This window comes from Pristis pectinata, chromosome 1, assembly GCF_009764475.1.
Source record: "Pristis pectinata isolate sPriPec2 chromosome 1, sPriPec2.1.pri, whole genome shotgun sequence".
Lineage (NCBI taxonomy): Eukaryota > Metazoa > Chordata > Chondrichthyes > Rhinopristiformes > Pristidae > Pristis > Pristis pectinata.
In genome coordinates this window covers 118,586,187-118,874,544 of record NC_067405.1, presented here as the reverse complement: position 1 = coordinate 118,874,544, position 288,358 = coordinate 118,586,187, and the positions used below count along the sequence as shown (strand labels likewise).

The window sequence follows — 288,358 nt, the reverse complement described above, 5'->3', positions numbered from 1 at the left end:
AAAATGGGAAACAAAGAATCAGCAAACCAATTGAACAAACACTTTGGTTCTGTTTTCATAAAGGGGAGGGGGGCACAGGTGGCCCAACTAGTAAAGTCATTGACTCCAGCACCCATAGACTTGGGTGCCATCTGCATGGAATTTGCACTCTCCCCCTTTGACTGCATGGGTTTCCTCTGGGTGCCTTGGTTTTGTCCCTCATCTAAAGACATACCAGTTAGTAGCCACTGAAAATTGTGTCGGTGAGTTGTAGAATCTTGGGGGAGTTGATGAAAATGTGGAGTGAAGGAAAAATGAGATTCCTGTAAGATCAGTGTAATTTGGCACGGACTCAGTGGGCCTAAGGGCCTGTTTTCATGCTGCACCTCTCTCTGACTCCATGAGTGCAGAGGCTGGCGTGGTGGAAATTGAGGACTGGAGAATTCTATCGTAACTCTGGCTGAAGGAGAGGGAAGAAGTTGTTCATATGAACCTTCTTAAAGGGGAGGATGAGTAACCAGAGATTGTGGTCCATAATGACATGGACAGGAAGAGAGATGAGATCCTGCAAAGAGAATTCAGGGAGTTGAGTCAAAAGTTTAAAAAAACACAGGAACTCTAGGGTTATAATCTCAGGATTACTTCAGTGCCATGTGCCAGCAAGGCCAGAAATAAGAGGATAGTAGAGTTGAATGTGTGATTAAGGGGCTGATGCAGGACGGAGGACTTCAGGTACATGGATCATTGGGCTCTCTACCAGGGCTGGTGGGACATGGACAAGAAGGACCTGACTTGATGGGCACCAATATCCTTGCAGGGAGGTTTGCTAGTGCTGTTTGGGAAGAGTTTAAACCAGTGTGGCGGGGGTGGTGTGGGTGGGTGGTGGTGGTGGTGGTGGTGGAAACCAGAAGTGTAGGTCAGCAAGTGCAGGGATTGAGGGAAAGGTACAGGATCGGTCAAGTAAATCTGAAAGGAAGGACAGGTAGGGCCAGGTTAATGAACAGGGTGGGACTGATGGGCTGGTCTATTTATTTCATTGCAAGGAGAATTTTATACATATATTAAAAACAAGAGGGTAGCTGGAGATAGTGTAGTACCACTCAAGGACAAAGGAGGTAATTTATGCCTGGAGCTAGGGGAGTAGCTGTAGTACTAAATGAATACTTTGCATCTGTATTCACCAAGAAGGACTTGGAGGATAGTGAGATCAGAGCTTTGTCATGGGAAGAGATTAGAAGGTGGATGAGGAAAAGCTTCATGGATGCGCTCAAAGTCTCCTTGAAGAAAAGTCTTCAGTACAGAATCTTAATAAAATCATGAATAACACTTGGAATTGTTCAGTTGAACCCCATACTGTTCAGGAATTAAATTGTAATATGGTATCATTGTCCTGTAGAATACTTTCATGTTAATCTGTCTGAAGTTTAAGAAGTTCAACAGTTAATCAGGAGCAGAAAGATATTTATGGCTTAAAGTAGTATAGGGTTTGTATTTAACCAAAGCTATAGGATCCATAAAGTGAAAGAGAAAATAATTTAAATCATATTTTCTTTTTAGTAAAAGTGTTCATTTGATAATAAAAAAAAATCTGATGCTGGAAATCTGAAATAAAAAAGTTTTGAACACACTGCATCTGTATAGAGAGAAACAAAGTTAACATTTTGGATTGATGATCTTTCAGAACTCAAGAGTTAGGAAACAACAATGGTTTGTATTGCAGAGAAGTGGAGAGAACAACGTAAATGCTGGCAATAGGGTGGGAACTAAGAAAGACTTGACAGTGCAGATGGTGTTGACAGGGTGTTGAAGGCTGGTTAATTGCAAATGATCTGTCTGGAGGAGAATGAGAACAGAGGCAAGAGAAGAGCAAAATAATGTTGCAACTGTGAAATATAGAACACAGCAGTTGCTGGAAATCTAAAATAAGAGAATTCTGGAAATGCCAAGCAGTTCAACCACCATCTGTGGAGAGAGGAGAGAACTGAGTTAACCTTATGGGTGAAAGACTCTCCATCATAATTGGAAAGGCTGGTTATGTGAATTTGTTGGCTTTAATATTATGTGTTGAGATGGAAGATGTTAATCATCAAGTACCCATCTATACAGAACTACCAACTCTTGTTTGCTGCATACTCACTAAAAAAAAATTCTCCTGATTCATTTGAGGAATTCCGCACACGCTTTCCACATCGAACATTGATTCTTCCCTAGGCAAACTCAGATTTGTTGAAATCAACTTCTCTTGCTCAAGCTTACTTTGGGCTTTGTTAGAACAGTAGAAGAGGCTAAAGACAGTTTAGTATGGAAGATGCTGTGAGAAGAGGGTTAGGTGTTGGTGAGATGGAAACAAGAACCAGTCTCTGGAATGCCAAATGGTGAATGGAAGGGAACATATACACTATCTCACTTAAAATTATGTAGGATGATCTATTGAATGTGGAGGTTGGTTAAGTGGAAGGGGAACTCTATCTTTGCTGTGGGTGGGAGGAGAGGCGAAGAGTGCATAAGTGTGAGGAACAGAACACATGCTTGTGCGACCTGCTGGGTTTTTCCAGAATTCTTTATTCAGCTATTGTCAGAGTCAAACAGCACAGAAATAGCCCTTCAGCCCACCATGACCATGCCAATCATCAAGTACATATTTGTCCAAAAATTGCCCCCCCCTAGTGTTTGCTGCATGCTGACTTAAAAAAAATTCTCCTGACTATGCTTTAAGAATTCTGCCCCCCTCTCCACATCTAACATGAATTCTTTCAAACTCGAGTTAGTTGAAATTCACTTCAACCAACTTGCTTTCTTCTCACCTCAAATTTGCCTACATATTTGCTCTTTTCATTCCTTTTAGCATTTTGGGTGTCCATAAATACAGTACAACAGCCCCTTCACCGTTCCTTGCAGTATTTTCTGCTTTCACTCAATGATGTTGATTAATTGAAGGTTCTCCGCCATACAAAAACCACTTAAAATGATCATAGTAAAAAATCTTTTATTATGAAGTCACAATTTATAATGTAGAAATCAGTTTTCTAAGTGAACCAGAGGCTTGTAAATTGCAAAACTGTTACATTTTTAATAATTAGGAACACTTGTCAATTTGAACTTATTTCATGCAAACCATCAATCTTCTTGCTATCCAGCAGCCACAGAAGAATGATAATTAGAACAGTCGGCAATTAACAGGCTGTGATTCATAGCCACAGTTGAACTACAGGAATTGTTTGTCATTAGTCTTAAAAAAAAGGATTCTTGATTTAAGCTCTCAATCATGAAATTTTGTTGAAGACATTTCAGTTGAATATCTTGTGTTTTTACACTAGTATCCAACAGTATAGTATTAATAAAAATTCTGAATACTATAAACTACAGATCGTTGATGTACACAACCTTAATGAAGTCAGCAAAAATTTGACAAATATTCAAAAGATCTTTGATAAAATCTGCTCACTACTTTACTCCAGGTAAAAGTTTAAATTGCAGAATGATAAAACAAAATGTACTGAAGTTGCAAGTTGTGACTGCCTCAGGCTGCCAAATTAAATTGATTAAAGCTGTGAGTTATTTTGAAAACAGTCAATCAAATAAGCCAAATGAATTGAGGATGGCTGGACCAGCCAGCTTTCTGAAAAGTGATTTTTGAAGAAGAAAGGCAAGGACCACAAATACAACTGCTGTGGATAATGAAAGCATTAATAATTGTGTTAATAAAGTCACTTCAAATGATTAAAAATTATGTTGAAATATTAAACCATCCTGATATGGATGGAAGTTGGTGATGGAGTTAACTCTATTGGAAACCTAGTTAGAGAAAAATATTGCAGGGGAAGGAAAAAGGTAGATTAAACCTTGGTTATACTTCTGTTCCTTTCATTCCCCTTACACCTTCTTTGCTGATTATGTAGTTGCAGAATGATTGGGGAAGATGAGGGGCAAAAATAATTTCCATTCTTCGTAGAACTGTCCCAGTATTTGATGAACAAACTTTGCCATCAGGAAGCTTGCTTTCTATGCAGATATGTGTTCGACTAACCATTAGCCTCATCAAGAGTTGATTTGACCAGGTCAGACCTAGAGCTGGCAATACTCTTCTCTCTGACATGCTGGAAAACAATAGGATACCACAAATTTGAAATACAATACCACCACGCTTGTAAAATCATAGTTCTTTCAAAGAATTCTATGCAACAATCTGCATAAGCTGTTCATATAAGCATTATGGTAATATACTTGCCAAAAACTCTGCTCCTCCAGTTCTGTCCTCTAATGCACTTCTCATTTTAATCATTGCACCCCTGGCAATTATGCTTTCAGCCCTGAAATTCCTCCCAAGCCTCCATATATCTGTTCTTCTTTAAGATGTTGCATACATCCTAGCTGAGCAAGAGTTTGGTCACTATCCCAGTATCTTGGGGATTGTTAATTTGCTTTCATTGCAGTGTGCTTCATGAAAATGCTATGTTTTAGTAAAGGTGCAATATAAATACAAGTTTTTGTCCTTTGTTAATTAGCTGTTGTCTCATTCCATAGCACAGTTTGCAGCTAACGCTATTTCAATTAAATACAACTGTTCCAAATTACAAAAAAAAATATAGGGTACACAAGTAATTGCAATTTAGAGAGCCATTTTTTGGTAGAATTTAAAGAAATACCAACTATTAATTACCGCAATTGGCCAACTTTAATAATGAGATCTAGCATTAGACATTTAAGAATTTTATTTTCACAGAAATAAGCTCCTTGCTCCAACAGGTAAATGGTGATTATCTTTGTGCTCCAAACATCCTACTCTCATCATCTTTCTTCTTCTTGCACTTAAATTTGCCCCTAAATGCATTTGTGTCGACAGTCCATGTGGTAACAAGTTCCTCATTCTTATTACTGAAATACAGTTTGTAATTTTGCATGTTGGATTTATTAGCAACTCATACTTATGACGACTGGTTTTTGGTTCCCTCTGTTATAGAATTACTTTTTCCATTCTATTGAATCCCTTCAAATTTCTAAAACTGTTGGATCACCATTAGGGCTTTTCTTTCAAAGAGACCCAACTGTTTGACCTACCTAACGGTTCTTTTCTACTCCTTTTGATATCATTGTAAATTTTTCTTGCAGTTTGTCCAATACTTACCATTTTGTAAAAGAACTCATCAAAATCTATGGTCTAACCAAGGCTTTACAGAAATTTAACACATCCTCTATTTTGAATTCTATTCCTTCAGAAATGGAACTGCAATATTTTGTTCTGATGAAGGCTCTCAACCGGAAATGTTTAACTGTTTCTCTTTCCACAGATGCTACCTGACCTACTGAGGATTTCCAGCATTTTGTTTTTATTCCATTATTTGGTAATTTGTATCACTACCTTTAAATGATTTGCAAATCTGTAAACCTACTTGCGTTATCATCTCTATTCCATTTGGACCCTTATGGTTAATTTTCGTGGCACAACATAATTAATTTAACATGCAAATGAGTAGGCAAAGTAAATTATACTTGCCCTAATTGATTCTGAGCCCAATGCGAATCACTTACTGCATCTGCTACCTGCAAAAGAAGAGCAGGAAAACACTTTAGTTTCTGTTAAATCACTTGTCTCTGGTTTATATATACATGTTCTGTATATTAGGATTATGAACGCACAAACTAGGAGCAGTAGGAGACCACTTAGCCCTTCAAGCCTGCTCCACTATTTAACAGTGGATCTAATTGTAACCTCCACATTCCTGTCCACCCATGGGAACATTTCACCACCTAGTTCATCACGCATCTATCTACCTCTGCTTCCTCACTCAGGAAAAAATTCCACTTCTTCCGACACCTTATTTTCAAACAGTGACCTCAGTTGTTACCTCGCATCCTTCTAAACTACAGTAAATCCTAGTTTAGCCTATCCAACTTTTCCTCATAGACACATAATGACACTGGAGGCCATTATTTAGCACATCAGGTCCATGCTGCTCCCAGAGGAACATTTCCCTTCTCCTTATTTCTCTGTATTCCTATAAATTATTCTCTCTCACACGTGCAGCGATTCCTTTTGATTCTTTTTGCCATTAGCTCACACCAAGGTGTAATTTACAGGATCCAATTAGGGTACATGCACATCTTTGGGATGTGGGAAGAAATCCACGTGGTCATGGAGAGAACGTGCAAACTCTGCCCAGATACCACCCGAGGTCAGGATCAAATCCAGGTCCCTGGAGCTGTGAGGCAGCAGTACTTACTACCGTGCCACTAATACCACTCGTTAGTCTAACAAACCTTCTTTGAACTGCTTATAATGCATTAATATCCTACCTTAATAGGGAAAGAGCAATATAGTCCTCCAGAATTGGGCTCACCAATGCACTATATAAGTGAAGCAAAACCTCCCCACTTTTGTAATCAATTCCCATAACAATAAACAATAAAATTCAGTTACATAATATGAATAGCAGAGAAGCAGGCCATTTGATGCTGATATTTATACTCTACTGGGCCCCCCTCCAATCTTTCCTCACTGAAATCCATCAGCTTTACTCTGTATTCCCCCCTCCCTTTTATGCCTGTCCAGCCTTCTCTCAAATGCATATCTCTTCCACCTCACCTGCACCCTCCCTGCTTCGCATGGAACAAATCTGGTATCAAAATTATAGTTCTCGACATACTATCCTGTGGCTCTTTTTGCGATATGGCAAGCAGAACTGTACATAGTACTCAAAGTGTGATCTTACAAAAGTTTCATATGTAACTTTCCAATTCTATCCCCTTAGTAATGTTTTCTTTTCCTGAAAGAAAAATCGCTTTGGTGATCTGTAGTGCAACTTTTAGCGATTGATGTGTTTGTACTCCAAGATCCCTTTATTCCTCTATCCCACTTAGATCCACACTTTGAAGTAATAAAGTGACCTCCCTGTTCTTCCCAGCAATCTGTATTGAACTTTATTTGTTAGTCATTTACCCATTCTCCAAGTTTACTAATGGCCTTCTATAATTTGTTGCAGTCCTTATTATAATTTGGTATCATCTGCAAATTTAAAAGATACATTTTTATATACGATATACCGTTTACAGGATAATGACTGATAGCAACAGAACTGTCAGAAACAACCTGTAAAATGAGAAAGCAACACCCCTACTCTTTTAGAGGAAACATGAACCGTGCTCAGCAATTCCACTGGATAAGGTGAAGAATGGACTTTTTATTCTTTCATGCTTCATTTTCTTGACCCAAAATTACTGGCTTCAAAATATCATGGCATCAAATGATAAACATTAAGTTAATCTTTTGTGATGGATTTATGGTACACAATAACTTCATAGCCATTCGAAATCTTTTAATTATTGGAAATACACTTAGTTTCAACACTGGCTATAGACTAATAATAGTAATTTAATGTATGTTTTATTACAACCATTTTGTCTGAAAATGATAAATTTCAGAATACTAGAACATATTCTTCATAAAATATCTGCTGTGCATCAACAAATAATTTATTGCTTTGTGCATTTGGGTTTTCGCTTTTTAAATGTGAAACATGGGAAGTACTGGCAAGACGGGCATTGATTGTTCCAGGACTGTTTGTGAACTGCTGCAGTCTGTCCAAGGAAGGTGCTTCTACAATGATGTGAGTGAGGGAGTTCCAAATCAAGCAGCAGTAAGTAAATGAGTCAGAGTAATACACAATTAGGAGAACTTGGAGGTGGTGGTAAACCTATGTATCCATTGCTTTTGTCATTCTAGGCAATGTAGACTAAATCTTTACAGTGGGTAAAAATTCCAAAATATGTAGCTAAGTGTTCAAAGAACAACACATTGTGTTAATTTGGAAAGCCATACCTGGTTGACACAGATGATGGGGCTACTAAATCTGTGGCTGAGATGGTGGAGCATGGCACCAAACTTCTGAAGACATTTGGCTTTTGCAATGGAATCAGTGGCTCCAAATTCACATCTGAATAAAGCTGCAATCGAATCGACTACCACCAGACGTATCAAGCCACGTGACAGCAATATTGGTAATCTTTTACTAAGACAATGATTGAATGATTCCTATCAAGCCAAAAAAAAAGATGCAGACATTTAATTATCTCTAAATCAATGATGCTTGAATAAGTGTTAGTACTTAGTGTACATGAAAAATTAATCATTCATAATTACACTTTTAACATGAGATTTCCTACAAGGTGCCAAATCTTTACACACTTCACTATCACCACCTTTGACCACTCCAATACAAACTAATGAACATTTTGACAAATAAAAATGTTATTCAGTGATGACAAAACATTGAGACTTCAATTATATTCCAGGGGCCAATTGTTCTGGTCAGCAGTGAACTCCCTGCGCTCATCTGGCTTAACTTGACTGCATATTAGTTAATACATATTTTCCAGTGGGAACTTCCTGATTGAATCCAATATCCTCATTTTTGAGGCCATTTATAAAGATAGGACCTCTTGCAAACTATAGGCACTCAATGTAATAAACATGAGAACAAGCCCAGCCATAAGTAATGGGGGAGAAAGGCAATGGACAGCTGATCCTGGCTCAGCCACCTATCAAAGTTGTCAAATCTCCAATGGAAGTGCCAGAAAGTGGCTGCCAAGAGGTTCAGGACTATGCATGTATAGAAATCCCAAATGTCCAGGTATTAACACAAAAGTACCAGCACTTCTCCATTAAGTCCAGATTTATGGAAGTTGCAAATTATAGTAAATCCAGGCAACGTGGGGACCTTGGCAAGTAATATAATAATATTGATCTTAATATACACACACTAAAAAGATTATAATGGAATTAAATAAAATTCAAATAACTGCAAATTCTACTAGGTAAATCCAGAATCTCACTGGTTAAAATATCTATACTTTTCTCAGTAAACAGGGATAGTTCTTGATGAGGGAAAACCCAAGACTGTTGCAGGAGCTGGATTATTCACTTCAAGGCAGATATGTTTAAGCGAGATTGAATCACAAGCCTCTCGAGAAGAATTAGCAAAGGAGCAGCTCAAATATTTCAGTTGAGTCAACTTGAAGATTAATATAGGCTTGGTTTAAGTTAATTGACATTCTAAATGTTTACAGAGTAAACAAACTTGTGAATTTGTTTTGTATTCCCCCCCCACACAAAAAAATCAACTTTAAGAGCCAAACTATTTATTTCTAATGAACTACTCCTTTATTATGTAATTTTTCAATTCATGAACTCAGTACAGAATTTTAACTAAAAACCTATTTTTTTAAGCACTAACAACTAGCATATCATATATGTCCAAATATTGTTTGTCATATGCATGGAAGGTATAACAGAAATCACTTGTTCACATTGGACTTACCACATCTGCAACATGTTCAATAAAGATGTTGTTAGCAAACTTAATATTGTTGACAATGTCAGCAGGTACATCAGCTCTTAACATGGGCTGAAAGGCAATCAATTGCTGCAAACGTTTATTTGGAAAAGTATCCTCTGTACAAATATACACAGCTCCTAGAAGGATAAGAGGTTCAAAAGAGTTGAGGTTAAAGATTCCCCAATAACACGAAAAAGCAAAAACTGGAGAAAACAAACAAAAATTGAAAATTTTAACTTTATATTCAGATATAGAAATGCAGAATTTACAATGTTTGATCAAATCAATTGAATTAAAAAATGTAAAGTAGCACAATCATTTTCTATTCCTGTGCTTTATAGTGCTCGAGCTTTGCACTGATAATAATTGTTTAAATGCATTCTGCACTCTGATGCCAAACTTGTCAAGAGTTCAGGACAAGAGCAGATTCTTTGACTAAATGCCCTATACTTTACTTACAGTGCATTCACTGGAAAATTCTGCACTATGTTCAATGAGCCACAAGAATAATTTCCTCCTCAAACTGAATGGAAGGTAAGAACTGTATAAGCCTTGGGCAAGAATTGGGTTACTTTAAAAGATTTGTTATTAATTGGCTTGTTAATTTAATTTTTTTTTAAAGTGTCTGGAAACATTTTAGTTATTTAGGTATGCTGCTTGTCTTGTAAGCGTAGTCTTTAAAAAGATTAATCAACCTGATTGTTCTGGCTAAGTTTAGGGGCCTGACTTAGCTAACGTTCTTTTTCACATGTGTTACTTCTAACGATGCGAAGACAACACTGCAGATCACAAAATCTTCCTTCTTATTATTAATCATGTATTTTCTTTACAAATGAATGCCTTTGAACTCAGTCTACAAAAGGGTATTTTAGATCAAGATCCTATCTTTTAGAGCAAGATAAATTTACACCACATGAGAGTTATACCACAATCACTCCATTATAAATGAGATAGAGATTAGACAATGACTAGATAACTCTAGGAACAACTTCATAAACAATTCGTTGTACATTGTGAAGATCTAATAAAGCAATTATAACAGATCTATAAAGTAACAAAAATAAATGCTGGAAACACTCAGCAAAATAAGGAAGCATCTGTGGAAGTTACATTTCAGCTCAAAATCCTTTTGTAACAATTGTATAAAGTAAAATTCTTTTACCCTGAACCAAGAGTTTTCCCCTTGTATCTTTCACATTCCCAGCGAGAATAGATATACCTTATTTTGCCTTGCTTAACACATTTAACCAACTTGTACTAGAATAAATCACATTCTAAAACAATGTTTACCTGATTCTTGTCCACCATAATTGCATGGGAACTGGACAGACAGACAGAGCTGCATGCAGATCTGAGTCTTCCCTGCTGAACTCTCTCCAACAATTTCTGTAATTCCCATTAATGGAATTCCACCTCCTAGTAGCAAGTCCAGTACTGGGCAACCCATGCTAAGTCTTTGATTCTGAGTTGGAAAAGGACATTGTCCATTGTATATCTGAAGGGCTGGAGAATAAACAATGCATAACAGTTGTTACATTTCCTTGTTACTTGTATTTCCCTACATCATATTTATTTCCTGGCCAAGATAACAGGCAGAAAACCAAATACCCAGTGTATTGGCTAGGTGTGAAAGACTGAGAATCAACTCTCGAGGCAATATTTCTTCCTTTGTGCCTCCCAATTCCTCCATTGAAGAAAAAATTAATTAACTCGGGGAAATAATTTGCTTGGAGAAGATCAGAAAGCCACAACATCTAAGTTGCATGCATCTGATATGCAATGGGCTCTGGATTGCCTGGTTAATGATATTTTATCCTACCTCACATCTCCATCAGTTTGCTGCTTCCAACTTCCAGGTCAATTTCTTCCCCCAATTCCAGAATCGCAGGGACCAATGTCTCCTGTGGAGTATTTAATTATTCCAGTCCACACCTGTTGGTATTTTGCTAATCCTCAATTCTAAAGAAGTTAATGGATACAATTTTCCAGGGAGTCTGTTCCACAAATTCACTAGTAACAAAACAAATTCTAATGTTTTATCCCTCATTTCTTTTCATTTTCCCATCTCATGTTTGACCATTACAGAGTACAATTTCACATACACTGGCTGTGTCCAAACAGGACAGCATGGTGGCACAGCACATAGTGTTGTTGCCTCACAGTTCCAATGACCTGGGTTTGATCCTGACTTCTGATGTATTGCGGAGCTTGCATGTTCTCCTCGCAAAAGCCTGAGTTTCTAAATGTCTGATCTCCTCCTACATTTCAAAGACACACTGGTTGGTAGATTAATTAGCTACTGTAAATTACCTCTAATTTAGTTTCAGTATAACAATCTATTTCTATTTACAAATACTATCCAACTGTTTTAGCACCATTAAAGTCTTAAATCTCCTTCCATTGTTTATCTCCAATAAGATAAACAATACCTCCCAGCCAAGCTTAGTTCTTGCCACTGGCTGTACGAGGGTAAATTTATAAAGTGATAGCCAGACTTTAAAACAGATTGTTACTTAGCAGTTTTAAATGAATTATGTGGTTCAAGATAAAAATAAATCACTAAAAATTGTGACATTTCAAATAAGTATTATGTTCATCTATTAAAGTGTCTTATTAGTATTTCATTTAATACTTCAAAGATTTTGAGGCATACTTTTTACTTACCTGTTACCACTGAATCACTCTTTATAGCCACAGCAACAGTTTTATGCAAATACTGTACATCACGATTGGACAGTTTAGTGAGTCGCTGCAGATCTGGTCCTGACAAGCTCAAGATCTCTTTCATAGAATGGATGTTTGCTGCATTGCAAATCACATGATGATAAGTTAGACAAAACTATCACTGTTTAAAAATCAAAATTAAATCTACAGTAGAACCCATTAGAGGGGTTGCTTTCCTAGAAAACTGTCCATATCATGATTTCCCATAATGTGAACCCTTGACAACTTTTTTTTTACTAATTGTTGTTTCTTTTGCATTTTGTGTTTAGTTATTTTTTTCCTCTCAAATTCTGTAAGAGTGAATTTTTATTCTGTATCTCAGATTTTTTGTAACAATCTGCAAATTCCCCAAGGATGAATTTCCATTACCCGAGCTGCCTTAACACAGGGGTGCACTGTAGTGTTTTTATTCAGTTGAAGTAAAATACTTCAAAACATTTATTTCATAGCACACCATCAACATGTCCAGAGGTCATATACAGAATTCTGAACTGGAGGTGCAAAATAATTACGCTAAATATAAGAAAAACTATGCATATAAATGCAGCATTTGTCCCACAGTCCTTCAAACCTAACATTTTCCTTGGGGAGCATTCTGGAGGTAACAGCAACATTGGGAGCGAGGCCCTGTTAAGTAAAATAAAAATGCATCTATTTAAACTAATGCGTGATATGAATGTCTGCCTACATGCCTGCAGTTTATGCCAGCACCTTGTAGTAACATGAATAGTCCTCAAGATTATGAGTAAATTTGGCACATTAATTTTTCAACCTTTCACTTTTTGTGAGCTAAGTATTCACAGGGTGTAATGGTTTTCATATCAACATCATTAATCTGAAATCGGCTACATTGGAAATATACTTATATTAAAAAATGCATACATTCTGTTGAAAACACATTCTGAGATGGTGTGCTTTTTATAAAAAAGTTTTAGAGGCAAGCACAATTTTTGAATGAATTCCTATCCATGAATCAGGCACATAATCTGTTCTTTTAAAGTATATTATTCAGCACTCTCTAAAAGATTATTTTGCCACATAATTAGAAATTTACAGAGTGAATTTTCCATGCCAGTTTAAAAAAAGCTATTTAGACTAATCCTATTCCCCAGCTCCTGGTCTGCAGCCTATAAGCTTCAGCACATCAAGTGCATATTCAAGTCAAGAATGAGAGCGCTGGGGCCCTGACAGAGACTTTTGTATCTTCGTTAGCTACAGGCGAGGCGCCAGAAGACTGGAGGATAGCTAAAATTGTTCCTTTATTTAAGAAGGGCAGCAAGGATAAACCAGGTACGGCCAGTGAGCCTTACATCAGGAAATTATTGGAGAAAATCCTGAGGGACAGGATTTATGTACATTTGGAAAGGCAAGGGCTAATCAGGATAGTCAGCGTGGCTTTGTGCAGGGGAAATCTCTTATCATGTTGGTGGAGTTTTTTTGTGGAGATAACTAAAAAGACTGATAAAGGCAGGGCAGAAGATGTTATCTATATGGACTCAAGTAAGGCATTTGACAGAGTCCTGCATGGTCAGCTGGTCCAGAAGATCAAGACACATGGGATCCAAAGAGAGTTAGCTAATTGGGTTCAATATTGGCTTGGTGACAGGAAGCAGAGGGTAGTCATGGAAGAGTGTTTTCTGAGTGTATGTCTGTGACCAGAGGTTTATTGCAGGAATTGGTGCTGGGACACTTGTTTGTGATGTACATTAACGACTTGGAATGATAGAGGTTTGATTGGCAAGTTTGCAGATGACACAGAAGTTCATAGCATTATGAGGAAGGTTGTCCAAGGCTGCAACAGGATATAGATCAGATGGAAAGCTGGGCAGAACATTGGCAGACGGAATTTAATCCTAAATGTGAGGAGATGTATTTTGGGAAGTCAAAGGGGGTAGCCCGTATACAGTAAATGGTCGGGTGTTAAAGAATGTTCATGAAGAGTGGGACCTTGGGTTCAATCCATAGTTCCCCAAAACTGGCAACGCATGCAGATAGGCCAGTGAAGGCATATGGCATGCTTGTCTTCATAAGTCAGGGCAAAGAATAAGAGAGTTGGGAGGTCATGTTGCTACTTTACAAAACACTGGTTGGACAGCACTTGGAATATTGTGCGTAATTCTGGTCACCAAATTAGTAAAGGTGTGGTTGTGCTGCAGAGAGTGCAGATGAGATTAATCGGGTTATTGCTGGGAACGGAGGGATTTAGTTATGCGGAGAGATTGGAGAGGCTGTGTTTGTTTTGCCTGGAGAAAAGGTGGGGGAAAGAGACCTGATAGAGATGTACAAAATTATAAGGAGGCATAGACAGGATAGAAGGAATTTTTCATGGTAAGAATATCCAAAACAGGAAGGCATAAATTTAGGGCAACAGAATTTTAAAAAAACAATCACATCACTGAAAAAAGCCCTTCAGCCCATATGTCTGTGCAGACCACGATGTCAATCTAAACTGCACATGATCTACATCCCTCCATTCTCTGCCTGTTCATGTGACTATCTGAATGCCTCTTAAACATTGTTATCATCTGTTTCCACCACTTCCCCTGGCAACATGTTCCAGACACCTACCATTCCATGTAAAAAAAATCTTCCCTCAAACCTTCTTTAAATTTACCCCCTCTCTCCTTAAAGCTGTGCCCTCTGGTATTTGGCATTTTCACCCTGGGGAAAAAGACTACCTACCGCGCTATGCCTCTTATCATTTTATAAACCTCTACTAGCACCCGCAGTCTTTTGATTATCAATTTTATTTTTAAAAATGTGTGCATCCTTATTGTATCACGTTAATGTCACTTAAAAACTTTACAGATTAAAATATCGTGGTGCAGTACTACAGTCCCCATCGACTGCTGGTCGAGCGTTTGTAATTGTAATTTCACTTATTGCAATCTCCCCGCTGGTACCGATCCTTTCCCATTCATACTCCCCTCCTCTCCATTACTTAACCTGCTTTTCCCCTCAGATTTGCAGCATCATTTTTTTTAAAGAACAAAACTCACCCTTTCTAACAGCGGCCACGACTTTGGGATTGAGATCCAGCTGCCCCCAGTCCATTGCTGGGTCGGTCCGGTCCGGTCCGGTCCCGGCGCCCGGCCGCAGACCGCGCACCCCGCCTGCCGCCTGACTCCGCCCATTAACGGCGAGAGCGCGCGCCCGGGTCATGGGTCACCGGGCAACTCTGCGCCCTGCCTCTGGGTGGCAGCCGACCCAACCGAAAGCCGTCAAGTTCACGACACTCACAACAGAGCCACACACTCCGATCGATCTTTATATAGTTACAATAAAACGGAACTTCAGCATTATAGTTATGGCAAATAATATATATTTTTTGTTAACGCTTTCTTTTTCCACCTTACAAACGGGTGGTGGCAGGAGCGGTTCTATAACACACAGGGTTTAGTGAATCAGGATTTGTCCGAGTTTCGACCCTCCCCGCCCATCATTGGCTAAGAGAGGCACAGGACGATTGGCTGAGCAGCAAGGGTTCCGTCGGTGATTGGGTGATACGGTGATACGTGATTGGTGAATTGCGATTACTCTCAGATAATTGGTTAACATAGAGACGTTCTGTGAGAAAGACCTTTATCTGATAGGCTAATATTGTTTTTCGTCGTTTGATTAGCTGAGGCGAGGCCAGTATGAATCCTGAGAGTCGATTGGCTGTAGTTAACTAATCATGACAATTGATTGGCCACGGTGATGGGCAGCGTGTGTGGCTCATCCAGACATCATGGCGGCTACAAACGAAGGGAAGAAATTGGTGCGCAGTGCCAGTGGGCTCCGCATGATACCGGAAAACGGTGCTTTCTGCAGCCCCTTCTCACTTGATGAGCCCCAGTGGGTTCCCGATAAAGAGGTAAACTCTGCTTCTGAGTATTTTAGCTGGAGACTGACCGGATGTTTTAATTAGTGGTTATTGTTGCTGGGGTAGGGCAGTAGCTGAGTATTCGGAGTGCCTTGGAGTCTCGTATCACGCCGTAGTTGTGTTGATGTGAGGAAAACTGAGGTGGAATGTCAGGAAAGGCGAAGTATCACGGAGCATAGTTTGTCATAGGGTTCTCATTAAAGGTCATCGACCTGAAATGTCAACGTTGCTGCTCTCGCAGGGTTGACGTGGCGTGAGTACTTTCGGAGCAATTTCAGTCTGTATTTGGAGTATTGTATTTTTGCACGGAATCTGTCATGTTGATACAGCTGTAAATATCAGGGGTCTAGTTAGCCGAAATGAAATCGAAGTAGATGCAGTGTCGATCATATGGGATGACAAGTAAACGGTGGTCCCGGATTTAAAACAAAAGGTGTAATGAAATCTGTTGAAGTTTGCTGTGATGTTGTGGTAGATGAAGTTTTTTTGAAACCGAAGTTCTATGGATCCAGTTAGTTTAAAATGATTCCTGCTTACACTCGAATGAGCCATGACGAAATTTGTCCTGTATGCCCAGATTGGTTTTTTATCGTTCACAATTTACCTTTTTCCCCACCCTACAGAGAGCGATCATTTTATGCATCTTTCTGTGTGAGTCGTGCCAATTTAGTGTCAATATGTAATCAATTTACAGTTTAATTCATTTTTTAAAGAAAACTAATTTGATTATATAAACTCAAACAGAACCTTTTTATAACTTCAAAAGAGAAGTTTCATTCCATCTGCTCACTGTGAATTTGTTGAAATACGAGCGATAAAAGCACACTCCCTCATGTGTATATAATCCTTCCTGCTGCACTTGCTGATGGAAGGATGTTCAGTATTCTGCTGTAAACATATACTGATAGCATTTAAAAATCCATGTAGGGTATTTAAATACCATTGATGCTGAATTGTGGGGAATCTGGTACTTCCCCCCCCCCCCCCCAAAGTAATTTGTCAGAGTTTTATTTAAAAAAATGGAAACAGGAAGAGGCCATTCAGCTCTTCATGCTACTCAGCTATTCATTGGTATGCTTTCTCATACTAACCGTTTGTCCCTTAGTTTTCTCAATACCCCAAAAATCTATTGATATCTGTCTTGTGCTTACTCACTGACCGAGCCCTTGGGCAGAAAATCACAAAGGTTCACATCCCTGTGGGGGTGGGGGGGGGGGGGGGAAGCCTTCTCAATCTTGAATAGTAGAACCCTAATTTTGAGGCGCTGATCCTATTTCTAGATAGAAATTCTAGGTGAGAGAATCAACATTCCTACATTAAGCCACGTAAGAGTTTGGTGTTTTTGTTTCTTTTAAACTGTGGTGAGTGTAACTTATGAGCATCTTTTCCCGAATATATATGATATCTTTATTAGTCACATGTACATCAAAACACACAGTGAAATGATCTTTTGCGTAGAGTGTTCTAGGGGCAGCCCACAAGTGTTGCCACACTTCAGGCGCCAACGTAGCATGCCCACAACTTCCTAACCCGTACATCTTTGGAATGTGGGAGGAAACCGGAGGAAACCCACGCAGGCACTGGGAGAACGTACAAACTCCTTGCAGACAGCGGCAGGAATTGAACCCAGGTCGCTGATGCTGTAATAGCATTATGCTAACCACTACACTACTGTGCCTGCTTCTGTATCAGTAATTGGAGCACTAATGAAAAGATCAGATTAGTTTATTGTCATATATACTAGAGTGTAATGAAATTCCTTGCTCGCATGAAGCTCACAGAGCAGACGGTATACATGGTAATAATAAACACAATGACGAGCGCAAAACAGCAGAATGGTGCAAAGATTGTAGTGCAAAAAGGAATGCTAAATTGAAAATAATGGAATAACTGTGGTATAGAGGTAGAACTAAGAGTATGGGAATGAGGCAGCACCACTGCGAAGAGGATGTGAAAAACCTAAATGTTACTAATGTGATAACATAATACAAGAAATTATGCCCTTAATGTGCTTGACAGTAGGCACAAACTGAGTTTACTACAGTTTTTGTTTTGCAGGAAAGTTGTTCCTCTCCACCCTACCCCATTCCCCGAACCAAATAAACTGGTTATTTTGGTTTTCTGTTAAATAAAAACAGTTTGTTACTTGATATGATTGTTTTGATTTTTATTTTATTTTTATAAATTTCATTTCGGTTCTGGGTTGCAGTGCTGTACCTCATTGTTTTCAATTTTGACTGGCAAATTGGCTATGGGATGTAAGAAACAGAAGCAGCAGTAGGCCACTCAGCCCCTCGTGTCTGTTCTGCTGTTCAATAAGGTCATGGTTAACCTATTGCCTCCAACCTTGTATTAAATCATATCCCTTGGTTCACTTAATATCAAAAACCTGCTAATTGTCATTGGCATCTCTGTCAGTGACCTATTCCTACTATTTCCTGTCTGTCAACCAATTTTCAATCCATGCTGGTATGTTACCTTCAATCCCCCATTGCCCTGTTTTAATTTTGCGTACTAATCTCTTCTCTGGGACTTTACCTTATGCCTTTTGAAAATCCAAATGCACAACATCCTCTGGTTCTCCCTCGTATATTCTGACAGTTACATACTCAAAAAAAAAAATTCGAGTGGGTTTGTATGTGGGGATAGTGCAGGAAATTGCTGTAGTAGATGATCGGCCATGACCTTCATGTATATTGGAGCAAGATGACCTGCTCCTGCTTGTTTTAAAATTTGCTTGCTGGTGTCAAGTCAAATATGTCGTCAATTATATGGCTATGATTAAAATTCCAGACCCATTTGACTGGAGCCAGAATTTGTTGTACTTCCCAGCTGTTGATTTGTTGCTATGCTCTTGATGGCTGGACAACATCCACACCAGGTTTGGAAAAGAGGCAACTTGCAGGCGAAGTATGATCAGTGGGAAGGGTGTAGGGAAAGCTAACTCCAGTGGGGGTTCTCCATTCCGACAAAGTGCTTGGAGCACTATCGTGTCATAATCAATGTCATTTTACCAGAGGCAAGCACAACATTATGACGATGTCCCCAATTCAAGCACCAGCACCAGACAGATTATATTATCACAGCAATATACTGCAAGAATATCTGCATCACCCATGTTGTGACGGGCACCAATGACTGTGGAACTGACCATTGCTTTGTAATGCCATCAAACTGGCCCCAGAACAACAGTGATGACAGAAATAATTCCACAAGAACTTCCACAAGAAGTTCTCAAGGGCTTAGTTAGCATGGCATCTGTGGAAAAGCCAAGAGTCTCTTCACCAGAAAGAACCAGGACTAGTTTGAGAACAACCAAGAAATCTCTGAGCTAAATAACTTCAACCTTGGTGCCTTCCTGGATTGGAAACTCCACTGTGCCTCTCGGGAAAGGAAAGCTCTCTTATAGCTATCTGAAGGGCAAGGTTCAACAGAAATCCTGTGATGTAAAGAACCAGTAACAGAAGGAGTGCAGGAAGTCCAGCAACTCTCTGATAACTATGACATAGACTCATTAATGCTGAGAAGGCCATCTGTGCCTCAAACACCTCAGACCCCACCCCCATCTAGAGCCAAGAACAGAGGTGAATCTACCAGGAACAAAGAGGCAATCCAGAATCCACCTGAGGAAACACTTCAAAGATTTCCTCAACTGGACTTTTGTAAATGCACATGATCCCATCGCACAGCATATGATCTGCTTCAGTCTTGCTGCTGCCCCTAATTGACAGTTGAAACAGCTGTCACCAACTGAAAACAAAGCTTGCAGGAATTGACATTATTAAAATTGGCTGTAGAGATTTTGGTCAAATTTGTAGCTTTTGTTTTAATGCCCCATTCTGGTCTGGGCAAAGGAGTTTCTGGAAAACTCTACCTGACACCACCTGACTGTGCTGACTACTTGGAGAGTTCTCTGCTGTCTACCACAAGAAAAGTCATCACCGGAGTTCTCCTAGACTGCCTCCTCCCAGTGACTGAAGTGTTGCTTGCTGAATTGCAGTGTGAATTCCATCCACCTAGAGGCATAGTGGATGTGATCCTCACCATTCTGAAAAATTGGTACCAACCACAGTACGTGGCTTTTTTTCCAGCCCAACTAAAGCCTATGACTCAGTCCTCCTCCTGATTTGGCTGCCTGCACAAACTTGTATTTGTTTCATGGTGGCTTGCAAGCCGTGATTCTACAAATGCGTCCACAGCAGAATCAATTTCAGTATGGTCAAGGCTGCAACATTACTTTCTTTAATCTTTTTGTTGCCACAATGTTGTATCTCTCCTCCTCCAACAAGCTTCCTGCTACAGTGGAACTAGTCTACAGGGCTCATGAGAGAATGTTCAATCTCCACTACTGAATCTATCACCCTCCCAACTTCAGTAGTAGTACATAGATGACTCTTGCATTTACACATATTCAAAGACAGAGCTCCAAGTTGCATGAGAAGATGGGGTTTGCACTGAATAGCCACAAAACAACTTGCCTCCAGTGAGCTTTGCACTTCCACAAATCAAAGCTCCTCTACCGTTCTGCCCTCTGCTACGCAACGCTGCCCTTTAACGTTAAAGGACCGCACCAAGGCTCTCAAATATGTATTGCTTCCAACTTCTTGGGAGCAAAGTAGACATTAGTGAAATTCATTATTGTCTTCAGTGTGCCAGCACAGTCTTTGGTCATGTGAAATCTGTTTGAAAGTTGGGATGTCAAATCCAGCACAAGGTCATTGTCTCCTGAACAGTAAGGATCCCAATGCTTCTGAAACATGGGCCACCTGAATCAGGCATCTCAAGGTAATGGACAGATGTCACCAGAGCTGCGCATAAAATCATCAAACCACTGGCAGGATAAGCAAACTGTCAGTGTCCTCTCCCAGGCGATCACCCACAGCATTGGAGCTGACGTAGTGTAATAGAGGGATTCAGTCTGCACATGATGTTTATGTTATTTCTAGGCAATACCAACTGAAGCAGACTCTCTCCTAAGCTCCTGTCATGGCAAGATTCAAGAAGTTACTACACTTAGCCATTAATCTGGGAGCAAAATTACACCTTGTAATAGTGCAAGTATCCTTTTTGTAACTTATTGTTAGTGACAGCCAGTGTAAATTTGAACAAGTAGTGTGTAAAAGTTTAATTCCTTGCCCACTGAGTTCCTCCAGCATTTTGTGTGTTGCTCCTTAATTCTTAGGTTTTATTTTCCTCCTATGGAGGGCGAAAAGTACAGGCAGCCAGTCCAAGGAACCTTGGATGTCAAAGGATAGAGAGGGCTGGATAGAAGTGGAAAAACTTATGACGGGTAGAGAGAACTGAAAATGAGAAGACCCTTCAAGAGTATAGAAAGTGCAGCGGAGGGGGTACGAGGCAAATAGGGGCCATAAAATAACACTGATCTGACAAGATGCATTAACACTGTATATGAACGTAGGAGGTATTAGTTAAGTTTGCAGATGACATGAGGATTGATGGTGTTGATAGGATAGCCATTGGTACAGGATAGTACTGATCAGATGAGCAGGGCAATGGCAGATGGAAATTAATCCTGATGTGTATGAGTGATGCACTTTTGGAGGACTAATAAGGGTAGGACATGCACAATGAAAGGTGGAGCTTTCAAGTATTGAGGAACAGTCCAAGAATTCCTGAAGATGGCAGCACAGGTAGATGAGGTGATGAAGGCTTGTAGGTTTCATGCCTTCATTAGCCTGGGCATAAAATATAAGGGCAGGGAAGTTATGGTACAATTTTGAAACATTGGTTAGGTCACATTTGGAGTATTGTGTACAGTTCTGGTTGTCACAATATAGGAAGAATGTGGTTTCAATGGAGGGGGTGCAGAGGAAATTCACCAGAATGCTGCCTGGGATAGAGTGTGTCACTTATGAAGAGATACTGGATAGGCTAGGTTTGTTACCCAGGAGGTTGAGGCCCCTCCGTGCCCAAGGTACACAAAATTTGAGGGATGTAGATGGTAGGAAACCTTTTCCTGTAGCAGAGGTTTATAAACCAAGAGGGCATAGATTTGGGATTAGAGGTTTAGAAGGGTGCTTAGATTCTGGAATGCACTACCAGAGTAGTTTGCGGAGGCAGATAATCTCTCAACATTTGAAAAATATCTAGATGAACGCTGGAATTGCCAAGGCTACTTCCCAAGTACTAGTAAATGGGATAAGTCTAGATGTGGACTTGATGGTGGGTTGAAGGGTATGATCCTATGATTCAAAAATTGTTTTTTAATTTTGCTCTTGTTCTCTCATTCTATCTTTCACAATCCTGTCCTTTTCAATCATTTTTAATTCAGTTGACCAACTTTATTGATCATTGCGTTTTGTTTCTGGTAAACATTTTGGAAATTAAGTTTGGCAAGTATAGAGAACTGAAAATAGGGGAAGGCCCTTCAAAAGTATTGGAAGTATGGTGGGGGGAATGGTTAGGAGGGTAAAGGGGCAGCACAAAAATATCACCAACAGGGAAAGACACATTAACATTGTATGTGAATATAGGAAGTATGATTAATAAATTTGCAGGTGACATGAAGATTGGTAGTGTAATTGATTGGAAGATGGTTGTGGTTACAGGATTATATTGATCAGTTGGTAAAATGAGCAGAGCAATAGCAGATTAATGGGGTGTGCTATTTGATGCCCTATTCTGGATCTGCATATTCTGTAGGGCAAATTGTTCCCATTCTTGTATGCTCTTTGCTTTACTGTGCGCACAGCAACAAGATTTGCTGGTGTTTCAATTAAGGTTACTGCCTGTAGAAGACAGTTGCTTATATGCTAATCAAATGCTGTATAATATAAAATAATTTCCAGAAGCTCCAGTCAGAAATAAAACTACATTGATAGTCAACTTTTGACATAAAACTTGTTTCTGATGTCATCTGTATTTCTATTCCCAGTGCCCCAGATGTATGCAGTGCGATGCAAAATTTGACTTTCTTACCAGGAAAGTAAGAGATTTTGTATTTCTTCCCAGTTTGTTTTTTTTTGTCTTTATTTGCTGGCTTCCACTGGCAAAACAAAAGGAAAATGCTCTACCCAAGAAAACAGTAAATTTAAATTGCTGCAGTGGGATTAGATGTTGCATTGTTCAGTTGGTATATCTTTTATGTGCTTCTAACACTCACTGTAATATTTGTACACTTTCTGCATGTTAGTATCATGTTAGCATTCTGGTATGTAACTTGATATGTAAGATCAAGAGTTATAACAGTTTGTTTGAGGTTATGTAAATGATTACTAGTGTATTTAATTGTACCTGGCTTCATTAATATCAGAATTGATGCATGTTATCTGCCCATCTAGTCCTCTCAACCAGACCTGGTGTTATGAAACCGGCTAATGGGGACAGATGAAAAGGAGGAATATAATATGTGGGTTGCAGTCAGCATATCCACATTCCAAATTCTCTCTCACTGGAAGAATTCCAAAATGAATCTCACATTTCTGTCTTAATTTTCTGTGCATTGCCAGGTCCCATGTTTGTAAATACAATAAATGAGTTTAAATGTTTTGTGCAGCACATATAACATGCTGGAGGAACTCAGAGGGTCAAGCAGTATCTATGGAGAGAAATGAAGAGTCATTGTTTAGGACTGAGACCCTTCTGTGGCTCAGTCCTGATGAAGTGTCTCGGCCTGAAACATCAACCGTTCATTTCCCTCCATAGATGCTGCCTGACCTGCTGTGTTTCTCCAGATTTCCAGTGTTTGTAGTCTCTCTTGTGTCTTAAATATTTTGTATATTTGCTTGAAACTTGGCATTGCCTAACAGATAACATTTAAGAATTGAATTAGGCACATAAAGTGGCACTTCTAAAGATTTGATGTAAATCAGTTTCCATAATCCAGTCACACCTGTACTTTAAATGGTGCTCTATCCCATGGAATTCTGACTGAAGATCATCTCCTTAATGCTACTTTCTTTTTTAGAGTTCGGTGTTTCTTTTTTAAATCAGGTACAGTAATAGTCAGCTGCCCCCTTTTATATGCTGTGAATGAAAGCAGCTACAATTCCTATTGTATGTTGGGTGATTGGACAAATTAGTATAGCTTTTTCCTACTGCTGGTTTCACAGTGAATGCAATCTTCCCATCCCCTGAAATGGAGCAAATAGATACTTGAAGTTTATAAAGTGTTGTTTGAAACTGGTGTATTCTGTTCAATCAAGAATCTATTTCCATTTTAAAATTCTCAATATCTGTGAATGTCAAATGAAGTTTGAGTTCTAACACCATTTTGATTTTTTTTTGATATTTTAAACTATTTTGAAATTGGCAGCATCACTGCAGGAGATGTGGCAAATGCTTTTGTGACAAATGTTGCAGTAAAAAGGTACCTCTTCCACGGATGTACTTCATAGACCCAGTGCGGCAATGTGCTGAGTGTGCTTTGATCTCCCAGAAGGAATCGGAGTTCTTTGACAAACAGATTAAGGTGCTCATAAATGGTAAGAATTGTATTACTTCGAATATATTTAGAAGAATTTTTGGTGAAGTTAATCGTGATTTTAAATGTACTATGAAATTTATGTATGGAGTTGATATGACTTCATTGGCTGTTAACCTCTGGGAATGAGTGTTGAAATACAGGAATGAATGAGCCAGTAAGGCTGAAATTTTTAACAATGTATTTCAAATAATTTGACTGAAGCATAATAGCTCTATCTTAAGTTTCATGTGGTTATGTTTTAGGCTCATACTAATCAATGCCTGTGTGAACCATCTAGATATTATTTGTATTACTGTGAACATTGGGATACCACACAGCCAATGTTCTGGCCTGATGTCAGCACGTGCACAAATAGAGTAAAAATCACTGCATAGATGTCAGAAGTAAAGGGACAGTTTCACTTGCTACATTTTAATCCAGGATCTAAGAACACTTTTACCTTGGCTTACTCAGCATGAATACAATGAATGATGCAGCTATTTCCTGAATGAAGTTATTGTATACGTGGGGATGCTGCTATTATTTTTGTATAATGTAATTATGGTGCATTAGATATTTATCAACAATTAGCAGCTTAAATGCATTTTTAACTTCAACAATTGGAGATATTGCAAGAACATTGGCCTATATTTAGTGTTTAATGGTGAATGAATGACATCAGTCAATCATTGTATATACATAGACTTCATATAGTTTTTGCAGTGAAACTTGATTAGAAATCCAAAACCGTGTGAATCCCTCATCTGGGGATCTGGAGTCCCTGAGAACAGGCCATGCAAAATTTAATCATAACCTATCAGGGAGGAAGAAAAGTCATTAGTGAGACTGAACCAGGAATGTACAAGTTAATTTGTCATTGAATTAACCCTCATATGGGCAGAAGAAGACTTTTGAAGAAAAATCTCCCAAAGGAATAAAAATAAAATTGGAATGGGACCTCAGGCTTGAATTTTTCAATTTTCAGAGAAGTTGTTTTGGTAGTAATTAAGACTTGTTCTCGTAAAAAAATTACTTGCATTTGTCTAGATAAGCTACAACTTTTTAAGGACTATTTATTAGGTACCACAATTCTATGTACCACAATTCAATGTACCACAATTCACACACTTTACTGTTTGTTTCCAAGGGGCTACCTTCCTCATAACTTCAAGTTTCTCAGAAAAAAGTGAGACGATGAGTTGTCGGCTGTCAAACAACCACAGGTAAGTTTAATTTATTTTGAATGCTGTAAAAAAAAAAGTCCTGTGTTAAAGTGATTTATCCAGTGCATGTAATTCTCTACATCCAAAACACTATGCATTCTCAAGCCCTTCAAGAAGCCTGTAAAACTCCCTTATGGAGGATAGTGAGGCAGTGAAGTTGTTTACTTTGAGAAGACTGATACCTAGAATGGGTGGGTTGTATTGTGAGGAAAGGTTGGACAGACTGCTTGTATTTGCTGGAGTTTAGAAGAGGTGAGGAAACTTGATTGAAAGTTATAAGATTGTGTTGGGTCTTGAGAACATGGATATAGAGAGGATATTTCTCCTTGTGGGAGAATCTAATTCTGGGGAGGGGGTCAGGGGGTGGTAACAGTTTACAAATATGATGCGGTGAAACCTTTTCCTGAGAGTCACCAGTCTTTGAAATTCTCTTCCTCATAACGTTGTGGACACTGAATGTTTTTAATGACCGAAGTAGAAAGATTCTTGATGTTCAGGTGAGGGTTGATGGGAATGTGAAGTTGAAGCCATGATAGTGAATGGTGGAGAAGTCTTGAGAAGGCGAATGGTTTGCTCCTGCTCCTAATTTGTGCTTTCGTGTAGAAATTTAACATCATTCCATCAAAGCTGAATGTATGGATGCTAAATGTAGCTGTTGGTTATGGAATGAAGTATATTTGAAATAAAATAGGCTGAATTGCTAAGATTCTGAATTAGCCTGAGGTGGAGCAGGTCTTACTTTCCTTACCTATATAACTATCGGATAGCCCAAATCCATAAAACTGTAATATTGCTGACTTCATAACATTGCCTGGAAAGGCACTGGAGAGCTCTTGAAACTTCTGTTAGCCAGCCACAATGTCAGTACTTCCAACATGTTCCATACCTTCCTAGCCTGTTCAACCATTTTGTAGATGCATTGACATATGAAACAATGCCTCAGCCTTGGGCTGTTCATTTTAGTTTGTGTGGAGCAATTGTGGTATAGGATCAGGATGCAATGAGGAAATTAGTCATATTTTGGGAAGTTAGCGAGGTTCTTGCAACTCCACAATTGTTTCTTCGAGCTTTCAGAAGTGAATACTGGCTTAGCTAGGGTGAATTCTGACAACTCCATATCAATTGAAATAGAACTAAGAATAGATGGTGCATTTTCTTTAAATGAAATATGCACATCACCAGCAAGGTCAGCATTTTATTTCCTGCTTTCAATTGATTTGGAGAAGGGGAGCTGCCACCTTGATGCAGTACTTCTGGTGAAAATGCACCCACTCTCTGAATAGGCTTGGAATTCCAGATGGTAGTCCCAGTGATGATGGAGGGATGGCAATGCATTTCCAGGTCAGAATTATGTGTAACTTGGAAGGGAATATGCAGGTAGTGTTCCAGTGCACTTGCTGCCCACCGGAATAGAGGTCATGTGTTTGAGAAGTGCTTTTGGAATAATCCAATCAAGTAATTGCAAATGTATTTTGTGGATTGTACACATTCTCAAATAATGTATTATTCGCACACCACCACTCTCCTCTTCATCCATTTGTTCTCCTGGGAGAAGCTGACATTTAGGGTAAATTAAGAAAATATTTCTTGAGAAATTTCTTTTGGATTATTGAAAGTGACCAAACAGATTTGAGTCACAGCCAACAGCTGACCCACCACTTCAGTATACAGATTTGTTGGTCGCTCTCTGGAATTGGAACACCCTTTAAATATTTATATTGAATTTGAACTTGCTGCATCTGCTCCTACTTATTTCAGAGGTTAACAGATCTATGAAGTACCTCATGGAATGAAACCTAGTTGCAAGCTTGTGTAACTTGGTTGTCTCGCTTTCCTGAACATATCTAGCTGAAATAGTTTATTTGGGCTGACTTTGTTTATTCCAATCTCTTGAAGCTCTCGTTTGTTCTGAGTATACTTCCCTATTGTTTGGAGTTTTAAACCTTTTTTAAGCATGGTAACTGATGGTCCCTTAACGCACTTTTTGGCCTTTTTCTTTAGGGATTTTATATCATCCAATATGACGGGATGAAATGGGATACAGCATTTTAGATTTTAAAAACTAAAAATGTTGGGAATACTGTGCAGGTCAGGCAGTATATACAAGCTGAAAGGAAAGATAGATTTGATCTTTTGGATTCGGAGCCTTTGTCAAACTCTAGTTTTTCAAGATTTTACCTGGTCCCCTCTTGTATAGGTCCAAAGAGTTTTTCTTTGGTTTACGTTTAATTATCCTTGTGATGCATCCAAACACCTTGTTCACTTTCACAATAGAATTGTGGCTTTGGTTAAGGAAATTGAGTAACTCTCACACAATAACACTTGGCCTTTCCATCTTCTGGTTCCTTGAGCTCGCAGGTCTGCCTGACATACAGAAATTGTAGAAATGTCTTCGCTCTAGTGCAGTTATATTCATTTATAGTTTTGCCTGATTATTGGCACTTCCCTGTCTGTATATACTGTTTCAATAAGACGAGTAATTCTTAACCCTTCTAATTGTAACCCTTCTAATTGTGTCTAATTGTAAATCCTAACCTTGTGTAAGCTATCTTCTTAGACTGCACAGCTCTCTCTAGGCTAGAGGTGCTTGTATAGAGAAATCTCCAGTTTGGGAGAGATGCACAATTACACAAAGACAGGGAGACAGTGGCTTCCATCACATTTCGGTGCTCAGTGGCTCTGCTGCCCATCCCAGGCCTCACTGGCAGTACTCCCCACACCAAGCCTTAGGGCAGTTTGCTTTTTGAATTGTCTCTTATTAACAGAACAACTGTGTTCGGCAACAGAGGGTGGGGATTTCACACCAGGCTCCAGGCACAGCAATGCTATGCTATAATGATGACCCTGTTTTTTTTTCTCTGTTTCAGTACTGAATGCATCCTAAGTGCTAAGTGAAATTACTGATTAGGCCTAACTTGCTCATGAGACAGACACCTTCATTTTGGGAATTAACCTAATGAACCACCTTTTGAACTACCTGTAATGCAGTATATTCAGTCTTTAAACAAAGAGACCAAAACTTATTTGCTATATGGCAATGTCCTGTAGAGTTGTAATAAGACTTTCATCCCCCTTGCATTGAGGGGCAATTTTCCATTTGCCTTGCTAATTAGTGGCTGGAACTCCCCTAATGTGATTTACAAGGATGAGTCATATGTAGCAGGATTTTGAATCCCTCTTCATTATCTGTTGTCAGCCTCCAGGCAACAGGGCAGCAATTGCAGGTCTTTCAATGACATCACTGCCAAACTATGTTTTGAACCATGATGTTGTGCCTGGATCCCATTATAGGGTTGTGTTGTACTGACCACCTCTGCCAGTTGGAGCAAAATCCTGGCTCATGGCTTGAGTAGGCTGTGTTGTGAGCAATACTGAGGTCACATCGATAATTTAATGCATTTTACTTGCTCCATAGTCGAAAGCCTGCAATTGTTCTGGATCATCTTCTATCAATGGTGAATATAGAAGGGTTCTAATACTTATTTAATTGATTGCCTGCTAGAGTCAAGTGGTCCACTGCAATTTGAGGCCAGACTCTCAGCATAGGTGGCGTAGTGAGGGTCCATTCACAGCATAAATAAGCTTTACCTTCGTATGACAGTCATGATCAAAGTCCTGGATTTGTTCAGAAGCCTGGACTATGGGTAGTCACTGCATGATTGGATTGACGGTATGGCATAAAGCTTTCTGAAGGGTATCTTTTAAGTTATTTTATGAATGGCTCTGCAACCAGCTGATCATCTCTGGTCTACTTCTGGTGATGATAGAAGTTGTATAACCAATCCCCAAAATCATCTGGATGTTTTCATTGACCCTTGTTTACACTGAACAATGATTGCAAGACTTTCATGTACTCCATTTCTGGAGTTGATTGGATTCAAAGTTCAAAGTTGAGTTTATCGTCACATGCACAAGTATATGTATGCACAGGTGCAATGAAGAACTTACTTGCAGCAGCATCACAAGAAAAAACAAACATAAATTATACACAATCTTTACAAGAAAGAACACAATTAGAACAAAAAGAACAAAGTCCATTTTAGTACACAGTGATCAAAGTGGTCATAGTGTTACCTAACTGTAGTGATTAGTGTCTTGCAGGTTAGTTCAAGAACTGAATGGTTGAAGGGAAGTAGCTGTTCTTGAATCTGGTGGTGTGAGACTTGAGGCTTCTGTTGGGCCAGTGTGTTCGTGGGTGCAAATGCAGCCAAGGGTACACGGAGGATGGTTGAAAAATGAAGAGGATCTCATGCACTGACCAGATTGGTTTAGACGAGGTGAAGCCCCTCTTGTTAACAAAAGCCAAAATCCTTTGTTTTGAAAGTGCGAAGGCTTCCCAAGCTAATGCATGGGGGAGGTGAACAAGATTGGGAAAACGTGCCTCCAATTTATACCTTTTTATGCAATATTGCATTAGTAATTGCTTTAGAAACAACAACTTTGTTTCTAGTGAGGAAAGTGAATACTCCAGCCATGTTGAATGGAGTTTAACCTAAGTATTGATGAATGATTAACTTTGCAGATGTAGGAAGATGACTGATGCAAAAATCATTATAGTACATCACTGCATTATGGAGGGATGGCATTCCTAGAAAACTGTCCGTATCTCAATTTTCCATAACATGAATCCTTGACAAAAATGGACATCCTCACCAATATATGACTTTGGCACAGTGGAAGCTGTCAGTATATGCACTGATAGTCAGAATTGGCAATTATCAACAAGGAATACAAGTGACCCCCTCTCTCCCCCCCCCCCCCCATGTTCCAGCCATTCAAGTTACCGAAATTTGCCCTTGCAGAATTCACAAATCACTACCCAAAAATTTGATATGAAATAAAATTCACTCTCATGGAATTTGTGAGAGGCAAATAAATAAATCAACTTAAATATTGTGTTTTGAACCTGCACTTCTTGATACCTGTGCAGATAACACGGCTTCGCATAGTGGAAAATTGTGATACAGTTTTTCTACTAACTGTGGGGTTTACCTGTAACCAGATCAAGAACATTTTTTTGCATTTAAAATCAAAACAGAAAAACACATGAAAACTTATTGGTTCAAATGTAGATGCAAATGTTATCCCTTTTCTGATGGTGTATAACCAGCTGAAATATATTTGTGTGGTTTGAAATTCAGCAGGAATATTAAAACTTAATATAGAACTAAATACTTAAAGTAAATTAAATTATAAAGTAGCAGTGTTTGCTTTGAACTATTAAGGAATTAGTAAAGATGACCAGTATTTTTCTGGAATATTTTAAGTTTTCCCTTTGTTACTGTGAGGGGAAAAATCTGATTTAACAAGTACAGTGGGCATAAGCTAGCTGTAGTTTTTCTAAGTGTCTCTTTCTTGGTTTGAAGTATAAAATAATTTTCTCTATTTCAAGTTCTGACTTCTTGAGCCCTAATTACCAACGGGCACATTGACTTACTGATGCAGTTAGACTACTAAAGTTGGCATCAATCAATACTTTTTAGATCTGAAGACACAATTGGCTTCGATCCAGGCTCAATTTAAGATCATATATTGGGCAGGATCTACATTTTGATCGTCTGAGATGCTTCATACAGAATAATTTATAATAATTTCATACTGCAGCCATTTGAGTAAAAGTGTTAGTAGACTAGAGATACCAGAAGTCTGAGTTTTGGGAACTGGCGAGGGCAAGTAGGTGAAAACTATACGAAAACCAAAAAGTGAAATGTTTGAATAGTTTGTTTGATCATTGATTTTATAATGGCAGCTTTCAGAAATCTTTCACTCAATGTTTTTCTTTAAAATTATTAATTTCAAATTTTTGCTAGGTATCTATACCTGGATGGAGAAAATCACTTTGAAATTGAAGTTGCTCGAATTATAAATGTTCAGGTGCTGACTGAGGGCTTTACTCCTGGAGGTAATTTTAAATATATGCTAATTATCAAGTAACTGATTTCAGCATTAACCACTTTGATAACTAATTTCAGAAAAATTACTGCTTTAAAATTACTGATGCACTGAGTTTAATATAGATTTCTCTGCTGGAACAGAATGGAATTTGTCTAGAACAAAGACGAGGAAACTTAAGTGTCAGGTTGTCCTTGGATAGAAATGGCAGAGTATTGTCCTTCATAGGAATTGCCATTGGTTCAAGTTAAGCTGTGTAGGTCAGTGTTTTTGTTTGGACTAGTTGAAATGTCAAAAAGAATAGCTGATATGCTGCCTATAACTCAACTGTGGACTATATTGACAGTTTTGGAAATTAGCAAAACATGGATTGGCTTTTCTAAAACATGCAAGTGAAATGGGATTTTTAAAAAAAAAAATGAAATTTGGTTTGCTGCCTTAAAATTATGATGATGTAGTTAGTGGTGTTTGTGTTGAATTTGATGGAGGACATATTTTCCTGATTAGAATGGCCTGAAACTAATCCTTCTTTTCAATGCCTGCTGCTGCTGCCTATCGTCTTGAAACAGAGAAAGATATTCACACTTACACCAGCCTCCTGGAGAACCCGTACATTACTGAAGGTTAGAAGTATGATTGTCAAATTAACCAACAACAGAGTGTGCTAATCTTCCTAATTGTGTCTCGGAGCTTGGCTTCTAATGTACCTTCTGCTAGTTGCTTTGTGAATGATGCTTTTCCTGTGAGGAATAACCTATGTAGTTTCAGTTGAGCTGAAATCAGTTGTTGGTGCTGAGTTTGTGGTGCATTGTAAATTACAAGGCAAACTCCTCCAAAACCAAGCATTTTGCCTTTTCCCCCCTTTGCTTGCTTTTAGATTGCATGAGTTCTATGCGGCAGTCAGAAAAAGCAGCATTATACTTCCAAGAATATTCATCATATGCATTCCCATCTTAGCCATCATCTCTTAGTATCTCCAGCAAGACCAACTGTAGACTAGACAACCACTTTGCAGAACGCCTGTGCTCTGGCTGTAATAGCCATCCTGACTTTCCAGCTGCATGCCATTTCAACTTCCCGTTCCCACGTCAACCCGCCTGTCCTCGGCCTTCTCCACTGCCAGGGTGAGGCCATATGCAAACTAGAAGAACAGCATCTCGTATTTCATCTGGGTAGTCTACAAACCAATGGTATGAATATTTGAATTTTTCAGTCTCAGGTAATCCACACTTCCTGTGCTCCTTTCTCTATCCTTCTGCACACACTCTTCCTGCCTGCCACCCCCCTTCCCACATGGTTCCACCTGCCTATTGCCCACAGACTACACCTCCTGTACCCTCCCCAATGTGCTCCATCTGCCCTTCATCCTTCCCTCATCTGGTTCCACATCACCTTCCATATCAGATTCCAGCATCTACAGCCTCTTGTGTTTCCATTTATTACCTTCCAGCCTCTGTCTTTACCACCAGCCTCCCCTCCCTCCATCTGACCCCATTTTTTCTCTCTCTCTCCTTGTCACTACCTATTGCCCACCAACCACCGTCTCCCAATTCCACTCCTCTGTCTTCCCCACCCAGCTCCATCTGCCCATCGTGTCCCTTCTCACCTGGTTCCACCTATTGCCTGCCAGTCCTTGCCTCGCCATTTCCTCTCACCTCTTTATACTGGCATCTCCCCTCTACATTCGCAGTCCTGATGCAGGGTCTTGACCTGAGACGTGGACTATCCCTTTGCCTCCTCAGACGCTGATCGACTCGCTGAGTTCCTCCAGCAGTTTGTTTTATGCTCCACATTCCAACATCTGCAGTCTCTCTTGTCTCCCAGTGATGCTAATAACTGAATATTTTGCAGTTATTTTAGGCTATTTGAAATTTCACTATTAATGGAAAGAGACAAGATCTGCTTAAATGGAAAACTGCCTGAAATGATTTTGGAATAATACCTCTTTTGTTAGTTTAAATACTCTAGTGTTGTGCTGAATTGTATAGTCTTAAATGTCTGGATTTTTTTTTTGCCTTGCTCAGCGATGCCCAAATTTTCAGGCAAGCTCCCAAAGATATTTGACCTTGTTTGGTGGGGATGGGGTGTGGGAAAGACAGAGTTCCTACAGCTGGTGATTTGCTTTCTAACTCTTGCTGTACAGACTGGGTGCTAGGTGAGAGAAGGAAGCAAATGTGATGATCTTCAGGGAAAAAGACAGTGAACTTATTTTCCACTAATTACACACCTATTCAGAGAATAAAAAGTGGCCATTTATGTTTATTTGGGAAAATTCATAATGGAAATAGTTTACAACATACTTTTATAATGTTATCATTTTCCACCCTTTACATTCTTGTTATTGGGTACCCAATCCTGTAAACTCATACACTTACTAATTTGAATACAGGTAGTTTTGATTAACCTGAACAAATTATTTGTATCTATTTACTAGTTGAATCACATTTTATACTATGTTGGGTTAATTTTAAATCCTGATTTCTTGGTTCTAAAACTGTAGGTCTAAGTACCCATGACTTGCAGAGGCGTATAAAACGGATACGAATTGTATCACAGGAAGCATTAGCCACAATGTGGAGGAAATGGTTGTGCTGGGTTTCCGATTTGGGATTGTTATTTTCCCCCTTTTGTTTCGTCTTTGTATCGTTGTGTTCTGGAGAATGGTGTGGGAGGATGGTTAATGCAACAAGCAAAGCAAGTATTCATGCAAGCTTTAAAATAAAAAATTACCCAAAAAGGAAGTTTTAGTGACGTTTTATTCTTGAAAAATACTGAGAAGTTACTATGTTGCATAACATGATCATGCAAGCTTCATTAGCAGTTCACCTTTCAACAGAATTTATTTTAATCTGTAAATTTCAGGTGGCAATACACGTGCCACAGGGATGCTGGTCCAATACAAAACTTTGGGGTCCCAAGAACCAAAACAGCTAAAGTTAAGTGCATCTGATGATTTCAATAGCAACAAGAAGATGTCTGTCGGTTGGCTGGCTGCTATGCATAAGGTGAAGTTTAATAATATCTGCTTTGCATCTTTATTACTTTTGAAAGACTATTTCCATTAATTTGGAGCATATGATCTATTTTGCTGGAAGTGATAATGTTACAAGTGAAATGACTAATGCAAAATTCAGTTTAAGAATTGGAGAATATTAAGAATAAAGGCAAGAGGACATTGGGGGAATGTCAATGTCAAATGGTTATCATGTACATTCTTGGATAACAAAACGGAATAGGCAATCTGAAATGACCGATTCATAATTGATTTCACTTTTGAAAGTATGCTTATTAGACAACTTTAGAAAGGTAGTGGGTGAAAATGGCCAACCGTAGCAATAACATTTATAATTTTAACTGGTTAATTGCCAAGGTTTCTGGAAGCTCTTTAGGACAAAGCAAGCACTGACAGGCAGGAGATGGCTTGCCTCTTAAAGGTGACATGTCCTTTTGGAGGGGCAATTGAGAAGAGGAACATTGTTACCAAGAATGAGGTTGGCACTGCAAATGCCACAGCCCTGGATGCTGCTGAGGACTTCTACTCTGACCTGGGGAGGAAAGGGGGGGGGGGGGGGTGAAGAAAGAATATCTTCCTCTGGTGTGCTGGACAAACTGATCCTCTTGGGTGACTTGAATGCCAAGTTTGGAAAAGATGCAAGATATAAAATTCCACGTGAATCTGAAAAACATGGATCACTTCCCTTGCGTGAAGACATTCAACATCACCTTCTGTGCACCATCATGACTTTTTGGTCATTGAGGAAAACAGTTTGAAGATAAAGACCATAAATTCAGCACCAAATGTACAATCTACCAGGCAGTATTGATCCCTGCCCTCCAGTATGCTTCCCCAAATCAACTGGCTGGATAAGCAGACCAATATCTGTCTCTCCCAGACTGAAATTCCCAGCATTTAGGCTGTAACACTCAATTGGACAAGCCCTGCCATTGATACTGTACTCCCAAAAGACTTATTCTATTTTGTTATCGTGACCAGAGATTGGGGTGGGCCGAGGAAAAGATTCAACTCTATTCTCAAAGCCTCCTTGGGGAAAAAGTGCAATATCTTCACTGACTCCTGGGAATGACTGGTGTGTGACCACTCAGTGGGAAAAGATCATTGGCTTGGCACTGAGAACCTTGGTCTACATGTTGAGAGAACTCAAAGCCCAACAGCAACACCAGAAGGAGCATGTCACTTTCAAACCAACAGCCTAACTTGTGGCAGAGTCTGTGGGTCCTGCATTAGCCTCAGAACCCACAAAATTGAAGTTGGGGGTGGAAAAAGTCATTCTTGCTCCTGAAGGACCATCTATGAAGATTATTCAGGCTTTCAGAGCCAGTGGGCTTGTAGTGAAGAATGAGAACAGGCTACCAGTAAATTGTCAAGATAAAAATATTAATGCTGTTCTAAAAAGAAAGTCAACAGTTTAGTTGGAAGATTGGGAGAGCCTCTAAATGAATGGAATGTCAAGTATCAAAATTCTTTTGGGAAAAGGCCAGAAAAATAGTTATAGGTAACCAAATATTAATTCTCCAAAATAGAAAATACTGGAAACACTTTGTTTTACTTTCCACAAATACTGCCTGATTTCAGGGTTTTTTTTATATTTCAATGATTTTGTTTTCTAAGTCTGGCTAGAATAGATGCTCTGTAGGTTGTGGCTGATTGATGTGGAGCAAGGTTTTTTGGGATTAAGTAATATGCAAAGTTCAAAGTGGAATTTGGATGTTAGTCACTAGTTGATTTCCTCCATTCGGATGTCACCCTCTGCGCAATGGTAGTACTGTCACCTAAGTTAGAAGGCATTACTTCAAGATCCAGTAGTTTGCATATCTAATCCAGGATGATACTTGAGTGCAGTAGTGTCAGAATGTTTATCCTGATGTCTTGGGTAGATGTCAAGAATCCAATGGCATGAATTGGAGAGCAGGGGAGTTGCTTTGATGTCCTGGGCCAATATTTGGCCATCAACTTTTACCACTGAAACAGATTATCTGGTTACCTTTTTAAAAGATCAATACAGATTGAAGGTCCTATTTCCTCCAATATTGCACAACTGACTTTTTTGGCATACTCTTTGAGCTGAGATATTGTAACAGTCAATATTACCACTATAATCTTATTAAAGTTGCGCACTGTATGTATGGAATTCTTAATACTTCTGTTGACAGCCTCCTGCCTATTATGAGAATTGCCTAGTTTTATTTTCACAGGATTTTTTATGTGGTATACTGGAGTTATTCATTTCACCAGCCTTGATTTTATTTAAATATTAGTACCAAAAGGAAGGAACAACTGTTTATTTCAAGCAATTATCAGCATTGCTTAATCATAAGATTATACATTATGACATAGTGCTGAGTTTTATTGCATCAGCTTTTTGAGTGAGAATTGAAATGTACTAATTGTCATTCCTCAGTTTCCATTTTCACCCATCCCACCAATCATGGCTATCTCTCTCAATCCACAGGCAGCCAAGCTTCTATATGAATCAAGAGACCAATAACCAATTTGAGTTCCTGAAAAACAAAGATGCAGCTGTCAGCCTGAAGAGGAATGGAAAGAAGTAATTTCTTTTTCCTGCTCTGATGTAGTCAGTTTTTTAGTACTTTTGTATTAGTGATTTTTCTGAAAACACTTATTAAATGCAGCAAATTTCAGGACTATTTTTGATGCATTTAAATATTCAGTATAGTGCAATAAAATTTACAATGTTTTAAATGTAACCTTTCACATTTAAATTAAACTTTTGCTAAATATTAATCTATTTTTTAATCACTAACTGAAAACTGCACTGCAGTATTTTATTTTAATGTTGAAGTATAAAAGTTCTAATTGCAAAAGTGGAGAATTGTTTGTGTAGACTTCAGTTCTGTATTCAGCAGGTGGTTTTGACCTCAGTGCTTGAAGGATGAAAATGTTTACATTTATTTTTTTTTAAATAGCAGGAAATGCTAAAGCCCACAAAGTGCCATCAGTTTGCTTGGATTTTATATTGTTGCTCTTCTCTTCCCATTAGAAATTCCATTCTGACATACCAAAGGAAATTCCCCCATAGTGGATGCTTTGCATAACCCTGCCTGTTCCTACAATTATGTACTGATAGTCTAAGAAAGCTAGATGTGTTAAGTCTGTAACAACTGTGCATGAAACCAAAACTGGATGGATTAGTTACCTTCAGTGAATCACAAAGATACAGATGGACTATTACTATACTAGCTAGTTGAGAAGTGTTCTGAAAGCTGACCCTGGTGTACAAATCTAATTTTTATTTCTTTGGCTACTTGGAAATATTTTGTGTAGAGTCTAAATTTGAAATTTGTATTTGATGCAACCTGGGGTGGTGGGGTAGGAAGAGGGGAATGCACACCAGCTGTTCAGTTTTCTGGACCAAATGAGTATCACAATTAGTTTAAATTCTGGTTATACAGAGAACTCATCTTGATTGAAAGTGCATTTTCAGTTTGTATTCATGCTAGCTATATACATTACCCTGTATAAATTGCAAGTACCTTCTGTATAATAATAAAAAATAAATGCAACTTTCTATGTTTAGGGTGATTTTGTTGAACTTATTTCTCACTTCTTCTGGTCAAACAACTAGGAATCCTAAAGCAACTAGGCCAAATTCCTATTCACCAGTGATGATATCAAAGGCCCTGGTCATTTTTCCCCAGTGTGCAACATAAAGGGAAAGCAGTTCCATCTGAGTATGTGAATGACAGGTATTCATGCATATTTCCCATGGGCACTATCTGGCTTTGGTATGAAATGCTTTTCTGATGCATAGTTGAATTAGAGCTGTAATTAATTTACTGGTAGATTTAAAACATTCCAGGAGATTGTCCTTTCCCCCAAGGGAAAGGAAAGAACAACTCCAAACACTTGAGCTGTCATTTAAGTCTTGGTTTTCAGCCAATCAATAATGAATCTTACCTTAAAGCACTATTCATGCCATTGTATTTTATTGTGTATGTTTACATAACATTTGTTAAGCAGTGCATTACTATCAACTATGAAAAAATTAGTTGTCACATACATAATAGCCCACTGTTAAAATCTTGTACATCACAATATTTACATTCAATACTACAGTGCTCAGTTAACAGAACTTAAATGATGAAATCTGAAACATGGTATTCAGGCCAAAGATTGTTAAGCTCATTGCTGCTAAAATTTCAAAGAAATTATTATTGGAAAAAATAAGGCTCTTTAATATAGAAATATTTGAATACTTATTACAAGTGCTGTAGTGTTCTGCAACAAAACGTGGGGAAAGTTATTGCATCATTTCCATTGACAACACAGGTTAATGGATTTCAACATTCTCGTGCTTTTCTCACATCCACCTTTCCATTAATCACATACACTTCATTTATCTCAACAATTCTGGCAGTACACATCTTGCAAAAACCACTATTCATCTCAATTGTAGCATTAAATTTTCCTTCATGTTTAAGCATACATTCCAAAATCCTTGCACAGTTGTATCATCACAAAACCAAATTAAATCTGAGTCCACACACACACACACAGCCATTCTATAAATTAAATTCCTCTCTGAAACCAAACTTGTACAAAACATTTCTCTTTCTTGCCAACTATGAGGTCACCTCATTACTGTGTGCCCATGGGTGTCAGCACATGGGCTGTGTGCATGCACATGCCAGCTTTGGCATCTGGTGCAAATATGCACACACTGGCATGTATATGTAGGTGTTCTTCAGAAGTAGCAATGTGACTTTGTTCAAAGAAAAAGCACCATAAAGGAAACTACTGCATATCCAAATCACAGCACATAAATATCTACTTTCTCCTCTGGTTGGAGGACACCTCCAATATGAAGAGTGTTGTGTCTGCTCCAGATTCTGATCAGAAGAGCTAAGAATAATCTTAAGCCAGAGATCGTTGTCGAGGCTTTATTCTTGGATATAACTGTAAAACAAACAGTTAAAAATTACTTTTATTGCCTATATTACATTTTATTTACCACTTCAAGCTGATTTGTGTTCTAGATGAGATAGAAACTTGGCTTTTTTTATTGCACCTTTAACATCCCATGGTAAAAAGATTAGGGAGGGAATTTTATAACTTACAGACGGCTGAAGAAAGAGCAATCGAGAAATAAGAGACAAAACGGATTGAAAACAAGGATGAGAATTTTAAAATAGTAGTGTAGATCACCACTATAGATCAACTAATAGAGTATGATGTACAAGCAGGACATGATTTGGTTTAGAATATGGGCACCAAAATTTTTGATGAGCTCAAGTTGTGAAGTACAGAATATACAAAGTTAACAGTAAAGCAATGCAATTGTGCAAATAATTTCCTGCCCCCTCAGACAAAAAAATCACTGCATCAAATTAGACCTATTGCACAGTGTTTAAGATGACCACTACGAAGTTTGATGTAAGATTTTCTGAAGTTAGTGCTTAAACTTTAGTGACAATCTGTCATCTTTTCTGGCTCCATTTTGTTATAATTAGTAATAAAATAATCCCAAGAATGATTTGAGTCACAAGTCAAAAAGAAATTCACTGAAGCATGTCAAGGAACCCTATTATCATAATCAAAATGGTCAAAACAAATTAGTTAAAATCCTTATTTTAAAGCCCGTAGAAAGTTACAAAATGGCAATTATTTTCTTTTAATCAGATTTGGATCACCAAGAAACTTTGATTCATCACTATTAAAGTTAAATCATCCAAATTTTATCAATTGATTACATTGACTAGCCATTCAATTTTCTTGTAATGTCAGATTTTTGTTCTCAATACTAAGCTTTTTCTACTTAATGTAAATCTGTATTTGTCCAAAAGCAGTATTACTGATTGTGTTGTTTTGACCTCTTATGAAACTCAAAGCTCTATTTAGGTAGTTAAAGAATTTAATTGGTACATTGGCCTTTAGTTCCGTGTACAAGAGCAAATATCTCTTCTTGCAATATGTAGGGCTCTAGTGAGACCACTCCTGGAGTTCTGTGCAACTTTTTCTTTTAAGAAAAGCAAGACCAAAGTAGTACTTGTTATAGAGGGGGTTCAACAAAGATTCACTGTACTGGTTTCTGGGATGGTAGGTCTGTCATATTGAGCAGCCTAGGCCTCTTCTCTGTAGTTTAGAGAAGTGAGAGCTGACCTCAGTGAAACACTGAATTTTTAGGGGGCTGAATAATCCCATGGCTAAGGAGTCTAGAACTATGGGGCACAGTCCCCTAATTAAAAGGCCATTTAGGACTGAAATGAGGAAACATTTCTACAATCAAAGATGATGAATCTTTGGAATTCTCTACCCTTAGAGGGTCAGTCATTGATCTCTTTCAAAACAGAGATTGATAGATTTTTGGATGCAAGAGGAACTTAGAAATTTGGGAGGAATAAGGTTTATAGGTAGAAGACGAACCATGACCTTGTTGAATGGCAGAGCAGGCTTGAAGAGCAGAATGGCCTACTCCTGTTCCTATTTTTGATGTTTTTATGTTACGATGGGAGGCAAAAGAATATAATCACAAGGTCTCTTAATTCTTACTTCATTCTCTGGTGATTAGAAGTAGAACATAAGCTACAGCAAATACTTGCGATGCTGCATCGTTGAATGCATCGTTGAAGTTGTCAAAATGTGAGCCTGTGTAGGCAAGCTTCATTCTATTTTAAATTTTGCACTTAATCTGTTTCTATAGTGCCTTTAATTGTTTTTTTGAAAGCAAACAGATGAGCATCACTGCATTTTAGAGATGATAGTATCCTAAATTGTTCTACTAATGCAAGATAAAAACAAGAGATCCACAAGAAACAGCTGTATATTTAAAGCAGGAACTGATCTCTAAAATTTAATAGTGCAGTTGTTAATAGTGAGACAAAGATAGGTCTCTAGTTACTGATCTAACAGAACTGGGCTCAAGAACATTGGAGCCCACCCTTCAGTATCACCCATTTATGGTCCAATAAAGCTCAAGAGTATGGTTAAAATGTATGAACATCAAAGCCTCCACAACATCTCCTCGATAAAGAAATCTTATCAGCACACACCACGCTTAAATAAAGTGTGTGTGCACTGGGCCCATAGGAGGATTTCTCGTATATGGATGGGGCACCTGTCTTAAACTGCTTTATGAATCAGTATTATTCTTGTTTCACTGGTAGTATATTTTATTGAAAAAGTCTAAAAATTATAAAGTCACAAAATATTTAGGTCATATTTACCCCAAGCAGATTGCGAGGAACATAGCCTTCTTTATCATTCAAACGAGCCCACCACCAGTCTGTTTCAACATCATCTTTGTGTCTCACAACTGTCAGAGGATCTCCTTCGTGGAATGACAATTCATCACTGTTCTTGGCTTCATAATCCCACAAAGCATAAACCACGCCTTTGTTCATGACACCTATTTTTTCTTGCACTCCTATTGTGGGTGGAAAGTAATTCTCAATGATTTCAGATGTGGGTAAACATGCACAGGCCATTGTACAGAATATATGATATATAGTCCTGCCTGCAACACACACAAAATGCTGGAAGAACTCAGCAGGTCAGGCAGCATCTAAGGAGGGAAATAAACAGTCGATGTTTCGGCCTGAGACCCCTCATCAGGACTGGAAAGGAAGAAGGCAGAAGCCAGACTAAAAGGGTAGGGGGAAGGGAGAAACACACGCTGGCAGGTGATAGGGCGAGTCCAGGTGAAAGCAGGAAGGTGGTGAGGGTAAAAGGGAATGATGTGAGAAGTTGGGAGGTGATAGGTGGAAGAGGCAAAGGGCTGAAGGAATCTGATAGGAAAGCACAGTAGACCATGGAATAAAGGGGAGGTGGGCAGGTCATGAGGGTGGTGGAGGAGAAAGAAGGGGTGAAGGGGCCACAGGATGAAGGAAAACGGGAATGGTAACTGGAAGTTAGAGAAATCAACATTGATGCTGTCAGGTTGGAGACTACCAAGGCAGAAAATGAGGTGTTGCTCCTCCAGCCTGTGTCTGGTCTCAACGTAGCAGTAGAGAAGGCCGTGGACAGACAAGTCAGTGAATGGGAAGTAGAATTAAAATGGCTGGCCACCAGGAAATCCTGGCTGTTGCGGCAGACGGAGTGAAGGTGCTCGACGAAACAGTCCCCAATCTGTGTCGGGTCTCACCGATGTAATAGATGACACTGATAGATTCACAGGGGAAGCGCTGCCTCACCTGGAAGGACTGTTCAGGGCCCTGAATAGTGGTGAGGGAAGAGGTGTAGGGGCAGGTGTAATACTTTGCATGGTTACAGGGGTAAGTGCCGGGAGGGTCATCGGTGGGGAGGGACGAGTGGACAAGGGAGTCGTGGAGACAGCAATCCCTGCAGAAAGCGGAGAGGGGAAGATGTGCCTGGTGGTGGGATCCTGTTGGAGATGGTGGAAGTTGTGGTGAATGATGTGTTGGATGGTAGGCGAGGACAAGGGGAATCCTGTCCCACCTATGGGGGGGGGGGGATGGGGTGAGGGCAGAGGTGCAGGAAATGGAGGAGATGCGGATGAGGGTTGCATTGATAGTGGTGGAGGGAAAACTTCGTTTTCTGGAAAAAAAAGGACATCTTGGATGTCCCAGAATGAAAGCCTCATCATGAGAACAGATACAGCAGAGGTGGAGGCACTGAGAGAAGGGAATAACATCCTTGCAAATGACAGGGTGGGAAGAGGTGTATTCAAGGTAACTGTGGGAGTCAGTGGGTTTGTAAATGATATCAGTAGATAATCTGTCTCAAGAGATGGAGACAGAGAGATCCAGAAAGGGGAGAGAGGTGTCGGAGATGGACCAAGTGAATTTGAGGGGAGGGTAGAAGTTGGAGGCGAAGTTGATGAAATTGAAGAGCTCCACATGGGTGCAGGAAGCAGCACCAATGCGGTCGTCAGTGTAGCGGAGAAAGAGTTGGGGAGCGTTACCGGTGTAGGCTTGGAACATGGACTGTTCCACATAGCCGACAAGAAGGCAGGCATAGCTGGGACCCATGCTAGTGCCCATGGCTACAGCTTTGGTCTGGAGAAAGTGGGAGGAGTCGAAAGAGAAGTTGTTGAGGGTGAGTACCAGTTCTGCCAGATGGAGGAGGGTGGTGATGGAAGGGAACTGGTTGGGTCTGTTGTCAAGGAAGTGGAGAGCCTTAAGGTATTCCTGATGGGGGATGGAAGTGTACAGGGACTGGACATCCATGGTGAAAATAAGGCAGTCAGGGCCGGGGAACTGAAAGTTGTTGAAGTGGTGGAGAGCATGTGAAGTGTCACAGATGTAGGTGGGAAGGGACTGAACCAAGGGGGACAAATGGAGTCAAGATACAAGGAGACAAGTTCAGTGGGGCAGGAGCAGGCAGAAACAATGGGCTACTGGGGCAGTTAGGTTTGTGGATCTTGGGTGGGAGGTAGAAACAGGAGGTAGGTAATGTCCTGCTTACAAGGTCAAGCACCTTTCTTTGCCTCTTTCCAAAACATACATAGCTTAAACTCTGGGCTTATACTGTTCCAGAATAAGAAATGAATAGAAACAATTCTCTTGCTTCCCTCTAAATAGTAGCTTGTCATCAACTGGCAATCCATTGCATAGCCTAAGAAAAAGGAACTGCTCATTGCTCAAACAGCAAGTAGTCATCTACTCAAAACTGACCTTCACATTTGAGGAATCAAACTCTGTAGAATATAGTTCTAATGACACCGATTTACATTAATAACTCATTTACATCTGCTAGCATAAGCCAAACATATGCAAAATGATAAATGGTAGATATATCTTGTGTGTGCGAGTTTCCTGAGCATAACATCTGACACTAATGTGACTAAATGATAAATTCTGAACACATCAAGTTTGAGAGAATCATCAAAGCAGAGACTGGACAGGACGTAGGAGGGGGCAAGCATCACTGCATCTATCAAGATATAGTAGTCATCAAAAAATAAAAAATTGCAGACACTCAAATACCGAAAATATTCTGCATGTCAATCAGCATCTGTGGAGAGAGAAACAGTAAACATTTTATGTCAGTGACCTCTCATCACAACTAACTAGCTCTGTTTCTGACCTGCTGAGTATTTCCAGCATTTTGTGTCTATGATATTACCTTGGCTCAGTGCACAGTTAGTGGAGAAAGAGGACTGGAGATGTGGAGGAGAAATCTTTAATAAATACAACTTGGGTTATTTAGTCAGAGTTTAAAAAGAGGTTGACTGTTCACCCAAAAATGTGATACATTTTTGTAAGAGATACACCACCAAATTTACAGATACTTACCATAAAGGAACTGCGAGCACTGTACAAAACCTTCTTCCATTTCCTCACATTTATCTGCTGCTGTTTCAACATCACTGATTGTAGTGGCAAAAATAGCAGCACCAGATTCCACAAGCAGCTTGCAGAGTTGGACACTGTTGCATGAAGCAGCACAGTGCAATGGTGTCCTGGAAGAAAAGCAGTCCATTTTGAGACAACCTTCAAAATAAAAGTCACTCATATGCCAAGTTAGTTAAACATACATCTTGGAATTACATAAATCATGCTTTCACATGTAGAAGACTATAACTGCTTAATCACAGGAACAGCTTTCCCAATTGTTAAAACAAAGATTGCCCAACATGCTCTATATTTATGATGTGTGGTATCAGTTCAGTTCTTATCATTCTTTAGCAGCAAATAGATATAGGTCATTAGATTTAGAGGAAAATATCACTTTGGGGGAGAAAGAAAAACAAATAACACTAACTTCCCTTCCAGAAAAACAATTTTGTAAATTTTACTCAACACTTATTACATTATGTACTCCATTTATTCAGAGACTTGATGCTGATCATTTTCAAATCCCAGCATACTCCTTTTAATTCAATGTGAGCACATGAAGAGCAAAAATCAGAAATCCCTCACCCGAAGACCAACTTATCAGGCAAAATAAAAGATACATTTTAACAGATGACAAAATCTGTAGGCAGAAATGCCAGTTTTTCCCCTCTCCACCAATATAGCAGAAGATAACTGTTTAGAAAAGTTGGCACTATAGAATTATACTTTTGTCACTTTCGATATAGCCATGCATTTCTTCTTTGACTTTGGCAATTGAATCTCTGATGCTTCTGCCCAGAACTAAATGAAAGTAGAATGTGACCATACCTCTGTCTAATTTCACTATTAAATTATAATTCCTCAATTGCATTCTTCAGTTTGGTTGATTTCATTGGTTCGATATTGAATCTAACATTTCCAAGTCACATTCAGCTATCTCAGAGCAAATGTGATTTGCTTTGCCATGTGCAGTAATTTGCAGCTGCATGTATAGTTTCACCAGCCATTATTCTGCTCGTGTGTACCAAGTAAATCTGTATATTAAAAAAAACCTACTCCAACTTTTGTTTGCTTACAAAGAGTTCAGCAGCAACTCAGCTATAATTTCATAACAGCTTGCTTCCAAAATACAGAGCATCACTGACAGTTATTTTTTTTAAACTTCTATTTCCTAGCAATTTTGCATTTAACTTAGAGGATTAAATAGACAGAGGCATCACTGTAATTTGTTGCAATCAATTCCAATTTTTTCTTTAAAAATGGTCAAGATGTATCCCACAACTATCTTCTAAGTACTGAAACAGAGTGTACATGAAGTTGACACCTTGCCCCATTCGTAAATAATTTGTTTCATCATAATTCTGCTACAGTATTCAAGGGCAGAGCTGATTACAAAATAAAACTGAAGCTTTCAATGATGCATAGCAACATGCATCAAGAAAAGTCTTTACATGAGGAAAATATCTCGAAATAGTTTATGTAGAGGATAAAAACAAATGGATGAGATGGCAGTTACCCAAAAGTTTGGCTGAGAAGATTTTAATGTTTTTAATGTGTGTGAGAGAGACAGACAGAGAGAGAAGAGTGAGGGGCAGATAGAAAGGCAATGATAGAGAAAGAAAGAGTTTTCCTGTCCAGATAGTCCAAGGCCAAGATACCATCAATCAGGAAACAAGGAAAGTGAGGCTGGCAAAAGTATGAGCAGAGATGGAGACAGTTAGAAAGAAGGAAAGAAAATTCACCGAAAGACAGAGCTTATAATATTATGTCTAATTTAGACCACTTCATGAATTTTTTTTTAATATAGGTCTGCATTACATGAAATTATAATAGCTTTAAAATTGAATTGTGGTTAATGAAACACAAAATTACAGAAAATATTTTCAACCAATATTCATGTTAACACAGGAAATGAACAGTAAACTTTAATTTGCATGCATCTTACCATCCATCACTATCTGCTGCATTTGTATTTACACCAAAATCAACAAGGAATTTCACAATGTGATGATGACCAGCACAAACTGCATTATGCAATGGTGTAATCCCTTCATCATTAGGTCTGCTGGGATCATTAACCTGGCCAAAACAAATTTTGAATGCTGAACATATCAAGTGACAGTCAAAACGTTACATTCTAATGAAGAAAATCCAAATACCAAATGTAACAAGTAACAATGCAATAAATGGAGAAAAGCTACCTCATAAATGATGCGTTGCACAAGATCAAATTCTCCTTCTAAAGAAGCATCTAGCAGTAAAGCAAGAGGATCAAATTTTACCCTCATTCCACATCCTGTTCTCTCTGAATCAGGCTTTTTTAAGTTTGTGCGTTTAGTCTGAGGAAAGAAGAAAATTCAACAATTCAGGCAACAGATATTGGCAACTTGGTTTCTAACAGCCATCTACTCGCAGCTCTGACAGGAAACACCAAAAGAGATTTCCAATTACAAAATGGGAGAAAAAAGTGATTTTATCTTTGAAGTTCAAAAGTGTAGAATTGATTAATGTCACATGGTTTAGGTGTGCGCATCTCCACACTTGATACTTAGAAAGACCCAAGTCTAGGTTGTTGCTCTGCAGCAATGTTTTATAGATTAACACCACTTAGAAAGAAAATTCCCTTCATTTCAAGGAACTGTTCAATAAACTTTCACCCACTTTTAACCTTATATCAAGGTTTAAAACACAAACAGTACTTGATAACAAATTGCTGTGCCTTCATTGTAACCATCTGCAAATTACTATAAATGAGCTGCTCAAGTTTAACATTACATTACCATAATTACTTCCTGTTAGTGATATATCCAAGTCAAAAGAAAATATTACAAAAAAATCCATTTCATTGGTTTGTCTACTTTGTTCTCCTTTATCCTAATTGATAGGTACTGTATTTACAATGATCTCTTCACTAACGCGGCAGTGCCAAGACCAACTGAAGTCAGTACAGGTCAAGATTTTCTGCACACAAGCCGATATCTACTTGCTTCAAATTCAATATACTCTTCCCTTCAAGTGTAAAACAGTCATTTCCTCTATTAGAACATGCCCAAAAAAAAAGTGCCTCAATTATAGTTGAGGAAAGTAGAGTAAAACAAAAGAACATTTATGATGATATTCATATCCCAGGGACAAATCATAGCCAACAAAATAACTGAAATATCATGGTCTTAAATGTCTTTTATTTATAAAGCCCAATTCCTTTGGCTTTTTGAATGGCTTAATTCACTGCACTTTCAAGAAAATGTACATGCAGCTGTTTCTTCATTCAAGGTTTATCTCATGGATATAGGGATTCCTTTACTTCTTCCTTCCCCTTCCCAAATACATTACCTCAATTCTCTCCTATAAATACATTCAGGGTGCAGGGATAAGCTACCAATGAGTTATATTGATAATTGCTATAGGGAACATTGATAACAGGGAGTATACAAATTATGCAACCTGAAAAATAAGGGGCCTACAACATATGTAATGGTGTACTTCAATCTCACAATTTGGGAGTCTTCAATGAAAATCTCCAGTCAGTCAGTCTCTTCTATCTGAGATCAATCGGGATAACAAAATTTTAAATCATTCACTCTTTGATTAGCACAGAGAAGTAAATGAAGTAAAGGGAATAGAATTCCTGTATCAGGATGCTATCCTCAATAAGTTACTAAGCATAGAGGGACAGAACAGTGCTAAATCTGCTAATAAATAATGATATAAATCTGGTTATGGAATTAGAAATGGGAGTGCAATGCAAGAATTAAGATACCATTAGAAGGAAGCAAAAGGTACAAAAATTAGATCAGACTGGGTCTTGGCAGATTTTAGAAAAACAAGGAGCAAATTAGAGTGCCAAGTAGAAGAACAAATTGACAAAGAGCAAGATTCAGCGTAAAAGTTTTTTTTAAAATGAGACTGCATAGGTACAGGATAAGTATATCCTATGAAGCAAACTAATGCCAGTTTCAAGGATCCATGGATTACTTTCTAGATTTCAGTTTTTTTTTTAAAAGATTATGATAAAAGGAGCACATTTTATTAAGCAGATAAGTTATTTTAATTTATCACCTTCACTCCTGTTCATTTCTCCAGCTTTTTTTAAAACTAATGCTGTTCTTTGCTAAACCTGTTGTTCTCCACTACTTGCAGCTAGCTTTGTGTATTTTTCCAAGAAGGTAGATACAATATGTTAGTTTAATTTCACTGCCATTTACTTATTCCCCAATTTAATTTCTCCAGCCTCAGTTTGTAAAGGACCCACATTAACTTTGCCTAATCTTTTCCTGAATACATATCTATAGGTTAGTATAGTCTGTTTTTGTTTCCCACTAGCCTACTCTTGTACTATATGTATTATTATTTCCCTTTCCTTATCACTGCCTCGATCTTCTGTTGAATTCTGAATTTCTTCCCCAATCTGCAGGAATACTGTCTTTTTTTTATTGACAATATTAAACCTTTTCCTTTGATTTAATGCTATCTTTAATTTCCTATGATAACTATGGCTGGATCATTTTTCCTGCAGGACTTTTTTTGCCTTGCATTAAGATATTACTAGTAGACGAATTCTTTAAGTGCTAGCTATTATTCATTTACTGTCATCTCTTTTAATGTAGTTTTCTTATCTACCTTAGTCAACTTGCACCTCATACCTTCATAGTTTGCTTTATTCAGATTTAAGATCCTGATTTCAGATTGAATGAAATCACTTCAAACTTTTTATAAAATTTTACCATATTATGATCCCTGTTCCCTAAAGGCCCCTTAACTACCATTTATAATCCTTTTTCTTTGGACAATACTAGATCTAAAACAGCTTGTTCCCTCATTAGGTTCATAAACCAATATGTTGAGAAATCTACTTTTACTGCTAATTTGGTTTGCCCAGATTTAAAATCCCCATGATTATCATATTACCCTTCTTACATGCCCCTCTAATTTCACTATTTATGCCTTACATTAACAATAATATTTAGGGGCCTATTTACAACTCCCACCCATGTTTGCTGGCACTTGCTGTTTCATAGTTCCCTCCAAAACTGATTCTACTCCTTGATGTTTCAACCTAGATTCCTTCATCAGATATCCTTTTCCATATTGCCTATAAGTTAAGTTTAGAATATTTCACAACTATCATTCAGTCCCTATGTTTCTTTAAGGTTAACAGATCATACTCGTTATGAATCCACAGATCTTGTTATGAATATTGCTTGTCTTCAGATAAAGCCGTTAATTTTGCTTTAATAACAATTTTTCCCCCTGCTCTGACTCTAATCGGATATATACGTTTGTGTTTGTCTTTACTTCCCTTCCCGACAGACTCTGGTTATCATTATCCATTTTGCTACCCTGCCCAAGCTCTAACTTTTTACTTTCTAAATTTCCCCTCACTAAAACCACCTTCTCACTGGTTTAAAGCCTTACCTACAGCCCTAGTTATTCAATTCACTGCGACTTTTGTCCCAGCTTGATTCTAGTGAAGCCTATTCCAACAGAATAGTTCCTTCCTTCCAAGGCCACGTGCACTGAAACCTAGTTCGCCCACATCAATGTTTGAAACAGGCTTTCAATTCGCTGAACTTATTTCTTCTATGCCATATGAAAATTTTTTAGGTAGTGATCCAGAAATTATTAAATTGGTGGTTCTGCTTTTTTTTTAAAAATTGGACCTGAACTGTTCATATTCCTTCAGCAGAACCTTCTCATTTGCCCTACACTGGTTCGGGCATCAATAATTAGATTTTTCCTTTCCCATTCCAAGTTTTTTCCCAGGTGAATGGACAATTAGAAATCATTCAGTGCCAGGGAATGCAGCCTTAAAAATATTACCCATAAGGTCCACTTGTTTACAGTTATAATATTATAGTAAAACTTACAGGTGGTGGTGGTGGGACAGCAGGTGGTGGAGGAACATCTTCCCCTGGTGATACGGCCTCTACTATAGGGCTTGGTAGTTGCTCTGTTTGAACAACAGCGGGATTATTATTATTGTCCTCCACTGTAGCAGGGATGTCATTGTCATCTGTCTGAATTAATTCAGAATGTGGTGGAGAAGGCAACTGATTATCATTGGCATCTGATGATGGTTGATTTTCAAGTTGAGTTATTGGTTCAGGCTGGACTGAACCAGACTCCACTAGGCTGGTGTTACCATTATCAACATCTGCTAAAGCACCTACAAAGTCTTGAGAGTTACTGGGGAGGTAAAATGGCGTGTTATCCATACCCCCCGCTAGCGTGTTAAAACGTTGATACAACAATTTCTGAATATTTGGTCCACTAGGGCCTTCTGGCTCAGTTATTGAACTGCGTTTCTTTAGCGGTCTTGGTGCATGAGCCAGTTTTTTCCTTAGAACTTCCAGGTCAGCGTCACTCTGATAACGCAATGGTGAGTGCACAATAGGCAATAGCTTTGTAGGACTGAGAGGACGTGGGATGTTTTCAACATTTGAGTTGGTGCTTGGCAAGTTCTCAGGTTCTGGGTCTTTTCCATTCGTTTGGATTTCATCAGTTGCTGGAAGATGGGAACTGTGGATAGGCTGGGGATGAGCAAAAGGCAATGGAGATGGTGAAGCAGAACCAGATCCAGATCCAGATCCAGATGGCAATACTGGTTTCCCATACACTAGAGAGAAGAGAACTTTAGTTAACCAAATATAGTTCTAATTCACTATATGCACAACTCCATACATTTGTTAATAGTTTTAATCACACAATTAATAAACCACTTACTTGCTTTAACAGTATGCGTTTTGTTTAAGGTATTATATGCAGCCTGCTGATAGTTCTTTGGCGGTGTAGCTTGTTGAAGGTACATTGAATAAATTGAACTGGAATTCACAGTTTGAGGCCCTTTTCGTGGAGACTGAGGTCTAGAGCCTTTATCAGCCAAGAATGGTCTTACAGCTACTGCTAGTGGTGGATCAGGTCTGTTATCTCCAGTAGGGAACAATGGTGAACCAATTGACTGATAAGTAGGACTTGGAGGTACAGTAATTCTCTGCTGAATTTGTTGTGAGGCACCAGCCTGAAATGTGCTTACAGGAGGTGGAGGCTGGGTAGGCCTTTGCCAGTTTTCTGTAGTTATGTTAGAAACTGAACCCATACTAGGTCGAGGCTGAGTGGTATCTTTCATCCTTTCCAATGAATTTGTAGAGCCAATAGCCAAAAGAGATTTTGGGTGAGGTCCATAAGATTGTGGCAGTTGTTTTACTGCATTAGGCGCAGCTGGGGGCACTCTTCCTGTTTCAACACCCTAAATTAAAGAAGATATTGTTAAAATAGTTTTAACTATCTTATAATATCAAAACAAATCAGTACATAATTTAACCAATTTGAAATTAATGGCTATGTGTGAAGATATTTGAAGTCAGTTGAAAGCATGAAGATAACCATTAAATCACATTATTTAAGTAACATAGGCACTTCAAAATGTTTAAATAAAACTTTGAACTCTAAAGAAAACAAATTTAGTTTTGAGAAGTAGCAGGATATTACAACCTGAAGTTTACAAACTTGAAATTATTTTTTATATATCAAAATAGGAAAAAAAGTTCCATAGTAAATGCATCAGAGAACATTCTAAAGTTCAAACAAAACCTACCACCATTTTCTCATTGCTTGGTACAGCTGACGTTGTGCACAGGGCCTGATTTGACCCAATTCCTGGCTTCAAAACTGTATCCATGTTGGATTCCTTCCAGTCATTTTTTGCTGTTGGAGGTAGTTTCCCTGTGGTAACAGATCCTGGTGGGAGTGTTGGCCAGTTTCCATCATTAGCTGATTAGGATATGAAAATTTGCAACACATTTATTACATTTAAAAGATTTAAACAGTTATTTTATTTTAATATATAATACCTACTTATAATAAACACTCCAGCTTCCCCATTCTGCCACAGCCGGTGGGGCAGGGTGGAATGCAATGTACCAAGTATTGTTCAAACAACCTTCTTGGGAACACGAAAAAAATCCCTAATGCCACTCACGTATGTGGCATATGCAAGCAGTTGAGAATTTTGTTACTAAATAATACTGAATTCATACTTTCTCAGAAAACCCATTATGAATAGTAATATTAGATGCCACATGATACATAACAAATTACACCAAAATAGAGTTATTTTCTTTGAAGAATTTGCACATCTAACAAATCAGCATTTTAACAACATAGCAAACCTTGTGTAGTTAGTTATCGGTACTTGTCAACAAATTCTTCAAGTAAATTTTTATCTTAATTGGCCTAAAGGAACAACAACCACTATTCCCATGATTCTGTTGTAGCTACATTTAGCAAAAAGAAGGAATAGAAGATAGTATAATTGCAGCTATAAAATAATGGAATGCAATCAAAAGATGGTGTATTTTGAAATTTCAGTAATATGATTGCTACTGAACCTTTTCTCAAATTCAGTTCTATTCAAGTTAAATTTATTTGCAAATGGAAAATGTTTCTGTAACTAGTGGACTACACAAATTTAATGATTAACATAATTTAAATGTTTGGTGTCATCGTTTTACTCTGGATTTCCAAAAAGGCAAAGTACATCTCTTATTTGTCTTCAATGTCAAGATTTATTCTCAACAAGCATCACAAAAAGAAATGGGCAACTTAAAAAAAAAACCCAAATCTCTACATCAGTTTCTTCTGCTTACTTTTTTCTCCATTCTCCAATTTGAACAGCATTGAGTTGCAGCTCCATCCACCAAAACCCTTCTACCTTGATCAAGAGGCCAATATTACTGTAGGAGACTTAAAGGCCATTCATCCAAGAGTGGAAATGAGGGATTACCATCACTATGCTGCTCCTAGATAGTATTCACATCTACATTTCCAGCAACAAAGGTCACTGAACAGCAAAAGGAGGCACCATGGCCAATTTCCCCTACATCCTCGCCAAACAGCACTAAAGCTAGATAAAGGCCTTTGACAAATATAATCAAAATTGCAAAAGCATTAGTTGAAAGCAGTTAAATTAGCAAATACATCTCACTAAATTAGGAATTATGTTGATATGTATGACTCACTGAGAAATTATCTTAAATCACTGGGGAAGACCAAAATTGCTTTAGTTTATCTGTCATAGTGCTAGTTAATAATACCTAGAATATTTCATATTTAAATCCATCAGTCTTAGTTATGCCATGTTCAGCAAGAATTCAAAGAACCTCCAAGCTCACCTAAAATAACTATATCACTTTTAAACTTTTCCCAATTCTGGTGAAAGGTTATCAAACCAAAATATTAATTCAGTTTCTACCTCCACAGATGCTTCTTTATGTGTTGAGTTTTTTCTTTTTCTAATTTCCGATTGGTAGAATCTTCCATATTTTGCTTTTGGATAACTTAATAAATCTCATTTTGTTGTGCACATATAATGCATATTCACAAAAAAATCGGTATGGCCTGGATTATGCCCTAAATATTTCAAACTTGAAAATTATTTTTATCCTTTCTGTTAACTATATTAAAACAAGCAATTATTTTATAGTTTAAAAATATTCTTTATTAATTTATACTATGTTCAATAAATTATGTTCACATTAACTCGACATTAACAAGATAAATATGACCAATCTTGGCTTTTTCACCAAGTATCATCCTCTTGCATCCAACATATCTCTGCACCTCACTCTTGTTCTTGTTGCTTACACAGATTTATTTATTTATCAAGGGCATCACCTGCAAGGCCAGCATTTATTTCCTATCCCTAATTTCTGTTGGGAAGACAACCTTATTTTGATTAAACAAAATGACAATTTTGAGTTGCATCTTAATTACTCCAAAACCAGATTATCACCTTGATACAAACTATGTTTATTGGTTTTCTAAATATAATTAACCCTTTGTACCACCTCACTATTACGTTCAATGGTAGGCAGTTATCATTTGTAAAAGATCCAATTTTTGTCAGTTAAATAGGCCAAAAGGTTTTAGGTTTCATTGTACTTCAACAGTCAGGCATACTGGAAGCTTCATGCTTCATGACTAATGCACAAACAAATGCAATTCAGAAATATCAAGTACCAAGTTCCAAAAATCTTCACTGAGGAAGCTATCTTTAATTCTGGATACATTATTAGGGAGTTGCAGCTTTCAAAATTATGACCCATTACATCAGTCTACTAAAAAGCACGACAGACATACAAACTAAGTCTTACTTTTCATAAATGTACAACAAAAAAATCGTAGAAATTGACTTAAATTTTTATTTCACATCAAATACAGATAAATATATATATTTTTGTTTTTTGAATGAGAATAAAACATTTAATTTAGTTACTTGGAATGAATTCTTAAAGCATTTATGTTTGTCTCTAGAGTTATGTTTACTCTTATCTAGAATAAATTCTGAAACATTTGCGACAAAATATTCAACTTGGCATTTTCAAAATATTATCGGTTAACAGGCAATACAGCAAAATTTCTCCTTTAAGCAAAGACAGTAGTAGTTCCACAGACTCACAATATAGTTTGTCAGGAACAGAAGCTGCCAAATGGATCATCACACTATGATCTTGAGATTTTAGAGAGTCAGTAGAAGAAAATAAAACAGGATCCACTATGGAGTCTAAATCAGAAACTTTCCAAATGCCTGGATATTTTTTCAAACTCCCATTTGTTTCTGTCCAAGAAGTCAAAGGAAAGTGAGACATTGAAGGACACAAAGCAAAAGTACAAGAATATAAAAGAATATAATGAATCCCAACAAAACGTAAAGGTCAGAAAAAACAGAAAGTTAAAATTCAAAATATAAAGTAATAAAATTATGAACTAGTACTTTAGATTAATAAATATTTGGCAAGAGCTAAAAGATTACAATATAGATCAGTTTTGAGCCCTTCAAGGAAGGGATATTGTGCTACAAAACTGAACCCTTTCCTGCTTCAGGAGCTTGAGTTAGCACCAAGCACGCTATGTCTGGCACAGCACAATTAGAAGAGTTAATCTAGTTTCATTAGCCTTGATTTTATTCCACTCGAAATTTCAGAAGTGAAAACCCATTACACCAATTAATTACCAAACTAAATAGGTTTCAGTAGTAGTGTAGAAAAACATTAAGCCTACTAAATTATTTGACTAATTTGCTTTGGAAATGGTTTCAAAAGCCTTTCATCTGAAAATTTAAGGCTTCCACAATTAGGTCCCTTAATGAATAACATATCAATTGACTAACAAAATACTATTTTTTGCTTAATTTATTAGCAAATACTTCACTACATGGTTTCTATCTAGCATCTATAAGAAATAAATGATAATTTCACATGCAGGTTAAAATCAGAAATGTGATCCATAAATACACAGAGAACTTAATAAACCTCTCTCCAAAATTGTTACAATTTGGAACCATTAATAGTTGAACAGACTCGCAATAGACACACATGGAAGGTCAGGCAAGCATATGAGGAAGAATGAAACCACAGGATACATTGATGGTGTTAATAAAGGAAGCCTTTGAGGAATATAACCATGGAGTGTTGTGGAATACTTTATGACATTTCCAAAGGCAGAAGTAATAACAACAGACAGAGTCATAAAAGGATATAGTGGGAGGGGTGCCCAAATTGCTGGTCAAAGCAGCTTTAAAAGAGGAATATGACTAGACAGGAGGAGTTAGAAAGGTAATTCCAGAGCACAGAATCTAGGCAGATGAAGCTATAGTCACTGAGATTAACAGTGGAGCAAAGGAAAGGTTGGAGGGAAAAGAATAGTGTTCTGGCAGTTGAGGCAGAGAGGGGAATGAAGATTCATATTGCTGGATAGTGAGACAAGGCCATGAAGCAATGCAAAGATGAAAAATTTTAAACAGTAAGCATTAAGGGACTGGGAACAAATACAGATCAGTAAGGAATGGGATGATGAGCAAAAGGACACAGAACAAACAACAGAAAACTCTACAAACACCCAGCAGGTTAGGCAATGTGTGGAGAGAGGGAAGCAGAGTCAATGCTTCAGGTCAACAGCCATGATTACAAGGATCAGGTCAAAGGCTCATTTTTGTAGTTCTTGTTGCTGTGGTGAGTTGATCGGCCTGTTGATTAGCTGATTGGATAACTAAGCAGCAGCTGCCAATAAAAAGAGGCAAGAGTCAAGCAAGCGGCCATTGTGGAGCGGCCAGTATTAGAGTGGGGAATTGAGGCTTCCGCTGAAGAGGCTTCGGCGGAGTTGGTGAGCAGAGGCTTCTTCTGGTGGGTACTCATTCTTTTTGTTATTTGATATTTTCTTTGTATAGAACAGTGGGAACGGCAATCAAGGCAGAAGTATGCTCCTCCTGTAGGATGTGGGAAATCCAGGAGACCTCTAGTGTCCCTGAGGACTACACCTGCAGGAAGTACATTCAGCTGCAGTTCCTTATAGACTGCGTTAGGGAGCTGGAGCTGCAGCTAGATGAACTCCGGATAATTTGGGAAGCTGAAGAGATGATAGATAGGAGTTAGCAGGAAGCAGTTACATCTAGGGTGCAGGATGTAGGTAGTTGGGTGACTGTTAGGAGGGGGAAAAGGAATAGGCAGTCAGTACAGGATACCCCAGTGAGCTCTTCCTTTGATAACAGGTGTATCGTTTTTGGTGGGGAGCAAATTAATCACTGGTAGAGAGCCACAGCAGCTTGGGGGGAGGGAGGGGAAAGAGAAGTCCAATAGTGATAGGAGATTTGTTGGTTAGGGGGACAGACAGGAGATTCTGTGGACAAGATAGGGACTCCCAGATGGTATGTTGCCTCCCAGGTGCCAGGATCAGGGATATCTTGGATCGAGTGCACAGTATTCTTAAGGGGGAGGGTGAGCAGCTGGAAGTCATGGTACACGTTGGCACCAACAACATAGGTAAGATAAGAGCAAGTATTGGGAGTTAGAAAGGAAGCTAAAAAGCAAGACATAAAGGGCAGTAATCTCTGGATTGCTGCTTGTGCTACATGCCAGGGAGGGAAAGAATAGGAGGATAAGGCAGATAAATGACTGGCTGAAGAGTTGGTGCAGTGGTCAGGGGTTTAGATTTGTGGATCATTGGGATCTCTTCTGGGGTAGATGCAACCTGCACAGAAGGGACTGGTTATACCTGAACTCGAGGGGGACCAATATCCTTGTGGGCAGGTTTGCTAGAGCTGTTGGGGAGGGTTTAAAACTAGTTTGGCAGGGGGATGGGAACCAGAGTGTTAGATTAGTTGATGGATCAGTTAGTGTAGAAGTAGATGCGATGTGTTCAGAGAACATGAGAAAGGATAGGCGGGGATAGGGTATCAATGTAGTCAGTGAAATGGGTTGAAATGTGTTTAATGCAAGAAGTGTTAAGAATAAGGGTGATGAACTTAGAGCGGAATTATGATGTTGTGTCCATTACAGAGACTTGGCTGTTGCAAGGGCAGGAGTGGCTACTTGAGGTTCTGTGGTTTAGATGTTTCAAAAGAGATAGGGAGGTAGAAGGGGTGGGGGGGTGGGGGTTGGCATTGCTAATTAGGGATAGTATCACAGCTGCAGGAAGTGAGGACATCATAGAGGGATTGTCTATATTGAGTCAGTGTGGGTGGAAGTCAGAAACAGGAAGGGAGTAATCACTCTATTGGAGTATTCTATAGGCCTCCAAATAGCCACCAGGACACCGAGGAGCAGATAAGTAGGCAGATTTTAGAAAGGTGCAAAAATAACAGGGTTGTTGTCATGGGTGACTTCAACTTTCCTAATATTGATTGGCACCTCCTTATTGCAAAAGGTTTAGATGGGGCAGAATTTGTTAGGTGTGTACAGGAAGGATTCCTGACACAGCATGGTCTCCTTAAGATAGGTCCTTAAGGTCCTACCTTCTAGATAGGTTTGTCTGAGACAAGGAAATGATGGTAGGGTGAAGAAACTGTGGTTAACAAGAGAGCTGGAAGGTTTAGTCAAGAGGAAGGAGTAAGCTTATTTAAGGTTTAGGAAGCAAAAATCAGTCAGGGCTCTTGAGTTATAAGGTAGCCAGGAAGGAGCTTAAGAAGCGACTTAGGAGAGCTAGGAGGGGGCACGAGTAGGCCTTGGCAGGTAGGGTTCAGGAAAACCCTAAGGCATTCCACAAATGTGTGAGAAACAAGAGGATGACTAGGGTGAGGGGAGGACTGCTCAGGGATAAGGAAAAATGTATCTGGAGACGAAGGTGGTAGGGGAGGTCCTAAATGAATACTTGTTTCAGTGTTCACCAGGGAGAGGGACTTAGATGAAGGGGAGGTTAGCGTAGAACAGGCAACTGTGTTGGAGCGTGTTGAGGTTAAGGAAGAAGCAGTGTTGGAGCTACTATAAAGCATTAGGGTTGATAGGTCCCCGGGGTTGGATAGGATATACCCTAGGGTACTATGGAAAGAGAGGAAAGAGATTGCTGGAGCATTAACGATGACCTTTGAGTACTCCCTGGCCACAGGAGTGGTACTGGAGGGCTGGAGGATGACAAATGTTGTTCCATTGTTCAAGAAAGGTAAAAGGGATAATCCTGAGAATTATAGATCAATTAGTCTTGCATCAGTGGTGGGCAAGCTATTGGAGAGGATACTTAGGAGCACGATTTATGAGCATTTGGAAACGCACAGTGTAAATTGGGATGACATTTTTGAAGGGAAATGTACTACGGAGATGTGGTCGATGTTCAGGGATCTCTTGCAGGATGTTAGGGATAAATTTGTCCCGGTGAGGCAGAGGAGGAATGGCAGGGTGAAGGAACCGTGGGTGACAAGGGAGATGGAACAACTAGTTAGGAAGAAGGCGGCAGCATACATAAGGTGTAAGCAGCAAGGATCAGACAGGGCTCGTGAGGAATATAGAGTAGCAAGGAAGGAACTTAAGAAAGGGCTGAGGAGAGCGAGAAGGGGACATGAAAAGGCTTTGGCGAGTAGGGTTAAGGAGAATCCCAAGGCTTTTTTCTCGTACCTGAAGAGCAGAAGGATGGCTAGAGTAAAGGTAGGTCCGATTAAAGACAAAGGTGGGAGGATGTGCCTGGAAGCTGTGGAGGTGGGTGAGGTTCTCAATGAATACTTCTCTTCAGTATTCACCAAGGAGAGGGGTCTTGAAGATGCTGAGGACAGTGTTGGTAAGGGTAATGTTCTAGAGTATGTAGATATCAAGAGAGAGGATGTGTTGGAGTTGTTAGAAAATATTAGGACAGATAAGTCCCCGAGGCCTGATGGAATATTGCCCAGGCTGCTTCGTGAGGCGAGGGAGGAGATTGCTGAACTGTTGGTTAGGATCTTTGAGTCCTCGTTGTCCATTGAGATGGTACCGAAGGATTGGAGGGTGGCGAATGTTGTCCCCTTATTCAAAAAAGGTAGTAGGGATAGTCCAGGGAATTACAGACCAGTGAGCCTTGCGTCTGTGGTGGGCAAGCTGTTGGAAAGGATTCTAAGAGATAGGATCTATGAGCATTTAGAGAATCATGAACTGATTAGGGACAGCCAGCATGGCTTTGTGAAGGGAAGATCTTACCTCACAAGCCTGATAGGGTTCTTTGAGGAGGTGACCAGGAAGATTGATGAAGGTAGTGCAGTGGATGTGGTCTACATGGATTTTAGTAAGGCGTTTGATAAGGTTCCGCATGGTAGGCTTCTTCAGAAGGTCAGAGGCCAAAGGATCCAGGGATGCTTGGCCATGTGGATTCAGAATTGGCTTGCCTGTAGAAAGCAGAGGGTTGTGGTGGAGGGAGTGCATTCGGATTGGAGGGCTGTGACTAGTGGTGTCCCACAGCAATTGGTTCTGGGACCTCTACTTTTTGTGATATTTATTAATGACTTAGATGAGGGGGTGGAAGGGTGGGTTAGCAAGTTTGCAAATGACACAAAGATCGGTGGTGTTGTGGATAGTGTGGAGGGCTGTCAAAGCTTACAGAGGGATATTGATAGGATGCAGAGCTGGGCTGACAAGGTAAATGGCAGGATTCTGGGCAGTGTAGAGTAGAGGGATCCGGGGGTTCATATCCACAGATCACTGAAAGTTGCCTCACAGGTGGATAGGGTAGTTAAGAAAGCTTATGGGATGTTAGTTTTCATAAGTCGTGGGATCGAGTTTAAGAGCCGCAAAGTAATGATGCAGCTTTACAAAAATCTGGTTAGGCCACACTTGAGTACTTTGTCCAGTTCTGGTCGCCTCATTATAGGAAGGATGTGGAGGCGTTGGAAAGGGTGCAGAGGAGATTTACCAGGATGCTGCCTGGATTAGAGAGTATGGATTATGAGGAGAGACTAAAGGAGCTAGGGCTTTACTCATTGGAGAGGAGGAGGATGAGGGGAGACATGATAGAGGTATACAAGATATTAAGAGGAATTGATAGAGTGGACAGCCAGCGCCTCTTTCCCAGGGCACCAATGCTCAAAACAAGAGGACACTGCTTTAACGTAATGGGTGGGAAGTTCAAGGGACATGTCAGAGGGAGGTTTTTCACCCAGAGAGTGGTTGGTGCATGGAATGTGCTGCCTGGGGCAGTGGTGGAGGCTGATATGTTGGTCAAGTTCAAGAGATTGTTAGATAAGCATATGGAGGAATTTAAGATAGAGGGTTATGTGGGAGGAAGGGGTTAGATAGTCTTAGGTGTGGTTTGAAGGGCAGCACAACATGGTGGGCCGAAGGGCCTGTATTGTTCTATGGTTCATTGTCTTACAAGGGATAGTCAACATGGCTTTGTGAAAGGCAGGTTGTGCCTCACGAGCCTAATAGAGTTTTTCAAAGAAGTGACGACAGATTGATGAAGGTAGAGTGGTGGATGTGGTATATATGGATTTTAGCAAGGCATTTGACAAGGTTCCCCATGGTAGGTTCATCCAGAGGTCATGAGGAATGGGATCCATGGAAAATTGGCTAAGTGGATTCGGAATTGGCTTGCTGAAGGGAAGTATTTGACCTGGAGGTCAGTGACCAGTGCAGGGATCTGTTCTGGGACCCTGCTCTTTGTGATTTTTATAAGTGACTTGGATGAAGAAGTGGAAGGATGGGTTGGTAAGTTTGCTGATGACATGAAGATTAGTGGTGTAGTAGATAGTGCAGAAGTTTGTCGTAGGTTGCAATGGGATATCGACAGGATGCAGAGCTAGGTGGAGAAGTGGCAGATGGTGTTCAATCCGGAGAAGAGTGAAGTGATACACTTTGGAAGGTCTAACTTTAAGGCAGAGTACATGGTTAGTGGCAGGATTCTTAACAGTGTGGAGGAACAGAGATTTTGGGGTTCTAGTACACAGATCCATCACTATAGGAGGGATGTGGAAGCTTTGAAGAGAGGAGATTTACAAGAATGCTGCCTGGATTGGAGAATACGTCTTATGAGGAGAGGCTGAGCAAGTTAGGGCTTTTCTCCTTGGAGAGATGGAGGATGAAGAGGAGACTTGATAGAGGTATATGAGAGGCACAGACAGTGTGGACAGCCAACATCTTTTCCCCAGGGCGGTAATGGCCAATACTAGGGGTCACCCATTTAAGGTGAGTGGAGGAAAGTTCAGGGGGAACGTTATGGATGCTTGGAATGCACTGCCAGGGGAGGGGGGGATGGTAGGGGCTGATACGATAGGGTCATTTAAGAGACTCTTAGATAGGCACGTGGATGAAAGAAAAATAGAGGGTTATAGGAGGTGGAGGATATATAGAGTGTGGATAAGGTTTATATAGGTCGGCACAACACTGTGGGCCGAAGGACCTGTACTGTGCTGTACTGTTCTATGACTTGCCACAAATGATGCTTTACCTATTGAATGTTTCTGGCATTTTCTCTTTGTTTCAGATTTACAGCATCTACAGTGTTTTGCTTCAGTTACTTAAGCAGGAAGACTCATTTGACTAGATGCTGGCAGTTTTGGATAGGCTGAAGCCAAATGGAAGACTGAGGATGGGAGACAGATCAAAAGAGAATTTGAATAATTTTGACTAAAAACTTTTGGCCTGCAACATTTTGATGTATTAAGAAAGTTGCAGGTACAAGTAACTGGGAAGGCTAATGCAAAGTTTGCCTTTGTTGCAAGGGGCATGGAGCATAAAAACATACTCTATGTCCCTTGTAAAAAAGGCAAATATTGCATTTAACAAAATGTTTTGATGCAACTTTACAGGGCACTGTTGAGACCACATTTTGGGAAGTGCGTACTGTTCTGGTATCCTCCTTTAAATATGGAGACACTTGTAGGCAGTGTAGAAAGAATGTTTGTATTGAAATATAAGATTCCAGGAGGAATGAATGGGATGGATACTGAGAGAATGCTTCTCTAGTGGAGGTATCTAGACCAATGGGCGTAGTTTCAGATTTAATATGGGGCGAGGTAAAATTTCTTCCTTTTGAGGGTCATGACTGTTTGGAGCTCACTAATCCCAGAGAGCTTTGGAGGTGGAGTCATTGAAGGTATTCAATGTGGACAGTGAGAGACATTGGAACAAGAAAGGAGTCAAAGAGAATGGGGAGAGTAGGTAAATGGTGTTGAGGCCAAGACTGGATCAGCCATGATCTCATTGTAGGGAATAGCAAACTCATGGGGCCAAATTGGGCTATTCCTGATTCTGTTTCCTATATGATGTTCTACTTTGGTCTGGATTATATTGGCTTGGAAAAGAACTTCAGCAGTAGAGGGACAAATGAAAGGGTTGAAGAACTGGGTGACTGAAAATGTAGAGGCAAAAGTTTAGCTTGGGAGGTCAAATGGGGCATCAGCATTCAGTGGTCTAGTTCATCCTGACCAAGTGTTTAAGAAGGCAAATAGTATCAGTCAGAGGGATAGAGTGGGGCTAGAAAATCAAAATTGCCATTTGTTCAGATTTGGATATGGGATAAATAATCTGATTACAAAGTGTCAATGGAGGATCAAAAGATGTCATGGACAGAACAAGCGGCAGTATTTTGCAATGTATTTTGAAGTTGAAGTCCATCGTTGGGGCTAGAAGGTGGGGGGTGGAGTGGGGAGGAAGAAAGAAAGTTTATGGATTATATTTTTAGATTTACATTTACTTCCTCTTTGGTTCATGGTCACTGAACACCACAAGGGTACCATGCTCCATCCTTTTGGTTTTTACTTACTGAACTAATTGACCATATTTTTAGGGAGAAGAGTTCTGGAGGGTTCTAGCAACCTGCAATTGTTTTAAACCCTAACCTGTGAAATGAAGCTTTAACTTGAAAGGAACTTGAAGACTTCATTTCTGATTTTATTTTTTGCAGTTGATCTTATTGGTATTGATCAACTAAAATAATGTCCTTCTAGGTGCAGATTACTCCTCCTTTTGTGTTAAAATAAATGTGTCCATTTAAGATTATATTGGGTCATTATAAATGTATAACAAATTAACAGCATACAAGAAATACCCAGTCAAATATTTCATTTGGTCCAACTAAATCAGTTTTCATGATGATTTTGCTTACTTTTGCCTGCAGTTTATTTTTTATGAATTTCATTCAACTTAATAGCAACATCTTTAAAAGTTACACAAAAAGACTCCTTGGCAAAGTAGTTGCAATCACTTAAAGAGAGACTAAACGTCGACAAGTGATGGAGTAAGAAGAACTAAACTGCAGACATCACATCTATTAGCTTCTATTTTGATTGGTGTCCAGTTTTAGATAAGCTACAAATGTCCATTATTCATCGAAGATGATTTTGAAAATACCATTAAACTTTAAAAATATATGGGGATATATTGGGATAAGCAGTCAAGCTGATGTTGGATGAGATAGAGAATTTGACCACATTCAGGGTGATTTTCTGCAACAGTATATCTTAGAGCCAACCAGAGGCAGCAATATTAAGTCATAGAGTCATATAGCATGGAAACAGGCCCTCCGGCCCAACTCGTCCACTCTCACCTTAAATCTATGCCCTCGAGTTTTAGGACTTCCCTGGGAAAAAGACTGTGACTGTTTCATCTATGCCTCTCATTATTTTATACACCACTATAAGGTCACCCCCTCAGCCTGCTACGTGCCAGGGATAAAAAAAATCCCCTGCCTATCCAGCCTCTCCTTATAACTCAAGCCCACCAAGTCCTGGTAACATCCTCATGAATCTTTCCTGCACCGTTTCCAGCTTAATGACATAAAGTGACCAGAACTGCACATAATAATCTGGTCTCACCAACGTCTTGTACGGTTGTAATATGATGTCCCAATTCTTGTACTCAATGCCCTGACCAAAGGCAGCAAGCAAGCCTCATACCTTCACCACCCTATCCAGCTGTGTTGACATTTTCAGGGAACTATGTATTTGTACCCTGAGGTTTCTCTGTTCTACAACACTCTCCAGGACACTGGCATTTGCTGTGCAAGTCGTGCCCTGGTTTAACTTCCTAAAATGCCACACTTCACACTTGTCAGAGTTAAAATCCATCTGTCTTTCCCAGTTGATCTAGATCCTGATGTAGTCATAGATTACCTTCTTCATTGTCCACTATCACCAATTTTGGTGCCATCCCCACTACATTTTCATCCAAATTAATATAGATAACAAACAACAGTTGACTCAGAACCAATCCCTTTAGTCACAGGCTTCTAATCAGAAAAACAACCCTCCACTACAACCCTCTTACTTCCATGAAGCCAATTTTGTATCTTTTAACAATGAGCCATTAACCAGATGGTGCATGAGCACTTATCTAACAGCAACCATTTTATGACGGTTCGGCATTGTTTGAAGGGAGAAATACAAAACCATGTTTTTTTAAAAAAGGGGAGAACAGCAGAAAGTATAGTATTGTCATAAATAGTCGCTGTCCAAAGACAGAATTCAGAAGCCTTGGAATATGATTCTTATCTACAAATCATTTTTATGAAATATCCCATAATGCCTGGGAGGGGTATAGGGACTGAGGTGAATAGAGTTATTTGGCATAAATTCCACCACGTATTCCCATTGACTGAGAAGCAATTTATTTTAACCTGAAATACAAATGTTTACATTAAAAAAATGCAACATTTCAATTCTCAATTGCTTAATTTAACACATCAATCTGAAACGTGGATTAAGCCGCTCCTCAATGCTTCACCTCAATCATGCTATTCTCTCAATAAAACTTGCATAATTATTTTTATTATTTCATATCTTACCAGATTTTCCTCTTGTTATGGGATGGCCAACATTGCTAGTTACAGTCAGAGTCTGAGGTTTCAACATCTCTACAGGTGATGACTGATTACCTTCTGGTCTAGTTCCAGTAGATATTTGGATGTACGGTCCCACAGCAGCTACACGCCCCGAGGTATTAGAGTGAGCCTGGGATGACTGTGTGCCATTAACCTGACTTAGCTGGTAGAGGAAAAGCATTTGTTAGGCAAGCAATGTTGGATATCAAGGTTAACTGCTCTATCACAATAAATTTGCATTATTATTATTATTAGGTCTTGTATTGACAACTTTAATGATTCAGATAATTAGAGTAACTATCAGTTTTTCTTCCTTTGGTTACATTGGATGACAATGTACTACCGTAGTAAGATGGAAGGAAGGTGCAGGAAAAGCCAGAACATTGGACGTCTAGTAGGACTGGAAACAAAAAAAAAATTAATTGGGCTTGGACCAAAAAGAATGGAATGAACACGACTGGTAAAAGTTGGAAGCATTAAGTCATGAACGGCCATAACTGCAAGGAACCAGCAGATTATGGCTTGTTCTACATAAAAATGAACCTCTGTATTGTCTATAATATATACATCTATATATATATACACACACACCTTACCCATCTATTATGGTATGCAGTTCTTTTTAAAAAAGATGCACATGGCTCTCTTGGTGTTACTTTGGTTGCTTTAAGCAACCTAACTGAACAGTAATTACTGATAAAGTGAGTTATTTTCCAGTAATTTTGTGGTTGTTGATTATTTTTCCTATCCACAGTGAGTGGAGGTAACTTCTAATGGACTCAAATATCAGTTGGTTAAATGCAACCTATTGCAATACAGAAAACTAGCTCCATTGTCAATATTCTTTCAGAGTAACTTGGAGAAATAAAAGGTACTACAAACTGTTATGGTATTGTCATTTACCTTGTAAAGGAGTAAAATTAATTAAACCTTCATCTCTTTGAAAATGAGCATTCAGAAAAATAGCAAAAAGTGTTGTAAAGAATAATGAAGTCACAAATCACACAGCATTTCAAAACTGAAGTACTTTCATCACTGCACACTGTACATTTCACTCAATTTCATACAAGGAAAAAATTGCATTGTTGAGAATGCCAGAATGTTAAAATAAAAACCAGGGTCATACAGGGATGTTTTCTTTTTGACGTGCATCAGTTTTCTTCTTCCACAAGCGTTCACGAAGTTCATTAATCCTTTTGTCCATCATAGTCACTTCCATGTTACGTTTGTTAAGCAGCTCCTTTTGATGCTGAAGTTTTATATTTTGTTCTTGATTAAGTTTATTACGAATCTAGAGGGGTCAGTAAATCCACAAAATGTTAAAATGTCTGGTTTCATAATCTTTTCAAACTTTTACTTGAACCTGTTTCTTTTTAGTTGCACAGAGAAAACGACTGTTACTGCTTTTCTGTTATGCAAGACATGAGCTGGCAGTGCTAGCACCCAGCAACAATGCTTTTGTGTAGTCAGCACCAACCCCAAACCAAAGGTGCCAGATTGGTAAGGCTGGATGCCAGGTTGACTTTTTTTTAAAAGAAAAACTTGTTTTTTCAATTGGCTGACTTTAATGAATCAGCTGTTCAGTTGTCTGATTTCTTTTGCCCAGCTTCTTAGCTCCTCGGTCAAGTGAAGGGATCCGCCTTAGCTCAAGTCAAGACAGACATAGCTTTTTCTACTTTTAACACTCAGGATTACCATGCTGGTCAAAAAAACCAATAAGATTTGTGGCTTGAAATACAAAGAACTGCAGATGTTAGAAACCTTAAATACAAACAAAGTGTTGGGATACTCAGCAGGTCATTCAGCAGAAGTGACGGGAGAAACGGAGTTAACGTTGCAGGTCAATGATGCTTCATCTTATGAGGGCCAATGACATGAAACATTAACTCTGCTTCTCTCTCCACAGATGCTGATGACCTATTGAGAAGCCCCAACATTTTCTATGACTGAATTTTTGCTTGGATGACAAATATAGTATTACAAGGATTGAGTTCATTTTATGTACTTCACCTGCAGCTCCTGATATAGCTTCTTTAATTCAAGTGCAGCAGGACCTGGCACTTGACCATTGTAAGAATGCAACCCATTTGTTTTCCCTTTCCTCAGGTCATCGAGTTGCTGGGTCAGTTGATCAACTTTCAATACAGCTGACTGTAATTCCCGCTGCTTCTCATGAAACATAGTATTAATGTGCTCAATTTCAGCTGCTAGAAAAAGAAAAGTTTAAAAAAAACTTGAGACCCATGAATATGCAACTATTAAAATCTGCTGCAATTATTAGTAGGGAAAGTATCAAACTGCAATACAAGGTTTTGTTCTTTTAAACAGCCTTGCACTGAAAGCTATAAGAGATGGCTTATATTCACAGATTCATACCATACTGTAGGTCTTCATTTGGCCAACATGTTTGTGCTGATTCTCTGAAAAAGCTGTTTAATTTAGACCAACATTGAGGCTATTTCCCACCCTCCTGCAAATTAGTTCTCTTCATGTAAATGCAAAACTGCCTTTTGAAAGTTTCAGTGGAATCTGCTCCCGATATGCTTTTGTGTAGTGCGTTGCAGAACTTAACCATTTACATGAAGAGAATTCTCAGCTTCCTTCTGGTCTTTTTGACAATTATTTAAAATCAGATCTCTGATTACCAGAATAAACTATTTTTCTACTTGCTCCACCAAGACTCCTTAATTTACAAGCACATTTTTTAACTGCTGCATTCCCTTAACCTTCTCCTCTTGGATAGCAACTTCAGTTATCCAACTCACATAATGAAGTCACCTTGTGCCTTCCCCAAACCCTGAACATCCTCCACAGACTGTACAGAATATTTCACCCCAGAGGAACCAGAGTCACAGGTTCAGGTTGACTCCCTTGACTTTTGTATTGTGTTCATATTTACAAATGAAATACACCTTATAATCTTTTTTTAAACTGCTGCACTAAATTCCCCAGCCAACTTCAAAGATGAATATGCATGCTCAGTTCCCTTGATTCTTCCACCCAAGAGTTTTTGGCCCCACAATTTTGCACCATAGCTGAAATACCCAGCAGAGCCCCCATCATTTGAATGGAGTCACCAAGGCAGGTTTCTTTAAAAAAAAATTGCTTTTAATTAATTCACATGTTGAATGTGGCTTAACTTTTTTAATGTAACTTAAAAGAATTAATAAAATGTTTTAAACAGTTTCTAAGTGTCCTTGATCAGACTTTTTACTACTAGCAACCTAGTCATTGTTGGAGGACCACTCCACCTCGTGAAAGGGCAGCAGCAATGCCAGCCATTGGGAGCTTCATGGCTACAAAAAGCAAGTGTGATTGTGGAGGTGAGGCACAGATGAGGGCTATCATGATTCAGCCCAACGTAGAAGCAAAGCCCCTAATTACTTTTAAAAGTGGACATTTGAAAATTAAGAAATTAAAAAATTATTGAAAGAGGGTGGTAGAGAAAGTGATTAGATGGAGAGCTACTTCAGATCAACAAGATCAGCCCAGGTCGAAGATTTTGTGGTAAAAGCAAGATCCTGAACTATTACAAATTAGCACTTACTAACACATCTTAATTCATTCATTCCTGGGTAGAAAAATTTTATTTGAAATTTTGAATACGCACAAAGATTGCCATTTATAATTTTACTGTAGTCCACCTGTCCTCGCATAGCTCGTATCTTCTTCAGCTTTGCTTCCTGGCTCTCCATTCGTTCTTTCAGTTTTTGTAATTTGTCACTTTCTGAAATGGACTGCTGCTGGCGCCTTTCTTGTTGTTTCAGATAACGTAAACGCTGCTCCTTTTGAGGGAGGATAAACATGATAATTACCCATTTTTATTAAAAATGTCCAGGCAATAAGTATCATTTTGCATCAGTTAGTAGATTTACACCTGAGAACCTTAATGCCAAATGGAAATTTGAAAGCTTGAACTTTCCGGTAACCAAAAATCCAATTTATTAGTTTTCAATGGACATATTACAAATTATTATCCAAACCACAGTGCAAAAAGTGTTATATTTCTTCCAAAATAACCCACTATATCTTGTGCCATATATCAGATTATGACAACAGTATTATTGGCAGTCAAGAAGAAAGCTTTTAGACTTTTACATTTTTCAATCACCAAATGCTTCGATGTACTTTCACCTCCCTCTGAAGCCTCAATTTCTTTCTTTTGGTTCTCCTTTCCTTCTGTAAATCACAGGGGAAGCAGTCTATATATTGAAAATTGAGATGCTAATTGGTTTTGAGCAGCGTGGGGAGGGGAAGGGAAGGGAGGGGAAAAAAAAGAGGAAAGGAGGGGAGTGGGGGGGGAAGGTAAGGAAGGAGGAAAAGCAAATAGCTACTGACAAAGTCTTAGTGATCTTCATATGATTGGGAAGTTTGTCACATTCAAATAATTAAACTTAAAAAGGGAGGGGTAAAGATCTCCTTTCACTAGCCTAGGCCAAGATGCTGAACCTTTCTTCATCTCTTTCGCTCTCCAAGGAACATTGAGGCAGACCATATTACAAGTTTTAGAGAAGGTCATGTGATTGACAAATGTATCACAGTAAAATACTTAAAAAGATAAATATTTAGAATTAAATAACTGATTATCGAGGAGAAACAGCATTGAACTATCAATCATTAAATCTTGAAAGGGATATGTACAATCAATTAAATCCTGTTGAAAATAATGACTTGGAGAAGAATCATCTTGTGATGAGGAGCTATTTCTTTCTACTTTTGTCCAAATCCATTTCCTCTTCTATTTGCAATACATTATTAACTGCAAGTGATACTTGCACTTAAATTTTACTTTCAATTGCTCTTAGACAGCCACAATGGAACTTTTCTTCAAAACACCAGCAGTTCCTCTGCAGTATCCAAGCAATTTTAAAATATGTCCTCCTGGATTTATTAGTTTCCCACTATAAACAGACAGACCCTGTATGGAAAGCTGTGTTTTGCAGATAATGATCTCGACACAGCATACTTCACGATGCTCTCTTGGTGTGTGGGGATGAGGCAAGGTGATTTCAGTTTAGAGTGTCTCAGTGCTAAGTTTCTGCAATGTAAATGAACTAAAACACCTCTTAATGAGCAGCAGGATACATTCAAAGTATCCTGCTAATAGAATTCTTCCACAATTATATTCCTGGCTTGTTCTCAACATCGTTGAAGATGCACATAATTTAGGTACAGTTGGTTTCAGTACAATGAGAAACTCTTATGGCATCCACATAACAGATTGAAAGAAGGGCAATCTGCTCCTGGATCATCTCTGAAATTAAAGAAACTGGAAAGTGCAAGGAGTACCAATGTGAATTAACTTTCCGATTCTCTCATTCTTCCTGTGAGGGAGGGCCTGGTCATCAGTCAGCACTTCCTTAAAAGCAGCAAAACACGAACTGGAATCTCAGAATCAGAGTTGTACTGCAGAGAAACAGGCCCTTCAGCCCACCACATCCATCTCAACCCTTTTTCCTATCTACAGTGGTCCCATTTGCCCACATTAGATCTGTATCCTCCTAGGTTTTGCCTATTTAAGTGCCTATCTAAATGTCTCTTAAATGTAGTGATTGTATGGAATACAGCGTCAGGAAGTGTATGGTCATGCACTTTGGTAGAAGGAATAAGTGTGTGTAGACTATTTTCTAAATGGAGAGAGAATTCAGAAATTGGAGGTGCAAAGGGACTTGGGAGTCCTAGTGCAGGATTCCCTAAAGGTTAACTTGCAGGTAGAGTCAGTAGTAGGGAAGGCAAATGCAACGTTAGCATTCATTACAAGAGGACTAGCAAGGATGTAATGCTGAAGCTTTATATGGCACTGGTCAGACCGCATTTGGAGTATCATGAGCAGTTTTGATCCCCGTATCAAAGGAAGGATGTGCTGGCATTGGAGAGGGTCCAGTGGAGGTTTACAAGAATGATCCCATGGATGAAAGGGTTAACATATAAGGAACACTTGATGGCTCTGGGTGTGTACTCGCTGGAGTTTAGAAGGATGAGGGGGGATCTCATTGAAACCTACAGAATATTGCAAGGCCTCGATAGAGTGGACATGGAGAGGATGTTTCCAGTAGTGAGAGAGTCTAGGACCAGAGGGCACAGCCTCAGAATAGAAGGACGTCCCTTTAGAACAGAGATGAGGAGGAATTTCTTTAGCCAGAGGGTGGTGAATCTGTGGAATTCATTGCCACAGACTGCTGTGGAGGCCAAGTCACTGGGTATATTTAAAGCAGAGGTTGAGAGATTCTTGATTCTTAAGGGCATCAAAAGTTATGGGGAGAAGGCAGGAGAATGGGGTTGAGAGGGAAAAATAAAAATCAGCCATGATCGAATGGTGGACTCGATGGTTCGAATGGCCCAATGTTTACTTTTGATACCCCCCACCTTGGGGAAAAGATTCAAACTGTCTACCCTATCTACGCCACTTATAATTTTATATACCTCTATCAGGTCACCCCTCAGCCTCCTTTGTTCCAGGGAAAACCAGCCCAGCCTATCCAACCTCTCCTGTAAATAAAGTTCTGATGACATCCTGGTGAATCTCCTCTGCATTCTCTCCAATACAACCACATCCTTCCTGTAAACAGGAACTGAAAATGCTGGAAATACTCAGGAGGTCAAACCGCACCTGTGGGAAGAGAAACAGAGCTAATGTTTCAAGTCGAAGCCCCTTTGTCAAAACGGGAGGAGGAGACAAAAGAAGCTTGTTAAACTGCAGGGAAGGGAGAGGGGTGATGTCTCTGATAGAGTAAAACTGGGGTGACTATGGTGATTATATTAATAACCTAATGTGAATGTAAGAGATACGATTAGCAAGTTTGTGGATGACACTAAAGCTGGTGGTTTTTATGTGCTTCATATAGCGCGGCAACCAGAACTGCACACACTATTCCATGTAGCACAAACAACAGACATCCAAACAGAAAAGCATCCTTCCACCACTATCCTCTACTCTATTACCAAGCCAATTTTGGATCCAAGTAGCCAGCTCACCTTGGATCCCATGTGCCTTAACCTTCTGGACCATCTATCATGTGGGACCTCGTCAAATGCCTTACTAAAGTCCATAATAGACAACGTCTACTGCCCTGCTTTTAATCTTCTTAATTATTTCCTCAAAAAACTCAAATTAGTGAGACAGGATTCCCCCTGCACAAAACCTTGCTGACTATCCCAGAATGTACATAAATTCTATCCCATTGGATTTTCTCCAATAATTTCCCTACCACTGACACAAGGTTCATTGGTCTTTAGTTACCTGGTTTACCCCTGCTGCCCTTCTTAAACAAATGAATAACATTAGCTATACTCCATTCTAAGACTGGAATAGCTATCGTTTTGAGAGCAAACTGTTCAACTACCAAAAAAGTATTGAACCAGAGGAGCTGTAATGACATCTGAAGTGCAAGAATGGGTGGATCCCAATTTGTGATAATTTACTGTGTAAACATCAAAGTGAAATGTCATAAAGGAAAAGTTAACTCTGTTGAGAAATCTGTGAAAGCTTTTTAGATGATGTAAGAGTACTTTCATGATCTTAAACCGTCTTTTTGTTAACATGTCACAAAATAATTTACTTTATAACTAAACATCAATACAGAATGATTTACAGTAAATTAATATTTTCCATTAAGATCGTTTCTTTAGGATGTATTCAGTTAGATTTGTCAAAAATCTTTAAATTTCTACCTTGGCGACTAACATCTGTTGCTGGGCCTCAATCTGATGTTGCTGTCTTGAAGCCATTTCTTGCAGCTCTGAAAGGGTCATCTCTACCCGAGGATTACCACCCTATGGTGTTAAAGGAAATTGTTAAATGAAAAGTCTAACCGTTATTTAACTCTGGCTACTAAACAAGATTTTAAACACGATTTCCTATCACAAGATCCGCTCATAATCAATTGTTCATGCTTTATGATTTCCTGCTACTCTGTTACCTAATATTTTATTCCAAATGTATGTTCAATCATCAAAATGTTCAAGCTCCTCTGCTATCAATTGAGTTTTGGCTTTTCATTTACTAACATTAAAAGAAACAAAATTAAAACATTGGACTCTGATAGAACTTTTTAATATAAAGGTAAACATTTGCAACTCAATTAAAAACTGTTCAGATTAACAACAACATTGCTGTAGGATGATGCTTGTTAATTTTGAATTAATAACTGATAACCTCATTTTTGTGGATATTATCTATCTCAATGAAAGAAGGCCCCATTATTGATAAATTTGAGCTAGGAAGTCTAACTTGTCTGTGTTGAGTAGTGTGATGTTAAATCAAGTAACAGCAGTTGTTCTACAGTCAGCCTCAGGACACTTGTTCAGACGAGGACAGAAGGAAAAAGATCAACCAGCATCAGTGCAACTACAGTGAAAGTGACTTTTACTGGAGTGTGCACACAATTGTCATGCAAATGCAAGGTTGGATTCAAGAATGTTGTTCTTCATAGGTGATTTACTATGACAGTATGAATATGAAAGTTATTGAGGCATGATGGTAGATAAATGCTAATACCTGTTAAAACAACCCACTGCAGGAGAATGTTTCAGTAAAGGACAAAAACAAAGAAGAAATCTTGCAGAAACTAAAATGGGATTCTTTGGCCAAATTTCCAGTTACCTTAAAACATCCTCACACTGGATCTTTAGATAAACATCCCTATTTTCATTTAACAGGTGTAGCAGAGGTTAATCATTTTTTTATATATAACTTTGACTTTAGATGTAATATTAAGAGATAAAATGTCACCAGCCCAAAAAAGGACAGAAAATACAATGGAGCTAGTCTTGTGGAATTAAATCAAAGTAAGCATATAGACAACTGGCATGAAATTCAAAAAAATTCAACTAAGATGGAAACACAAGAGATTGCAGATGCTGGAATCTGGAGCAACAAAAAACGAGCTGCTGGAGAAACTCAGCGGGTCAGGCAACATTTGTGGAGGGTCAACTTTTTTGGTCCAGACCTTTCATCTGGTTCCATAAAGTAAGATGAAACTCAACTGCAAAAGTTTCTTAAATTTTAAGGGCATCAGAAATCAATTTTAGTGTGGTATGCCGTTCCAAAACCGAATACAACTGCCAGTGTTTGAAGGTGTCCTTGAAATGATTTAGTATTGAAGGGAATGCCGATTAACATTTTTGAGATTCACGTGTTGTCAGGACACAATGTTCCAAGTTCACATTCCCAGTTTAACAAGCAGTGTTCACATTCTACAAAAGGAGATAAATAACCAGGAATGTACTAGCTGATAACAAAAAGTGTTTTAGGAAGATAGTTCTGTATTTACTATCAAGCTATTCTGAAGTTAGCATAACAAACTTCAATGGTGTCATTCCAGGACACAGTCAGCAGTGTTATCATGCTATAATTGGATAGTAACTGTCAGTTAACAGTACATTTTTGTGCTGGTCAGAAGCCTGACAATTAAAATCTAATTAATTTTTGTTTTACAAGTATTAATCTCTCTCTTGTAGCACTGGTCAAGAGATGTCAGTTTTTAAAACACCCATTTCCCCTACATTCCAATGTAAAAACAAAAGCTGAGGAGCAGCAATCTAGAAAGCCCTTCTGGTACACACTGTGAGAAGATCATCCAGTAACCATTACCCCAATTCTCCAATCAACTGTCCTGTTCTATATCTTCTCTTTGTCACTGACCAGTATCCACATGAACACAATACAAAAATAATAACCAGCATAAACCCAAGTGATTCAAGTCAAGTTTTGAAAATTAACTTATGTTACATGTCTACAACAGTCAAACTAAATCACACTTAAATTCCCTTGGTGCTTGACTTGTGTGGATTTGCAAGTCATGCTTCTATGCAATATTCTCCCACTAGCTGGCAAAGAAAGTTGTTGCCTTGCAATTGGCATCATATGCACATACATATTAAGACCATAAATGAGCCACATGGCCTCTCAAGCCTGCTCTGTCATTTAAAATCATAGATGCTCTGACTGTAACTTCTACTCTGCATTCTTACCCACCTGTGTAATCTTTTACCCCTTGCTTCTCAAGTATCTACCTACTTCCACCTTAAAAATATTCAAAGACTCTGCTTCCACTACCTTTTGAAGAAGTGTTTTCATGATCCTCAGACAAAAAAAATTCATCTAGTCTGTCTTAAATGGGAAGCCACTTATTTTTAAACTAGTGACCCCTTTTCCAGATTCTTCCAGAAGAGGAAACATCCTCTGCACATTCACTGTCAAGGCCCTTCGGGATCTTATACAGTGGCATGCAAAAGTTTGGGCACCCCGGTCAAAATTTCTGTTACTGTGAATAGTTAGGTGAGTAGAAGATGAACTGATCTCCAACAGTCATAAAGTTAAAGATGAAACATTCTTTTCAACATTTTAAGCAAGATTAGTGTATTATTTTTGTTTTGTACAATTTTAGAGTGAAAAAAGGAAAGGAACACCATGCAAAAGTATGGGCACCCCAAGAGATTTGAGCTCTCGGATAACTTTAACCAAGGTCTCAGACCTTCATTAGCTTGTTAGGGCTATGGCTTGTTCACAGTTATTGTTAGGAAAGGCCAGGTGATGCAAATTTCAAAGCTTTATAAATACCCTAACTCCTCAAACCTTGTCCCAACAAGCAGCTGCCTAGCACTCTGAAAATTAAATGATGCCCACAAAGCAGGAGAAGGCTATAAGAAGATGGCAAAGCATTTTCAGGTAGCTGTTTCCTCAGTTCGTAATGTAATTAAGAAATGGCAGTTAACAAGAACGGTGGAGGTCAAGTTGAGGTCTGGAAGACCAAGAAAATTTTCCGATAGAACTGCTCATAGGATTGCTAGAAAGGCAAATCAAAACTCCTGTCTGACTGCAAAAGATCTTCCGGAAGATTAAGCAGACTATGGAGTGATGGTGCACTGTTCTACTGTGCAGCAACACCTGCACAAATATGACCTCCATGGAAAAGTCATCAGAAGAAAACCTTTCCTGCGTCCTCACCACAAAATTCAGTGTCAGAAGTTCGCAAACGAACATCTAAACAAGCCTGATGCACGTTGGAAACAAGTTCTGTGGACTGATGAAGTTAAAATAGAACTTTTTGGCTGCAATGAGCAAGGGTATGTTGCTTTGGGTGCAGAATTTCATGAAAAGAACACCTCTCCAACTGTTATGCACGGGGGGTGGATCGATCATGCTTTGGGCTTGCGTTGCAGCCAGTGGCACGGGGAACATTTCACTGGTATATGGAAGAATGAATTCAATTAAATACCAGCAAATTCTGGAAGCAAACATCACACTGTCTGTAAAACAAAAGGAAAAAGCTGAAGATGAATAGAGGACGGCTTCTACAACAGGATAATGATCCTAAACACACCTCAAAATCCACAATGGACTACCTCAAGAGGCACAAGCTAAAGGTTTTGCCATGGCCCTCACAGTCCCCCGACCTAAACATCATCCAAGATCTGTGGATAGACCTCAAAAGAGCAGTGCATGCAAGACGGCTAAGAATCTCACAGAACTAGAAGCCTTTTAGGCAAAAATCCCCCAAACAAGAATTGAACGACTCTTAGCTGGCTACAGAAAGAGTTTACAAGCTGTGATACTTGCCAAAGGGGGTGTTACTAAGTACTGACCATGCAGGGTGCCCAAACTTTTGCTTTGGGCACTTTTCCTTTTTCGTTATTTTGAAACTGTAAAAGATGGAAATAAAAAAGTAATCTTGCTTAAAATATTAAAGAAATGTGTAATCTTTAATTTTATGCCTTTATGAAATCAGGTTATCTTTTACTCGCTTAGCTATTCACAGTAACAGAAATTTTGACCAGGGGTGCCCAAACTTTCGCATGCCACTGTATGTTTTCTGTCAAGTTAGCTCACTGTTCCAAATTCAAGTATGCTAACCTTGTCTGTCCGACCTTTCTTCGTCGGACAACCATCTAGTCCAGCCTAGGTATCACTCTAATAAACCTTCTTTGAACCGCTTCCAATGTATTAACATTCTTCCTTAAATAAAGAGAATATATATTCCAGATGTGGTCTCATGAATCCTTAATAATTGAAGCGTAACCTATTTTAGTATTCAATTTCCTTTGAAATAGATGATAACATCATTAGCTTTCCCTAAATACTTGTAGCATGTTTGCAGTAGCCTTTTGCGATCATTCATTAGGACACCCAGATCCTCCTGCAGGTCAGAGCTTTGCAATCTATCACCACTGTAGTTTCCTGAAAATATAAACACTTCCATGTTTTCCCATATTGCACTCCTTTTGTCAAATCTTTGCTCATTCACTTAACTTGTATCCATATTAATTTGTAGCCTCTTTACATCCTTTTCACAACTTACTTTGTCCACTTTTTGTCATCAGCAAATTTAGCAACCATTCTTTGGTGCCTTCATCCATTATTCACTGTAAAATTGATCCTGTGGTATACCACTCATTACATCTTGAACCAGAAAAAGATCCATTTTTGACTTTTTTTTTTGTTGGTCAGCTTATTTTTTTTAATCCATGGCAGTATGTTGCCCCCTATAACAGGAACTTTTATTTCTTTTTAAATAAATGTAGTAAGTAACATGTGATGGGCAAGTCCAATAAATTGATCAAACATGACTTCCCTTTCACAAACTATGTTAGGTTTGCCCAATTACTTTTAGCTTTTCTAAATGCCTTGCTATAATACTTTTAACAACTTTCCTATGACAGTCAAGTTAATTAGCCTAGTTTCCTAAGGCAGCTGCATCAACAGATAGTTTTGGAAGATAAGCAGCCTAAAGGGTATGGTTGTAGGCTGTACCATCTCACACTAAACTGGTCATCTGACATAAAAGGATACCAGAGAATTGCAGAGGTGGAAAGAATAGATGAAAGAAAGACCGGTGCATGATCTATGCAGCCATTATCACCCACCTGAACACTTAATAACAGTGGGAGGTAGAAAACAGGGAACAAACTAATGTCAGGCTAAATGATATATAGTACTAGGAAAAATGCTAGAATCTTTTTTACAAGGTAGTGGTAACAGGGCATATGGAAAATAATAGGATTTGATAGAGTCAATCTGATTTCCTTTCCATAAATCCACACGACAACTTTATTAGTTCTGAGGTTACAACTGGCAGCATAGCTCAGGGTAAATTGTTGATATAATGTAACTAACTCTTCCACACAACTGATTATAGAAAATTAAAAAGGCACAGTATTGGAGATAAGATTGATTATTGATTAATGGAAACAAAATACAAATGATTATATCATTTTCAGGTTGGGCAGCCATAACCAAAAGAACTTAGATGATGACTGGTCAAGCTCATTAACTTCAAATCTCATATTCTACCAAATGCACTACTAGCTTCAAACCTACTCACAAGGTGATGGGCCCCAGATTGAGTTTATATCAATAATCTGGATGAGGAGTTTGTTATGATGCAAAGATCAAGCAGACTAGAATAAGAGGTAATCTCACTGAAAGTCACAGCTGATGTTTCCCCTACTTGGGTTGTCTAGAACCAGGGGTCATAGTCTCAAAATAAAAGTTTGGCCATTTAGTACAGAGATGACATTTCTTCAGTGGGTGATGAACAGAGATTCTCTAACAAAGTCAGCTCTGGAGGTTTAGTATATCCAGGACAGAAATAGATAGATTTTTGGATATTAAGGCAATCAAGGTATATGGAGGTTAATGCAGGAAATGGCACAGAGGTAAAAGATAAGCTATGATTTTATGGAATGGCAAAGCAGGTACAAGGGGTCAAATGACCTAACCCCTCCTTATGTCATTATAGGAGCAAGTACAATATATCCAAATTTGTTGAAGATACAAAACTAGTGACTGTGTCAGCCATCAGGACAAAGAACTACAAGGGGATGTAAATGGGTTAAGTAAATGGGCAAGGACATAGTAGACAGTGAAATTACGTGAGATCATGCACTTCCATAATAAAAATAGAAAGGCTGAGGATTTGTTAAGTAATGAATTGAGAGTTGTTGGCGTTCAGACAGACCTGGATGCCCCCATTTACAAAACAGGCACAATTAGCAAGGCAAATTTTATGTTGGTCTTTATTGCAAAGGATTGGAGTACAAAAGTAGATAAAAGTATTTCTCCAATTATAGACAAACTGAAATATTACAGACCATTCTGCTCCCTCTATCTAAACTCGCAACAGAGGGAGTGGAGAAAAGGTTGACCAGGTTGAATCCTTGGATAGCTGATCTGTCATACGAGTACAGGTTAGGCAGATCAGACCTACAGTCTCTAGAGTTTACAAGAGGTGATCTCAATCAACATACCAATGTCTTAAGGGGCTTCATAGGGGAGATGCAGAGATTACATTTCCTCTGGCTGGTGCATCAAGAACCAGGGATCAGAATCAAAATAAGGGGTTGGCTACTCAGGACAAACAAGAAATGTTTTCATCCAGAAGGCAGTGAATCTTCAGAAATTCCTATGCCCAAGAGAGCAATGGAGACTCAGTTGCTGGGTATATTCAAATCAGATCAATAGATTTTTGGATATTATGGGAATCAAGATATATTGGATGGGTACAGGAAAACGGCACAGCAAAAAGATCAGCTATTTTACTGAATGGCCAACTACTTTGATCTTTTTGCATGCCAACTTAGCATTATTTGTACAAATTTCTGGACAGGGTGACATTTTGTAAGTTCCTTTACACACTAATCCACAGTCACAGCAGCAGTGATGAAAATTTGCACAGCAGTAAGCTGAACCTGCATATTAATTTTTGACTAACTGCTACTAAACACTACACTAATCATCAAGCACTATGTTAATGGAGTTGGTCACCACTCCCATGCTAGAAAAAGATCTCCAAGTAGTGCCCTGTGCTCAGTAAGTGCTGGACTCTTTCCTGCTTCCTGGTCTTCTGGCTTCCCAATATACATACTCAAACCTTTGTGCCCTGGCCTAGCAAAACCCTCATCTGGGTCTTTTGCAGCAAAACTGCTGTGCAGCCTAAACTTCTGGCAAATTGATGTGCGCTATTTTGTAGTTTCTGCTGAACCTTCATGCTTGCTGTCCACAAAATGCAGTACCCACCACTTTGCCATTCACCCAGTGCAGTGTCAACATCCAAGTGTTGAAGTGTGGCAGAACATAGGATTTGAATTCAATAAGTCATTAAACTTGGGGCATTCTCCATATTTTCTTACAACATTGGAAGTTGTTCAGCCGTACAAGTTTGTGCTGGCTCACAGACCAATCCCATTTCCACCCCAATGCCTTTCTCTGTATCCTATTTTCCCCATACTCTCATCAACCGACCCCCCAACCCCGCCCCCCCCCCCCCAAACATTCTACCCATCACCTCAAAATTAGCTGCAGTTTAGGGACCAATCACCCTGCCAACCCATACATCTTTGAGATATGGGAGGAAACCAGAGCACTTGGGGGAGACACATGCAGTCACATGGAAAACAAACACTATAGAGACAGCGCTGGAGGCCAGGATGGAACTTGGGTTGCTGCACTGTGCCACACTGCATCTGGATTCTCAGGCCACCTTTCAATTTGTGCCTGCAGATCCTCCTGTGGATATAAGCCATCTTTCTTTGCACATCATTCAAAAAAAAAATCAGCCTTCAGATATTGCATCAGGTAACATTTGGTTCCATTCTTCAAAGTTTCCCAGAGCAGATTCACTTCCTGCATGGTGACCTGGACCCATTGCAGTCACTGTACACCTCCCCTTTAAAAACATGTGTATTAACTTCAGCAGCTCATATTAGTCCTCAGTCAATTTGTCCAAGCCATTTGTTGGCTGGACGCAATCATACCAGATGAGCAGGTAGCAAAGTTGGCATGCCACCTACAGTCCAAGCAATGGACATTGGTTAATTGCTGACTTCAATCTCTACATCTGCTTGTCAACTATCCAATTTAGCTCCTGTATCATGGGAAAAGCAAACCAATTAATACAAGGCATTGTGATGTGATAAATCCCAAAAACCTCAAGAGGAGTTTCTAGGAGGTGATTCTGATAGGTGTTACGGACTCAGTGAAAGTCCCTTTAAGGGAGAGAGAGGGGGGGGGGGGAGAGAGAGAGAGAGGGGGGGGGGGGAGAGAGAGAGAGAGGGGGGGGGGGAGAGAGAGAGAGAGGGGGGGGGAGAGAGAGAGAGAGAGGGGGGGGGAGAGAGAGAGCTTGGGGGAGAGTGAGAGAGGGGGGGCGAGAGAGAGAGGGGGGGGGAGAGAGAGAGGGGGGGGGAGAGAGAGAGGGGGGGGGAGAGAGAGAGGGGGGGGGGAGAGAGAGAGGGGGGGGGAGAGAGAGAGGGGGGGGGAGAGAGAGAGGGGGGGGGAGAGAGAGAGGGGGGGGGAGAGAGAGAGGGGGGGGGGGAGAGAGAGAGGGGGGGGGAGAGAGAGAGGGGGGGGGAGAGAGAGAGGGGGGGGGAGAGAGAGAGGGGGGGGGAGAGAGAGAGGTGGGGGGAGAGAGAGAGGGGGGGGGAGAGAGAGAGGGGGGGGGAGAGAGAGAGGGGGGGGGAGAGAGAGAGGGGGGGGAGAGAGAGAGGGGGGGGGAGAGAGAGAGGGGGGGGGGAGAGAGAGAGGGGGGGGGAGAGAGAGAGGTGGGGGGAGAGAGAGAGGGGGGGGGAGAGAGAGAGGTGGGGGGAGAGAGAGAGGGGGGGGGAGAGAGAGAGGGGGGGGGAGAGAGAGAGGGGGGGGGAGAGAGAGAGGGGGGGGAGAGAGAGAGGGGGGGGGAGAGAGAGAGGGGGGGGAGAGAGAGAGGGGGGGGGAGAGAGAGAGGTGGGGGGAGGGAGAGAGGTGGGGGGAGAGAGAGAGGGGGGGGGAGAGAGGGGGGGGGGAGAGAGGGGGGGGGGAGAGAGGGGGGGGAGAGAGGGGGGGGGAGAGAGGGGGGGGGGGAGAGGGGGGGGGAGAGGGGGGGGGAGAGGGGGGGGGGAGAGGGGGGGGGAGAGGGGGGGGGGAGAGGGGGGGGGAGAGGGGGGGGGAGAGAGGGGGGGGAGAGAGGGGGGGGAGAGAGGGGGGGGAGAGGGGGGGGGGAGAGGGGGGGGGGAGAGGGGGGGGGAGAGGGGGGGGGAGAGAGGGGGGGGGAGAGAGGGGGGGGGAGAGAGGGGGGGGGAGAGAGGGGGGGGGAGAGAGGGGGGGGGAGAGAGGGGGGGGGAGAGAGGGGGGAGAGAGAGGGGGGGGGGAGAGAGGGGGGGGGGAGAGAGGGGGGGGGAGAGAGGGGGGGGGGAGAGAGGGGGGGGGGAGAGAGGGGGGGGAGAGAGACCAGCCTGCTAGTGTTCTCTATCGATGGATGAGAAACAATAACTGTGTCTGCCACTGAAATCCATGTATGGAAGTTGGAAGTAATCCAGTGGAGTTCACTTTGTTGCTGACCTGTAGAAGGAAACAGGTATTTGTGTGTGGACGACCACGATTCGGATGCTTTTCGGGGTGAGGAAGTCACTACCGAGTAAACACTGGAGTGTCGTTTGGGTTCCATCGTGGAACATTTGGATTTCATATGTACTCTCTCTATGTTTCTCTACATCTACGTCTTATCTTCAGACAACGGTAGTTGTTGAAGAAGCCCTTGCTCATGTTTCACCTTATGGCTTGCGGAACTGAACTTTAAGAACCATTCCTGAACTTGGAGTTTGGGACTTTGTCACACACACACGAAGAGTTTAGTTTTGGGGTTAACGTTCAAAGTTTAACATTTTTGAATTCTAACATACTAACATTTTTACTTTCATTTTACGTATTATCATAAGTAGTGATTAATAAAATAGTTTTTAAACACTGAATCATGCTCAGTGTGTTTCTTTTGTTGCTGGTTCGTGACATAGGCTATCACCATGTTGAAGTTTCATAGTGATTCCTTGTCATGGGATACACTCTTAGAGTCACAGAGCAGAGAAACAGGCCCTTCAGCCCAACTGGTCCATGCTGACTAAATGCCAATCAAAGCTAGTCCCATTTGCCCATATCCTTCTAAAGCTTTCCTATCCATGTACCTGGGACATGCAAACTAGCTCTTAGCTGAACTATTAAATACTTTTTCCCCAATTAGCATTTAGTAATAATATATAGCCAATATAAAATACATATAACGTATTTTCATATCATTTACTTGGACAGTGAAACAGTACAAAAGTGCAATGTGAAAATATTAAAATTAACTTTATAATGCTGTTATCTGCAAATTCCATTTTCCATAGCTTTGTAGATTTCTACTTCCCAACTGTTAATGTCTTCCCTTCTTGATGGCATACTAAAACAATACAAAAATCCTGAGAATAATATTAGGCTTTTTTATGACACAACTTGTCCATTAGCTCAGTTTTGGTACCAGAACTAGCAAGACAGGAGGTTGCAAACAAAAAATGAGTCAAGTTTATGACTGAAACCATGAAGACCATTATATAATAGTTAAAAAAAAATATAATCTACATGATTGACACCATGTACAAAAGAGCTGGTCAGTGACTTCAGGAAGGGAGACAGTGCACATGCTCCTGTCTACATCAACAGTGCTGAGGTCGAGAGGGTTGACGCCTTCAAGTTTCTAGGAGTGAACATCACAATAGCCTGTCCTGGTCCAACCATGTAGACACCACAGCCAAGAAAGCTCACCAACGCTTTGGGGTTGAACAATAAACATGCCAGATTTACCCAAATGCAAAGAACATTAGGCTTCATGAGAGCCAAACAAACTGACAAGAATAGATGGAGACATTTTATATTACTGAACAGCTGTTTATATTATGAAAACAGAACACGTTAGAAACCGTTAACTCCTCTGAAGGTCCTTCGACCCAAAAATGTTAACTCTGCTTCTCTTTCCACAGATATGTCGTCATGTTGAGCGTTTCTGGCATTTTCTAATTTTATTGCAGATTTCCACCATCTGTAGTGATTTTTTTTCCAGAAGTATTTTTTCAGCTTCTTTAATAGAGTCCCCCAAAAACTATTTTGACTGACGTACAAATGTGAAACTAGCTCAGTGGTGTGCAAGTAAAAGTCCTTTTCAAAATGTTGTCAGTTTGTAATGATAAGAAAGGCAAGTCAAAAAATTACCCTTTAACAGCACCAACTTCGGAAAACAGGATCTTTAAAAGAGCTTTTCTCTTTAAAACAAATCTAACAATGCGCAAATGTGCAAGCTTTTTCCATTCTTTAAAACATTTTAAAAAAAGCAGACCCAATAAAAATAGTGACAATGTGTGGCAGTTCTACAGAGGCAACACTTCCAATGTACTGTATGGTAAAGAATCCAGCACAAGTAATCAAGTTACCAAAAATTAAAACAGACAATGCAGCAAATGTTCAGTAGGTCAGGTTTGTGGAGAGGGAGAAGAAACAGAATTCTAAACTCTTCCTGGTTCTGATGAAAGGTCATTGAGTTTAAACATTAACTTTCTCTCTCTGGCTGACCTTCTGAATATTTTCAGCATTTTGCACTTTTATTTCATGTTTCTAGCATCTGACTTTTTCTTCTTACAGATTACAGAAAGTTCAGTTGTTTCATGCTTTGTTCTGAAATAGTAATTATCTCAAAGTCTGCTTACCATTTTGCTTTTATTCTGTATCCCCCTTGCAAAATTTTCCAAAGTTTTGAAACTGTTCCCAATTTTGATATACTGTATTCACAAGGCACTTAACAAGCAATAATCATGTCCCAACTTGTGTTCACCTAAATCATAGTGTCTATGGCTCAATTTTCACTGACTGAGAGTTTATTCAATTCTGCTTTGTGAGCAACTGATGGACCAATAAGAAAATTTGAGCAATGTTCACACACCTCATTGACTGGAATAATTCACAGCAATATTTTCACAAAAAAGTAAAAACCCTAGTGTTACAACCATATATTCTCAATGTTGAAGTGTGGTAGTCCTTTTGTGTTATAATCTCATACAATTCTGTTATTAGCTGGAACTATGAACATGGAATTAAGTTCTGAAGCTTGTGACTTCCAAATAATTTTCATGCATTCGATACAGAGAAAAAAAAATTATAGCAAATTGTTTAAGTATGTGAACTGGCATTTAAAATAAATCTACAGAATAACAAATTCCATTCAAATTCTGAAAGAGCATGAAAACAAAAAAAGATGCAGGATCAAGCACTGAAGAGAATTACAATAGAATGCAGAATGACATTAATTTAATGTTAATTTTTTTTCTTCTTCCTTGACTGGCTGTGGTAGACTATGCTAGAATAAAAACACTGATGTTAACACCTTCATGTTTCTATTGAAGTGATCATTTTTCGCCACAAGGCTCAGCTATTACAAAACCATGCCTCTTTCCAAGCCCACAAGGCCCACATCTCTGGCATTTCCTCACAGTCTGGTACTTTAACATTAGGGACCAGTCTTGATGCTCTTAGCTGCAAACTTAAAACTCAGTGACCAGAACGGGACATGGATGACATAACCTCAGCAGAACAGTTAGGTACTCAAATATTCTATTTTGGTTAAGTAGTTTAAGATTTTAGCTCTTAGTTACTGCTCTGCATTGGTTTACAGAACCTTAAACCTTCTATGCATCTTTCAACTTCCTATTGAAATGCCAATACAATTTTTTAAAGAGCATATTTGCCAATATATTATACAAATTTTGAGCTGTTACCCAAGTTTGGCATTCATTTGCAAATCTGATAAATTGGCAAATTCAAGACATTGTTGTACCATATACATCCTATATGTGATAGATGTAAATCCAATGTGGCTTCTTTGACACATATGTTTTGGTCCTGTCCTCTTTTGGAAAAATATTGGAAAGACATTTTTAACATTTCAAACGTATTGAAGATTGATTTACAACCTCACCCTATCACTGCAATTTTTGGATTACCAAGGATAGAGTCTGGCCATTTATCTGCTTCCGCTAACCGTATGATTACTTTTGTTACAGTAATGGCCAAACGATCCATTTTGCTTAAATGGAAGGATCCAATACCCCCTACTACTTTTCAATGGTTTTCTCAAACTATATCATGATTAAACTTGGAAAAAATTAGGTGTAGTACTGTCGATCCTTCGCTTAAATTTGAAGATATTTGGAGTCCATTTATTCAATATTTTCACATGATGTAGATCCCCTTTCAATAACTTTCCAACTTGGAGGAACGGACTTGACGACATAATATTGCTCTGTTTCTACTGAGAAATATTAGCCCAGTTTTTTTTTCTTTTTTTTTGTTGTTTGTTTTTTTTTGTTTGTTTTTTTTGAAATTTTTTTCTGTTTAGTTTAGTTTATATTGTTTACAATTTTTCTTATTGATTTGGGCTTTTTAAAATTTATATAATAAATCTTTTTCTTTCCTTTCTTTTATATTATATTCATTTACTAAGAGATCGTTGGATCTACATTTTTTAAAAATATTTTATTGTTCTTTATGATCTATGCTATGATTGTTATCCTGATCTCTTTGTATTACATGTATAAATATTGTTGCTATATATCAATCTGTATTCATTTGAAAACTAATAAAAAGATTGAAAAAGAAAAAAAAAAGACATTGTTGTAATACTGGCTCCAACTGCAACCTAATATTAATTACTTACTAACCTGCAATCAATTATTTAGTCACATTCAAGATTTGGTTTGAAGATCCATGCCTTTGAGCCCAACATTCTTTTGTGTGAAACACTGACAAATATCTAGCAGTCATTTGTTTTAAAAAGCCAAAAAGTAAAACATTAAATGCTTTCTTTTTAAAAAAAATCATATTGAATCTATTTCATCAATTTAGTTAAATAATTAAGATTCCTTTTTTTTTAAAAAGGATGTTTAAGAGAATTTTTCTGTACATTTCCTGTAATATGGTGACCAGAGTTGTACACAGTACTTAAGCTGTGGTCCCAACTATGCAGTTTTAGCAAATAAGAGATGGCAGGTTTTGCTATGCCTTGAGTATTAAAGAAAACCATTCCATTTGCCTTTTTAACCATCTAATTCACCTAATCTGCCACCTTTGAGGATCTTAATATCTTCCCATTTATTGCTCCTCCCAAATGCATCCCTTCATACTTCTTTAGATTGTCCATTTTCTGCACAACTGATCAAACTGTCTACATCTCCCCATAGTTTCCCCCCCACCAAATACATTTAAGTACGACTCAATACACATTGCAAAAAAAAGACCGGGTACCAAATCCTGTGGAAACTTACTGTAACAGTCTTCCAGTCACAAAAACAAGTACCTTTTCTTCCCCCAACTTTAAATCCAATTTGCCACTCCCCATTGGGTCTCATGGCATTTTACTTTTTCTTAAAAAAAAAACTAGTCTGCCATATGGAACTTTGTCAAAAGCCTTGCTATAATCTATGAACACTACATCAAACGCACTGCTCTCTTTGACTCTTCTTCAGCAGAAAAGAATAGTTTAATATTCTAAAGTAATGACTACTTGGGTAGTTACTTCATTCATCCACAAGAAGTTACAGAAATCTTATTTTCTTCCAAAAGACATCAGATAATACTTCAGTAAGGAAAAAAAAGTTGAAAAACAAACTGCTAAATGTCATCCCAGCACCCACCCATGTCCAAAACAAGCTATTTGAAAATTTTGTGAACTGAACAATTACTTCAAAGAATACTCAAGAATCATATCTGATTAAATCACACCATCTAATATTTTAATGCACATCTTAATCCTTCTGCTCAGTGACCAATTTGAAGAACTCGAATATCCCTGCATCAATTTACTGAGCTAAGATTTCCTGCTGGTGGACTGAGAATTTAAAGCAAATGCCAAATTATATGGATACAAGACACCAACACTCTTGTCACAGATTCTTCAGGATTAAGAATGGAGCTCTATAGGCAGAAGATGGAATGCTCATCTGTGCTGCTATATGAAGGAATGAGAACGAGTTATACATCTCAAACTAATGGTAAGGGGAACAGGATACCAGTGATCAGCAAGAATCCACCTTAACATTATGGAGGTACTGAAATAGCACAAAATAGATTTAGAAAGATATCATCAGAACTAATCAGCAAACAACAGATTGCAACATTTCCTTTGAAAAGACAAGGCTGACAGACCAAACAGAAAGGGATTTTAAAATTCAGTGGGTTTGGAAAAATCAAAATTAGAGATATTGTTCCCACTTGTAGGACAGTTGAAAACTTGGAGCCAAGGCATACTAATGAATACAATAAAGAATAGCCAAGAAATGCCTTTACTCAAACCACTGTGGAATATCGTACCACCTTAATGGTCGATGCACATAACTAACGTGTACTTTTTAAAAAGCCTCCTTTAAATTCATGAAGGAGAAAGCAGTGGAAAAATATGGGAAGAAGATATGATGAAGGGTTGGTGGTGGCTTTCATGGAGTACAAATCAGTTGGGACAAGTGGCCTGGTTCTGTTATGAAAATTTATGTGAACTTCAGAGAAAACTTCTCTAGATACCATAAATTATGCTTGTGCATTCAACTGTACTATACACTAGGATTGCTGCACCAAGAGAATCTGGCAAGAAGCAACAAGCTTTACTCAAAAAGGCAAGAATACTGCCAAATGAACCAAAGAAAACCATCTAGTTAGGTTTGAAAACACATCTGCAAATGGAGTAGCAATTAGTGTTCTGCGTCACACCTGCAGGGACCAGAGTTCGATCCTGACCTTAGGTGCTGTCTGTGCAGTGTTTGCATGTATTCGCTGTGACCGAAGGTGCTCTGGCTTCTTCCCACATTCCAAAGTCGTGCTGGCTGGTAGGGTTAATTTGCTGCGCTAAAGTAACCTATAATGTATATTTGTGGCAGGAAAGATTAGAGAGGAAATCAAATGTGCAAAAGTTATCAGGGAAGTGAAGAAAGAGAATAGGACTAATGGGTTCCCAATGATGAATGGCAGCCTTCTGAGGTCATTACAACAGAAAAGAAAGCAGCTAAACAAATTTCTTGCCAAACATTTCCAAAATTAAAATTGGACTATAAGCATGTGAACATTTTGGTTAAGCTGGCACAGTGCAATTAAACCATGCATAAAAGTTGAAAAGCACAATTATTTTCTTGCTTGATATAATTTGGGTACTTGCAGTTAAACAAAATACTGCAACTGCTGGAGATTTGAAACAGGAAATTTTTTGGAAGTGATATTTAACAGAATTTTGGGATTAAGGGACAGCAGAAATAAATGGATACTACCCAAATTCACATAATGCTTAGGCCCACACCTGAAGAGACAGCAAGGCTTGTCACCACAAGGCAGCTGATGCCTTATACAGTACATAGTTCAGAAGTCAATACTTCAGAGAAGTGAAATTTTAGGTTTGTTACTATACTGCTATCAACCTGCAAAATGTTACATATACTTCCACAACAAAATGGAAAAGCAAGTGACTTTAGATACTTTCAACATTATAGTATGGAAAGTCAGACAAATACATTATTCTCCTTTCTAGGCTTAATATTTTGCACTCGACTACGAAATACATGGAATGAATTCCATAAACTATTGTTTCTAATTCAGCTATTTTTCCATAAAAAATATAGTTTTGCCCTCTTCAATCAAATGACTTATTACTGCTGGCCCGTTATGGAGGCTGAAATCAACTATTGCCAGCAATTGGCTGAAAGCTCCTGTTCTTTAAGATTAGCAAGCTGCTCTTTACCATCCTTGCTTTCAGGATCAGTTGACAGATCTTGCCATCTCCAAGGTACAGACCACATATTCATAGAACCATACAGCACAAAACAGGCCCTTCGGCCCATGCAGTTATTTCCACTACTTGTGTGCGTTTTGTAAATCAGACCAGGATGCACGTCTTGTGTTTTTTCTTGCCCATCTACACCCAACTGTCTCTCTAACTTCATCTACATAGAAGTCTTTCTCAGCCCCTTTATTGCCATCTTTTTCCTCAAGTATTATTATTTTATTCAGAACCATTACCACCATTCCCATCAAGACATTAGACTCCTAAATACCAATTCCCAAATTCCTCTTCAAGGTTCTCAAAAATCATTGTTTTTAGCCACTCTCTTCTTTCAGAAGAGCTTCTGCTTTCTTGCAACATCAGTATAGGATTGTCAAAGTGCTGAGAGAGGGGTGAAGCGCAAGTAAGGAACAGCTGACATATATACATGGAAGTGGAATGTTTCAAACAGGCCAATGGTGCTGTACAATTTGGAGATGTACTCAAGACTACCCCGATACCAGTATGGTGAATAGAAAGATCAAGTCATTATGGAAGAGCAATAACTAGGGATGTATACAGTTGGCACATTACTGACTCTGGAGTGTTTTCATTTTCATGGATAAGTGGATCAGAATGCGGAAGGAATTGAACAGGAAGTTGCACTGAGTAGCAGACAAGTATTAAAGAAAATTAAAGATGAGGGCTAGGAATTACATACCCCATTTTCAAAGCGCTCTGCAGATAGGTTTATTCCATTCCATCTGTTTAACTGATCTTGAGACTGATGTCCACCTGCAAAGACAAAAAAATTTAAATATACCTTGTCATATATTCATGTCAGACCAAAGTGTCATAAATATCTCAGTATGATTCAAAGTCTGCACTCTGATTTTGGCCAGTTAGTATCAGAAGCTGTACTGTCTGCATAAAGACAAAAATCTTCCATTTACTGGCATGTCATATTCATGTCATGCATATACAACATTGCCAGATATTGAAAACAAACAGAAGCAAGTCTGCTCCAACACTGAATAAGATCACAGATGATTAGATCATGGCCTCTGTATCAATTTCTTGCCCCATTCCCAAAACTCTCCAATGTCCAATCAACCTTAAATATATTCATGATTCAACCTCTACAACTCTTGGGAGATAGAGAATTCTAAAAATTCATGACCCCAGGGGGAAAAAAAAATTCCCCTTTGTCTGCATCTTAAATTGGCAACCCCTTATTCTGAAACTATACCCAATGGCAATTTCCCCTACCAATGGGAAAACTTCTCAGAATCTTAGGTATTTCAATGAGATTATCCCTTATTCTACACTCCTGAAAAATATAGGCCTAACCTTCCCTCAAGACAATCCTTTCTTCCGAGTAGTTGAAGCTTACCTGAAATGTCTCCATTGCAAGAATAAGTCCTCCTCAAACAAACAGAGGCTAAAACCATACACAATACTCCAGGTGTGGGGTTACCAGTATACAGTAGTTATAGCAAGACTTCTCTCCATCTCCTTTGCAATAAATTCCATCATTGCATTGGCCTTGCTAAACCTGCATGCTAACTTTGTGATTCACATGAGAGGACACCAAAGTCCTCCTATACTGCAGCATTTTCTCTCTCCATTTAAACAATATTTTGTTGTCCTTACCCTAGTGGGAAACCTCACATTTCCCAATATTATACCCCATCTGTCAAATTTTGGCCCGTTCACTTTACTTTTTAAACAGATTTTGTCCTTTCCAGACTTCCTTCCCACCATCAGCAGCCCCCAGCCCATCTTTGTTTTAACAGATTTAGCTACAATACATTTAGTTTTGGGTACATTTGGGTTAACAATTTAGTGCTGAACCGAGAGCTTGCCACATTGAGGTACAATTTACTCGTCCACTTCTTCAGATTTTTATCTATAAATGGCCATTACATTACTAAGAGAGCAGATGGGAAAAAAAAATCAACACAAATGAAAGATCTGTGTTTTAGTTAAAAAGTCAGAGTGACAAGCCAAGTTTAAACATGAACTCTGAAATTAAGAATACTTCCTAAGAGTGGGCAAAATTTTGCAGTTTACATGGAAAGAGGCTACCAAATGCAGTGTTACAGAGATGTTCTTGGACATGAAGCAATGAAGTTAGTATGCAGGTTCGGTAAATAATTAGGAAAGATGGAATGATGGCCTGATTGTAAAGGAGATGGAGCATACAAGCATCTTGCTACAAATTATTTTCCAAATAAAAAGAGTAGAGGTAAAAATCTAGAAATTGTAAGAAACAATAAGATGCAAAAAGTGTTAACAAATCTTTCAGAATGGCTGAAGAACCCGGTGACTTTCTTCAACCTGCAGTATTTTGTTTTATTCTGATCTCTGATATGGCAATGGGATGCAACATCAATTGCAGTCTGATTTATACTCCATCTGGAGTCATTTCAATCAACTTTAAGAAAAAAAAGACAATTGGCAGAGTGCTGAACAGGCTGGTATTTGCTCAATTTCATCCTAAAGCATCTTGAAATAGAAACTTTCACTCACTATATCACCAAAAGGCCATGATGATCAGGTGCTTTATTCAAAATGCACATCCTAAAAAAGTAACCAGAATCAGATTGAATTGCAACTTGAGATTTGAAAAAGGTACTTGAAAGTGAAATGTTTGCAGCACTATGGTGAAAAGCTAGAGAATGAATACCTCTCAAAAAGCCAGAAAATACATTAGGCCAAATGATCTCTTACCACGTTACACGTTTCTATGACAGCCAAAGAATTCTCAGTTGACTTAAATTTAAATTGCATCACATCCCAGAGCTCCCTCTGTACACATTATATTCATAATTTGCCAGTTTTAAAATTGCTCACCCATTTTTACTTACTTTGTTCACTACTCTCATTGGGTGAATCCTCATGTCGCAGAAAGAACTTCACTTCTTCTCTACGAGGCCCCCATTTCTGCAGATGTTCATACATCATATGATCCGAAGGTATAGCACGCTCTGTCAAATGATAAAAACTGTTACTGCCCAAGTACTATATATATTAAAAAATCTGAACTGTATTCTTCTACAGAATGCATTACTTACACTTCCCTGGTATATTGTAATATAAGTAAATTACAAGCCAGTTACTCAGGTGGTTCTGATGACATTAATTGTCTGGAATTTGATGAACTGCCACCATTTACCCTGTAAATACTAGGAAGTTTGGGATTCATCTGAAAAGCAGCAGCTTCACAACTAATTTATTGACTAAACTCCACTGCTGAAGCTGAACTTTTACTTTGCTGGGAATCTGTCTGTCGAGCACATGCTAGAACAAACCTGGCACACTTAAATGGAGAAGAATGGATAGGAGGGAAAAGGATCAGGCAATTTATAGGTTTATGAACAAAGTTTTCTTTGATTTAAAAAAAATCTGAATGTTTCAGCATGTTATGGGCATTCGGAAGTATAGATCTTGATAATTTGAACAGCTGGGAAAGTTAGAAACATGGCAATTCGAGCTGCCAAATTCTTCAGCCTTGTGGGCAGGGCCCGTCCCAGACTCCACCACCATGAGAAACCATTGAATCATGTATATGGTAATTGAAATTGGGGATGGGATAGTGAATGGGAAAACAGCTCCACAAACCGAACAATCAAGTGCATCAAATAGACGCATTGTGGAGATGGAATGAAATGAATCTTGCCAGCAAAATGAACGTTCAGCTAAGGATTGACAAATCAAAGCTCCATACTTAAAAAGTTATGCAGTCATGCATGTACAGCTTGTATTAATCAGGTCAAAAGTAGATCATTTGCCAGTCAGTTAGGAAATAAAATACTTGGAAGTATTTTTTGTTATTCACAATAGTAAAATTTGCAACATACCAAAATATTCAAAAATCTACAAACTACAGTAAATAACGTTAAAAAATATTATTGCTATTTAATACTTTCACCAATTTCCTACAAAAAAAACACAAATACAAGGAAAAACATTTTAACATGTGGTACAGAGAGTTGTTTGGTTGTTAGGTGCAATGCAATGGCTATGAAGGACTGCTCATTTTGTTTTGGAAAAAGTGCAAAACAAATGCTTCCACAATGAAGGAAGGAAAAATAAAACTAAAGCATATTCTACTTGCTAAAATATCAGCACAATTAATTAAAGTAACTTTATTCTGTTTAGCATAGAAGAGTACTGTGGGAGCACCTTCAAAAAGATGCAGAGTTCAAGACAGTGGTTCAGTACCACCTTCTCAGGAGCAATTATTAGCATAATTATTAAAAATAACTGTTCCATTCAGTGTAAAATAGTACAGTGGGAGCACTATCACCAGAGGCACTGCAGCAATTCAGCACCTTCAAGGACAATTAAGAAAGAGGAACAAATGCTGGTCTTGCCAAAAATGGAGAAAGTATTGCAGATGCAAGTCTCCCCAGGAAACGAGTAATATTTAAAAACTATTTATTGACTTTCAACCAAGTACATTCATCATTGATCATGGACCATTTCTTTGTCAAGTTCAAAAAAATTAGGCACATTCTGGAAGTGAAGAAAATACTACTTTGTACTGATATGGAAAGAGCTTTTCATTATGGTCATTCTAGAATCAATGATAATACAGAATCACGTGAATGGATTTGTTCAACACAGCCAGCACCTAAGGAGACAAAAAATTCTGCAGATGCTGGAATCTGGAGCAATACACAAAAAGTGCTGGAGGAACTCAGCAGGTCAGGCAGCATCCATGGAGGGAAATAAACAGTCAACGTTTTGGGTCGAGACCCTTCATCAAGACTGGAAGAGGGCAGACACCAGAATAAGAAGGTAGGGGGAGGAGCGCACGTGGGCAGGGGACAGGTGAGCTCTGGTGATAGACGAGTCCAGATTTTTGGTGGGGGGGGGGGGAAAGAAGATGTAATAAGCTGAGAGGTGATAGGTAGAAAAGGCAAAGAACTGAAGGAGGAGGAGTCCGGTAGGAGAAAGCAGTGGACCGTGGAATAAAGGATAGAGGAGGGGAGGAGAGGAGATGGGCAGGTCATCGAGGCGGGGCAAGGGTGGCATAGGAATAAGGGAAGACAAAGGAGGGGGGGGGGGGGGGTAGAAAAGAAAAAGGGGTGGAGTTACCAGAAGTTCGAGAAATTGATGTTGAGGCCATCAGGTTGGAAACTCCAAGGCAGAATATGAGGTGTTGTTCCTCCAACCTGCACCTGGCCTCAACGTGGCAGTAGAGACGGCCATGGAAAGACATGTCAGTATGGGAGTGGGATGTAGAATTGAAGTGGGTGGCCACCGGCAGGTTCCGGTTGTTGCAGTGGATGGAGCGAAGGTGCTCAACGAAGTGGTCACCCAATCTGTGTCAGGTCTCACTGATGTACAGGAGGCCGTACCGGGAGGACCGGATTCAATAAATGACACCCTCGGACTCACAGGTGAAGCGCTGCCTCACCTGGAAGGATTGTTTTGGAACCTGAATGGTGATGAGGGAGGTGGTGGAAGGACAGGTGGAGCACTTGGTGCGTTTGTAGGCACAAGTACTGGGGGGTTATCGGTGGGGAGGGACGAGTGGACAAGGGAGTTGCGGAGAGAACCGTCCCTTTGGAAAGCAGAGAAAGAGGGCAAGGGGAAGATGTACCTGGTGGTAGGATCCTATTGGAGGTGGCGGAGAATGATGTGTTGGATACGGAGGCTTGTGGGGTGGTAGGCAAGGACAAGGGGAACCCTGTCCCTGTTATGTCGGGGGGTGGGGGGGTTGAGGGCAGACGTGTGGGAAGTGGAGGAGATATGGGCAAGGGCAGTATTGATGTTGGTGGAAAGGAAACCTCGGTCACTAAAAAAGTAGGACATCTCTGATGTCCTAGAATGGAAAGCCTCATCATGGGAACTGGGAGGAGGGGATGGCATCCTTACAAGTGACAGGGTGGGAGATAGAGACAGATCCAGAAAGGGGAGAGAGGTGTCAGAGATGGACCAAGTGAATCTGAGGGCAGGGTGGAAATTGGAGGCAAAGTTGATGAAATTGACGAGCTCAGCACAGGTGCAAGAAGCAGCCCCAATGCAGTCATCAATGTAATGGAGAAAGAGTTGGGGGGTGGGGGGGACGGCAGCGGCATTACCTGTGTAGGCTTGGAACATGGACTGTTCCACATAGCCAACAAAGAGGCAAATATAGCTGGGGCCCATGCGAGTGCCCATGGCTGCAACTTTAGTTTGGAAAAAGTGGGAGGAGTTGAAAGAAAAGTTGTTAAGGGCGAGTACCAGTTCTGCCAGACGGAGGAGGGTGCTGGAGGGGAACTGGTTGGGTCTGTTATTGAGAAAGAAACGGAGAGCCTCAAGGTCTTCCTGATGGGGGATGGAAGTGTACAGAGACTCGACGTCCAGCACCCAAGGAGTTATTCATAGAGTTGTACAGCACAGAAACAGGCCCTTCAGCCCAACCGGTCCATGCCAACCAGGATGCCCCATCCATGCTAGTCCCATTTGCCAGCATTTGGCCCATAACCTTCTAAACCTTCCGAATCCATGTACCTGTCCACTGTCCTTTAAAAGTTGTTATACCTGCTTTAACCACTGCCTCTGGCAGCTCATTCCACATACATACCACCCTCTGTGTAAAATAAAAAATTGCCCCTCAAGTTTCTATTAAATCTTTCCCCTCTCACTTTAATCTATGCCGTCTAGCTCTCGATTCCCCAACCTTGGGAAGAAGACTGGGTGCATTCACCCTATCTAGGCCCCACATGATCTTATACACTTCTACAAGATCACCTCTCAGTCTCCTACACTCCAATGAATAAAATCCTAGCCTGTCCAACCTCTCCCTATAACTCAGTCCCTCAAGTCCCGGCAACATCCTTGTAAATCTTTTCTGCACTCTTTCCAGTTTAATACCATCTTTCCTATAGCAGGGCAACAAAAACTGAACACAATTCTCCAAGGGCAGCCTCAGCAGCATCCTATACAACTGCACCATGACCTACCAATGCCTTGAATGAAGGCCAGAGTGCCAAAAACCTTCACCACCCTGTTGACTCCAAAGTCCCTCTGTTCTGCAACACTCCCCAGGGCTCTGCCATTTACTGTGGAAGTCCTACTTGGATTAGACTTTCCAAAATGCAACACCTTGCGCTTATCCAAATTAAACTCCATTTGCCATTCCTCAGCCAATCAAGATCCCCCTGTAATTTTTGATAACCTTCTTCACTGTCCACTATACCAACTATTCTTGAAATCTCTGACCAACATCTTGACACAAGCAATGAAGATGTCCACATTGGTATGGTATGGAATCAATGAACACAATCCCAGGAATATAGTCTGTATGGTCTTACATATGCAATTCATTGGGATGGCAGATCAGAATCACATTCAAGTACTGGATATTAACTTGAGGCACATACTTGCACTAATGTATTGCAACAAATTCTTACATCACACAGGCTAAAATATTTATAGCCTTACTTAAAAGTGCGATTTTGAAAATTCCGCAATATTAAGATGTTACCCCACTAATGCTGAATGCCACCTTGCTCAGTCCCTCACACATCAAGTATCTCTCCTTTGCACAGTGTCTTCTGTGCAAAGGGAGCAGGAGAATAAAGACAGTACGAGACCATGCAGAGTGAACCGACCCATATGAGTGGGCATCGGAGAACATAAAAAATGATGGGCATGCGGAGTTTTCAGGCAATCAATCGGTCTGCTCCACCATGGTCTGTTCCTTCCCTAGCCTAGGTGTGAGGGGGAGCCAAGCAGTGTCAGGTGCTGTCCTGATCACTCTCTATACCTTGCTGAAGAATAATGACTGGCTTTTGAGGAAGGACGGCAGCTGGTTCTTATACGAGCCACAAAACAATACTATTATGAGCAGATAAATAATTTTCAAAAGATTTATGTAGCTTTAGCTGTCTTCCATGCTCAACAGGAGTATGCCTACAAATTTCTGCAAATAATTCCTATTAAAAGTCAATGTTTCCCCACAATTCTGTACATCTTGTTCAGAATGCAACTGCAACTTTTTTTTGCAGTTCATATTGCTATACAGCTAATGCCTTAATCATCTTCATTTTTGCTCTCATCTAGGCAAAATGACACTATTTCCATCATAATCCTAACTTGAGCCTTTGGTGAAGAAGTTTTGGGAAGGAAGGGAGGAATAAAATCACTTGTGACAGAATATCCAGCCTAATCCTATCACACCACTTCTATTTCTTCTTTGAGCAAAGAAGATTTAATGGCAGCTGGATAAATGATCAATTAATTCCATGAAGTAACAAGTTCCACATTCTAACAACTTTGAGTAAAATTGCATCTACAATATTCCCTTTTTAAAGTTTAAAAAAAAATGGAAGTCCCCCAAATCGACTTATAGCTTTGGAACATAAAAATAGGAACGTCTTCTGTCTACTTTAAAGAGCTTACGGCATATCCCAATGTACCACACAGCAGGCAGTAATTAACTGCTGTATTAAGGTCTGCTTTACTCATACTATTTTTCTGCACCCCCTCCAGAAAATTTACCACATGAAGATTTAGGATATCCTGGAACTTGATCATTCACAAAGGAAGAGAGAAGTTTTAAAGCAATGGACTTGTGAATTAATTAAAGCCTGGTCTTTGCCTGTCAGTTTGATGGTAACAAGTATTGAATCATCAAAAATTGGGGTGAAATATAGACAAGTGTGTATTATGTAGAAAAGACAAATGGCATACAAGTGCAAAACCTACCATTCCCTCGCCACACCTCAGCCAAGTGGCAACCAATCTCACCAGGTTCTTTGCAAAATTCAACTACATCTCGACATGTTGTTTCTGGGGTTATGGGAACTTCTGCAAAGCCTTGCTCATTGTTGCTCAAGTAAACAGTCAATATCATCTGCAAAAAAAGGATAATTTTAATAGAAGAAAAATACTTTGTAAACCTCCTATGTCTGGTAAAGTTTCTGAAGAATGCCATATACCAACACATTGAAAAGACAGAATATATCAAAACAAATGTAAATATTTTATCCAGTAAATCAAATCTAGAGAAATAAATTTAGCGTGTGTTTGAATTAATCATCCATATACATTTCAATCAAACCCACAATACATTCCCTTTATAGCACCATTGTATTCTCTCAGATGGAGCTGTGCTCACCTCAACTAGATGCATTGGAAGAGTAATGTTTAAATTGTACAGTAACAGACAATATTTTAGTGTAATAGAAATGTCTTCCAGTAATTTTTACATGGGTATACAATCTATAGTATGGCCAGCTCAGTGAGACATCAGCAATTATTTAATGCATGCCGATTCCACAAACATCTCCAAAATGTAGATGTAACATGAAGTTTACCAAATACTCCAGTACATCTGCACAGCAATTAAAAAGTTAACAACTGCAAATTCTTTCATGTGCACTGCAATGCTAATATTAGCAATGACTCACAAGAACAACACACCACACAAAAATCATTAATCATTTAAATTAAAAAAAATCACAATCACAGGCCACCTGCTAGTTTAGTAGTTTGCAAAATACATTTCATAAAAGCATCAAAATATCTCATCCTAGTTACACTGGATACTATTATCAATAAGTTTGGTTTACCTTCATTTGCAATTTGTGGAAACCAAATAAAAAAAGTTAAGTCTGAATGAATTGGATTTCATTTATTCCTGTATTGCAGTTCCCACCCCTCCCTCCACCATCTCTGTGATAAACTCAAAATTAAAAAGTTAATTTGAAGCCAACGGAAATTAATACGAAAATTGGACTGTTTCTGTAATAGGTAGCTGAACCTCAAAGTCAGTTTTACCCCTATGCGGCAGGCTGACTCCCTTCTGACTATTGAAGGAGATCAGAAAGTAAAAATAAAAACTCCCTCCAGTTCAGGACCAGTGCTAAAAACTGATGATCATGAGAAATATACTACCTATGTGGCTTTGACAGAATGCAAGCTACTGCAAGTAGTTTTACAGCAAGGGAACAAACTGCTACATGTACTAACAAAAACTTAAGACTGCATACTAATTAGGAGAAAATTAAACCAAATTGGACCTAAACTATTAAAATGCACCACACACTTCAAAGACTGCACAAAATGAAGGATTCATCAGAACGCAAGCAATAACAGGACCACACACTGTTTTAAAATTTTGCTTTGCCAGAAGACCACCAGCAGTTGACGTTGGAGATTAAAAATTTTAACTTGGTGTTTGCGGGCGGTTTAAAAGAACAGTCAAAGTAAGCATTCATATAATGAACTTTATGGGCAAAGTTACATTAGCTCAAAGCATTCCTCAATAATTGTACTTTACCTTGCCATGGCTAAAATTTCCCTTATTCTTGTAGAGTTTATGTCCAATTTTCTTACACAGCCAAAAATTCTCACTAGACTTAAACAAACCCTGGAGCACCATTGTAACAGAACCAGTCATGTGTTTTGAAGTAACGAAAAGAAAAAAAATATAAAAAGGGGAAAATAAATTTCAACAGACCAGAAGAGAGTTCCTGGGGAAGTAGCTCAGGTCACTACACAAACTCAAATTTAAAATCAGTTCAACAGCCTAGGCAGACGTCATTGAGTCCTTGTGGTACAAGAATCAACAGGCATACTTTTGCATTCAGCACTGATAAGATGACCTTAATAAAACAAAGCTTTTACCATTGAAAGCAAGGACATATGAAGTTCACCCTTTTCTGATGTTAATTTTGTTTTAAGAAAAAGCTCTATATTTTTTAAACTCAAGGCAAATTCTCTCATGTTGGAGTTTTTTTTAAAAAAGAATTCTGGTTTTGCAGAGTGGGGATAAATACTCCTCTGAAATGATAGTATGCAGTTTGGCAATGTGCAGTCCAGAACACCAGATGCAGGATGTTGATCCTGCACTTCCAACACTGGAGTATGCAATCATATCACTAAAATACCAAGAAAATAAACATCCCACATGGTGAGTGTAGCTCCAATCCCACAATATATGTTAGGATTGGGAATTCCATACTTCGTTTAAAAGTGATGCATTTTAACCCGTTTTACCCGAAGCGTTTTACTTTGACTTCTATGTTGAATAAATGTGCAATGATTTGCTTGTCAACTGCATTTATATAGCATCTTTAACACAGTTAAACACCTTAAGGCAATTCAAAAAGTTGCACAATCAAATAAAATGGAGATATATTTGGGCAGATTTTAAAATTTCCAAGAATTTTGTTTTCTATTGCAGAGATTAAACCAATCAAAACTGGACAGAAGATTAGTGCAGCTGGTATCCTGACCTTGGATGCTGACTGTGGACTTTGGGGCTTTGCTGAAAATGCATAAAAAATTTTAAAAATTGGATTAATACAAGATTAGTGCAAAATGGGTGGTTGATGCAGATTCAGTGGGCCAAATGGTCTGTTCCTGTGCTGCACGACTCTAAAATCCAATGTGCACGACTGACCAGATTATCTCTGAAGGCTCTAGGGATTGACAGGGAACAGTTTATAAATGAGTTTAAGAATGTGTTATGCAATTGGCAGACAAACAGGTGAATAAGCATTGTGAACGTGACTTGGTCAGAGTTGGGATAATCTTAAATTGGAGTGTGGATGTTGGGAGATTATCCAGGAGTGTGGAATGTTACATTGCCTTACTTGAATTTTGCATACTTTAAAGATAAGCTCCAAAAACATAATAAAGAATGGTTAAAAGGCACCTTTTGCAAAATGCTTTTTCTCCCATCCCCTACATGGTGTATGCCAATAGCAGTACAGCAGTTGCAAAAATTGTAATCTGTTTATGCTCGAGGTATACAAAATGGGAGAAGACAATAGTCTTGATGAAAACTTACCATTCACAAAGGGAGTTTTTCCTTAAGTATACAGAGAATACCAGTGGACATTCATCACAGTTATCATGAGCTGGAAACATTAATCTTATATTACAGCTAGTAGCATCCAGCAACTTCAAATGAATGAGTTTTTTCCCCATTTAAATGGCAAGAAATGTGCTCTTCACACAAATTATGCACGTTATATTGCTAATGACAATATTACTAGTTCTTAGACAATATAAAAAAGGATAAATAATAGTTGTACATTAGCAGATATCCACCAATTCTAGGTTGTGCCCTTGGGATGTGCAAAAATGTGACTGAAAACTACAATTCTTGCTTCTCAGATAGAGACAGACCAAGGTCAGGTCCAGAGGTTTATTCAGATTTTTTTTAGGGCTGTTAACCAGCAGGTACATCTGCATACAAAGTACTCTCCAGTTGAACCCACCCCCACCCTAATGCAGGCAGATAATATTCAGACATATCAAAGCTTGATAATGAAGATGACCCAGAAGCTACCACCCAAATGTGAAAAGTGAAACAAATTTACTTTTGTGCTTATTAAAGCAATCAAAATTATGGAAATAAGCATTCAAACGAAAACCAATGACCCTAATCAGGTGCAATATTAAATTATTGACACTGTGCCCTCAGGGCTAGAGTTTATAATCACATTGCTGTGAGCTTGTGTATTCAGAATTTTACTTTCATGCCCATATCTTAAAACACCAGAAAGACTACAATAGATTATTGCAATTAATTAGAAAAAGTACACCATTTCATGTTAAACCTACAGACAGATTTACAGGTACACAATGCATGGAAACAACTTTCCTGCTTATGGGTGGAAAATGGGACACATCAACAAAGCAGGGAAGTAGGCTTTGCCATGTTATTGCATATACATACAAATTCCTACAATGGTACAACAAATTAAGGTATGCATGAGGGGAGGGGGTGGCAAAAACTGATTTTCCAGTGTCAGATGTTGTTTTGCAGTAATTAATGCATCATTCCATTTATAACTTACTTGGAATGCACAAGCCACTACTTTTCCCTAATGCATTCTGCATTTATACGTCAAGTACAATTTCACATTCCTCAATGTATTTTAATGCTAATGTATTAGCAAGATACCCAGTCGTCCAGCTTCAGGAGCAGGGTCTCTTCAACAGTAACTTCCTGTTTTCCTAACTTAATTGATATGCAGCTGACATGAGTTATTTTAATACAAGTGAGCACTCCAAGCATTACTTATGTTCCTGCAAAATGTATTCTTTTAACTTAAAGACTTTCGTCTATCCAGTGAGAGAACAAGAGTAAACTAGTAAGAAAATAAAACTTGTGTAAAAAGCTTGTGCAAAAAGAAAAGACTAGCAAGGCCAAGTGTAGTCCCTGACAGTAATAGAAGAATTTACAACTGGGGAAAAAAGGAAATTGCAGAGGTTACTCAAGTCTGCAAATCTCTCAGAAATGCTAGAGAACCAAAGATCTAGTGCACATCAGTAAAATAAATTTTTAGTTTAAAATAAACAAATACCAGAAAACTGATCAATTCCAAGGACAAGGTGATCTACAACCCGGAGTTTTGAGAGAGGCAGCTTTAGAGGTATTGGAAACTTTGGCTTTTATCTTCTAAAATTCTACAGATTTTCAAACGATTCCTACAGATTGAAGAGTAGAAAATATAACCATTTAAAAGAGGGAGAAAGAAAACAGGGAACTACTGACCAGTTAGCCTGGGATCGGTAGTTGGGAAGATGCTGGAATCTACAATAAAAGGACAATGTCAAGACATTGAAAAGTTTATTAATAACATGATTCAACATAGATTTAAGAAAGAAATCGTTTCCTTCATTTATTGGAGTTCTTTGAATATTAATGCAGTAGAATACTTCTCTCAAAAAAAATGGAGAGAAATTCAAAAATGGATCTGGGTGTCTATGTACACAAGCTGCTGAAAGATAACATTCAGGTACTGTAAGAATGAAGAAATTAAGGAATTAAGAAATATCTTAGCTTTTATTGCTCGAGGACACAAGAACAAGATTAAAGATGTGACAATTATATAGCACTATGGCAAGACCACACTTGTGTACAATTTGTCTCTTCATCGAGGGACTGCAGCAAAGCTTCTCCATGCTGGTTGCTGGGACAGTGGGAAATGCAAGCCTCCATTTTCTGGAGTTTAGAAAAAGGAGGTGAGACCTTGCTGAAACAATACAGAATTTTTTTTTTTTAAAAGAGGCCTTAACAGGGTAGAAAGAGGGAGAGGATGTTTCCCTGGCTGAGATGTCACAGTCTGGATAGGAAAGTAGGAAAACAGGACTTGCTTAGGTGGGCATCTTGGTCACCATGAACAAGTTGGGCCAAAGGGCCCGTTTCCATGCTGTATTACTCAATGATACAGTCTTAAAGTAAGGGGTTGGCCTCTTGGGACTGAAATTTCTTTAAAGTTTGGTGAATCTTTAGGATTTCCTGTCCCATAGGCTCATCCACTGATTGCATTCAAAACAGATTGATAAATTTCTGGATATTCAAGGAATTAAGGAAGAGGAAAGCAAAATGATGTTGAGGTAGAAGATCAGCCACGATCTCGTTGGAAGTCAGAACAAATGGCTAAATATTCCCAATGCTAATGTCTTGGCACAAAGACTCCTTTTCATTGAATCCACAGTACGATTAGATATAGGCTGCACTTGTCTTTGGTTACTAATGGGAATATAAGATAGAATCTTTGTTGATTTATCTTTCAATCTCTTCATTGAAAAGCTTTTTGTTTCTCACTCAACATTAAAAGGAAAGGAAAATATAGTACAACATACATCATAGAATATTCAGTTTCAAATGAAGTAAAATGCAATAGAACTTTTTTTGGGTATTAGCAAACTATTCTTTCAAACATGTCCCTATCCTTGTTACAAAACCCAGTTCACTACAATCTTCACTACAAAGTCTGCAACATTATGGGAATTCAAAAATGAATATTATGCCCCTTGACAGTTTTAATCTCTGTTGTAGCATGGATCCCATAATAATTAGGCATTCAAATAATAACAGCTTTTGGTTTGCTTTAATTTCTGCCTGTAATTTTAATGTGAATACAAAGCTGAATACTGATGGACAAAAAAAAATTCATTCATGAGATATGGGCTTTGAATTTAATTGCCCATCTCTATTGGCCCTTGAGAAGGTGGTGGTGAACTGCCTTCTTGAACCACTTTAGTCCTTGAGGTGTGGGTATACCCACAATGCTGTTTGGGCAAGTGTTCCAGGATTTTGACCCAGCAACAGTGAAGGAACGGTGATATATTTCCAAATCCGAATGGTGTGTGGCTTGGAGGTTAACTTTCAGGTGGTTGTGTTCCCACGCTTTTGCTGCCCTTGTCCTTCTACCTGGTAGAGGTTGTGGGTTTGAAAGGTGCTGTCCAAGGAGACTTGGTGAGTTGCTGCAGTGCATCCTGCAGATGGTACAAACTGCTGTTGTTGTGCATTGGTGATGGGAGTGAGTGGATGGGGTCAAGTGGGCTGCTATGTCCTGTATGGTATCAAGCTTCTTGAGTGCTGAAGCTGCACTCATCCATGCAAGTGGAGAGTATTCCATCACACTCCTGACTTGAGCATTGTAGATGGTGAACAGGCTTTGGGGAGCTAGGAGGTGCCCTTCCCTCGCAGCAGGATTCCTAGCCTCTGACCTGCCCTTGTAGCCACATTCTGTATGTGGCTACACCATTAAATTTTAAGAGAGTTCAAAGTAGTGCAAAACTTGTTTGAAAAAGCACTCTTAATGAAATTAAGATGTTAATATGTTACAAGTCCAATGTGTCAGAGACAATTTTGTTTTATTTGACAAGAAACCAAATAACATAGGATTGGTGGATCAGTTTTAAGTGGCATTTGACATTATGATGGCACTGAAGCATGGACAGGAGGGCATTTCAGGTCCAATGTGACAAATTGTGCATAGAGTGGTCCAGAGTAACCACTGAGGGGGATTTGAGTCAATGGGATGATTGAGGAGAATGTGCATACACTCATTGGAGTTTAGACTGAGAGAAAATCTTTCTGGACCACATAAAATTCTGAGCAAGTTTGACAAAGTAAATGCAAAGTAATCCCTCACAGAGATTAGCACTGGTAGCATTGTTTCAGAATAAGGATCAGTCATTTAAGACAGACGAGGAGGAGCTTCTTCTGAGGACTGTAATTTTTTGGAATTATCTTTCTTTAAACCATATACTTTAATGTTTCTCTGAAAACTGATAATCTCACATTCCCTTGTGTTATACTTTATTGCTAAACTTCTGCCCACTCAAACCTCTTGCAGGTTCCATATCCTCCTCACCACACACTTTCCAACCTACTTTTGTGCCATCAGCAAATTTAACAGTAGTCTCAGCCCTCTTAAGATATTATAGATTGTAAACAAAGGCCCAGCATTAATCCCTGTAACACCCTATTAGTTACAGATCAAATTGAAGTTAATGCATTTATTTATTATGACTCTGTTTTCCATTTTTCCTTGCCATGAAAATTGCAAACTTCAACAATTTAAATTCTAACCTCTGGATCTTTCTTCCCCTTCACTTTCTTCTGAACTCATCCATCAGTTTTAGCTCTTGCCCCATTTCCATTACCCTTCCAATCCCAAATGATCAGCTTCATTTCCCCAAATCCTCTTGTCAATTAGTTCAGAGCTCTGCATAATGTTGCACTCTTCTTCCACCTTTACCTCCTTAGCCAGGAATTTTCAATCCAACTGTGGACCATTTCTCCCATCCTCAGAATTCCCAATTTTTCTGGACTATTTCCTGTTGCCTCTTACTCTTTGCATCTATTCATTGCACAACACAAGCATGACATAGACAGAATCTTTAATTTCTCCCCCACCCAACCAAACCTTCCCCCCCCCCCCAAATTGCAGTAGGAGACCAACCCCAATGTGGCCATCAAACTCGTGAATGAAGGAAGCACAGTTGTTGCCTGGTGTACTGATTTCTACTGTGCAAAAACTGATTACAACTCTGGCACTTCCTCATACCTCACACCTCACAACTGAATCAGGCCATTGTCACAGTCACCAATCTCCTTTCTTTGGAGACCTTCTCTCCAAAGCCACTACACAAAACCCACTTCTTCCTCCTCCTCAACATCCACAATCAGGAATACCCTGATAGTTCTATTGTTTCACCCTTTACTCATTGCATTTATTCTAATCCCCAATCTTCCCACTTGTATCCCTGACACTGAGAAGATCGTTCTAACTACAATCTTCAAAGTGATCCCATAACCTTCCTCCTCCTTCCAACATTCCTGACTGTCACTGGATTTCCATACTATTCCAACAATAAAAAAGGCCATCAGCTTGAGAAACAACATCTCATTTTCAGACTGTACATTACAACTTCCAAAACTTAACACTACATTAAATAATTTCAGATAATGAAAATCTAATTTGTATCAGAACAAGCCAGCTCTGAAGAAAGATCATCCACCTGAAACATTAACTGTTATTCTCTCCACAGATGCTTTTTGACCAAATTTATATTTCCATAGTTTTCCATTATTAGCTATTTTCTGTTAGGTAGGTGATCATTTCTCCATGCTAATGTAACATCTCCAATACAATAAGTCTCTATTTTATAGTAATTTTTTGTGGCACTTTATTGAATGTTTTACAGAAATCCAATACACTACACCTACTGGTTCTCTTTTATCCACTCTGCTAGTTCTAGTCTCAAAATCCAATAAATTTGTCAAACACCATTTCCTCCTTTTCGAAAGGAAACAAGCAACTTTGCTTAAATTGTGTTTCGAACTTCTAGAAGTTCTGCTGCCTTAATGGGATTCGAATATTTTTCCATTGACAAATACTAGACTGTCAGGTTAGATCTGGCAAGGTTCAGTGGACAGGTTCTTGAATGTAACTGCACGGGAACCGATGCAAGTTTATGCTAGGCTGCTGGACTCCTATGCAGTGTTCAATGTTGGAGTGCAGCCAGGAAATTTCCAGTGGGACTCAGACTACAAATCTGATATTTCTATACTTATGCCAGAGCACCAAGCTTTCCAATATGGGAGTAAAGGCCTGCAGTTTGGTGCTGAACTGCCCTCATTTCCCAACAAGCTCCAGCCCAAAGAATTAACACAATACCCCATAACACCCATCAATCTTTGTAAAATCATGCAAGACATCTTAAATGTTATTAAATGGTGTCCTCAAAAACCAATAAGATCAAAACAATTTTCTCAGTTTTACACAACTCAGCAATAGAAGCACATCATGTTGAATGTTTATAAGCAAACCAAGTAACTCAGCTTAGATTTACTAATATATTTGATGATTCAATGTTGGAAGAGATCCACATTTTAAATTTTAGAATTTTTATGGAAAACATCCGTCAACTGCATATTAATATTTTTACAAGTGTACAAAATACTAGAATATGAACAATTTTAGCTAGAATTTCACTTTAACCAGCAGTAGCAAAGTGTATTGTGAAACTGGAATTGGTTTATTATTGTCACATGTACTGAGATACAGTGAAAAACTTGTCTTGCATACTGTTCATACAGATCAATTCGTTATATGGTGCGTTGAGGTAGTACAAGGTAGAACAATAACAGAATAAAGTGCAACAGCTGCAGAGATAATGCAGTGCAGGTAGACAATAAGGTGAAAGGTCATATCAAGGTAGATTATGAGGTCAAGAGTCCATCTTATCACACTAGAGAACCATTCAATAGCCTTATAACAGCAGAATATAAGCTGTCCTTGAGCCAGGTGGTATGTGCTTTCAGGCTTTTGCCCAAAGGGAGGGGAGAGGAGAGAAGAGGAATGACCTGGGTGAGTGGGGTCTTTGATTATGCTGGCTGCTTTACTGAGGCAGCGAGAAGTATAGACGGAGTCCATGGAGGGGAGGCTGGTTTCCGTGATGTGCTGAGCTGTGTCCATAACTCTCTGCAGTTTCTTGCAGTCCCCAGCAGAGCAGTTACCATACCAAGCCACGATGCATCCAGACAGGATGCTTTCTATGGTGCATCGATAAAAGTTGGTAAGTGTCAAAGGGGACATGCCAAATTTCTTTAGCCTCCTGAGGAAGCAGAGTTGCTGGTGAGCTTTCTTGACTGTGGCATCAACATGGTTGGACCAGGACAGGCTATTGGTGACATTCACTCCTAGGAACTGGAAGCTCTCAACCCTTTTGACCTCAGCACTGTTGATGTAGACAGGAGCATGTGCAGTGCCCCCCTTCCTGAAGTCAATGACCAGCTTTTTTGTTTTGCTGACATTGAGGGAAAGATTGTTGTCATGACACCACATTACTAAGCTCTCTATCTGATTCAGAAATATATTAAAGTACTGCAAGGATTATTAGTTCCCATGCTTCAATGTATTCTCAAAAAGCATAAAATGGCTGTTAAATTCTCACTACCCGAGGGATGCTGTACATTCACTCATATCAGTGGTTACAAGTGAAGTTTAATTCTTGGCATATGGCCAGTGTGCTGAATCACATCAGTGAACAACGAGAATGTTGTACCACAAATGACAATATTTTATTTACTCTGAGGATATAGTGCCCCCATTAGTATGTCACTGCCAAGTGGCAAATTTAAATTAATTCAGTGAAGAAAACAGGCCTCCCCCCCCCCAATTGTTGTTATTTAAAATAACCCAAAAACTGAATAACAAAAATAATCAGAAAATTGAGTTGTAATATACTGGTTGTGTCAGTTTGTAGCAAAGTTTCTTCCCATTAACTACAGATTGCAAAAAAATATGATGTATACATAACAATCACACATGCTTTTAGTTAATATTTTGTGGCAATCTATATTGTGGATAACTTAAAGCGCACTACATAAAGCATCTACCAGGAAAAGGCAGCTCATTTTGACTGGGCACAACTGTAAAACTCTTCAATAAAGCTTTGTTAGCACAGGTATTTAAGGCAGTGATCATAGTTGGTGGAAAAACTCACCAGATCAGGCAGCATCCAGAGAGTGAAACAGATCAACGTTTTGAGTCAATGGCCATTCATCAGAATAGTTTAGAAGATCAATGACTTGAAACAATCACTGTTTTCCTCTCTTCATTGATGCTGTCTGACCAGTTGAGTTCTTCCAACATTTTGTTTTTGTTTCCAATTTCCAACAGGTTCAATTTTTTGATCCTATTGCCACAGTTATTTTTGGTTATAAAATTATGTTGGTATGCCTTTACAGTATGATTGCTTTAAGTATTCTTTAAACTAGCAGAAAAGTGCATATCATCACTGGTATAAAGATTTTAAGAACTAAAAAACCCAAAAACAATGAACTAATGAATCTACATTAGCATGGTACTTTCTCACTCTTAAATTTTTGGTAGCTTCATTGTCTGATTATAGTATGGAGATTAGGAAGTGAACTAAGATTTAATTAAAATTGAAATATTACAGATCTATTTTAAACAAGTTTGTTTTCCAAAATCAACCTTTAAATTCATAAAACAATAGTTATAATGCTGCAACCTAAATAATTTAATCAGCTGTCCATTAAAATCAGCAAGGTCATTGGTTTATCATTGACCTGCTGATAAAACTTAAAAAAAAAAATTTGCTCTTGAAAATGTCACACATTTGAAATTATGTTAACTCTCAAATTATTCCCTTGTTAAGCTTCATTTTCAATGACGCAGATAAACTTAAAAAAAAAATTTGCTCTTGAAAATGTCACACATTTGAAATTATGTTAACTCTCAAATTATTCCCTTGTTAAGCTTCATTTTCAATGACGCAGATAAACTAAGTGTCCAAATCCTGAATTCCAATGAATACAAGTTAACCAAATTCCAAACATAATACATTGCAATGAATTCAATAGAGAATGCACATTTGCAACAAACTTGAAAAGTATGCAAGCTTCCCTACAAAGCACTTGGTAAAATGGTAGTTTAGTTATGAAAAATATTTCCAGCAATGACAGATTTAGCAGGTGCTCTAATTATCTATTTCAATGCAATTAAAAAAATGTGCAAGTTAGCAATGAAACCACATCTTTAAAAACAATATAATTCATGCATTCTTCAGCAGTTTTGGACACGTGTTGAAAATCAAAACTATAATCAAAAGAACAAACTCATATCAGACTAGCTTGGCAACTAACCATAGCTGAATTCAAACAAGAATCATCCACAATAATAGTTGTAGATATTAAAAGGAGAGCCCTACAACATATTTTTAGTCATGACTTGAGGAGTGGTTAAGATCCTAGCTCATCTGGCTTCTCTACTTACATTTTTGCTTTACTCAGCCTTAAACTTTGATATTTAACTTCAATTTAAATTCACTTACTTCTCTGGAAACACTGAAAAATAAAAATCTGAAAATCCCACAAGATAAAAAAAACACGTTATCTTTACTACCAAGTCTTACTGATCCTTATTTCCTATTTCCAGTTATTAAAAAAAACTGCTTCCTTCCCCTCAAATTGTTACCTTTATAGCTTCATTCTTCATTCCACTGTATCTCTGCAACTTCCTTCAGCCTTTTTATCCTATTGTGTACAATTACCCAATAAAAACTTTTCCAGTTCTCCATTTGAACAAAATCTGATTTCCAGCAATATTTTGCTTCAGATGCCCAGTATCCATAGCATGTTGCCTTTGTATCCATTTGATTCAGCTGTCAGATCTTTGAACTCTGTTCCTTGCCTTATTGTTCATTACTTAAATCCATTTTATCCCACCCCTCTCATTAAGAATCCTTGGTCATTCAGTTCAAAGACTTTTTTTAGGATTTAAACTATACTGGCAAGACTGGTTCAAGGAAACAGTGACTTGCTTTCTTGAATCATTACATTTCACATGGTTAATGTTCTCCCACAGTACTATTAGGAAGGAAATTTCAATAATTTGTTTCTCTAATGACCAATTAAACGCCAGGTTGAAAATAATAGATTCCACTTGCTAAAGTACCAGAATAAGAACGGCAAATGTGGAAACGTACCTTAAGAAATCTCAACTTCAGAGGAAGTATGAGTGTAACTTTAAAAAGTTATAAAAAAAATTAATCCAAAAATCTTTTTGGATCATCTTAGAGACTTTACCTTAAAAAAATTAATATCCCATTCTGTATTTTTATCTTGCTCAGCTCATTATAGCTATTATAAACATCTTGACAATTCTGCACATCACAATTAAAAATAACATCTATTAACATCAGAACTTTAACGGGCACATTTGCTAGAGAATCAATACATTCTTGCTACCACTTGTATATGTTATGGCAGTTTTACAAGTTGTGAGCTGATGTTCCAAGCTTTCATTACTTTTCAATAAATCATTGGTAAAAAGTTAAACCGCTTCAAACTTTCTGGGATGCATGCATCTCAACCAGTCAGTATTAAATTGTACCCAACATGGAAATTGAATTAAAACATTTGCTTCATTCAAGGGGGAAAGTGCAGAATTAGAAAATATTTAAATTGCCATTTTTCAAATATTCCCCTCGCCCATATACCAAAGACAACCTGTATGCACGTTAATCACGTCATAGAGCAAAGAAATGCAGCCTATCATGTCCACATTGACCTTTTTGCCCATCTACACTAATCCCATTTGCCCTCATTAGGGCCATAACCTTTCATGCCTTGCCTGTCTGAATGCATCTCAAACACAATGATTGTAATCAACACCACCACCTTGTTTGGTAGAGAGTTCCAGATATCACTACCTGCAACAAAAAAAAATCCCCCCCTCAAATCTCCTTTAAAACTTCTTTATTTCACCTTAAACCTGTTTTGATACTAGATCATGGGAAAAAAATTCTGAACATCTCCACCTCTCAATCTTGTTTAGTTCTATGAGGTCACCCCTCAGCCTACTTTGCTCTAGGAACAAAAACAAGACCAGTTTACCCAATTTCTCCCCATAACTAAAATCCTCCAACCCAGGTAAATCTCCTCTGCACTCTCCAGTACAATCAAATCCCTCCTGCAGTGTGGCAACCAAAATGGCACTCATTACTCCAAGTGCACCCTAACCAATGTTTTGTGAAGTTGCAACAATGTCCTGGTTTTATATTCTATGCCTTGACCTGTGAAGACAAGGAAGCTAAATGCCTTCTTCACCGCCCTATTAACCAGTTGCCCCTTACAGGGAACTATGGACTTGGATGCATGTCTCTGTTCAATGAGGTGAAAGTGATCTGTCAGCAATCTGAAAAGTAACTAAATTTCCATCACTTCAGTGGTACAGCATTTTCAGAGCTGTATTTCCCAAATCTAAAACTTGCAGAATTAAAATGTTTAACAGCTTGGGCTTTGAAATATACATATGTAACAAATCGTGCAAACATTTACGAAATACTTAAAGATAAAACTTTGTCACTTTACATTTTAAATACAACTAAATTTACAATATACAAAACCAACTCATGCCAAATTACACACATCACTGGTGATACCAAGTTGGAGCACTTGTGTTGCCAATGCAAAACTCTATACCTCAATATCGATTGACAGTTTTGCATCACTCACAAACTGAACTGATGCATGTTATCAACCTGAAATGTCCACCATCTCTCTGCCTCTGCAAATGCTGCCTGACCTGCTGAATTCCTTGGGCACTGTTTACTTGCTCACAACTTAATCTTGATAACAACATATGACCAAACTATGCATCTTATCAATCCAAACAATAGCATCAATAAACATTTTTTCAAGCTAAGGAAAATCAATGAGAAAAAAAGGACACAATGAGGCAAAAAACAAAGTACTCAAATAATAAGATCTTTACTACTTTTCCCAAATATAGTGGAGAGCACTGAAAGACTCTCTTAAATTCAAGCATATCCTCTGCCTACATTTTCTGTTGAAGCGACGGAAAAAGTGAAATCTTAAGTAGGTAGAGAACAATAGAGGGAAAGAGAAATTAAACAGGGTCAAGCCACAAAAGGAGGTATTTAATTTTTAACCGTCCCCTTTGTGCAACCTCCTAAAAGCACAAGACTCCTGATATTATATTTATATACACATATACAAGAATCAGTTACCATCTGCTCCAGAACAGCACATGAAAATTAAAACTACAGATGGAGATCTTAAAAATAAATGAAAAAAATGCTAGAAACACTCAGCAGGTCAGACAGCATCTGGGGAAAGAGAAAGTGTTAAAATGTCAGGTTGAAGATGCCATATCAGAATGAAATCACTGAATTTCTAAATAAGTGAATAAATATGTTTAAATAAGACTATTAAGCTTGCCACATCACAAAATTAAAGCTAATCAATATGCCATACTGTTGTACAAATATTTCCATGTTGTTGCCAGTAACTTACATGTTACAATAAAAATTTTGATAAACAAAATCTTTACGTTCTACTGTAGAGGCATATGATAGAAGTCATTTTAGCTTTATTTGCCAGCATGTCAAGATCACAAGATGAAATGCTTTTTAGATCCAGAGTGGATATAATTTACAATACTTGCCATCAATAGATTCTACTTTTCCATCCCCGAAGTTTAATCTGTCTGTAATAGCCATACAACAATTTCCACTTATTTTAAGTTACTTAGCATTTTATTCACCGTTTAAAATCTTTATATTAAAGTAATTAAAATTACAGAGAAACATTTAGAAAACGAATTAGAAGTAGATGTAGCCATCTCAACACTGAAGACGGGCAAGTATGAATTTCCTTTGTTTTTAAAATGAATATTTAGTCAATTATTAAACAATTGACAATATCCAAATAACATGCAACAATCTGGTGAAAAGGAGTTTACTATACTACTTCCGTCAGTATTTTCGTTAGACATAGTGCCTTTGATCTCACCTCCGCGGGTGAGAGAATATTTCGGAAAGGATTCTGAGCTGCTTTCCCAATTATGTCAGTTCACGTTAGTAAATCCTGGGAAGCAAGCCGTCAAATACTCACCGGCATCATTTTCGGAGAGGTTTCCGTAAAATCCCACTACGCGAACAAAACCTTCAATTTCTTCTGCTCCCAGGTCAATCTCAGCGGCCGCCAGCAGGCAGCTGGGGAGGGGAGGGGAGTGGTCTGCCTGGGACACAAGTCCAACTCCAGGCCGCTGCTGGCTTCACTCCCGGGGTGGGGTGGGCGGCGATTTCAGAACCAGGAGGGAAGTGTGCCAATTCCTGAAGAAGGTAGCAGCCGTTGACCCGGACTAAGGGGGAGGCGGGGAAGGGGCTCGACTCTCAGTCCCCGATTTAAAACCCACTTTCGGTTGACGCTGGGCTTGGCGCAGGCGGGCCGCCGCACACCGAAGTGACGCCCCGCGACACTCGCGAGCGCGAGGCCCAGTCAGCTGACCTGCTCCGCTCGTGGCGTCATCGAAAGTTCGGCCGGCGGGCGGCAGGTAGGTATCGTGGCGGCGCGGAGAGTCACGGCTCGGGTTTGCGCCGCCTCCCAGCACCGAGCGTTGTCAGAGCCACGCCCGTCTTTCTCCCGCAGCCTTTTCACTGAAACCAGTAAACCCCCCTCCCCCCTCGAGTTGGTGATGGTTTCGACTTTTTATTTAAGTCAATCTGACAAACGGGAGATGCTCCCGCCACGAGTTGCGCACCCGTGCGGCATGTCTGGAATGTGAACTAATTGTCTCCCGAGGGGTTTGCAGGGCTGAGCAATGCAGAGGGAGGTGAGGGACAATTGCATTGCAGCATCTCGTCGTCCGCAGACTCCTGTGCACGCAGATCGCCACCTGCCGCCCAAGGACGCTTCAAACCAAGACGACAAAGGTTCGGAGCAGAACTGCTGGTTCGCTCAGTAGATTAAATGATATCCGATTTTTTTTAAAGACGATCAGCCAGAAATTATGGCAAAAAAAAACACGAATAAGCCTGATAGACTACCTGGTTTGTAGAATTGTAACAAGAGATAGACAAAAACTTTTAGAAGTAAAAATGTTAACACTCACAGCAGTTTAAAGTTGTCTTATTACAATTGTGTTAATGTTTTTTTTCGGGGGATTTACAAATAGAATCGTAGAATACCTAAGTTGCCGGCGATCTTGCTTCCTTTCCCAACCGTTAAAACTGAGAACAAATTGCAGTTGACCCAATTACAAAGTGTATCAATTTAAAGAAAATGGATTCGAGTTGCCTTTGCAACCAAGGCATAGGTCTTCATCCAGCTCACTTTTTAGCTCTATGCTATTCCACTTCGTCTTACAGTGATTGGATGTCTTCAGTAATCAAAACAGATAGCAACCTGACGTTACAAAGTTAAGGCAATCGTCTTAAGACCTAGTGGTAAAATGAGATGTTTTTAAACAATGAGTCGTGATTTGGAATGCTCTTACTGAAAGTGGTGCAAGTAGATTCAATAATTTTAAAAAGGGAATTGGATAAATATTTGAAGGGAAAAGAGGCAGATTAGGTCACATTAGTTTATTATTTTTAAGAACTTGATAAAGCATACTTAACCAAACACCCTCCCTCTGCTATGTACTATAAATTCGGGCAATGTAATAAAAGTTCTAATATTTTTGTTTACTACAACATTCATGTGCAGCTTTGAATGTACTGACAGTGCTTAACATTCTTTTGCTAAAAATAGGGTTGGGTGAAGGATAAGCATTTCCTAAATAGTTGAAGACTAGGTGTGAAGAGTTGCATGAAATGAGAACACCCAAGCACTCCCACCCAATCTTGCACAATAAGACCTTGGAAAACAAAGTAATGTGTATCCAGCACTGGGCTCCACTCACTCATGCCAAGTATGTGATGAAATTGAAATATATACACAAAAAAGTCATTATTCAAGGAAAGCAGAAAGTGAAAGGAGACAACTTATGACAGCAGCAGAGTCCATGATGAGAAAACCTGAAGGGAATGGGAGAGCAGAGGCAATCAAAACTATGGAGGAAGATAAGATTTCTGTGCTGTAGTACTCTATGATTCTATAAAACAGTAAAATATTTTAGATACAGCAATATGATTGGGAATTTTACTTTGGGATTTTATTAGGGAGATGGGTCCAATATACATGACTTTAAATTAAATGAATAATGACGTAAGTGCATAGAAAACAAATGGGATGCATTAAGCAAACTAATCAGACTCAGAGGACAAATCATCCCTGCCCCAAAGACTGAATGGATTGCATTTGTACATTTTTAAATAATCAGGGGAAGAGCAGAAACATTACTATAAATTCATTACAGAAGGGTATAGTGCTAAAGGACTAGCAGGTAGGTGATGCATTACCTATATTTAAAGGGGGAAGAGAATTATAGACCAATACACTTAGCCCAACCCCAGTGGCAAAAAAGATTCTTCAGGAGCTTGACAGACAGAATGTTTCCTCTCGTATATAGATCTTTACCAAGATCTAAAGTTTCAGAAGAAGTTTCCCACTTAAGACTGAGATAAGAAATTTGAGGCAGAACTGTTGAATATATTCAAGGCTGGGATAAACAGATTATTGGTCTCAGAAATTTATGGATAATGGGGAAAAGATAGGAAAGTGCTGCCGAGGCCAATGTGAAATCAACCATGATGATGAATGATAGAGCTGCTGGGGCCAAATGGTCAATTCCTAATTGTTTCACATTTTCATGAGACTACATATAGTTGTTTTCCATTTTTTGAAATGGATGGAGGCATTGGCCAGGGTGCAGAGAAGATTTACAAAGTATGATACCAGAAATAAATGACAGGACAAAGATGAGGGAGAATAAAAATAGAGTGGAACATAAAGAGATGAGAAACACTATGGTGCTGGAAGAACTCATCAGGCCAGGCAGCAGCCGTAGGGAAAAGCAGGTGGTCAACATTTTGGGTCAGGACCCTTCTTCAGGACATAAGTATTGATATGGCCCATTTCTGCACCAAATATCCTATGTAATCTAATGCAGAAGTCCACTTAAAAACAAATTGCACCTCCAAAGCAAAATTTTATTATCATCATTGCATAAACATGTGTGGGGACGTCACATTTGTACAAAACAAACAGTATTCTTCCAGATGATGTTCATTCTTCTGTAACCATTTCGATCAGTGATGGTTCACAGGATTTCAACACAGGTTTAAGTGCCTCCGCTTGTATCAATGTCCTTGACTGGAAGATTCTAGATATAGTAAGGAAAGCATCAATATAACTTTTGTAAATCAAACTGAATGTTGTCATCTTTATCTCAACATAGAAAACAAAGTAGTTTGATTCTCATCTTGAAGATGGTGCAGGAAGTATCGGAAGCAGAAACATTTAAGATATGTTAAACCTCTCATCATTGGTGGGCATTTGATTAGCTAACTAACCTTTCATCAGCAGGGTAATAATTTATTTCTTCATTCTATGGTTTCTAATTTAGTCATTTCCCCACATTTCAATACAAGTCATGAAGGAATTGTTTAGGAAAAAGCAACACTAAAGGTGAGGAAATAACCCAAAGATAATTAAAGCATTGGTGAGGAGAGGAGAAAACTCGCCCTCTCTCCTCCAAACTGATGAGTCAAACAATTGGTACAGACAGTACGAGAACACATTTCAACTGTTTGTAATGCTTAATAATACTCCATGGAGATCTACACTGGACACCACTGTTTCCAATTGTGCATTTACAATGTTTTTGGGCCCCTGGTTACTGATATTACTAATGATTTGTTTTGATCAAACATGCTCCTTCTCCCATGAAAACGAGTACTGTTTTACTGGTTTGGCAAGCTGCTCCAGCAGCCCCTTCAACTACTAAACTAGATCTGAAAGCTGAAGCCATTTTCTGTCCCAGTCACAAACTCCATTCTTTGAACACTAATTCTGGCTCCCTTCACTCCAAAAGCAGAATCAAATATACCCACATGTTGAACATTTACCCAAACTTCAAAATGTCCCCTATGCTATCTTAAGACTTTCACCTCGCCAAAGTCACCCTAGAATCAATGTAAAATTCTCCTTCTTCTGTGAACATACAAATTTCTCCAAAACTTAACTGTTATCCCATCACCCCAATACAATGGCATCAATTTTAAATACTTTTAAACAAGTCCAGTCTCTTCAATTATTCAATCAGTACCATCTGAGCATCCTCCTCCTATCTGGCACTGGTGCTAGAGCTTTTTTGTCTTCCTCTTCTCTCACCCTGTTGGTGCATGTTTCTCCCTAAATCTTTTCAAGTTATTTTTGAAACTTTCCTTTGTTTAACATTGATTCCATTCTTCCACTCTAAAAGATCGAAAGCTTTTTGATAGATAAATGCAAGCTGATGGTTCTGCAAATTAAATGAAATAGTTCGGAAATATCAGCTATTGTGTTTAAAAAAAGTCAACTAAAGATTGAACTCGTAACATATCCAGGAAAATCCAGAATAATTCAATCATTGTTGAATTATTCATTTCACAAGATAACCTGTATTTACATGCCATCTTTCACATTTCAATGCCCCAAGGTGTTTTGCTGCTAATTGATTATGCTTGCAATGTCACTACACGTGTGGAGAAATGTGAAATCACTTTCAAATATCAGAGTTTCATAGCATGCAATTATTGGTGCTTATTTTTATTTACCCCTGGTTACATCCACTCAAAATTAGATTTATTGAATTCAGGTCCACACCTAGCCACATTGAGATTCCAATCCAAAAGCTTCAGTTACTAATCCTGTATTTTAACCATATGATGAAGTACCAAGAGAACTCACAATTTTTTTTCTGATAGCAATGTAGGATCTTGTACAACTACTTCAGAGTCTCAAGTTAACCTGCCATTCAAAGGACGAGACCATAATATTAGCATAATTTGTATGCTCAACTTCTAAAATGGCCTAAACACACCTGCAGAGGCCAAAAAACACTGACTCATGCTAGGATTGTGCCCTGTGATTCTTTCCATTCCCCCCCCCCCAAACATGGTTATGTGACTATTTCCAGAACTAACACAGATAGGAAAGATACCAGATTAAAGTGAGGGAAGAGGCTGTGGAATTCATTGTGGTTTATTCAAACAAGTCCTAGCAGAGACACAAGTCAATTGCGTTTTGAAGATTTACAGTTCCTTCCAGGAGCAAACCATGATGTGAAACAGAAAATGCTGAAAGAACTTAACCAGTTAAGCAGCGCCTGTGGAAAGAAACTCTTTTTCAATGAGTTTTGATTTCCACAGATGCTGCTTGACGGGCTGAGTTCTTCCAGCATTTTCTGCATATTTTGGTATCAGATAACAGCAATTGCAGTTCTATTTATTTTCCCTTTGCATAATGTGTCTCAGATTTTTATTTAAAAACAGTACAATTACCTCCCAGGCCTTCCACATTGATTAGTAGCCCAGCAGCAAAAAAAAATGGTCATGAGGAGCAGTGCTAGCAAAAGTATATTTAAAAATAAACCTGCTGCCACTGATGTCTAAGTCATAAATTGTCACCTCCAGATTTGACTTTTCCAAGAATTCTTGCTGGCCTTTGGTTGTACGATACACTACCTCAAGCTTATATTGAACTACCACATTCTATCTCACAATCAAATTCCATTTATCTACCTGATGCATTGTCTTTCCTTAATTCCCCATCCCTCAGTGAGCTAGCTGATGCATTATCTTTCCTTAATTCCCCTTCCCTAAGTGCATAAATTTAAACACTCGTCTTCCCTTTCCCTAATTGCCTCTCCCAAGAATAAATTCCTGAAAAATTGACTTTGACTTTTTTTTGGCTATTCCCTCACCCCCGAGTGTGGGGCAAAAGTGCAACTACGGAGCCATGACAAGTTTGTTGAAGTGGTGGCAATTACAATAATGCTTAGTAGTTATGCATATTCAAACTCCAAAGTGTAATAATCAATGGAGTCAATTCTACAAAGCTGCATGTGTGATTTAGGACAGGCAAGGTTTAAAACAGACAAGTACTTACTGTCTTTTACTGCTTTTTTACCTGCAAAATAAAACCAATTGTTTAGTATTATATAAGTGAAGCATTTCTAAAATGAAACTGGAAATCTAGATTAATCCTAGTGTTAAAAACAGGAAAATCAACAAGTTTTTGTTTAAATTAAGGAATATTAATGTTTGCCAAAACAAGTTTGTCTGGAAAGTAAAATAGAAACAGAAAATGCTGGAGATGCTCAGCAGGTCAGGCCACATCTGTGGGAAGAGAAACAGGAGTTCATGTTTTCAGGCTGAAGACCCTTCATCAGTTTTATTTAATTTTCATTTTTTGTCTGCAAAGTAATCTAGTTCAACTCCAAATTAAGACATTGTTGGACTTTAATTCATCAGAATACCCAAAACCCACTTTCAATATGTTTAAAAACCATGAGGTCTATTTAGTTATTTAATTCCACACCTTGAGTTGGCCATGGATCTATAGTTCTTTCCAGTCCAAATACAGTGTTTAATAAACTAAGGACTCAACCTTTCGATGGTGCAACTTTAGCAAAAGGAATCTGAAATGCATGGTGGCCTAACTGCCAACTTCCAGTTAATCTTAGATATTTTTAATTAGGAAAAGTGGAGAGAATATAACCAACTATAAATGCACATTTGCACCTTGGTGTCCTCAATATTACACTGAAGCATTAATGGGTAGTACCAGATTGGAAGACTCCTCCATCTTCTCCTCAAAGTGTGAGCTGCAATGAGAAGTACCCACATGTTTTGTTTGGGGTGGGGAAAACATCAGAATATATAACCTGATAGAAGTGCAATTATCTGCTTGGCACTGTTAAGCTGTTACTATAAATCTGCACACCCACTGTGGGTAATTTTCTGATTTTTGATTACATTTTTCTCATTTGTACTGCCAGCTGATGGATTAACTGCCGAATGGTATCTCAAAACACTAACACTTCGCCAGTTGATTGGAACTATCAATGGTTGGCTAGTATTCTAGTGGTAAATTTTCTCAAAGCAGATATATATAACAATTGAAGAAATTTCCTCATTGTGAAATACAAAATGTTGAACTTCAAAAGAAGAACTGCTGCAGTAAGGTGTTCAAAACTACTGTAGACAGCGTGTAAGTTATTCTTTAGAAACAGCAGTGGCTTTTTTTTTACATTCACTAATTGTGTAGACGTTTTGTTTGATTCAGAATCTTAAATATTAGTTTTTGCAGGAATATAATTCCCTATTTTATTCTCAAACAACACACAAGAAAATGAAAGAATATTACCAGAAAGAGTAATCCTGAAATGGGTGACACTCAGGGGATTATAAAATAAGCAATTTTAATTGTAACAGTTTCCAAAAACAATACAATATGCCAGGTACCAGTCCTGATGCAGGGTTTCGACCAAAGACAATGACAGATGCTGCTCAAACCGCTGAGTTTCACCAGCAGATAGATCGTTCCGGAATACAGAATGCCACGAGGTAATGCGGGGAGTGGTGAAGTCAATATTTCATATTACCTTTTATTTTCTTAACATACGAATAGACAATTCGGCCCATCAAATCTATGACCGCTCTAAGAGCATATTCCATCAATCCCACACCCCCACGCATTTTCGCCACACTCACTCACTTCTCCTGACACCCACCAATCTATTCCCGGGCATTTTATAATAGCCAATTAAGCTACCGACACGTTCCTGGAATAAGAGGACACGGGAGTACCAGGCAGAAATCCACGAGGTCACAGGAACAACGTGCGATATCCATACAAACAGCATCAGAGGTCAGAATTGAATCCTGATTGCTGGAACCGTGAGACATCTACTACCGCGAACACCACTACGCTGCGATGTTGAAAAAAAATCAGCATTCCCATTTTACAAAAGAGATGGCAGGTCCTGCTGAATAGGTGTCGCTCGGAGCAGAACAGATAGAGGTTGCGATGAACATTGTTCATACATTTCACGTCACACAAATGCAATTTTAAAATATGTATGACTTTAAACGAACAGTTCTACTTTGCGTCCAATTAAATAGATGACATAATTTTACAAATACCTTTGTCCAACTATCGCCTTAACAAGAAAAAAGTATTGGATGATTTACTCTCTACGCCCTCCCCAACGGTCTAGGATCAACTAAGTGTAAAAGTTAAAAGTATCTAAGGATTAAGAAGATAATCTCTTTTAGGACGCTCACCTCCATATGATATCTTGTAGAATAAGACAGCCGTGACGGCTAAACTAGGCCATAATTCCCGGTAAGCTAAAGCATAAGGTTTCATTTTAAACCACCACTCTGCAACAGCTCGACCGGCCATCGTCTGCGGGTTAAACAGAAAGTTAATATCATGCATGGGGGCAAGGAAGGACAGCAATTGCCCTCAAGAGATCGGGACAGACCAATTCTGAAGATCGTTAAGATACAACACACGAGCATTAAATGAAAATTACTTGTCGTAACCTTGGCTTCACCACAAGCGAAATCCTGCCCTCTCGCCTGCAGCTGAGAGAAACCCTCAGCCGGCTCGGGGGGGTCAAACTACTAGGCCCGAGAGGAACCAACCCCGGGAGCAGTCGGGTACATCATCCGCTTCTAAGTGAAATTAGAACAACTCGCCATTCAATGTCCATCACAGCAAATGTAACAGAACCCATTCCCCGGGTTACTGCACAAATTGAACGGCGACCTACATTATATGTTGCTGGACTTACCTTGTCGTTGCTTCACTCCAAGGTCAGTCACTAGTGAAGGCCGCAGGTCCCAGCTCACCACCGCCCGCTGCAGCACCTCCTGTCGGCTACAAGACCAAAGAAGAAGGGTTGGGGGGAAATGTAATTCCTGATTGGACTAACCATCACGGCGCGTATGCAGATTTAGTACTTATTGGTAGAATGAATAAGAAATAAAACTCATTTCAAAAGCTAGTTTGATAATATTGGAAGGTGTTGTCGGTGTTGCAATGACGACGTATGAAGAAAGTATCCAATGTGTAGCAGAATATGTAAAGACACATATCTGGTGAAGTTATGGCAAAGCTTGGATACCTGCGGGTTTGCGTTGCCCTGTTTTTGATTTCGAGTAAGTGGGTGGAGTTAAAAGTGATGTTCATCAATATGAGAAGAAATCATAAGTTCTTTCCCTGCATCCTCTTGTTCAGATGGAATGTTGATATATAATTGTCTGAATTGGGGTATAACCACCAGGTCCAGAAATGCAAAACCTTGTGAGTATCCTATTTGTTTCCTTTTATGTTGATGTCAGACATCACCAATTCAACATTATCAGCACAACTGAACTTCTGCAATCTACTGCAAGGCATGTTTGCTGTATAAATGTTGAAAAACGCTAGAAAAACTTTGACTCCTGTAGCAGGCTATTGTGTGTGTTTATATATAGTTGATCTCGTCACCTAGACAGATGCAGAACTTAGGTTTTCTCCAGGATATTGATAATCCTAAACGTATTGTAGAAAGAGATGGTTCTTGAAAGTTTCCATATGGAGGCCATCCCCGGGTTACGAACGCCCGCCTTATGGCCACCCCTTGCATAGGAACGAATTTCCATAACATAATTAAATTCAAAAGTCCGTTCGTTCCTACGATTGGCAGAACTAGCCACCCTCCCCCGTCCACTTTTAGTAATTGTTCTTTCTTATCAGTCTTCTGTGCTTTTGATCCCATTCATTACAATACTGTGGAGGTATGGTTACGATATCAAGTGATTTTTGTGTATTTTCCACATTACGGACAAAATCGACATCTGTAAAAAGGGGGGCAGCTGTATGGACTTTATGCCAAAAATGTCACGTTCCAAGGAATTATCTTTGAAGACAGCTCTAATTTTTATCTGCCTCTGAAATTCTGTCTCGATACAGGTAAGACCCTGTCAGAGCAGCTTCTTCCCTCACCAAAGCTTGCCTGCTCATTTGGAAAGTTAACTTTTGACACTGAGCTGCTTAAGTGCCTTGTGAGCCGTGGATAAATGGGCTTTTGGATAGCAAAATTCTCCATTTGTAACTGTTGGAATTGTAACTTTTGAGGGTTGTTGAGTGGTCTTACTGGTTTTATGATAGCAATCACTTTCGAGAAGTGCCAAACCTTATGAATTAAGAGGTTACAACATAATTTGGACCCATATTTTAATAACACAATTCAGATAATGATGACCGAGTGCCCTCTTGTCATGAAATGTGTTTGTGCTTTTAGCAGTTTAACTGGATATTAAAAAAAATCTGGAAGTGCAAGAGAGTTGACCAAGTGTAAGCAGCATAATTCCGTCAACATTCACTCCCTCCTCCCGTGAGTTGTAATTATGTACTTAATTTGGCGCCTCTTTGTCTTTCAAGTAACTAACTTTCCTGCCGGGGGACACTTGAAGCCGCGCCCTGCAGCTCTGAGGAGCCCCACACAAGCGACAAGTGCTTCAACGTGGGCAAAGATAGATTTGCGCGTGCGCAGTACCTTAAACCCGAAGGGCGTTGAGTGCTCCCTTGCTACGTGTGTTCGACGCGTTGAGTTGAGTGCCTTGTATCATGATCAAGAACCTGATGGCACAGCAAATAAAAGATTGGTTTACCATTGGCAAGGCCGTTGGGGGTGTCGAACTGTTGGGAAGAAAACGCCCTTCATTGATGGCTGATTTAGTGGGCTCAGGTGCAGGCCAGCACAGTCCAGAGCCTGAAAGTTCTCGGCCAAAGTGGTGAGCCTCAGTGGCGTGCGTGCCTTCAATGTCTACTTTGTAGGTTCTGGCTAATAGCTCTTTGCAATGAGGTATACGCGCCCGTTGCTCCTTTACTTGGAGCATCTAACACCGGCGTCCAGATTCCTGCACGTAAGAACCTGGGGTGTTCCTTTATATTGCCCGTCCTAGCATCGAACTTCGACATCAAATTCCTTGTGGTTGCACTCCCCCCGGTTGCCAGATAAACTCAGAATTGACATTGATAAAGTCAAGGCAGACCTCGTCGTTTGTGCATTTTAAGCATTTCTTATTGCGCATCTTCTAAACCTCACAAAGCAAGAGGTGAAGATGAATGTAGTATATTAGAAAATGATTCGAATGATATGTATCTGGTATATAAAGCACTTGCGTTTGTTCAGCAGCTTTATGCCCTTTGCTTGCCCAAAAGTTTACAGAGCCAATACAGCATTGAAATACTCACACTTACTCAGTGCTGAGAAATGAATCAACTTGTTAATGAATAGGGCAATGTATTTCAAAATTGGGCATCTGATCAGGCAAACAAATGTTGCTGCATAAACCTTTGGAGGTTTTTTTTAAAATCTTTTAAGACGGATGTTTCTCGGCAACAGACTTTTCTCTTTACATGAGATGTGGGTAACTGGCACGTCCAGCAGTTATTGGCCATTCCTAATTACCCTTTAAATACCATGGTGCCTCAGAGTGCCATAGTTCTGGTGGGAATGCATTCCCCAATGCTGTTTAGAGGATGTCAGGATTTTTGTTTTGACCCACTGACAATGAAGGAATGTCATATGTATTTTCAAGATAAGGAACTTGCACATGATGGAGTGTCCATTTGACATTGTTCTAAGTAATAGTCTGGAACTTTTTGATGTGTATCTTGTATACAATGCCTCTTGGATACAATGCACATTGTTGCTTTGATGCCAGGTGATGGAGTTTAGAGGATTAGTTGCCATAGGAACTGCCTTGGTCTGAATGGTATTGAGCTTCTTGGGCATTTTGAAGTTGCAATCATCTAAGCAAGTGTTGCATTATACTTTCAATGTGCCTTGAAGCTTTGGGGGTGAGTCATGTCACAGCAGATAGTAAAACTAATAACCTGGCACCCTTGGGACTTTGTCAGTTTAGCAGATTTTCTGGACGATTGGATGTTAATGTTGACTCCTATTAACACATGTTATATAACTTTTTTACATGATACATAGTTATACAATACATTTTCCAGTGAACCCAGTGAGTTCAAGAACCCTTGTGTGAGTTTAAAATGAGTGGGGAAACTGAGCACTGGTGAGTTGAAAGGGAGTGACAACTGGAACCTGTATATTTTAGTATGTTTCTGACTTCTGGTATTCCCTGTGTGTACTCCTGGCTCCACCCGCTCACCCCACTTGCTTACACTCTGGACTAAGAAGTGAACCATGAGTTGAGCCATTAGGATTTATGAACAGATACAGGATTGTCACAGTTTTACTGTATCCAGCTGCTAGCCTGTTTTTGTCACTGTAATATGTGACTGGTTGGAAATTAGAGCAGTGGTAACCTCCAAGATACTAATGGCTGGTGACTCTGTGCTGGTAATGCATGGAAAGGCAAGTGAAGTGGCTAGACTTGTACTGATGATTATTATTTTCTGTCATTTGTGTGGTTTGAATGTTACCAGGTACTTTTCAGCAGAAAACTGATTGCTGTCCAAGTCTTGCTGCATGTATGCACAGTCTGAGAAGTTGCAAATCAAATTTGTTTGATCGTTAGCAAATCTCTCCATTTTGTGCCTTTTGATGGAGGGGAGGTAATTGATGAAGTAGCAGAATGCTGGTCAATTAAGATTTTCTCCCTGTCCTGGTACTCAATGATTTCAATTTTATTGATTACATATTGGTTCAAATGCATACAGGATTTCGAAGTTGGTAATTTTAGCTTCACCTTTGGAATTCAGTTCTTGTTTGGAAGTAAAGCTGTATTGAGACACAAGATTCTGCAGATCTGGAATCTGAAGCATACACACAAAATGCTGGAGGAACTGGGGTCAGGCAACATCTATGGAGAGAAATAAACAGTTGACGTTTCAGGTTGAGACTCTTCATAATGAAGCTTGGGGTGAGGTGGGTGGCTTGGAGGATTCATGGCAGAATTCAGACTCTGCATCAATGAACTAATTATTGATGAGTAAGTGCTACTTGCTTGCAGTGTTGATGGCACTTTTCATCACCTAGTTGATTGAAAGTAAATAGGCATGACAGCAATTGGCTGGATTGGATGTTTTTTGTTTTGTGACCAGGTCATGTCTGGACAATTTTCCATTTTGTTCGGTAGATTTCAGTCTTATAGCTGTACTAGAACAGATTGGATTGAAGTGCTGCTAATTCTGGAACAATCTTCAGCATTGCAACCAGGTTATTATCAAGGGCCATAACCCTTGTTGTACCCTATTCATTCCATATGATTATTGAAATCAATATAGCTGAAGACTAACCTTAAATGATAGGAATTTTAGGAGGTGGCTGAGCTGGATATCAGCTTGTCAGTTCAGGTCACCAATTGTAAATAATTCAATCTTAACTTTTGTATTCATATTCCATACTCTGCATCATTTTCAGGTTTAAGGATAAGAAAGGCTGAGAGGGATATGGAACTAGCTTAGGAAGGCACCTTGGTTGGCATGGATGGGCCTGTTTCCATGCTGAATAACTCTCTGACTCTATGGTTCCTGCAGTGTATTTTTGTTTTAGTCTGTTCTCTGACACTTTGTTTTTCAGTGTTTTTAATGGACTTCTACACAATTTAACAATGTTGTTTACTTTGTGAGGTATGCTTGGCATCTGTTGCTGTTTGGAATCTGTTTAAAAAGAAATTAATAAATATAAGAAATGAACTTGTTAACTTCAATTGAAACTGCAATTAAGTTTCATGGTGGCCATACGCAATGATTGGAAACTCTCTCACCTTTGTGAAATTGATCTACAGTCTCTGTTGTATTTGGCACTAGGGGAAGATCAGTCACCTAGATACTTGGCATGTTTCCATGGCTAATGGATTGGCAGGTAGGTGAGGTCTTAATTATGGATGAGAAGTTTTACCTCTGAGGAAGGTGTTGTAGTTGGAGAATTTGGGGAGGGAGACTGAAATTCTATATCATGTTATCATTAAAAAGAAGATACTAGATGTCTTAGCAGGTTTAATGGTGGATAAATCTTCAGGGCATGATGAGATGTATCCCAGACTACTATAGGAAATAAAGCAAGAGATTGCTGGACACCTGGCAGATTTTTAAATCTTCAAAGGCCATAGAAGAGATCCCAGATGACTGGAGGACAGCAATATGCTACCTTGATCAGGTCCCCACCTCAGCCTCTTTCTTGTGAATGCTGCTTATCTGATGCTTATGCGCCTGTGATGCTGCTGCAAGTAAGTTTTTATTGCATCTATGCATATGACACTAAACTCAGTTTTGACTTTTATTTGAGAAGGACAGCAGGGATAGGCCAGGTTTGTGAATCTGATGTTGGTGGTTGCTATGTGCAGTTCTGATTGCCATACTGTAGGAAGGATGTGATTTTACTGGAGTGGGTGCAGAAGACAATTTGATGTTGCCTGGGATGGAGCGTTTCAGTTATGAGAGACTGAAAAGCTTGCTTTCCCAGGAGCAGAGGAGGCTGAGGGGGGAACCTGATAAAGGCATACGAGATTATGAAGGGCTGATAGAAAACCTTTCCCCATAGCAGAGATATTTAAAACTAGAGGGTCGAAGTTTAGGATAAGGGGTAATGCGTTCAGAAGGGATCCAAGGAAGAATTTTTTCATGTAGAAAGTGGTTGGAATGCAGAATGCACTGGCTGTGGAGGTGGTGGAGGCAGAGACTGTTACAACTTAGTAACTATTTAGACAAGCACTGGAATCATCATAGTGTAGCAACTCACCGTCCGAGCAAGCGAACCGGCTCAGCGGTCGGGTCGTGCGTCGTCAGAGCGGCGAGGCCCAAGATGGTGTTGGGTCTTCATCTTCCCCGAGTGATGGGGAGAACCCGCGCGGAGGAAAAGTTTGATGACATAGTACATACGTCATTTCCGTTTTCGGTGGGTGGGAACCATTCCTCTTAAAAGGCCCACGCAAGGCTGGAAAATAAATCAGTTTTGTTCTGCAACTCATCGACTAGTGTCTTACTTTTGCATCGCGGTAGCAGCCACTACATTGGTGACCCTGACAGTCTAAACGGATTTTGGACCCACACAATGGACGACAATGCAGCAGCCAACACAGTGGCACTCAAGCTGCCCACCTTTTGGATGCTTCGGCCCTGCGTCTGGTTCGACCAGGCCGAAGCACCATTCCAACTTCGGCAGATCACCTCTGACTCCACACGGTACTACCACATGGTCAGCTCCCTGGACCAGGAGACAGCCGCCCAGGTCGGAGACTTCATCCAGTCTCCTCCAGAGGAAGGCAAGTACCCGGCTTTCAAAGACCTTCTTATTTGGACCTTCGGCCTCTCCCGTCGTGAGCGTGCCGCCCGCCTGCTTCATCTCAACGGCCAGGGGGACAGATCCCCGTCTGCCCTGGTGAACGAGATGCTGGCCTTGGCTGAGGGACACAAGCCCTGCCTGATGTTTGAACAGGCCTTCCTCGAACAACTGCCCGACGACATTCGCGTGCTGTTGGCCGATGCCGATTTCAGCAACCCACGTGAGGTAGCCACCTGGGCAGATGATCTGTGGAAGGCCAAACGTGAGAGCGGGTCGTCCGTCGGCCAAATCGCCAGACCACGGGCCCAACGCCTACTTAAACCAGTCCCAGCAACCGAGCGACCACACCCCAGTGACACAGACGATGACATTGGCGACCAGCTGTGTTTCTACCATCAGAGGTGGGGCGCGGAGGCCCGTCGATGCCGCCCACCCTGCAAGTTTCAGGGAAATGCCAGGGCCAGCCGCCGCTGATGGCTATGGCGGCTGGCCACCAACACAGCCTCCTATTCATTTGGGACAAGCAGTCCGGGCATCGTTTCTTCGTTGATACTGGAGCAGACGTCAGTGTTTTGCCCCTGACTGGCCGCGACACTCGTAGCAGGCAACAGGGTCCCGCATGCAAAGCCACAAATGGCACAACGATACGAACTTTCCGTACCCATACAGTTCAATTACAATTTGGCGACAGCCGTTTTACCTGGAACTTTACCCTTGCCGCTGTTGCCCAGTCACTCCTGGGGGCTGATTTCCTTCGGGCCCACAGCCTGTTAGTCGACCTGTGAGGGAAGCAGCTCATGCACTCCAGAACTTTCCAAACCGACTCCGTTTCCCTGTCTGGCAACGAGCTCACCAAGCTCCTAGCCAAGTTCCCATTAGTTTTGGCACCTCAGTTTACAAATTCGATACCCAAACACGGGGTGCGGCATCACATCATTACCACAGGGCCACCCCTTCATGCCCGAGCACGACGACTACCTCCAGACAAGCTCTGCTTGGCAAAGGAAGAGTTACGCCGCATGGAGGAGCTGGGGATCGTTCGCAGGTCAGACAGCCCCTGAGCCTCCCCCCTGCACATGGTCCCCAAAGCCACCGGCGGGTGGAGGCCCTGCGGCGACTACCGCAGGCTGAATGACGCCACCACCCCAGACCGCTACCCCGTCCCTCACATCCAGGACTTTGTGGCGAACCTACATGGGGCCCACATCTTCTCCAAGGTGGACCTCATCCGGGGATACCACCAAATCCCGGTCCACCCTGACGACGTCCCCAAAACTGCGCTCATCACTCCATTCAGCCTCCTCGAATACCTTTGAATGCCGTTTGGCCTTAAGAACACTGCGCAGACCTTCCAGCGGCTGATGGATGCGGTAGGCCACGGCCTGGACTTCGTGTTCATTTATTTAGATGACATACTAATCGCCAGCTCTGACTGCCAAGAATACCTTTCACACCTCCGCCAACTGTACTCCTGTCTCAGTGATTTCAGCCTCATTATCAACCGGCCAAATGCCAATTCAGACTGGACTCTATCAATTTCCTTGGCCACAGAATCACCAGCGAAGGAGCAACGCCCCTACCCGCCAAGGTAGAAGCTATCCGCCATTTTGCCCGTCTCAACACGGTCAAAGGCCTGCAAGAATTCCTGGGGATGGTCAACTTTTACCATCGGTTCATCCCTGCAGCAACCCGTATCATGCACCCTTTGTTCTTGCTGATGTCTGGCAAGGGCAAGGACGTCGCCTGGAATGACGAGGCCGCGGCTGCCTTCGTTAAGGCCAAGGACGCCCTGGCAGACGCCGCGATGCTGGTACACCCTAGGACAGACATCCCAACCACCCTCACGGTGGACGCATCCAACACTGCAGTCGGTGGGGTACAGGAACAACTAATCGAGGGCCGTTGGCAATCCTTAGCGTTTTTCAGCAGGCACCTTAGACCACGAGAACTGAAATACAGTGCTTTTGATCGGGAACTTCTAGCACTGTACCTGGTGGTCTGGCATTTCTGGTACTTTTTAGAAGGCAGGCCTTTCACCGCTTTCACTGACCGTAAGCCTTTGTCTTTCACCTTCTCCAAGGTCTCCGATCCCTGGTCAGCTCATCAGCAATGACACTTGTCCTACATTTCCGAATTCACAACGGATATCCAACATGTCTCTGGAAAGGACAATGTCGTTGCTGATGCGCTTTCCAGACCGACCATCCACAGCCAGTCCCTGGGTGTAGACTACGCGGCCCTGGCTGACGCACAGGTAGCCGACGATGAGCTGCCTAGCTACAGAACTGCAGTCTCGGGCCTGCAGCTCCAAGATTTCTTAGTCGGTCCAGGTCAGCAGACCCTCCTTTGCGACATTGCAACAGGTCAGCCACGCCCTATAGTTCCTGCAGCCTTGCGGAAACGCGTTTTCGACTCGGTACACAGGTTGGCGCACCCGTCCATCAGATCAACTGTCTGACTGGTCACCAGCAAGTTCGTCTGGCACAGCTTGCGCAAACGGGTCAGTGAGTGGGCCAGGACTTGTCCGCACTGCCAGACATCAAAAATCCAACGACACATCAAGGTCCCACCACAGCAGTTCAAGCCTACCCGTAGAAGGTTCGACCGCATCCACGTCAACCTCATTGGTCCCCTGCTAGTTTCAAGAGGAGCCCAGTACCTCCTTACCGTCGTGAACCGGTTCACGAGGTGGCCAGAGGCAACCCCTCTATCTGACATCACGACTGATTCCTGTGCCCAGGCGCTGCTCACAACTTGGATCTCGTGTTTTGGTGTTCCGGCCCACATCACTTCAGACGGAGCACCCAGTTTACCTCCAGGCTATGGTCTGCATTAGTGAACATGCTAGGGATGCAGCTGCACACCACCACGGCCTACCACCTTCAATCAAACAGGTTGGTAGAACGTTTCCACTGCCATTTGAAATCAGCCCTGATGGCCCGCCTGAAAGGTCCTAACTGGGTCGATGAACTGCCTTGGGTCCTGCTCGGCATACGCACTGCCCCCAAGGAAGATCTCCATGCTTCGTCAGCTGAACTCATGTACAGTGTGCCCCTGGTTGTCCCAGGGGAGTTAATACCCACACTTCGGGGGCAAGAGGAACAACCCACAGCAGTCCTGGAAAGACTGCGCGAGAGGCTCGGCAGCTTGGCACCGATTCCCACTTCGCGGCATGGTCAAGCCCCATCCTGTGAGCCCAAGGAACTACGAGACTGTAAGTTCGTTTTCGTTTGCAGGGGCACACCCCGGGCACCGTTGCAATGACCATACAAGGGGCCGTTCTGGGTCATCAGGAATAATGGGTCCACCTTTATTTTGGACATTGGGGACAAGGAAGAAGTCTCCATGATGGACTGCCTCAAACCGGCCCATTTAGATCTACAACAACCGGTCAAGGTCCCAACACTGCGACGCAGAGGCCGACCTCCTAAGCAACGGCTAGCACAGCCCGCGAACCTTGGGGACCGTATTGCCAGTTCAGGGGCTGGGGGTTGTGTAGCGACTCACCGTCCGAGCAAGCGAACCAGCTCGGCGGTTGGGTTGCACGTCCTCGGAGCGGTGAGGCCCAAGATGGCGCTGGGCCTCCGTCTTCCCCGAGCGATGGGGAGAACCCGCGTGCGGGAAAAGTTTGACGTAGCGCATACGTCATTTCAGTTTTCGGGGGGCGGGAACCGTTCCTCTTAAAAGGCCCATGTAAGGCGGGAAAATAAATCAGTTTTATTCTGTAACTCATCGACTAGTGTCTTACTTTTGCATCGTGGTAGCAGCCACTACAATGGCACAGAAAGCTATGGAGTGAGTGCTAATAAATGAGATTTGCATATATGGTTGGTATGGACATGGTGGGCTGGAGGACCTGTTTCTGTGCTGCATAACAAGACGACTGATCAAAAAATCTTGACATTCACAGGTTACCCTGAGGCAGTTCAGAATCCCTAAACAGAATCTTCATACAAAATTGAAAGTGAGAAAACTCCCCAATTTGCTTAATATTTCAGGAATTGATTAGATTTGGTTTATGTATTCTAAACCAACTTTTTATCATCTTTTGTTTTCTATTTGTTATCAATGTTCAGAAAGCATGCCCTGAACATCACTTGTTGAAAAATTATTTATATTTCAGAGTCAAAGGAATGGAATATCTATGGGTACAGATCTTGTGATTTATTTTGAAATTCTGTTGATAATTAATATTTTTAAATAACTTGGAAGCAAAAATGTGGTTATCTCTAACATAGTATTTAAAAATGTAGATTATTTTCCTTCATTATATAATGTTACTAGATTGAGAGGGTTAACAGACCATCTATTTTCAAGTATTTAATCCTACTACTTTTCAATGGAAAAAAATGCAAACATTTTCAATGGATGAAATGTACAAGAATTTTATTTCTTCTTCTCATCTTTTTAAAAAAAAACAAAAATGCTATCTTGTTGGTCTTCTATCCAGAAGACCTAGCTGAGATTCTTGAGGTATGAAGAATTTCAAAGAAGAACCACCTAATGATCTTTGCTGTGGTTAATATAATACATAGTGCCACCAGATTACCCATGCACTTTCAAAATAACATTCACAGTTCCAGCAAACATTTTCATTGGTTTCTTTGTGTTAAACAGTACTTGATTCATTTGAGTAATATCTAGTTTGTTAGGTTCTCATGTACAAAGATGAAATAATCTTGAAATCTGTTTACCTTATGAATTTCTTTGACACACGGAGATGCATCTCAAGATAAATAAATATGAATTTTCTGTGCAGCCAAGACAACTAGTTTGCTGCTTCTGGCTCCTGATTATTGATCTTTGCTGTTGTTCATAGCTTCTGGTCAGCAATCTTCTTGCAGAAAGGACATGAAATTGTTTGATCAAATGTAGTTCTGGGGAAGCACAGGTTCTGAAGTGAATTTAGCCTTTGATCATCATCTGCAGACCTAAACACTGATTTGTTTGCAAGGGTTTGTTAGTGCAGCAAGCCTTATTGTTGATGGTGAGTGAAATGGAAAGGAATTTGTTTTGAAGTGAACCAGATAGAAATGCTTGTGGGTGTAATATCTTCATGGATTTCATTTTGAGTAGTATTTCATAAATCTTTGAAAGATATTATTACTTTCTAAAGTACGAAATGTATATAAGACGTGGGAGCATTATATTTGTGTGGTCTGAAAATAGAGGCAGGATTTGTTGCCAAGTGTCCATTGAAATTAAAAATACTGAGCTGAATTTTTATAACAGACAAGAAAATTATTGAATAAATAGTTAATTGCAGCAAATGTTTATACAGATTTGTACACAGTTGGTATTAATACTTATGAAGTTTTAAAAACCATAAAATTTCTGGTTATGTTTTGTCCTTAAAATAGCAATGCATCCCAACGCATATTATAGGACCATTGTCAAACAAAAATTGATAACAATTCATGAGGAGGCACTGGGGGACATGAGTCATACTTAGCTGCTGCCTCTTTCAGAGTAAGTTCTTAAACTTTGTTTTGTCTATTAGGTGAACTAGGATGGATCATTTGGCCACACAATTCACTCTGTTATTTGCAAGGGTTTTCCTACAGTGTTCTTCTACAGTTCTGGTCACCATACTGTGAGAAAGGTATGTAGCCATTGGGTGCAAAAAAGATATAAATGGATGACACCAGAAAGGTTGTGGTATACACATCAGAGAAGGATGAACAGACCGGTACTTTTTTTTTCTTGAGCAAGGGCAGCTGAAGGATAACCTGATGTTGCTCTTCAAAATGTGGAAAGTTTTGAATGGAGTGGATACGACACGGTTGCCTCCACTTGTGGAGAGGAGTATAACGAGAGCCCATCAATATAAAAAATCCAAATGAGGAATTTGGACAAAAACCCCCAAGAGTGATTTTAAAAATGTGGTACCTGCCCCTTAATGTAATAATTGAGATGAATAGTATAGATGCATTTAGAGGGAGGTTGGAGAGAGAAAAGAAAGTTTCACTGATAAACTCAAATGAGGAAAGCAGAGGAGGCTTGAGGCGATTGTAATTGCTGGCATGACTGGTTGGGCTGGGTCACTTGTTTTTGTGTGGTCTGTCCTGTGTGCCACACTTTTTGTCTAGGTTACCTTGAATCTGCTCTGTTTAATGCAAAGTAGTCGATTTGAAAAATGCAGCTTTTATTTTTATGCTTTGTCTATCTATGGACATGGAGAAATCTTGCTGGCCAGCTTGTGATGGTATATTAAGTTGTTAACTGTCACTTTCTAAATTAATATTTTCTGTTCCAAACTTCTAAGGTTTGTTTGTATGACAGCTTTATCCCTAGATTATAATGAAAGATGGCTATCTTCTTTAAAACCTCGAACAGTGTGTGTGCACTTGACCTGATCGTTGAGGTTGCTGTACTCTTAAAGGTGCACTCTTAGAGTTGTGACCTTTTCAAGGCCTTTGTTTAAAATCTGACAGATCTTGTAAGACTATATTCTGAAGAACAGGTAAGTTATTCCTGGTGATTTGGCCAATGTTTATCATTCAATCAACTTATTTTAAAAATCTATAATCTGGACATGCTCTCACAAACAGCAATGTGATTAAGTTTTGCATAAATGGCTGCTGCAATTCGTACATTAAAACTTACCCATTGGGTACAATGTGCTTTGCACAGTCTGAAAGAACTGTGAAAGATGTTAAGTAAATGCAAGTTGCCTTTCTCTGAAGATGTTATAGAGTCATAGAGCAAGACAGCATGGATACAGGCCCTTTGGCCCGATGAGTCCATGCTGACTACTGTGCCCACCCAGCTAGTCCCAATTTCGTGTGTTCGGCCCTTATCTCTCTAAGCCCCACCCCTCCAAGTACTACTTAAATGATACTATTGTACTTGCCTCAACCAATTCCTCTGACAGCTTGTTCCATATACTCAACACCCTCTGCGTGGAAAAATGTGCCCCTCGGTCCCTTTTTAAATCTTTCTTCTCTCAACCTAAATCTGTACCCCCTAGTTTTGGACTCCCCAACTCTTGGGGGGGGCGGTGGAGGGGGGAGACTTTTACCGTCCACCTTATCAATGCCTCTCATGATTTTAAAAGTTTCTGTAAGGTTGCCCCTCATTCTCCTAAATTCCAAGGAATAAAGACCTAGCCTGGTCAACCTTTCCCTATAACTCGGGCTTTCTAGTCCTGGCAACATCCTTGTAAATCTTTTCTGCACTCTTTCCAGTTTAACCACATCTTTCTTACAACAGGGTGACCAAAACTGTACACAGAGCTCCAAGCGCAGCTTCACCAACAACTTGTACAACTGCAATATGTCCCAACTCCTATACTCAATGCCCTGACTGATGAAAGCCAGCATGCTAAACAGCTTTTTCATAGAACCATACAGCACAAAACAGGCCCTTCGGCCCACCATGTCGTGCCGTCCATCAGACCACCCTCACACTACCTAACCCCTTCCTCCCGCATATCCCTCTATCTCACGTTCCTCCATATGCCTATCCAACAAGCTCTTGAACCTGTTCAATGTATCTGCCTCCACCACCACCCCAGGCAGTGCATTCCATGCACCAACCACTCTTTGGGTGAAAAACCTCCCTCTGACATCTCCCCTGAACCTCCCACCCATAACCTTAAAGCCATGACCTTTCATCTTGAGCATTGGCGCCCTGGGAAGGAGGCGCTGACTGTCTACTCTATCTATTCCTCTCAATATTTTATATACCTCTATCATGTCTCCTCTCATCCTCCTCCTTTCCAGTGAATAAAGCCCTAGCACCTTAAGCCTCTCCTCATATTCAATACTCTCCAATCCAGGCAGCATCCTGGTAAATCTCCTCTGCACCCTCTCCAACGCCTCCACATCCTTCCTATAATGAGGCGACCAGAACTGAACACAGTACTCTAAGTGTGGCCTAACTAGAGTTTTGTAAAGCTGCATCATAACCTCGCGGCTCTTAAACTCAATCCCGCGACTTATGAAAGCCAACATCCCATTGGCCTTCTTAACTGCTCTTACCACCTGTGAGGCAACTTTCAATGAACTGTGAATATGAACCCCCAGATCCCTCTGCTCCTCCACACTGCCAAGTACCTTGCCGTTTACCCTGTACTCTGCCCTGGAGTTTGTCCTTCCAAAGTGTACCACCTCACACTTCTCCGGATTGAACTCCATCTGCCACTTGTCAGCCCAGCTCTGCATCCTATCAATATCCCTCTGTAAGCTCCGACAGCCCTCCACACTATCCACAACACCGCCTATCTTAGTGTCGTCCGCAAACTTACTAACCCAGCCCTCCACCCCCTCATCTAAGTCATCTATAAATATCACAAAAAGTAGAGGTCCCAGAACCGATCCCTGCGGGACACCACTAGTCACTGCCTTCCAATCCGAGGGCACTCCCTCCACCACAACCCTCTGCTTTCTACATGCAAGCCAATTCCTAATCCACACAGCCAAGCTTCCTTGGATCCCTCGGCCTCTGACCTTCTGAAGAAGCCTACCATGAGGAACCTTATCAAACGCCTTACTAAAATCCATGTAAACCACATCCACCACACTGCCCTCATCAATCTTCCTGGTCACCTCCTCAAAGAACTCTATCAGGCTTGTGAGGCAAGATCTTCCCTTCACAAAGCCATGCTGGCTGTCCCTAATCAGTCTATGATTCTCCAGGTGTTCATAGATCCTATCCCTTAGAATCCTTTCTAACAGCTTACCCACCACAGACGTGAGACTCACCGGTCTATAATTCCCTGGCCTATCCCTATTACCTTTTTTGAACAAGGGGACCACATTCGCAACCCTCCAATCCTCCGGCACCACCCCCGTAGACAACGAGGACTCAAAGATCCTTACCACCCTGTCTACCTGATGTGCCACTTCCAACGAACTATACACTCGTACTCCTCGATTCCCTCTGTTCCATTACATTCCCTAATGCCCTACCATTCATAGTTTAAGTCCTACGCTGGCTTGACTTTCCAAAGTGCATCACCTCACACTTACCTATATTGAAATCCATTTGCCACTCCTTGGCCCACTTCCCTAACTGATCAAGATCCCCTTGTAATCTACAATAATCTTCACTATTAACAACAGCACTTGATTTCTTGTCATCTACAAACTTGCTGATCAAGCATAGTGTACAAATCATTTTCCTAAATAATGAACAACAAGGGTCCCAAAACCGACCCCTGAGGCACACCACGGCTCACTAGCTTCCATTCCGAGAAACAACCTTTAACCACCACCCTCTACTTCCTACCTCCGAGCCAATTTTGAATCCATCTAACTAGCTCTCCCTATTACAACATTGAATTCAGAAGGGCTAGATGTCCATGTTCTCCCTGTCCACACGACTTTGCACGCACAAAGCAATGTTGACTCCTCCTAATCAGACTCTGTCTATCCAAATGCTGGTAGATCCTGTCTCTCAGAATTCCCTCCAGTAACTTCCCCATTACTGACATCAGGCTGACTGGCCTGTAGTTCCTTGGCTCGTACTTGCTACCTTTCTTAAACGATGGAACAACATTAGCCACCTTCCAGTCTTCAGGAACTTCACCAGTGGCTAACATTGAAGCAAGTATCTCCACAAGGTCCTCTGCAATTTCTTCTCCAGTCTCCCACAAAGTCCGAGGGCGCACTTGGTCAGGCCCTGGGGATTTATGCACCTTAATGCGCTGTAAGGCTGCAAATACCTCCTCCCTGGTAATATGAATTTCCTCCAAAACATCTTGACTAGTTTCCCTTGTCTCTTGAGTAAGCACGATTTTCTCCTCAGTAAACAGTGAGGAGAAATATTCGTTAAAAATCCTACCCTTCTCCTATGGCTTGAGACACAGGCGGCCCTGCCATGAAAACCTAGTAACTGGGACGTTGTACCAACTCTATTGTATCATTGCTGTTCAGTACGACAATGCACTTTCATGATGCAGTGAAATGCAGTTTTTGCCACTAGACTGGTATTTGTGAAGACAATCCATTTGTATTTCCAGTATTAAAGAACTTCTATAATAGACATGTATTTATTCTATTATGGATCTAAATCAGAAGGAAAAAATTGTTCAAATAGCCATTTTTGTTGATGCTCATCAGTTTGTGAATGACAGCTAAGGGATTCATTAAATTTTATTGTTTGCTACCACTAATTTCTTAATATCTTTTGCTATCAGTTATTGGTCAGGTTTCAGTAAAAAATCAGTTGTCAATCCTTATTTGGTTCTGATTTGTTGTGTGATGCTGAAACTTTTGAGCTGTGAAACTTCCAAGGTCACAGTTTTGAGCTGTGATGTAATTTATGTACATGAAACTAATTGTAATTGATACATTGTGAAAGAAAGCACAGAAGGAAATTTTCCTGTCCAGAAATTTAAATTTACAATCACAAAGTCAACAGTTGGAAGAAATATTTTGCCAAAGGCAACTTTTTCTTTTGTTTCAGCAATGAATTAGAAGAACTAATGACAGAGGCTGAATTTGGGAACAGTTCTAAATATCAAGATGAACAATTTGTCTCCCATTCTGAAGTCTTTCCTGAGGCAGGTATGATAGAAATTGTTTGTGTAACTGACATAAGTTCTGCCAAATCAAAGGGTGTCAATCTGTCATCAATATTATTGAGGGAAACCTGCACAACTTTATCAAAATAGTGATTGATACAGAGGACTCATTGTACTGGGTGATTGTTACAGAATATTTTAATATGTAAATTAAATATTGATTGTTAATTTTTACTATGTTGCTTTCTATGTAATTTTCTTTCTGTCATAATCTCCCTTTACACGCATGCACATCTAGCCCTTCTGAATTCAATGTTGTAATAGGGAATTGCTGGGAAAAAAATCTAAATATTGCAAAGTTAACTTGAAATCCTTGAATATTGAATCTGCATCTTGTGGACATGTTATATTTTTGTTTCCAAGGAAATTTTGTGCACATCCTTGTATGTTTTCCTCTGTATACTTGGTTATCTCTTCCTGTAACTGAGCTTAGACTACCTGTTTTGGAAATTTGGTGCTGAGGACATGGATATATTAGGGAAGAAAAAAAGCTGACTTTGTTACTCTTTAATTATACCTTGTACAGAATTCATGCCAAACCTTATTTATTAAAACATTAACATTCTATTTTCATTTAAGCAAACTTTCTTAAAATAGAGCTCTTAAGTTAAATTTCCATTGTCATCCAGATGTAGACAGCAGTATGGTGCAAAAAGTTGATGCTGAAGACCTTCCCAAGATTTACCACTCAAGAAATCGCCTTTACAGCAGAAAGGACATAAGTAGCATAACAATGGCAGACTGCAGATACCCTGAATTGCCAATTACTAAATACAGGGAACAGGTAGGAATAATCTTCAGTCTGTGCTATTTATTCCAATTACTGTGTCATAATGAAATGCTGAATTCGTGATGCGTAGGCATAATTGTGAACAGGGCTTCATTGTAAAAGGTAATAAAATTCAATAAAATCCAGAATTTCGCCCAAAATTAAAGTCGAAGTGCTGAGAGTCCTATATCAAAAATATTATAACCAAATGGTGGTTACTCCTTGGCTTTGTGCATATTGTAATGTGAGGAAGATGAGGAATCCTCATTACCCATCAGAGACTCCCTAGAGATCTTTGTATCCTCTTTAGCCACGAATGAGGTCCCAGAAGACCGGAGAATAGCCAACACTATTCCTTTGTTTAAGAAGAACACAAGGAACAAACCAGGAAATTGTAGGCTGGTGAGCCTTACATCGGTGGTAGGGAAATTATTGGAGAAGATTCTTAGGGACAAGATGTGCCCACATCTGGGAAAAGCATGGGCTTATTAGTGATAGTCAGTGTGGCTTTGTGCAGGGGAGGTCATGTCTTACAAACTTGGAGTTTTTTGAGGAGATGATTGAGGGTAGGTCAGTGGATGTTGTCTACATGGACTTCAATGAGGGATCTTGTTGAATACTTCTACTGTAGGCAGATCTGGAAGATTAGGACACATGGAGACTTGGTAGATTGGATTCAAAATCGCCTTGGCATAGAAGGTGTAGTAGAGGTGGGGGTTGTTATTCTGACTGGAAGCAGGGTTGGAGGAGGTGTAGTCAAGGTAGCTGAGGAAATCTAAGTGCTTGTAGTGGATATTGATTGCCAAATCATCATGAGTGAGAGATGGGAAAGTTGAGAAAAGGAAGAGAAAATTTGAAGATGGACATATGAAAGTGAGAATAGGGTTGAAACTGGCAGCAAATGTGATGAAACATTCGTTCTGGATGAGAGCTGGAAGTGGCATCAATACTGGCATCAATACACTGGAAAAAGAATGTGGGCTCTGAATAGAACTGAAACAAGTTCCTCGGTTACATTTATTTAAAATTGGGTTACTTTTACATGGTAAATCTGATTTCATTTTAAAATAATTTTTTTCTTTTTCAGCTATACTAATAAACTTGAGCCAGGTTAAGATTGCATTAAAACTGGTTGGCCACTTGTATTGTTTCATAGAAGATTTTACACTGTGATGTGCAGTGGCATGCAAAAGTTTGGGCACCCCTGGTCAAAATTTCTGTTACTGTGAATAGCTAAGCGAGTAAAAGATAACCTGATTTCCAAAAGGCATAAAGTTAAAGATGACACATTTCTTTAATATTTTAAGCAAGATTACTTTTTTATTTCCATCTCTTACAGTTTCAAAATAACAGAAAAGGAAAAGGGCCCAAAGCAAAAGTTTGGGCACCCTACATGGTCGGTACTTAGTAACACCCCCTTTGACAAGTATCACAGCTTGTAAATGCTTTCTGTAGCCAGCTAAGAGTCTTTCAATTCTTGTTTCAGGGTTTTCTGCTCATTCTTCCTTGCAAAAGGCTTCTAGTTCTGTGAGATTCTTGGGCTGTCTTGCATGTACTGCTCTTTTGAGGTCTATCCACAGATTTTGGATGATGTTTAGGTTGGGGGACTGTGAGGGCCGTGGCAAAACCTTTAGCTTGTGCCTCTTGAGGTAGTCCATTGTGGATTTTGAGGTGTGTTTAGGATCGTTATCCTGTTGTAGAAGCCGTGCACACTTTTTTCTCCAAACATACCTTTGCCCATTGTGGCCACAACGTTCTATTTTAACTTCTTCAGTCCACAGGACTTGTTTCCAAAATGCATCAGGCTTGTTTAGAAGTTCCTTTGCAAACTTCTGACACTGAATTTTGTGGTGAGGACGCAGGAAAGTTTGGAGAAAAAAGAGTGCAGAATTTCATGAAAAGAACACCTCTCCAACTGTTAAGCACGGGGGTGGATCGATCATGTTTTGGGCTTGTGTTGCAGCCAGTGGCACAGGGAACATTTCACTGGTAGAGGGAGGAATGAATTCGATTAAATACCAGCAAATTCTGGAAGCAAACATCACACCGTCTGTAACAAAAGAAAAGCTGAAGATGAAAAGAGGATAGCTTCCACAACAGAATAATGATCCTAAACACACCTCAAAATCCACAGTGGACTACCTCAAGAGGCACAAGCTGAAGGTTTTGCCATGGCCCTCACAGTCCAACGACCTAAACATCATCGAAAATCTGTGGATAGACCTCAAGAGCAGTGCATGCAAGACGACCCAAGAATCTCACAGAACTAGAAGCCTTTTGCAAGGAAGAATGGGCAAAAATCTCCCAAACAAGAATTGAAAGACTCTTAGCTGGCTACAGAAAGCGTTTACAAGCTGTGATATTTGCCAAAGGAGGTGTTACTAAGTACTGACCATGCAGGGTGCCTAAACCTTTGCTTCGGGCCCTTTTCCTTTTTTGTTATTTTGAAACTGTAAAAGATGGAAATAAAAAAAGTAATCTTGCTTAAAATATTAAATAAATGTGACATCTTTAACCTTCTGCCTTTTGGAAATCAGGTCATCTTTTCCTCGCTTAGCTATTCACAGTAACAGAAATTTTGACCAGGGGTGCCCAAATTTTTGCACGCCACTGCACAAGTGCCTTTGAGTATAATCTTGAGCAAAAATATAATGTGTATTATCATGTAATTTCCTGCTGAATTGTTTTTTTTTGCAATGGAAATTAAGGCCAGCTAGTCAAATAAATAAACTTTTGGTAAGTTAAATATGTGATCTTGAATTTATTTTGGAAATGCTTAGCAGATAATTTATTCCTTATCCCCCTTCAGCCTGATTTCATGAGCCAGTGTTTTGTATGTGGTACCAAGTCAGCCATGTTGGTGTAAAACTGGAATTTGGCTTTCTATCTCCATAGGGTACCGATTAATCAGTTTGTGACGTGCATCATTTGATACTTTTTAAATGGGTGTAAATTTTCTAATTTATGCTTCTGACTAAGAATAGGTGTTTTGAATTTCTCCCTCCTGTTAGATTAACTTGGATATTCAACTACCAATCATTGATGGGAAGGTTCACTGTGTGAGATTAATGCCTTTTCATCTGAGGTAAACTGATGACAGCTGTTATTTCTCCATCTTATGAACTTTATTTATCAGACTATTGTGTCAAATTTGGGACTCTCATATTTCAGGTTATTTATTCAGGCTCTGCATTTCTTCTTCAGTAATATACACTGCATCAGCTTACCTACACCCTTTTTTTTTGTTACACCTATGCTTTTTGTTTTGTAATTGCAGTTAGTTAATCTCATTGAAAATAATTCAGTCGTCATCATCCGAGGTGCTACTGGTAGTGGCAAGAGTACACAACTACCACAATATATTCTTGAATACTACTTGAAAAAACCTGCATTCTGCAATATTGTAGTAACACAACCACGAAAAATTGGAGCAATCAGTATCGCACGGTGGATCTGCAAAGAACGTCATTTGTCTCTTGGAGGCCTGGTTGGGTATCAGGTATGTTGATTATTCCGGTGCTTGCTTTATATATTTAAAATAAGGATTTTTGTTTTGTAATTTTACTTGATGTTGGTTAGGAAATGATTTTTTGCAATGCTCTATTGTGACTGATTAAAGCTGACTAATATTGAATAAGCTTTTAAACTCACACTCAACTTGCCTAGGTGTTAAAAGCTTATTTTACTGGCCCTCTGCAACCTCGTCTCCTACTGTGTGATCTGAGATAACTGCATCTGTGGCAGAGTGCAAAGGCCCCATTCTTGACAGGCATTGACAGCCCAATGTGGGGAAGGGTTCAGCCACCTGTTTTAAAAAAAACAAATGGTAGACTGTAAGTAATGTTCAGAAACTTTTAAGAGCTGTTAAAATTGAAGTTTTTTTAAAAAAAATAATTAAAAATACAGACTATGTAATTTTAAACAATTAAGTTAATTAATGGTATCTTGCCTTCACCTTTGCTTTATGTTCCTTTGTCCTGCGATCACCATTGAAATAAATGTTGGGGAATTCCAGCTAGGTTGGGCTCCAGTGCAGAATTAAACTGGGCTTCTGATGGGTCGTGTGGTTGTCTGGATTTCAAAGATTAAGTGCTGGTGGTTCTTAGCAAGAACCTGCCCCATAATTTTTTTAAGCAGATGTTGAATATTGTAATTTTTATTTTGCAAAATACCAAACCAGTTCATTGTAGCCTAATTTCATACCACTAAATAGTTCCTGATTTGGGAATAGTAAAGCCATTGAGCTCAGGCCTCACAGCAAATTCTGTTTTTGTTAGCAACTGACTCATTGCTTTTTCTGATCATTGTATGAGAATAAACTAGATTATTTGATATCATATTTAACAATGAGATGATTTTTGGACCTGTCATTAAATTTCCACATTTTTATCTTCCCAATATTGTCTGACTGAACCCATGCCTCAGCTTATTACTGAAATCTTCATCTCTGCATTTATTATCTCTGGGCTTAGCTGTTCTTATGTATTTCAAGCTACCCTCTGCATGCAAGCTTTGGTAAAGTTGAGTTCATTCAGAACTCATGTCCTAAGTTGCATCATCCCATTCATCCATCACTCAACCTACGTCAGTTCCCAGTTGAGCAGAGCCTTGATTTTACAGTTTGTATGTTTTCAATTTTGTCTTTGCTGTGCCCCTCCATATTTTTATGTTCTTTTAATCTTGCAACCCTCCCTCCATACGTGTGCTTATTCAATTTTGGGCTCCAGATTGCTTTTGTATAAATCACTTTGTCATTAGCTCTGTTGTATTTTTTAAGATGACAAGTCCCGAAGCACTGGAATTGCTTTTCTACCTCTCTCTATCTCCCTATTCCTCTTATCTCTAAAATGCTGGTTGCCCTACCTTTTGGTCATCTTTCCTGTAGCTTGTGTGCTTCAGTGTCATATCTTTCACCAATAATGTTCTTGCAAAGCACATTGGGACACTTTGCTCCTTCAAGGACAATCTGAGTTGCAAATTCTGTTCTTGCTATTTAGTTTGATAGAATTGTTATTTTAAAAACTACTTAATGTTGTATTTTTCCCCAAAGCTTCAAAGGTAGCATGCCATTTGGGTGATGTGATGTAGAAAGGGGCTACAGTTAGCTAAATTATTTGTATCTAAGTATGTTTCGGGCCTGTTGAATCAGACTCAATTGCACATATCATTTTTAATCTTTGAGGGCTCCCAAGTACTAGCAAAGCAGCAATATGACAAGAATAGTAACAAGGCATTATGCTAAATTTTTGTTATGGAGCAGTCTTGGCAATGGAACAGTGAACAGTCCTGTTCTGGGAACAATGTTTGTTTACTCTGGAGGATTTGGCTCATTCTCCAGCTTTTGGTTCCCGTTCAATACCTTTGCTCATCTTTTATTATGCTTCAGCATGAACATTGAATTCTCCCACTTTAAGTAATCCCCACACCCCTTCCCTACACCGCCTCCCCCCCCCCAACCATGCTGCTTTTCTTCCGTTTCCTAGCCTATCTCTTTTTTTTTCTCAATCCCCCCTTTTTTTTTCCTCTTCTTACCTTTGACCCATCCCTTGGTGGATCTGCTCTCCCCTCTTCCCCCACACCTGCCTATCACTACCTGCATCTTCCAATCACCACCTTGTGCCCACCCCACCTCCCCTCTTTTGTCCACCTATCACTGCTCTGCTTTTCCCTCCTATATATTGGGCTTCAGTCCTGAAGAAGGGTCCTGACCCGAAACATTGACTGCCTGCTTTTCTCCACAGATGCTGCCTGGCCTGCTGAGTTCCTCCAGCATCAGTGTTTTTCATCTAGATTCCAACACCTGCAGTCCTTTGTTTCTCTAGGCTTCATCTCGGCTATATATCAGCCTTGTTGAGCTTGCTACTCATCATTCTAAATATCAGAAATGTTAAGCCTTATCTGCATTATTTCTAAGCATAATGCCCTCTTAAGTAGACAAAATCTATACACAATACTCCAGGTGCCTTCTCGCCAAAGTACTGTGTAATTACAATGAAACTTCACTACTTTCGTATTTCATTTGTCTTGCAAAAGAGGATGTCATCCCATTTACTTTTCTGGTAACTTGCACATGCATGATGACTTGTTTCTTGTACAAGTCATCTCATACCATTCAGCTTCTTGCTCTCTGAATACCAATATCTCATACCACTTAAATAATATTCTGCTTTTCTATTTTTACAAAAGTGGATAACCTCTCATTTTTCCACTTCTTGCACCTTCCAATACTCATTTAATCTGAGTCTATACTTTACAAACTCTTGGAGTCTTCCTCCCAACATGCTTTCTCGCCAGCCTTTGTATGCAATATACCTGGTTCTTTCATTTGTCATTAATGTGAATGTGAAATACCCGAGACCTCACCAATGTAGGTTCCCCATTAGTTAGTTTGCCAACCCATTTATCCCACTAATCTACCTAAGCTATTATATTTACCTTCCACACCACGGACCCTTATCTTGCGTACCAATCTTCTATATGATGCCTTATTAAATGCATTTTGGAAATCTAAATTCATTTGCGTTTCCACTTTGTCGGTTACATCCTCGGAGTTCTGTAAATTTGTCACTCTGCCTTTCACAAAACCACGTTGAGTGCTTTGTCATGTTTTATGATTTCTAAGTGTCCTGCTAGCAATTAATCTGCCCCCTTCTGAACTTGTAGCATTCTGCTTACTAAGGACCAACTCTTATATCGTTGTCAAATCAGGATGTTGCTGTTGTGTTTTGACAAACTGACCTCTATCTCTTCGGCCAAGCATCAGCTTCCAGACACAGCCTTGTACCTGCAGCTGAACCAGACCATTGTCTCTCAGACGATCACTGACTAATTTGCATGGGAGATCTTTCCTCCACAGATTCTATCCATACAATATCCCAAACCCCTCAGCCTGCCATCTCCTTTCAAAGCTCCATAAGCAGGACTGTAGGGGCAAACCATTATTTCAGCCTGGCCTTGTACAATTAACTTTTCTTTTCTCCTTGACTCCCGCTTTCTTCCCTGGTCCAGTCCCCTCTCTCTTGTATCTCTGCCACTTTGACAAATTTGACAAATGCTGCAATCTTGGGTACATTGAGCTTAGAGGCTTATTGACACTTGAGAAGAATCTAGGGGGAATGAGCAGGTACATGGAGTCGTACAGCACAGAAGCAGGTCCTTCAGCCCACTGTCCATGCTGACTATTGAGCAGCCATTTACCCTAATCCTATTTTATTCATCCTACATTCCCATCACCTCCTTTTTAGGTTCTACCATTTGTCTACACAATAAGGGTAATTTCCAGTGCCCAATTAATTTACCAAACTAAATATCTGTTGTATATGGGAAGAAATCGTAGGTGGGAAGACATCGATATGACCATGGAGAACATAAACCACGCAGTGGTTGTACATTTTGGAAGAAGAAATAAACGGGCAGATTATTATGTAGACGGGGAGAAAATTCAAAATTCAGAAGTGCAGAGGGTCTTGGGGGTCCTTGTTCAGGATACCCTAAAGGGTAACCACCAGATTGGATCGGCAGTAAGGAAAGCGAATGCTATGTTGGCATTCATTTCAAGAGGAATAGCGTATAAAAGAAAGGAGATGTTGATGAGACTCTATGGGGCACTGGTGAGACCTCATTTGGAATACTGTGCGCAGTTTTGGGCCCCTTATCTTAGAAAGGATGTACTGATGTTGGGGAGGGTTCAGAGAAGATTTACGAGGATGATTCCCGGAATGCAAGGGCTTACATATGAGAAGCGCTTGTCGGCCCTTGGACTGTATTCATTGGAGTATAGAAGAATGAGAGGGGACTTCATAGAAACATTTCGAATGTTGAAAGGATTAGACAGAGTAGATGTGGCTAAGTTGTTTCCCTTGGTGGGTGAGTCCAGGACAAGAGAGCACAGTTTTAGAATTAGAGGGCACCCATTTAAAACAGATGAGGAGAAATTTCTTTAGCCAGAGTGTCGTGGATTTATGGAATTCTTTGCCACATACAGCTGTGGAGGCCTGATCATTGGGGGTGTTTAAGGAAGAGATTGATAGGTATCTAATTAGTCAGGGTATCAAGGGATATGGGGGAAAAGGCTGGGAATTGGGGCTAGATGGGAGAATAGTTTAGCTGAATAGCCTACTTCTGCTCCTTTGTCTTGTGATCTTGTGACAGCTCCAGAAGTCAGGATTGAACATAGGTCACTGGAGATGTCAGGCAGCAGCTGGGTCACTGTGCCACGCCTATTAAATTTCCCTGTTAAATTTTTCAGGCAACAAAGAAGCAGAAATTGTATGAAAATGAGAAAATAAAAATGATTAACTTTTCTTTTTTATAAGAAAATAAAACTTTTAAGAAAGTACCATTTAAAAGTATAACTTTATGGATGTCAAGCTTGAGTATTGTTTGAAGTACATGCATCCAGGCAATGAGAAAACATATCATCACATTACTGACTTGTGGAAAGATTTTAGAAAATCAGGAAATGAATCATTCATCACAGAATACTCAGCAGCTGAATTGCTTTGACAGTCACGTAGCTAGCTTGGTTTACCTTGTTTTCGCTGATTGCCAGGATGTTTATGGTGGGGGATTCAACGATGATAAAGTATGTTGAACATCATTGGTAGGTGGTAACTCAACAAAAGAATGTATGGGATAAAAGGGCTGAAATTTTTCAGGAAACGAAGCCTTGAAAACACTGTCTGCGTAGAAGTCACCCAGCCGACAGGTGTCTAATAACAATGCACTATTTGTGTAAGATTTACAATGGTATGTAGAGTGCTGAAATAAGGCATTCAGCTTGACTAGTCTGTCCATGCTGGAACTCCTATCCCGCATTGAAATTTTCTGCTAAAGGGACTGGAAGTTTGTATATATCACAAAAATGTCATGGAAAAGTCAAGGCTAATTAAATTTTGCCTTTTGTATCTCAAGGATGAGAGAACAAGAAGATAGAAATGATGTTTAAACTATACCAAGTCCTAGCTAAATGATGATCAGGAGCTAAAGGATGATCAGGGGGTTGCATTCCTGGAAAACAATCAGTAATGCAAAGTCGTGTCATCTATACATGCATCAAGAAACGCAGGTTGATTTTAAAAAAGTCGTTGAAGGCTGTATTAACTTTGCAGGAAGTGCAGTTTAGCTTTACAAGGATGATACCTATATTTAATAGCAGCATCCATTTTTATTTCCTACATGTATTTTAAAATGGGGAGATGTTGGTCAGTTATTGTTTTAAAAAAAATCTGCAACAATTGTGTGCAAATATGCACCTTGCCAATATGTTTTAATGTGCTTGGATTTATCAATGTTAATATGCAATAAAATGCCATATATTGGTTAATGTAAAGTAAATATTTTTATTGCAATAGTAATTTTAATAAATTGATCATATTTTCTTTTTATTCTCCAAATAAGGTTGGACTAGAAAAGGAAGTTGGTACAGACACACAACTCGTGTATGTGACAACAGGCGTTCTACTTCAAAAAGTTGTCAATGCAAAATGCTTGACTGAATTTACACACATCTTCATTGATGAAGTAGGGTATATTTAATCAACTTTTTCATCCCATACTGTCAAAGCATGATTTTTTTATGTTGTACTATGTCTGTTATTTTCACTTGTACCTTTACTAGTTCATAATATCCCTTTTTTCAGTAAATAAACAATTGTAATCTTTTATATAGCCATTCATAATAAGAACATATAAAAATATAGCAAGAGGAATAGGCCACAAAGCTGCTTTAGATGGGTCTGATCTGATCTTGCCTCAGCTACAATTTCTGCCTAACCCCCAGCACTCCTCATTCTTCTATAGCCTCAGATCTGTCTATCTTGGTCTCAGATGTTTTCAATGATTCAGCTTTTGCAGCTGTCTGGAGGTACGAATTCCACAGATTCTAGCCCTTCTAAAAGGAGAAATTTCCTTCTCATCTCCAACTGCATAGACAAGCCCTGATTCTGAAATTATTCCCCTTAATTTTTGATCTCCTTGTGAGGAACTATCCTCTCAGCATTCTCTTTGTCAAGCTTCTTGGAATCTTGTTTCAGTAAAGCCACTTTTCAATCTTCTAAACTCCAATTATTGTAGGCCTAACCTGCTTGACTTTTCCTCTAAAGACAGCAGGTGTTAACTTAGTGAACTCTCACTTGTATTCAAGACTATTCAAAGCATCCCTCCTTAAAAAAGGAGACCAAAACTGTTTGCAGTACTCCAGGAGTGTCCCTGTAGCAAGACTTCTCTACTTTTATACTCCATCCCCTTTAAAGGCTACCATTCTATTTGCCTTCCTAATTGTTTGCTTTACTCTTCATTTGCCTGTATTTGTTAATCTTTTCATTCCAGGTCCTGGTTGTACACAAGTACTCTCAAATACCAGCAAAGTGGTGGAAAGTGTCAAACTAGCATTTACTTGCTAATAACCTGGGATCACCAAGACCCAGATTCAGTTTTGCTAGGACCACTGGGCTCCATGCCTCCTTGCAGTCTTTGAGCCCAAACCAAAAGGCTGAATTCTGGGGATGGTGAGAGTGAATGCCTTAACATTGAGGCAGTTTTTGAACAAGTATAGCATTGAAGAGCCCTGGTAAATCTGAAATCAAGGGGCATAGAAAAGAAAATGCCTCCATGTTTGGTGCCATACCTAGTACAAAGGAAGATAACTGTGGTCATTTGGAGGACAATCATCCCAGCCTCAAGTCACTGCAGGAGTTCTGCAAGGCAATGCTTTAGGCACAGTGGGAATGTGTGCTGATGATTGCATAATGTTCAATTTCATTTAGATCGCATCTGAAAATAAAGGCATCCACCCCTGCATGTAGCAAGGCCTAGACAATATTCAGACATAGGCTGACAAGTGAATTCTAAAAGAGCAAGACAATGACCAAGTCCACCCACCTACTGTTATGTTCTCTGGCACTACCATTGCAGAGTTCCCTGCCATCAACATCCTGGGGGTCACCAGAAGCTGAACTGGACATGCACGTAAATAGCATGGCTGCTGGAACTCCCTGCTCAAGACCACGGTGGGAATATCATCTTCCAAAGGACTGCATCTCTTCAGGCAGTTAGAGATGAGCAATAAATGCTGGTCTGAAAAGAGAATAATTTAATGATTAAATTTATTCTGTTCTTCCTTTGCTCCCACCCACCTCTGTTATTTCTCTTCTTGAGCCTGAGTGTTCAACTATAGTCTGGTGCTTAATAAAAATGCCCACTTACCCAACACAACTGGACAAGACAGTGATGCAGATTCAGACATTTTGAGAGATGTATTTGCTGCAAGTTTATCATTCTGCAGAATGGCACTGTGTGAATATAGAGGATGTTGGTTATTTAGGTAACATGGGACTACCATTCACGGCAGGTTTTGATTGGACAGCAGATTTGAGTACAAGAGTGTAAATGTGTAGGGCCATGGTGAGACTACACCTGAAATAGCACACGCCTGCCTCCATTTCTTAAGTTCTTGTGGCTGATTCTGGTTTAATACCAGGTCATCCTGAGTTCTTCAAAATTAAATCAATTTTAATGAAAGATTAAATTATAATTTTCACTTCTGTCAGCTAATGGTAACCATACTCCTTTGTATAGTATGTTATAGAGCTATAAAGTTGCCATGTTCTGCAATCTGCCTCTGATCTTTTCATCAATTAGTGTCAAACTAGACACTTCTGATGCTTTAAACATGTGGAAAGGGTGTTCCCTTTTGTGGGAAAATCTATCACTAGGATCACTGTATACCAATGGGAATAGTAGCTGTGTTCTCTGTTCGTTTAGGACAGGTGAATTTTTTTTGTTTTGAGAATTGAGTCTTTTGAATTCTCTTCCTCAAAGTCTTGTAAAAACAAGAGTCTTTGAATATTTTTGTGACAAAGGTAGATGAAGTTAAGTAAGCAGGTGGATGGTTGCTATGGAGTTGAGGTAATGATCACATTGGTCACAATCTTATTAAATGATGGAGCAGGTTTGAGGGTTCTATTAGTTTACCCCTGCTTCTGATTTGTATGTTAACATGTAAATTGGCCTCTGCAATCTTGGATTAGGGAATTGGGTTTGTTTGTCCTTGTTACTAACCAGTCACCATTGGTGGATGTAAGGTAATTTTGCCAAATCTTTTCACTCAATGTGAACAACCCTTTAAGGCTAACTTGGGATGAAACACTTTAAAGACTCTGGCACTTTTTAAAAACCAAGTAGGAGTCTTTATCTTTAGGAAAATAGAGGTGAAATTTGGCAGGAGAAAGCAAAACCAATTAATTTCCTAATGAACACTCCTATGTGTACTGCAGAATTAAGGCTGGAATTAATCTTTTGGATTCAAATAATGTTATTGAGTAAATGTGTTGCTTTGTATAGTTGAAAGCAATCACTACAAAAATGAATCTTTTATCATGTATTAAGGCAAGTTTGATAGTAATAGCAAAACTTAACCTTTTTTGATCAATTGGTGTTATTACATCTAGGTCCATGAGCGTAGTGAAGAAATGGATTTTTTGTTGTTGATTGTTCGCAAGCTACTACGTACTAACTCACGGTTGATTAAGGTGAGGTGAAGCAACATTTTGCAAATGTTCCTCTTTGGTAACGTCAGTACTGCACCTGTTCCAAAATGTAACTCATTCGAGAATTTGAATGTGTATGTTGCAAATGGGTCAGTTTGAGGAGCATGTGTGGTCAATCAAAGGAACATGCATAATCCTTAATGGTCAGTTTTCCACCTCCCTTTCTCTCAGATTTAAGTTTGCCAGCCTTTACTGTTTTTACTGGATGATGGAATTTATTGATTAGTTTTGTATGTGACATGTAACTTCTCACTATACAGTAGTGTTCATAGAAGCACAAGGTTACAACATATAAGAAGGCTTGTAAAGTCCAAATTGGTTCTATGAAAGCAGTCCAGTTATCCTACGGCTCTTCCTCCTCCCCATAGCCCTGCAGATTCATTCCTTCCACACAGTTATCCTGCTCTTTATCCAGACTTCCACTAATCACCTTCATTCTATGTCCTCTAGTTTTTGACCCCTCTATCAATAGAAACAGTATCAGTGTCTTCTCTGTTCATATCCACCAGGATTATAAACACAAATCAAAAAAAAAAGTTGGCAGTAATCAAGCTTGTGCACCAGTCCCTCTACTTCCTCAGGAGGCTAAAGGAATTCGGTATGTCCCTGTTGCCCTCAACAATTTTTAGCAATACACCATAGAAAACATCCTATCTGGATGCATCACGGTTTGGTGTGGCAACTGCTCTGCCTGAGGCTGCAAGGAACTACAGAGAGTTGTGGACACAGCTCAGTACATCACGAAAACCAGACTCCCCTCCATGGACTCTCTCTACACTTTTTCTCACTGCCCTGGTAAAGCAGCCAACATAATCAGACCTCGCTCATCCCAGACATCATCTTCATCTTCATCTCCACCTCCGCCTCCTCTGCTGCAACCCAAGGACAGCTACTATCCTGATGTTAGAAGAGTATTGAATGAACCACTTGTATGATACAATGGACTCTTCACCTCAGTCTACCACATCATTATCATGTACTACCTCAATGTACTGATGTGATGAAATTATCTGTATAGATGACATGCAAAACTAAGTTTTTCACTGTACTTGGTATATGTGACAATAATAAATCAATTTACCATTCACTAGATTTAGCTTTGCCAGTGTGGAGAGACACTTTGATGTTCCAAGTCAAGGACTCTTCATCAGGACTAGAAAAGTGAGAGGACAACCCTGTTGTGACTTATGGAGAGGGGTGGAGAGAACTATGTCTGTGATGGGCTGGACGTAAACATTACTTGGAAAAACAAGCAATTGGAGACGGGAAAGAAAAGCAAAACAAATTGAAACAGAAGGATACAGCAATGTCTATGGTGTGGGGGGAGGGCGGGTGGAGTGGGAAGGTTTACCTGAAATTATTAAGTCCCATCAGCTATAATGTGGCCAGACTAAAGATGAAGTGCTGCTCTGCAGCTTACATTGGGCATTGTTGGAGCAGTGTGGGAGATCAAAGACAGATGTTGGAATGGGAGTGGACAGAAAGTTAAGTGACTGGGGAAAGGAAACTTAGAATCATCCTTGCTGATTTATTGGAAGTGTCGTGCGAAGTGGTCACCCAGTGTGCATGTCGTTATTCTAATGCAGAGGAGACCATATTGTCAGCACTGAATGCAATACGTTAAATTTGCAGAAGAATTGCTGTTTCACCTAGAAGGACTATTTGGGTCTCTGGATGTTGAGAAGAGATAAAATGGCAGGTATGGTATCTCCTGGAGTTGCATGGGAAAGAGCTGGGGGAAGAAGAGTAGTTGCTGGTGATGGACAAGTGGATTGGGAAGTCGTGGAGGGAATACTTCTTTCAGAGCACCAGAAGAGGAGGGGAAGATGTCTGGTGATTAGAATTCAATCATTTTAATTGTGGTCCTATAAAACATTTTTAGATTTAATCTATTCATGTGTATCGTGGAGATTTGGCTCCAAGCTTTGAAATCAATGTTTCTTGATGATTGCAGGTGATCTTAATGTCTGCAACCATTAATTGTATGGAGTTTGCAGACTATTTTGCAGTGCCATTCCGGAATAGCCTCACCCCAGCATACGTATTTGAGGTGGAGGGAGCCCCACATAGCATCGATGAGTATTATCTCGATGATCTCCAACATCTTTTTCACTGCCCGGTGAGATGATTTTAAAAGAAAATCTTGAATATTTTAACAAAAGGACCATCTTTATGCAAAATAACTCCTCTTGCATTGATTTTCTGAAATTTATCAGCACAGAACAGCATAGTTTAACCTAATGGTGCAAAGATCATGTTTTAATCTTGATTGTACAGTTATGTTTGACTAATAGTCTAATAACCTAATAAGCTGAAGCCTCAATTCAACAAAATGGTTAAAGCTGAAATTATGTGCAAACCTTGTATGTATGTAAATTGGCTATATTTAATGAACTTATTGGCTAATTTGTAGCAGTTTGCCTTGTAAGTTTCTGTAGTCTGCTGACCAAGCAAATTTTGTTGGATAACAAATTTTGTGAAAAATTACAAATGCTTCAAATATAGATGTTACAGTTTAACATGAGGGTTCCTTAATAGTCTGAGCAAGAAGGAAGAGGGATGCTAACTTCTGTCAGAGAGGGTCGGTGGAGAGGATTTTGAAATTAGGATGGCATTTAGTAGATGATGAATGAAAATTCTCCTTTTTGAGGCAATTGAGGGTACTATATCATCACGGTTAATATGGAATTGTAGAATAATATCCAAAAGCCTGGTCTACAGAACTATTGTGAATCCTCCAGTGGTAGTGGTGTAATTTACATTACAGTTATATAATAACTCTGGAGTAAATAGTTAGTATCAAGGCCTATCTGGTTCACCAATATGCCACACTTGCCCATTCTGGCCTTTGTGATCTTGGGCCTGAAACAATCTTGTTGACAATGCCCTCTGAACTAGCTTGTTTGAGAGGCAATTTGGGATGTGCAGTAAATGCTGATGTAGATAGCTCTTATCCTGTGAGTGAATTAATAAAGTATGATGCATCTTTGTGGGAAAAGAAGTGTGCAATGACAGACAAGAGAAAAGCACAAAATTAGAGGCAAACAGAGTAAGATCAAACCAAAGCAGGGACTTTCTTGGTCATTCATGGAGACTCATAAAACACGAGGCAGTTCCAGAATAATCAAAGTTAAATTGTTTTGATTTGAGAACTTGTGCATTGAGCTTGAGGAGACGAAACGTGCAGAGATCAGATTGAGATTTAAAGCAGTCAAAGGGAAAAATATACTTCTGCGGAACTCTGGCATTCAACAAAGCATCATTCAATCTCTAGTTCAAACAAATTTATTGTTTTAAGAGGTAATTCAGTTTTTGATATCTGTGTTTTTGGAACACAGGAACTTATGACTCCAGATACATCAATTTAACCAACAACACATAATATAATTCTGTCGTGGAAGTTTGAATTCTGATTTTTAAACCTAAATCTGTAAATTCAATTTCTGAAACTAGCTGGTTGATTAATGAACCTAATGGAATGAAACCGAATATTATTGGATGTATTTTGCTTTAATATTACACCAGCATTGTTAACTAATTTAAATGGCCCAGTAAGCCATGTGGCTGAGTAAGAATGTGACCCCCGACCACCTTTCTCGAGAGGACCTAGGAATGGCCAATAAATATAAGTTACCAACAATGCCCACATTTCATGAATCTGCTTTTTTTAAAATATAAAGTCACTTTGCATTGTTTGATGTATTCTTAGATACGGAATAATGATCCTTCTACACTTAAATCCTAGGTTGCACCTTCATTTACCAATGATCCAAAAATCGTCCCTGAAGTCTATAATATAGCTGAAACTCTGATCCTCTATTTTGATGAACTAGAAAATGAACAAAGTGGGTAAGTGACAACCAGGAATTTAAGTTAATTTGTTTACTTTAGCTGTTACAGCGTTTTGGCAACTACCTCTTTTATCAGTGAGTACATTTAATTATGTACTTCAATTAATGGCTGAAGCAAATATTAATGAGTATATTAACGTATCATTTAATTTTAATAGGTCGACAGGAATGAGCTTGAACCGTGGCAGTGTATTGGTATTTTTGCCAGGTACTTGTTTAAGTATTAAGACTCAAGAAATGTGCTTCTCAAGAGTTATTCCTTCTTAATGAGAGCCCCAAGCATATTCTGGGGACAAATGTTCAATCCCCCAAATGTATTGCTTCTAAACTGTACTGGCAAAGATTAATGTGAGCAGGAACTGCTCATGTTCCATATGGCTTTTCTTGGGAAGCCATAGAATTAACCTATATCTTCGTTCTGAAACCATTGAAGCACCAAATGGACCGAAATGGTTGTGAATTAATCATGCTAGAATATGCTTTCTAATATAAGGGAAATATGGTTTGGCTGCCGTTCCTATTAACTGAACTACATCAAGTTAGTGCTTTGCTTGTCACCCCCAATGCAGCTTCACTTCAGCATCTTTTATTAACCTAAAATGGTGCATGCATTATGATGCTTTTTTTTCCGACATGGTTGTTGTCAGCTAAAGTTACTTTTAAGTGCAACTTTGTCCTTGCTTCTGTACTAGGGCAGATGTTTATATGACTTGCTGATCTAATTTTGCTAGTTTTAGAACATAGAATAGTAGAGCATTGGACAGGCCATTCAGCCCATGATGTTGTGCTGATCTCGATGCCAATTTATACTAAATGTCCTCCCGTGTATCATCCATATCCCTCCATTCCCTTCATATTCATGTGTCTATCTAAAAGCCTCTTAAATTCCACCAAACTGCCTGCTTCCACTACTACCCCTGGTAACCCATTCCAGGCACCTACCACACTCTGTGTGAGAGGGGAGGGAACTTCCCTCTTACATCACCATTAAACTTCTCAAACCCCCCCACCCCCCAAAACCTTAAGAACGTGTCTCTGGTGTTTGACGTTTCTACCCTGGGGAAAAGATTCTGACTGTCAACCTCGCCTATGCTTTTCATAATTTTAAAAACCTCCTATCAGGTCTTCCCTCAGCCTCTGACACTCGAGGGAGAACAACCCAAGTTTGTCCAACCTTAATAGTCCAAACTTGTACCTTCTAATCCAGGCAGCATCCTGGTAAACCTCTGCTGCACCCCCTCCACAGTCTCCTCATCCTTCCTACTGCACGCAATACTCCAAGTGCAGTCTGACTAAAGTTGTATATAGCTGCAGCATGACTTCCTTGCTGTTGTACTCTACACCCCTACCAATGAAGGCAAGCATGCCATACACCTTTTTTACCACCAAATCCACGTGTAGTCACTTTCAGTGAACTATGGACCTGGGCCCCAAGATCCCTCTGTACCTCAATGCTATTAAGGGGCCTACCATTAACTGTATACTTTCTCCTTTCATTTGACCTCCCAAAGTGCAACACCTCACACTTGCCCTGATTAAGTTCCGTCTGCCACTTCTCTGCTCATATCTGTAACTGATCTATATCCCGTTGTATTCTTTGATAGTCCTTTACACTGTCCACAACTCTGCCAGTCTTGGTGTCATCTGCAAACTTGCTAATCCACCCATCTACGTTTACATCCAAATCATTGAGAGAGAGAGAGAGAGAGAGAGAGAGATAGATATATATATATATATCAAACAACAGAGGTCCCAGCCCCAATCTTTGCAGAACACCACTGGTCACGGACCTCCAGCTAAAGTAACAGCCTTGCACCCCCTACTCTCTGTCCACTATGGGCAAGTCAGTTCTGAATTTCATACATCTTTATCTTCTGAATCAACCCACCATGAGGGACCTTATCGACTACCTGTTTTAATGTTAATCACAAATTTGTCTTGTTAAGTATTATTATTGAAATACCTTTGGCTCAGCCCTCTAATCATTTGAAGTTTTTAAAATACCAGATTCTTACTCAGTGTATTGCCATCGATTTGTCTTAGTTTTTGCTATTTTACACATTAAAAAATGAAAGAACAATTTAAAGATAACAGCTTGTCTTAATGTACATTCTCTCTTACACTGGCCACTCGTCATCTTCCTCTTCATCTCTATCCCAACATTTCTTAAGGTTTGGCGGAAATAAATTACATGCATGAGGTCCTTACGTCAATGGTTCAAAAGAGGTGAGGCATTTTTTGTGATTTGATTTCTACATTATCATGCATCAGGGAAGAAGATCATCTCACGATGTCTTGAGACTATATTGCTTGCTCAATAGCTGTTTTAAATTTTAAAAAATGAGAGATTTATCTGCTTTAGAGGCTTTATGTAAAATGCAGGTGTCTGTAAGTCACAAGACTTTTGTCAAAATGCTAATGGTACAAGTTACTGGTATTTAAAACTAGTATAACTCTTAATGTGTTCCATTTCTTCATGTAGGCAACAGACAATCCAGTATTGGGAAACATGACAGCATTTTTAGTTTATTTGTATACATTGCTATTGGGCTCACTTCAATGGTTTATTGCTGTAGTGATTTCATGGAATGTTTTTACACCTATCAATTTGGGAAAGTCAGAGTTATGGAACCTTACAGCACAGAAGGAGATTGTTTGGCTTATTGTGCCCTTACTGGGTCTTTGAACAAGTGTCAAGTTGGTCTCAATTGTCTACTATTGATGTAAGACAACTGAGATCAATTTCATAGATGTAAATTTTCTTTAAGAAATTTCTTGTAAATTTTTTTACTACTTAAAGCATGTTTTGAATAAAATATAATTAAAGAATTTTATTTTTCCTTTTATTGTCCCTTCAGAAATTGTCAGTGTATTATAATTTAGCGTTTTTCTGCAGTATATAGTATGTCTGTAGGTGTCACTCTGATAGAAGTTTTGAATAATAACAATGTTGGTATCATAGCAACTATACATCTAACTTTTTTAAAATCATGTACGGTACACTGACAGTTAACAAAATAGTTGGAAATGTAACTTGAAAAATGCGTAATTTATTCCCCTACATTGAGAGTAGATCGGTAAATCATAAATTTTCAGTTTGGTGAGAGTCCATTTGGTACATTTTACTTTTGTTTGCTTCACAGGCGTCAATTGCATCAGTTACTCTTTACCATAACCCTTTACTGTATCCATAAGCTGCGGTTTAAATATTGTGAAACTTGGTCAGATTTTTTTCCTAATTCTTCAAGCATTAAAAGTTTAGCTAAGCTTGCAAATTGTAAATTACATTCCTGGTTCCTGCTTCAATCTAGTAAGATAGTTACTCTTATAGCAAAATCTTGTTTTAGTAAAGTAAAACTACAAAGTTCCAAAGAACTTGGAATGCTAATTTTCCTTCAATTTAGAAGTGCACCTCCAACAATAAAGGATGTAAAGTTTTCCTAAGATGCATTCTTTTACCTGTAAAACTCTCAAAGTACAGTTTTCTGACTATAGGCTGCATGTATATCCACTGCACTCGAGCGTGACCTTGGAAGAACAAAGTAATGTGTTCCTAACCCCTGTGCCGGGCTACAGAAAGGTGAGAGTGACGATGAGCTTTTTGAAATTTGCAGGAAAAAAAATGACTATTAGAAAATTCTGTTAAAATTGTATTTGGCTTTATGATTCATTGAACATTGAGCTATTATTTACTCATCGTGATAGCTTTTACTTCACTAATAGGGTGCCGTTTACTTTTAAATGGAGGTTCCCTTTTGCAAATTGAGGAAATGTAGTTGTCTTGTGCAGTATACCTTAAAAGAAACCTGATGAGCACAGTAGATTTTCAATATATTCAATGCTTGTATTAAGTACTATACATATTAGGGAGGTTTATTTTATGGAAAATCCTAAGGCAAATTGGAAATTTCATTGTTTCTAAGTTGTGTACCTCAGTGAAAGAAAATTGAGTAGGTGACATCTACTTCTTGTAGAAGAAGAAGTAGATTTGCATGAAGGTGCACAAGGTAAGCAGACTATGCAGCACATAATTAATTGTCCAAATTTCTACATTTGGCTGTTTCTTAGCCTGTGGATAAACTAAATTAGTAACTGCAAATCACTTAGACTTTTCAGTTGAAATGCATGTTTTCCAACTGGCCAGCGTCAAAGTATTTGCATTTGGTCATATTTAAGTTCCATTGTCTAATGGCTGGATGTACAAGATAAATGGTCATTGGATAATTCTGGCAAATAATGCTGGTGTTCATTGCCTAAAGGATGATGGCATTGATTTTGTGCAGTGGAAAGTTTGGTCTATCTGTTCTGACTGTAATTTGGTAGGAAGTGAAATTCGCTTGCTCAGAAACTGCAAGAACTCTGTCCACGAGTACGTGATTATTTGCAGGTTCCAGACTTCATTATTAAGGTTCAGTTCCTACATTCTCCCTTCATAAACTTAAGCTGCCAGTATCCTAAATGGCACTGTCTCATTAACTCATTACTCTTGTACTTGCTAATCCACATTTGCTCCAATTTAACAAATGTCTTGATTCGTCTCTCATTTTTGTTTTAAAATTTGTCAGTTCCCTTGTCCCCTCCCTATCTCCATGGTCACCCGCATTCCCCTGAAGAATCCAGTCTCTAATTCTGTCTCTTCCATATCCTCATTTTTAATTGCTTGACTCTTAGTAGCCCTGCATTCAGGGTCAAGGCCTTGTTCAGGAATCCTTCCTTGAACCTTAACGTTCTTTTAATTTTCTTTCCTCCTTTTCATATTAAACCTGCAATAGGCAAATCTTGGGTGAGACCATAATCTGAAAAGGGGTATATTGTCTTCACTAATTGAAAATCAAAAACTACAGATACAGGAAATGTGAAATAAAACAGAAAACGCAGGGAATGTTCAGCAGGTCAGGCAGCACCTGTGGTGAGAGAAGCAAAGTTCTGGTGAAGGGTCATTGACCTGAAACAAATTTTATTTCACTCTCCACAGATGCTGCTTGACCTATTCAGTTTTCTTGTAATTTTCTGACCTTATTCATCAATAGTTCTGTGTAGGTTCTTTATATTGATTTCATGGATAGGGGAGTTTGCTGTGAGATGCAATTTAATGAAATGGGCTTATATTCACTGGAGTTCAGAAGAATTAATTTCTGGAGAAACCCATACAAGAGGAATTGATGGGGTGGATCCAATGGGGCTCTTTTTTCTAGCTGGCGATGCTAGATCTATGGTGGTTAGTTACAGGATGAAAGGTTGTTCATTTAGGGCCAAGATGGAAATTTCTTTATCTAGAATTCTGTAAAATCTTGGAATTCCTTACCAAGGAGGGCTGCAGATGCTCATCATTGGGTTTATTCACGGGTGTTATTGATAGGTCTTTGGTGCTATTCTGAAGACTACTTTCCTGCCCAATTCTCTCAGGTGTTCATAGTCTTGAGGCTTCTATGGATACAACTTACTTTTTGATCTGGTGCTCTTGCCATTTATTATGCTATAAGATTGTTGTAGAAATGAAGAAATTCTAATTTGTGTGTATTTTGCACTGGATCATTATTCAATTTTTCTATTCTAAACAGATTATTTTGTCAACAAGTATTGCTGAAAGCTCTGTCACGGTTCCAGATGTTAAATATGGTAGGGCTTCATTATTATGTCTTGATCATTATAGAATTTTGCTAGCTGTGACTAAATTTTGGATCATTTGAAAATAAGGTGATCTTCATTTAAGACACAGACAGGACACAATTTTTTTCTCCCTCAGCATCTTGAGTCTTTGGAACTCTCTTCTTCAAAGAGTGGTGGTAGCATTCCTTTGAATATTTGTAAGGCAGAAGTTGATAGATTCCTGATGGGCAAGGGAATGAAACATTACTGCAAGTAGAAAAGAATGTGGAGTTGAGTTCAGAAATGGATCTGCCATGATCTCATTAAATGGTAGAGCAATCTTTGGGGCCAGGTGATCTATTCCTACTCCTAATTGTGTACATTCATATGTAACAGTTCTCAACTTGAATTTCAAAACTCTTGAGGGGGCATATACTTAGAGTTTATAGTTTGCCAGAGGTGGAAAAAGCCCACTGTGCCCATGCCATCCAAAAATAGACTAGGTCAATCCCACCTCAGTTTTCTGTGCTTGGCCTTGTAATTTGTAAAAACATGATAACATAGGAAATAGAAGCAAGAGTAGGCCATTCAGCCCCTTGATCCTGCTGCACCATTCAGTCTGACCATAGCTGATTATCCAAATTCGGTATCCAGTTCCTGCTTTCACCCTATATTTCTTGATCCCTTTAGCCATAAGAACATGTCCAACTTCTTGAATATATTTAATGATCTGCTGTTTTGGCTTTTCAAAATGTTCATCTAAACACTTTTTAACAGAGGTTGAAAGTTTTCATTTTATTATCATCGAATCATGAACATTTAATTGAAGAGTCAAAGGCAAATCACAAAAATAGAATTAGTAATTTTTCAAAAATAATTTAATCTTGCTTTTCCAAGTTCTTATTTGAGGCTATGAGTGTACATAGCCAAAATTTGAATTTGCACCACCTATATAACATCCAACAGTGGGTAAGATGAAAACTTGAAGCAAGCCTTTCTTGAAGGAGAAATTGTACAAGAAATGACTTGTGGACCTCTAGAGACAAAAATGTTTACTTTTGCAACTGAAACATGGATAACCCGAAGGTCTTGTTTATCAGTTGCAAATAATCTGCTGCAGGAACTCAGTGGGTCGAAAAACATCTGTGGGGAGGAAAGAATTGTCAGCGTTTTGACCCGAAACATCAAAAATTACACCCCCCCCCCCCCACCCACATATGCTGCTTAACCTGCTGAGTTCATCCAGCAGATTGTTCATTGCTCCAGATTCCAGCATCTGCGGTCTTTGTACCTCCATCTTGTCTATGAGAACTTGCACCATCTATCTGGTGTGGATATGGTGGTTGGTGATCCAAGCACATTAGTATGGCTTGACATATCTTGGAATACTAGAAAGCACATCACATTAATATCTTGGAGAATTTCAACCTCAGGACTGTGAAGGGCGATGATGAAACTACCTTTTGTAGTGTACAGTTTCAAGTAATTTATTTTGTGGTTCAGAACTTACAGCATTTCAAAGAAGGAATTGTAGTTCATTTGCCATCAAGAAACCAAATTATGTATGAAGCAAAGATTTAGTATTTTCCTTGTAGGTTATATCTTGGCCTGCCTCAACTCCCTGGATTTAAGGTATTCTTTATCAAAGGACCAAGTGTATATTTTGTTTTGTGATTCTTAAGCATAATTGAATGGGAAGTGTCTCAAGTGCATAGAAATCTGTGAATGGGATTCATCCGGATAGATGTGTAAGGATCTTTCAGATTATTGTACTAACGTAATCCTTTGCTTTCTTGCTACTTGTTTCACTTGCATTAAAGCATCACCTACACCCAGTTAACCATGTATTTTGGATTTCAGTCCAACATCTATGTTAGTTATGTCTCCAGGACCTAGTCACCTGTGTTTCTGCAGTATGTTTAGCTTTCTGCAAAAAAAGACATAAACATGCCATGTTGCCAGAGAAGTCTGGGTAGATTTTTATGTAGTTCTTCTTCATGACTCTGATTGGGGTTGTCTGCTGTTAATTCTTCTTGTATGATGCAGTAGAGAGTTATAGCAGGTTTTAGTCATAACCACATAACTTAATTTTTAATTCAAGCTATCCATATGTATAAAAAGTCATTAGAATGTGTTGTATTAGCACAGTTTTGAACAAGATGTTCCTTAAAATACCCTTATTTAATTTTGAAATATTAATCATGTCAGCTAAAAGTGACAAATATCTTTTTCTTGTTCTAACAATGCTAGTGGTAGATTTTTGTTTAACTCGCATTCTGGTTTGTGATGAAGACACAAACTACCAAAGCCTTCGCTTGAGCTGGGCGTCAAAGATGAGTTGTAATCAGAGGAAAGGTAAGAATTAATGCAGTTATGCATTTATTGAATGTCTCTTGACCAGAAACTTAACCAGTTACAATAATGTTGCGGCTATGTGCAGGTCAGAGGCTAGTAGCCTGCAGGAAATGACTTTCATCCTGACTCCAAAGCCTTTCCACCATCTGCAGGGCATGCTGTGAATATTCTCCACGTGGCTGCATGAGTACAGCTCCAGCAACCCTGGAAGGTGACACTATCTAGGACAAAGTGGTCCACTTGATTGGTAGCAAATCCACATGTCCAAATGTTCAATCTTTCCATCCACACACCAGTGCTGCTGTATCTACAAAATGTACTGCAGCTACAGACTGAGGCTATTTCAACAGCACCTCCCAAAAGAATAATCTCCACCACCAAGAAACACAATGACAGTGGGTGCATGGAACAATCCCACCTGCAGCTTTTCCTTAAAATCTCACATTCTCACTTGGAAATATTTCTTTATTGTCTCTGGGTCTAAATTCCCTTTACAGCAACACTGTGGGAGTACTTTCATCAGTAGGACTGCAGCAGTTCAAAAAGGCACAAACTGAATGGCAATTAGACATGCACAATAAATGCTAGCTTCAATAACACCTACATATTACAAACAAACAAGTGCAAAGGAAATGTATAATTTGGTGGGTTTACAGTCTTTTCAAATATTTCGATTCATATTTTTCAGGGATTATTTACGTCAAGGGGAAAAGAAAGAAATTGTATAGTATATGTACAACGAGGCCAAATTGCAAGATTTGACTTGTGAATGGGCACAAGGACAAGAAGGAGATGTTTTCAGGACATCCCAAAGCACATTTTCAGCTAACTCTTTATTTTTAAAGTTAGTCTTTGTAAACTTGGTAGCTAATGTTCATGGTAAGATCCCACAATTATGAAGTGAGATAAATGGCTAATTAAGCAGTAGGATGTTGCATGAAAATATTATTGTTAAATGAATCATGAATGCTTTTCAGATGGTTGAAGTTTATGCAACTAGGCAGAGTGAAGCATTTGAAAGACCAATCAATATAGCAAAGGCAAAAAATGATTGTGCCTCTGCAGTATGGAATTGAAGAAATTTGTTATTATCCAAATAATGAACTGTTGGAATTTTGTCAAGAGAATTTGCCACATACTCCTTTTTCTTTCTTAGCAAATTTTGTTTATACATTAAATAGGCCGTGCTGGTCGTGTTTCAAAAGGATACTGCTATCGGTTAGTGACACGTGATTTCTGGACACACTGCATTCCTGATAATGCAATACCAGAAATGCAGGTAAACATCCCTTTATCCAAGGGAAAAAGAACTTGGTGCTACATAATCTGCTTTCACTTAAAAATAAGACTGCTTTATGCATTATTACTTGGATGAATACTGGATAGTATGGATAGATCAAGCATACATTATTTATATTTTTTTAAAAAAGTAAGATTTTACGTATTAGTGTGTCAAATGCATTTCATGCCTGTCAGGTGTACGTGTGGATATTTCCATTATAAATTTATTAAATGCAAAGAAATTTATCGATGCTAGTGACTTATTGATAAGTAAAACATAAATGTGTTTTTAAATTTTTCTCAGCGTTGCCCATTAGGCAGTACTATACTGAAAGTAAAATTGCTGGATATGGGAGAACCAAGAGCTTTGTTAGCTTCTGCGCTATCTCCACCTAATCTGAAAGAGATTGAACGCACAGTCCTGCTACTAAAAGAGGTAAGTAGTTGAGCAGTCTCCAAAAATTGATCCTTTGCAGTAATTCTCCTCTCTTTATCAAATGCCAGTGCTTCAATGTTAAGGATTAGCTTTAATAGAAAACAATTGCCATTTGCTTGTGGTACTTCTTCATATGGCAAAAAAAACACTGAGCTGTTTTGACTTTTTCTTTACTAAGGTGGGAGCACTTTCTGTTGAAATGAAAGGAGTAGAAAACCCATACGATGGAGATCTAACTTTCTTAGGAAGAGTGCTGGCATATTTGCCTGTGGATCTCCAGTTAGGAAAACTTGTAGTTTTAGGACATGTTTTTGGCTGTTTAGAAGAGTGCCTTATTATTGGTAAGTATACAGAAAAATAAATGGAGTGCTGTTGCTAAACAAAATCCAAATCGTTTTACAGGGACTCGCTCTAAGTAAATTTTAACTTTCTCTTCTAGCTGCTGCTCTTTCGCTGAAAAACTTCTTTGCAATGCCTTATAAGCAGCACCTTGAAGGATACCGGTACAGTTGAATTTTTGTTTTAGAAAATGAAGTGAGATGGACAAGAGGAGAGATGGAAAAATGTTAACCTAATAAAATGCTCATCCTTCCATTCCCAGTACTAAAATCTTAATGATCTTTGGTATTAAGACTGAGAATATCCATTTGGCTGCCTGTGCATTAGAATGGTTGAAGGCTGCACTAAGCCAAACCTCTTTTAAGAACTTTTCATGTTCCCTATATCCACCCCTATGCTCTTCATGCTCACAAGTCTCACCTTTAGCATCCTTGATCTCCAGTTCCACTAATGACAGGAGTTGGGATATCCTGGTAGGATCATCCATTGAGGCATATGGGTAGAACTGGGGAATGAGAGAGGGCTGGTCTCTTTGCTGGGGGCTATATCAACAGCCTCCCAATAATCAGCAAGAATTAAAAGAACAGATGTATAAGTAAATTGCAGGAATGTGTAAGAGCAATAGGGTTATAGTAGTGGGGGACTTTTAACTTCCCCAGTATTGACTGGGGTTGCCTTAATTCAAGGGACTTGGGTGGGATGGAAGTACATATTCAGCTTTTTAAAAGTACTGAGGGTTTCTGCCTCTACCACTCTTTTGCACTCCCATCACCTCTAGCTGAAAATGTCTTTCATCTCTCCTCCAATCATTCTACCAACCACTTTAAATTTGTATCCTTTAGTTTTTGACTCTTGAACTGAGGGAAATGGGTCCTTCCTCTTTACTCTATCTAAGCCCCTCATAATTTTATGCATCTGTGTGTCAGCATATAGATCCATTTGCTCTCTTCTAATCACATGCCTCAATCTAGGTGCAAATTCCTTAATCCACCATATTTACAATTGAATCAATGGCTTTTTATGCCACCTATATATAATAGTTTGATTTTGTATTTCTTATGGTTAAATAATGATTCATGACAAGTTGGGAAAGAATGTAACTGAATGCATTTGAACCACATTGTCCAAACCATTAGCCACTATATACATCGATTAATTGGGAGTCTAGATGTGTCTGACAATTCCATTCTCTCATTCTTCCCTCTTTTTTTTATATAAACCATCTTTCGTATCTCTTCTTGATGAAATAGATGTACATTCTCTCTCGGTGATAAAGCTTTATTTTGAAACACAACAGTTAAATTTAAACCTATGTTCAGCTCCATGAATTGGCCTTTGGCAAAATATTGACTTTCAGACTTCTGGAAGTGTTTGAGCAAAATCTTTAACAACTGTAGTAGAAGACAATATACAATTCAAGGGATAAATTTGATTGTTTTGTCACTCTTTAAGAAAAAGAGACTTTTGGTAAGTGGATAGTTGGGAAAGACCTTAGCAACAGTTTTGAGAAGATTTTAGGACATTGTGTAAATTGGTTGCATATCCTTGCGTATGGTTGCAACCATAGGTTGCGTAAATTGTGTCAAATCTTCACTGCCATTTTCCATCATGGAAGTGGAACTAGGAATTGACAACAGAAAATGAAGTTGAAGTGACAAAAATGTATGAACAATCAGCAGAGTATTGCCAACTGTGTGCACACAGATGCAAGGTTTTTAATGCGTTTAACTGTGAACATTAATGCCTTCTACTCATGAATCTTAGTGCTTTGATTATAATTTGTGTTTGTGCAGGAATAAAATGGAGTGTTCAGATGGAACATTAAGTGATTGCATAGCGCTTGTGAATGCATTCAAGGTAATAAATAACTGCTGAATTGTTGTAAGTGCAAACTTGCTGTACATTACATAAAACTTCATGTAATAAAGTAAAACGAGGATTTATCAATAACACGGCATCGGGCAATGGATTGGAGGTGGGGCAAATCACATGACTTGCATTCAAAGTCTGTTGTACAACAAATGAAGTCCATGTACTTGCTTTAAAGAGCAGAAGAAATTAAAATTACAGAACCTTCTCCAATAAAATCAGAGTACTTTCTCTAGAAAAATGCAGAAGATGGAGGAAAATTGCATACAAAATTATGTGTGCATGAAATCAATGTTATTTATTATGGCTTGCTTGGGGGATTACCCAGTCATCCACTCGTAAAATAATATAGATGCAAGACATATGAAATAAAAGCAGAAACTCTGGAATTGCACAGCATGTCAGGCAGTATCTGTGAAAATAAAAACAGTTTTTAAGTTGCAGAGAAACTATGTTGGGGCATGTGGGCAGAGGGTGGGGTGTTGTAGAGAGAACAAAATGGGAATGTTTATGGTAGGATGGAGATCAGGAGGGTTTGAGTGACAAGGTAATGGTGTGCTGAGTGAAGGAGGGTGGTGTTAGCTAGTCAATAACAAAATATGTCTGAGTGGTGTAAATAGGACAAGGAAAAAAGATAATGAATCCTGAAAATTTGAAATAATGCAAAACGAGGTGAGGTGAACTGCAAGGAGGATATTCATATTTTTAAAGAAGAAAATGACTGGTGGAATGGAATATGGTAGAAATTTATTGTCTTTTTACTTAGCATAATACTTCTAAAGGTCAATTTACCTCATCTATAATATCAATTTCAATGTAATTGTGAATACAGCCAGATTATTTAAGAAACCTACCTTGTGACAAGAATGAAGAAAGTAGGAGCAGGCATAGGCCTCTTGGCCTCTCAGGCGCCCCCCCCCCCCCCCCCCCCCCCCATTCAATTTGACCATGACTGATCTACCTCGGGCCTAAACTACTACGCTGTGCCAGATCCCCATAGCCCTCAATCCCTGATCTCAATTAAGTTAAGAACTTATTTTTAGCTGTTTTGAACACTAAGAAAGTCACAGGTTAGACCCTTTCATCTGCATGGAGTTATTTGATCACAGCTGTGGCAACAGAGCAGACTTTGCTCTGTTGGAAAGCAGAGAAACTTGGTTTGAGTCAATTACCCTGCTTGCTACTAAGTATTTCTGCTAGAAGTGCATGTACTTGAATATGTGGCTATTCATTTTAGACTTTGCCATTTTCCCATGGTGTCTTTATTTTACAAAGTTGAGAAAGTGGTAATTATGATTGAGTTTTTAAACAATCTTGATTAGTGAGGCCAACTCAATCATTCCTTCTGAATCCATCTTCAGCATTCTACAGCGTGGGCCATTTTAAGATTGGGTTACAAATTTATTAACCTTTCATATTAAATTTTGTCATAGGCATGGCGGATCTGCAGAGAACAAGGACAGCTCAGATTTCCCAGGGTTGGTGTACTTGTTTTTTTTCTTGTATTTTACAAATTGTTTCTTTTCAAGCCAATCTATATTAATGCACTACATTCCATCTTATGTGAATTATAAGACTGACTGCATTGATGCTTTAAAATATTTATTTGCTAATAATTAGAGCATTTGAAAACCTAAATTATATGAATAAAAATAAGTTAGAACTAGCTTGGTCCACCACCTTTTATTCTGGTTTCTAATCAAACATGAGCTGATGGAACAGTGTGACATGCAATTCACAGAAATGCTATGCAGGACTGTCTCCAGTAATTAAGGTCACTTCTTCTTGACCTTCAATGGTACCACTGTTGCCAACTATGCCTCCAACCTTCCCCCGGCTCCTTGTCAATAGAATTCAATTAATAATGTAAATACTAAGCACTCTGTGCTGAGGGCTTGTTTAGATATCCCCAAAATCATTCTATCGTTAAAGGTGAAGTCGTGTCCATGATAGAACACTTGTTGTGTACCTAGATAGATAAAACCACAGTGAAGTGCTATCAAAATGGATATACTCTGCTTCTTGATCTATCTTTTGAAGGATGGATATCCATACTCTGGATGTAGTATATACTATCTACATAATGTGCTACTGCACAGTCTCCTCCATTGGGAGCAGTACAATCATTGTAATGCAGTCAAATACAAATTTCTTCCTGAGCCAAACCATTGGATGTCCTCCTTTACTAGTTAACTAACATTTTAGATTTTTTTTCTCTCTAGAATGACCTCATGCCTGCTGCATTTGAAGGATAAACCCTCAGAATTTTCATTCCTGCAACAACCTAAGTCAGAGGAAATGTTTTACGCAGTCCCTTTGTCATCCATTCAGCTCACAATTGAAGGCTAGGGCAGATTTGATGGAAATGGAATTTTTTAAAATATGTAGCTGAAAACACAGCAAACAAGCAAAAACTACATAGGATTTGCACAGACTTAATCATTCTTGTTCCATTGTAATGTACTTTTCTGATATTTTTGTTTCTAAAATCTCAGTAGTGGTAATTTTCAAATGTGTACTTCATTAATCTTGACAGTGCTTTTTTTAAATATTCTATACAGTTTAGTCTTAAGAACTTATTTTGACGATGGTCCAGATACAGTTTCTGCTCTTCCAGCAAAATTCTCGGCCCTATTAATTTAATTGCAGCTTTGTATTTTCAATTCCTATCCATAATCCATATTTGATACATTACATAATGTTAAATACTGTCTTTATAGATTGTGTATCATGTCAATAAATTTTAACTTGTTGATGTAACACAGGCTGAGTTGGAGTGGGGAAAATCAAATTACATCCAGATAAAAAGAATAAAAGAGGTGAGTTTATTTTGTATCATTAGATTGTAATATGTTTATGCGGGATCATTTGCTATTAATCGTGTAGCTCTGTTCTTCTACTGAGAACCAGGGGTCCATTTCTGATTCAAGGGGCCATTCATATCTCCTGATCTCAACTGTAAGTTTCCCTAACTTCCTGAAAGTCTTTTTAGCAGAATGAACACTTGAATTTTGTTATATACTGGCAGGTCACTTCTGACATTACGACCATGGATTGGATATCTGATTATAGAAATTGGAGTAAAAGGGGAATTGTCTTTCCTCCTTGTGCATTTTTCTGAAAATAGTGGAAAAAGCAAGAAAATTGCTCTAGCGTTCCAACAGGAAAACTTTTCCGGGATTTTAAATTGATTATGAAAGTCGTCTGCTTCACTGTAGGAAACTGTATGTTCATCCAAGGTGACGAAACATCAAGGCAGTAGACTACTCTTGATCTTAAGGTCTTCCAGGCATTTAAATCTCTGGACAAAATTACTCCATGGATTTGCCACCCTTCCAATCTAATCCAAAAAAAAGTTGTAAAAACTTGTAGCATAAGGGACTTGGGAGTCCTAGTGCAGGATTCCCTAAAGGTTAACCTGCAGGTTGAATCGGTAGTAAGGAAGGCAAATGCAATGTTAACATTCATTTCAAAAGGACTAGAATATAAAAGCAAGGATATAATGCTGAGGCTTTATAAGGCATTGGTCAGACCACATTTGGAATATTGTAAGCAGTTTTGGGCCCCATATCTAAGGAGGGGTGTGTTGGCATTGGAGAGAGTCCAGAGGAGGTTTACAAGAATGATCCCAGGAACAAAGGGGTTAACGTATGAGGAGCATTTGATGGCTCTGAGCCTCTAATCGCTGGAGTTTAGAAGGATGGGGGGGATGTCATTGAAACTTATTGAATATTGAAAGGCCTGGATAGAATGGACCTGGAGAGGATGTTTCCAGTCATGGGGGAGTCTAGGACTAGAGGGTACAGCCTCAGAATAGAAGGACGTCCCCTTAGAACAGAGACGAGGAGTAATTTCTTTAGCCAGAGGGTGGTGAATCTGTGGAATTCATTGCCACAGACGACTGTGGAGGCCAAGTCATTGAGTATATTTAAAGCTGAGGTTGATAGGTTCTTGATTAGTAAGGGTGTCAAAAGTTATGGGGAGAAGGCAGGAGAATGGGGTTGAGAGAGAAAAATAAATCAGCCATGATTGAAATGGCAGAGCAGACGATGGGCCGAATGGCCTGATTCTACTCCTTTGTCTTGTGGTCTAAGCAAAATTGTATGTACTTTGCAGTTAATTAAGAATTCCTTGACGTTAACAAATGCACTTGTAAAAAACATCTTTTTTTTCCCAAAAGCAGTGACTTGCAGTAGGATGCATTTTCATGTACAGTCCTCTATTCCAAGTGGTTCATCTTCATAAATTAGCTTGATCTAAAGCCTGTTCAAACATTGTGGGGTGGAATAACAACCAATGCTCAGTCCAAATCTGTGTGATTAGGACTTTCCTTAAAGTACTACTCAGACCACACAATCTAACCATGATAAGATAGAAAATTAACTTTGGTGGCTAGATCAAAATAAATAGGAGGATATTGCCTGACAATTATATTCCTCTCTGTTCATCTCCATTGGAAACAAATGTGTAGGAAGGCCTTAACCTATTCCAGATAGATTGTTAGGGATTTAACATTTGTGACCACCAAGGAATTTCAAGGTGCTGCAAAAGCATAATGCATTCAGAGTGAAGCTTAAATTATCCTTTAGTGTAGTAAAGGAAATGAACCATTGTTTCAAAAATGAGTTTATTGAGAGTTGTAAAGAGACAGACAAGTATTGAATTTGGCCTTGAGGGCTGAATCTGCTGAGTGTAAATCAATGACTGAAATCTAAAAAATTAAAGAGACACCATTCTGTTTCTTGTAGGTGACTAAGGTGAAGTGAGAAGAAAAAAAGTTCTCTGAAAAGTTTTTATTAATAAAATGGAGATTAACTTGGCTGTTGAAGTGGAATGTAGTACTGAGAAGAGGTTAAGAAAATATTGAAACCCTTCAGAGATGCAAATTAAATTAAAATGAATATGAACTAAAAACAATGCTCATAGTAAATGTGTTTTTTCACAAAGAAAAATACTAAGCACTTCCACAAAAGTGCCAGTAGCTTTTATATCACTTGGCTATGTATTCCTTGTACACCAAATACCATTAATAATCATAGAGTCATAAAACACGGAAACAGGCCCTTCAGTCCAACTGGCTCATGCCGACCAAGATGCCCATTTAAGCTCGTCCTGTTTGCCCGCATTTGGCCCAGATCCTTCTCAACCTTCCCTATCCATGTACCTGCCTCAACCACTTCCTCTGGTAGCTCTTTCCACATATGGACCAGCCTCTGGGTGGAAAAGTTACTCCTATTAAATCTTTCCCCTCTCGCCTTAAACCCATTCCCTCTAGTTCTTGACTCTCCAGCCCTGGGAAATAGACTGTGTATTCACCCTATCTATGCCCCTCATGATTTTGATCACCCCTCATTTTCCTGCACTCCAACAAAAGTCTTAGCCTACTCAACCTCCCTCTATAACTCAGTCACTTGAATCCTGGCAACATCTTTGTAAATTTTTTCTGCATTCTTGCCAACTTAATGGCATCTTCGCTATAGCACGGTGACCAAAACTGAATACAGTATTCCAAATGTGGTTTCACCAATGCCTTGTACAACTGCAACATAATATCCCAATTTCTATACTCAGTGCCCTGACCGATGAAGGCCAAAAGCCACCTTCACCAACCTGTCCACTTTCAGGGAACCAGGTGTTTGTACTCCTAGGTCCCTCTGTTCTACAACACTCCCCAGGGCCATGCCATTCACTGAAAGACCTACCCCAATTTGTCTTTCCAAAATGCAACACCTCACACTTACCTGAATTAGTGCCTGTTTGCTATTCCTTGGCCCACTTACCCAGCAGATCAAGATCCCTCTGTAATCCCTGATAACCATCTTCACTGTCTATGACACCTATCTTAGTATCATCTGCAAACTTGCTAACCATACCTTGTACATTGTCATTCAACTTGCTGATATAGATGACAAATAGCAAAGGGCCTAGCACCAACCCCTGAGGCACACCACCGCTCACAGGCCTCCGGTCTGAGAAACCTTCCACCATCACCCTTTGTTTCCTACCATCGAGCCAATTGTCTATCCGATTAGCTATCTCTCCCTGAATCCCATTTGATCTAACTTTCCCTGGCAGCCTACCATGCAGAACCTTATCAAAGGTCTTGCTGAAGTCCATATAAATTGTCTACCACCCTGCCCTCATTGATCTTCTTGGTTACTTCTTCAAAGCACTCAGTCAAATTCGTGAGACGTGATTTCCCATGCACAAAGCCATGCTGACTACCCCTAGTCAACCCTTTCCAAATGCATGTATATCTTATCCGTTGGCATCCCCTCAAGTAACTTGCCCTCCACAGATGTCAGCCTCACAGTCTATAGTTCCCAGGTTTTTCTTTGCAGCCTTTCTTAAATAAAGGCACAACATTAGCCACCCTCCAATGGTCTGGCGCCTCAGCTTAGCTAATGATGATGCATCTATATCAGCCAGGGCTCCTGCAATTTTTTTCTCTAGCTTCCCACAGTGTTCTTAGATATACCTGATCAGGCCCTGGAAATTTATCTAGCTTCATATGTTTTAAGATGCCCTACATCTCTTCTGCTGTAATGCAGACTATGCCCAAGACATCCCCATCAAATATCTCAAGTTTCTAAGTCTTCATGTCTTTCTCCATGGTAAAAACAGAGGAGAAATGGTCATTGAGGACCTTACCCATCTCCTGTGGCCCCACACATAGGTGTCCACCTTGATCTTTGAGGGGCCCTATTCTCTCTTTAGTTAGTCTTTGTTTTTCCCCTTAATATACTTAAAATCTCTTTGGATTCTCCTTGAAGCTATCTCTTGCTCCCTTTTTGCCCTTCTGATTTCCTCCTTAAAATATACTCCTGATTCCCCATACTACTCCAGGGATTTGCTTGATCCCAGCTGCCTGTACCTGACCCAGGCTGCCTCCTTTTCCCTGGCTAGGGCCTTAGTATCAGTTGTCATCCAGGGTTCCCTGTTCCTGCCAGCCTTGTTTTTCACTCTAATAGGAATATGCAGACCTTGAACTCTTGTTATCTCACTTTTAAAAGCCTCTCTCTTGCCAGATGTCCCGTTGCCTGCAAACAACCAACTCAAGCCAATTTTTGCAGGTTTCTCTCTAACACTCCCCTAATTTAAAACTTTAACTTGTGAATCAGATCTGTTCTTTCCTATAACTAAGTAAAAACAAATAGAGCTGTAGTCACTCGTCCCAAAGTACTCCCCCACTGACACGTCACACTAATAGTCTACAGGGAAAGTCAGGTGAATGTGAAATCAATGAAGTTCTAAAGGTCAGTAAAATGAGCTTGGACCTCAATGAGCAGGTGCTGGATTGTTCAAAACAAGAATGTAGGAAAGTTTGCACTTCTAAGGTTAGGCCACTAAGGGGACCAGTGCAATTTTTTTCATATTTTTGGAAAAAGGCGAGCAACAAAGAGAAGGTTGATAACAAGGGACATTACATACAAGTCCAGGGATGCTGCTTAAAAGCTGAATTTGACCCTGGTGAGATCACACCTGGAATACTACACAAAAGTTTAGTCTTTTTGCATGAAAAAGGAGATATTTGAAGGAGCACTGAGAAGGGTTGCTGGCTTAAAGGGAATGCTGTAAGACGAGGCCTATGATTCTTTCCTCTCCCAAAAAGAGAAGGGTGAGGAAATAAGTTTTTAGTGATTAAAGTTGTGAAAGTTTGGACAAGTTAGTTCCATATACATGTTCTGATTACAAAGGGTCACGTTCATAAATTTATTACAAGAAAAGAAAATAGAGAATCCACAAGGTGATAAAACCATTAGCTCTACATTGGTAGCTTATATACTAATTGATTTATTGGGAACAATGATATGATGGATCTGTACAATGATTACCTCGTGAGCGGGTGCCTGCTGGCTTCTATCCTACCTGATTGCACTTTGTATTTTTTAAGAGAGACATTTTGGAAAGCTTTTGAAGTTCTTGGAAAAATTGCTGTGTAAACTTAAAATATCTGGTATCCTTTTCAAAGGATGGAAGACTAACAAGATGCAAATGAGGTTCACCTGGGATTTGTGAAGATCTCTAATTTTTCTCTTCCAAGTAAATTTTATTGGACTAGTTCTTTCTGATTAGGTCCTCTTGCCCAGAATTGTCACTTACAATCTCCTTACACCAGTACTCGCCTAGTGTGGATGCCTTCCTAACCTAAAGCAGCCTGAATGGTTTCAGTGTTCCAGTAGAGCAGCAAGGTAGCCCTGCTCTAAAAACTTTTACAACCAGCAAAGCACCATCCCCAGCTTCATCAGCACTAACAGCTATAAATAATTTGTAATTTCTCTTGCATTTCTGTCATTCAGAGATGGTTAAAAGCTACTAAATTGAACTTATTTTTTTAAAAAACCTAAATTATTTAATTATAAATTTAATATCTAAATCCACTAATTCTTAAGAATAATTAGAATGCAAGACTTTGCCCTCCTGTCAATAAATCTGGAACTTCCACTTGACAGAATGTGCAGAAATTCCAGATATTATCATTTAACATCATATGCACAAGTACATGTATGTACATGTGCAATGAAAAACTTGCTTGCAGCAGTGTCACAGGCACATAAGCAGCATTCACAAGAAAAACAAACATAAATTATTAACCATAAATAATGCACAATTTTTACAAGAACACAATTAGAACAAAAAGAACAAAGTCCATTTTAGTGCAAAGTGGTCGTAGTGTTGCTAGTGATTAGGGTTTTGCCAGTTGGTTCAAGAACCAAGTGGTTGAAGGGAAGTAGCTGTTCTTGAACTTGGTGGTGTGGGGCTTCAGGCTTCTGTACCTCCTGCTTGTGATGGTAGCTGCGAGAAGATGGCATGGCCCGGATAGTGGGGATCTTTGATGGATGTTGCTGCCTTAAGGCAGTGCCTCCTGTAGATACTACTGATGGTGGAGAGGGATGTGCCTGTGATGTATTGGGAAGAGTCAACTACTCTCTGCAGCTTCTTGCATTCCTGCGCATCTGAATTGGTATTGGTTTATTATTGTCACTTTTACCGAGGTACAGTGAAAAACTTGTCTTACAAACCGATCTTACAGGTCAATTCATTACACAGTGCAGTTACTTGCGGTACCAGATCATGATGCAACCAGTCAGGATACTTTCAACAGTACATCTTTAGAAGTTTGTTAGAGTGTTTGGTGACAAGCCAAACCTCCTAAGAAAGTAAAGGTGCTATTGCGCTTTCCTTATGATTGCCTCTATTTGCTGGGTCCTGGACAGGTCATCCAATATGTTAAGGCCCAGGAATTTAAAGCTGCTGACTCTCTCCACCACTGATCCCCCAAGGATGACTGGCGCATGTTCACCCTCCTTCCCCTTCTTGAAATCAACAATCAGCTCTTTAGTTTTGCTGATGTTGAGCGAGAGGTGGTTGTTGCGGCACCACTCAACCAGGTGTCCTATCTCATTCTGGTAAGCTGACTCATCGCCAGCTGCGATTCGTCCAACAACGATATTGTCATTGGTGAATTTGAAGGTGGCATTGGAGCTATGGTTAGCCACACAATAGAGAGTAGAGCAGGGGGCTAAGCATGCGGCCTTGAGGCATACCTGTGCTGATGATCAGCGAGGAGGGGATGTTGTTACCAATCCTTGCTGATTGAGGTCTGCCGATGAGGAAGTGGAGTATCCAGATGCAGAGGGAGGTACAGAGGCTCAGGTCTGGAAGCTTGATGATGAGTTTGGATGGGATGATTGTGTTGAACGCTGAGCTGTGGTCGATGAATGGCAGCCTGATGTAAGAGTTCCTGTTGTCCAGATGGTCCAGAGCAGAGTGAAGAGCCAGAGAAATCTCATCTGCCGTTGACCTGTTGTGGCGGTAGGCAAATTGGAGCAGATCCAGGTCATCAGAGGCAGGATTTGATTCGTGCCATAACCAACCTCTCAAAGCATTTCATTATGATTGATATAAGCTCTAACAGATGGTAGCCGTTGAGGCAGGTCACCACGCTCTTCTTGGGCACCAGTTAAATAGCTAACTGCTTGAAGTTTTATTCAGAATCTCTAGTACTGGCTTGAGATCTTGCCAAATGATTTGGAAGAGGGTGGTGAGATAACTGCAGTTTTAGACATTGGAAAGAGAGGAGCAGTGTGTATTTAATTCATGACAATCTAGCCAGTGAAAAGGCTGAAGGAGATCAACAAGTGATAGGAAACTTAACATTCTTCTCCTACCTGGCAGTCCCTTAAAATCAAACATGACTTGTTTCTCTTCCAGTTTTGAGGAGTGGAAGATGCCTGTGTGTGAATTCTTTTAAAGATGGGTCATTGGTGCACACCAGCTGCTTCATGGCCTTGATAGCAAGCTCTTAGCCTCGTGGCAGCAAGATCAAAGACCACACACATTACATTCAAAAGTGTGTGGGTGTAGTCACTAGTTATGGTGATGTAGGGAAAAAGGTAATGAATTTGCATACAGCAAGATCCCACCATCAACTATATGGTAAATGGAGTATTTTTTTGAAATGTTTCTCAAATGATGGATATTGGCACCAGGGAGAAATTCATTGTGTTTCTTGGAAATGGTCCCATGGAATTTTTTCAAACCCATAGGAGAGTGCAGACTAGGCTTCTTCTCGCCTGACAGTGTGGCAGCCCTTGAGCACAATGTTTGAGTAACCTAGATCTTTGTTAGTTTCTGGAATGGGACTTGACCCCAGACCCTGCGGATTTAATAACTAGAATGTACTACTCTATGATTCTATTAGGTACATGGATGGGAGGAGTTTGGAGGGATATGGTCTGGGTGCAGGTAGATGGGACTAGGTAGAAGATCAGGTCAGCATGGACTAGATGGGCCGGAAGGCCTGTTTCTGTGCTGTAGTACTCTGACTCTAATGCTATCCACTGAGCCAGAATGACCATTATTTTATCCACCAAAATCCAGACGTGTGGCATTGCAGATTTCCATCTCTTTCTTGCTCAAGAACACAGTAGCTCTTAGTCTTACCAACTGACCAGATCCTGCTGTTAAATTTCATAACTCGTATAACGGCACGGGGCAGAAGATTTATTTCATTCACCTCCACATTGTTCATTTATTGAGAATATTGCAACAACATCCAGGGGACTGATTATGAATTATACAAAAGTCACTTTACACCCTCTCAGCATGGTCAACAATGAATATCTTGCAACTGCATTTTGTCTTCAACACGTGAGAGAACTGATTGTGTTTTATGGGAGGTTCTAAAGGAGAAAGATGGAGAAGCTTGTGAGAATTCCAGAGGCTTGGTGGCTGCAGACACAGTTGCCAATTAACAGACGTTTGACAAGGGATGTGGTTGTATCAGAGGCTGTTGTGTTTTGGGAGTCTTGCAGAGCAAGAAGAATCTAAAGAGAAAATAATGGATTTAAACGGGTAGATGAGAACTTTTAAATGGAGATATTGGGGGACCAGGAACCAGTGTAGAACAACAAGCATGGAGAAGCAGGACAAATGATGCAGAGCAGGATGCATTCTGAGAACTTATGATGAAAATGGGGAGCAGGTCAGGAGGTAGCTGGAGTACTTGTGTTCCGAGTTAACAAAAGCATGAACAAGGCCTTCAACAAGAGAGGCAGGGACAAAGTAGGCTGTAGGTAGTCATTGTGAGGTGAGGAAACAAATTACAGAGCAAATTTAAATACTTGTTTCTAATTTTTTTTCATAACTAAAGACATTGTATGGTTTTCAGTTGTGAAAATTTATCAGCAACTTTATGGTGGTTCCTGCCTACATCCTAACTCTCTCTATTGTTATTGCTTATTTTTGTGTTTTTTATATTCCAATGTTAATTATAAGCATTAAGAATTTGATTTTAAAAGCAAATCTGACTTCCTTTTTGGGCGAACTGCACTCGGGTTTAATAACTATCCTAGTCAAAATGGAGAAATTATGAATTTGGATGTTGGGTATGCCTGAGGGAAAATGCTCAAGGAAGGAATGCTGTCTTTCAAGGAGATTACTTATTTGAGGTAGCAGGAGTGTATCAGATTAAGATCCATTTACTATAATTTATTCTGAATCTTAACATTAAACATAATTAAGAGTAGTAATTAATGATTAGAATGTTGACCCATAATCTAAATCATAGATTTAAAACTGAAGCTGTATAGTGTTCTTAAGAGCTGTATCCCAGGACTGAACACCAAATGTATAACTGAGGCGTGGGGAGGGGAATGCCATTAAAACACAAGTCTTAAAACTGATACCCAGAATTTGATGACTCTCTTCTAATTAGTGATCAAATGACTTGGACTATTTACTCAGGAATTGTCTTTCAGGTATTGTTATGGAGGCAAGACCATGTGGGTTCAATTTGGTAGCTTGGGAAAGTGGGGAAGTATCATGAGATTCAATGAACTTGAACTTTCAGGGCTAGGTGCTCTCTCTTCCCCTTTTACTGTATCTATGTAACATGAATTCCTGCAAAAGTTCTTTCTTAAGTTGCTTGTGTGCATTTTAGGTGGCACAGTTGTACGAGGAGTTGAAAGAACGGGTACGGCGTTTTAATATGTATGTTGATCAACCCCATGCAAGTACTAATGAAGAGTATGTGCACAAGCAGAGGTTCATTTTGCAGGTACTGCTTATATTGAGAATGTGTTTGTACAAAATATTTTTCAGTTTAGTGCACTGTTTACAAATGAGTAAATTTAGATCACAGTTTATATCAGCAAGTCTGTCCTTGCACGCTGACTTATCACCCTTGGCTCCTTCTGGCCTCTTTGCATCATTGATCTTGAGGAACACAATAGATTCTGTCCCTTCAAGGCATGGCCGATGTTCCTGTGTAGACCAATCCTCTGTTTAATGCATCATTGGGTAGAATTTTATGTAGCTGTTTCTATGCACTTGAGATTTCTGTTTCTGTTTGTATAACTATACTGACTGTCTTTAATGAAATTTAGGGCAAGCTGTTTTTATTTTGGCAATGTTATTGTCTCCACAGGTTGTGCTGGCTGGTGCTTTTTATCCCAACTATTTCACATTTGGTCCAATGTCTGAAGAAGTTGCTATGAAAGACATAGCTGGAAAAGATTCAAAAGCCACAGTAGTGGTATGTAGCTGTTAATTCAGGAGAATGTCCCTGTATCCCAGCATGAACAGATAGTTGTACATTTGATATATTTTGAGAAAGCTGTTGAATTCAATGCTGTGTTTTAGTCGATGTATGTAAAGGATGTCCCAAGTATTTATCCATTCCATTTTTATTTTAAAAGAGAAACCCCTTTTTAAATGTGAAATTTTTTTTACATCATGTATGGCAAGTAAAATAAGCAAAGATAATCAAGATAAGAATATCAGAATTTGTTTATTTGACAATTGCACAGAGTGAAATAGGGATAAAAGAACCAGTTATAACTATAAGTGAAAAGGCAAAGGGCTGTAGATGCTAAAAATCTGAAATAAAACCAGATATTGCTAGAAATAATTAATGGATCAGGGAATATCCGTGGAGAGGAAAACAGATTTAACATTTCAGGTTGATGACCATTCATCAGAACTGATGGAGAGTCATTGACTTGAAATATTACTCTTCCTCTCTACAAATGCTGACTTATCTGCTGAGTGTTTCTGGTATCTTCTGTTTTTATTTAGAGTTAACTACATATAGTATGTACTTTTACAATGCAATAAATTTTAATTAGTATAAAAGTCTTGAACAATTACTTTGGAGAAAGGATGAAGTTGATCTTCACTGGGTGCTACACTAATAAAGCATGCTTCTTTCAAGGTCTGATCAGAGAATGCAATGTTGGTCGTTAATGGTGATTACCATAATTTGAATTTGCCTGTCTGTACTGATGGGACCTGCAGATATGGCACTTAAACACTAATTGGATGCAATTTTTGTGAAGAAGTATAGATGCCCCTCATCTGCTCAATCAAAAGCATTGATTTTGATGACTGATCTACAGAAGCACACTACAGATTTACTGAGGATATGACACTTGGAGGCCTTGTGGAAATCCAGAACAGGAGGATATTCTGAACCTGCAATAAGAGAGGGAGTCCATCTTGCAATCCTGTTGCTTTCTGCCATGAAGTGTTTATTCCCTATTATCTATTAGAGGGCATTGTACCAAGTAGGATCTGTTTAAATTGTCGTGCAGACTCTTAAATGGAGGCTAGAGGCAACTTGAGTAGTAATTACTCTAGAATGGTCTTTCAAGCAGCACCTCCTCCTGTAGACTACAACTCTGAAACCAAGGTGGCATCTTGTAGTCTAAGACCTGATTTTTGGCTACCATGGATGCTCTTTAGCATCTAAACCATTTGGGTAATGTTGCCTTTCTAAGATTAGAACACCCCTTGCATATCCTATGGACTTTGCTAACACTACCATCATATTCTATAGTCCAGCTAATTAGGGCAGATTAGGCTTGTTCCCTCTATTGGGTTAATGCACTGGGGCTGTGATGGGTTGTTGTACTTTATCTCACTTTTCTTGAGTTACAGAGATGTTAGATGCACAGATTACCCATTCCTCATCTCTTACAAGCTGTTATAGATGAGTAAAATATACCAAAGCATTCCAAGTCTGGTTTGTATCATTAATGAAATGCTTTCTGAATTGAATACCTGAGCTACCATGTTTGTGAAACTGAACTTTGGTTCCCTTTTGTTGTAGGTGAGGAATGTGCCACCTTATGGATTCCTGTACTATAAGCAGCTACAGTCTCTGTTCAGGCAGTGCGGACAAGTCAGAGCTATTTCATTTGAGGGATCTAAGTAAGTTGTTTTTGGTCTGCTGAAACATCATTAACATATTTCATATGAATGTCACCTCAATAATTTAAGTTTCATTTTAATCATCCCAATGTACAGAATGCTTCCTTGCCCAAAATCCTAACTCTTAACATAATACTTCTCCTTATCAACGATAGGGGCTTTGTTGAATTTGTGCAAAATCCAATAAAGAGAACTGAGATTCACCTGCAGTATACATGGCATTGAAAGATGGCCAGCAACGTATTCCCCTGCAGTTGAATATTCATCCTGTGGAAGAGATTTGAACAGTTTGATTCAAGGACAACGTAGTGCAAACTTACGAAACCCAAGGTAATATCTTATTCATGGAGTTATACAGCATGGAAATGGGCCTTTTGGCTCAAATCATCCATGCCAACCAAATTCCCTGCTTGAACTAGTCCCATTTGCCTTTGTTGGCCTGTATCCCTCTAAATCTCTCTTATTCCATGTATCTGTCTAAATGTCTTTAAACATTGGTAATTGTACTCTGCTCTACCACTTCCTCTGGCAGTTCGTACCATATTCCTACCACCTGTGTGGAGGAAAAACTTGACCCTTGGGTCTCCTATAAACCTTTTCACTTTCACCTTAAAACTATGCCCTCTAGCTTTAGACTCCTCTACCCTGGTGAAAAAGATGATGACCGTTCACCATACCTATGCTCGTCACGATGTTATCTACCTCTATAATATCACCTCGCAGCCTCCTGAGCTCCATAGGGGAAAAAAAAGGCCCCAGCCTATCCAGTCTCTACTTGGAACTCAAGTCCTACAGTCCTGGAAACATCCTTGTGAATCTTTTCTGCACCCTTTCAAAGTTAATGACATCCTTTCTTGTAGCTAGGTGACCAGAACTGCGCACTGTACTCCAAGTGCAGTCTCATCAGCATTTTGTACCGCTGTAACATGACATCTCAACTTTTATACTTGGTGCCCTGACCAATGAAGGCAAGCATGCTAAACACCTTCTTCACCAATCTGCTATTGAATAAAATTCACTTTTACCAGAAACATCTTTTCTTAAAAAAAAACTTCAGAATGAGAGCAAGATGAAATTGAAGCAATAAATCTGGAAAATTCAGATTCCTTGCTTGATCTACAGACAAGCCTTGTTTTACTGTAACATTAAATTTCTTGTTAAATAAGGAGATGGAATAGTTTGAAATTGCATAGTATTAGGTTGCCTGCAGCATAATTATGATAGGAAACTAATTGTGTTAAAATGTTCCACCATAAATGGGAGTACTGTACCAAGCAGAATTATAGGAATATGTTCTTCGGAGCAGGGATTGCTCCAGAGTGAAAGACTTGGAAAAGACACAGACATCAAAGACAAAATCTTAACCAAGCGATTTATCAAAGTTGCAATAAAGGCAAGCACTGTAGAATGCATTGATTCATCTCTCATGAGAGTCCAGCTTTACTTCATTTGTATCCACCTGTGAATTCATGATTTGTGAATGATTTGAAGTAAAGATTTTTAATTTCAATGTCAGAAAATTTTACATAAAAATGAAACATAGTACTTAATAATAACCAAACATTCTAGTTCATCATCTTTATTAATTGCATCTTAATTCAGTTTGCTTGCCTGACTGATTCTGAACATTGACTCCAGTTCTATGACTGCTGGAAGGCTGCATTTCTTCACTTAGACAGCAGATGAGTTCCTGCTTTGGAAAGAATGGCTTATGACTGCAACATCAAACTATGAGAAGGTGCAGTCTGAGGAACTGGCTTTGAGACAGAGGAGTAAACTGGTGATGGGAGGAAAATCGGTGACATCTTAAAGAAAGATGGCAATCGCGCTCCACAGTACTATAAGGGCTTTCAGGGTATCGCAGACAATAGTTGCGTATCTTCTGCAACTCAGATTCTACAACTGCTTCTGAACCCCACCCGCCACCCCAGACCCATGCCAGAACAAGCAAATCCAACAAAACAAATGTCTGCAAAAGGTGTTCTGGTCATTGGCTCTTCTTACACAGACCAGTAGTATTTTCCCAAGCAGCATCCTTTTGATCATGAAGCATGGCAATTTTTTCTGCTCAGATGGGTGGGGGCTGGTGTTTTGAGGGGGGGGGGTGGCAGTAGATGGGAAATGCATCTCTCTATTCTCATGACAGCAGTCTGTTTCTGTGAAAGAAAGTGGAGCTTTGAATGGCCTCTGTCTGTATCTCTGGAATTAAAACCTGCACTATCAAGCAGTGGAAGTATTATCGTTGCCTGGCACAGAACTATGTTTCACTTCCAAAATGGAAATATGCACTTCTGGCTCTGCATGAACTTCTGCACCATGTGGAAGATGGACTCCTCCATTATACTATTTCCATTATTGTGCTATGTGAGGCAGGCCAGCATGCCGAGCATTCGGTCGTACATTTGCATCAGCCTTCTTGTGTATGCTCCCCTAACACAGTCCTCCCCTTATCACAGTCCTCCTGTATAGTTTCAGTCCTTGTTGTACTCTGCAGTGATTACTGGATTTTTCTCTATCCCTATTCCTGTCAGGCCCTCTTGGATATTCTTTGTAACTGCACTGGGAGGGGGTAGATGGTGGAACAAGAGTGAAAGGAAGCTGGTTGTGGGGGGTAATTAGGATAGTAGGGAAGTTGGGGGTTATGGGAGCAGGAATAAAGTGAAGGAGGAGCAGAAATGATGGGAAGTTGATATGGGTGAACCACACAATGCTAGGCTGTTGCTTCAGTTCAGGAATAAAAGAATTTCAAGGCAACTGTCTTGATACTTAAATTAATGGACCATCAGAACTAGTTTTGACACAATTCTTACTCTTTGTACTTGAAGTAAAAATGTGAGAAGGAATAGCATTTGAGTATTTGTTGCTTATCCCATTACCATTAAGATGTTGAGAGTCGGTCACAATGCAGCTGGTTATCTCTCTAATACAGATTGTGCGTGGACTATCAAAATTGGGCTGTTCAGCTAATGCCTGAGGAAAAGTCAAGAGGTCCTTTGGAATTGCCATGTGATCCTGTTCCACAATTTTTCACCATGAATGTCACTGAGGTAATAAAAAGAAATCTGAACATGAAAGGAATTGTTGAGTCTGTGATAATTGGTTGGGTCAGGAAAACTCGAGGATAAATAATAGATACAAAGCATTAAGGGGAGAGAGACAGAGAGGTTAGTTTTTGACTGCACTAGCAAAGAATTAGCACAAAACAGTGGACTGTGCTATAAAATTTTATGGTTCTAGCTTGCAATGGTACGGCATGATTAGAATTGAGGTTTTAATAGGTTTATATGGACATAATATCTATTGATTTTGCTTTTGCAATGGCACAGAAATTTTGAGATTGCTGATGAAATATTATCGATCTGAAATGTTAACCAATGATGTCTGACCTGTTGTATATTTTCTGTTTTTATTCAAGCATCTGGATTTTTTGGTTTTATGAGACTTAGAATAACTAAAATTCATGTTTGTTTTGCCAATTAGTGCCACAATAAAACATCTTTGCACAAATGTACAGTAATTTTGTGAGTCTCAGTTGTCTATTAATGTTCTTTATTGATTAAGTTATGAATTTTTTTTTCTCTTTTCAGGTTGTCGAAGTTGGACATTTCTGGGGTTATAGAACAGATGGTGAGAGCTTGCACACACTAGGCAAACTGATGACTGAAATTAAGCAGCTGACATTAACACCACTGATTGTGGAACCATGTCCAGATTTTTGTCTTGCACCATTCACAGACTGTAGTGAAACCCATTACTACAGAGCCAAAGTCTTGCAAGTATCAGGTGATTCAGCTGAGGTAAGAGTTTGACCTGGAAAGATTTTTTTCTCTCTCTCCTTGTGAAATATTAACAACAGTGCATTTTTAGATATTAACATAGTTTGGATGGTGGGGAACTTACACTTGCAGATCAGAAGTCTTTGTGTCAGCCCTGTTTAACCTAGACCTGATTTAGTACCCCACAATTGGCGGTGTCATCTTTTGATGGAAGTGCCAAACAGTGACTGCTCTCTACTTTAAATAAAACGTCAAGATCAGAAATAAAGACCAGATGCCTCTGCAAACATTTCTCTTAACCAACATAAACGGTTCTGGTTTTGTGACGCAAGTTGGAACATTCAGACTCTCCCATGTACATACCTTGGATATATCTTGCCCCACCAAGGAAACCAGTTCATTGCCATTTAGTGTCTCCCATCAGCTGATGAATCAATACTCCTTTGTGTTAAATACTGTTCAGAAGGAACACTACATGAGTAGCAAAGACACAAAATGTACTCCATGTGGGGGTCATCATTTGCCACATCAAGAGTGGATTGGGAGTACCAACACTGAGTTGACTGGCTGAGACCTAAAGGATTTGTCTACCAAACTGGGTCTATGACAGCTGGGAAGAGAAACAATGTAAGTGAAAACTGCTGACCTCCTACCCAGGAATCAGATTCACATGGCGATACTGTATAGGTAGGATTGAACTGATGTTGTGGAGACGCATTCCTGGCTTTACATTAAAGTCTCATGTGGCATTATCATTTTGCTAAATGGAATATGCTCAGAGGAGATCTAACATTTCAAAACTGGGCATCCATATGGCTCTGAAGACTATCAGCAGCAGCAGAGTGGCACTCTGTTTACAATCTCTCACCTTGTGCCTCAATACCATTCCCATCAATCCAGGAGCCTTGTTGTGTTTCCACATGTCTTCTGTGGCCAAAGGTGTGATGCTAACCCGGTAAAATACATCAAGCAGTATTTTTGCATTGCATACTATGAGCAGAGTTAACCGATCATACTTTGAGCAGATCAGAATAGTACTCTGATGCCCCACTGCAATCAGGGATAAGGTACTGGACAATTAAATGATTAGCTGGAGAAAGAGCTCCATGGATATTCTCATCCTCAACATTGCTGGAAATCAACATCTTGGTGTGAACATTGAGCTAAAATACTTAGAACCACTTTCAGTCAGACCTACCAGGAGGTTAATCCACTTGCCTCCTCCTAAGGTCCCTACCATTACAGAGGTCTGCCTTCAGCCAATTTTGTTCACTCTACATGTTATTAAGAAAACTGAGGCCACTAGGTACAGCATAGGCAATAGGACAGACTGTACGACTTTATTCCTGCAGACATTCACCAGAGCTAGCTGAAGCTCCAGCCAATTTATTCTCATTTTACTACACTGCTGACATAATTCTATATAATATGTAAAAATTGCCCAGTTACATCCTTTCTACTAAAAGCAGGCCAATCCAAACTAGCTAAATACTGCCAAATCAATCTACTCTTAACTATTAGCGAGGTGAAGGAAGGTGTCAACTGTGCTATCAAGCAGTGTATAACCACCAGTGACCTACTCACTAACGCATTGTCTGGGTCGTATCAGGACCAAGGTGCTGTGGATCTTATTAGATCCTTGATCCAAAAAACAGGAAAAAAAGATGATTTATGGAGGTGATACAAGAGTTATTGCTCTTGACATCATGGCAACATTTGACTAAATGTAGTTTCAAGGAACATTGACAAGATCCATTGTTGTATTGAAGGAAATAAACTCCACTATCTGGTGCCATACATAACTGAAAGGAAGATGATTGTGGTGGTTGGAGGCTGTTGAAGTGGGACATGAATTTCTGTTATGGAAGTATATTGTCATTCTTATTACCAAGTCAAAATCTTGACATGTTACTCAGCTGCAGAGCAAAAGATCTTGCACATAAACTGCATCAGTCTACGAAGCTGGTTCATAACTATGTTGCTAAGGCAAATTAATAGTATTCATTGAATGCTGGCCTTGTGAGCAATAACAACATTCATGAATGAATAAAATTGGCCATGTTTTTTCTTAAATAAACAGCTTTATCTAGGAAATAAGGAACCAGCTGGAAAGTACTTTGACATTTAATTTGGGATATGAAAGATGCAGCATAAATGCAAATTTTATTCTTTCTTGAATATTTGTAAATAACACATTTTAAGTTAATGTAGTGGAAGGTTTCTCATAATTCCACATTCATTATTACAAACAAGTCACTTTTTTTAGATGTGGATATTTAATAAATGTGTGCAATTTTTTTGTGGTAACCATGCTTTAAAATCAACTTGTATCGATTTACTTTGCATGAAACACAAGCTGTATGTTGTTGTTGCTAATATTTCTTGGGCAACCTTGTATGGTGTTTTGTCTTTTTCTGTTTATGTTCATTATCTGATAACTGTTATCGTTGCTGGAGGGTTTCAAGCAATTGTGGTGAGAAAGTCACTGAGGTCAGCTAGTTTATTTTAATATATGTTTACAATTCTTAAGATAATTGAAATTACCAATGGTCTATATAAATCATTCTCAATTCCAAAGTAATGCATGCTCATCTCCCCATGACTCGCCCAATTATTTTATCTTTCTATTTTGCTACGAGATAGCCTTGCAAAGGTGGGACAGCTGGCGATGTTAGAAAGCAGGTACTTGCATTTCTCCTTTGCACTCTGATTTTGTGCCGGACTACACAAAATCAAAGTGCAGAGGAGCTGTGCCAATATCTGCTTTTAGTGGATCAGAGTTGCATTTTAATTATCATCTTCCTGGTAGAAAGTAGCATTGAGTAGCTAGCTTGCCATCTACCAATTTAAAAATAATTGCTGTAAATATGATACTATATTCTCAATACATGTGTAAGATAAAATGAATCCATTTCATACAACTCAGTTCCTTTATTAAAACTTATAGATCAAGAGGGTAAGGTTGCTTAGTGAGCGTTGCCAGTGATTGGAACTTGCTCATTCAAAGCGGGTGGAATTAGTCCACCCTATTTCATTGACTGGAATTTGGATTACTTGATAACCAGTTTACCTTTATAAACCACCATCTCAATGAAGTGCTTCGTAGTCATACCACATGGCCCACAGAGTCTGTGCTGACTATCAAGCACCCATTTGCACTAATCCCAATTTATTGTCACCATATTTCCCTCTGTAAATTGTCCCAAGTGTATAGATTCTATCACTATACACTTGGGACAATTTACAGCAGTCAATTGAGAAGATGTACAGGTTGGTAGATCAATGTGGGAGGTAACCAGAGCTCTGGGGAAACCCAGTCATGGGAGTATTTGCAAACACCACACAGACAGCACCAGGGGTCAGGATTGAACCCGAGTCATGGAGCTGTGTGACAGCAGGTCTACTACCATTCCGAGAGTTATCATTTATACTAATTTAAAGTTCGGGATGATATATTTTTGCAAATTTCTTCATAGGTATTCTTCATGGATTATGGAAATACAGCAAGAGTTGCTACAGATCTTTGCGGAATATTCCACATAACCTTTTGGAGTTGCCTTTTCAGGTAAATTCAGCAGGTTATTTATTACCTTTTGCTCAGGATGTTGTTGAAAATGTGAATTATCCTTAAGATATGTACTATTCCTTTAATAGTTTATATTTCACCTTCAGTGGGTTTATTTATTTGAGATCATACAATTAATTCAAACAAGATTTTAAACTTCATCCAAAATGCACAAGGACATTACAAAGGTTTAAGAGATTATGGATCTGGCATTCAAAAAATATTCCAAGCAAATATGTGGACAAAGCATTAAAAGCTAATGCTGAGCCAATTCAGTGAGCATAGCCATCTACAAAATGACTTTAGTATTGTTTGAGAATATGTTGCGATATTTGTTTTTTAAAAAAGGGTGAATGATCTCTTGCTGCTCATTGTTTATCAGCGAGTCGCTGATTAATGCCAACCAAATTCAGTCTACAGTCTATGTTATTTATTGGGTGTTTGGGATATTAAAATTGTTATTGGCATTCCTGGGTTTCGAGAGTAGGTGAGGATTCTTACTTCATTTCCAGCAGGGACTATTGGACTTGGACTTGAATACTCTGAAGGGAATCGTTGAGTAGTTAACAATATTGATATCAGGTTTTCTCTTTTGTTTTCTTCCTTCTGTAAACATCAGGTTAAGGTGACTTGTTATGGAATTAAATTAAATAGAGACAATAATATCAGCAGAGCAACAACAGGATGGTTGGATGTTTAGAGGCCTCATAGTAATGTAACTTTTTAAACAGAAGATTTCACTACTTTTAAATGTTCCCTTCACTGCTGGCTTCTGATCAGAGTAGCCTCTACAAGGTTCAAATCTCTTGTCTGCTTGGTGTTGTTAATAGTTTCTTTTAAAAAGGCATTTTTTGACTCCTAAACTAGAAACCAGCTTTCATGTATTTCATTTAGTAGTGAATGATAAAGTCATTGATTTATTCCCTGTGAAATATTAGCTTGCTATATAAAAAGTTGCAATAGTGGAAGTCTTGTATTCAATAACATTAACAAATGTTCTGTTTAGGCCCTACAATGCCAAATCTGCAACATGAGGCCATCTGCATATTCCATGATATCTGGAGATCAGTGGAGCACGAAGGCCAGGAGAAATTCAGCACCTTGTGAAAACTGTGTGCTACTTGTGAAAGTTTACTCCATTGTGCACAATGTGCTACGGGTAGACCTTAGCTTACAGACTTCCAAGCCCAACTGTAATGTGCGAGAAATCCTCATTAGTGAAGGTTTGCTGAACAGCTGAGGAGACGTATGAATCGAAGGTATAGTGATTGCTTTATATAGCTGAATAATAACAACTTGTAACATAGAAACTAACTTTCTGATTTAATAACAATTGGATTTAGTTTAATTCAGCTAACTAACCCTCCATCCCTGTTGACCCTAAAAGGCTTGGGTTAAATTGCAAACTACAGTTTCATGTTTCAGTTCCCTTTCAATTCAACAACTAATCTAATGCATATAGTTAACAAGGGGTCTACTGAAGTATAAAAATTAAAATCTGACCTGAACCAGACTTCACCACAGCAATTCATGCCTGACCTGAGCTTAAGACCTTATAATTTCCCTTTTTGATGCCCAATGCAAACTATATAATTGGGCCTTGCCAGGCTTTGGTTGGGTAGACAGGTGCTATAATTATCTTTGCAGAATCATGGAATATATTCAAGCTATGCAGGCTCGAGCTTGCTCTGCCATTCAGTAACATTGTGGCTGGTCTTCTACCTCAATATTTTTTTTGTTCCCATCCGATTGTTCATAATAATCAAAAAGTCTCGTCAATCTCAATATTGTCTGTGTGGGTTTCCTCCGGGTGCTCCGGTTTCCTCCCATAACCAAAGACGTACAGGTTAGGAAGTTATGGGCGTGCTATATTGGCGCCGGAATTGTGGCGACACTTGCAGGCTGCCCCCCCCAAAAATCACTACGCAAAAGATGTATTTCACTGTGTGTTTCGATGTACATGTGACTAATAGAGATCTTATCTTAATGGAGCATGCACAGTCCTTTGGATCATTGCATTCCTAAGATTAAGAACCCCTCAGTTAAAGAAATTACTTCTCATTTAAGTCAAAAATGGTCAGTGTTTTAATCCTGAACCTTGGTAAAAGTGGGAATTGAGTGCAGAGAAGAAGGGTGGAGCAAAATAAATTGGTGTATTAGCATCAGCTTTTTATGTTCGTGTTTTTACACTTCATATCAGATAAAGAGGCTACTAAACATTTTAAAGGTTGAATAACATTTTGGGTTGCAGTTCAACTGCTGAGATGCAAAAAAAAAAAGCAGGTGCAGAAATATGAAATAGCAGCGGAAAATGCTGTAAATACTCAGGTGGTCAGGCAGCATCTCTGGAAAGAGGTGTTTCCGTCACCTTCTATAGCACCATGTTCTTTCGTGATCATCACTACTCAACTTTCCAAAAGAAAGCATATTTGGTGAATTTTCCTTTGTGAACCCATTGCCGATATGTTTAAAAGTGAATAATTTTATGTAGTTAAAGGCAAAAATTTCCAGTTTAACAGAATACATATCAGTGATATTAAGCACTATGTTGCCTAATTTACAAGTGGAACCACAGGAGATTTCTACTAATATAAATGTAAGTGGCTGTTCATTATTCTGTTTTGTAACTTTTTTGTATATATTTGAATTGTAATAATCTGCAATAACTTTCATCACATTAGGAAGTAACTAACTGAACAGTTTTGCCTTTGCAATACATAAGTACTGTTTACTTAGTGGTCTCTGATTCCATGGGTTTTTGACATTCCTCTTGTATTTTTCCAAGAATATGTATGAGGGATATGTGCTGGAGATGGGTGTGAGTAGCACCACTCCATCTGTCAAGTCCTGACTAGACATCCAGCTTGAATAACAACTAGGAACCAGTTTTTCTTCCTTTACCAGAAGTATGCTGAGGCTGCCTACAGTATACAAGTATATCCTTGGCTCAGAGTTAACTTGGCACAAGAAAGGTTCTGGCATGTTTCCAGTTTGCATGGATCACCTCACGTACTGTATCATCAAATCTTATAAACTGAAAGCTGTCTTTACTTTGCTTATTGTGTAAGAGCAACTGACTTCTCTAGAATAACATTGTTTATGTCCGCCTGTATTTTAACATCTATGTATATTTTTGCCTAGTTAAGTCACGAGCAACTGAAAACCTTGTTACAGTCTCCTCTCCAGAAAAAGTTGGGTTTAAATCAACAAGCTACATGGACTCAGAAAGAGGAAGACTGGAAGCTAATTCAGGCATTAGTAAAAACTTTCTCAACTACAAAACTGGATTTTCCAAGTGCAAAGGTTAAATGATTGCCATTTTATTGCAAGTAGTTACTTAGTATGAATTGCTTCTCAAACTTAAAGTATTCCTGCAAAGTTTACTATTTACTGACTTGATTGTCTTCTAACATAGGTCTATTTGCATGGTCCCTTTAATCCCTATCAGACCAAGTTTTATAGTATGACTGCAATGTCCAGGTTCAGGTAAAGAAAAATAAAAAAAATTTCTAGTATACAAATCTTTTGCCATAGAACCTACATGTCATTTTTTGTACTTAGAGAATAGAACATTAATAGCTATTAGTGAAGAATTTCACTTTATTTTATTGTAAGTAATTCCTAAGAAATTGAAATTGACTGTACACAGGGTTTGCACTATCAATACAAGAAAGCATCTGCCTTATTAACATCAACCCTGTATGTAGCCAAAGATTCCAAGACACTTAACAAGAGTGTTATCCAACAAAAACTATTGTCAAGCCACATTATTAGGGTAGATAACCAAAGGAGAAAGGAAAGAAAAGAGTGGAGTGGTTTATTGAAGTAACTACAAAATTTAAAGCTGTAATTATAGCTGCCAGTAGTTATGTATGGGGATGATCAAGGAGTTAGAATAAGTTAAGAGCGACACTCTCTGATACAATTTAAGGTGGTTCATAGGACCCATATGTCAAAGGACAAGTTAGCCCGTTTTTATCACCATATAAATCCTATATGTGATAGATGTAATTCAGAGGTGGCTTCCCTGACACACATGTTTTGGTCCTGTCCTCTTTTGGAAAAATATTGGAAAGATATTTTTAACATTGTTTCAACTGTATTGAATATTGGTTTACAGCCTCATCCAATCACTACAATTTTTGGGCTACCAATGATGGAATCTGGCTGCTTATCTGCTGCTGCTTGTCGTATGATTGCCTTTGTTACATTAATGGCCAGTGATCCATTTGTTTAAGTGGAAGGATCCAATATCTCCCACCACTTTTCAATGGTTTTCTCAAACTGTCATGTTTAAACTTAGAAAAAAATTAGGAGTGGCACTGTTGATTCTTTGCTTAAATTTGAGGAAGTTTGGAGTCCATTCATTCAATATTTTCATATGATATAGATCTCTTTTCAATAATCTTTGAACTTAGAGGAGCGGAGTTGACGACATAATAATGCTCTTTTGTTCATCGAGAAATATCAGTCCAGTTTTTTTTCCTTTTCAAACTTTTTTCAGTTTGTTTCATTTTATTACTTACAATTTTTTTTTCGATTTGGGTTTTTTATATATATAATCTTTTTCTTTCTCCTTTTGATTTTTTTTGTAATATATCCGTTTACCAAGAAACCGTGGGGCCTAGAATATATATTTTATTCTTTATGACTATATATGTCATGATTGTCCTCCCGATCTCTTTGTATTACGTGTATAATTACCAATGTTATTATGTATTAATCTGTATTAATTTGAAAATTAATAAAAAGATTGAAAAAGAAAAAAAGTTAAGGGCAGATTACTCAGGAGGCAAGAGGGTGAAAGGAGATTTAAGCTGAGAAGGAGAAAGGCCATGGAGAGATTTGGAAACGGGGATGAAAATTTTAAAACTGATTTTGCATCAAACTCCGTTGATCATCACCCTGTGCTTGTTGACCTATACTGTTTAAGCAAGTTCAAATGCAGTTAAGTCCTTGGGTTTAGCAGATAGAATGGTGGAGACTGGCTAGGAGTAGATTAAATAGAGATGTCTTGGGGTAACAGATGCCTGAATAACAGTTTCATCAACAGATGAGCCAAGGCCAGGTTGGAGTTGGGTGATGAATTGGACATAAAATAGCTAGTCTTAGTTTAGCAGTGGTCTGAAATTTTTTCTCCAGGTCAAATATAAAACCTAGTTAGATATTATTTGCCAACAGTTTCTTTCAGTTTCAGACAATTGTAAGGAAAATGGAGCTTAGAAACGGAGGTTATGGTGCAGATTGCAAACCAGAGCTTTAGACTTCCTAGTATGTAGCTGAAGAAAGTACTTTTTTCTAACACAGAAGGGGGCCATCATAATTATACCAGCAAAGGAGGAAGAAGCCCTTGCACTCTATTATCTACCTACAACTAGATGGATAAGAATGCAATTGGGAAGAGTGGCCCCACCCAGCTGAGTTATTAGCAAATGATAGTCTACCATGTGGAAGGTTAAAGGTAGACCATGAGAAAGGATAGGTCACGTTTATTATAAACACTTCTGATGTTGTTAGTGAGAGCTGCTTTGGTACTGCAGCAGCAGAAGAAACCTTATTTGAGAGAGTCATATTAGTAGCTCTTAGTTTGATGGGCATGGATTTGGAAAGCCACACAACATGAAGGATTTAGGAGAGGGTTGGACATGACGTTTTTGCAAAGGAGGAGAGGTTGAGTTAAGTGTTTTAATGAGCATTGCTGTCAGCAGAGTGTAAGTAGGTGGGGGGGAAGTGGGGGAGGGGGAAGCAGGGGCATTGCTTGAGGTGAAGTACCATTAGCCTTATTAGCATATAGGAAAGGATACTGGATGGTCAACAGTTTTGGGGGAATGTAGTTACAGTAGTAGAAAATAAATCCTATGGACAAGATCAGCTTGTGGAAGGGCCCGTGACACTTGAAGAACCCTGGAATTCTCCCTGGATGCTTGACCAAAATATATCCCTTATCAGTCAAGACATCCAATTTCATATTTGTCTCATTCTGCTTTGTGGGACTTTGCTATACATTTCCACAGTGACTACACTTCAGAAAGTATTTAATTGACTAAAAAGCTCTAAGATGTACTGAGGTCATGAAATGCATGATGTAAAACTTGTACTTTCTTGTTCTTTTAATTCTTCATCTGATAGAATATCCAGTCACACATTGTTGATAGTCTTTGAGCAATGCCTGTTTTAAATGGAAGCTAACAGACTTCAGTGTATTCCAGAATAATTTGAAATTTGGCTGGTTAAAAAGCTGCATACACTTAGAAGGATTTTTTTTTGTTTAAGTACAACTAACTTAATTCTTTCAAACTGTTCAATTTTTAATTTTGCCTAGGAATGTTTGGATTGAGAGGGAGAGTATAAATTCAATAGCTCTGAATAATGCCCCTGAAGATGTTCACCAGAGGATATTGGTTGGTGCATCAGTGTCTGTAAATACCTCAGGTACTAAAAGCTGTTTTAGACAAAGCATAATTTAACAGATATGATTTATCTGTTTGAGTTATTATTACCTCTATAGAGGAAAAATTGGTGTAGTCTCAAAGTTCAAGTTGGGTGTTACTTTCATCACATCTGTGCATCAAATCATTTCAGTAAGTTGGAAAATTAAATCCTGCAGATGGAACTGGATCCCCCACACTGAGTAAGATTGGTGAGCATAATTGGCCTAAATTATAAATGATGTAACACAGAACGTGTAGTGTATCAGAACAAAAAGATTTGAACATGGATGGAGGCCATTTGGGAAATCGTGTATATGATGTGTTTGCTCTGCATCAGTGCCACCAATTGCAATGCATTTTGCTTGGACCTAAATGTCTACGAAGTCTCACTCATTTGCCGTAAATGGGGCAGAGCATGGCTCCATCTCCCCAATTCCATGCCATTGATCATAACTTGGGTCCTGAGACTGTTATGAAACTCCACCTTTGCTTAAATCGGTTCTTTAGTAGCTCCTGCCCAGAATCATCAAACAGAACTTTGCAGTGGAATCAACATACTTGGTGTGAGAGCTCAGTAACCAGGTTGAGCAGGCACGTGTTTTGGTGGGATACTAAATTGTGTTTAAGCCATGTATGTGTGCAGTTTACACCCAGGAATCTTACATTCTCTGTCTGTTGGTCCAAGGCCACTTGAAAATACAACCAGTAGCTGCCCAAAGGCAGAAAGGTTTGAGACAAACCCTAATGTGATTAGTAAGGCAGACATCATTTCCATACCATTAATGCCAAACTAATGGTATTTCTTTATAATTGACTTTTGGTATGCAATTACTAGTTTCACTTTTAACCTGGCCTTTGCATTGTTCATGTACAAGTGCACCCACCTTAAAACCATATCCGGAGGAATGCATCCACTTACAACTGCCTGGACTGGTACTGATTTCTGTCTAACACCTACAGGAGTAAAATGAATTGTTTTTCGACTGGATTGGTACCAGAATCCCAGATTTAAAAAAAATAGTGCATTGCACCATCAAATACCTTCATGAGCCACCTTTTGAATTTGTTTTATTTACAAATGTAATTTTCTTAGTAAAATATTTTGAAGAAAAATAGTGGGTTGAGTCAACTTATTTGGTAGTCAACATGTAACATTTGTTTTCTATTTCTGATTTTGCAGGCTCAACTATAATTGTGAGAGAAACTACATTGATGCCAAATATCCATGGGTTACCAGCTCTAATATGTATGATATTTGCACCAGTCATAGAACTGAGGTGCATGTGAAAATCTGCAAGAGGATTGTATTAAATGTCTATATTTTTCTCCTGAGTTTCCTTCTTTTCACTTGATATTATCTATTTACCTTTCTTAAACTGGAGTGTTGAATTGAACCACTCGCGTTTCACTAGCACTAGTGTTTGACCTTTTGAGATCTCAAATACTGAATTTAAAACAATAGGTATTCTTGTGTTACCTTATACAATGCATATCCTTACCCTGAATTGCTTACTTCACTTGAACACATTTGGTAAGAGCAAGTATTTCACTAGCCAAGCTTAAATATGTGATAGTACCAAACTGATTATACTTTTGGGTAGAGAGGGTGAACTTTTTCTCCCTTTTTTTGCATGTTAATAATTCTCCATTCTGTGTTCTCTCTTCAGGACTGACAGATTGAAAAAAAGTTACACAGGTGCTTTGTGTGGTTTAGGTTGGAATCCAATTACTAGTGCCCCTCTATTGGAAGAACATGATCTGGAAGTTGTATTTGATGTACATTTTGATGTTAATGACATTTTGGAGGTAATGTTATATTACTTTATGAACTGTAAGAAACTTATTCCACAGCTAAATAGTGATGAAAATTTTAAATAGATGACAGACCTATGTTGTCATCACTTACTGGTACCACATCAATAGAACGTGAAAGTTGTATTCTCACCATGCCAAATTAACTACTTAAATGCCATTAAGTAGTTAAATTGTAAATGGCTTCCACTTCAATTCAAGTTTATTGTCATGTGCATGAGCACAAGTACGGTGAGGTACAGGTACAATGGAAGTATCGTAGGCACGTGGATTCGGACAATACATCGAACATAAATTATACAAGACTGTGAAGAGAAAAGAAATTGAATGTCCACAAATTAATGATTTGAAATTTCCATTTATTTGTTTTACTGCCTTGGTAAGTACAGGCAACCCCTGCATTACAGCTGTTCAGGTAACGGAAATGCATCCTTACAGGATTCACGTATCACTACCCAAAACTTTGAGGTACAGAATAAAATTTCCCTCATAGAATTTATGTGAAAGAAAGTAAATGAACACTTTTATTCAATTGCATTTTTTTTGAAGCACACAAATGACGTGGCTTTGTGTTGCAGGAAATTGTGATACCAACTGTTTTCTAGAAATACAATGCAACTCTTCCGCTCCCTCCCCCTCCCCCCCCCACCCCAATAATGTGGGCGGTTGTTTGTATTAAGCAATTTAAAAATTCTGTTTTAGCTATAACAATAACAAATTAGCAAAATAAGAATATAAAAAGAAGCTGGAGAAGGCTGTGGTCCTTTGTGCACGCTTCACTATCCAGTAATTTCATGGCTTATTGTTTACCCAGTGTTAACAATCTAACAATCAACCTCTGCCTTGAATGCATCCAGCAATAAAACCTCCATAGCTCTCTTGAATGGAGAATTCCAAAGAATCACTATTCTCTGGGTAAAGAAATTTTCCTGTCATCGCTGTTCTGAATACACAACCTTTTAATTTAAGACTGTAAGCCCCAAGTTCAAGACATACTTGCTAGGGGAAACATCTTTGCTGCATAAATATTAACAAGTCCTTTTAAGAATTTTATACATTTCAATGAGATCACCCCCATTCTAAATTCTGCTATCCTAGAAATGAATCTGGTAAACCTTTGCTGCACTCCTGTTGTAAGTTTATCTTTCCATAGTTTGGGAGACTGGACCTGTCTACAATATTCCAAACACCGTTTCACCAGTACCTATATAATTGGAGCAAGAGATTTCTACTTTTAAATCTATTTGCAATAAAGATCATCATACTGTTTGCCTTCCTGATTGCTTGTTGTACCTGCTGTTAACCTTCAGTGATTTATGTGCAAAGACACCCAAGCCCCTCTGGACATCATGTAGAAAACAATAGATATTTATCTTAAGTGCATGACTTCACATTTTTCTCCACTTTATATTCTTCCTGCCATATTGTTACTAACCTGTGCTCATAGCTCACACTGCTCTGCAGCTTTGTATAATTGGTAAATCTGGATATATTGCATTTGATCCTCTCATTCCAATGACCATAAGTTCACAGTAGTAAAGTTTGTTTGTGACATTGGAAAAATCACTTGATCCTGAGAGCTGAAATTCACTTTAAAGTATTTGATATCACTTTTAATGAAGAAAATTATAACACAAATTCGGTGGATGTACTAAATACAAAGGTAAAATGCCACAATTAGCTGAAAGGTTGGTGATGGATGATATGGAAATGTAAATTATAATTTCAGATTTTGGTTGAGGTTTTTTGTATGATTTAATAAATTTAATGCTGGCTTTAGAAGTGAGGATATTTTGTTATGGATATATAACTAATGCTACATTGACAATGCCTTGAGGTGTTTTTTTTTCCCACTAAATCATTCCTGTGTGTTATAGTGAGAAAACTTGCTGATTTGCAGTTTTTGGCATACAATATTTCTGGAGGGGAGTTGAGAAGGAAGTAAATTTTATAACCACTGAAGTTCAAAGACTATTTAAAAATCAAGCATTTTCAAATATTATGTACACCTCTGATCTCATTAAAAAATAAATGTATAAGGTTTGTTGCCTCAAGGTCTGAAGGTATAAATAAACTCTGGTTCAAAAAAAAACAGTTTGGAATGAATCATACAAGTTACAAATGTTGGATTATTAAGAAAGGACATCTTAAGCTGAAATCTTCAATTAAGTTTTTTTTGTTATCCAGAGAAGCTGGTAGATCCTTCGTATGCAATTTGTATCTTTTGAGTTAACGGATGCATACTTTGCAGCCTAGGTGTCTTTCTTGGATTTGCAAGAATTGATTTGCATTCTGACCAATTTAACTGTGCTTTTGTTGAAATATAATAAAATCATTGTAATCATGAAAATGCACAAAAATTATGCCATGGTTTTTGTTTTTTCTAGATCAATCTGTTGCGGAGCACCATAAACAATTTAGTTTGTGATGGACTCCTGCGTTCAAGGAACCAAGAAAAAATACGCAAACTGCAAAATGAAGCTCGCCTCAGACTGTTAGAGTAAGGCCTGTGGAATTTCTGTTATTTAATGTGCTACTAATATCCAGGGTGACCTATTAGTTATACAATGCAAAGGACAAAGAAGTGACCAGGCTTAAGTATTGAGCCTTTGCAAATGAGTTAAATACTTGAGTCACAGTTTTGAGTGTTCAGCTTTACCTTTGATGCATTATAACCAAATTCTAAAGTTGTAAAATGAATTGAATACTTTGAAGCTTGTCAACCATTATGTAATATTTGGTTAGTAACTCAACTTGCAAATCTTCAGAATATCAGTGGAATGTAGCGAAGGATTTGTTAGCTGTGATGGTGACTGGAAGAAAGGAAACATGAGATATCATTGTTTGGATTTATTCCTTTTGGGGGGGGAAAAGTCAATGTCAATGTTTGATATCCAATCATTTTGACTCCATTAAATTTGGGAGGAACAGAAGAATGAAAGAAACTAAAGGATGTGGAAGAGGAGTAGAAGAATGTAGCAGCCAGAATGATGTGAAGTATCCTACCAGGATTTGGAAGGATGGATAAGCATTGGAATTAAGGCTGTTTAAAGGCAATAAAGAATTAAGCAAAGTATGGGAGGTATGTGAAGAAATGTATAAAAGGTCTCCTTACGAGATGACCAACTGAAGTGATTCCGAAGACCAACCACTGAAGAATATGACCCTGAGTCAGGGACTCCGAGAAGAACTTGCCAAGATCGAACCCCAGCCAGGTTCATCAAGAGTGGGCAATATCTGAATACAAGTAGTCAGTTTTGGAAGTTGTGAAAGTAAACTGAAGAGTCACTGAGTCTTGTTTGAATTTACATATTGAATCTTTGAGTTGTTTGAATCAGTCGTGATTAGTAAATAAGTATAGTTGTTAGGCCAAGTCGTTGTCTGATATGTTTTATCGTGTGCTGCATTTAATTGGCAACAGGAATTGGGGAAATGAAGAAAGAGAAGCCAAAATCAGAGATGAAAAATAAGTGGAAGAGGTGGTTTGACAATGAATATGTTTGGTGATTGTTCTTAGTTTTCAAATGGGAAGGATATGATTTAGCTTTTTTACATTATCAGCAAAGGATGTGGTACATTTGTTTTTGAATGCAGATGGTTGTACTGCAATAATTTCCATCCCATAACCCATTTCTGGTTTTGTTGAAGTAATCCTTTAGTTGTTTTTGTTTAGTTGGTTCCTAATTCTTTGACATTTTTTTTCATGGCTGAGTTTGCCCTTTCAAGGAAAAATTAATTTTGATGTTTGGTCTCCAATCATTTTGGTTACAATTTTAACTTCTGAAATTTATTCCTGATTGTAAGGGTTTAAAGTTGTTAAGATGACCTCCTTTTCTGGAGCTTGTCCCATAACTCCTGTACCACAAACTTTGTAGTGAATGGTTCTGTACACCTGGGGACTTGGTATGGAATTGTCATGTAATGTAGATGCCCTCGGGCACGGTAGTGTAGCAGTGAGCATAATGCTATTACAGCGCCAGTGACCCAGGTTCAATTCTGACCGCTGTCTGTAAGGAGTTTGTATGTTTTCTCTGTGACTGCGTAGGTTTCCTCCGGGTGCTCCAGTTTCTTCCCATATTCCAAAGACGTACGGGTTAGGAAGTTGTGGGCATGCTCTGTTGGTGCCAGAAGCGTGGCGACACTTGCAGGCTGCCCCCAGAGCACTCTATGCAAAAGATGCATTTCACTGTGTGTTTTGATGTACATGTGACTAACAAGTCTTGTTTTGTCTTTCTCTGTTGAACATATTTGCCGTGTTAACTGGTGTCAGAAAAATAGAAAGTTATATTCTGACAAATTCTTAATTTATTTACAGCATATTTATTGGAAGGAAACCTAGAGAAACTATCATACCTCGATATTTTGAAAGACCATACCAGTGGAATCAGGTAGTTGTGTTTTCATGCTTGCAACTTATCCCTAAAAGGTAACTGCATCATAAAATGCTGGTAAAAATGTTTAAATTTCAGTTGTTGTCTTGTTACCTTTCGAGTTCTCATACCAGCTGGGATGTCAAGGGCAGTGCTAAAGAATCCAAGATCCTTTTCTATTTGTGATTTCCTTTGTTTGCACTTTGATGCCTTATATTTGCTGTTCATAGAGAACTCTGGTTGTATTGATAGCAGAAATTACCACAGACCCTTTGCTTTTCAGGAGATAGAATGAGAAAAATGAGAGAGAATATTTGAATAACAAAATCCCTCATAAATAAATGGAGAAAGCCAGCCAGTCTACATAACTGAATTCTCAGCCACTGTTTTAAAATGCCTGGGTCTCCAAGTCACACTGGAGTAGATCCATGTTGGACAAGGCATTGAACTATTGAGTGTTTAATTTCAAATTTGTTCTTGTGCTTTTGGTTAATTTTTACTGTAGGAGATTTCTTCATTGAAAGAATAACTGCTTGGATGCTACCCTTTGATTAATCTGCCATTGAAATCATATAATTTGATATTTTATACAGTTAAACCAAAATTTGTAAGTTGGTTTATTCTTGTCACATGTATCGAGGTACAGTGGGGGAAAAATTTGTTTTGCATGCCATCCATACAGATCATTTCATTGCAACAGTGCATTGAGGTAGTACAAGGGAACACGATAACAGAATGCAAGATAAGGTGTTAGCTACAGAGAAAATGCAGGTAGGCAATAAGGTGCAAGGCCATAATGAGGTAGATTGTGAGGTCAAGTCAATCTTGTCCTACTTGGGGACTGTTCAAGAGTCTTAACAGTGGGATAGAAGCTATCCTTGAGCCTGGTGGTACATGATTTCAACCTTTTGTATCTTCTGCCCAATGGGAGGGGGGAGAAGAAAGAATGGCCGGGGTGGGTGGGGTCTTTGAGTACATTGGCTGCTTTACCAGCGAGAGAAGAGGTTTTAAAAATTGGAAACCAAGGGTATTAACTTTTAAAGATGCATTGTAATACATTTTAAATGTTTAATTCCCTCTTCAGTTGATGTTATGGGTGTGTGAATGTGTTGTACCTTATCCTATTGTGAATGTATTTCTGGATACTTTGTACAATGTACTACTTTTCAGAATGCTGTAAGCTGTTAGGCTAATTTTTCTTATGCTACGTGTCTGTCTATTTCCAGGCTAATAGATAGAGGGGAAAAGATCTTCGTTTCATAATGCTAGATCTTATGTTCCTACTGTACTGTATTCTAGGGTGTCCCCCAGTGGGACAGGTATTTCATTTTAAGTTGAGTAGAAAATAACAATTTCACCAAATAGTACCATGTTAGGATTGCCTTTGCAGATCAGTGAATCTCTGAAGGCCCTACTAGCAACTTCCTAGAACATTTTTTGAAACGATATCTGTTCATCCAGACAAATTTTGGAAATTACAGAAATGGTCAATTACTCCATAAACAGTCTTTAAACAATATTTAATTTGCTCTGAAGGGTTTTAGAAAGAGATGTGATTGAAGCAACAGGATGATGAAAACCATTCTTGCATTACAATTTTTTTTCAAGAACACAGACATCTTAAATCTTGGATCTTCATTATCAGGCTGATTAGGAGTAATATTGCACTATGTGCAGATGAAAGAGTAAGACTAGAGTGGGAGAATAAAAGACACAATGGTTCAATAATCATTTAATCATGACATCCCTTTGCTCCTTTGTTTGACTGGGTAGCAAAACAAGCCAGGAAACTACAGGCTGGTGAGTCTGACATCAGTGGTGGGTAAATTGCTGGAAGGGATTTGGAGGCCAGGATCTACTGACATTTGGAAATATGGGGTCTGATTCAGGACAGACAGCACTGTTTTGTGCGTTGGAAGTCGTGTCTGACAAATCTCTTGGCGTTCTTCAGGGAGGTAACCAAGAGGGTAGATGAGGGTAGGGCAGTAGATCTTGTCTATACGGACCTTACCAAGGCCTTTTATTAGGTCCCTCAAGGCAGGCTAGTTTGCAAAGTTAGATCGCATGGGATCCAGGGGGAGATAAGTGATTGGATTCATAATTTGCTCAATGCTAGGAAGCAAGGGGTGATGGTTGACAGTTGTATCTTGGGCAAGAGGCCTGTGTCTAGTGGTGTGCCACAGGGGTCGGTTCTGGGACCTTTGTAATTTATATAAACGATTTGGATGTAAATGCACAAGGCCTGGTTAGTAAGTTTGCAGATGATACTAAAATAGCTAGTGTTGTAGGCAGTGTAGGAGGTTATAGAAAAAAAAATACAGGGGATCTTGATCAGCTAGGTATGTGAGCTGAGGATCGGCAAATTGCTTTCAATCCAGATAAATGTGAGGTATTGCATTTTAGGAGATCAAACCAGGGTAGGACTTGTACAGTGAATGGTAGGGCCCTGGGAAGTGTAATGGAACAGAGCGGCCTAGGAGAGCAAGTGCATAGTTCACTGAAAGCAGCATCTCGGGTAGATAAGGTGGTGAAGAAGGCATTTGGCATGTTGGCCTTCCTCAGTCAGGGCATTAAGTACAAGAGTTCAGAAGTAATGTGGCAGATGTACAAGATGATGGGGAGGCCTCACTTGGAGTATTCTGTACAGTTTTGGTCACCTGGTTATAGGAAGGATGTTATTAAACCAGAAAGAGAGCAGAAGAGATTTACCAGGATGTTGCTTGGACTTGGGGTGGGGTGCGGGGGGCTGAGTTACAAGGAGAGGTTGCGTAGATTAGGACTTCATTCCCTGGAATGTAGGAGATTGAGGTGTGACCTGATAGAGGTATATAAGATTGAGGGGCATAGACAGGGTGGAAGCGCATAGTCTTTTGCCCAGGGAAGAGGTGCTGAAAACAAGAAGGCATAGGTTTAAGATCAGAGGCAAGAAATTTAAAAGGGACATCCCGGGCAGCAGCTTCACATGAAGCGTAATGCGTATTTGGAATGAGCTGACAGAAATCGTGGTTGAGACAGGCACATTAGCAACCTTTTAAAAGCCACCTAGATAAGTACATGGATAGGAGGGGTTTAGAGGGCTGTGGGCCAAACATGGGCAGATAGGACTAGCTACACAGGAGTTGGGCAGGAGGGCCTCTTTCCATGCTGTAAGACCCTGACTCGATGGAATCCTAATAAATATGCAGTTTAAATAATCAAAAGCAAAATACTGATGAGAGATCATTAACCTAAAACATTAACTCTTTTTCCTCTCTCTCCACAGATGCTTCCTGATTTGCTGAGTATTTCTGACATTTTCCAGTTTATTGTGGCTAAACTATTTTTGTTCCTTTAGGTGGATCCGGAACTTTTGAGCTATTCCAGGGAAGAAAGCAAAAATGTTCTGTACCACTTGCATTCCTTGGTACTCCTGAATCCTTAGACCGTCATTCTAAAGATGGGGTAATGGTCAGCAATTCTGAGTTAAGAAAGAATGAAGCTAATTAAATACAGAGAAATGAATAATGTTTCTTGTCTACTGTGCAAGTTTGAGTGACTGCTTTGAAAGAGACTATTATAGCTTATGGAGCAAAAGAAATAATAAAACAGTTGAATTCTGGATTGTAAGATACTTAAGTACAAATTACTTCTTTAAAAATTGCAAGTATACTTTCATGTTGTAGCTATTTAGTTTTGTCTTCCATTTCTGTTTTATTACTAATGCATGAAGAATTGATGATATGGTAGGTACTGAAAACAATTACATGTTAATTAAGCATAAAATTTATTACACAGGAAAAAGTTTTTTTTGTGAGCAATTGTAACTATAATTTCACTTCTTGTTAATATTTGCAAAGAGTGGGCAGCTATGGCATTGCTGCATAAAATAGATAAAAATATTTTACTGGTTGTAACATCATTTTGTTCATTAGTTAATTAAAAAAAGTGCATTTGTGAACACTAAGTCATGTGCCTGAATTTGAATTGTTTTTGGAAGTATTTTGCACCAAGTATTTTAACTATATATTGCATTTGACATTGCAACTCCTTGTGCTCAGGAATGTGGTCAAATGATATTATGGTGGATCTGGGAGCAATTACGTTAATGCAGTATAACAATGTAAGCCTGCAGATGTCACTAGATTCGCTTCTCTTGGCAAAGGTGTTCAATTTTTATTTTCTGCCTGTAGTTTGCCAAGAGTATTGGAAGATATGGTTGTACTGCAGATTGACTCCCCAGAACGTCCTTTCCTGTATCTTCATAAGTTGTTGAACAGAGGCCACATTTCCCCTCATAGTGCAAAAGACTGTGTGTGGCTCATATTGGTCATCTCCATAACATTGGCATAAACATCTAATTCATCACTCTGAGAACAATCAATATTTAATATGAGGAAACATGCTAATGAGCAAGAAATTGGGATTTTCTCCACCGACCAAATTGCTGATCTGCGTCCAATCTTCAAACTCCTAAATGGATTTTTTTTTAAAAATTCTGTTTGTGGCACTTTGTGAAATCCATGTTTTGCCTTAGAATGTGGTCTTTCTGTGCTGTAGCCTAGTTGGTATAGCAACCAAAGTTTTTCTGTTCAAGGCCCATCACAAAATGTAGTGCAATTAGATTAGTTAATTTATCTGATGAGTTATGGAGAAGCAATAGAAGAATAATAAAACGTTTTCCTAAAATACACCAGTACCTCACTTTACACTATAAGGATGTGTTTTAGTGCACAAGCCTGCTAACTGAGCACTAAAAGGGATCATTGTATCATTATTACCTGGAGATGTTTTATTGACAATGTCATACTTCTGCCTATGTGCAATAAAGGAGGGCTTCATTGAGGATAAATGTAATGTATTACAGTATTATTTACTAAACAATAAACATACAACAGACTTAATGCAGCATACAATGTAAACTGACAAAATGAATTCATGAACACATCAGAGCAGCAGGTGAAGTAGGAGACAGTGGAAGACTAGATCTGCAGGAATGAGTTGAGCTGTGATTCACCCTGCTTAACGGGTTGTGACTCTCCCTTATTTTGAAGATGAGATCTAGGACTACCTGCCTTGCCTCTTCCTCTCATGGAACATTTCTCTGTCATAGGAGATGCTGTCGAACAGCATTCTCTTCACTGAGGAGCTGCACTCCCAATTGGGGTCATTCTCGGAAAGCAGCTCCATTGTCTCCTTAATCCTGTGATGCCTTCCATCAAAGTTGCTATGCTTGGTTTTCTTTTGATTGGAATCTCTTATTGCAGGACAACAGCCCCTAAATGAACTTTCAAAGGTTCGCATCCAAAATGATGCCCTTTCTCAACACATCATACTTATTATCCACACTAAATCACTTGGTAACCTTTTTCCCAAACATTATAGGTTCAAATCCTGTTACAGGAGTCCCTTCACAGAACTACATTCAAATGAGCCACTGATAAATCCAACAAAATAAATCACTGTATTCTTAATGCCTGCGAATCAATTACCAGTTCAATGCGAGTAGCTTGCATCTTTGGGTGTTTTGGCTATATTCATCACTTCCTTTTCACCCTGTCATCATTAGGTCATTATCTTTTAAGTTTAAATAAGTTCTTTTGTTGGCAGAAGAGATTGCAGGTGATGGAATCTGGAGCAAAAAAAAACTGCTGGAGGAACTAAATGGATCAAGCAGCAACAGTGGAGTCAAAGGAATGGTCAATGTTTTGAGTCAAGATTGTGCATTAGGACTGAGAATGCAGAGAAGATTGCTAGTATAAAGAGATGAGAGGGAGTGGTAAGAGAGGAGCTGGTAGGTAATAGCTCGAAACAGGTGAGGTGGGGGATAAAGTTTAAATTTTGGGATGGGAGATAATGGGCAGATGGGGCGAGTATTGATGGTGGTGGTGGAAATAGATTTTTAAAATATAGAACTGACAATCTTTCAATCTGCCTATCCTTTTACACATACAGTGCTGACAATTTTGCAAGTGAAACAGTCACAATGGATTGGAGGGTAACTAAGGTAACTCCCTATTTATAAAAGGAGGAAGAAAAAAAAGGGGGAATTGCAGCATAATTAAGGACTCAGGCCTTGGAGACAATGCTGACCTTGCTTTGGATTTGGAGCAGTTTGCAGAGATGGTATTTATGGTTCCTTTCTAGAGGAAGTGCTGGTTTCTTTCTCAGAATCACACAGGAGGGCAATGATCACTGCTGCACAGTACACCTTGAGCATTGTGCTAGCTTTGAAGACAAATGGGAAAGTGCTCAATCTATGTCACCACCACTCCAGAAACAAGGTCACTCTAGTTTCATTTGTTGAGCTGCAGTATGGAGACAATAATTGCATATGTGTACATTTATAATCTGAAATGCAAATCACTGTGGACTTGTTCACTGAAGCTTATGAAAGAATGAGCTTTACAGTTAACATTCACAAAACAAAAGTCTCGACTGACAACACTGTCCCTTGAAAATAAAAGGTCCAGGTAAGAATTCTGGAAACCAAAGACCTGTACTTGGAAGCTACCTGTCAACAAAAGCAGGCATTGATGATGAAACTTACCATAATTGTTAGCCATTTGCAGGAAGCAAGTGTTTAAAGGTCAAGATCTCAATCTCAAAGCTCGTGGCCCACTGGACAACAGTGTTGCTTGCCACCTTGTATTTATTTTACTTTAATCAAATTTAAATTCTTCAGCTGCCACAATTATTCAAACTTGTGTTTCTGAATCAGTGAACTTTGGCTGATAGTGCAGCAGCTTTGTTACTGCACTCTTGATGGCTCATAAGTCAATGGCCCTTGGTCATCGTGTGGGAGAAAAGACTGATGCACAAAGGCCAGATCTTCCATAGGTTCTGGAAAGCTTTGCATTGGTGTACAGATACCAGTCACAGTTCATCCCCAGCAATTCTTTATCCATGATTAATTGGGTTGACATAGACTACGTGCTGTAAAATAAGATTGTGCAATGTATTACTAAATATGTTGAGCATTGCCCAAGTTAGCACATGCATTTCTGTGGAAATGTTTTCTAACATCTGATAATCAATTAGTGGTTACAAATGCACTGACCAGAAGGAGTTGAGCATTCTCTGCTTTGTGCTTTATTCTGGACATGAGGTGTAAATTTGAAAAGGTGAAGGAGGCCAGTGTTTGTCTAATAAAGGATAAGTGAGCCAAGGTAACAGAAGTGACCACCTTCTCCCAAATACAGACCTCTTGTCCAGAGCTTCATTATTAACCCAAATCTTGAGAGGGAAGATAGTTCTCTGTGACATGATAATTGTTTTCTTGACACCAATTGCTTTACTTGGTGCACGCATTGGAGATCTAGTTCTGCAATTCACCAGGTAGAGTTGAAGAGAAATGCAGATCTCAAATAGGTGGATATCTTTTGCTCATCAGATGTTGAACAAGCCACCTTCAAAACAATTACTGTGTTAGATTGATCATTTCCAAGAGCTTACTTCAAAACAATAAAGTAATAACTGTCCAAACCAGTATGTGCAATGACTTTGTGCCTCCATCTGATGTGATATTTCATTCACAATTAAATAATAACCTTAATTATCCTACAGAATTCCTTGAATAGGGAGAGTACCTTTTTTCCCTTGTAGATTCCAACTGTGTTGCTATGCAGAAGCCCATTTTAAGATCCTCAGCTTCTACATCCAGGCATTTATCTCGAGCATGAAAAATGTGTCATTTGTGAAGCTCTAAATCCACGCTGTTTCTTCTAGCATTGACTTGATGTCTTTTCTCCATGAGTCATGTAAGTAACTTGCTGATCACACTTAAGCAGTTTTACTCTGGGAGTTTTACTCCGTCTCCTTTGCATTTATGTTGGGTGATTGTTATTGAATTTTCTATATCTTTGGGTATATAGATTTCCCCTCAGAGATCCATGTCACTCACAAGCTTTCCTGCTCACTGAAATGTTAACTGTGCCCCTTTTCACAGATGCTGACAAGTGAACTGAGTAATTGCAGTATTTTCTTTTCGTATTTATTTATTTATTTATTTATTTATTTAGGAGTTTTACTTGAAAATTAAAGTGTTGCTTATTGATAATAGTAATTGACTAAATTTGTGAATAAGGTTAATGTTTTTTAATTTTTATTAATTTTGATGTAATATTACAGTAGCAGGGAAATCATTATTGGCCCTTAAGTGATTTTTACTAGTTATTTTTCTGATAATCATTCTTTGTGACATTCTGCACAATGCTCAGTGTCTCAATTTGTGTTAATCTATATCAAGCAAGATTTTTAATTGTTTACCTTTTTAATTTATAACCAATTAAAGTGAATTATATAAAACTCATCTAAGTATATAGACTTCATTTTTATGAATATAACTGGACAATAGTTAATAATGAGTATGTCCATCATTATTATAAAGCAGTGTGTAAAAAAAAAAGATAAACCTACATTGTATAGATAAATCCACACTTCTTATTCTATGTTAGTGTAGGTGAAAAAGATTTGCGTGCATGGTGCATTTTGGAAGTTGTGTAACATATAACTGAATATAGAAGGGGTTGAAAAACTGGGAGGCAATACAAGGTGGTGGCAGATGGTGGGTATGTGTGATGTCATGGGCAGAAGAATTCTGGATGAAGTTCAGCTTATGATGGTGAAGTTAAGAGCTGTCAACCAGTAGTGCATTGCAATTATCACTTCTAGAAATATCGTACATGGAAGAGCGGTTCTGCAGATGAGCTGGAGCTTGGATGGATTTGGGCTCATTTATGGTGATGGCCATAGGCAGTCATGGGGATACTGGATAAATGTTGCCCAAAGCATATCTCTGGGTCAAAAAAACAGCCTCATTCAACCTCAGGCTTTTGCCAAAAAGTAGGGAGAGAGCCTGTGGCTAGAAAACAAAGTTTATTGTGGGAATCTAAGACAATAGTTTAAGTCTTCAGTGTTTAGTTTGGAGGAAATTTCAGCTCATCCAGAACTGAATTTTGGACAGTCTTATGAGTTAAAGAGTGAGGAGTGGGAGAGACAAAAGAAGGCAGTCCTGAGTTAAGGACCATCACGTCTGAGCACCACAAGTTATTGATAAAAAGCAGACCCCTCCACCTCTAACTTTGCCTGAGGGCGCTGTATGGTCCATTCGGTGGATTGAGAAGCCCTCAGGTTGAATGGCACAGTCAGGTGAAGCAGGTGTAAGCCACATTTCAGTGAGGCATAGCACGCAGCAGTCCCTTAGTTCTTTTTGGTAGGTCAGTCTTGCCCTTAGTTCATCAACTTTGTTCTCAATGGCCTGGACATTAGCTAGTAGTATGCTGGGGAGGGGGGTCTTGTATCCACGTTGTTTCAGCCTCACCTGCAGCCCAGCCCTCTTACCACGCTTCCGAAGTAAGCAGCTGCAACTCATCGGTCCTGGAGTGGAGCCACCTGGTAAGTGATTGCTTAAGGACAGACCTGGAGTGGATACTGTAATAAAGGAATTCGGGTTAGCAAGTTGTCTTGTAGTCAGCGCAGGTTGCTGAACTGATGACCAGGTGGGGGCGCATGAGCCAAAAGGGACTGGAAGGTCCGAAGAGCTACACGTTATGCAGAATCGATCACGGGCCAGAAAAAAAAATGCAATACAGTTAAAGATTACCATAAGATTATGAGGACAGTGAGATATTCGTCGAGCCAAGAGCAGTGAAGCTCTGGCGAAGAAACTCGACTGCAGCAGAAACTGAACAATTGGCAGAAAGGCTCAGCAGCTGGCAGCTCTTCTGAAGGGTGGACTGCAAACTAGACCAAGTTCCATTACAATTTAAGCAACTGCCAAGCAGATCGACGATGAAGCAGCTGAATTTTGCATTGTCGCGTCGTGCAAAAATGCAAAGGGTCCACATAATGAAGACCATAATGTGAGCTGTAAATTAGGTTACATCAAGTCACAGAGTTAGACAGCAGGGAAACAGGCCCTTCGGCCCAACTGGTCCATGCCAACCAAGATGCCCCATCCAAACCAGTCCTGTTTTCCAGCATTTGGGCCAGAACCTTCTAAACTTTTCCAACCCATGTACCTATCCAACTGTCTTTTAGAATTTATTGTACCTGCCTCAACCACGTCCTCTGACAGCTTGTTCCACATACATGTGTGTAAAAAAAAGTTGCCCCTCAAGTTCCTATTAAATCTTTCCTCTCACCTTAAACCTATGCCCTCTAGTTATTGGTTCCCATACATAATGGAGAACATAGTTACACAATGGAAGAGTTACATAATAGAGAATTGAATATATGATATATAAGAACAGTACAGAAAACCTGAGAGTTAAATGTATAGTTTAGATGAGAAAGTTGGCACATAATGGGAAGTGGATGCAATTTATATGAAGGAAGCATTTTTTTTAAAGTTGTTTCTGATTGGCTAAGTGTGTGACAACTCAGCCAATAAAAGGAAGGTAGGGTAAAGTGGAGTAGCTATTTTGGAGCAGCCATTGTGAGAGTGGGGAGCTGAGGCTTTGGCTTAAGAGGCTTCAGCGAGGAGGCACAAGTGGGGAGCAGGTAAGGTTTTTGTTTTCCTGTAAATCTGTGACCTTTGACGTGTAGACAAAATAGCAGTCATGACAGTGGACTGCTCCTCCTGCAAGATGTGGGAAGGCAGGAAACCTCACGGTCTCCCTGATGACTTCACCTGTGGGAAGTGCACCCAGCTGCAGCTCCTGACTGACCAGGGTCAAGGAACAGGAGGTGCAGTTGGATGTACTCAAGATCATCCAGGAGGCTGAGAATATCATAGATGAGGGTTTTAGTGAGGTGGTCACACTTAAGGTGCAGGGTACAGATAGATGGAGAAGGACGTGGAGTATGTAGACAGTGCAGGGTTCCCCTGTGGCCTCACTAACAGGTGTACCCCCTTCGATACTGTTGTGGGAAGGTGAAATGACCTCTCTGGGGCTAACAGCAGCATTTAGGTCTCTGGCACTGTGACTGACTCTGAGGCAAAGAAGGGAAGGATGAAGTCAGGCAGAGCGATAGTAGTAAGGGACTTGATAGTAAAGGGTGCAGATAGGCATTTCTGTGGCCACAATCAAGACTCCAGAATGGTGTGTTGTCTCCCTGGTGCCAGGGTCAAGGATGTCTTGTAGTGGGTTAAAGACATTCTGAGAGGGGAGGGTGTTAGCTAGAGGTCGTGATCCATAAAGGTAGCAATGACATAGGTAGGGAAACTTTGGATGACCCGAGAGGTCCTAAGTTTAGTCGGGAAGCAAAAGGAAGCATACGTAAGGTTTAGGAAGCTAAAATCAGACTGAGCCCTTGTAGAAAATAAAGGTAACAGGAAAGTGCTCAAGCAGGCAATTAGGAAGTCCAAAAGGGGCCATGAAATGTCCTTGGCGAGCAGGATCAAGGAGAATCCCAAGGCATTTTATACTTGTATTAAGGAAAAGAGGATAACTAAGGAGAGGGTAGGTCCCCTCAAGGATAAAGGAGGGAATTTGTGCTTGGAGTCAGAGCAAGTGGCTGAGGTACTAAATGAGTACTTTGCATTGGTATTTACCGAGGAGAAGGATTTGGAGGATAGTGAAGGCAAAGTGGGGCACACTAATGTGCTGAGACATTTTGAGATAAGGAGGAGGTAGTGCTGGGTCCTCTGAAAAGCATTAAGGTAGATAAGTCCCCAGGGCCTGATAGCATATATCCTTGAATATTGAAAGAAGCAAGTGAGGGGATTGCTGGGGCTTTGATAAGGATCTTTGTGTCCACTCTAGCAACAGGCGAGGGACTGGAGAGTAGCAAAGGTTGTGCCTTTGTTCAAGAAGGGAAATAGGGATAATCCAGGTAATTATAGGCCAGTGAGCCTCACATCGGTGGCAAGGAAACTATTGGGGAAGATATTGAGAGATAGGATTTATGCACATTTGGAAAGGCATAGCCTGCTTAGGGACAGTCAGCATAGTTTGGTGTGGGGCAGGTAATGCCTTACAAACTTGACTGAGTCTTTTCAGGATGCGACAAAGGATCTTGATGAGAGGAAGGCAGTGGTCATTATCTACCTGGACTTTAGTAAGGCATTTGATAAGGTCCCTCATGGTAGGTTGATTCAGAAGATAAAGATGCATGGGATCCAGGGTGAATTGCAAGTTTGGATTCAGAACTGGCTTGCCCATAGAAGACAGAGTAGGGGTGGAAGGCTGTTATTCTGGCTGGAGGTCCGTGACCAGTAGTGTTCCGCAAGGATCAGTGCTGGGACCTCTGTTGTTTGTGATATTTATCAATGACTTGGATGAAAATGTAGATGGGTGAATTAGCAAGTTTGCAGATGACACCAAGGTTGGCAGAGTTGTGGACAGTGTAAAGGACTATCAAAGAACACAGCGGGATATAGATCAGTTACAGATATGGGCAGAGAAGTGGCAGATGGAGTTTAATCAGGGCAAGTGTGAGGTAGAACCATAGAAAACTACAGCACAGAAAACAGGCCATTCGGCCCTTCTAGTCTGTGCCGAAACATTATTCCGCTAGTCCCATTTACCTGCCCCCAGCCCATGCCCCTCCAGACCTCCCTCGTCCATGTATCTATCCAATTTACTCTTAAAAGTTAAGAGCGAGCTCGCATTTACGACATCAAATGGCAGCCCGTTCCACACTCCCACCACTCTTTGAGTGAAGAAGTTCCCTCTAATGTTCCCCCTAAACCTTCTCCCCCTTCACCCTAAAGCCATGTCCTCTCGTACTTATCTCTCCTAATCTAGCTGGAAAGAGCCTACTTGCATTAACCCTGTCTATGCCCCTCATCATTTTATAAACCTCTACCATATCTCCCCTCATTCTTCTCTGCTCCAAGGAATAAAGTCCTAACATGCTCAATCTTTCCTTATAACTCAACTCCTGAAGACCTGGCAACATTCTTGTAAATTTCCTCTGCACTCTTTCAATCTTACATCCTTCCTGTAGTTCGGCGACCAGAACTGCACACGATATTCTAAATTTGGTCTCACCAATGACTTATACAACCTCACCAAAACATTCCAACTCCTATACTCAATACTTTGATTTATAAATGCCAGGATGCCAAAAGCCTTTTTTACAACCCTGTCTACCTGTGACTCTACTTTCAAGGAATTATGTATCTGAACTCCCAGATCCCTTTGTTCCTCCGCACTCCTCAGTGCCCTACTGTTTACTGTAGGGCAATTTCCTGGACAATACACACCTCAGCTGTCATTAGGAAGGCACAGCAACACCTCTATTTGAGGAAATTGAGGAGAGCCAGACTGTCTCAGAACATTCTGGTGAACTTCCTACTGGTGTGCAGTGGAGAGCATCCTGACATACAGCATTACGGCTTGGTATGCCAGCTGCACTAGGAAAGAGCAGAAGGCTCTGCAGAGGGTCATCGAGACGGCCCAAAACATCATTGGGACTCAGTTACCAGCGATGGAGGACATCTATCAGGCTCGATGTCGGAGCAGGGCTTTAAACATCATTCGAGAACCAGCTCACCCTGCTTACTACCTTTTTAAACTACTCCCCTCTGGTAGGTGATATAGGACAATACATGCACACACTACAAGACTGAAACACAGCTTTTTTCCCAAAGCTGTTAAATTGTTGAACATGGACTGACACCTCCTATACATACATACATACATACATACACATACTATGCTTTCCCCCCTTTACCAGCTGGACTCATCATGGTGTTATTTAATGTATTGATATGCTGCTGATTATCATTGTTATTATTATCATGGTTCATTTGCACTCTGCCTTTTTATTTTTTTATATACTTTATATTTGTGTAAGTATGTTTGTTTTATTTTATAGTTATAATTGCTCTTATTAATTTACTGTTTTGGTTTTTATTAGGCAAGGGAGTGCCATTGTAATCTCGTTGTGTTGTTGCAACAGTACAATGACAAATAAAGAAATAAAGAAGGATAAAGGTATATTGTGAACAGTTGCAGGCTCAGCACCAATCCCTGCTGCACCCTGCTCGCCACTGATTGCCAGCCCAAGAAACACCCATTCATCCCAACTCTCTGCCTTCTATTGGTTAATCAATCGTCTATCCATGCTAATACATTACCCCTAACTCCATGCATCCTTATCTTATGGATAAGTCTTTTATGTGGCACCTTATCGAATGCCTTTTGGAAATCCAAGTGTACAACATTCACCTGTTCACCTCTATCCACTGTGCTCTTTATATGCTCAAAGAACTCCAGTAAGTTTGTCAAATAGGTCCTGCCCTTCCTGAATCCATGCTGTGCCTGCCTCATGGAACCACTTCTATCTAGATGCCTTACTGCTACTTCCTTAATGATAGCTTCAAGCATTTTCCCGACTACAGACATTAAGCTAATTGGCCTATAGTTTACCTGCCTTTTGCCTACATCCTTTTTTAAACAGTGCCATGATATTCACTGTCTCCCAATCCTCTGGGATTTGCGCAGAGTCCAGAGAATTTTGGTAAATTATCACCAACACCTCTACTAAAACTTCTGCCATTTCTTTCAATACCCTGGGATGCATCCCATCAGGACTGGGGGACTTGTCTACCTTTAGGCCCACTAATTTGCTCCTCACTATCTCTTTAGTGACAGCGATTTTATTGAGGTTCTCACCTCCCATCATGTCCATAACGTCTCTCTTTGGCAGGTTAGATGTGTTCTCCACCGTGAACACTGACACAAAATAGTCGTTCAAGGCCTCAGCCATTTCCACATTACCCCTTCTCATCTTCCAAGGGACTAACATTCACTTTAGCCACCTTTTTCCACTTTATATAGTTATAAAGGATTCTTAAAGTTATGAGAGGCATAGATAGGGTAGATGTTCAGAATCTTTTCCCAGAAGTAGAAGTGTCAAACACCAGAGGACATGCTTTTAAGGTTGGAGGGGAGAAGTTTTTCTTTACAGAGAATGGTTGGTGCCTGGAATAGTTTACCAGGGGTAGTAGTGGAAGCAGGCAGTTTGGTGGAGCTTAAGAGGCTTTTAGATGGACATGTGAATATGAAGGGAATGGAGGGATATGGATGATACACAAGAGGACGACATTTATTATAAATTGGCATCAAGACAGCACAACATCATGGGCCGAATGGCCTGTCCAGTGCTGTACTATTCTATGAAAAAGGAATTTAATTTGCAATTGAGTGCCCTATGTGGTTCAGAGTTGATTTTAATGGAGAATTGGAAGCTTGGTATATATTAGGGGTTGGGATTAATGAGATTTGCTGACACAACCCATAATAGCGAGGGGAAGTATGTTACATACATTTGGAAGCAGAGTGAATGCGACTTCCAAATGTATGCAACATACGTCCCCTCCCTAACATGGGCAGGGAGGTTTAATTTGACTGTCCGGTGTATGTTACAGACCCGTGCGTGATGAAGAATGGGACATATGATACAGATAGCAGGGGTTTCCTGTGCACCAGGAGATGCGTGCACCGTGCACATAGGAAGACGGGGGGGTGTGGCGATTGGCTGTGACGTCAGGCCCTGGTTTGATTGGCTCTGCCCACACCACCTCCTTTCTCTTCTCCAGATTCCTTACACATTGCCCTTGGTCCGATGGCGGAGTGCGGTGGTGTGCGGAGTTCGGCTTCTAGTTGCAGCATTTCATCGCTCTCCAGCGCGCTGTCCAACACCCGGCTCGACCTGCTGGACTCGGAGTGCACCTCCGGCACCCGCAATGGATCCCGAGCTTCTCGACCGGCCGCCGGCGGCAGCCAGGCACACAGACGCCGAAGTTGCTCACGCAGCTACAGCGTGGAATCGGCGGACAGCCCGACCGAGGTCCGAGTGCTGGTGATAAACACCGGCGGGACTATCGGCATGATGTACCGAAATAACGGTGAGTACAAAGCCTGCAGCCGCAGCGACAGCCCGCACACCATGAGGGATTATAGACCTCGCTTCAGGAATACTTCAGGAATTGGATAGATGCACAAAAAGTGCTGGAGGAACCCAAGGTCTCGGCCCGAAACGTCGACTCTTTATTTCCCTCCATAGATGCTGCCTGACTTGCTGAGTCCCTCCAGCACTTTCTGTGTATTGCTCCAGATTCCAGCATCTGCAGAATTTGTTGTGCCTCTAGGAATAAAATAGAAAACATTTGGGGGGGAGGGAGGGGGGAGGTGTGGCCCAAATGCAGGCAAATGGGACTACATCTTGGTCGGCATAGACGATTTGGGCTGAAGGGCCTGTTACCACGCTTTATAACTCTTTGAATACATTTCTATAAAACTGTGAGCACAACATGTGAAATAGGACGTAGGAGTAGGTCATTCCGCCCCTTGAGCCTGAGCAACAAAATCACGATTGACTTTGTACCTTGGCACCATTTTCCTGCACGCTTCCCATGTTCTGATGTTGGGTCTCGACCCAAAACATAGTCTAAGCCTTTGCCTCCACAACTGCAGCTTGACCCGCTGAGTTCCTCCAGCAGTTTGTCTGTGCTCCACATTCCAGCGTCTGCAGTCTACCTCGTGTCTCTATTCCAATATCCCTTACTTCCTCTAATATCCAGAAATCCACTGACCTTCGTTTTGAATGCAATAAATGACTAAGCTGCCAAAACACTCCGGGCACAGAATGCCAGATTCACCACTCTCTGAGTGAATAAACTTCTCCTCGTTTCAGTTCTAAATGGCCTGCCCCATATTTTGAGACTATGGCCCTGGAACTACTCAGCCAGTGGAAACATCTTGCCTGTATCTGGTTGTTGAGCCCTTTTAAAAAAAAATCTGTGTATGTTTCAGTGAGGTCACCTCAATTTTCTGAATTCTAAACAATAGGGGATCTAACCTCCTGTGACAGTCTTGCTATCCCAGGAACCGGTTTGGTTAATGTCCATTGCACTCCCTCTGTGAATAAATCTACAGATGTGCTCTTCCCAAACCTATATCTGTTAATAGTAAAACTTATTTATACTCGTGCTCTTTTCTATCAAAGTAGATTACCTCATGTTTTTCACATGTTGTACTTCATCTTCAATGTTGTTGCTCATTCACTCAAAAGGTATCAGCTGTCTACTCTATGCCTCATAATTTTTTAAACTTCTATCAGGTCTCCCGTCAGCCTCTGCCACTGCAGAGAAAACAACCCAAGTTTGTCTAACCTCTCGTAGCACATGCCCTCTAATCCAGGCAGCATCCTCTCTGCACCCTCTCCAAAGCCTCCACATCCTTCCTATGATGGGGTGACCAAAATTGAATGCAGTACTCCAGATGTGGCCTAACTCAAGTTTTATAAAGCTGCAAAATAACTTCCTGACTCTCGAACTCAATGCCTCGACGTACCTCAGGATGGTGATGTTGACAGTGGAGGAAACTTAGAACTGGAACTAAACTTTTTGTAGCTAATGAAATTTAGAAGATTAATGGTGATTTGATTGAAGTATTTAAGAAAACAAGTCGAGCTGGAAGAGTAGAAATACCACAATTAGTTTAGGAATGTAGTCATGGGGTAAGTAGCCAACTGCCAAAAGGGTTGGTTCTTTTTAGGTTTGCAACCTCTATGTACAATGGATGGTAGAAGTATTGAAATCTCTTTAAATGCCAATTGATGTTACAGCAAATGCTGATTTTTAAATCTGAGATTGATAGCTTTTTGTTAACTAGAAATGCTGAGGGAGGTTGGGCAAAGGCTTGTACAGGGGCTGCCTGGGTTATGAAATTCCTGACGTATGGAAACCTGACTTTACACACATTCTCCCAGAAATGATTTATTAGCCTAACAAATAATATCAAAATGTTCCATGGTATTTGACAACTGGATACAGTATATGTTTCTTTAATTTAATAGTGGGTAGTTTTAGGGTGAACATGGAAGATATTCAAAGAAATGAAAGAATTAATAGAAGTGTGTGCAAATTGATACCAAATGGCTAGCTATAGAAAACAGACATAAGTATGATGCAGTATTGAGAGAAAATGAACTAGTACATCAGGTAGGTGAGGCTCAACTGTTGCAAGCTATGGGTTCTTATCTTGGTTTTGGGGGAAATTGTTCATTTCTGACTTGTGGAAAAACTGGTTTATGGACAGTTCTCAGAACGGAACCCACACATAACCTGGGGACAGGTAACTTAGGCAGGTCAGCCATAATTTTATTAAAAGGTATATCAGGATTAAGCACAAAGCATTTTTCTTTTGTTTGTCATACTATAGCATGGTTATTATTCAGGGATTTGTTCCCATTATATTTAGGATTTAGTTGCAGAAGATGCAAAAGCCATAAAAAGCCAGGTCTACTTTCATTGGTTTAAATATGTAATCTCGGCCTTGAAATGTGTGATGAATATGCCCATATATCTTGTAGCTCATGTGAAATCCAAAGATTAACTTCAGTAATTTTCTTAATGGGACTATCAAAGTGTTATTGGGACTATCCAGGTAGTTGTTTAAAAACTTAATTTTTAATTGTGTCTGGAGGCATTTGATCCGGTACCATGTGATCACATGCCGTACCAGGGTCTGTTTTCACTCATTGTTCACATTGCATTGCTGAGAGGCAATCATGTGCAATGGGCCAAGTAGATTCACTCAAATCATACAACTCCAGATGTGTGAAATCTAATATGTTCTTTTAAAATGAACAGATATAAAATTAAAATTCTTACATCGGTGAAAAATCTGGAGTAAAATATGGCTGTGTTAATTTCTCACTGGGGCTGTTGCCACTCAGACCTCAGTACACGTCAATTTGAATATTTACAAAGGTGTAGCAGTTAAATTCCAAATCTAATTAATGCAGCAACCTGGAAAACTAACGCAGAGAATATGGGTCCTATTCATAACCTGGTAGTTCCAAAAATTTGAATGCACTGGACTTTTTTTTGAAGAAACTGTTATCATTAAAAAGTGGTCACAAAGCCTTTTGATTGTCTAATGCCTCCAGGGTACGAAGTTGAAGATGGCCATTGTGGACAGATTGCAGGTGCTTTGCAATGGGTGTCCTTCCCATTGTACTATTTGTGATTCCAACCATATACCAACAGGAATATTTTAGTCCTCCTTGGTTATTGGATTGACGCCAGAGGATCGGAGGACTACTAACGTTCTGTTTATAAAGGAAGGAAAGGATAAACTGAGTAATTGCAGATTAGCTAGTTTAATTGTGGGCAATTGTGGAAATTCATTTTAAAAGCCAATATAAACCTTCAATTAGAAAGACACTAATTAACTTGGCGAGGTTATTACAGAGCAAAAAATAAACTGCTGGAGGATCTTAGTGGTCAAGCAGCATCTATGGAGGCAAGTTGACATTTCGGGTCAAGACCCTGCATCAGGACTGAGTGTAGAGGGAAGATGGTCAGTATATTGAAGTGAGAGGGAGGGGAGAGACTTGGGTTGGTAAGTGATAGGTGAAACCAGATGTGTGGGAGGTGGGGAATGATGGGCAGGTGGAGGAGGGGATGGGAAAGGTGAATTAAGGGAGAAGAAACCTAGGTGGATAAGTATGTGGGTGATGGGCAATTGGAACCAGGTTATGGAGGGTAATAAGGGGGGTAAAGGGTGAGAAAACCTGGGTGGAATAGGGAGTGTGGGTTACCTGAAATTAAAAAAAATTCAATGTTCATACCACTGGGTTGTTGGATACCCAAGTGGAATATGAAGTATTGTTCTCTTGGTTTGTGTGTGGCCTTGGATAGGTCAGTGTGGGAAGGGGAGTAGGAGTTGAAATGACATGCAACTGGAAGTTCAAGATGGCCATTGTGGACAGAGCGCTGGTGCACAGCAAAACACTTTCCTTGTCTATGCTTTAAAGCCATGATCTGCAGGCCAATAAGTCTAGTGGTGGAAGATGAGATTCGTCTGAAGATAGAACAGAACAGTACAGCACAGGAACAGGCCCCTTGGTCCACCACATTGGCGTCAACCATGATGCCAATCTAACTAATCCCATCTGCATAAAGTCCTTGTGCTCAATGCCCCTACTTATGAAGGCAGGCATGCCTTATGCCTTCTTTACCACCCTATCCACCTATGTTGCTGCTTTCAGGGACCTATCGACTGGTAACCCAAGATCCCTCTGTACATCAATGCTCCAAAAAGTCCTGCCATTTACTGTATATTTTTCTCTTGCATTTGACCTCCCAAACACATCACCTCACATTTGTCCAGATAAAACTCCATCTGCCATTTCTCCCTCTAAATTTCCAACTGATCTATATCCTGCTGTATTCTTTGACAATCTTCTTTACTACTGATAACCACTAATTTTCATTTTGTCTGCAAGCTTACCAATCAGGGTAACTTTTTTCCCCCACTAACACAGACACGATGAGCCAAATGACCTTTTTGTATTTTAAATTACCATGGTTTTCCTGCGATTCTTAAACTTAATGAAATTGCATAAAGAGTTGTACCAATCTTGTGGTATGTACTTTTCCTCACTGCCCTACTGTCATCAAACTCGAAGAACAATACTGTGTCCACCAAAAGTGTAGAAGACCATGTCTCGAGCAGCATAAAGCTCTTGAAGTTATGTGCATGTAAATGCAAAAGAAAAGGCTGGTGTTGTACAATTACCTTCCACCAAAAGTTCCATGTGGATTCTTGATTTCTGGGTCCTCTGTTCCTTCTGGGGTCCCAAGATCACATTGAAACTAATTCATTCTCACTTCATTCAAGAAATGGAAAAGAGTACTAACCAAGGCACAGATTATGGGGCTCAACAGTATCCCTGATAGAAATCAATGCTCCAGAAGTAGCCACCTCTTGAGTTAAGCTGCTCCAGTGCACCTAAAACACTGGCATCTACCTTATTGTGTGGAAAATTTGCCCAATTATGCCTTGTCCACAAATGGACCCAAATCCAACTCAGCTAATTACTACTACATCAGCCTGCTTACAGTCATCAGCAAAATGAAGCATTTGGTCACTACTTACTGAAGGACATCTATCTAAGGTATGAACATAAACACCTGAGAAAACATTCCTCATAAATGCAGTGGGGTGCTCCCCTTTTTGCTGTCTGTACTTATGCAGGGCCTCCACTGGGTTGCCCCAATTAATCCGTGCAGCATCTAATATAACCTTCTGTAAATCATCCAGAGTCCCCTGGCCCTGTGCCAGCTCCCCTGGCAGCAGCAAAGTTGGACATCAAAGGGTTAACTTCTGCTCCTCCCCTTAGTTGGACAGTGTATTAACCTGTGCTGTGAATGCACCGGATAAGTTCTCTAGGGTCGTTTCCCCAGCCCACATTTTGGTATATTTATAGCTATAGCACTCACTTGGGCCATGTCAAAAGGGGTAGAATACTGTGTCACAACCGGTCCCCCTGGTTCCAGTGTCTCCAGGACTAGCTATGTTATCACAGGCACCATTGGGGCTGAAGGCTCTACCTCCATATGGAGAGGTCCAGAGGGAGGTGGTCCATTCCTCCAATCATCCTCACTATTGTATGTTGCCTCATTTGATAAATCACCCCATTCTATATCAACAACATCATTAGTGCTTGCCCCAAATGCATACATCACTCTGAGCTGAGAGTTAACCTTGTAGCTTCTCTATTTGTGATCAGTGCTGTTTTTCCTCTCAGCTGCCGACTTTTGCACTACATTCATAGCAGTCCTGACTTTTCCATCATTCTATTTCTCCTTCTCTCTTGTCACTCTTTGACACTGAGCCCAACTTGTATATCAAATTTGCATGCCCCTACTCCCGTAGAATTTCATTTACTTCCCTCGCCCCCACACCCCCCCCCCACCGCTCACATCCTCTGCCAACTTCTATTTTTCTGTTCACTTCAATTACATCTTCCAGCATATATCCTATCATAATGGCCTTTTTCATCTGTCGTTATTTCTTTTCACCATCTGTCTTCCACAATGTATCCCTGAGGGTCCCTGACCCTCCACCCTCAACCTTTCCCATCCACTCATCACAGTCGGGCCACTTTCTTTGAATGTAACTCTGAAGGTAATCTCGCCAATTTTTCAAATCCCCTGGGTTCTTTTCATTCTTCTTTTCCTTTCCCATTTTAATATCCTAACCTATAGGATGGTTCAACTCAAACTGTGTCCCAAACCTCTTCTTTCAAGCCCACCTAGGGACACCAATTATGTTGACCCCTGGCCAACAACTTGGTTTGGTAAATCATTACATGAATCTAAACTAATTCAAAATCTGGTCTTTATTGTACCTACGCAAGTATCCACATAAATTATGTTGACCCTGGGCAAACAACTTGGATCCTGAATGCTACTGTTCCTCCTGTACTAGTCCTCTCCCAAACCACCACTTCAACTTATAACACTGAAATAGGGGCTCTCCCGTTGCCCAAAGGATTGATCCATCTCCCTGCTCCAGGCATGGGGATCTTCTTTGCGATAGTTAGTCTCCAGAGTTCTCGCTGCTCTACATCCAAAATCCTTCATTCTTATTCTCTTATTGGTTCTGTATCATTATGCTTCAATTCTGTTGGTTCTGGCTAGCCTGTGTCAATCTTTCATTGGCTCTGGCCCATGGCTACAGGTAGTATTACCTCATTGCTCTTCTCCCAAATAAGTACTTGCCTCTGATGTCATTCCCTTGCTTCTTCCTGAGTCGGGCCCACTCAAACCAGTTACAGCCAGCTCAGGCCAGACACTGAGGGCTCAGGTTACTTAAATTCACAGACACAAACAGCCCTTCCATAAATCTGCACTTCTCACCTTCCCAAAGAACAACACATTTGGAAATAATCTCTAATTTTTAGCAGATTATCAGTAGGGACCTCACTCTGTCCACTTTCAATTGCCCTGATCCAACCATTCCTGAGCAAACACCAATTTACAAAATGATGGTCACACGTACAGTCTCTCAAAGTGGTGGCCTTCATTCCTTCCTCTGCATGGCAACAACAAAGACATTTGGCTACTTCCACTGTCCTTGACTCATTCCAGTTGGCTGTTCTGCAGATTTTGATTACTTCATGGCCAACAACTTAAAATTGTCAAGGAAAAACAGAATGTGTCAGCCTGAAAATGATATTAAAAATATTTTGCTTTAATAAGGTGGTTCTGGTTGTCAGACACCAATCATCTTAGCCCCATGACATTGCTGCTGGAGTTCCTCAGGGTAGTACCCTAAATGTACTCATCTTCAGCTGCTTCCTTGGGGATTAACCCTCTTTGTTTCATTTATCTTTAGTACTTGCACCACAAGCAAATGCTTTTGTCAAGGCCCTTCGAAAACTACCGGGCTTACATGATGAAGATTACGCTCAAAAAACCAAGCTTTATGATTTTTGTGATTTACCAGAAAATACTTTGGTGCTTCCGTAAGTAATTATTTCTTAACTACTTTAAAATTTGGGAAATACTGATCTACAGAAACACGTGGATGACAAATCTAAACTCCAGGCTAGGCAATGTTGGACTGATTTCTATTAAGATCTGATTAACCTGGATCACGTTGATGCAAATGGCCAGTTCGTAGCACTCTTCTTCACCATTAGAAGATGTTTAGTTCAAGCCCTTCCCCATGAGTTTAATGTGTAATATAGGCTGATACTTTTACTGTATGTAATATTGAGGGAGGACTGTGCTGTTGGAATTGGCATCCATTAAAAATCGTGATAAAATTGCTGAAGTACTCTTAAGATAGAGTCACTGTTCCAAAATAGGAAATATGGATGCCATTTTCTGTAAATAGCAGCAATAATGACCAGATAATCAGTTTTAGGATTTTGATAAGAGAAAAACATTTCCCAAGACACTGGGGATAATTTCACTGCTGTTCTTCAGGTTGATGCCGTAGGGTCTTTCACATCCACCTGTGACCATATGGGTCATAGCTGAAATACAGTATCTGTAGTAGTATGGCATGATCTCAATACTATGCTGGAGTGTCAGCTTAACTACCTGGGCTCAATTCTTTGTAGTGAGACTTTACCCATAATCTTTTGACTCTAATGTGAAAGACTTAACAACTAAGCCTCAGTCATACTAAATTAAATGTTACATCTGCAGCCAGTGCTAAGTGAAACATTTTTAAATTCTTGTAAGTATATTTCGCCGTGTTATGCCCAACAGTTTCCTTCAGCTAGCATCCCCAAAACTCAAATGGATCTTTTTTTTTCCTTGCTTTATGTAGCCACATCTTGCTTCGCTACTAGTTACAAAGCAAAATACTGCATTTCTTTGCATCTATGACGGCAAAGCATTTGCTCATTGATGCCCTGGAGTGTCAACCTAGAATTTGTGCTCAAGTCTTTAGTGAGCAATGAGCCCATACTCTCAGACTTGGAGTTAAGAGTACTCCCCACAGAGCCACAGCTGAAAGAAGGAAATATCACATTGAATGACCCATTATATTTTAAGGTGACTCAGTGTCTATTTCACTGTTAAAAGTGCATGGAATTCTTTTGATGTTCTGGCCTATGTATTTGCTCATCCACTATCCCCAAAAATGGAATGTGCCATTTGTTCCTGGTTTTGACACAGCCACAACTTGCTTTACTGACCCAAGGCAAAACAAAATCCCTCGGCTTACTAGACATTTTTCATGTTACATATTTTCTATGTAAAGAATAAATTGTTCCTATTTTGAAGGTGACTTTTGATATCACCAGTCCAGGGTACTTTTAAAGGGACAAATGAGTATGCAACCTTCAACCTCAGACAACCGTTGAATTCCACACAGTAGTAACCCAGTGGAGCAGCTGCTGTCTCTGATCATTTTTTCCACTACACAAAAAAAAAACTATATAAATCATGATGACCATCTTGTTTTGAGAGATTATCTTACATTCACCAATCAGATTCAAACTGGAGGTAACAGAGTAGTGTTGTATCTCATTTGAATGTGACTGCTATTCAGGTACAGTGTTGATAAATGAGAGAACACATGAGATTTTATTGGGACAGAAATTAGTTTTCAATCTTGATGTCAAAGAAGATGCATTAATGCACAGGCCGCAGGTCAAGTTCAGACGGGGCAGAATTTGTTAGTCATCCAGGAAGATTTCTTAAACCAGTATTTAGTCTAACCAGAGGAGGGGCCATACTGGTCATGGTATTGGGAAATGAGCCTGGCCAGGTGATTGACCTTTCAGTGGAGGAACATTTGGGAAATGGTGATCACAGCTCCTTAAGTTTTAAGATAGCTATGAATAAGGATAAGTATGGACCTTGTGTGAGAGTATTAAATTGGGTCAGGGCAAATTATGAGAGCACTAGGCAGGAGCTAGGGAGAATTAATTGGAAATAGCTGTTTTTTGGGCATCTTGAGGATAAAGGATGGAGCCTGTGCTTGAAGGCAGAGGATGTGGGTGAGAGCTTAAATGAGTGCTTTGTGTCAATATTTGCCAAGGAGATGAATGTGAAGGATAGTGAGATCAGTGCGGAGCATGCTGATATGCTGGTGCATTTTGAGATAAAGAAAGAGGTAGTGTTGGGCTCTTAGGTTATTGAGAGAGTCAAGAGATGAGGTTTCTGGGGCCTTGACCAAGACCTTGGCATTCTCTCTAGCCTCGGGTGAGGTCCTGGAGGACTGGCAAGTAGCTAATGCTGTTCTGTTGTACAAAAAGGGAGATGGGGATAATCCTGGAAACTAGACTAGTGAGTCTCACATCAGTAGTAGGGAAGCTATTGGAGAGGATTCTTAGGGATAGGATTTATGAGCATTTAGAAAACCTTGGCCTTATTGCGGACCGTCAGCATAGCTTTGTGCAGGGCAGGTCATGTATTAGTAACTTGATTGAGTTTCTCAAGGAGGTGATGAAGGTGATTGAAGGTAGAGCTGTGGATGTTGTCTACATGGATTTTAGAATGGCATGTGACATGGTCCCTCATGGTAGGCTCATCCAGAAGATTAAGATGCATGGGATCTACGGTGAGTTGGTCGTTTGGATTCAGAATTGGCTTGTCCGTATTAAACAGGGTAGTGGTCGATGGAATTTATTCTGGCTGGAGGTCCGTGACCAGGGGTGTTCTGCAGGAATCCATTCTGGGACCTCTACGGTTTCTGATGCATATAATTGAGTTGGATGAAAACGTGGATGGGTGGGTTAGTAAGTTCACAGACGATAGAAAGATTGGGTAGCGTTATGGATAATGTAGAAGATTGCCAAAGGATACTGCAAGATATAGATCAGTTGCAGATATTGGCTGAGAAATGGCAGATGGAGTTTAATGCAGCCAAGTGTGAGGTGTTGCACTTTAGTTAATCAAATATAAAGGGAAAGTACACAGTTAGTGGCAGGACCCATAACAGTGTTGATGTATAGAAGGATCTCGGGGTCCCAGCCCATAGCTCCTTGAAGGTGGCATCACAGGTTGATATGGTGGTTAAAGAAGGCATATGGGATACTTGCCTTTTGTTAGTTGAGGCACTGAGTTTAAGTTGTGTTGCAGCTTTATAAGACTCTGGTCTGGCTGCATCTAGAGTATTTTATTCAATCCTGGTTACCCCATTACAGGAAGGATGCGGAGGCTTTGGAAAGGGTGCAGGGAGGGCATGTGCTATGAGGAGAGGTTGGACAAACTTGGGTGGTTTTCTCTGGAGCAGCAGAGGCTCAGGGGAGACCAGATAGAATTTTATAAGATTGAAAGGCATAGGTAGAATAGATTGCTGGTATCTTTTTCCCAGGGTTGAAATGTCTAATACCAGAGGGAATGCATTTAAGGTGAGAGGGGACAAGTTGAAAGGAGATGTGTGGGGCGACATTTTTAGACAAGTAGTGGGTGCCTGTAATGCGCTGCCAGGAGTAGTGGTGGAAGCAAATACAGTAGAGGAATTTAAGAGACTCTTAGATAGGCACACGAATATGCAGAGAATGGAAGGATATGGACATTGTGTAGGCAGAAGGGATTAGTTTAGTTGGGCATTTAATTACTAGTTTAATTAGTTCAGCACAACATTCTGAGCCAGAGGGCCTGTTCCTGTGCTATACTGTTCTATGTTTGTAGTCAGTGATCGATTTTTTTTCACGTAAAACTTTATGTTAGAAACAAAGCATTCTGTTTATTCTGCTTTGCAGTTGTTCAAGGTCAAACAAAAGGATTGTGTATTCAGTAATTGAATATTCACCTTTGCTGGACTCCTGTAACATGACCACAGATGACTGGGCTAAAATTGCTGTTGATATACAGGTAAGTTGAGACTTGAGTTGGGTATTTCAGAGAATTTTGTAGGAGCGAAAAATAGCAAAGGTCTGAAATTCCTACATTGAGGGAGTGATCTTCTTGGTGCAGATCTCTTGCTGTCTGACAGGAATCTGGCTCAAAACCTGGATCTGAAAGGTTTCTGCCCCTTTAAGCTGTGTGTGGGCTTTATCTCCAAAGGCTATGAAGATATTGCTGCACAAAGGTAATCTAGTCTCAGTGGATCAGATTGCCTTTATAGTCAGCAGAAAGCCAGCAATATTGGGCTCCTGATTTCACTTGTGTATGATGCTGATCTTTAAAGCCATGAAAGATTTTTCAAACTTAAGTACTGATGTACCCTACTTTTCTGTTCCATCTTCAACTTTAAATGGTCATAGTTCAGTATGCAATGATTCTATTTCAGTAGGATTATAGATTGGCAAAACAAGAAATGATACAGGAGTGTTCCTTCAGCAAGATATCAAAGAATTGTTTCTTTTTAGATTACAATTTCATAACTTAAATGTAAAAGCTCAATGCTTTGATAATGGTTTAGTGCTATATTAGTGGCATGATGAATTTGCTGGATAAGTTATTAGTTTTTTTACATTTTCAAAACTTTCAGGTAGCATTAAAAGATACAAAAGCAGACATTACCAATGTTGCTGACCAATATGGTTCTTGCACAGTTTTGAATGTGCCAGCAGATCTGCAAATGAGGCTAGGATCTTGAATTTACCTTGGGCATTGTGTAAGACTATAAAGTGTTCAAGATTCCATCTTTTCTTTACACTGGCCAGTGATGTTGAAGGGTGGGGGACAAATCAACTAGACTTAAGAAAATCCTGCATTTTATAAGATTAAAATACTTTAGGTGAGTAATATCAAACACTACAATTTCTTGTGGTGGTTTTCAGTGCTCTTTCATCAGCATGGTAGGAATGACTTGAAATGTCTGGCATAGAGTATAAAAGATGAAAGTAGGATTTACACAGCTGAAGTGAAATTTGAAGTCTCTTCTTTACAAACCAACTTGCAAACCAAAGATTGGAAACCATTCTCACAGCCCTGCAGTTTTCTAAGTTTTGTTATTCTTATTCCCAGACTCACTACCAAGAATATTGGGGTTTTGTGATCCTTCATGGTACAGATACTATGGCTTACACTGCTTCTGCCCTCTCATTCATGTGTGAGAATCTAGGAAAACCCATCATCCTGACTGGCTCACAAGTAAGTTGTTATGCTTCAGTCAGACTTTGCTTACTGTCCTGTATTTACAAGGAAGAAGATGTGATTTTAGATTTCTCATACTATACAGTATTAATAACATTACTTACCCCTGTGAATCTGTAAACCATATAAATCGTCAGTAAGATAGAAATTGTTTGGTTCCTGTAGGCTTCTGACTTGCAAGGGCTAATTTTCAAGTGCTATCCCTATTGCCATGAGGTCCAATGATGTCCTAGTTGGAAGCAATATTCTGCATAATGTAAATCATATTGACTCTGATTTTTCAGGTAACAGCGGCACAACTGTTCATGTTTGTCATCATTATCCCTTATAACTGAAAGCAATTTCAAGATTTCAGCACGTGTATGGAGTCACAGAAATACAAATGTTGCTGTCGCCAATTCACCACTGAGCAACAGGTGTTATTTAGTTGTTCAATAGTTATCTTTAACACTAATATTTACAACCTGCCAGAAGATGGTAAAACTTGGAAGAGCCTTAAGTCATTTGATGGCCATTAAAATGGCACAGTCTCCAAGATTCATTATTAATTTGCAACTACTTTAGTGGTATCTTTTGTCACAAGTGGAGAAAAAGTAGATAACTCTAACTTGAGAAGAATTAAACCCAGTTTGAGGCACAAGTAAGTATACATTATTAGTATGTGGTATAATATGAAAGCATACTAATTTACCGGACTAGTAATTGAGATGCCAGACTATGATCTGTTGTTATAAGTTCAAATCCTATCATGCAGCTGGAGAATTTGACATTAGATCTTTTTTTAAAACTCTGTTATCAATAACTATGGGCATGAAATTATAATGGGAGGTCAGAGGACAAGAATTTCCAGTTTATAGATAATTTGGTGCTCTTAGTATGAATAGGGTGTGGGAAGGGAATCATATCTGTAACTGGCACCTGCTTTAACTGGGTTGAAATTTTAGCATGATGCAAATTATAAGAATTATATCATGATGTTGGTAAGTGAAAATGCATTGACATTTTAGGGGATAAAAAATGTGTACAAATCCTAATTGAATGCTCTGTTTTTCTGTTCTGTGGAACCAAAGTGGATGACCTCACATTTTTTTGCATTGGATTTCATCTGCCACATTTGCACCAGCCATTCAGCTCGTCAGTGGCCTCTTGAAGCCTCTTTGCATCTCTTCCATACTCACAATCCCACCTAATCCTTCAGGGACACACAGTCTTACAGGAACAGAATGGGTCAAAGTCTATTTGTATTTTGGTAACTAACTCTACTGGATCATGTAGAGTTGGCTTGCACTTGCCTCCCCACAGCAGCGCTTCTTGCAGCCTTGTGGGCACATCGGAACTCTGGGCTTCATTCCAGTAGCCATTAGGCAGAGAAGGCTGCAGTCAGTGACTGGACCTCAGGCAGCAGATCCTGAATTCTGCACCATCACAAATCCCTTTTGACAGCTGGCCATTTTTGAAGGTGCTTTTAAATGATGATCGGAGACATTTAGAAATTGTTTAAAAGGATTGAAGTACTTTCAAGAAATAATTGTTTTAAGGTGAAAGACAAATTTGTGTAAAAACACATTTGAATGATATTAATTCATTAGGTAAAATTAATATCATTCATTCTTTAATAATTAAGTAAAATTAATAGCAGGAGGGGAAAAAACTTTTTTCTACTTACCTTTTCAATCCAGGTAAGTGATCGCATTCAAATAACAGGTGTAATCTAAAGGGCTAGGAGCAAAGTGCTTCTGGACTCTCAGCTTAGAGCTGAGTCCAGTGGTGCAGTGAGCGGCAAATTGTGCGCTCATTTGATTTTGAGCTTTGATGTGCAGACACAGATGTTAGATATGCACCCACAGAATGAACCTCACCAGCAGTTCTGTAGGCAAAAGGTTAAGCATGTGTAGGTACATTATTACAACTCTTATGTCTGTAAAAACTTTAATTCTGTAACTTTGATGGGGGATTGTAGGGCTACTCGATTCAATGTTCATCCTAATCCTTTTCAAATAAAGATTAGATGGTATAGACGATTTACCAGCTTGGAGATGGTGTCTGGGGTGTAGCGTTAGCGTAGTTCTGGCCTTTAGTGGTAGGGAAATGACCCTGACATTTGACAGTCGTGGAGTTGAAGTGTTGGGATTTGGATCCATTGTGGAGCAAGGGAGAGTGTGGGCTTTTATTTCTTTCTATTAGATGACTACTAATTACAGTTTTTTTTTATCATCCATCCCTAATGCACACTGTAGACCTGAACACTTGCAGAATTTTCTGATTTTGTAACATCATATGCAACTTAAGTTTATTATTCACTTATGAAAGCTGAGAAGGAACTGACAGAATCTGCCTTTTGAAATATGGCAGAACTTTACAGAGAAGCAAGTTAGAGAAAGCAGTGTGATGTGGAGCAGAAATTGATCCCTGAGTTTTTGCTTTGGAAGTCATGTGAGTGCAGATATGAAGCTGAATGGAGCAGAGCTGTTGTGTCCCTTCAAAATTCCCCTTTGTCAGAGATTAATATTGAAAGTTGTTAAATTCTTGACAATTTTTTCAGAAGTGGAAGGCTGTGTTCCTATATTTGCTGGCTGTCAAAGTCTGTCAGGGCACTCTGAGGATGCGTCCCCCTCACTACATTGCCTGAAGCCCAGGTGCACCTGAGACCTCACTACCTGATTCCAGGATGTGAAGGGCCAGTGAAATTGGCTTTCTGCATCTGACCCGAAAGCAGGCTGAGTCCAGCAAACTTCAGTCTATTAAGGAAGCTTTTGCAGCAAAGTGAATAACATACTGCCTGTTCCTCTTTGCCCACTTCCTAGGGTACATGTAGATTGTCCAAGGTACTGCAACTGCTCTATCCTATCAAAGGAGACAGTTTAACCATTGTGCCAGATCCATGCTACGACTATTGTGAATCATTCACCATTTGGACACCAGAGGTGCAAATGTAAAAAGTCTTTAGTTGATTGACACAAGCATGCAAAAGGGAACCTCTGAGAGTCTCTCAGATCATAAAAATACACATTTTTATACACAAGACAAAAACAATAATTGACAATTGAAATGTAACGAAGTAACTATACATTAGTATCAGTAATAGACTTGGATTCCCTATCCCTGGCCTACTGAAATTCTTATTTTGGTCAAGTATCCCAGGAAGCTTATCTGTTACTTCTATAGCTCTGGACTTCATGGCTTTTCAAACACGAGATATTAGTCACTTATGAAGTATTTTATCAAATGTCTTTTGGATGTCCAGTGTCTCGTCTAAGAGGGCAAACAAAAAGCTAGTCACTAAATACTCCAGCAGCTGTCAGGTAGTCTGGTGCCACGAAAAAAGATGAAGGACAAAATAACTTATTTTTTGACAAAAGGAATAGAAGACTGCGAGGTTTTTCAAAATCATCCAATAATTTTAAACCATTAAACCTGATGTTCTCTTTATTATATATTTACTGCTTTGTAATTTCTGTTTTTACCCTTGCATCTTCTAAGGTTCCCATTTATGAGATGAGAAATGACGGCCACGATAATTTACTTGGGGCATTGCTGATTGCCGGCCAGTTTGTGATCCCAGAGGTAAGCACACAGCTTCTGTTGAAATGAAGGGTCTGGTTGATTTGGTAATTTGGAAGCTGATATCTTACCTTTTATTTGCATTACTGATTTTATTTTATGTTAAATTATTTAGGTTGGTCTCTATTTTCAACACAAGTTATACAGAGGAAATCAAGTAACAAAAATAGATTCAGCAAGTTTTTCTGCATTTACTTCACCAAATATGCAGCCACTTGCCAATGCTGAAGTAGAAATTAAAGGTAAATGCAGTTGTATAGCTTGATTGTTTTTCAAATTTAAATAGTTTCTTTCTAGACAATGAATTTATAAAGGTTAATTCACGAATATTGGGTGTGATTTTGTTATAAATTTTTTTTAAATGTTGGAAATGTGGAATACAAAGAGAAAATCCTTGATGTGCACATTTTGAATAGAATCTCGTCTATTGTATGGATTTGCTGAATGCAAATAAATAAATATAATATGCAGGAGTAAATTTACTTAATGTCTGCTACAGTTCAGCAACTGGCAGAGTAAACAATGCAGAAGTAATCAAAGTGCGTGTTGCATTGCTTGTTGTTTGATAAAAAGGTCGAATTAAGCATGTATTCATCGTGCAGGTATGTTTATTAATATAGTGTTGAATGATGATTTAACTTTTAACTTGCCAAACAAAATCTTAATCACATATGAAATCCCAATCAGCCATGCATGGCTCGTGGTTAATGGATTGAACTATCGAGGTAAGTTTATAAAGTGATTTCATAATACAAAACTCAACATTCATTTGAGAGTTTAATTGTTCAAAATTTCCAACATGTATTTTACTTCTCCAGGATTAAACCTCTCTTTGAGACTGCTGTTTTACAGTCCTCTTCTGATCCTCTTCCGTTCCTCCTCTCAAGTTTTGTACTGTTTATATTTGCTTTATTTTGCAAGTATTTGGCAGCAGTTATTTAGATGTAGAATGCACCTCGCAGTAAGTTGAAGGTAAAGCATTTGCATATTGTAAGATTTTGCTTTCTTGCTATGAAGTACACAAGCCTGTTTATGAGTAAGATGTAAAGTCTGCATTGAATTGTGGCATAAAGAGTATGTTTTACTTGCAATATAGTAAGCATGGGACATTGTTAGAGTATGCAGAATAGATTTTATCTGGTATTAGTGGGGTTTCTTTTTTGGAATAGGGTGAATGGGGAATGTATTTACCAAATTAATTGAACTGTTAGTGCATTGTAATTTTTTTTAAGTATTAGATTTTTGTTTGTTATATGCTGTGTCATGCAGTACCATAAGAGGACGGTACACCCTGTCCCTACTTGTACCTCTGCTTTAACAATGTTACTTCTTTTTGTCAGTTCTTAATGTAAATTAATTTGCATTGTAATGACATAAGCACACTTGTAGCAGTTTGGTATTGACTAATGTAGGTGATGAAAAAATTCATTGGAATTGCTTGTCTTTCTCTTGTAGGTAAGGTAGTGACTTCGTGTTGTTATTGATTCAGTTTACCGTTAGCTTGGCGGGGGGGTGGGGGGGGGATGTGGGAGAAAACTTTCAATCTGAACACAACATGAAATAAAATACAAAAGGGACATATTAGCCAAGTTTTAACCATTTGACTTTGATTTTGAAGTTGTTAGTATAGTGGGGGTGGGGGGAGCATGTCCCACACAGATTACAAACTGTAAGATTGTGAAGGGTAACCTTTGTGGTGGAGGTCAGGGATATGACCTCTGTTGCAATGGTTAACAGTAAATATTAAGGCTATATTGGGGTCATTTGGGGGAGCTGGGGAGGAAAGATTTTGAGCTATAAACAAAAACTGCCACCAACTCTGCGATCTTGTCAGCTCTCCCAGTGGAACCAATTATAGGAGAAATCCAAAAAAAACTTGTAGAAATAACCATGCATTGCTCAACATCGAGAAGAGAAAGAGCAGTTAATGTTCTGGATGTGAAGCTTCATTAGAGTCCAACATGAAAATCTGTTCTGCATCAGAACTCAATCCTTCTGCCCAAAGTTCACAGCTTTTACTGAAAATTCTGGACACACTCCAGCACAAGCACATCATCGGAGCAGAGAGAAACATTTGATGTTTCAAGTTAATGATCCTTCATCAAATCATTGACCTGAAATATTAATTGCTTCTCTCTCCACAGGTGCTGCCTGACCTGCTGTACATGCCCAATGTTTACTCTTTATTTTTAATTTCAGATTGCCAGCATCCATTGTTTTACTTTTCATTCGTAACATTTAGCTCTGTTAATATCTGAATTTATTTTAAATTCAAATAACCTCTCCACAGGTGTTAGAGGTAACTCCTATTTGATCATAAGCGCTTGTATTTGATCATGGTAATTAACACCTGTTTGGAGAAGTTATTTGAACCTATAAATCAAGGACAAAATCTACTGCAGAGAAGCTATTTGAATCATGGACATAGAACTGCCCCTTTGGAGAAACTTGAGCTGATGAGAGAGAGTGGACATGGATTGGCAAGGAGAAGATAACGTCTAAATAAACATGAGAACATAATTAGAGTAGTAAATGGGAATGTCCAGACGTTGATAACATGAACTTCCAGCAAACATTTGTTTGGGTTTTACGCAAGGCACTTTTTTTTTTCTAGACAATCGAAGGCAAATAATCTTGTTTGGAGGTTTGTTAGGTTGTAGTAAAATGCAGGGATGATAGTTATAGGGATTGACTGGGAAGAGTGAACTCTTGGTAATCCGCAAGAATCTGCCAAGGACACTACAATTCAGTGTTTATTGATGATTTCTGTAATGCAGAGGTATGTATTGAAATACGTTGATGATAAAGTTTGGTGTCAAAGGAAGTAGCACAGACAGTAATGTAATATTATAGAGACATTAACTGAATAAGTGAGTGCATAAGACAGTTACAGGAGAATTCTAATGAGGTCATTGAATTTGGAACTGAAGAAGATGGTTCTGAAAATGGGATAAAGGAAGCAACAGATCCACTACCCTCTCATTGAAGGAAATTCTTCTCTTCTCAGTAATAAACGGCTGACCCTTTGATTTGAGAGTGTGCATTAGACACCCCAGCCGGGGAAACATCATCACTGTAACTTCTCATCAGGCCTCGTAAGAACTTTGTTTGTAAGAAGGAGATATTGGCCTTGGAAGGACGCTGTGCAGATTCACTAGCATGTTATTTGGGTTCCAAGAATTGCATTATGGGGGTAAAGTACATAACCATGCTTTGTATTCCCTGAAAATAGCAAGTTAAAGGGAAAATTGATTGCTGAATTGAAGACTTTGGAAGGATTTGATAGAGTGAAACTTTTCCTGTTAATGATGGAGCTAAGGACTTCAGGATGTAATTTTTAGAGCCAGCCCATTTAGGGGAAAAAAAGTTGGGAAACCTGGCTTTGTGTACTTGATTATAGAAGTGTGCAATAACTCCCTCAAAATGCAAAGAATGCTTACTTGGTTAATAATTTTAAGTCTGAACTACAGATTTTGCTAGACAAGGGTTTGTAGCGAAGGCATGTGGATGTAGTTAGGATGGAGCTGAGCTATAATCCATCGAATGGCAAAGCAGACTGAAGGAGGATGGTTGGCTCCTACCCACCAGTCCAGATTCTGGGGAAAGAATCAAAACCTAATCCCTCCTTTTTGCTGCATTAACAGGTGCTACTTTTCATTGTGTTTGTTTTATTTTCCAATATTTAAATCTTTTTTATACTCTTACTTGAATATGTCCTATTCCAGTAAACTTACTACAAAAGTAGGCCATTTCCTTGTCTTTTAGGTTTTGAGAAGGATATATTAATTTTTGTGGAGTGTGGTTATGTAGCTGCTCCTTGAACTTTGTTGCAATCCTGAATTCAATCCAAGCTTGGTGTAAGGCATCTATGTAGCCAGATTAATGAAACTAGTCTACTTTGAATGGTTGCTCTAAGTGGTCACAATAAACAAATAGAGGTTCTTGTATTTTTTTTCCCCCCAAATCTATGTTATCTGTGTCCATGCCTAGAGGGACATCTGCAGCAGTCGAGGTTAGGAATCTGGGAGGCACTCTGTTCCAGCTTACTTTATATTGGTTTCTAGCAATAAAATTCCTTGTCATGTGTCTGAAAGATATTTTGTTGCACTCTGAGAACTGGAATCTTGGGTAACAAAAGTGAATGAATTATCAATACTGCTGAATAATTTGGAAGAGCTACGGATAGTGCAAGTAATAAAAGTGATGCAAAGAATTGAACACAAAGTGCAGATTACATATCAAAAACAATGGTAGTTGATCATGTAGAAGCACTTTTAAACTGTTGGTTAACAGTTCAATTGGCATCATCATATGTGGCATAAAGCAAAGCAATAAACCTTATCTTAACTTGGAGCATTAATCCTGTGGAAAAGGGCTGTGGCGAGCAACAACCCACGTAAGGTGCATGAATCACCATTTGCTGTGGTCACAATACAGAAGAAATCCAGTTGCTTTTGCAGTGTGCTGTATGTTATTTATGTGGAAACAGTTAACAGATTTGAAACTGGTTATCACACTTGGTTGGGGGGGGGGGTAGAGGAATACTAATCTCAGTTAATTTGAATAAATTGTTTTGAAAATCTGAGGACATGAAGTAGAAAATTTTCTCCAGTCAAAATGAAAAAAGTAATTCTAGAACTTGTATTCATTTCCCTTAAATCAATTTAGTTTCCCTTTCTTTTCTGTGGGATGACTTATTATTAAACTACTTCCTTATTATGTTGCTGATAGATCGATCATTGAACATGAAGACTGAGAAGACAGCAAAGTTGTGTGTCATATATCATCTTAATCTCAAACATTAAATCTTATGAAAGGCAACTGGACACTTGTGTTGGAATCAATTTTGCCAACTCTTTATTTTTAAAATCTTAGCCACCATTAGGGTTAAAATGATCTCCCTCACCATCCTCCAACACCAACATTCCAAAAAGTGTCCATAGAACAATACAGCATAATACAGGCCCTTCGGCCCACCATGTTGTGCCGACCTTCAAACCACACCTAAGCCTATCTAACCCCTTCCTCCCACATATCCCTCTATTTTAAATTCCTCCATATGCTTATCTAACAATCTCTTGAACTTGACCTATGTATCAGCCTCGACCACCACCCCCGGCAGCGCATTCCATGCGCCAACCATTCTCTGAGTGAAGTGTCTGTTTTCTTCTCCGAGAAATTCTGATGAATCACTGAACAGTGTGTGGAATTTTGGATTGTCACTTATGACAGGAAACGAAGGATTTGAAATCTCTTATTTGTTTTGTCCTCTAGATGGCTTCCTGGTTTCAGAAATGCTCACAGTCAGATACTGCCAACATGTACATATCCCTTGGCACCAAACCGGGCTTCTGTCTATTTTTAGCAGTTTGGGGCTTTAAAGAATTGTATATTTTTTAAAAAATTCACAAATTAAACAAAAAAGGCACAGAAGTCTTAAATTCATATGCTGAGATCATTAGTGAACAGGATTTCAATTGTGTAATTTATCTGAGCATTATTTAGAAGGCATGGTTCAGGTAACCTCTTGTAATTGTGATCCAAGTGAGTATGTTCTGTAATTAGGTAATGGCCTGGATTTTGCAGTTCTTTGCTATCAGAGCTAATTGTCACAAACCAGTTTATTGGACATTTAAATGCTTTTGACAGCATGTACCTTTAAATTCACAAATTGGGAAATTGCTTTCTGAAATGTCCACTCCTCCAGAAATTGCACTATGCCCATAATTCACCAAAAGTCTTGACATTGAAATACATGGACCTTGTACCTGTATGATCGAAACCCACTAATTGTGCCAAAGGAAGTTTGGACTTGTAAATTCTTAATGACTAGGTGTCTTGTCTATTGGTAAATATTATTTCTGGGCATGAAAATTAACTTTAAGTCGTGTCACTCCACATTTAATTTGGCAACTTTGGAAAAATTAAATATTCTTTATTAAAACTCTCTTTCCATCTCTCTCCTCTCCTTCCCTTTTATTTCACTTCCTACGTATGATTTAGCTTTGGTTTAGTTATCCTAAATTCCACTTCCTTGTTGGGTCTTTGGTTCTTAAGGATAAGGATTCTTAATATGATCAACAACCAAACACTGCAACTGAATGTTGTCATTTATTCTAGTCCTTGGGTACAGAGTGCTGCAGCAAAATGGATTCTCAATAAATTCCAATGCAAAAGCTAATGGTCTGTGGCAAATCAACGTGTAATGAATTGTTTGAGTGTATTGCAAAATCCAAGCTCTTATTGGTTTGTTTTCAAACTTTTTCTAATTTTTTCATTTGCTATTCATGGATTTCTTTCATCGTCATGCAAATTTGGGTCTATCACAAGTTCTTTCTTGTGTTTAGTTAGTATTTCAGTTCCGTGCAAGTTGACTCACTGGGTTACCTCCAGCTGATCACAAGACAAGGGAGCAGAAGTAGACCATTCGGCCCATCGAGTCTGCTCCAAAGAAAAGGGAAAAAAGAAGAAGAAATGGGGGGGGGGCAATGAGAAAAAAACTATTCTAACCCCAATTTCCGGCCTTATCCCCATATCCCTTGATACCCTGACTAATTAGATATCTATCTATCTATCTCCTCAAACGCCTCCAATGATCTGGCCTCCACTGCTGTACATGGCAAGGAATTCCATAAATTCACTACCCTCTGGCTAAAGAAATTTCTCCTCATCTCTGTTTTAAACCTGTGCCCTCTAATTCTGAGATTGTGCCCTCTGGTCCTGGACTCGCCCACCAAGGGAAACAGCTTGGCCACATCTACTCTGTCCAGTCCTTTCAACATTTTAAATGTTTTTATGAGGTCCCCTCTCATTCATTTGTACTCCAGTGAGTACAGTCTAAGAGCCGACAAATGCTCATCATACGTAAGCCCTTTCATTCCAGGAATCATCCTCGTAAATCTCCTCTGAACTCTCTCCAACATCAGCACATCCTTCTTAAGATATGGGGCCCAAAACTGTACACAGTATTCCAAATGAGGTCTCACTAGTGCCCTGTAGAGCCTCATCATCACTTCCTTACTTTTATACGCTATACCTCTCGAATGCCAACATAGCATTTGCTTTCTTTACCACTGATCTGACCTGGTGGTTAACCTTTAGGGTATCCTGCACGAGTACCCCCAAGTCCCTTTGTACTTCTGTACTTTCAATTTTCTCTCCTTCTAGATAATAATCTGCTCGTTTATTTCTGTTTCCAAAGTGTACAACCGCACGTTTCTCAACATTGAATCTCATCTGCCATTTCCTTGCCCATTCTCGTAAACTATCTAGGTCTCTCTGCAACCTTCCTGTCTCCTCAATACTCTCTACTCCTCCACCTATCTTGGTGTCATCCGCAAACTTAGCCACAAAACCATTTACTCCATCATCCAAATCGTTAATGTACAAGGTAAAAAGAAGCGGCCCCAACACCGACCCCTGCGGAACACCACTAGTAACCGGTAGCCAACCAGAACAAGATCCTTTTATTCCCACCCTTTGCTTCCTGCCAACCAGCCAATGCTCCACCCATTCCAATATCCTACCTGTAATTCCATGAGCTCTCATCTTATTAATCAGTCTCTTGTGCGGCACCTTGTCGAAAGCGTTTTGAAAGTCTAAATACACAACATCTACTGCCTCTCCCTTATCCACCCTACCTGTGATTTCTTCAAAAAACTCCAATAGGTTAGGTAGGATCTTCCCTTCACAAAACCATGTTGGCTTGGACCTATCTTGCTTTGCACCTCTAGGCATTCCATAACCTCATCCTTGAGGATCGATTCTAATAACTTTCCCACCACTGACGTCAGACTAATAGGCCTGTAATTTCCTTTATGCTGCCTCCCACCTTTCTTATACAGCGGAACTACATTTGCGAACCTCCAGTCCTCCGGAACCATGCCAGAGTCTATTGATTCCTGGAAAATTATCACCGATGCCTCTGCTATCTCTAAAGCCACCTCCTTCAGAACCCGGGGATGCACCTTATCTGGTCCAGGAGACTTATCAGTCTTTAGCCCATTTAGTTTTCCTAGCACCTTCTCTCTAGTAATCTTAATTGAACTCAGTTCCATTCCTTGAGACCTCTGACTAACTGGTATATTGCTGATGTCCTCCACAATGAAGACCAATGCAAAATACTCATTTAGTTCCTCTGCCATCTCTTTATCATCCATTATAATCTCTCCTGCACCATTATCGATTGGTCCTATATCAACCTGTGTCTCTCTTTTACTCCTTATATATTTTAAAAAAAACTTAGTATCCTTTCGAATGTTATCTGCCAACTTCCTTTCATAATTCATCTTTTCTTTCCTAATGACCACCTTAGTTTCTTTCTGCAGGTTTTTAAGTTTCCCAGCCTTCTGTTTTCCCACTAATTTTTGCTTCCTTGTATTCCCTCCCTTTTGCTTTTATTTTAGCCTTCACATCTCTCGTTATCCACATTTGTGCCTTTTTTCCATTCAAAACCTTTTCTTCTTGGAATATATCTATCCAGCATTTTCCTTATTACTTGTAGAAATTCCATCCATTTCTGCTCTGCCGTCCCTCCAGCCAGCTTACTCTTCCAATCAATTTGGGCCAACTCCTCTCTCATACCACTGTAATTTCCTTTGTTCCACTGAAATATCGATACACCAGTTATCAGCTTCTCCTTCTCAAATTTGAAACTGAACTCAATCATATTGTGATCACTAGTTCCCAATGGTTCCTTTACCTTTAGTTCCCTAATCACCTCCCGTTTGTTACACAGCACCCAATCCAAAACAGCCGATCCCCTAGTGGGCTCATCAAGAAGTTGCTCCAAAAAGCCATCCCGTAGACATTCCACAAACTCCTGAGATCTACTGCCTTGCTGGATTTCCCAGTCCACCTTCATGTTAAAATCCCCCATAATTATCTTAACGTTGTCACTCTGGCACGCTTTTTCTATTTCTAACTGCAACTTATAGTCCACTTCCTGACTGCTATTAGGGGGCCTATATATAACTGCTACTATTGTCCTTTTACCCTTGCTATTTCTTAGCTCCACCCATAAGGATTCCACCTCTTCTGACTCAATGTCCGTCCTTCCTATTGATTTTATATCATTACTAACCATCATGGCCACACCACCCCCTCTGCCTACCCGCCTATCCTTCCTATACATTGTGTACCCCTGGACATGTAGTTCCCAATCACATCCATCATAAAGCCATGACTCGGTGATTGCCACAGTGTCGTATTTATTAACCTGTAGTTGTGCCACTAGGTCATCCACTTTATTCCTAATGCTACGTGCATTTAAATATAGTACATTTAGTCCAGTATCTGCTATTGATTTTGTTGTACTTCTATTGTTCAGCAAATTATCCTGACTTTTCACCTGTCTGTCCTTCTTACCATCCTCACTACACACTATCATGGACATGTTTCTATATACCTCATCCTCTATCCTAACATCCTGTATCCTTACATCCTGGTTTGTTGTACTTCTATTGTTCAGCAAATTATCCTGACTTCTCACCTGCCTGTCCTTCCTGCCATCCTCACTGCACACTGTCTTGGACTTGTTTCTATAAACCTCCTCCCTTACCCTAACATCTTGTATCCTAACATCCTGGTTTCCATCCCCCTGCCAGATTAGTTTAAACCCTCCCCAACAGCTAAATTAAACATTCCCACCAGGATATTGGACCCTTTGGAGTTTAGGTGTAACCCATCCTTAGTGAATAGGTCATGCCTCCCTCAAAAAAGGTCCCAATGATCCAGAAATCTGAAGCCCTGCCCCCTGCACCAGTCACTCAGCCATGCATTCATCTGCCAGAGCTGTCTATTCTTACTACTGTTGGCACGTGGCACAGGTAGTAATCCTGAAATTACCACCCTTGAGGTCCTACTTCTCGACTTTCTCCCTAACTCCTTGTATTCCTCCTTCAGGACTTCTTTTCTACCTATGTCATTGGTACCTACATGTACCAAGACTTCTGGCTGATCACCCTCTCCCCTCAGGATATTCTGGACCCGGTCCGTGACATCCCGTACCCTGGCACCAGGAAGGCAACACACCATCCGGGATTCATTGTCGGTTTCGCAGAATCTGTTATCCATTCCCCTCACTATAGAATCCCCAATAACCACTGCACTTCTCTTTCCCCGCTGGACCACAGTACCAGGCACGGTGCCGAGGTCCCAGTTACCGTGGTCTTCCTCTGTCAGGTCATCCTCTCCAATGGAATCTAAAATGAGATACCGATTTTTGAGGGGGACCGCCACAGAGTTACTCTCTACAAACTCTTTATAACTCCTGTCTATTTCCTGCTCGCTCTCCCTAATCAGCCGAAGGTCATCGAGCAGCTGCTCCAGACTCTCAACACATTTCTTGAGGAGCCGCATCTCGGTGCACTTTGTGTAGATGTAGTTATCAGGGAGGCTGGTAGTCTCCCAGGGTCCCCACATCTGGCACTCCGAACATAAGACCAACCCCAGATGCATACTGCTAAAGCACTGTCCAATACTATACTACTGAGATAAATAAACTAATAACTTACCCCCTCTATAAATCTCGCCTCTTACCCGGTCTCGCTGAAGCCCGTTGCGCCAAAGCCCAAACCACTCTGCTCCCTCTCACTCCGCTGCCTGCTCCGACGCTGCCCGCTGGATACGGCAGTCTTCTTTTTAAATCGCCTGCGCGCTTCCGAGTGACGTCACGCGCCTGTGCAGTCACTCGCTGCTATCCCGAATGCTAGAAAAAAATACTCGCTTCTCGTTAATTTCCAGCACACTCTGCTCTCTCGCTGCTGGAATGCTACTGTAACCCAGGTTTGTAAGAATAATACTACCTTGTAGCATGGACCAAATATTTGTCTGTCTTTTACATACTTGAAGCTCTTAAATCTTTGGTCAGATACAAACCTCGAGCAACTTTTGACACAGTAAGATGAACATGTACAATAGCAACTATGTTTGGATTCACTCAGTGGAATCCCTATGACTTATCTATACCTAATAATAAAAAAAAACAAAGTAACGTACATGCCACATTACCCATATGTGTCGGTTATCGTACATGGCTAAAACAAGATGACTTCTAAGTACATCCGGCAATTCTTGTCTCTTATCTACTTGAAATTCATCTCACAATTTTCTGTTTCAGAAAATTTGCTCAGCATCCTTTTTTTAGGAAGCCTTTGCTTGACTGAAATTTATCTCTTTGAGAAAGGGGACCAAACACTTCCCAGTATCATGCATGATAATGTGATTAGCACAACTGAAAGATTAACAAATTGCATCTTAATTGCACTCCTAAAAGGAAGCAATCAACACCAGCACTTGGTCAGGTGAACAATTAAATCAGAGCCCCTTTTTCAGTTGTCTGAGTATATCATGTTTAAAATGCAAAGTTTAAAGTAACTTTCCAAATGCTTTCTGTTGAGGGAAAACAAGTAAATAATCCAATGTGTTACAGTCTTCTACTGTGTATGTTCACTGTCTCTATGCCAAGTATTTCGAAGTTGTATGGAGAGGAGTTTCATCCACTGTTCTCTAACAATGTTCCTTTACCTCAAACTCAGAGGATCACCCTAGGTTAGCTTTATACATTCTGAAAACCATCCACTTCCTTTTTGAAATTTTTGCTGTGGGCCTCCATTCACTAGGAATTAGATTAAAACTGTTCAAACACGAGGTATTTTTGGAACTTGCAGCAACTCTAATCCCTTTAGTTTGGGTTGAACTGAAAGCCGAAAGCCAAAGATGAAAGCCTGTTGAATTATCCAATTTTGGTTTTAATTTTTTTCCAGATTGCCTTTTTTCATTTACTCTACTCTCCACTAAATAGAATTAATTCCGTTTGTTAAACTGCAGTGAAATTGTTTGTTTTCTATATAGTCAACTGGGATGCTGTTTGGAGACCAAATTCAACGAAGAAGTTTAGAGTACACACCAACATGAATCGAAATGTGGGATTGTTAAGGCTCTTTCCCGGAATCACTGCTGCCACGGTAACTGTCCTTTTCTAAAGATTTCCTGTTGGTCAAAGTGAGACACAAATTACAGATAAGGATTTTGAAAGGAGAAATGTACTATATGTGGTGGTGACATTAAAAACTATCTAGGTGAGGCATGAAATCTGACACACAATCACAAAAACACTTACTTGAAAATGAGCAAAATTCCTGGCACTAGAGGGACAATAACAGATAGTTATCCAAGTAGATGGGCTGAGGGATTTTCAGTATTTGATGACCAAAATGCAAAAACTTCAGATGTCAGGTCAAATTGCTTTCCGAAGTTATATTGTGGAACTGACTGAAAACAAGTCAATGAGACTCAGAAAAGAAAATCTGCAGATGTTGGAAATTTGAAACAAAAATAAAAAATGTTGGAAACACTCAGCAGCATCTATAGAAATAGAAACAAGAGTTATGTTTCAGGTTGAAGACCCTTTGTTATCTCTGACCGTTCAACATGAACCTTTGAATCTGTTACTCTTTCCACAGGTGCTGCATGACATGCTGAGTGTTTCTGGCAGTTACTGAAAATAAGTCAATTACTGAAGTGCATAATGTAACATTTAAACTAAATATTACATTTTCTGTATTAACTTTTGATTGCGCTAAAGGAGGTTTGACAATTGTGTTGCTTGCATTATAATCTTGAATAGCAGCTGATATTTTGGTCACAGAATTTGTAGGGCATGGTTATTCGAGGACTCTGGTATTTTATAGAGCTAAACCCATGTAAAATAATTTTAAAAGATATGCATCTCTTTGAATTGATATGAATAAACTCTGTCCCTCAGCACTGTGAATCTATACGTCCATTGTTGGAGCAGAACCAACTGCATTTAAGATCCTCTCTCATAAGGAGGGGATTTTATTGAGCAAGGTTATCTCTTGCACCTAATAGCAAGTTACATAATCCCCAGTGGCATAGACCTGAGAAAATCTTGCTAACTTTAAGCCCTTCTGATGCATGGAAAACTTAGTGAAATAGGGATGATTTTAGTGTAAGTTCTGGTAAGAATGGGAAGGCTGATCCTGGCCAGGTCATCCAGTAAGAAAGGCAGGAGTTTGGAGCAGTACCTGGGTCTGTCAGTTTTCCAGTGCATGTAGAACTTGACCCAAATTTCAGTTGAGTAGGATGGGGAGAAAGACATATCCTTCTTTCTGTTAAATGTCACCCCATCAGGTTTGTGGGCTGTGAGATGCCTGGGGGATATTCATGGATTACTTGGGAGTTCCAAGAGATGTTTCCATGAGATATCAGACATCGCTGGGAGAAAAGATAGCAAGAGTTGAGAAATACCAACTACTTAATGATCAAAGTTATTTCTCTGCCTGCCCCTATTCAACTCCCTGAAAAAAATTAATTTTCACGCTTTTAATCTTTGAGGATTCCAGCTGCCTGTGATTGTTTTGCTCCTCATTGGGAGCAGGATCTTTAACATCTCTCAAGTTGGTACTCTAGTAATTCTAAATGACCCCATGTTAGGGAACTAGATCCCATTCCACCACACTCAAGACAGCAAAGCAAGGACTTTTTTTTAAAAAAGATATCTAGGTATTTTCAAGTCTATGATTGTCATCCAATTTTCATTTACAACAATTCAAAGATAGCTGATTATATTTTCTCCAAATCATCCCATAATTATGGGAAAGAAAATTTGAATGATTTGATATGCAGTTTACTGCTTTCCCGAAAGTGATATCTTGCATGGTATAATTGACATATTCCAGGCCACCCAGCTTTGTTTAGTGACTATTCAATACTTAAGTATTGGTTTATTATTGTCACTTGTACTGAGGTACAGTGAAAAGCTTGACCTGTACGATCGGTTTGTAAGACAATTCATTACACAGTGCAGTTACATTGAGTTAGTACAAAGTGCATTGATGTAGTACAGGTAAAAAACAATAACAGTACAGAGTAAAGTGTCACAGCTACAGAGAAAGTGCAGTGCAATAAGGTGCAAGGCCACAACAAGATAGATCGTGAGGTCATAGTCCATCTCATTGTACAAGGGAACCGTTCAATAGTCTTATCACAGTGGGGTAGAAGCTGTCCTTAAGTCTGGTGGTACGTGCCCTCAGGCTCTTGTATCTTCTACCCGATGGAAGAGGAGAGAAGAGAGAATGTCCTGGGTGGGTGGGGTCTTTGTCTTTACCTCTCATTGTCTTGGTGTAGCAACCAGCATAATCAGAGTCCAAGGAGGGGAGGCTGGTGTCCATGATGCGCTGGGCTGTGTCCACAACTCTCCACAGCTTCTTGCGGTCTTGGGCAGAGCAGTTGCCGTACCAAGCCGTGATGTGTCCAGATAGGCTGCTTTCTATGGTGCATCGGTAAAAGTTGGTGAGAGTCAAAGGGGACAAACCAAATTTCTTTATCCTCCTGAGGAAGTAGAGGCACTGGTGAGCTTTCTTGGCTGTGGCATCTACATGATTTGACCAGGACAGGCTGTTGGTGATGTTCACTCCCAGGAACTTGAAGCTCTCAACCCTCTCGACCTCAGCACCATTAATGTAGACAGGTGCATGTACACTGTCCCCTTCCTGAAGTCAATGACCAGCTCTTTAGTTTTGTTGACATTGAGGGAAAGGTTGTTGTCATGACACCATTCCACTAAGCTCTCTATCTCCTTCCTGTGCTCCGACTCATCGCTGTTTGAGGTACGGCCTCCAACGGTGGTATCATCTGCAAACTTGTAGATGGAGTTAGAGCAGAATCTGGCCACACAGTCGTGAGTGTATAGGGAGAAGCGTAGAGGGCTGAGGGCGCAGCCTTGTGGGGCACCAGTGTTAAGAATAATCGTGCTGGAGGTATTGCTGCCTATCCTCACTGATTGCAGTCTGTTTGTTAGAAAGTCAAGGATCCAGTTACAGATGGAGGTGTTGAGTCCTAGGTCTCGGAGTTTGGTGACAAGCTTGCTTGGAATTATTGTAATGAAGGCAGAGCTGTAGTCAATAAGCAATAGTCTAACGTATGTGTCTTTACTGTCCAGATGCTCCAGAGCTGAGTGTAGGGCCAGGGAGATGGCATCCACTGTAGACCTGTTACGCCTATAGGCGAATTGCAGTGGGTCCAGGTTGTCTGGTAGGCTGGAGTTGATGCGTGCCATGACCAACTTCTATCAGTATAGTTTGTGAGAGTGTATTCTTTCAGATCCTATTGAGCATGGTCGAAGATCACGATGAGCATGACGTGGGAATCTTCTTGGAAGCAGTTACTGAACTATAATTCAGAGTATGATATGAATAGAGTACAGGAGTAACTTGATTGAAGTTAATGACTGTGTCAATGTAAAAACATCTAATTTTGCTTTCAAGTAATGTATTTAATGGATAAAAGTGAAAATTTGATTCAGTTTTTGTAATTGTTAGGGTTAAATAAGAAAAATGGCTATTGTATTAAGTTTGTGAGAACTTTGCTGCAATTTGTTTACAGGTAAAAGCCTTTTTGCAACCACCAATGGAGGGCATTGTGCTGGAGACTTATGGATCAGGCAATGCTCCAGATAACCGTCCTGATATATTGGAGGAGTTCAAGAAAGCTATAGAACGTGGAGTATTGATAATAAACTGCACCCAGTGTTTGCGAGGTTCTGTTACTGAATCATATGCCACAGGAAAGGTTAGTTGTTAATCTAATTAATGATTTATGCTGGGATTTCCCATTACTACATTCTTCAGCTCAGGATTTTTTTATTTGTTTGTTTTAATGGGTAGAATAACAATGGCTGTGGAACACTGGAGTGAATATTCTTCCCGTTGATCAATGAACATCACTACTGGTTAACTAGTTGAATTAGAAAATGCTTCTCAGTTCATTAAATAAAGGCTGGATAATTATGTAACTTCTTTTCAATAACTGAAATGTCAATTGAAGTGAAATGAATATATATATTCTGAGGAGAGCTCTCTGGCTACCAGTTTTCCCTAGTCTGGACTCTACTCTCCCCTGCCACCTTTGGGTATCTACCTGCATAAGAATAAGAAGATTCAGCTGCAGATTCTGTAGCAAGAGGTTTTTTGGATAGAAACCTGCAACTGTAGCAGAAATGGGAGGCTTGTGTTTCCTGCCAGTAAATTCACAGTAAATTACAGGAATTTGTTCTATTACAAAATAATCTCCTACTGGTTCCCAGAAGCAGCATGACTAATTTTCTCCTCAGAATGGAGAACAAATAGGCAGTTGTGATGAGAGTGACTCTCTGGTGGAAACTCAAGCCAGGCTAGCAACAGGCTGATATATACACACATACATGTGGGTCCAGGAGGAGCATTACTTTTTAGCTATGTGAAAACACAATGATGCTGGAGGAACTCAGCAGGCCAGGCAGCATCTGTGGAGAAAAGCAGGTAGTCAACGTTTTGGGTCAGGATCCTTCTTCAGGACTGGAATCTGGTATATTGTATCATATTCACACATCACTTCTCAGGATACTGTGCCATCTAAACGTTATATTGTTGTGAACAAGTGGCTTGTGTGAGGAAGAGACTGATCATGTAGAATGAAAAAATGCCCTGGATTTTCTTAAAATGGTGCAACAGCAACATGTTCTTGAGGGACTATTATTTAAGCCTCTCTCCTTTTGGTACACAAACATATCATGTGCACAATATGCTTCACCTGTGGAATTGCAGTGCAGTTCTTAATTATTCCAATTTACCTAGTACAAGTGATTAGCTACCTGAAAATGTGATGCTTTGGCCAATCGTCTAAAGACTGTGTGCAAGATGTGTGAAGCCAGAGATTGTTGCAAACTTGGCAATCAGACTTGATGGCACATTTTGGCTACTATTACCTGGTTTACGCTTCAAGAGAGATGCAAATTAATCCAAATGTGTTTTAATCAGAATCGTTAATCATCAGACCTGCTAATACAATGGTGCATTCTCCTGCTTCTGTTTCTTACGTATTTTCATCTTAAGATGAAAAAGTAAAAATAGAATGTATTTCTGTTGTTGTATCAACATGGTAATTTAAAGACCGCTGGGTTGAATAGACTGCATTCCTTGCATCGATTTTTACTATTGGTTTCCTAACACATCATCGAATTGGTCATTCTAGATGATTTCAAAACAAGATGCAATAGAGCAGAGGTTTTCAAACTGTGGTCTGCGGACCCCTGGCGCGGCGGGTTGCCGGGGGTCCATGAGAAAGCCAAGAAAAAAATGGAAAAGCGACCTGTTACAAAGACGTAGCTTGCTTGCTTGCTCCAGTTTTCCACTACTCAGAAACTCGGCCATATCTATTCTATCGGTTATAGGCGACAATCTTAGAGACTTAGACGGTGTTCCCTTTTGGTAAGCTGCCGCTTAATATTCGATTTGTGTAGTCAGTAGTGTTCACTACTCACTACAGTGCACAATGGAATAGTAGTGTTAACGAGACTGAGTGACGTTGTTGGTGTGCCTTAATAATATTGCTTACCGTGCATTTACGCCACAGTGACGTCACTGTTAAATGAAAAGTGTGCAAGTGTGTAAATTTTAGATTAGTTTTGATAATTTTGTTTATCAGTAATAGTAATTAAACTGTCCAGCATGTATTGCTGAGTATGGAGAAATTTCTGAAGAGAAAAGCTGACCAGAAACTGGAAGATTCTGATGAGTAAGGGGATAAGGGTGACTGAAAGAAAAAACAACGTGAGTACGATCCAGAATACATTTCAAATGGCTTCATCGTAGTGGGGACAAATGCAGACCAACCTCTTGTGTTGTGTGTTTGCAAACACTGTCCAACGATGCAATAAAACCAGCGAAAATTGAAGCGCCATTTAACAACAGTGCATCCAGATATTGCCAGTAAACCGAAGGAATATTTTGAGCAGCAAAAGGAGCTGTACCTCAAGCAGAAAGGCAAAATGACAGCCTGCGCCACTGTAAATGGGCAGGCTCTTCACACATCCTATTTGGTAGCATTACGAATAGCACTTTCCAGAAAGCCTCTCACAATTGGAGAAGAGCTCGTACTGCCTGCAGCATTAGATATGTGCGAAGTTGTACTAGGAAAAGAATCCAGTCAAAAACTGAAAGCCATTCCACTGTCTGTTAACACAGTAAGCAGAAGAATTGGCGATATGGCGGAAGATATACAGAGCCAGCTGATAGCACGTCTTCAGCAAGTCAGATTTGCGATTCAGCTCAATGAAAGTACTGATGTTGCCAGTGCTGTGCGGTTGTTGGTTTATGTTTGATATTGCTGGGAAGGAGAGGCTTTAGAAGACATTGTTTTGCAAGGCGCTCCCAGGGCGTACAACCGGTGAAGAACTTCTCTGTGCTTGACACTTTTTTTGTACAATCAGCATTGCTGTGGGCACAGTGTATTGGAGTATGCACAGATGATGCTGCCGCAATGACGGGATGGAAGTCTGATCTAGTCGCACGAGTGAAAGAAGTAGCTCCACATGTAGCTGCAACCCACTGCATGATTCACCGTGAGGCTTTGGCTGCAAAGGATATGGATGAAAATCTTGCGGATGTGTTTTCCACGTGCATTAAAATCGTTAACTTTATCAAAGCCAGGCCGCTCAATCATCGTTTGTTTGAAAACATATGATGTGAAATGGAAGCCGAGCATAAGCATTTGTTGCTACATACAGAAGTCAGATGGCTGTCACGAGGCTGCGTTGTGCAGTGTGTATATGAATTGTGAGATGAACTGCTCATTTTTCTAAATGAGCATAATGGATCATTGGCACAGTTCTTGACAGATGCGATGTGGGTTGTCAGATTAGCTTATCTTGCAGATATTTTCAACAGCTTAAATCTATCATTGCAAGGACCTGGCTCAAATGTTCTGAAAACGCATGACAAAATCAATGCCTTCCAGAAAAAACTGCGTATCTAGAAGGGAAGATGCGAGCAAGGCGTCTATGATATGTTTCCGTTGCTGGCTGACTTTCTGATAGTGAACGAGACTAAGACAGAAGCCGTTGCGAGCACCGTTTTCAACCATATTCAACAGCTGCCACATTATTTCCATGAGTATTTCGGCAACGATGATGTGAGCATGTTTGATTAGATTTGAAATCCGTTTGAATGCATGCTTACTGATTTAACTGGACGTGAACAAGAAGAATTGGCTGAACTGTCATCTGTCAGGACTTTGCGCTTGCAGTTCAACCGAATGTCACTGTTGTCGTTCTGGATAGCATGTTCCTAGGAGTATCCACTGCTGTCCGGCAAAGCCGTCAATGTTCTGTTACCATTTGCAACCACTTACTTGTGCGAAATAGCATTTTCTGCAGTTGCTGCCATGAAAACCAAATACAGATCAAGACTGAATATTGAGTATGGCATACGCATATGTTTGTCGCACATACCACCACATTTGGACAAACTCTGCAGTGCAAAACAGGCACAACCTTCACATTGAACTGAACACTCAAAGACACCGCTGGTAGTTATCGGTGATTGAAATAGTCACTATTTCAATAGGGCCTATGTGCAGTAATTTAAGTGTTGTATGCATGAATTATCGATTGTTTGATTTTTGTGGGCTTTGGGGGTCCGCCATCTAACAAGAACATGTTCTGGGGGAGGGCTGCAGCATGAGAAAGGTTGAAAACCACTGCAATAGAGCACTAGTTTCAAAATTATCCCAAAATCAGTAGCTCTGTGGAACTTGCACAATATTTGGAATCGGTTATCATAAGAATAAATTATAAACTTGGACTCTGGCCTACTAGAACCGTTGACAATCAAATTTAGCATTAATTCCAAACAAACTGACTGCTCAGAATAATTCAGTCATGGTGTAGATTTCTAGTGTCAGCTAAATATGTTCCTATTGTATAATCCCATGACCTTTAAATTTCAGGCTCTAGCTGATGTAGGACTCATTTCTGGCTATGATATGACACCTGAAGCTGGTTTGGCAAAATTGTCTTATGTGCTGGGCAAGACTGAACTGAGTATTGAAGAAAAGAACAAGGTAATGTATAGCATGGAATTATGTAGGATTTACAACTCTCAGTCACAGAATAATGTTCTGGCACACAATTTCAGCAATCTAACTTTGAAGCTTCATTGAGGAGTGAAGAGGATGATTGCACCTTCCTCAAAGGATTGGCAGAGTCCTCTTGAGCTGTTCACTGAAAGAATGGTCAGTGTCTCATTGGCTATGAGTTATTTCCTTTTCATTCCTATGATGAAATTTATTGTCTTTATTGGATATACTGAACAATTTGACAAGGTAGGAATCTGGTATATCGTGTCATATTCACACATCACTTCTCAGGATACTGTGCCATCTAAACATTATATTGTTGTCTCATGAACAAGCGGCTTGTGTGAGGAAGAGACTAATCCTGTAGAATGAGGTAATGTCCTGGCTTTTCTTTAAATGGTGCAACAGCAACATGCTTGCATAACATCTTGAACATAAAGTGTCTCAAGAAGTTTCAGGGGAGTACATTCAAACAATATTTGAAGCTGATTCTTAGAACAGCAGAAGTTTAAACAAAAGTGGGCTTTAAGGAGCCATAGTAGAGCTTGAGGGAGGGAATTCCAGAGATTAAAGCACTGGCATCTGGAACCACAAATGTCTCTGTGGAGCAGTTCAATTTGGTGATGATTAACAGGATTGGAGTGTTGTAGGACCAGGAGAATACAAGAGATGGAGGGATGAGCTTGTGGAGGAATTTGTAAAATAAAATGAGAATGTTAAAATTAAGGCATTGGGAGCCAGGGTAGATTAATGCACATAAAGTTGATTGGTGAACGTGTCTTGATGGGGTTGGGACAATGCCAGCAGAGGTTATGGAAAAAGAATGTTCTGTTTCCTCTCACATTACAAAGACGTACGGGTAGGTTAACATAGGTTTAAATGGGTGGCGTGGACTCATTGGGCCAGAAGGGCCTGTTACTGTGCTGCATAAATAAAGTTTATTACCAGCTAGAGATTTATTTTAACTATATTTTGTTGTGAAGGTTAAATTTTACTTCTAGTTGATCTTTTTAATAAATGCTGGCAGGCATTTGATTGCTATTAATATGAGAATTCACCTTATTTGTTTGTGAACTTTCCATCCTTGAAATAATGGAGTTTGTTTTGCTTTAACCCAGATGGTGTCTGAAAACTTAAGAGGGGAAATGAATACAAAGTTTGGGGAGGCAAAGATCTCTCTTCGTGACAGCCAATTTATTCAAGCCATAGCTCGGTCTCTCAGTATCAGCTGCAAAGAGGTAAGCTTTGAATTTGAGAGCTAACAATTAGATTTCACACTTCCTTTTGGGAACGCTAAACTATTGTATTTTTTTGCTAATAACATATCAGGTTTCCCTCAAAAAAAACTGAAATTGGTCAAAAGATTCTGAAACAATATTTGTGGACATTGTATCCAGAAACTTGTTAAAACAGATCTGCATGGTTTCTGACAGGACCATGCTTAATTTAGCACATCTGCTGCCGCTTTGCTGTGCACTGTTGACAGAAGAGCTTAGAGGTGCACTCCCCATGATGTAGTGAACAATAACAACAGCCAGTGACTGATGTGGGGGGAGAGAGAGGGAGAGGCTGCAGGGGAGAAGGAGTAAAGTTCACAATTTGCACAGCCTTGACTGTGGACTCCCCTAACAGGTCATCTGGTATGTAACTTCAGGACGTTGATGCCCCCTCCCATCATAGCCTCTTCCCTCTGATCCAGGGTCTGGACTCAAAATGTTGGCATGCACTTTCAGCTTCCACTGATGCTGCTTGATCCACTGAAATTTTTTTCTGTTGCATGGTTTTTGATCTTGGTATTAGATGATTTTCTTGTCATAAAGGATTTTGAAGAAGAGTACTGTTTAAATGTATCCTCACTTTGGGCAAGTCATATCCTTCATTGGGGCAATGACACATGATGCTGCTGTGGTAATTGTTGACATTGCTGCAAGCTCCAGCATGCCTTGGCTAGAGAGGTTGCTAATGGAATGATGTCAGTGGTGTCACCACCACCTTGAATGAGTATCTCAACAGTTTTAAATGCTGGAGAAAGCATTCCCTATTGTGCAATGTGAGAATGTTGGGTTTTATGAGCAGCCTGCAGTGAATTCCTTAGTCGCCATCAAGGGAGATGCCAATGTCAGGACAGTGTCCCCTTAAACAATGATAAAAGAAACAAACTAAGGCGATGTGCTCCTATTGTGTTCAGTTCTGGTCACCTCATTATAGCAAGGATGTGGGAGCTTTAGAAGGTGCAGAGGAGATTTACCAGGATGCTGCCTGGATTGGAGAGCGTGTCTTATGAGGATAGGTTGAGTGAGCTCGGGCTTTTCTCTTTGGAGAGGAGGAGGATGAGAGGTGACTTGGTAGAGGTGTACAAGATGGTAAGAGGCATAGATTGAGTAGACAGAGACTTTTCCCAGGGTGAAAATCACTAACATGAGGGGCATAATTTTAAGGTGATTGGAGGAAGGTATAAGGGGGATGTCAGAGGTAAGTTTATTTTTACATAGACGGTTGTGGGGGCAGATGCATTAGAGACATTTAAGAGGCTCTTAGATAGACACATGAATGATTAGAGAAATGGGGGGCTAGGTAGGAGGGAAGGGTTGGATAGATATTAGAGCAGGATAAAATGTCGGCACAACATCGTGGACTGAATGCCTGTACTGTGCTGTTATGTTCTATTGGTACTGAATGTTCTCCAGTGATTATGGGTTGCACTTTGAACTGCAGTATATGCCTTCAAAGGTGAAACTGGGTGTTCTAAGAATGATGATGTTATTAGGTATGCGCCATTAAGTATTTAATGATTGGCATGATTAATCCAGGAAATTATCACTGACACTGTATTCCTGGTTAATTTGATTTTTATGATTTGCAAATTTGAAAAGGCTATGATTGATCTGTTGTCTAGGTTGAGATGCTGTATTGTACCCTGATTATAAACTGACCCTTTTGTATTCTTTTGCATGGATTTCAACCTCTTTAAAGACTTCAGCATTGTTCCTTTAATTTGATAAAAATGAGGTGATCAGGAGGGTAGAAGTGTAAGAAATAGGGGGAGGGCATTTGAGAGCCAACGCTGTGCTGGAAGTTTGTTTTAAATGAAAGAATATTGACTGATTTTATATAATAAAGAACTTTGCTTTCTTTTAAAACAACAGGAATTGGAGGCTATCCGAGATGCCCTAACCCCCTCATTGGCTTGTGCAGCTGCAAAGACTGGTGATATAAATGCATTGGAAGCTATAAATGATATGGTAAGATTAGGAAACAACAAAAGAATTAGAAACAAAACACAAAATGCTGGAAATACTTCATAGATCAGCTAGAATCTGTGGGGAAAACAGAAAATATTATTCCTGCATGGAGTTCCTATTTGAAATTGCTTTTCATGAGATTCATTTTAGTTCCTGTGTTTCTTCTCTCAAGAATGTCACCTGATTTGCTGCTTCAGTGTTTCCAAAAAGTAGTTTTACAAGAGAGAAAGATTTGCTGGTTAGAAATGCAACCAACAGTTAGCTTCCTTTCCTCCACAACACCAAATCAAAGCTATTTTGGGTCGGGTATTGTACCTTTTTTAAAATGAGTTCAAAATACTGATCTGGTCAGGTGGAACATGAACTAGGTAAATGGCTGAGTTACTGCCACAATAGTTGTGAGATTGATTTTGTTTGAGCTATGTTGTCTTGAGAGTGCAATTTATCACACTTTCTACAAATGGGAAAGTAAATTTAATGGCTAGTTTTATCTGATTATACAATAATGTGACCCAAAGGGTGTAAAAGTACAACTTCTCACTGTGTGCTGGGTTTCATAAAATTTACCACCTTAAAATAGTGCAATAAACACTGTTGTCAGGCACAACTTGTTTATTTCATGTGAAAAGTACAACTGAACAGAATGTTGTTATCACAATGAGATATACCTATTGGAATCCAAGGTGCCAAAAGATCAAACTTTTCTCTAACGTGGTAATGAATTACAGAAATTGTGCCACTAACACAGCTCGGCCAGTTTTAACTAGTGTTTAACTTCTATATGAGATGCTCACATTTTTTTTTCAGTTTTTTGTTTTGTCATGGCATGTTGATATTTGGGTTTTTGACTCATAGGATCACCTGGAAGATGAGGTTAATGTGTTCAGGAAATGTGTGCCTTTATATTTCTTTAAAACAACTATTCTAACTAAACTTGTAAACCCATTTTGGAGCAACTCTGCACTTGGATATGATTTGGGTAATACTGACACATACCTGCATTCGAACCAAAAATCTGTTTAAAAATGGCAAATTATAATCACCGGTTTTAAATGAACATCCTAACTTCAGCTATAAACAATTGGTTTTTGTGTCCAAACTGAGATAGAAAAGTCTAAGATTGGACTTTATTTGTACTCCTAAGAATTGTAGGATCTCAAATGTTGGATGAATAGCTCATCAGATGTGGAGCACCACACTGATAGTCACTATCTAGAATCATAGGTAAAGGTAGTGGTATGAGTGAATGTTGCTGGAACTGTATCCTGGTATATTAGCATGTTGAAGGAATAGTCAGACTTTGCAATGGAAGCATACGGGGCAGGAAACTTCCTTTGAGGTTGAATGTGACCTGATGTTGCGCACTAGATTGGGAGGATAATAGAATTGGCAGAGGGTTTAAAGCAGTTGTGGCTGAGCTCAAAAATGATTGTTTCAATGTTCAATAACAAGTCTGAACCAAGTCTTGAGGAAACCGATTGGTCCAACCCAGCTTTTTTCAAAGATAATTTACAACTCACTTAACCATCACTTCATCTCACATTTGTCTGCAGAATATTCATTTATTGTTGCATCTAAACTATTCAATCTGTGTCTCTTGCTCCAAAAGTCACATTTGTCTTGAACTCCAGCAGCAGTTGGCAATTGATTAAAATTGAGTTGCGATCTTTGACAGTACCTGTCCCTGCGATGTCCAGTTGTGTTCCCAGTTAAATATTTTTCCAACTCTTGTCTCTGTCTTTTTTTAAAAAAAAAGCACTTGTATCTGCTTGCATTGGGGGTTTGTTTAATATAATGTAATTAGAATAATGATGTTTCTTCTAATCTTTGGTTTTGCAAGTAGATTGTTTATTTTTAAACTGATGTAAAATGCTCTAGACAAATGCACTTGAGATCAGAAGGAGAAATAAATTTTTTAAGGAAGAGTTCCACCTACAATGTCAAATCTTTCTTCAGATGCTTCACCTGAAAGATAATTTGTATGTTATTTAAGCTTTGTGTTGAAGGATCTCTTTGATCCGCTTTGTTCTTTTCTTGCCATCTCCGTCAAATGCACACTGAGATACACATTTTTGACTTGTGGAAGTTTATATCTTGAGTACAAATAATCTGTTCACTTAAATAGATCATGGTTCAGCTCAATCTATACTCTTGCTTGGTAATGAGTACCAATTGCGAGTTAAATATCAGAAGCTGAGGTTTAGAGTTGGGGTGGAAAGGCTTGTGCAAGTCTTGGCTAAATTTTCCACTCCGTTTGGGTTTAATGAGCCCATTTATATATTGTCATGAAATCAGATAGGAAAATATGATCCTATAGTCGGTAAAGTTAGTTACAAAGCCACAGGATGGAGTTAACGTTTTGCCATCTAGTCACAATGAATATTTAAAAACTAAAATAACAATATGAATATTTTAACCTAGGAAATCTGCAAAATTTATGTTTTTTAAAATGCTTTACAGGGTGGGAACTTGTGCAAGGAAGATTATGATGGGCGCACTCCATTGCATGTGGCAGCTTGTGAGGGCCATCTACAAGTTGTGCAGTATCTGCTGGAACATGGGGCCACTGTTTATGCTAAAGATCGTTATGGCAATACACCATTAAAGAATGCAGTGAAATTCAGGTACGTCACTGGCAGAAGCTTGTGTAATTGGTCTTCATTCATCGATCTCAATCACCTTGTTTAAATCTCTATTGAGTGCCTCAGCTCTAACTGCTTTCAAAGACAATGGGCAAGAATTTCTTCCATTGTATTTGTTGAGAAATTAGACACAGAAGCTTATTGGTGCAGTAATGAAAGACTGCTGCATCTAGAAGGGGCCATCTTTCTGATGAATTGTTAAATGATGATCCCCTTCTCCTCTTGAACCAATCCTAAAGATAATACAACACCACTTGGAATGTGGCAATTCTTCTGCTGCCCTGGCAAATGTTTATCACTCGGCCAACATCACTAAAACAGTTTCATTGGAGATTTCTCATTTCTGTTTGTGAAACTTTGGTTGGTACTTTTTTCCCCTACATCACAAAACTACTACAAAGTAGTACATTGGCACTAAGGTGCTTTAGGACATCCTGAGATACTAAAAGGCTCTATATCAATAGCATTTCTTTGAACCATGAGTAGGTTTCTCCACATTCTCATTGTTCACTTTGTGAATGGTGATCACTTAATTAACTTTCAGCTAGAGTCCAGCTACTTTCTCTAATCTCTTTGAGAAATCCTCAATATTGTTATTGTGAACATTGGATTAATTTTTGTTCCACAGCCCAGTTTGTCAAATTTAAAACTCTTGGTGAGTGTAAATAGAATCTTGATGAAACAGGTTGCACTAGTGGACTGTATTGTGTGCTTTGCTTTCTTGTGTCGCACAATGAATGGACAACGATGACTTTGTTGTTATCTGTATCTTTGGCAGAAAAATAAGTCATACAGTTTGTGAAATAAAGTCATCTGTATCTATTTATTGTTAGGAAAGTCTTCCTGAAACATGAACTATGATAGCCAAGTGGACACACCTGTGTACCTCCTGGTAATGTTTGAGAAAGATTATTTCCTCTTAATCAACTATAACAGTTGACAAGTCAAGGCAAGTGTTATGAGTAATCATCTGCATTGAAGAAAGCAAATCCTCCATTATCTTTACGAAAGTAAACTCAGCAAATGGCTGCAAATAGTGTATTTATAGTGAACAAGGATGGCTACTGAATAAACTGAGTTCTGTTTAAAATCTTTACTGTAGCGAAATAAGCCAAAGGTCAGGCATCATTTTAAATATAGTGTCATTCCATGTAGCATGTTGCAGCTGTGCCATTCTATAACATAGGGTAATAGATTTCATTTCCCCATCTGGTGCAGTTTTACCTCTATGGGGAAACATTGAATGTGATCAGGCATTTCTCCTCCCGCCCCCCCCCCCCCAACTTAAAAGGGGGGGAATTGGGAAATACTTCTCATGTTCCTTTTTTTTAATTCCACTCCACATTAGCCCTTTTTCCATCATTCAGCTGCAAATCAGTAGGCACTAGGGCAGGGATTCTGTCTTCAGCCTTCTGTGGCGGTTGGAGGTGATGTATGCTGCAGAGCAAGCTTTGTGAAGGAAAGGCAACAGCAAACAAAATCACCATTGTGCAGGATCTTTGAGATAAAATCTGTGTTTATTAAATAGTTGTAATTCTACTGGTCATTAGAGTTGATGCCCTTTTGATCTTGTCTCCAAAGTTCATTTGCTCTTGCTGCTGCAGTTTCACTTGAAACCAAAAGTAAGATTGCTTCACTGAAAGAGAAACTGATATAAAATCTGCAGATTATAATTTTAGAACAAATTACTGTAATATCTAAGTAATTTCACCACTATAATAAATATTAATTCTCATTACAAAAATTCACGATTTCAGGTTTGGATTTAAACAATCATTGTCCCATTTCTTTTGCCAGAACCAAATATTGACCTCTGTGATTTCTCTGGGTCGGAAAAATCATGTGGAGAAGGAAGGGCTTTCAGTCTCGAACATGAAACCAGAAAATAACCCATTATGAGTTTTATGGATTGTTTCCGCGTGATGCCTTTCTAATTTACACATTTACTTACATAGAAATCTCTTTCAAATCTTAAGTAAAGCTATCAACAAGGTCCCACATCATAGGCTGATCCAGAAGATTAAGGCACATGGGATGCATGGAGCCTTGGTAGACTGCATTCAAAATTGGATTGGCCGTAGAAAACACAGGGTAGTGCTGGAGGGGTGTTATTTTGACTGGGGATTTGTGACCAATGGTGTTCCGCAAGGATCAGTGCTGAGACCTCGGTTGTTTGTGATATATTTAAATGATTTGGATGAAAATGTAGGTGTGCAGATGACATAAAAATTGGCAGAGTTGTGGGTGGTGAGGAAGGTTGTCAAAGGATTCAACAGAATTTAGACCAGTTGGAAATGTTGGCATAGAAATGGCAGATGGAGTTTAATCGGGACAAGTGTGAGGTGTTGTGCTTTGGGAGATCAAATGTAAGGGGAAAGTATACAGTTAATGGCAGGACTCTCTGGAGCATTGATGTACAGAGGGATCTTGGGGTGCAAGTCCATAGTTCCCTGAAAGTGACAACACAGATAGATAGGGTGGTAAAGAAAGTGTAGTTGCCTTCATCGGTCAGGGTGGTGAGTATAAAAGTTGGGAAGTCATGATGCAACTGTGTAAGTATATAAAATGATGAAAGGCATAGATAGGGTAGATAGTAAAAGTCTTTATCCCAGGGTGGGAATGTCAAATATTGGAGGGCATAGGTTTAAGGTGAGAGGTGGAATGTTTAAAAGAGATTTGAGGCAAGTTTTTTTTACACAGTGATAGGTGTTTGGAAGCAGTGGAAGCAGGTATGATAGCAACATTTAAAGAGCATTTAGACAGGTACATGAACAGCCAGGGGAATGGAAGGATATAGACCTTGTGCAGGCAGATGAGATTTGCATCATGGTTAGCACCAACATAATGGCTGAAGGGCCTCTTCATGTTCTTTCTCTTAATCTCTAACTGGTCTATAAACCTGTGCCTTACAACTTAGCATATTGCAAATATTTTGAAAAATAGGATTTTTCTTGTCTACTGTCATACAGTTTTATAGTTTGTGTTTGTGGAGAGAGAAGGAGAAGCTGAAAACTTAACACCAGTGAATTTCTTGGAATAAAGGATGGCCTAGATTAGCCATGCTTCCACGTAATGACAAGAGACAGAAGCTCGGGTGCAAAAATAAATTCTTCTGATATCATAATAAATCAAGAAGATATGGCTGGCATTTAGCTACCCAGATGAACTTTGCCTATTGAATGCCAAAGAATTTTGGCAGTGCTAAAGCTCACTGCAAATCTGGTTATGGAGAGTGAGTGACAATCGGTAGGGGGCAGCCAGCAGTTATTTCCTGCACCCAGGAAGAGTTTCTGATCCTCCCAGAAGAGGAAAGGGAATCCTAGCCTTTTAGCACCCACTAGTGGTGTCCTTGAGGACTACTAGTTACACAGCTCCAGGTCCAGTAGGTGCTTGTAATTCTCAAGCACAAATTAGGGCAAACAAATATTGGAGTTCAGATCAGAAAATATTTTCAATACAGTAATTTTTTTCCAAAAAAAAAGCTCTTCCCTCAATTCAGCACTGAACAGGAAATTCAGAACAAGAAAATGCCCTGCCGAATTTGGTTTAAGCCTAAGCTCGTATGCAGATTGAGCCAAGGCCTCTCCGTTGCTAACATTACAAGTCCTCATGTCTTCAGCCCATAAAATGGATACAATAGCTAAATTGTATATAATTCTCCAGCTAAAGTTCTCTTGTGGAAGGGAAGTTATGAACTCAATGGATTTTCATGCTATAGCAGATCTCACTGAATGAGAACAATTGTGTAAAGGACAGATTCTGTTGTGCTTTGTTAAATGTTTTGTTTCTGTCTTCTACAGGCACACTGAGGTCATCAAGTTACTCCGACAGACTGGAGCCCACTTCTCAAAGAATGAGATTGTAGATGTGGGAACTGATTTGTGCAGGTAAATGTGTAATTTGTAATTTTGCCTGACTTGCTGAGTGTTTCCAGCATTTTCTGTTCGGATTGGGTGACCACTTTGCAAAGCACCTGCATTCAGTTTGTAGGGGTGATGGGAGCTCACAGTTGGCTGTGCGTTGTCCTCTCCCACTCTGGCTACATCTTGTCTGTTGTCTCCTGTACTGTTATAACGAGGCCCAACATAAGCTTGAGGAACAACAACTCATCTTCTGTTTGGGCATGTTGCAGCCTTCTGGCTGCAATATCAAATTCTACAACTTCATGTAACTCTATTTCTCTCTGTATCTAAACCAGCCATTTCAGCTGCAAGTTATTGGCTCAGTTTATCTCTTTCCCCATTAGCGTCGCCTGATTAGCAACACTGACTTCACCCTTTTGGAGATTTTCTTTGTCCTACCCATCTTGCCCCCACCTCACCCGCAACTTAAAACATAACTTTTCTTTCTCAGTTCACTGGAAGGATTTTTGACCTGAAGTGTTAACACTGTTTTTCTTTCCACAGATGCAGTCTGATCAGCTGAGTGTTTTCAGCATTTTTTGTTTTTATTTAAAATTTGTAATTTAAATTGAAGAACCTAATCCACATATTTTGTCCTTTGCAGAGGTGTCAGTTGGTACAATTCAGGCCTTCTGGAAAACATTTAAGTGGTAGCTGTAAGGTGAAGAATTTTTCTTTTCTTCCCCAACACTGAACTAGAATTTAAAGGCTGAATTGCTGGTGGTTCAGTAATTTAAACAGTTGTCAGATTCAGGGACAGGTATACTTGATAAACAATACACATTTTAATTTTGTTTTTTGCATTGAATTAATAGCTGCTCTTGAATCAGAATAGTATTGATCAGCTCCAGCTTGATCAGTACTGATCAGTTCAGTTCATCAAGTATTTTTGGTCTTGGCGGGGATATAGAATGCAGACTTTTACTTCTGTTGAAGCGTGCATATGAATAGAAGTTTGTTGATTATGTCAGTTACTCCCATAGCAAGTTGCATACTCTGTCATTTTCTGTCATCAAAGATAAGCTGGCCTACCCTTGGGGTGTGGAATAGAGGTGCATGGAATTTTAAATGTTAGCTTCTTGTTTCCCACCTGAATATGGGGAAGCCCCCTTTTTAGACACTGGGGATGGAGACACCTTAACCAACAGGTGGCTGTCCAAACTGTGCCAGATGCCACTTGAAGGGCCTGTGAATGGAAAGCAGCAAAGTTGTAAGGCATCTGAAATATGCAAATCCAAGCCTGGTAATGTTAGGTGCAAATGAAAGGAGAGTGCAGATAAATGCCAGATGCTGAGCGGGCTAACCAACTGCCTTTGAAAGCAATATTGAGCATCCAGAAAAATTACTGCAAACCCTAGAGGAATGAGTGTTCCTTCCCAAAAGTACTATGACCATCTGCTGACCTGTGTTTGACAACCACCCTCCCTGGGATTGTCTACATGCAAAATAAAAAGAATGTTTCAGGGGTGGGGACTGCAGTATAAATAGAACAATGCAGTTACTCACTGCTTAACCAGTTGCGAAGTTGGTGGAGCCTAATTACTTTGGTTTGAGAAAGGCAATTTCATTATCATATTTTTCATATTTCATAAAACAAAGGCTACTTGGGCCATCCAGTTTATGTTGGCTCTGCGAGCAACCACAATCCCATTTGCCTACTTATTTCCTTGTAGCCTACAGTCTCGCACGTGGCCAGTAAACAACCACCCCTTTCCCCCAATCCTCCACCAGCCTTCTACACCACAGGTAATTTACAGTAGCCAATTAACCTAACAATCAGCATGCCTTTTTGGGACGTGGGTGGTAATGGAAGCACCCGGATGAAATTAGTGTAGTCATAAGGAGAAGGTGTAAACTATACACAGTGCCAGAAGTCAGAATTGAACCCAAGCTGCTGGAGATGTGGGACATCTGCACAACCTGCAGCACCATTGTGCTGCCCTTTAAAGTTAGTTTTTTTTTCCATATACAACAATAACAAATTGGGGCAGAGTTGCAGTAACATAGTGATTTGAGGCCAAACTCTATTTGCCATCTTCTATATTGGTGGTATATCCAGCAGTAATCTTGGGGGAGCATGGCTGCAACCGATCTAAGATCTGCTGATCTTGGAGTTGGTCACTTCAAACCTGCTGCAAGAGAGTTATCTTCTTTCCAGCCTTCACAATAAATTGGCCTATAAGTAATTGTACAGGTCTTTTAGTTTCAAAGTTGGATCACGTTGCAATGCTGAGTAGTGGCTGTGGTTGGAATGGCGCAATGTTTGTTTATTTCATTTCCATATTCCAAAAATCGGATTGGCCATTTTATGCTGGGCTTTGGTGGTGGAAAACTATGGTGAGGGTGCTTTGGTGGTGGAAAACTATGGTGAGGGTGCTGGAGGAAAGTGGAGACTTTATGAATACAGATCACGTGGCTGAGGATGTTCACGATGTCTCTCCTGCCCACATCCACCAGAGTTCCACTGCAAAATTCCCAGTGGGACATTTTGCATGGAATAGTGGGTAGGATGGAGTCCTTGAGCTACCTGGCCTATTGACACAAGGAGTGAGAAATCTTGACACAATTCAGTAAAGTTCTGTGATGACTTGTCATTCCTGAGCTGAAATCTATGAATTCATAATCTTAATTTTTACCATTTACAAAGGTACTGTCCCTCCCTAATTAACATCTCAAAGGAATATCTCTGACTTGATACTTTGCGTGTATAGCGATAAAACCCCTCCTAAAGCAGAACACCATCCTCTGTAATTCTTGTTCAACCTGCTTTCTTCACATCTTGGTATTGGCTGGGGCTATTGTGTAGCAAGGTAGAATGAGGCTCCAGGTGCACACTTTAGAAACATTTATTTGCATTTGATTGTGAATTAAAGAAACTTTTAAAGGGGAGCTCTGAGCTGTTTAACAAACTGTGTGTTCCCTTTGAGATGCACAAAATAATCTCTTGTCTGCAATTCTGCATCTATTTGCTAAAATTAATTTTATAATTCGAAGGTTGGCTGACCTAAAAAAAAGGTCAGCATTGTTGACTTTCAGTAGGACATTACTTCCTCGGGGAAAAGTATAAATGAGACAAAATAACAATACCAAAATTGATCCAATGATCACCATAGATTATGAAGAACAAATCACCTACTTTTCTCCCTAAAAGCTGCTGACAGAATCAAATTATTTCTTCCTTGATTCTAACTCAGTCCTTGTTAGATTTTTAAAAAGAAACGAGTCAGATCATTTTGACTTCAGCATTCCAGAAGCTGAAATAAAATTGCTCGATGATAGGGTAATCGGAACCTTCTCAAAGGCAACACCCTTGGAATAAATAAATCAAGAAAACTCTAAGTAAAATGAGAAACAAAATTGATTTTCCTTTTAAAACAATAGATCAAAATCATAGAGGTACAGGCACCACAAAACTTCTGCCCTGTTAAGGGACTGCAGGTGGTGAATTGGTTTTGGTATGGGGATCGGCAGACTTGCACGGTTGTTGTGAATGTCTTGCTGACCATATTGGTTAGGGTGTTGTGTCTGCAACATCAATGCCACAGAGCTGTCTGGAGAACAGAGTCTGCTGCATCCAGAACTAAGGTCCTCCAGTTTCTGTACTCGGATGTGTGCGCACATTTGGAGGCTGTCTTCAAGTCATCGTCAACTTGTTCACTGAAGCAGATAGGAGAACAGGCCTTGTACTTCTGCAAAGTAAAGGCCTTTTACCATCCTACTGACAAAGGTCCATGATGAAATTGTGGGAAAGATGGACCATTTCCCAAATCTAGGGAGCTAGCATTTTACATGGGCAAGTATTGATCATGAAAAACAAGCTACTGGAGGAACTCAGTGGGTCAGGCAGCATCTGTGGAGGCAAAGGGATAGTCAAGGTTTCGAGTCGAGACCCTGCATCAGCACTGAGAGCGTAAAGGGGTGATGGCCAGTATAAAGAGTGCAGACTAGGCAACCGCTTTGCCAAGCACCTGCGCTCTGTTTACAATGGCCATCTTGATTTACCAGTTGCAAGCCAGTTTGATTTTCTCCTCCCCATTCCCTGTCTGTCCTTGGCCTCCTCCACTGCCAGGATGAGGCCAGGCATAAACTAAAGGAACAGCACCTCATGTATACTTATCCCCTCCTGTCCTCTGTAGCTATTTCCACCTTCTCCCCCTGTTGGCTCCATTTGCCCATCAACCCTTCTTCACCTGGATCCATCTACCACTCGCCAGCTCCTATCTCACCCCTGATCCTCACCATTTTATACTGGTTATCTCCCCCTTACACACTCAGTCTTAACATTGGCTATCCCTTTGCCTCCACAGATATTGCCTGACCCACTGAGTTCCTCCAGCAGCTGTTTTTTTTTTTGGCTCCAGGTTCCAGCATTTGCAGTCTCTTCTGTCTTCATGAAATTGACTGTTGCTTTCAATGTGCCAGTAAAGCCTTCAGACACCTGGGGGACAAAAAAGTAGCCTTGATCTTCAAACTCAAACACGACACAGCTCACGATATACTGAGCACAGTGATCCCAGCTCTCTTGTATGCTTTTGAGACTTACAGTGGGTATCTTAAAAGCATTGAAGAGATACCACAAATGCTGTTTCTGCAAAGACTTCCAGGTCTACAGGCAGGTAAACAAACTAATATCACTGCCCTCTACAAGGTCATCATCCCCCAGCATTGAGGCTCTAATTACATTCAGTTGGCTCTCCTGGGCAGGCCACATCATTTACATCTGACACCAGACTTCTAAATTAGACACTCTGTTCCAAGTTCTGTCACAGCATAGTGGGCAGAGAGGAAATTTCAAGGATGTTCTCAAAAGTGCAAATCAGGAAAGTGTAAATCTCCACTGACCCTTGGGAATCCCTGGGCCACGAGCACCCAAATGCGGAGAAGGAGCATTTAAAAATGCATTGAGAATGCTAAGTCCATTCATTGGGAGCATACAGTCCAGCGTAAGGAGTTCACCACTTCACAAGCTACCCACCTGCCCTTCAAAGCATTTCTTGCCTCTCTTGTGGCATTCTTGTAGGCCCCACACTGACCTCATCAGTTACCTCTGAATCCACAGAACTGGAGTGGAAGTAAATGGTCCTCAATCCCAAGGGATTGTCAGAGAAGAAGAACCCCACCACACATTTTTGTACCGTTGTGATGTTGGTCAATGTGTCATGCTGACTTGATGCCAGTTAAGGGTCCAGCTAATGGATTCAGCAGTAGCAAGGAATCACCATCACCTGCACAATTTAAGAGAATTTTCAGCTACTGGTAGGTTAGTTGGTGAGTAGGTGGGACGAGCATTTGGCTTTGGAGGATTGCAGGCAATGAGCACAAGACACGGGTTTGTGGTGTACGGAAGAGTACGTGAAGTGTATGAATGTTGGACGTGAACCCTGACTGCAAGAGCTGGTTGATGGGTGAATGATGATCAATGTGCATTTGGTGGGACATGTCATTGGAAGATGCACTTACTGACTTTGGCTGTGCATGTGAGGATACTTCATGTGGACCTGCTGACTTTATTTCAGGCATCAATTTGCCAGAGCTACCTCCTCCCATTGCCATCTGTCTCGAGGGGTCTTCTGGCTTCCCGAAGATGGAGAACATCTCTGGTACTCTCCACCTCCACAAGAAGTCATCTAGTGAAGCTTCAGAAAACCATGGAGAAAGATGTTTTCCTATGCAGTGCCATTCTTCAGTGTCCATAGGTCAGACTGAACTCTGGAACATTGTCAGCATTGCTGCAGGCAAAGTACATCTCCCCTTTAAGGGGAGTGGGCAGGCTTCAAGCAGCACAGGTAGCTTTAACTGGTGACAGCCATTCATTACATTGAGATGATTACCCAATGAACAACATGGTTACTGCTGTCTGTGCAATGAAATCGATTTACTCTGGAGACAGAGTGCAGATTTGGTGCCCATGTGGTGTTAAATGGGCACGTTAAATCATGTATTGCAATTGGACTGGACACATTAACCAGTCCTGATGCAGGGTTTTCAACCTGAAATTTTGACTATTCCTTCCCCATCCCCCCCCCCCCACCCCCACAGATGCTGTTCGACCTGATGAGCTCCTCCAGCAGATTTTGTTGCTCCAGATTCCAGCATCTGCAGTCTCTTGTGTGTCTATTGCAATTCCCACACTTATCAGAAATTTTAACAAAGTAGCTCAATTCCTAGCTATTTGAAACTCTACAACAGTGACCGCCTTTGGGGGAAGAAAATTGCTTTATTGGCTGTAAAGCACTTCAGAATGTCCTGAAACAAAACACAAAGTGCTGGAGGAACTCAGCAGGTCAGGCAGCATCTATGGAGGGAAATAAACAGATGCGTGAACTGTGCTATTTGATGCAAGATCTTTATCGTGTGACCAGCATTTTCACATGCTATCATTCCTTTTAGGTCACATGATTGTGCAATGTTATTCATTGACAGATTTCTTCCTAATCTTATTAGGCCGGTCCTCTTTTTTTGTATTTGGATTGCAAGGGATTTATATTTGTTTCCTGGACAATCTGGCAGAATCACAGAATATTGATCTCCTTGATCCATAAATTTTAAAGCTATCTCAAACATCTACTTTTGTTTTAGTGTATTGCCAATGACTCCCTCCTGCCTTGCCTTCTTCCCCATTCCCACTCTGTTGAAATTATAAAATAAGATAATTTAGGCAGATAAGAATTCCAATTTGAGTGCCACCTCACCACATCATAGCGGTTTTCATTGTACACGTGTATTGAAAATCGTGCACAAACTTTTTCTACAGTGTTCCTGTATTTGTTCCTTCCTGTGCTCATAAATGAATGGTGTCCATGCACTTTATCATCTAACACCACAGTGACATTGAGCATCCGGGATAAAGCTGCTGACTTCATAGAATTCATCAGTTTGGTGTCAATAGGGAGACTATGTGAAGGTGATTTTAGATGGTTAGTGTTGCATTGTATCTGCACGATAATTGTTGCTCATTTATAACTGTCTTTCTAAAATGTGGCATTTAAATTTGACAAAGTATTCTGGGGACTTGGTATCCCAATTTAAAATTATGTCTTGTATTCTGTCCATAAACACAAACTTGCATGGGATGAAGACAAGCAAACTTTCAAAGCAAATTGTTGACAGCTCTGGAGATTCATTCTGGATAATGGTGGTATCTTTGAGGTATGATGTTACAAGCCACAGATTGTTGAATCTGTATCTGATGGCTTTGAGCTGTGCTGCTGTAGTTATAGGTTACTGAGTTGAAGTTATAGATCTCCCTCTGATTTTTCTTGAGCACTTCTGCTTTCTCTCACCCAACACCCATGTTGGCAAACTGTATATGACTGTAGTTCTAAAATAAATGGACTTGATACTATGTCTCTAGAGTGCCCATTGCACACTAGATGTTGCTGTTTCTTCCAATTATAGCAAATTAAGTAAATTATTTCAACTTCTTATCATTTGTGGATTTGTCCAAATCTATCCCACGCATTAATGGGTTCATTCTTGCACTATAGATGTGGCATGTTAGGTGTTGACAACTAGCCCTGCCGTAGTTTTGCAACTCGCTTCTGATATGGGACACATTAATTTTTACATTGCAATCCCACAAAATATCCAATAAATATCTCAGCTGTACAATACCAGACATGTGACTTTGTTTACAAAACTAATATGCACTTTATTTTTACCTTCTTTTGTATTTTCGGTTGATTGCATTAAAGAACAGCAGCATATTTTGTAACATTTTTTTTACAAACCAGTACTGATTGTGAAGTGATTAAAAGTACAATTGTCTCAGTTTTTTTCTGCTTAATTGATTTTTGAATATTCTGTATTAAACTCTCCCAGTACTTGGTGAATAAATGAACCACCTCGTTTGTTAGAGACCAGTACCTATTGCCAAAAAAGCTCCAAGCTGGATTCCTGAACTGTTCTGACCAGAGTTGATCTGAGCCAAGATGAGAAAAGTCATGCAGAGTTCACACTCCTGATTGTTCTCCAGTTCCCCTCTTTGGAGAATGAATACATGTGAATATTGGGGAAGGACTGAATCCGGTTAGTTCTGAGGCCAGCCAGTTTGCAAATACTCAGTAATTGTCTAGGCTTGTACAAGAAGATCACCATGTAGGCAACATTGAAAGGTAGCTAATTCATGTTTTTTTTAATATCAATAACTTTTGTCGTTTCGGAATACAATAGGTACAGATTCTTTGTTAGTTGCATATAATTTCTGCCATGACTAGTTTACATTTATTCAAAGCAAATTTGTGTTAAAGATTGTGTTTATCGTCATTATTTACATCAGAATCTGGAATATTGCATGCATTTTTACTGGTTTAACTTTTCCATTATAACTGTAGTCCATGCCTGTTAAGCAATTATTTTGAGAGAGAATTCTATCTCATGACATTTTAATTCCTGCATCACTCTGTTACAACATGTGTATTTTCTTGATTTTGGAAGTGGCCATCTTTAAGTCCTGTTTACGTATTTGGAAGAGTGATAGCACATCTTGTGAGTGGAGATATGTGCTGAGGCAAATATTTGCTCGGTCTTCTCCCTGTAACACTCGTGAGAAGAGCCTGTTTCGGCATTTCAATTTGCGTGGTGCCTTTTGTGGGAAAATGCTTCTTAGAATTTGGCATGGGATTTGATGTTCACTGATTATCTAACACTGTTTCACCATGTATGCATTGTGCTCTAAGATTTTAGTGTCTTGTTTAGGATCCTTTTTTTTAAAAAAAACATGGATCTCAAATGGGAAGTTTTATCTTTTTCGTTATATAATGATCAATCTTTAACTAGGAACAGTGCTGTGAAATTGAATTGATAATTGGTAATCCTGACCTTATTTTTAAGACAGGGAAACAACATTTTACCTTTTTCAGTATTGCTTAATCCTCTACCCACCATTTCAAATCAGTTTTCTTCCTGGTTCAATTTTGTCCCTTTTTGTCATCAATCTTTACCTTGTTGACACAAGTGGTTTCGTCCTGCATAACTGCCAATGCAATGGGTTGAAAATTTGTAGAATGTTTGAAAAGAGCATAATGAACCCAGCCTCTCATGGAAAGAGACATATTGCTTCTGTTTTTCTGTCTACATGAGAAAAATGTAAAACTTTATTTGTTGTGAATAGCCTGGCTGCAAACGGTGATGTGGAAGGATTGGAGGCTTGGAAGCTTGCAGGACTGGACTTGGATCAATCCAGCTACGATGGACAAAATCCTCTGCAAATTGTAAGCAAAAAATGTTGAAATGTATTGAGAGAGGGACTAGGGAAAAGCCGCATTAAAAATCTTAGAGCTGACATTCCTCCCAAATGTGAGGCACATGATGCTTCAACATTCTTAGCTGAACTACTCATGAGCTGCTATTCAAAAATAGCCGTTGGCACTTTCATGATATGAATCACATTTTTCAGCTGGGTGAAGCTGAGCTGCATGAATGTTTCTGCCTTTGCCTCTAGGCTCTGGCTGCTGGGAATGAAGAGGTGGTTGCATTCCTTCAGTTAGGACTCGAGCGAAACAGCCTGGTAAGAGTTGTGTAAAATTGATGGTTGTTCAACCATAATCAAAACAATTCTAAATTATAATGAAATTCTAAATCTTTTTGTTTTTGTTATTCTTAATTCATCCCTTAAATCAATAAATTTGTTAACTTTCTTTTACCTTGAGCGGTCTATGCAGAATGTCCCAGGGAAGTGCACTAAATTATGCACCACATAGTAAGTATCTGCAAGTTGTAGACTCGTTCATCTTGTCCCCCCTGGAATGAGGACCTGCAGCCTGAATTCATCTTTAGAAGAAGTCAGCTGGATTAGTATTAAGCCATACTAGGTCAACTGCATTTGGCTTCTAACAGTTTGTTACTAAGAGACAGTTAAGAGGTTTTTAAGATGGCTAAAAACTTCAGAATGGAAAATTATACTTTTCAGAAAAAACAACATGCATGGAGGTTGTGGGTAAGTATGAAAATAATTCTCAAAGAAGATATGTTGACTAGTTGGACCAAGTAGAAAATGCTGTCCCTTGCCTTTTGTTTATCTTCATTGCTCTGTTCTTTCCTGTTAAAAGTTTACACTTTTCCTCTTGTTCACTGTGGATCCTTCATTATATTTTGCTTCCTAATGCAGTCTAAAAAAAATCTTTACTGGATCGTTTCTGTCTCTTTCTTCATCGCTAATTATAATTCACCTCACTAACGTGAATATTAAATTGAAGTATACTTTTATTGGCAGGCCTCAAAATTTCTTGGTCCATAACCATAGAACAATACAGCACAATACAGGCACTTCAGCCCACCATGTTGTGCTGCCCTTTAAACCACGCCTAAGACTATCTAACCCCTTCCACATATCCCTCTATCTTAAATTCCTCCATATGCTTATCTAACAATCTCTTGAACTTGACCAACGTATCAGCCTCCACCACCACCCCAGGCAGCACATTCCATGCACCAACCACTCTCTGGATTAAAAAAACCTCCCTCTGACATCTCCCTTGAACTTCTCACCCATTACCTTAAAGCCATGTCCTCTTGTTTTGAGCGTTGGTGCCCTGGGAAAGAGGCGCTGGCTGTCCACTCTATCTATTCCTCTTAATACCTTGTATACCTCTATCATGTCTCCCCTCATCCTCCTTCTCTCCAATGAGTAAAGCCCTAGCTCCTTTAGTCTCTCCTCATAATCCATACTCTCTAATCCAGGCAGCATCCTGGTAAATCTCCTCTGCACCCTTTCCAACGCCTCCACATCCTACCATCCACGATAACATATGGAATAATTTATAAACACCTGGATTTGAAAGGAAATTTGCAGAATTCATCGCAGTAGCTATGCGAAATGTTAAATTTAAAATTTGGAGTGGGTTTTAATACAGCTCTCATCTTCAACTTTGTTTCATTCTTGAAAGGAATGACAACTCTTTTCTCCATGGCTCTTCCAAATCTTGAGATGAAGCAATTTTATTGGTCCAAAAGAAACTTAAATTCATACCATAATTAGTCTAGATGAGTATTGAGTAGCTTTATCTTAAACCTCCAAATAATCTGTTAGTAGAAGTAGCAAGTACTTGGTGTGAGTACACAAAATCTGCACAGAACATTAATCTTGTTTAAGAATGAGCAGCCAGCCACTTTTACTGTGAATGATTTTTGTGAAAATGAGTTCCATGAGAAATGCTCAGAGTTGGGATACAACTTCCATCAATATAACTTCAAACTGAACACTTTACTCAGTTAAGAGGTGTTTGTGTTGTTTTGGTTTGAAAATGTATCCATTAACTTGATTCTTGAGTGTAATCTGATAAATCAGGAAGATACCTGACTTTTTTTTGGTTTCTGTTTGGTTAAGAAGCTCCGACTTTCACGCCATTCGGGAACAGCCAATCCAAAGACAGGAAGAGCATGTTTTTCTGTATTGATATGATTACATGATCTGTGGTATGAGCTGCAGGCCAGGACAAACCTGATGAGCATGATGCTTTTCAAATCTAAGCATGGCCCAACCCAATTGCAGAATTGCTTAAAGGTTCCTAATAAGCTATCACATTCTTCATGAATATAGGGTGGATGGTATGGGATGTGCAGGGTTCTGGTGGTGGGGCTTGCTTTGTAAATCTGGAACTTGCCAAACAACAAATCACCACATCCTGAGTCATAATTTATCTCTTTAAGTGTTCTTTGCTTCTGGTGAGGAACTGCTTTAAAAGTTAGCTGTAGAAGAGCAGTATGTAATTGTGCTTTATATCATAAGCAAATATAAAGGGTTGAGAGGGACTTCAAGAAAATTCTTAGATCTGAACACAAACTTTGCTCAGCAGTAATTATCATGACATAATCTCAGTTAATGGTACCTCGGAAAGATAAATCCTTGCCTGGTATCCACAGTATTTGCAAGACCACAGAAGCATTTAATATCCAGACACTCAAATATCCATAGTTATCTGCTGTTCATTAGTCAGAAACTTCCCTAATTTTAGGTAAAGCAACTTGTTTTATTGATGGAAAAGTTCAAAAAGCCCTTAAGTAGCCTTAACGTTTTTGCAAACATTCTGTTTTCCTCTTTCTATTGAGAGTAGTAAAGTAATTGTTTAATTGAATCTTTATCTAGTTAGTAATTACTTGAAACGTTTAGCGTGAAATGAGAAGAGAAATCTTGAAACAGATGGGCAAAGCAATAACAGACTATGGCAACTGGCTTGAATCTTTTTCTCTATCGTTTTATGGACTCATCTGCTTACTGCCCCTAGCTCCAAAGATATTTAAACCATTCAAGATTATAATGCATGTAAATTAGATTATTAAGGAGTCAGATTGAAATAACTGTATTTAGAAGTTTAAAAGAAACATAATGAAGTATGGTTGAACGTATATCTTGTGCACAACTATCATCACTATTCTGATATAAAAGAAGTGGAAAGGCGTTAGTACAGATTCAATAAGATAGCATCTGGAGCAAGGAGAATAGATCTGAAGTATGGCCAATTAGAACTTTTCCCACCACTGAACCAAAAAGATAATGGAGTAACCTAATAGAAATTTAAAATTGTGATGAGCAAAATAGTAAGTGTTTCAACAGCCATAAAAATAAAATTATCACACAGTGGAAACAGAGATTAGTAATAATCTATTTACAAAGAGGATGGTTGTAATTTGACATTCTCTGTTGAATTGGAAACTAAATTATCTGAGAAGGGAACATTAGAAATTGGAGAAGCAAGCAAAAAATTGGGATAGAACTTGGGATCTAGGGCTGAATAGCCTATCTGTGCTGGAACATGTCCATAAAATGGAGAAATAGAGCATGGTAGATGAACAATGTGGCCTCCCACCACCTACCACTTAAAAGCAGCTTCTTTGATCTAGAAAACCTGTGGACACGTCTTGGTGGCTACATCAGGATCTTGTCCTACACCTAACAGAATTTGTGAAGTTGACAGACTAGCACTTCATTTGGAGACACAAGAGACTCTAGATAGAATAAGGAGCAACAACCAAATTACTGGAGGAAATCCGTGGGTTGAGCAGCATCTATGTGGGTGGGTAAAGGAATTGTCTACATTTCTGGTTGAGACCTTGCATCGGGATTGAGCGGAAAGGGAAGATAGCTGATATTAAAGAGGGCAGGGGCAGGATGGGCTGGTAAATTATAGGTGGATTGAGGAGGGCTGATGGGAGGGAGGAGATGCAGGGTGATGAGCGGGGACACAAAGTCTACAAGTTTTGGAATCTGGTAACTAAAGAAGGTGATAATGGAGACACAAGAGACTGCAGATGCTGGAATCTAGAGCAAAAAACAAACTACTGGAGAAATGAGAGGTCAGGCAGTATCTGTGGAGGGAAATAGATACTTGCTGTTTCGGGTCGAGACCCTGCATCTGGACCAGTATCTTGTCCAGATGAAGAGTCTTGATCCAAAATGTTGGGTGCCCATTTCCTTCCACTGATGCTGTCTGACCTGCTGAGTTCCTCCAGTAGTTGGTTCTTTGCTGAAGGTGATAATGGGAACCATTAAGAGAAAGATGAAGGGCAGATGGAATCAGCTGGGGAAGGGATCCAATGGGTGAAGTTTTTGGGTGGTAGGAGGATGGCACCCCACTTGCATGGGTTCAGGAGACTTCAGTAATATTTGTCAAAACCAAGCCCTTAACCCCCTCATGCTTGATACTGTGAAGACTTCTTCCTCTGGGATTTGAGCCCATATGTGAGCTTACTGGGTATTACATAATATAACTTCATAGAATGGATTTAGACTAAAATTAAATCTTTCTGAATTTAACTTGAGTTCTGTCAGATTCTCGTCATGACTCCTGGAAGGGTCCAGCAACTGAAATTATCTAATGCTCCGTAATCTTGTAAATGGGCTCAAATCCCTGTATGGCCAACTAGACATTGTCACTAAAGACTTTCAGAAAGATTAGTCCATACTCCAGCTATTTGATCTCAAACTGTTCACGCATTCAAAAGATTTAGGCATTCTCACTTTGAAAATCATAAATTTAACCCTTCACTTGGTTGCCTTAATGCCATTGCATCTTGGATGGAAATCAGCGTACAAGATAGTTGTGCCATTTGTTGCAGCAGAGTTTTGAGTTCTACAGAATTTCGTGGTTACTGTGCTCAGTGAATTGAAATATTTTTCTACACGATTTTATAGTGCTATTCTTGAATACCAACAAGTAAGGGAGAGAATGGTTTAGAAATTAGATTACGCAGTGCAATTTATTTCAATATTACACAATTAAAAAATGAAGTTTGGGTGGAGATGATCTCAATAACAACCATTTCTGGGACATTTTCCATATTCAAGGAAAGCAGGCCTGAGTGAGTCAGACAAATCTTGCATCAACTGACTGCATTAAATTGGGAGCATTGTCAGCAAGATCACTCCACATTGTCCTAGGAGTGATGAGCGTTGTTCACACTCAGGCCAATGATGGTGCAGGACCAAATTTTCCACTAATAGTTTCCCCCCACCCCACCCAATCCATCCATCCTCCCCCCTCCCCCCATTCCCATCTTTTCCCTTCCTTCCTCGCCCCATTTGGTCGTCTTGATCCTCTGATTTCCCTGGGTTCCCAATGTCAACCCACTCTCCCCCACTCCACCATGGCTTTGATCCTATTCAGTGACCACCCCTCAAACCTCCAGTCTAGATGGACGGCTTAGTCCATGGCTCCCTCTTCCCATCCCTTCTTCCCCTCCCCCAGAAAAATAAATATGTTTTAGCTCCAGGTGGTACATTTCCCCTCAAATCTTATGGAGAATGAAAAGGAAAAAGTGCAGACACCATTTAAGGGCACTGCTGGAGTTTGCGGCAGTGGGCCCATCACTGTAATGGTTATTGGCATGCCGTGCAGAGATCATATAGCCATCTATACCAAAGAACTAGAGTTACTAGGTTACTGATTCTACATTGCTATCTAGATGCACTTTATCTTTCTATAAGAGCCCCTGAGTGGTTTGGTGTGATCTTAAAGTATACATCCCCTTTTTACCAACTAATTTAGTTTGTAAGAAGCAGAATTTATGCATTCATTATTGCAACTGAAGATTTACAGATGCTTATCATTTTGCTCCAGTTTTATTGAACTTTCATAACCTCAAAAATAGTGACATTTGCCAAATTTGTTTTTTTTCAGCTGTATTAATGACTTCATTAGCATTTGCCACCAAGTCAAATTATGATATAGATTTGTACTCTGGATTGTTAACAGAAGTCCCCTCCGTCCATACATCTTATATATTCACATATGTGTGAATATATAAGATGTAATTGAAAATGTTGAGTGAACTTTGTTACTAAAGATCTTTTGTTTTTTAAAAAAACTCGATGTCACACAATACTTTTAATGCAACAATTATCATACCTTGCATGAATTATGAAGTTAACAAAACAAAATAATTTGAACCAGTAGGATGGATGACCTGGGCACTACCGAAGTTTGTAGGGACTGGCCTTCGCAGCACCTTGGAGTCGGCCGACAATTGGATGTGGTGAATACTGCACAATTGTAAAAGAAGACTGATTTTTTTTTGATAATCCATTGTAAGATCCATTGGTGGGAGCATTTTTTTAAAATAATGTCATTCCTCCACCTCCCATGGAACACTGAAAAATAACTTTGTATGGTTTTTGATCCTATGATGCTATGGATATTTTCTTTGCCATTGCTTAAACTATGTGCTTAGTGAATTGATTTATGTTGGTTCAACTCTTTCATTCAGAGGTGTTTTGCCAGGTTTGTGCTTAGCTGATTGTTGAGATGCAAAAGAAACAACCATCTCATGGTGAGCTAAAAATTCATCGCACTCCTGCCAATTATACCAATTAGCATATCCAAAGAATGTTGCCTTGCTGCTGCTGCTATTACTCATTACTTGGAAGCAATCAATACTACTGAGGAATGCACCTTTTGCAATTTACATTCGGTCCATTGATCTGCATTTGTAAGTCTGTCACTTCATTCTCTTGTACATGTGAGGACCATTTCTAAAAGGTTAGACTAAATAGCGCAAAACATTGTACGTGCCTCTGCAGGTTCAGTCAACCAAAAGTTAATTCCCTGGCAGCAAGTGACAACTGTAGAAATTTGGAGGTAATCCTGAAAGTAGTTGTGATCAATGCATCCTGCTACCATAAATGCACACTGATATAAAGGGCAGGTGAGCTAAATTAAACATTTTTACAGGTAATGGAGAAAATCTTGTCTTTGAAATGTATGGAAAGATTTTAGAAGAACGACTTGAAATTTGAAAATAGCTGCATAACATCATGACCTTGTATATAGTTACTAGTTTTCAAGAATCATAGGATTCCAACAAGTATAACCTGTTGAAATATCAACAACAAGATTTATAAAGGATATTTATAGAATCAAAGAAAGTTTATGACACAAACATTTTGGTGTTGGTCTCAGGGTTTGCTGAATTTTGGTGGCCAGTGGTGATATTCACTTTTTATTCTGATAGTGCTGGTCAAAAAAGAGCACCCAGCCTAATTCCACCTTCCAGCAATTGGACCATGGCCGTGCAGGCCATGGCTCTTTGGGGACACACCCAAGTAGTTTTAACATGTGATAAGGTTTTCTGCCACCACCACCATTTCTGGCACAAAGTTCCAGAACCCCACCAGCATTTGAGGGGGCAAAGCTTTTGCCTATCTGCCTCAATGCTTCCACCAACTATAGTAAAATCTCTTGTTTAAGAACAACACCTTCTGCCTGGGTAGTTCACAGCCCAGTGTTATGAACATTGAATTTTCCAAATTCAGGTAACTTGCACCCTCTGAGTTCCTTACTGTCTCCTAATCTACCCAAGTTCTCTCATCACCCCCCCCCCCCCCAAGCCCCTCATTATCCAGTTTTGTTCCCCCCTCACAACCTGGTTCCATGTGCCTATCACCCACAGCCTACAGGCTCCAGTATTCTCTCCTCCATCTGCACATCATTCCTCCTTTTATCTGCTTCCATTTATTACATTCCTCGTGTTTAAATTCCGGCATCTGCAGTCTCTTGTGTCTCCACTTATCACCTTCCATCTCCTGTCTCTACCCCCACCCTCCTCTCCCCACCTGACTCCATCGGTCCATCATCCCTCTCCTCCCCTAGTTCCACCTATCATCTGCCTCTCCCTGCCTCATCCTTCCCTCTCACCTCTTTATACTGGCTGTCTCCCCTCTACACTGTTCAGTTCTGGTCACCTCATTATAGGAAGGATGTGGAAGATTTAGAGAGGGTGCGGAGGAGATTTACCAGGGTGCTGTGTGGATTGGAGAGCATGTCTTATGAGGATAGGTTGAGTGAGCTTGGGCTTTTCTCTTTGGAGAGAAGGAGGATGAGAGATGACTTGGTAGAGGTGTACAAGATGATAAGAGGCATAGATTGAGTGGACAGTCAGAGACTTTTTCCCAGGGTGACAATGGCTAACACGAAGGGCCATAATTTTAAGGTGATTGGGGGAAGGTATAAGGGGGATGTCAGGTAAGTTTTTAACTACAGAGTGGTGGGTGCATGGAATGCACTGCCGGCAGAGGTTGTGGGGGCAGATACATTAGGGACATTTAAGAGACTCTTAGCCACATGAATGGGAGAGAAGGGTTAACATTTGGGAGGGAAGGATTAAATAGATATTAGAGCAGGATAAAATGTTGGCACAACATTTTGGGCAGAAGGGCCTGTACTCTGCTGCAGTGTTCTATGTACAATATCAGTCCAAGTGTCAGTCTCAACCCAAAACATCGACCATCCCATTGCCTCCACAGATGTTGCCTGATGTGCTGAGTTCCTCCAGCAGATTGTACTTTGCTCTTGATAGTTAGCAAGTGTCAGACTTGACAGATGCCACTTCAAATATGTTAGATAATTAATACCCCACCATCACTTGCCGATTCCTCTGAAATGCCTGTTACTAGAGTGTACTGGATTGTAAAATGCCGGATAACAAAGCCTTCACTATACTTTAAATGTATTCCACTTGGTTCTTGAGTCTCTGCTGAAGGGAATAGGTCCTTCTGATTCATCTCCCCTCCTCGTGATGAAACAACTTGGGAGATATTATAGATAACAGACATTGAGACTGTGGGTAAAGAATAGGAGGAGGAAACCAAAAGTTTGGGCAAGTGCTGAGAGAACTACAGCTCCAAGGTGCCAATGCAGCTTGCCCAGTGGTTCTTATTGGGGAGACTGCCTGAAATCTTGTTCTTTGGCCTACAAATGAAAACTTCCTTACACACAATATTGTGGGAGAAATCTTCTGGTTGCTAATGCATAATATTTGTGACAATAATAGGTGTGGGGTTATCAGGCACTAGTTATACCTTGCCCCCCTGCCATTCAGCTACATTGACTTCAATGGCAATGTGCTACAGCAGATGCCCCCACAACTATTTAGCGGTCATGGTCTAAGATCTATTTGTCCTCCATAGGGTTGGTTTGAAATATGGTGCAAGTGGTGCATCCCTATCATAGGCTTCCGTTAGTAGTTCATTACATTTCAATCTATTTATAGATTCAAGAGATGATTGCTAATTTAATAAGAAATATGCCTCCTCTGTTTCCATTAGAAGTTATTCCTCCAAATAATATATTTTTCAGAGTTTAAGTAAAACCCTTTTTGTCTGATTTTTTTTTTTAAAACATTCACATACCTCAGGAGAGCTGGAATGTACTGCACATAGTTTTTCCATTTTGGATAATCTGCATGGAATTATGTCCTGAGATTTATCTTCCTACTGTCCACTACTTTACAGCTCTGATGTGAGTGATTCTTTCTCAATGGATTTTATTTTATCACTGATTTTCATATCATTGGCTTGTGATGTCTAGGACTGTCTGTGTAGCTTCTCATTCATTTTGCTATTCCCGGTTAGTCCAGTTTTCAGTTAATAATAAAGGGCAAGCACAGTTGTTATGAAAACCCCAAAGGTTTTGAAATGTCCCTTGGCTAGAAATATAAATGTTTTTTTTGCCTTGACATTATCATTGACCTGTTCCAGATTTTATCTACAAGGTTAGACATTCTCCTTGTATTTGTATGTCATTTTGTCAATTTGATTTTTCCTGTTAAGTGTGTTAAGTAAAAGTGTTAAATAAAATGCTGTTTAAAACATCACTTGTTTATGCCTCTGGATTTGTTGTACAATCCATATTACTGCATATGATTTTTTTTAAGAGCTTAGATTCCTTTCAAGACTTAATATTATTCAAGGGATAAGTAAATTTGAATTAGATGAGGTGAGTCCTGATATTGTACAATAAGTTCTTGAATTAACAGAACACAGGGCTCTAAGTTTCTTGCATTGAAGTGTAGCTGTAGGAAACAATTTACATAAATATAATGTCCAGTATCAGGTATTTTAGAGCCAGTTCCATAACCAGTTTTCACCAAAGAACTTTACTAAATTATAACAATGATTAAACTTTAAAATACTTAACATGTGAAACTCACATGTTCTGCTCTTCCAATTGGATTTTTTTAAGTTCAAGTCTACCTGAGAGAGTATAGGTGGCCTTGGCTTCATCTAAGAGACAGCACTCCTAATACTACAGCATTCCTTCACTTTTGCATTACAGGTCATCTTAGATTATTGTGCTCAAGTATCAAGAATGGGTCTTGAACCCTCAACATTCTACTTGAGTGAGAGTGCTACCTACAACTGGACCACAAATGGCATAGTTAAGCTAAGACTGTGTGTTTAAAAAAAACCACATTCAATATTCCATTTGACTAGTACACCAATCATTTAAAATGTCAGGCATTTGTTGCCTGCATTAAATTATATTGATTGATTATGTGGTTTGATCCTTTTTTTCTGTGATACTTCACACTGAGGAGTTGATATTGACAGCTGATGGAGAACACAAGCAACTTGCCAATTCTCGCTGGGATTTTGTGATGTGAATATCATTTTCATTAAGCAATGAGCTGCCTGCTCCAAATAAGCTTCAGCTTTCCAGTTATGTGCTGGGCAGCATTGAGTGGCTTGGTCACTGAACCACCCTCCAGTGTGGACATGAAACTCGGGTGTGGAACAACTTGGTAGCATCTGTGTGTTCCTGGAGCCACAGAAATGTAACCCAGAAACACACTGGGCCACTGTTGGAGTGGGCAGCAGTGATTCCTAAATGCGCCATTATACATCTGTGTGCCATTCAATACCATTCAGCATATCACACTCACTCTCTATATCTGTCCATAATTTCACTTGGGTGGATCACAGAACTTAAGTTTGTCTGCTTTAATCACACATTACCTTCTCCAGGCTTTAGGCAAAATGTTGAGGCAAGAACTGGACGGTAAGTTAAGCATTGTGTTTAACAGCATTTATACCGTATCACTGGATGAACCAAGTTAAAAGTAGCCCGGTAAGTTATTGAAAACTTCATGCAATGTGTCTATTCCTGTTAATCTAGTCTTTGCTTTTTTTTTAAAAAAAACTTTTTTCCTAAATTCATGCAATCCTGAGATATTATTCTGTTTTGTGAAGTTGATTTGTATTGATAGGATTCAAATTGAGTAATAATAAGTTAAGATGCATAGACTGTTAGAATAACATAACCCATAATGAAGAGAAGACAGATTGGCTTCTAGATAATATAAACAAACTGAGTAAGTGGGCAACAATGTGGCAGATGGAGTACAATGTGGGAAAATGTGAAATTATTCACTTCATAGAAAAACAAATGCTAGGTGTTTATTAAATCATGAGAGATTGGGAAATCTTAATGTCTAAAAGGACCTGGCAATCTTTGTACATAAGTCAAAGAAAGCTCAGATGCAGCAGGCATGGAGTCTTGCATGTCTACTTAAAGAGACATTTCAGTTTACCATTTCACTAAAAAAAATTGAGATGACTGGTACTGCAATACATCCCTAAATCAGCACCAAATCACTGGCAGAGTCTGTGAAACAAAATCAACTTACTTGGCTGAAAGTACCAAACTGGACTGAGCCGAGATAGAAGCAGGAAGCATTTGACCAGAGATCCATCGTGAGTCTATGGTTTTCTACATAATCCACTGGTGCAAGTTGTCATAGTGCTTTCTGAAACTATGCTCAACACATTGCAAGAATTGTTGATGGATGTGCAATTCTGACCTCTCATCACTAATAACAATGATTTTTCCTTGTACGATGTACTGTGGAATGTGTGGAGTTCACAGGCAGCTGGAGGGAATCCAGAAACAGGGATCTCCTATAGACAATATCTTAAAATGCTTTTAGTGGAACTACTATGTTCTGGGGCTCCAGTAATGAGGTTTGATAGCAGAGTACCCAGCCCAAGGCTCTCCTATTGGGTTTAGTTCAAATGATTTCTCAGCCAATTTGTGTACATCCTCAACAAAGTTCAGCATTGTCAGCAGAACATGCAGAAATTGGGGCTATAATACTCAATTCAGATAGCTGAATGAAATTTAAAGAAAGCTGAACTGAAGTTCAAATGTAGCTGAGGCCTGCAGGACAAAACTAAATTTATTGTTACTCTTCTAAAATGTCAGTTCAACTTGACTGGCAACAGGTACTGTTTATTCTTAGACAGGACGAGCTCTTACAAATATCTATGCATTATACGCCCAAGTGCGGGTGAGCATAGGTGTGCCTGGTATTTTGATGTTGCAATGATTTCTGTTTTCCTCTGAAGTTTGGAATAAACAGTTATAGAAGCATTCTGTTGATGATAGATTATGGAACTCAAACAGTAACTCTGCTTCTCTTTCCACAAATGCTGCCTGAACTGAGTATTTGTAGATATTTCTATTTTAACAACATATGAGCAGTTCCCATGAGTTTGGAATAAGTAGTTGCTGAATTAGTAAGAAATCAGTTTGCCTATTAATCTGATGTGATGTTCTTTTTAACATTTTTGACAGGAGGAATAGTTATGATCAGGAAGAGGGAAGATGAGGAAACTCCATTTTGCTCTTAAAGGGCAGAGTTGGAGTGACGTGTTCAGAGGAGGCCAGGACAGGAAGGACAAAGATATCATTTCATAAGGATGTAAAATATTTATGGGCATTGATGTGGATAAAGCAAGTTATAACATTTATGTCCTCCATATTAAGGTTTATAGAATGTGTTGACCTGATACTTAGTCTGAATGTGCTTAAAATGTATGATTATTTTCTCCTTTTGAGATGTAAACTTTTTATTCACTCATGGGATGTGATTGTTGCCGGCAAGTTGCAAGTTCAGCTATTCGACCACCTTGGAGAAGGTGTAGGCGAGCAGCATGCTTGAACTTCTGTGGTCTCCCATTATGCTCTTGGGTAAGGAATTCTAGGGTGTTGACTTAACAGATGCAATTTACTGGAAATACAGCAGAGTGAGGTGCTTCAGTTATGCAGAGAGGCTGGGGAAGGCGGTACTACTTGCAGCAAAGAAAACTAACAGGAAATTTAATGGAAATGTGTTATGAGGGGCTTTGATGGAGTAAATAAGGATAAACTATTCTACTGGCAGCAGAGTTAATAACCAGAATGGGTGGAAATGAAGAGTTTTTTTTTGAAGGATGATGTAGTGATCTGGAAGGCAGGGCCTGAAATA

General features: G+C 39.5%; 5 protein-coding genes and 1 long non-coding RNA gene across 14 annotated transcripts; 3 read left to right on the top strand and 3 right to left on the bottom strand.

The window, feature by feature from the left end:
- Positions 1 to 2,946: 2,946 nt before the first annotated feature.
- xrcc3 (X-ray repair complementing defective repair in Chinese hamster cells 3) lies at positions 2,947 to 15,411 on the bottom strand. The gene is made up of 7 exons (XM_052023036.1): positions 15,035 to 15,411; positions 11,976 to 12,113; positions 10,602 to 10,814; positions 9,294 to 9,448; positions 7,796 to 8,008; positions 5,474 to 5,520; positions 2,947 to 4,076 (listed from the first exon to the last, which is right to left on the bottom strand). The coding sequence occupies exons 1-7, from the start codon at positions 15,195 to 15,197 to the stop codon at positions 3,827 to 3,829; spliced, it is 1,179 nt and encodes a 392-aa protein (XP_051878996.1). The 5' UTR covers positions 15,198 to 15,411; the 3' UTR covers positions 2,947 to 3,826.
- A 325-nt stretch (positions 15,412 to 15,736) lies between these two features.
- zfyve21 (zinc finger, FYVE domain containing 21) lies at positions 15,737 to 38,000 on the top strand. Of its 2 annotated transcripts, XM_052015774.1 has the most exons (8): positions 15,738 to 15,891; positions 22,796 to 22,846; positions 24,176 to 24,344; positions 25,473 to 25,548; positions 31,359 to 31,450; positions 32,010 to 32,063; positions 34,303 to 34,445; positions 36,912 to 37,992. In XM_052015774.1, exons 1-8 carry the CDS (start codon positions 15,766 to 15,768, stop codon positions 36,945 to 36,947), a joined length of 747 nt encoding a protein of 248 aa, XP_051871734.1. In that variant the 5' UTR covers positions 15,738 to 15,765; the 3' UTR covers positions 36,948 to 37,992. The 2 variants fall into 2 exon arrangements, with proteins under 2 accessions (XP_051871741.1, XP_051871734.1); XM_052015781.1 differs by lacking the exon at positions 32,010 to 32,063 and having other exon boundaries at positions 15,737 to 15,891; positions 36,912 to 38,000.
- Positions 38,001 to 38,389: 389 nt separating this feature from the next.
- On the bottom strand, positions 38,390 to 115,973 carry ppp1r13bb (protein phosphatase 1, regulatory subunit 13Bb). Of its 6 annotated transcripts, none has more exons than XM_052022886.1 (18): positions 115,036 to 115,973; positions 99,036 to 99,183; positions 93,200 to 93,319; positions 91,051 to 91,124; positions 73,432 to 73,533; positions 69,371 to 69,545; positions 67,771 to 67,964; positions 66,887 to 67,051; positions 65,725 to 65,923; positions 55,172 to 55,330; positions 52,310 to 52,485; positions 51,439 to 51,961; positions 50,583 to 51,331; positions 46,917 to 47,054; positions 46,661 to 46,794; positions 44,674 to 44,840; positions 41,644 to 41,843; positions 38,390 to 39,376 (listed from the first exon to the last, which is right to left on the bottom strand). In XM_052022886.1, exons 1-18 carry the CDS (start codon positions 115,042 to 115,044, stop codon positions 39,335 to 39,337), a joined length of 3,474 nt encoding a protein of 1,157 aa, XP_051878846.1. In that variant the 5' UTR covers positions 115,045 to 115,973; the 3' UTR covers positions 38,390 to 39,334. The 6 variants fall into 6 exon arrangements, with proteins under 6 accessions (XP_051878846.1, XP_051878835.1, XP_051878864.1 ...); XM_052022875.1 differs by having other exon boundaries at positions 67,771 to 67,967; positions 115,036 to 115,972; XM_052022904.1 differs by having other exon boundaries at positions 65,815 to 65,923; positions 67,771 to 67,967; positions 115,036 to 115,972.
- A 2,022-nt stretch (positions 115,974 to 117,995) lies between these two features.
- On the bottom strand, positions 117,996 to 119,817 carry LOC127571377 (uncharacterized). The gene is made up of 2 exons (XR_007956467.1): positions 119,758 to 119,817; positions 117,996 to 118,189 (listed from the first exon to the last, which is right to left on the bottom strand). It is a non-coding gene; the product is annotated as an uncharacterized LOC127571377 (long non-coding RNA).
- Positions 119,818 to 140,537: 20,720 nt separating this feature from the next.
- On the top strand, positions 140,538 to 207,879 carry tdrd9 (tudor domain containing 9). The gene is given in 38 exon segments (XM_052017528.1): positions 140,538 to 140,619; positions 141,266 to 141,420; positions 144,683 to 144,904; positions 150,805 to 150,927; positions 153,855 to 153,935; positions 155,908 to 156,072; positions 157,699 to 157,802; positions 157,963 to 158,012; positions 159,976 to 160,030; positions 161,300 to 161,384; positions 163,366 to 163,423; positions 165,644 to 165,748; positions 166,930 to 167,027; positions 167,334 to 167,465; positions 167,644 to 167,806; positions 167,905 to 167,968; positions 169,598 to 169,661; positions 171,107 to 171,151; positions 172,439 to 172,492; positions 182,119 to 182,235; positions 182,605 to 182,712; positions 184,288 to 184,388; positions 184,544 to 184,587; positions 184,590 to 184,668; positions 187,318 to 187,435; positions 187,976 to 188,185; positions 191,641 to 191,674; positions 191,677 to 191,729; positions 192,736 to 192,953; positions 192,955 to 192,988; positions 194,871 to 195,032; positions 195,145 to 195,215; positions 198,052 to 198,161; positions 199,341 to 199,437; positions 199,828 to 199,966; positions 202,360 to 202,472; positions 204,288 to 204,360; positions 207,677 to 207,879. Coding segments are annotated over 38 exon segments (3,873 nt in total). The 3' UTR covers positions 207,764 to 207,879.
- Positions 207,880 to 214,753: 6,874 nt separating this feature from the next.
- aspg (asparaginase homolog (S. cerevisiae)) lies at positions 214,754 to 284,917 on the top strand. 3 transcript variants are annotated; one of them, XM_052020043.1, is made up of 17 exons: positions 214,754 to 214,821; positions 219,812 to 220,120; positions 227,406 to 227,535; positions 231,238 to 231,349; positions 232,448 to 232,573; positions 236,057 to 236,140; positions 236,253 to 236,379; positions 247,991 to 248,103; positions 251,546 to 251,731; positions 255,926 to 256,039; positions 257,173 to 257,292; positions 259,201 to 259,296; positions 261,757 to 261,920; positions 265,739 to 265,825; positions 274,953 to 275,052; positions 275,283 to 275,348; positions 281,233 to 284,917. In XM_052020043.1, exons 2-17 carry the CDS (start codon positions 219,838 to 219,840, stop codon positions 281,239 to 281,241), a joined length of 1,917 nt encoding a protein of 638 aa, XP_051876003.1. In that variant the 5' UTR covers positions 214,754 to 214,821; positions 219,812 to 219,837; the 3' UTR covers positions 281,242 to 284,917. The 3 variants fall into 3 exon arrangements, with proteins under 3 accessions (XP_051876003.1, XP_051876012.1, XP_051876022.1); XM_052020052.1 differs by having other exon boundaries at positions 281,230 to 284,917; XM_052020062.1 differs by lacking the exon at positions 275,283 to 275,348 and having other exon boundaries at positions 281,230 to 284,917.
- The last annotated feature ends 3,441 nt before the right edge of the window (positions 284,918 to 288,358 follow it).

Bases quoted from the DNA above. Each gene is read 5' to 3' on its own strand.
- xrcc3 (XM_052023036.1), bottom strand. From the start codon at position 15,197: ATGACCCGGGCGCGCGCTCTCGCCGTTAATGGGCGGAGTCAGGCGGCA. The intron at 10,815-11,975 runs GTAAGTAAAAAG...TTTATTCTCCAG, and splicing joins GAGTGATTCAGTGGTAACAG to CCCTTCAGATATACAATGGA. The intron at 4,077-5,473 runs GCAAGTATAATT...ATTGTTTTCCAG, and splicing joins TGGGCTCAGAATCAATTAGG to CATGTCAGAGAGAAGAGTAT.
- zfyve21 (XM_052015774.1), top strand. From the start codon at position 15,766: ATGGCGGCTACAAACGAAGGGAAGAAATTGGTGCGCAGTGCCAGTGGG. The intron at 24,345-25,472 runs GTAAGAATTGTA...TTTGTTTCCAAG, and splicing joins GATTAAGGTGCTCATAAATG to GGGCTACCTTCCTCATAACT. The intron at 31,451-32,009 runs GTAATTTTAAAT...GTCTTGAAACAG, and splicing joins TGAGGGCTTTACTCCTGGAG to AGAAAGATATTCACACTTAC.
- ppp1r13bb (XM_052022875.1), bottom strand. The intron at 93,320-99,035 runs GTAGGTTTTGCA...ATCATTTGACAG, and splicing joins TGAGGTGTGGCGAGGGAATG to AGCGTGCTATACCTTCGGAT. The intron at 69,546-73,431 runs GTAGAAATTTAA...CTCCCTCAAAAG, and splicing joins AACAGATGTTAGTCGCCAAG to GAGCAGCGTTTACGTTATCT.
- aspg (XM_052020043.1), top strand. From the start codon at position 219,838: ATGGCGGAGTGCGGTGGTGTGCGGAGTTCGGCTTCTAGTTGCAGCATT. The intron at 231,350-232,447 runs GTAAGTTGAGAC...TCTTATTCCCAG, and splicing joins AAATTGCTGTTGATATACAG to ACTCACTACCAAGAATATTG. The intron at 256,040-257,172 runs GTAATGTATAGC...GCTTTAACCCAG, and splicing joins GTATTGAAGAAAAGAACAAG to ATGGTGTCTGAAAACTTAAG.